Genomic DNA, 266,073 nt, shown 5'->3' on the forward strand with positions numbered 1-266,073 from the left:
ACTGCCCTGCACACCTACAAGTTCATCCAGCCAGCCGCAGCACGCGATGGACGAGGTGTTTGGGCATGGCGCATCGGTGACCAGGCCAGCTATGTCATGCCTTTCCCGGTTACTATCTCCTTTGACGACCGGAGCACCTGGCTGTTCACCCGTCCCCCTCGTATCCAGCAGGGCCCCGCAGCACCACCACCACCACCTACGGACGATGTGGAGATGCCTGACACACACACCTCTCCCGTCCAGGATCAGGATGAGCAGATGCTTCCTCACTCTCCACTCCAGATGCATCTTTCTCCCGTTCAGGTCCCTCCCTTCTCCCCGCAGGGACCTTTCCCACCTCCTGCTGCAGGTACTTCAACATTCCAGACTGGACCATTCCCTTCCACATTCCAGACTGGACCATTCCCTTCCACCTTCCAGACTGGCCCATCCACTTCCACATACCAGGCTGGACCATCCACTTCCGCAGCTGGTCCCACTCATGAGCCCACCATGCGCGAGATGTACGCCCTCATCACCTCCATGCAGGCCACCCAGCTCTCCATTCAGGCCTTGCAGCTGGCCATCCAGCAGACTCAGACGAGCTTGCTTGAGTCTCAGCTAGCCTTACAGGAGACTCAGACCGCTCAGGGGGACGCTATTTTTGACATTCAGGCTGATGTTGCTCAGCAGCGCCAGAGTATTCTATGTATGGAGCGACAGATGACTGACTGGCGATTCTTCATGGACCACGGCCACTGGCCTGACCTCCCACCTCCCTAGACTTCTCAGGTTCGCTTTCTTTTACCCGAGCTTTTACATTTCATTTATCTTTATGTCTTGAAGCATTGCGGACAATGCTCAGGATAAGTTTGGGGGGAGACATTTGCATGTAGGACATGTTTACTTTATCGTTATTTTACTTGCATTTTTTCGTATTTTCTTGCATTATTAGGTGAAAATTTTGCATGAACTGTTAGAATTAAGAGTTACTTTGAAACATTTTTAGTTGTAATTAGGATAGCCCTGAATGAATTGGAACTAACCCATGATTGGTTGTTGAACTGCTTAGGTTGAGATGTTTTTAATGATTGAAAAGATAAAAATTTTTGGATTGCATCGAACAAAATTATTTGAATAAACTGAACTGTGCCTTTAGGAATTGAGATTTTCAACTAAGAAAGTTTGGAATATCCGTTGGTATGAATGAATACCAATGGATGTGTGTATTCATGGTAAAGCAAAAAAAAAAAAAAAAAAAATGACGAAAAGAGGATAAATAAGCGAGTACTGGCAATAAGTCTGATTCAAAATGAGTTAGGCGCCTTTAAGCTCGCCTCCCAAACCTAGAAAATTAGAAAAATGAATAAAAAGAACTTTGCTCGTACCAACACACGTCGTTCGCAATTTTCTTACCCAATTTTATTTCAAGCTTGGGGGAAGTTAAAAATCACCATGAATAAAGGCAAAGACTCGGTAAAAGAATAAAATTGTTTCAATCAAACCTAATTATGTAGTCTTTACAGTCATTAGAAGCATCTCAAAATATGAAGTCCAATTGACCAATTGGTGGAGTGAATTAAGGTTTATAAAGGGATGTCCAAATTACAACTGAAATGATTCTAGAAATTCTTGGCTATAGCAGATTCACGTAAGTTTTCACAATTAGACTTGTAACAGCATTTAGGTTTAGTTGTCCAGCCTCAAACCCAAGTTTGAATCTTTTTGCTTGAGGACAAGCAAATGTTTAGCTTGGGGGAATTTGATACCTCGCATATTTAGCCTATATTTGACTTGATTTCGTACCAAATTCACGTTCTAAATTGTCAAAATCATGTGCATTTCATTGATATATCCTTAGAATTTGGTACTGCTGAGAGTTTGTTTGTTTTCTGCAGGATTGGAGCAAAATACACGAAGAAACGGCGTTTTTGGACTCCCTGGTACTACCCTTACCAGGCTTGGTACGGGCCGTACCAGACTTAGCCGATCCAGCTCTTTCTCATCTTGTACGGCCTAGCCGTACCACCTTGGTACGGGCCGTACATAGATGCCGCCTGACAGAATTCAAATCTTGGCAGAGGCTATTTAAAGCGAGGGATCTCTCCATTTTTGGGGGATTCTATTCCATTCCAGATTGAGAGCTCAGAGAGAAAGAGAGAAAGAGAGCAAAGGAGCAAGGAGAGAAGAAGAAGGAAGAGGAAGAGGCGAAAATCGACGGATCAACCCCTTCTCCACTCCCGATCTTCGATCTAGTTCTATCATGCCTCTCTTTATCTCTTTATTTGTATTTCTGGAAAGATCTATGACTTGTGAGTAGTTGATCATTGTTTCTAGGGTTTGTAGATGGATTTTCTTGATTTGTGTTGCTTTTCTTGATTTGGATCTTGTATGAACTCTTTTGATTGTATTGATTGTGTATTTGCTTGTCTTGATTGCTTTGTCTTGCTGTGATTGCATGTGGTGTGCCTATAGTGGTAGATCAACCCTAACAAGGTCATGTGACCATTGCCTTCTCTCAACCAAACCAATCCCTTTAGGTAGACTTGTTCGAATTGAAGTCGAAAGGTTGAATTCTCCCCTAATTGACAGATTAGAGGATACCTTAGATCTCCAATCAATCAACTAGAGGATCTGGACCAAAACACGAGAGTTGAGATTTAGAAACCCTAGAAGGTGAAGAATTGACTCCCAAACCTAGATCTTGAACCAACAAACGAGAGTTGAGGTTTAGGAACCTTAGGTATGGTCAATTGAACCTTTCTCAAGAGTTTAATACGAGGTACCAGCAAGAAATGCATCAACTCGAACTTGTAAGCTCTGTTCTGGTAAATCAGTACGGGTCTTACAAGAGTGGTGCGGCCTACCCGTACCAAGCCCCACACGGCTTGGTCGGACCAGGTTGGTGCGGCCTAGCCGTACCAACTTGGTAAGACCCGTACCACTAGAGGCAAATCAGAGATGAAGTCTGAAACCCTTGAAACATCTTTTATCCTAAATCAAAACACAGTTTATACATTTCCTTGCACAGTCACTATTCTATTGCATTGTTTGATTGTTTGAATTGATTCTTTAGGAAAATTAAATACCAAAACTCCTTCTTTCTCACTTCTAGTCTTTAGTCAAGATAAGTAAATTCTAGACAAAGAAACCGACCCTGTGGATCGATATCCGATTATACTCCTCGATAGGGTTGTGCACTTGCAACCCTAATCGGACGGTGTAACCGCGGTTTTAAAAGGTACGCTCCCAAGCGTACCGAAACTTGCGTTGCGCTTTCACGCGAACACATTACGCGGTAGCCCTGATCTCCAATCTTTCCCTTTCCTTCCATGTGCCCTACCAGTTAACTCGGGAATCTAAAGCAGACAACAAGATGTATTCATATAGTCAATAGCAATATATGAGGGTTAATTCTGCATAACTTAAAAAGTATAGGCTTATCACATTCTAGAGTTGATCTTGTGGAGCATAGTTAAGGTCAGAAGTAACAAAAAGATTATTTTCATCAATTAATTTTTCACTCATTCATATGGTTGCACATATAATGAAATTCTTAACATATATGTTCCAAAAACAAGAAAAAAAGATTATGCATCTCATGAACTAGCTTTAGTGATCTCAGGGGAGGACAATTTTGGAGCATCATGGCGAGAGCTTCAAGGTTGTGCTCGTGAAAACAAAGGGTCAATTCCAAGTGCTCCAAATTAAGAAACTCCGGCACATCTTGTTTTGATTTCAACAAGAAAGAAATTGGGTACCACTCATCCTATAGAAATGAAAAAAAAAATTGTCATGTATATCCAAGTAAAGCATCAAAAGCTATACAATTGTATCGTCAAGTAAGCATATAAAGCTGTCATAGTAGCTAGTATCCTATTCATGTCTAACATATCATAACACACCACTTTAAATGCGAAAGAAAATAATAATTAAGAGAGGTTAAGTTAATTACCTCGCTTTCCTTTAAACGCATAGTTAGCTCTTTTACATGTGAGATACTATTCAGTAGTTCAGCCACAACATCGACATCTCCCTCATGAAGCCAGAGAAGGTTAATCACAGCTTTTCTCAACAAAGGTACGTCTACATGGACTTGACATGGACTTTGAAGGCCGTCTCGAATTTCCAAATAAATTGACTCCAATGAAGGAAGATTTAAGCTCAAAGAATCTATTTTTGTTTTATGGATAGAGCTAATAACCAGTTTAAGTTTTTTGATTGTCCGGGAGGAAAGCCTAAGCACAGGCGTGTCGTATAAATGAAGATTTAAATCTTCCAAAGAACACAATTTAGAGAGGTGTTGATTGAATTTGGTCACGTCAATAATCTTGATTGATCTAAGAGAAAGGCTTGTAAGATTTTGTGTTCTAATATGCTCCACATTTTTTTTATCTCTGTTATCAAAGTTCAAAATGATTATTTATTTAGGCCGAATTGGCGTTCAGTTATATTTATTTAGGTGAAGATCTAAAATTCAGTTATAAGTTAGGTTATTTTGTTATTTTGTCCAATATAGAGTTATTTATAAATTTGCAGACTTATTTATAAATTTAACTAAAAATAACATTATATAAATAGGATAGATGTACACAATGACACAATGTGTTAACAAATATAAATATACAAACAAGTTTCAATTTACAAAATGCAATTACTATTACTAATATACAAATATAAATACAAATTCTAATTCTACTCTAATTGCTATTATAGTTCTACCATTTTTTGTTGACATTTTGGGCCTTTATCCATAAATTTTTTAAAACTAACACACAACATTTAACCTTCCTACCTTGGTTAGACTATGTGCCAAGTGATAATAAAAAGAAACAGTAAAACATTGCTCATGTTAGTTTCTACAATACAACAGCTAATGAAGAGGATTTCCTCATGCCAACTTTGGTATCAATTAGACAGAGGTCTCACGTTGCTTCGGTAATTATTTTCAAACATGAAGTTATGTACAACTGAAATTAGTGAAATGCATAGACGTTATAAAAACTTCATTAGTAGACATAGTTCCAATTTGAAATAACAAAAAGTTTACAATTGAAAACAGTTAAGACTGTTTTGTGATAAATCTTCTGAAAAGAGTTTTATCTCATAACAAAATACATCCAAGTGTTTTGTTGATGGGTATACCAACACAATAATATTTACAACTAACAAAATATGTCAAAAAAATTGTACAAAATATGGTAATAAAGTAATATTTCAGGATCCTTGAGTCGTCACCATCGTATTCCTAACGCTCAAGGGTTAGAGCATGGAAGGAGTGCACTGCGCAAACCAGCGATCAAGGCCAGATATTGAAAGTACACAAATCTGGTTGGGAGGACCTGGCATAGGTTGCTGATTATTGGGACCAGTTTCTTTTCCTCATACTGGGCCAACTCATCTCTGCTTCATCAATTTCCTGTAATAAAATATACTAATGATTTTAATCTTCTGCTGGAAATCTACCATTATTATAATTTTGTAAATGTTGTACGATGACCATTTGAAACAACTTGAATCTTTTTGTGCATATATACTATAATCATGATATATCTGGATACAGAATTGATCTTATGTTCAAGCAAATTGCTTTAACTAAATATTTGGGTAATTGACTGACATGTTTGGTGCCCAATCGACTAAGATGAAGGCTAATATGTAGAAGAGGAAGATAATGAAATTATGTTGCTATGAACTAAATTATCAGCTTAAATTGCAAAAATTTATCACAAAATCATTGTTCCAGAATAAAATAAAAATCTACTAACTTATTAATTTATGTTAGTAGATTAATAAAAATACCTGTCCTAATCTCATTTACAGCAAGCAATTAAAGGGCATTTTATAAAGCATAATAAAAAATTTATGTAAGCATATTTACATACGAGGACAACTTATTAATTTGTAAAGAAGAAAATAACATACTATAATAAAATATTGACATCTTGCTTTTGTGTACGAATATCATGTGTGCGTCTCTTCAACTCAGAAGTGTTGTTGATGACCTATAATATAATATTATGCATCAGTTTTTGAAAATAATCGATCGATTAGTCGGAAAATATGTAATGATTTGATCACCGTCAACGACTAATCGGCCTAGATAGACATTTTTTTAAACACTCGTTAAAATACATTGAAATTTCTTAATTAAGCAGCTGTAAGTTCACTTGTACATTTTAAAATTGAAGAACATAGTCTTTATTACATAACAAAACAAAGTCGTCAATGCTTTATTGCTTATTTCAAACAGGAAAACAAAATAAGGTCAATGCAGTAATGCACTATGATCATTGATTTTTCTTGGAAAGTTCCTCTCAGTTTAATACTTGGCACAATCTTGCAATATTATCTATCTCCCCTTTACATAACCTATACTTAAGAAAACACAATATTTCCCATCTACATCTTCCTTAATCTACTATATATGATCTATTTCTTCTTTCTCTCTCTCTGTTTTCCCTGGTGGCTACCAAATGGAGATTTTTCGAGCATCGAGTTTGTCTCTCAGAGAAAAGTTTCTTACTTAGCAACTTGATGACTCCTTTATGATTCTCTTCCAAATGGAGATTTTCAAAATAAGCATACTGGTAATTACGATCAGCATTACGTGGTAGCCTTGATCTCCAATCTTTCCCTTTCCTTCCACGTGCCCTACCAGTTAACTCGGGAATCTAAAGCAGAAAACAAGATGTATATACATATAGTCAATAGCAATATATGAGGGTTAATTCTGTATAACTTAAAAGTACATGCTTATAGAGTGAGGGGGGTGTCCGATGGGCATCGGACCAAATAGGGTTCGATGAGGGGTTTAAACCGTCGGATCTGCTTTAAGATTCGCACTCGCAATTTCGCGTCTGCTTTAAAATCCGTACACACGAATCCTAAATCAGATCCGACGGTTTAAACCCCTCATCGAACCCTATTTGTGTCCGATGCCCATCGGACACCCCCCTCTCCCATGCTTATAACAATCTAGAACTAGCTTTAGTGATCTTAGAGCAGGACAATTATGGAGCATCATGGCAAGAGCTTCAAGATTGTGCTCATGAAAGCAAAGGGTCAATTCCAAGTGCTCAAAATTAAGGAACTCCGGTACATCTTTTTCTGATTTCAAGAAGAAAGAAATTGGGTGCCACTCATCCTATGGAAATAAAAAATAAAAATAAAAAACTTGTCAAGTATATCCAAGTAAAGCATCAAAAGGTATACAATTATATCGTAAGTTACCAAGTAAACATATAAAGCTGTCATACTTATTCATGTCTGACATATATAACACACCATTTTAAATGTGAAAGATAATAATAACTAAGAGAGGTTAAGTTAATTACCCCGCTCTCCTTTAAACGCATAGTTAGCTCTTTTACATGTGAGATACTATTTAGTAGCCCAGCCACAACATTTACATCTTCCTTATGAAGCCAAAGAAAGTTAATCACAGCTTTTCTCAACAAAGGGACCTCTACATGGACGTGAGACGGACTTTGAAGGCCCTCTCGAATTTACAAATAAATTGACTCCAATGAAGGAAGATTTAAGCTCAAAGAATCAATTTGCATTCTATGAATCGAGCTAATAATCAGTTTAAGTTTTCTAATTGACTGGGAAAATAGCCTAAGCACAGGCGTGTTGTATAAATCAAGGTGTATATCTTCCAAAGAGAACACAATTTATAGAGGTGTTGATTGAATTTGGTCACGTCAATAATCTTGACAGATCTAAGAGAAAGGCTTGTAAGATGGGTTAAAGTGATTTCCGAAGCAAAATTAAATTCATCACTCATGAAATGATTATAGAAGTTAACAAACGACAAGCTTCTGAGAGAATTAATGGTGAAGACAACATCAAAGAGAGGTGAAATTTCATATCTTGAAATTGAGAAAACTTTGATGGTGAGGTGGCGTAAGTCAAGAGAGCGGGCAGATATCTAGGTGCAAGCTGAGAAGGGAGTACGTAGAAATGATTACGGTCAAGAAGAGCATGAGTGGCCATGAAAATGAAGTTATCTTTTTGGGGATAAGGAAGGTATTAGCAGATGAGTTTAAGGGAAGGAGAGATCTTCCAAAGGTGGTGGAAGTGGCGGGAGAGGATAGAGGTGCGAGCGGCCATGCAAGTGGGTAGGAGCGAGAGAATTGTGAGGAGCAAATCGTCAGGTAGATTGGAGAGATGGTCGATTTTCATGAGTTCGCCATGGCACAGCCGAGCGGGAAGGAAATTTGTTTAGTTATGCTTAGATTAAGTAGAGGTATATAAAGGTTAAAAGGAAAGTTCAAAATGATTATTTGGTTTAAGGCTGAATTTGCGTTTAGTTATATTATTAATTTAGGTGAAGATCTAAAATTCATTTATAAGTTAGGTTATTTTTTATTCGGTCGAATATAGAGTTAAATTATAGTATATTATTAATTTTTACCTCTTAATTTGCAGACTTATTTAGAAATTTAACTAAAAATAACAATATATAATTAGAAGGAAGCTGATATGAGTATCCGCGCTACAGTACCCGTACCTAAACTGCCATAACTGCACTTCAGATTTGTAACTTTTTTTTTAATATTAATAATCAAATCTTGAAGTATGTAGTCCAAAGAACACAAGTATTTATATCTATATAGTAAACAATGTAAATGATAAATTAATTATTTTTAAATAATCGTACCCGCACTTTTTTTTTGAAATTTCTGATGTCATACCCGCACCTAAATTGCCATTATTGCTTGTGGGGATCGCAACTGTTCCAGATCTGTAACTTTATTTTAAAATATTAATAGTCAAATCTTGAAGTATGTAGTCCAAAGAACACAAGTATTTATATCTATATAGTAAACAATATAAATGATAAATTAATTATTTTTAAATAATCGTACCCGCACCTTTTTTGAAATTTCTGACATCATACTCGCACCTAAACTGCCATAATTGCTTGTGGGGACCGCAATCTTAAATAATCGTACCCGCACCTTTTTTTGAAATTTCTGACGTTGTACCCGCACCTAAACTGTCATAATTGCTTGTGGGAACCGTAATCGTTGCAGATCTATAACTTTTTTTTAAATATTAATAGTCAAATCTTGAAGTATATAGTTCAAAGAACACAAGTATTTATATCTATATAGTAAACAATGTTGTAATTTTTACATAATTGCTTGTGGGGACCTAAACTGCCATAATGTTGTAATTGGATCCCTCCTCTTTTTACATATGACACTGAAAGTATTAATATCTAAGTATTGAAAGTATTTATATCTATGTACTGAAGTATTCATTTTTATGAGGTCAACTATTTTTGTTAGAGAAATATTGACGCGAAATTAGTGTCGAGGCTTTGAAAGGGTGCTACTGGGATTTTAGAATAATAATTAGTTGACACAATATAATTAGTGGGGACCATAATACATTATTCCTCTAAATGCAGTTACTGTAGCGTGGGTACTGTAGCGCGGGTACAAAACTGATTATTCTAATTAGAATACAACAAAAATAAATATAAAAACAAGTTTCAAATTACAAAATGCAAATATTATTACTAATTAATATACAACCATAAATACAAATTCTAATTCTGCTCGAATTGCTACTATAATTCTACCATTGTTTGTTGACATTTTGGGATTTTTCCATAAATTTTTAAAAATTAAATCACAGCATTTAACCTTAGTGATAACTTTGAAAATGTTTCCCATATGTTGTATTCTGGCATCTCACATTTATATTTCCGTCCTTCGTTAGACTATGTGCCAAGTCATAATAAAAAAAGAACAGTAAAAAGATTGTTCCAGTGTGTTGTATTAGGGTTGTAAATGACCTATTATCTCAGCATCTAGAGATATTACCAGAGTACTCCAAACACCTTCAATTGGAGTGTTGCATTAGGATTGCAAATGCCCTATTATCTTGCCATCTGGAGACACTACTAGATTGCGCTGAACACCTTCAATTGGAGTCTTGTATTAGGTTTGTAAGTGCCTTATTATCTTGCTATATAGAAACACTACTAGAGTGCTCCAAACACCTTCAATTAGAGGATTGTATAAGGGTTGTAAATGCCCCATTGTCTTACCATCTGGAGAAACTACTCGAGTGCTCCAAACACCTTCAATTGGCGTGTTGTATTAGGGTTGTGAATGCCATATTTTCTGGCAACCTAGGGTCACAACAAGAGTGCTCCAAACACCATCAATTAGAGTGTTGTATTAGTGTTGTAAATGCCCTATTTTCTTGCTATTTACCGACACTGATAGAGTGCTCCAAACACCATCAATTGGAGTGTTGTATTATAGTTGTAAATGCCCTATTATCTTGCCATTTGGAGACACTAATAGAGTGCTCCAAACACATTTTGTTTGGAATGTTGTATTAGGGTTGTAAATGATCAATTATCTTGCTATATGAGACACTACTAGAGTGCTCCAAAGACCTTCAATTGGAGTGTCGTATTAGGGTTGTAAATACCCTATTATGTTGCCATATAGAGTTACTACTGGAGTGCTCCAAACACCCTCAATTAGAGAGTTGTATCAGGATTGTAAATGCCCTATTATCTTGCCCTCTGGAGACACTACTAGAGTTCTCCAATCACCTTCAATTAGAGGGTTGTATTAGGGTTGTAAATGTCCTATTATCCTGCCATCCGGAGACAGTACTATAGTGCTCCAAACACCTTCAATTGGAGTGTTGCATTACGGTTGTAAATGCCCTATTATTTAGCTATATAAAGACACTACTAGAGTGCTCGAAATACCTTCAATTGCAGTGTTGTATTAAGGTTGTAAATGACCTATTATCTTGCCATCTAGAGACATTACAAGAGTACTCCAAACACCTTAAATTGGTGTTGTATTAGGGTTGTAAATGCCCTATTGTCTTGCTATTTGGAGACATTACTAGAGTGCTCTGAACACCTTTAATTGGAGTGTTGTATTAAGGTTGTAAATGCCCTATTATCTTGCTATATAGAGACACTACTCGAGTGCTTCAAACATCTTTATTTATAGTGTTGTATGAGGGTTGTGAATCCCTGTTATCTTGCAATCTTGGGACACTACTAGAGTGCTCCAAACACCTTCAATTGGAGTGTTGTATTAACTTTGTAAATGACCTATTATCTCGCCATCGAGAGACGTTACAAGAGAGCTCCAAAGACTTTCAATTGGACTGTTCTATTAGGGTTGTAAAGACCCTATTATCTTGTTATATAAAGTCACTACCAGTGTACTCCACAAACCTTCAATTGGAGTGTTGTATTAGGTTTGTAAATGCCCTATTATCTTGTCCAAACACCTTCAATTGGAGTGTTGTATTGGGGTTGTAAATGCCCTATTATCATGCCATCTAGTGTCAAGACTAAAGTGCTTAAAGCACCTTCAATTAGAGTGTTGTATTAGGGTTGTAAACGCCCTATTATCTTGACATCTAGAGACACTATTAGGATTGTAAATGCCCTATTATCTTGCTATTTAGAAACACTTCTAGACTGCTCCAATCACCTTCAATTATTGTGTTGTATTAGGGTTGTAAATTCCCAATTATCTTGCCATCTGGAGACAATTCTAAAGGGGCTCCAAACAACATCAATTGGAGTGTTGTAAGGTTGTAAGTGACATATTATCTCGCCATCTAGAGACATCACTTGAGTACTCCAAACACCTTCAACTGGAGTGCTTTATTAGGGTGGTAAATGCCATATTATCTTGCTATATAGAGTCACTACTAGAGTGCTCCAAACACCTTCGATTGCCGTGTCGTATTAGGGTTGTAAATGCCCTATTATCTAGCAATCTATTGACACTATTCCAAGCACATTTAAATGGAGTGTTGTATTAGGGTTGTAAATGACCTATTATCTCACCATCTAGAGATATTACAAGAGTACTCCAACCACCTTCAATTGGAGCGTTGCATTAGGATGTAAATGCCCTATTATCTTGCCATCTGGAGACACTACTAGAGTGCTCGAAACACCTTCAATTAGAGTCTTGTATTAGGTTTGTAAATGCCATATTATCTTGCTAAATAGAGACATTACTAGAGTGCTCCAAACACCTTTAATTAGAGTATTGTATGAGGGTTGTAAATGCCCCATTATCTTGCCATCTGGAGAAACTACTAGAGTGCTCCAACCACCTTCTATTGGCGTGTTGTATTAGGGTTGTAAATGCCATATTTTCGGGCAACCTAGAGTCACAACAAGAGTGCTCCAAACACGATCAATTAGAGTGTTGTATTAGTGTTGTAAATGCCCTATTATCTTGTTATTTAGCGACACTGCTAGAGTGCTCCAAACACCATCAATTGGAGTGTTGTATTATAGTATTAAATCCCTATTATCTTGCCATTTGGAGACACTAGTAGAGTGCTCCAAACACATTTTATTTTGAATGTTGTATTAGGGTTGTAAATGCCCAATTATCTTGCTATATAAAGACGCTACTAGAGTGCTCCAAATAACTTCAATTGTAGTATTATATTTGGGTTGTAAATGCCCTATTATCTTGCCATCTGGAGACACTACTAGAGTGCACCAAACACCTTCACTTGGAGTGTTGTATTAGAGAGGTAAATGCCCTATTATCTTGCCATCCGGAGACACTATTTGAGTGCTCCAAATACCTTCAATTTGAGTGTTGTTTTAGAATTGTAAATGCCCGATTATCTTGCCATCTAGAGACACTACTAGAGTGCTCCAACCACCTTCAATTGGAGGCTTGTATTAGGTTTGTAAATGCCACATTAGATTGCCATATAGACACGACTAGAGTGCTCCAAACACCTTTAATTGGAGTGTTGTATTAGGGTTGTAATTGCTCTATTATCTTGCCATCAAGAGACACAACAAATATGTTCCAAACACCTTCAATTGGAGTCTTGTATTTGGTTTGTAAATGTCCTATTATCTTGCTATATAGAGACACTACTAGAGTGCTCCAAACACCTTCAATTAGAGTATTGTATAAGGGTTGTAAATGCCCCATTATCTTGCCATCTGGAGAAACTACTAGAGTGCTCCAAACACCTTCAATTTGCGTGTTGTATTAGGGTCGTAAATGGCATATTTTCTAGCAACCGAGGGTCACAACAAGAGTACTCCAAACACCATCAATTAGAGTGTTGTATTAGTGTTGTAAATGCCCTATTATCTTGCTATTTAGCGACACTGCTAGAGTGCTCCAAACACCATCAATTGGAGTGTTGTATTATAGTTGTAAATGCCCTATTATCTTGCCATTTTAAGACACTAGTAGAGTGCTCCAAACGCATTTTATTTGGAATGTTGTATTAGGGTTGTGAATCCCTATTATCTTGCCATCTCGGGACACAACTAGAGTGCTCCAAAAACCTTTAATTGGAGTGTTGTATTAACGTTGTAAATGACCTATTATTTCGCCATCGAGAGACATTACAAGAGAGTCCCGAACACCTTCAATTTGACTGTTCTATTAGGGTTGTAAAGGTCTTATTATCTTGCTATATAAAATCACTACTAGAGTGCTCCAAAAACCTTCAATTGGAGTGTCGTATTAGGTTTGTAAATGCCTTATTATCTTGGTATATGGAGTCACTACTAGAGTGCTCCAAAAACCTTCATTTGGAGTGTCGTATTAGGTTTGTAAATGCCCTATTATCTTGGTATATGGAGGCACTACTAGAGTGCTCTAAACACCTTCAGTTGAAGTGTTGTATTGGGGTTCTCAATGCTCTATTTTCTTGCCATATTGAGACGCAACTAGAGTGCTTCAAACACCTTCAATTGGAGTGTTGCATTAGGATTGTAAATGCACTATTATCTTGCTATATAAAATCACTACTAGAGTGCTCGAAATACCTTCAACTAGAGTGTTGTATTAGTGTTGTAAATACCCTATTATCTTGTCATCTAGAGTCACTACTAAAGTGCTCAAAACACCTTCAATTGGAGTGTTATATTAGGGTCGTAAATACCTTATTATCTTACCATCTGGGGACACTACTAGAGTGCTCCAAACACCTTCAATTGGAATGTTGTATTAGGGTTGTAAATGCTATATTATCTTGTTATATAGAGTCACTACTAGAGTGCTCCAATCATATTGAATTGGGGTGTTGTATTAGGGTTGTAAATGCCATATTATCTTGCCATCTGGAGACATTTCTAAAGTGCTCCAAACACCTTCAATTAGAGTGTTGTATTAAGGTTGTAAGTGACATATTATCTCGCCATCTAGAGACATTACTTGAGTACTCCAAACACCTTCAACTGGAGTGTTTTATTAGGGTTGTAAATGCCATATTATCTTGCTATATAGAGACACTACTAGAGTGCAGCAAACACCTCAATTAGAGGGTGGTATTAGGGTTGTAAATGCCCTATTATCTTGTTATCTAGACACAATACTAGAGTGCTCCAAGCACCTTCAATTGGAGAGTTGTATTAGGCTTGTAAATGCCCTATTATCTTGCCATATAGAGACACTACTAGAGTGCTCCAAACACCTTTAATTGGAGTGTTGTATTAGGGTTGTTAATGCCCTATTATCATGCCATATAGAGTCAACACTAAAGTGCTCAAAACACTTTCAATTAGAGTGTTGTATTAGGGTTGTAAACGCCCTATTATCTCGCCATCTCGAGACATTTCTAGAGTGCTCCAAATAACTTCAATTGGAGTGTTGTATTAGGGTTCCAAATGAACTATTGTCTAGCCATCTAGAGTCACTACTGGAGTGCTCGAAACAGCTTTAATTAGAGTGTTGTACTTGGGTTGTAAATGCCTTATTATCTTGCCATCCGGAGACACTACTAGAGTACTCCACACACCTTCGATAGGAGTGTTTTATTAGGGTTATAAATGCCCTATTATCTTGCTATATATAGTCACTACTAGAGTGCGCCAATCACCTTCAATTGGAGTGTTGTATTAGGGTTGTAAATGCCCTGTTATGTTGCCATCTAGAGACACTACTAGAGTACTCCAAACAAATTCAATTATAGTATTATATTTGGGTTGTAAATGCCCCATTATCTTGCTATATAGAGTCACTACTAGACTGTTCCAATCACCTTCAATTAAAGTGTTGTATTAGGGTTGTAAATGTTCTATTATCGTGTCATCTGGAAACACTACTATGCTCTAAATGCCTTCAATAGGAGTGTTGCATTAGGGTTGTAAATGCCCTATTATCTTGTCATCTAGACACAGTACTAGAGTGCTCCAAGCACCTTCAATTGGAGAGTTATATTCGGCTTGTAAATGTCGTATTATCTTGCCATATAGAGAAACTACTTGTGTGCTACAAACACCTTCAATTGGAGTGTTGTTTTAGTGTTGTAAATGCCCTATTATAATGCCATCTAGACTCAAGACTAAACTGCTCAAAACACTTTTAATTAGAGTGTTGTATTAGGGTTGTAAACGCCATATTATCTCGCCATCTCGAGACATTTCTAGAGTGCTCCAAACACCTTCAATTGCAGTGTTGTATTAGGGTTCCAAATGAACTATTATCTAGCCATATAGAGTCACTACTAGAGTGCTCGAAACACCTTCAATTAGAGTATTGTACTAGGGTTGTAAATGTCTTATTATCTTGCCATCCGAAGACACTACTAGAGTGCTCCACACACCTTCGATAGGAGTGTTGTATTTGGGTTATATAGAGTCACTACTAGAGTGCTCCAATCACCTTCAATTGGGGTGTTGTATTAGGGTTGTAAATGCCCTGTTATGTTGTCATCTGGAGACACTACTAAAGTACTCCAATCACCTTCAATTGGAGTGTTGTATTAGGGTTGTAAATTCCCTGTTATGTTGCTATAAAGACACTACTAGAGTGCTCCAAACACCTTGAATTAGAGTGTTGTATATGGGTTGTAAATGCCCTATTATCTTTAAATTTAGAGACATTACTAGAGTGTTTCAAACACAATCAATTAGAGTGTTGTATTATGGTTGTAAACGCCCTATTATCTTGACATCTAGAGACACTACTAGAGTGCTCGAAACACTTTCAAATGCAGTGTTGTATTATGATTGTAAATGCCCTATTATCTTGCTATTTAGAGACACTTCTAGAGTGCTCTAGTCACCTTCAATTATTGTGTTGTATTAGGGTTGTAAATTCAAAATTATCTTGCCATTTGGAGACATTTCTAGAGGGCTCCAAACACCTTCAATTGGAGTGTTGTATTAAGGTTGTAAGTGACATATTATCTCGCCATCTAGAGACATTACTTGAGTACTCCAAACACCTTCAACTGGAGTGTTTTATTAGGGTTGTAAATGCCCTCTTATCTTGCTATATAGAGTCACTACTAGAGTGCTCCAAACACATTTGATTGTGGTGTCGTATTAGGGTTGTAAATGCCCTATTATCTAGCAATCTGGTGACACTACTAGAGTACTCCAAGTACCTTTAATTGGAGTGTTGTATTAGGGTTGTAAATGACCTATTATCTCACCATCTAGAGATATTACCAGAGTACTCCAAACACCTTCAATTGGAGTGTTGCATTAGGATTGTAAATGCCCTATTATCTTGCCATCTGGACACACTACTAGAGTGCTCCAAACACCTTTAATTGAAGTCTTGTATTAGGTTTGTAAATGCCATATTATATTTCTATATAGAGACACTACTAGAGTACTTCTTGTAAATGCCCTATTATTTTGCTATATTGAGACACTGCTAGAGTGCTCCAAACTCCTTCAATTGGAGTGTTGTATTAGGGTTGTAAATGCCCTATTATCGTGACTTCTAGAAATACTACTAGAGTGATCAAAACACCTTCAATTGGAGTGTTGTATTAGGGCTGTAAATGCCCTATGATTTTGTCATTTGGAGACACTACTAGAGTGCTCCAAAAACCATCAATTAGAGTGTTGTATTAGGGTTGTAAATGCCCAATTATTTTGCCATCTATAAACATTACTAGAGCCAAACAACTTCAATTCCGGTGTTGTATTAGGGTTGAAAATGACCTATTATCTTGCTATATAGAGACACTACTAGAGTCCTCCCAACACCTTCAATTAGAGTGTTGTATTATGGTTGCAAATGCCATATTATCTTGCCATCTGAATGCACTACTAGAGTCCTCCAAAAATTATCAATTGGAGTGTTGTATTAGGGTTGTAAATGCCCTATTATCTTGCAATGTATAGACATTACTAGAGTGCTCCAAACAACTTGAATTGGAGTGTTGTATTAGGGCTGTAAATGCCTTATAATAGCTATATAGAGACACTACTAGAGTGCTCTAAACACCTTCAATTAGAGTGTTGTATTAGGGTTGTAAATGGCCTATTATCTTTCCATCTGGAGACACTACTACAGTGCTCCAAACACCTTTAATTATAGTGTTGTATTAGGGTTGTAAATGTCGTATTAACTTGCCATATAGATGCAGGACTAGAGTGCTGCAAACAACTTCAATTAGAGTGTTGTATTATGGTTGTAAATACCTTACTATCTTATCATCTAAAGACACTGCTAGAGTGGTTCAAACACCTTCAATTTTTAGTGGTGTATAAGTAAATGCTCTTTTATCTTGCTATCTGGAGACACTCCTAGAGTTCTCCAAATATCTTGAATTTGGGTGTTGAATTAGGGTTGAAAATGCCCTATTATCTTGCTAATTGGAGACACTACAAGAGTGCTCGAAACATCTTCAATTGGAGGGTTGTAAATGCCCTATTATCTTGCCATATGCAGGCACTAGTAGGGTGCTCCAAACACCTTCAATTAGAGTGTTGTATTAGGGTTGTAAATGCCGTATTATCTAGCCATTAGAGACACGACTACAGTGCTACAAACAACTTCAATTGGAGTGTTGTATGAGGGTGGTAAATGCCCTACTATCTTGTCATCTAAAGACAATGCTAGAGTGCGCCAAGTACCTTTAAATGCAGTGTTGTATTAGGGTTGTAAATTCCATATTATCTTGCTATATAGAGACACTATTAGAGTGCTCCAAACACCTTCAATTAGAGTGTTGTATTAGGGTTATAAATGTCATGTTATCTTGCCATCTGGAGACACTGCTTGAGTGCTCCAAACACCTTTATTTAGAGTGTTGTATTAGGGTTGTACATGCCCGATTATATTGCCTTGTAGAGACAATAATAGAGTGCTCCAAACACCTTTAATTGGAGTGTTGTATTAGGGTTCTAAATGCCCTACTGTCTTGCTATATAGAGTCACTACTAGAGTCCTCCAAACACCATCAATTGGAGTGTTGTATTAGGGTTGTAAATGTTGTATTATCTTGTCATATAAGGAAACGACTAGAGTACTTCAAACAACTTCAATTGGATTGTTGTATTAGGGTTGTAAATGCCCTATTATTTTGCTATATTGAGACACTACTAGACTGCTCCAAATACCTTCAATTGGAGTTTTGTATTAGGGTTGTAAATGCCCTATTATCGTGCCATCTGGAGACACGACTAAAGTGCTCGAAACACTATCAGTTAGAGTGTTGTATTAGGGTTGTAAATGCCCTATTATGTTGCTATACAAAGACACTGCCAGAATGCTCCAAACACCTTCAATTAGAGTGTTGTATTAGGGTTTTAAATGCTGTATTATCTTGCTATATAGAAACACTACTAGAGTGCTCCAAACACCTTCAATTAGAGTGTTGTATTAGGGTTATAATTGCCCTAGTATCTTCCCATCTGGAGACACTACTAGAGTGCTCTAAACACCTTCAATTGGAGTGTAGTATTAGAGCTGCCAATACCCTATTATATTGCCCTATAGAGACATTACTAGAGTGCTCCAAACACCTTCAATTCGAGTGTTGTATTGTGGTTGTAAATGCCCTACTGTCTTGCTATATAGAGTCATTACTAGTGTGCTCCAAACACCATCAATTGGAGTGTTTTATTAGGGTTGTAAATGTCGTATTATCTTGTCATATAAGGAAATGACTGGAGTACTTCAAACAACTTCAATTGGAGTGTTGTATTAGGGTTGTAAATGCCCTATTATTTGGCTATATTGAGACACTTCTAGAGTGTTGTATTAGGGTTGTAAATGCCCTATTATAGAGAAACGACTAGAGTACTTCTTTGAAATGCCCTATTATCTTGTCATGTAGAGAAACGACTAGAGTACTTCAATTGGAGTGTGGTATTAGGGTTGTAAATGTTGTATTATCTTGCCATTAGACTGCTCCAAACTCCTTCAATTGGAGTGTTGTATTAGATTTGTAAATGCCCTATTATATAGCCATATAGAATCACTACTAAAGTGCTCCAAACACCTTCAATTTCAGTGTTGTATTTGGTTTGGAAATGCCCTATTATCTTGCTATTTAGAGACACTACTAAAGTGCTCCAAACACCATCAATTGGAGTGTTGTATTAGGGTTGTAAATGCCCTATTATCTTGTCATCTGGAGACACTCCTAAAGTGCTCTAAACACCTTCAATTGGAGTGTTGTATTAGGGTTGTAAATGCCATATTATCTTGCTATTATAGGGTTTAGTTTTAGATCTTTAGTTATTTTAAATATTAATTTGTAGTTTTGGAGGTTCCTTACTCTAGTTATTTCAAAATATTAATTTGTAGTTTTGGAGGTTCCTTACTCTTTGTTTTGTAATTTAATTTTAGTAATGTCAGTTCAAGATTATTTGACACTTACAAAAAGACTGAGAAGGACCGTCGCTGATCCATAACAAATTCATATTACTACTGATGGTGATGCTGGTTCGGATGTGTGGGTAAAATTCTCTAATTTGGCATTTTATTGATTTTTAATTCTTCAAAAACATGAAATATGCAAGAACAACATTGCCTTGATATCCAATCACATAGATTTCATTTTTTGAAGATTTGCATCCATTTAAGACATGTTAGGAGGAATGCAAGAATGACAAAGGATTGGATATTAGCTAGAGCAAAGCCAAATGCCAACCAAGAAGCTGATTCCCCGAACTGTACTATGGTAAGGCACCTGACTGAATAAATTAGTGTTTTTTTAAAATAAATTGCTACATGTACATGAAAGTGATTCAATTATATGTACATTGTCAAGACTAGTCTATAGTATGTTATTCATTGTTTTTGTTACAAGACATATATGGATGTTAGAAATAGCTGTTAGGGTAGTTAGTTATAGCTATAACCATAGAGTTATTTATATGCTGTTATGATGTAAAGCTGATGGCTATATAAACAGCTCAAGTATAATCGATTAAGACTAATGATGAAATACAATTGATTTATTCTATTCCATCTCTCTGACTCTATTTTATCAAAACATGATAGGGACCTGTTGATGGGATTAATGAGACGGCTAGTAAGAGTATTATTGAATTGGTGCTACCGAGACAGTCAGTACCTGTACAAGGAATACGGGGTTGGGTCCCGCATATAAATCAGGAGGCTTTGGACGAACTTGGGCCCGAAATTCCAACTGTTGCATGACAGATATCTTGCAATGCCACTATCCAAAAGAGGAGCATTCTGCCTCTCTATCGGGTCGAGAGCTTTACGGGATGAGAGCTTTCATATAACAATGGATTTCAAAGATAACTGTGATTTTATGACTTTTAACGACATTGACATCTCTATTATCCAAGTCTGGACGATGTGAGTACTTAATATTATAGACAAATCTATTATTTTTACAATCAACTCCTTTATTTCATTCTGACACTGACTATTTTCAAGTATTGCACGAAACTAATTCCTAAAGGTGCCCAAAATATTGTTGACATTGGTTTCCTCGGCCCCAGTCAGCTTAGCGACACAGCTATTAAACATGCTGGTGAACATTTCCTTTCGTACTTGGCCGATTCCTTGCTAAAGTTGCAGGATAAGAATCTTGTATTCTTATCATGCCACAAAGATGGGTAAGCTGCTAATTATACTCATGTTTATTGTTTATTCTTAAGAAGATAAGAATCTTATTTTATTACTTTAATTGTAGAGAATGTTGGAGGATTCTTGTTATTATCTCAAAACAGAATATTGCCTATTTACTGGACCCGGTGCAAAATAATAATGACCGGGAGTTTTACATTGTTCCTGTGTTACAGCAGTAAGCAAAATACCTATAATTTAAAATGCAAAGTACTTCCCATTGCCTACTTCTAGGTACGTATCGTATATTGGCATTTAATCATTCTAGGGCTTTTAAGTCAGACATCTCCCGGGGAGGTCAGCACATGCCAGGGAGAAGAGCACTGGAGGTCACAATGTTTCAGGTAAGAAATATTTTAATCGAGTATTTCCTTGCAACTTATTTGAAGTTGCAATTGCACTACTAATTAGATCTTGTTTTAAACAATACATATTTGATCAGAGCCCTACACAAAGCAATTTACGGGAGTCTGAGTATTATGTAATGAAAAACATGGAGATGCTCATAAAAAATTATGCACGTTATTTTCCAAAGGTTTGTCAATCACCTGTTTCTATCATCCTTTCAGATTTAAGTTTTTAATTATATATGTTATTCATATATTTTCATTTATTCATGTAGTGTCGTCTGTCCAAAACGCCGTACAAAGAACACGAATTACATGACATCCGTATCTAATGTTGTAAGTTCTTCTTAGAATTATCATCGGTTTAATTATCTGTGGTTTGAAACAGTAATTGTTTTTAGGTTCTTTTGTTCAAACACTTAATTAATTTGTTGTTGATTTTAATAATTGTGGTAAGAACATTTAGTTTTCTGGTACAATGAACTATTGTTGTGTTTATTGGTTGTATGTTTAATAATTGTTGTAAACTCTTTTTATATAGCTTGTGACATGGATTGATATATATTATATGTTGGAGTACTTGTGAATGTATATATTAATTGTTAGTTCAGAGATGGGTATGGAATGAGCGCATGCATGTTTATCTTTGCTTTGCTATGTGTGTTTTAAAAATGGCTAGGCTAGTATGTAATACGATAATTAATAGTAAAAAATAATAATAATTACATATACATCACTATCGTCCCAGAAATTAATGACCTGCTAGAATTCTAAGATTTGCCAACGCCAACACAGACAAAACAGATGGTGCAAGACACTACTGCAATTGGCTATTGAAATTCAGGAGACATTGTTAATCACATTTGTTGTCGGTTGGCGAAACAAAAGCAATGGTGTTGGGTTCGTCAAACCCGATGGCCAAAGGTGCACTGCCGATGGTATATTGATTAACGCCATATGTTTTGATCCAATAGCATAGATGTGTACATTTCCTATCGGGGCGATATGCATCGGTTCGAAAACCGATAGCAGAACGCGATTTCAACCGATATAAAAGAGTTTTTTTGTAGTAGTGTGACCTCGCATTTTATAATTGATAATATACATTATCTTAATTGTGAAGATGAAAATGACAATCACTACTACAAAAAAATCCTTTCAACATGATGAATATATTTTCAAAGTCCAAACAGTCAATTCAAACCGTTCAACATGATGAATATGTTAAAATGTGCTTGCAGATCAAAATTTACATTTTTTTTGAATTTTTTTTACTATTTATTAAGATGGGTACAAAAATTCAATGGTCTGAATATAGCGATTTTGTTAAATACTTAATAAATAGTAATAAAAAAATTCAAAAAATATAAAATTTGATCTGCAAGCACATTTTAATATACTCATTATGCTGAACGGTTTGGGTCGACTATTTGAATTTTGAAAACATTGAAAATCAAGAGTGTAATTTGGTGTCACCAAAAAAAAGTGTAATTGGATCCCTCCTCCCGTTATACTATCCATATGTCTTATATATATATGTAAATTTATTAAGTTTTTAAACTTGACATGATTTTTAATTTTTACGAAAAATTATTGTTAAGATTTTAAAAATAACCATTGCAATTGAAATTCCTTCTAGTAATATACGGTTCTTATATATGTTTTGTGTACTGATTATTATTAGGTTTGTTAAGACCGCTGAAGATGCTGATATTGAATCTAAGTCATATGAGATTAAAACCTTAAATGAAGAAGAAGGCAAACAACTATTACTTGAGAAGATCTTTCCGAATCATTTTGCAAATGAATGTCCCGATGATTTATTTCACGAAGCAACTCAATTTGCCAAAATGTGTAGTGGATGACCTCTTTCATTGGTGGTGCTTGGCTGTATCTTATCAAGAAAAAATTCCAATTATGTTACAAGGTATGAGGTAATGCAAAAAATGGATTGGATCCAATAGTTATGAGGATTTGCTAGCTTCTCTCAAGCCGTGCTTTATGTATTTTGGTGTTTTTACGGAGGACTGTCAAATCAAATAAGTAACTCTGATTCAGTTGTAGATTGCAGAAGGATTCATATGACAAGATGGGACCAAATTACTTAAGGATATTGCTGAAAGCTATTTGGAGAAACTTGTCCAAAGATATATTATATTTATTATCACTAAATGATTTTGTCAGCTGCAATTACAAATAGTTTTTTCAATTTTCTTTTCAGAAAATGGTTGGTTTTTTATTCTATGTATCGAATCCATATTATGGTACTGGAATGGAATTATACCAAACAATTCTCGTATATATGTCTATCTTTTTAATTAATTTTGGTAAATTATAAATTTTGCAACAAAATTTAACTAATTATATGTCTTAAAATCTTGATGGGAGTTCAGTTCCTCTCCAGTTGCTTGAAAACACTAACTACCATGCTACGTCCAGGATTGAATAGTAAACAGCACAAGAAGGCCCAACCCCATTATCCCTTTATGGGATATTCAAGATATTATCAAACCGTCTCATATATATAGTCAGTAATAAAGAAAGTACTTTAATTTCTATTGTAGTATATTATATTTAGAAGACTCAACATGTATATAGTTGGTAATTATATAGAAGTGTACTCTAGAAAAGTCAACCGGCATTAATTATTAGTAAAATCGGTAACAAGGAATTCACTAAAAATATGTATTATCTAGAAAATTCAATCATTTGACATACACTAGTATAAATAGTGTGCGGAGTTCTAGTATGGCTGTGTAAGAAAGAAATAAATAAAACACAGCATTGTAATCTCGCAATGTGCAAAACAAACATTGGCTCTGATACTAAAAATAATACGATCATTATTGAAAGATAAAGTGGACTGGTTGGAGGATGATTAATATTATTTTTCAGACACATACCGCCTCTCATTGTCAAAACCAAAGGCAATTTCAACACTAGAAAAAAAATCATAATTAGTTATTATGATTATTGTATTTGTATTTTCAGGATTCATTGTTCATATTTATTTTTAGCTTCGCATTGAATATATTAATAACTAATACTCAACTTTTGTGAAAACTAACAGGTGCATGGTACAAGTCTCAAGGAGATCTAGGATAGGTAAAATCAAGTACCACAACAAGAATGAGACACTTTTCGCGAGGATAAAAAAGTGACTTTTTGCGACGGACTACTCTCATTGTTCAGTTTTTTCTTTTTGCGACGGTACTTTTCGCGAGGGAGTGCCGTCATCAATGTGCTTTTTCCCTCGCAAAAAGTGTCTACTTTGTTGTAGTGTACTGTCATATACATGATCTCTTACGAGACCTAGCCATTCAAAAGGCTAAGAAGGATAATTTTCTGACGGTTGTCTCAAGGAATGACACCAAGTTGAGTCTGTAAGAAATGTTCTACAGGCCAAATAAAATGGGCTGAAATAATATATTAAGTCTTATTGGGTTAAGGCTCGAATTCTTGATCTCATCTCATCTGATCTAATCAGATCAGATAACGTTTTCTGAAGAGATGCAACCAGATGGTGCGACTGAATGGATGCATAAGTATTATAAATATACATGCAACAGTTCGGTTTTTGGTTGGTTCCAGAAATTATGTTCCACAGATATCAGAAAACGAAAGAGATAAAGAAAGAGAAAAAGTCGGGGCTTTCAAATCAATACTAGCATATCGACTGATTGTCGATTTTTGATCTGTTCGTGTGGATACTGATAGAGGCGTGATTGCTAGGCTGTTACGTGAATCTGACACGAAAGGAAATGAGAAGAAGGCTACCGCTAGACTAGACTTGAAGTTTTCCGCTGCTCGTCTAGTGGTAAACTCTGTTTTAATCCTGGAATTATTTTTATACTTGGATTCTGATTTTCGGATAGTGAACAAATCTTGAACTGAATCAAATTGTTGCACTATAACCTACCCGAAAACTCTACAGAGTCATAGTACTTGTGCACGTTGTGTTGCACTTCACGGTTGTGACGATATGATAGAACATGCTCTAAAAATGTTCGTTCTTTGATAAATTTCGGATATGTACGAAATTTCAATCGGTTTGGAACACTACGAGTTTTACACTTGATCAGTAACTTGCCAACAACCTTTTTTGGGACAAACAATTTGGAGGGCTTGAACACCCTGACGGCCTTGAAATACTTCAGGATTGATGAGGATCGACCTGATAGATTGTGTCGCGACTTTTCCATTGTATTTTATAAGAGATCTCCTTTAGCTAATATGACGAATCTTAAAACGGTGCGTACATGGTTTTGTAAACGTTACGGTAAGTTGCCCCCTTCCTTTTGGGGTAATAAATAGTTGAGCCATATCATCTTCTCCATCTGTTCTTCCTGTGGAGCTCTAGAGGGACCACCATCCGCAACAGACTTGCAAAGTTTACTGACCTTAAAAGTGGTGAAAGCAAGGCAAAACTGGCTTGTAAAACTATCTAATTTTCCCAATATTCGTAAGTTGGGGATTAATTGTTGTACCAATATATGTTGCTGGAGAATCATTGATCAATTTATTAAGCAACCTAAATTATCTAGGATCTCTGCATTTAGAAATGTCAAAGGCCAACCCTATGACATTTCCAGATTGCATCTCATCATTCAAGAAGCACAACTGTTTGCACTCATTCTACCTGGTGACGGGCATATGGCCAAGGAAAGAAGTTGTCGACCGTACTGTATTCCCACCCCATCTTGTTAAGCTAATACTTATGCATGTTAGTTTTGAGGAAGACCCGATGCCTCAATTAGAGAAGTTGCCAAACCTCTGGGTACTCAAACTATCTATGTCATCCATTGAAGTACGTAGTTGATAGAAAACAGATGATCTGCTTCATGGGTGGTTTTGGTCGCTTGGATCGATTAACACTCAATGTAGATGATTTGGAGGAATGGAAAATAGAGGAGGGTGCTATGCCGGCCCATGCTCAACCAACTCTATCTGGGATGTCAGCAACTGGAGATAGTTCCTGACTTCCAATATTTGATCAACCTTGAAGAACTCGATTTATATTGTTCGGAAGTGGTCAATTATATATAGGTTGCAAGGAGGAGACAAATGGAAAATAAAGCATATTCCCTTTGTAACAATATGTTGAAACTTCCCTGATCACAGTTCGTTGGCTTGCTTCTTATACTATATTTTTATTTGAACTTGTATACTTTTTGGTGATATATATGTAATGCTTCCATATGTTCTTTTAATTTTCACTCATAGATCTATTCAAGGACTTTAATAGGCTGTGATTATTCAATAAATTTTATATCACCTGTATTAGTAATTTGACATAACACGACTAACAACATATATTTTACTATGTTATACCTGACCTATGGATGGCAAATGGAACATATATACGATTGACAGCACAATTACAAACTAACCAACAGCTTACTTTTATGAGATGCTACGGATTCCTATAATTTTGAAGAATATTTCAGTTTAATTAGTGAAGGAAATTAGTCAAGTCGTTATAATTAGCTCGATCCATACGGCACATCACATTACGTTCATATGTGATCAATTTTTTCAACATTGTATTTCTACTTTATTTTATTTTTGCAATTTTCCATATTTTTTATTTCTTATCTTTTTTTTCAACAAATTAACTTAAAATCCGAAAATAGTTAATGTGACCATTTATATCTTGTTTGTTGACATCATATGTGGTTACAGCATAGCCGCACATGACATGACTACTCACGTGATCTAATTGTCCTTCTCTGTTTTGATCATGACATGTCAAGTAAAACAAATAAAAAATTTAATCATGTGACATAATCAAATCACAGCATACTAGTCATGTCACTTAATATTTATCCTGTATTATCACATGTTGTAAATTAATTATAGTAAACTGTCTAGTCATGTCACTTAATATTTATCCTGTATTATCACATGTTGTAAATTAATTATAGTAAACTGTGTAAAACTGCAAAATCAATTGGATTTCATTATGCTTATTTACGGACAAGTGGACAAGTGTAATTATCATATATTTAAGAGTTATATTTTGTGTTAAACTCGCCTATTCAATAATTGAAATATAGTGTTACTTTACTTTCAACGTTTTTAATTATTCTCGAACATCCACCACATATTTTGAACCAAACTTCAACAAATAAAATAGATTGTAGATGATTTCAGTTTGAAGAAATTTACAATTAAAATAAAATAAATTGTTCATTTCATCTCAAAATAATTATACATTCCTAAAGATTCAAAATAATGGGCTAATCTACGTACAAAAGCTCTTAGTTCAAAAAAAAAAAATTCAAGTTTTCATTGTTTAAATTAATAGAGAGGATAAAATAGGGGTGTCAATGATATCCTTTGAGCCGTTTATCCGACCCGTACCATATTCGATAAGGCGGGTATGGGTAATTTTTTTTTTGTTAGCTTATTGGGTATGGGTATGGGTAATGATTTTTTATTGTTACCTAAATGGGTAAGGGTACAGATAATAAAGGCTATTAGATCTGTACCTGTTACCCTATAGGGTAATTATATAAAATATAATAATATGATAATATTTGAGCAATAATTAGTGAATACTTTTATTATTTAGTGTATTATTTTTGTTGTAAGAAAAATATTAAACATATTATTTTTATTTGTATTTTTTGTTCTTTAATTAAATCATTAAATTTCGAAAAATATATTTTTCTTTTTGAATTTTCTTATTTTATAAAAAATATAATTTAGTTGAAATTGATTGCACAATTATTTTTATTTTTATTTTTTTATTAGTGAAATCATTGTATATGTGCGAAATAAATGAATTTTGATGTTCTATTTGTAAAATATAATAAAACTAATTATTATAGTCATATTATTCATTATTCACCTGTTACCATTTCGTTACTCGATAATTTTAACGGCTAGGTAGGATAAGCTAAGATCAAATCTTAATAGGTAAGGGTAGGATATGGGTAATATCATTCTTAGTAGGTATGAGTATGAAAATGCTTTCACACATCATACCCATTGTCAGTACCCCCAGAGAAAACTGATCAAATCTATCGATCCTAACATATCGCAAGGTAAGAAACAAAACCCAATTTTGCATGAAAAGGTACGTCTTTCTTAATGCGTGTTTTTCATAAAATACGTACATTGACATGGATAATTTATAAATTTGATTTTTCAATTTATTGATATATATAAAACTAAAATTGAAAAATAATAATAATTTATGTACGTATATATAGAAAAAAATTATATAAATCACACCTCACAATTTGTTTTGTTATATAAATTTTAAATTTTTTATTATTAACAAAAAAAAAAATTGTTTACCTCCCCACTCGAAACGTGGGCCAGAAAAAATTACACTTGAATTTTTTTTGTCACACGTGGAAACCAGTTAATTGTATAAAATTTCGTAGACTAAAGAAGTTGAGTATAAGCAAGCTTAAAGGATGAAAAAATAATTTTTACTCTTATTATGCTATTATAAAAATAAATAAAGTTATAAACTATTAGTACAAATAAATTGGTGGGAATTATTTTTTTTTTCTATTTAAGAGTTTTTGTTTACTCTGACATATTTCTTATGAAAATTTAAATATGTTTTTTTGTGCTTGGACTCTGGCCTCTGGGGCCGTGCGCGCGGTGGAGCCCGCATATTACATTTCGAATCCTCTTAATTTTCTTCTTCTATGTAATAAAAATCGTTTAATACCATAAATGTAGAACTGAAACTTTAATTGGTTGTCAGTTTATCTTCATTGGAATCCTCTTACATTTCGACAAACATAGAATTATGATTGGCGATATATATTTTCTTTCTCAATGTTATAGAGAAGTTGATACGTTGTAATCCAAATTACTTATTGTGTCATTTGTATTATCTATCATATATATATATATATAATTTTGTCGTAGTTTGTAATATATATAATGTGAGTGTGAGAACTATACAATTAATATTCGATCATAAAGATAAATTCTACATTTATTATATTAAACTCAATTCCATTGAACCCTACTAAATTCTTACTAATACACTTCATTTCATCTCAATATAGATACGAGTAACGAGTCAGAATCTATATATTACGCTTTAATGTGTTTAAATACGAGTTTTCCAGACGGATGGTGTCCCCTTTATACGTAAAGTGAGGTAGATTTGCTCCAATTAGACAGTTTCGCAGATTGAAAAATATCGGAAACGTCCATTGTTGTGATCCAATTTTCAACCCATAAAAGTTCGTTTGGGCCTTCTGTGGTTTCTTTTATTTTCAATTTTCACACAAGCTTTTCTTTTGCCCTTTTTGTCCAAAGACATTGACCCCTTAATGAACTTTTCCGGTCATGCTTAACAAAAGGAGGGAAATAGAATTGAACATTCTAATTTCATGCTTCGCATAGAAGTCACTTGAGTTGTAAGGTATCTTTGTTAGTTCAGAATATTTCATTTATTTTTTTTATTATTATTATTTTATATTTGAGAAAGGAAATGAAAATAAATTCCAGAAAAAAACAAGACTGATATGGGCCAATAAATTTTACAAATTAAACTCATCATTCAGAAATCAGAACGAACAAATGCCCCCCTAGACCTTAATTATTAGCTCTGCCCCTGTTGACCTGAATATATTCTAATCGAACAGTCCAAGTCTTAAACATAAATGTTAACGTTCTATATATATATATATATATATATAGAGTACGGCTAAAGCGCTTCCTCTAGCATATGGGCCGAAATGCTTCCGGTGAAAATTTGAAATTTCAAAATCCAAAAAGTCGATCTGAACCGTTCATCTTCTTCTCCATATTAATATCTGCTTGGAGACCAAATTTTACATTTTTCTGAAATTTTTTACTATTTATTAAGCCACTTTGAAAATTGCTGATCTAACGGTGGCTTACCAAACAGTAAAAATCAGAAGCTACCGTTGGATCAGCGATTTTCAAAATGGCTTAATAAATAGTAAAAAATTTCAGAAAAATGTAAAATTTGGTCTCCAAGCAGATATTAATATGGAGAAGAAGATGAACGGTTCAGATCGAGTTTTTGGATTTTAAAATTTTAAATTTCCACCGGAAGCATTTCGGCTCATATGCTAGAGGAAGCGCGTTAGCCGTACTATATATATATATATATTTATATATATACATATATATTTATATATATTACCTTGGAGGATATGGACTCCTCAGTCCTCACACACCCGCTTCCATGACATAACACATAACAGTGTCTCAGACTCATACCAAAAATCCAAATGCCTCTTCCAATAAACTCTCCATTTTATCAGGCTGCATTAATTTAATTATAGACAAACATTAATTTATAGACTCTCCATTTTATCAACTCCTTTTTATATAAACTTCTTTTATGAAAACGAACTGAAAAACAGGCGTGGAGCTAATTTTTTTTTTTTTTTTATTTCAAGAAATTCGGGGGCAAACTCCACTCTCTCTATCTCCTTTTCCTATGAAAAGTTATTTAATATAACAAAATAAATTTTAAGGAAGATAGCTCGATAAAATAAATTTAAAACAAAATTCTTTTTTGAAATATTAAACACGAATACAATGATAAATAATATGATTAATTGTGCCATAATTGTACAGGTTTTATTTTGTTTTTCTCTGTTCCCTTTTAGGCCAATTCTGATTTCTGAACCTGGACCGATCTCGACCCTTCATTTCTATCTTAATCAATTCCCACCGTTGATTCACCTTATCCTCTCTCTCTCTCTCTCTCTCCACCCGGCCCCACTTAGAGTATTTCTTTTTCATCTTGTTCCATTGCAGAGTCATTGATTGATTGATTGTATGTATGGCCGAGAACATGGCTTTACTCGATGATCTCTTTGATAATTTCGAGCCGCTGCAAAACAAAGGTACTGTCTTTCCATTCTATCTGTATCACTGACAATTGTATACTATTCAGTATTCACATCATGCTCTGCCTTTTTATTTTTTTCGTACTGACAGAGTAAGAAGCGGTTAAGTTTAAACCAAACAATGTGAAGAACCTGCTGAAACCTTCTCTTCGTCAGTCTCGGGTGGGTCCCACTTCTCTCTTTTTTTTTCCTTTCAATTTGACCGCTACCAGTAGCACTATGATGAATAGTAACAATTATCATGCGATTTAGGGAAATGGTTTATCATATGGTTGTTTAACTGTAATAACTCTGTAATAACTTTTTTTACTTGAACAATTTGCAGCATGCAGATCCCCCTTTAGGTGCCCACATAGACAACTCTTCTTTTCCCAACTCGGCAACTGGTACACACATGATTTTTCTATCCTAACAAATGTATCATTTGCTATAGATTTAGGACTTTTCGGGAATATATACAACTGTAGGGTGTGATTTGCAAAAAAACATTGAAGTCCCAAAACTGGTCATTTCTTTGTTATACCAAGATCACCGGTGCACCATGTGTATTTTTTTATCATTTCTCTATTTATTTCCTTTTTCATTGGAAATGTAATTGTACAAGCAGATAAGTTTGAAGGTGCTTCTAATCCAAAAACTAAGTTGCAACCACAAAGGAGGAAACAACCAGCTGCACCTGGTTCTGATGGACCCTCTGATATCAATAGAACTGAAATGCCAGATCATGAAACTGAGGGGAATTTCAGTTCTGGGGTTGATCTCAGTAAGTCGGATTTTGAGGTAATTTCTAATTCTATTTTTTTTTTTTTTTGAACTTTTTTTTTCTTGAATAAATTTCCTTTTTCACGACTGATTGTTATCTATTTCAGGTACCGACCTCATTTCCAGAGATTGATTTTCTTGATAATGTTTCTCTGGACCCACTTTTTTCCAGTGGTATTCCTTTTACAATTTCTTTAGATACTTATTATTACAGTCGTAACTAGTTTGCTGGTACCAAATATGACGGATTTTGCACATTATGAAATCATATTGCTCAGTTCAATATTCCAAATAAGCACTCTTGATCTCTGTCATTTATCAAGGCGACTAATGAACTATTTTTCCTTTTACAGCTGAGGCGACCATTAATTTGCAACCTAAAGAAAATGAAAAGAAGGGCAAGGGAAAAAAGGTCAGTTTCTCTGTTCCCGAGGAATATAGTGCTGAGTCACCAGACGGACTGATTAATCAAGGTTCTGTTACTTCTGAGGAGGTGAGTTCAATTCATTTTTTCTTAGGTTGGCTGTGTAATTTACAATTTAACCCTACTTCTGATCTATGTTAGGGGTTGGTAGTGCCCCTGAATTGAATTTATTATTAGGAAATGCATTCCAGTGTTTTTGTATTTAGTTTGTGGTGGTGTTTATGAAAGGGAAATTGTATGTTGCTCTACATTATTAATAGTCTTTACTCCATTTATTGATTGTGCATATATTGCTGCTTTCTCATTTCATTTGCCCTTTCTTTAATTAGATTCAAGCAAATGATGCATCAGAATTCGATTTTGAAGAGCATACACAAAATGATGAACAAGGCACAAATTACGAAAGCACGGGAAATGAGGAAAACGAAGATGCACCAAACCTTGATGACATTTTCAATTTTTCGGATGACAACGATCCAATAATTGAAACAGATGAAGCTAATGAAAACCCCATTAATGGAGGTTATACTGGAGAGAAAAAGGATACGGGTAGGCCAGAGAAGGAAACGCCGATTGATGTTGAAAAGCGTTCGAAAAGGAAAACCAGAGGCAGCACGGTTGCCGATGCAAATGTTGAAGAAGAGGGGTCACCTAAGAAAAAGGGGAAGCTATCTCATCAAATCCGGCGTAAGAGAAGGACAGGTATACATTCATTATATATGAACTGGTACCACTAGCATGTCAGTTCAGATGCCCTGATACAGTAGTGAAATATAATCCCAAAAGTTGCCAAGTTAAATTGTTTCTTGCATGCTTACCTATAGTTGGTATATATCTTGAAATAAACACTAGTTTTTAGCTGCTTTAATATCCTATGCATGCGTACCAAGAATTGGTATTTATCTTTATTTATTTTGTTGGAACAGTGGATCCTGTTTTACTACAGATGCCAGAGAATGAAATAAACCCAAAACAAATCAGAATAAGGAACCTCATTCTCTTGGCCGAGGCTAAGGAGAAGAAATGGGTATGGTTTTCTTCTCTATCTCGTTTGATTTTACTTGATTTGTATTGGCCTTTGAGAAATCTGTGTGGGCCCTTGGTAATATATTCTTTTTCTTGCATTTTTACTTACGCAGAACAAAGAGGCAGCCTCAGGGAATGGTGATGCAAGGTATTTGTAATCGATTTTTCATTTTGCTTTTTAATCTAATTAATTTTTTGCATTGTATTTTCATGAGTGTCTAACAAAATTGGCATATCAATTTCAATTATTTCATGTGAAACAGTTCGATGCCCAGAAGGAGACAGCAGGACGAATTCGAGTTTTTTGATTTTGAAGGGGATGAAGAAGAACACAACCGGCAAGACTCGGCCCCACAGGAGACATTTCAAGCAACCGTTAAAAAGTTGAACTATCACACCTATATGAACAGAGCCTCCTCCAGTCGGTGGACCCAATCTGAAACCGAGTTGTTCTACAAGGTTACTTTTTTTTTTTTCTTATTGATATCAATAAAGTTTACTACATTACATATAGAGTTTACAATATGCATTTATACAAAAGATTGTGCATATAGAGATTACAGTACAAATTTATACATCAGAGCACAATCTGAATAAACTGTAAAACTGAAAACAGTTTACCAGAAAGTATGAAACTGAAAAACTGAGACCAGTTTACCAAAAATCACAATCTGAAAAACTGAAAACAGCTTACCAGAAACCCTAAAAACAGAAAACAGTATACCAGAAAATCAGAAAAAGAAATGAAACAGTATACCAGAAAACATTACACACCTCTAAAGAGTGGGAAATTATATCGAAAATTCTACAAGGTTACTTGCTAAAATATATCTATGGAGTATTATAAAATAAAATAAAAAAATAACCACCTGAAGCATCTCAGAGGATCCAGCCCCTCCCCCTTTTTGATTGCCATTTCTTTTATCTAAATCTATTGTTTCGATTTATTTGGTTGTTTATGTTATAGGGGATACGTCAGTTTGGTACGGATTTTGCAATGATACAACAGCTATTCCCAAACCGAACAAGACACCAAATAAAATTAAAATTCAAGAGTGAAGATAAGAAGCATCCGACACGTGTACGTGATGCCATCACACATAGACTCACTGGTTAGCTCTTCTTCTTTTCATTTTTAATTTGTTTATTAAGTTTTTACCGTATTTTATTTCTCAAATTTCTTTTGGGTGCAGATAATTCACAATTTGAGAAGGTTATAGAGATTTTAGAGATCCAAGCAGATAAAGTTGCACCGGAAGAATCAGAACCGTCATATCAGGTTCCTCTCTAACTCTATAATACCTGCTTTTCAATAATATAATATTGATTTCTGATCAGTGTGCATTGTTTCTTATTAAAATAAGGCTGATCAATGGAAGAATGAAGAAGAAATAGAGGAAAATTTCGAAGCTTCCCCTAATGATTTGGATAATTCTGGCAAACATGACTCTGTGCCAAATGATGATGATTTGGATGCAGTTTTTAATTGGGACAACGAAGAATTGGGGCAAGAAGATTTTGTGTTTTAAAACTCATTTGTGAATCATCAAACCACAATTTGGGTTGCTTCAAGTTTTTCCATTTGCACCTAAATGAGGTTCTATTTGCAAATGCATCCTTCTGTTCATAAGGTGCAGTGCGCTCTCTCTCTCTCTACCACATTTTCTCAACCCCCTCTCTTTTAACTTATTGGAATTGTGTATCTGATTTATCAGTGCCATTTTACAGTGAGTTCTTGAAGGGTGCAACTGCAAAAAAAATACGGAGGCGTATGATAGCTATCTATAGAGGCTGATAAGCAACTTCATAACTTATCTATGTTTTTAATCTTATGTACCAATTTTTTATCCATTAATATATTTTTTTGTTTTTGTTTTACTCAATGTTGAGTGTATTAAATTTAAAATCCTTGTATTGGCTTAGCAACAATTCATTTTTACCCTTTTTTTTTATCATTGTTCTCTATAGTTTAAAAGAATTGTATTCATTAATCTACGTTGCTCTTAAACAATTATTATCAAATCTCATTCTTTCGATCCAAATAAATGATCCAAATCTTTGTGCGTATATCATTTGAATTCGTATAATTTTAGAACTGCATTAACTTCAAATTTAAAATAGAAATGTCAAAATGAGACTGTTAGATATGATCTATATCAAATTATTAATTTTTTCTATGCACATATAAAAGCTCATGAAATTTCAATTTTATTCTGATTTGTATCAATAGTTATCAACATTGATGTGGATAAATTATATATGTTGATTTTTTAACTTATTAATTCATATAAATAAATTAAAGAGTGATAATTTTTTATGCAAATGTAGAGAAACTAATATAGATGGATTATGACAGTTTTATTTTGACATATAATTTTTAAAAAAAATGTTATTTAATAATTAAGAAATAGAAATATGTTAGAGGCAAAATAAAATAGAGCATTTGAACCATCCTCCAAAAGAGTTACCACAATGTTTGAATAAATCAAGAGTGATCATTTGAAGTCGTGTATCAATCATTCAAGTTACTCGTCACCTAGAAACTTATATATAAAAAAGGAATAAAACTAGTGTGTTCCTAAGTTCATCAAGTCTCTTTGTAAACTTAATTTTAAAATTTATCAGATTGACTTCAAACAATGTCCAAATTGTTGAAATTATTCTATCTTACGAGTGATGTGTGTATATGCAAAAAATATTTTCAATTTAAATTAATTTTACATAGAGTCAAGTGGTCAAAAGACTTCCAATAAATAAATGTAATAAAATTAATTTATAGACCTTGTAATTTTGACCACTTGACTTTATACTAAATTAATTTGACACTTTAAAATTTTCACATGTAGATGCGCGCATCACTCGTAAAATAGAAGGATTTTAATAGTTTGAATTCGTTGTTTGAAGCCAATTTGATAGATTTTAAAATTGAGTTCAGATAGATACATGATGAACTTAGGAATACCCTACCCTAGTTCTACTGTTAAAAAAAAAAAAGGCCCTTATGCACCATGGTTTCGATTTTTGTGTGGTAATTAAAAATGAAATTGTATATTGGGATCTCAGTGGATTTCAAACGTAAAGCATGAAGACAAGCAACTCGAATAGCATATGATTGTAGGTTTTCAACGTGATATTAAATTAAGGAGATATCTAAATATTATTTTCTTTCTGTCATTTGCATAATGTATTTGCTCAGATCTAAATGGAGAGATTTTGCGAAAAAAAAAAAAAAAAACGAATGGAGATAATTCTTGCACTTAACTTGCGACTGAAAATATCAATTTTCCAAATACACAGCTATGAGCAAATGGAATTAGCATTAATTTGTTATTACTATATCTCTCTCCAGCTTTAATTGGGACATAAAGAGATTAATTTTCACATCTCATTTCGGAATGCCCTTCCTCTTATTTATTTTTGGAAGAGAACAAAAAAATGCATATTATTAATTTGAATTGATTTGAATGCAAAAATTGAAGAGGGCATATTAAATTATTAGATAATGTGATTAAATAAGACGCTTTTTACAAACGTCTTAATTCATTTTTTGGTTGCAATATCTTACTAATATGTGGTGATCTTGGATCCAAATTATAGTTTCAATAAACAAACAAAATTGCAACCAAAAATTGGTTAACAAATTATCCGTTATGTTAACAAAAAATATTTATCCTTATCCGTACCCCATAAGCTAACAAAAAAGAACTCTACTCATACCCGTTTTGTCTAATATGATATGGATCGGGTAAACGGATAAAAGAGTGTCATTGACACCCCTATGAAAATCATTAGCTCATGACCGTTCTATAATCACAACACAATATGCTTAATAAAAAATAAAATAAAAAAGAATAAAAATACCATTTCATTTAATGGAAACAACAAATCCATTAAAAACATGAAATTTACTCAATGTAATCCCAAACATACAGTATTATTAACATAATGATACCGAGTGCACACAACATACATTAAAACTGAAACATAACAAACAAGGACACACATGCAGAAAGAAAAAAAATTAAAAGGAATTGAATAAAAGCAAGAGCCAGAAAGAAGCATTTTAATCTTCTATTACCTTATAATCAGTAACATGCTCTAGATTAGGAGGGTTCTTCAGTTTCTGACATTGAACAACACGCAGTGTGGTAAGTTGTGACATAGCCATCGGTTTCACCTCCCAAATCTCCAAGTTCTCCAATTTGAGAAGTTCTAAGAACCGCAACTGTGGAAACCCATTTGCGGAACAAATCATTTTCATCCCTGTGTATGCCCCACCTTGTAAACTCAGATATTTCAGTGCTTGTAGTCTTTCTAGCGCGGACATAGGGTCTTCCTTCAAACCAGACTTGGTTAAGGTGAGCTTCACAAGATTTGGTGGAAATTTAACATGATCTATGAATAGTTTCCGGCAAATCCATTCTCCCTCAAATTTAATTGACTTTACCGTCTTAAGCTTCGGGAAGGCCCTAATATCTACAAACTCTGACGGTACAATGTCGCCTATAATTGTCATTGAGAGGAGATTATCCATGTGACTCAACAGGTTAGAAATGGATTTCCAGTATGGATTTGATTTGGGGTTTGGATTGTCCCTATTTGACCTATTTGAAAGTGCTAACTTTCTCAGGTTGCTCAGAAACTGCGGAAAGTTTTTTAGCCATGACTCGTGAACCGTAACTGTTTTCAGGATTTGCATGTCATCTATATTTGCTGTCGAGGGTGGGCCTTTAATTTGGAGACTGGGGTTGACATATACATGACGAAGTGTTTTGATGTTCCATAGAGATTCAGGTAGAGTTTTTATGTTTGTATCTCTAACATCTAAGGTTTTGAGATTGTTCCCAATATTTTTAGGAAGCTCATATATATTACTACCCCTCAATCCCAGATATTTTAGATCACGGAAAGAAATGCCAGGTGGAAATGTGTGTGGCATTGCGCATTTCCTCAATTCCAACACGTCCAGATCCGGATAGTTGATTTGTCCCAAAATGTTTTTTCCGGAAACATTCATATCAAAATCAAAACAGAGTACAGAATAGGCACGATGCCAGATATCATTAAATTCCCCCTGCGTGTGTTGTTTCTTGTCATCATTATTAAATGCTACACGGTGCACTGAACCCATTTCTTGCTCGTTTGGATTAACAACCAAAAACTTATCCTTGCGGGATTTTTTGATGCAAAATTTATGAATAGATTGTCCACTTACTCGGCAATATTTGATTGCGCCTGAGTTTGATCTCTTTGAAACCGAAACTAACGACCTGCAAGCAACAAGGAAAATAAATAAAAAACAAGTACATATATGTAAAAAGAACAAAATTTCAAGATGGACATGATCTTTTTACCGAATTTTTTATAAATATCCAAAGAAATAATTAAATTTTAAAAACTAACTAAAGTTGTGCAGAATTTCGAAATCTACTCAAACCGCAAATTTTTTTTTGCGGTAATTCAGTCTAAAACCGCAAAAAAAAAATTATGGTTTTACAATTCCAAAACCATGGTTTTAAAAAAAATGCAATCTTTTTTTGCGGTTTTAGAATTCCAAAACCACGGTTTAAAAAAAAACAGCAAAATTTTTTGCAGTTTTACAATTCCAAAATCACGGTTTAAAAAAACCGCAAAAAAATTTTGTAGTTTCAATTTATTTTTCATTTTTAAGATTTTTTAATTTAAATAGAAATATTTATAATTTATTTATTTTTTGCATTGAAATATTAGAAATATTTAATATATTTCTTTGAAAATAGCTGAAGAAAAATTAGCCCATATCAACATTTTTTATGCCTTATTTTTTGCGGCTGTAAGAAAAATTAATATATTTGGTTATGAGTTATTGGAAAAAAATAAAAAATGCTTGGATTCTAAGTTATTGATCCCGGTTTAAAAATCACTTCTAGGTAATACAAAAAATATTGTGATCTTTCTAGTACATAAATTTATAAAAAATTGTATCTATTTTGAGAATTCTTTTTAATAACAATCATTAAATAACTTAAATTTTTATTTTTTTTCAAAAATAGAAACAACTTTTTAGAAATTAAATGCACTAAAAGGATGACAATATTTTTTGTATTTACTTAGAAGTGACTTTTGAACTAGGATCAGTAACTGACAATCCAAGCATTTTTATTTTTTTTTTCCAATAACACAAACAAATATATTAATTTTTCTTACAGCTGCAAATATTCGGCGTGAAAAATGTTGATCTAAGTTATTTGTAGCAATCTTTCTAATAAATCAAGTTATATTGTATTCTATCTATTTTCAAAGAAATATATTAAATATTTCTAATATTTCAATACAAAAATAAATAAATTATAAATTGAAACCGCTGGTTTTGGAATTCCAAAACCGCAATTTTTTTTTGTGGTTTTAGACTGAATTAGCGCAAACAAATTTTGCGGTTTGAGTAGATTTTGAAATCCGGTACAACTTTGGTTAGTTTTTTAAATTTAATTAATTTTTTGGATATTTATAAAAAATTCGGATCTTTTTATCTATAATAAAATAAAGAGTCAATTTGGATAAATGAATACAAAATTTCTTTGTTGTTCTTGGGGAGTGCTGTATATTTTTAGATTGTATATTTCTAGTTGGTATTGTGCTAAAAAAGTAAAAAAATTAAAGAAAAGAAAAAAGAAAAGAAAAAGATGGTAGTAGAGTGACCATTATTAGAATTGAAAATCAGCAGTGCAGCATTTTTTGTCTCTCTTGAAAGTAGTAAAGTGACCGTTTACTTAAGAAGTACAAAAAATGGTGCTTTTATTGATCATCTAGTATACCAGAAAAAAATCAGTTTAATTGTTGAAATTCAGTTTACAAAGGAATCATCCAATTATTAATGGGATGTTTTTTAAGCCAGAAATGGATAAACCATCCTCAGTTTAAGTAGTAGAGTGACCTAACAATAAATCACCTATAAATTATAAGATCAAATGTCAATTTTTGAAAATATTGAGAATACCTTTGAACAAGTTGCTCTAGATACTTGTTTGCAGTCTCTTCTATAGTCTCTCTTTTCTGTTCTTCAACAAATTCATCAGCAATCCATATCTCTATTAGAGACCTTGCAGGAATCTCATAATTCACTGGGTAACATGCTAAATAAAGAAAGCATGCTTTGAGAAAGTAAGACAAATCATCATAGCAGTAGGTATAAATGTTCCACATATGATTATCGGAAGCACCATTGTTGGACTCTTTGATCTTGACCAGATCATCTTTCACCCTTTTCCATGTGTCGTAGGCCCTTGGTTTGACCGAAAGGAGACTCCCTATAAGGAGAAGAGCCTCAGGCTGTCCTTCACATGCCTGGGAAATCTGTTCAGGGAGATCGTCCAGTTCTGTGGTTAACTCTAATAAGAACCGGACCATTTCATAAGGGTCTTTGAGCTCACGAAGAGCTGGAATTGCTGTTATGAGAAGGATTGCTACGCTCTTCTCATCATTTGTAAGGCAGTTTGAACTATTTGCGTTGGGAAGAAGCAAGTCTTTCATGCTTTTTATGTCGTGAAGAGAGTTTTTAACTGCATCTATGTCGACTTTGTGCTCTAACTCACCTGCTACTTCGGTGTGCTCCAAATAATTTTCGGAAACCAACTCATCAACCCAATCATCTAGTTTACTCTTCGTACCTCTCATTCTACGATAACTCCACCATTCTGTGCACTTGCTGGAAGGGTCAAAAATCTCCCTCCTTTGACTTCCTAATTCTCTGAAACGCCCTTTCAGAAACTGAATATATCTCAGCTTGCTTAAACTGGAAGGGTCATTGCTCACTATGTTTTGGTAATGTGTGTCTGATAAAAAGACTCTGAGGAAGGGTTTGGATAGAATTTGTTTTATGAAAGGTATAGCATCCATCTTTGTTTCAACTTTCTTAAAATAATTAACACCCTCCTTAATTCCCTCTCTCCCTCTCTCCCTCCCTCACAACCAATTCAACTGCAAGCTCCACGCCTCCACCAAGCAACTGCAATGCAAAAGAAACATTTTAAAAGTACAATTAATGATGCATGACAGAAATCTGACATTATCAAGTTGCTAAAATTTATCAATGGGTCGCGGGAGAGGAAGTGTCGGAGGGGGACAGAGAGGGATATTTAATATATATATATAATGTATTTATGATACATGTAAAAGCTGGAAAATATTGTTTTTCAAGTAAAATGCAGTCCTTGTTTAGACCTTTTGTTTACTAAGTTGAATCCTAACAGATGCAAACACACATGCATGGGATTTTTGTGAAACAAGGCCCACTTTATTAGTTTTATAATTTTTGTTAGACAAACACCTTTTCTTATTTTTTAAAAAATGTGATGATTTAATTTGTTGACTAATTGTCTCGATTCCCACCCCATCATACTCTCTTACAAACCGGAAAATAGATAACCGTGCATTAATTGTGCTGTTATTTAAAAATTAAATTTATTTTTATATGCAATCTATCTAAATTATGAAAAACATTTTATTTTAACAATCATGGAATTGGTTGCCACTATTATCAAACTAATTTAATTAGATATCAATATGACTTACTTTTTTGTTAACATTTAATTGTTATATTTTGTTGAATAATTGGAGTCTAGAACTTATAAAATAGTAGTAAAAAATTAAGTGTGACGCTATATTCATGGCACAAATTACAATTTTGAGTGCACGGACATTTTTTTTTTAATTTATACCGAATTTGCCTTTCATTTAAAATTTCCATCTAAACATGACAATACACCTTTTAAAGAAGGTATTCAATACACATCTAATTATGTGTATCTTTATGGTAAGTACTATCAAGTAAAGTATTTTTTATGGCTTTTCGTATTTTTAGCATTTGATAAGATTATTTTTTTTGTGAAATTTTCAAACTTAATTTAATTTCTAAAATGATTATTTTCATTCAAAATATGCAGAATGGTATTGTAAAAAAATAATCTTTTTGAAATAAAATTGGGTGATTAAACAAGTTGTCAAAAAAAAATATTAGACTCCAAACTTAACTAATTTATCAATTATCAAGTTTTCTACTTTTAAATTTCACGAGAAATGATTGGCTCATTAAAATCATCTTACGAGTATAAAAAAAATATATATATTGAGACTGTAAAAAAATTGAATTGATAGTTCATATATCTTATAATTTCTAGTAAAACTCATATGATATGATAAATCAACAAATGTTTTGATTACAAAACCCTTTAAATTTAACAAATAAATATGAGAAAAAATAGCAATAAAAATCTCATTGAAATCTATAGGCAAACACAAAAGCGATCACATTTTTTTTTTAAAATGATCACATAATATAACCCGCAAATATTTTTTCTATTTAACAAGTTTTGTTGTTCAAAAATAAAATGGTGGAGCAAATAGAAGTAGTCAATTTTTTTTTATAAAATATAGAATTATGAAAAAAGGAAAACTATTAGCTGAGTAAAATAAGACACAACCATGGACATTTAATAATTTTTTATGTAATTTGCACTTATTGTTAGCTCAAATTATATTAGAACATATCAGGAAAAAATATATCATTTTTTTTCACACTATCTCAATAATTTAATTTATGTTCTAAAATATATCATTTTTTTTTTGCAATACCATATATTTTGAACGAAACAATCATCCCAGAAATTAAATTAAGTTTGATAATTTCACGAAAAAGAAAAAAAATTAAAACTAATCTTACCAAATACTAAAGGGTAATTATAATATCCCCCGTCCTCCCATCCCCCGTTTATCCCCCGTCTTATCCAATTTTCATTTATCTAACTAACTAAGGTGGTCCCTACTAACTCCCAAATCCCTCTTCTGATTTATTTCTCCTATTGACCTAAAACGAGAGAGAAAAGAGAAAGTCAGTCTCTCAATTTTAACTCTGATGAGAACCCTAGAGTGGCGATCTCAGACATGGCGTCTTGCTCCTCCTTTGTTAGATCTCAGGCATGACCTCGCGACATGGATCTCCGGCAACTCGCTCTTTCTTTCGCTGGATCTCAAGCATGGTGTCGCGACATGGATCTCCGGCGACTCGCTCCTCCTTTCACATCATCACCTCCGATCTCATAAACTTATTCTTCATCACCTTCTTTTTCGAGGCAGGGTCCGACCTCTGTCAAATCGCCGTGTCAGAAGTCAGAAGACCTAACTGCGACGCTGACAATTACATTCAACTTCACGAGAAGCACTATGGAAAGCGCCTCGACCATGAGGAGCACCAATGCAAGAAGAAGTCTCGTGAGGTCAAAAGGCAAAGCCGCACTGCACAGTAGGTTACCATTTTTTTGTGTTTTACAAGTTAAATTTCACTTACTATTTTGTTATGGTAAAAGGTGAGACAGGAGTTCCAATACAGTTGTCTAGAACAATTAGTTCACTTTTTGAGAAAAAGAGTAGGCTTATATTGAATTGCTAATATATGTTTGAGCTTGTTGGAGGCTTGAAGCAATGTTTATGTAAGTTTTTAATTTACGAGAAATATTGCTGCTGATCAAATAAATCGAACTAGAAAATAATAAAATAGAATAATTTTAGCTTTTAAGATGTAATTTTTTCTCAAGGCACTTAATAAACCAGTCTAATTGTAGCATTTTTTTTCATGCCAATTATGAAATTGGTAGGAATCAGAAAGGAGTAGGTCTAATTCCTACATCAATGTTGCTTACAAAATAGTTGTAAAGTGTTAATCCAATTTTGACTTATTGTTTGGTAAAAAAAAATGTTCTTTTTTTTTAAATTATTTGGAATGATTCTAATTCTCGACTTGATCTTTTTTTTTTCTGAACTTTCTTTTTCTTGACAGATTCGCGTTGGGGTCAAGTGGGAAGTGAGGGTGGAGCAAGCAGAGGTAATACGACGGTTCTCTCATTGTCAATGTCATCGAAGGAAGCGTCGAGGCGACAGACGGTGTTGGCGATCTGGCCGAGCCTGGATGCTGTCGAGATGCGCCTTCGGCAAGAAGTTGCCACCTTGAAAAAGGTCAGCGTGGTCGATTCGATCGGCATGGACCTCGTCCCTGGAAGGAGCGCATGACAGAGGCGCTGGAATTGTGGCAGAGTTCAAGGTGAATGCGGAGCATGGGCTGGTGGTATTGGACGGACCCACCTGGTTAATAAATTAGGGTTTAGGCTTGTTTTATTTTTCTCCAAGCACGCATTTAATCGAAGGTTGTACTACTCGTCTAGTAAAGACTAAAGCTTCAAGTAGCGAGTTATTTGAGAAGAACAAAGTTTTATTATTGATGAATTAGGCCAGTACGTACCAAGTATTAAAAAAATGACAGAAAAATAAATTTTGAAAAAAATAGAGGTATATGAATGAATACTTGATGTCTTAGGTATGAATATTTCAACGTGTATGAATGAATACTTAATATCTTAAGTATGAATATTTTAATGTATATGTATGAATACTTGATATCTTATGTACTAATACTTCAACGTATATGTATGAATACTTCAATGAAGCATGTTTTATTTCTTTTAAATATTATTTTTTATTTTTTTTGTTTATAATATTTCATTTACATGATCTATAAAATTTGATATATTATTTTTGTTTCAACAGCGAAACATGTGACAACTATTTTTTATTTCCAAAAAATAAAATTGAACTAGAAAGCAATAAAGCAATGTTCAATACTATTCGGCTGCTCTTGTAAAATTAATCGAGGTATGCACATATGCATGTAATACTTCTGATACATAAACTATTTACACGTGCATGGCGATAATCAATACTTTCTCGATGAGTGATGAATACTTGCGTGACGAGATATGAATACTTGTGCAATGGACAACTCGAAAGTATGTCATCATGGAATGACATAAAAACAAATTTTGAAAAAAAATAGAAGTATACAAATGAATACTTGATGTCTTAAATATGAATACTTCAACGTGTATGAATTAATACTTGATATCTTAGGTATGAATATTTGTGCAACAGACAACTCAAAAGTATGTCATCATGGATCTCATTTGAAAGATAAAATTGTGTAGAAAATTTATGATTCTAGATTTGCAAAATCCTCACAGATCATTAGAAATATTAGTTAGATTGAACAGAGAAAAAAAATCACCTCTAAAAACGTGTAAAAGATGGATACGTGATGTGTCCAGCTTTTTTATTTACACTTGGATGATGATGATGAATACTTTCTCGTTGAGGAATGAATACTTGTGTTACGAGATATGAATACTTGTGCAACAGATAACTCGAAAGTATGTCATCATGGATCTCATTTGAAATACAAAATTGTGTAGAAGACGTTCGTGGTTTTAGATTTGCAAAATTCCTTACAGATTATCAGAAATATAAGTTAGATTGAACGGAGAAAAAAAAATTCATCTCTAAAAATGTTTAAAACATGGATGAGTGATATGTCCCACTTTTTTATTTACACTTACATGACGATGATGAATACTTTCTCGATGAGTTATGAATACTTGCGTGACAAGAGATGAATACTTGTGTAACGGACAACTCGAAAGTATGTCATCATGGATCTCATTTGAAAGATAAAATTGGGTAGAAAATATTTGTGGTTTTAGATTTACAAAATTTCTCACAGATCGTCAGAAATATTGGTTAGATTGAACGGAGAAAAAAAAATTCACCTCTAAAAACGTGTAAAAAATGGATGAGTGATGTGTCCATTTTTTATATTTACACTTACACGACGAGAATTAATACTTTCTCGATAAGAGATGAATACTTGTGCAACGGACAACTCGAAAGTATGTCATCATGGATCTCATTTGAAAGATAAAATTGTGTAGAAAACGTTCGTGATTTTAAATTTGCAAAATTCCTCATAGATTGTCAGAAATATTAGTTAGATTGAATGGAGAAAAAAAAACCACCTCTAAAAACGTGTAAAAGATGGATGAGTGATGTGTCTAGTTTTTATATTTGCACTTGCACGACAAGGATGAATATTTTCTCAATAATGATGAATACTTGTACAACGGACAACTCGAAAGTATATCATCATGGATCTCATTTTAAAGATAAAATTATGTCAAAAACATTTGTGGTTTTAGATTTGCAAAATTCCTCACCGATCGTCAGAAATATTGATTAGATTGAACGAAGAAAAAAAATCCCACCTCTAAAAACGTGTCCAGTTTTTTTTTTAAATACTTGATATATTAGATATGAATACTTGATGTGTTATAGATGAATACTTGATACATTATAGATGAATACTTGCGCGCGCCAGTTTTAAAATCTTTCAAATACTAGATGGTCCCCAAATAGTAAGTGGTCCCCCTAGGTAGTTAGTAGTTATCCAGGTAGTTAATGACTGGGGGGATAAATGGGGGATTGTTACGAGGGGATAGCTAGGTTCTCCCAATACTAAAATGTGAAGAGCTATAAAAACTTACATGACTTGATAGCACTTACCATAAAGATACACAAATTAAATGTGTATTAAATACCTTCTTTAAAAGCTGTATTGTCTTATTTAAATGGAAAATTTAAATGAAGGACAAATTCGGTATAAATTAAAAAGATTTGCCTGTGCACTCAAAATTGTAACTTCTGCCCTGAGTATAGCGTCACCCAAAAATTAATCACATATATATGGTATGAACAAATAATGTCTCCATAGTGTAATTTAAATTCGCTGATATTTTATAATAGATTAAAACATACTACCGAATTCACTTTCATGGGAAACAATTTTGTGTCACAAATGCAAAACAATATAAAAATGTAATATCTTAATCGATTTCATATCATGACATAAAACTAGAAGATTAGATAATATAAAATGCATTTTGTGCTCCCTAATTAATTATGTGTTTCAATTTTAAATAATTTAATTGATAATCTTATTAAGTACGTATGTATCAAGCATAAAATGAAAAAGATTATAAAAGAGAATGATACGGAAAGAATATCTCGCTAATCAATTGATTTTTTAAATCTCCAAAGTAGATAAAATATAAACGTAATTTCACTTTTGTTATTCTACACTACACTGTAACAACAACAAAAATAAGTGCAAATGCTTGAAATATATTTTTATTGAATAGAAGTTTTAGAAAACCGTGTAGATAATAATAATTTTAGTTTTTATAATTATATATCTTATAGGATAACGGGTAGAAAGTAGTGTTTACTAGTATCCTTATACATTAAGCTAACATAAAAAAAACTTTATTAATGCCCATACCAAATAAGCTAATTGAAACAAGTCTTACCCATACCCGTCTTATTGAATATGATACAAGTCAAATGAACAAATAAAAGGCCGTAGAAATGAATTGAAAAATTGATTTATTTCTTAGAACTACAATCTTAGTGTAGTAGCATGAGTTCTCGTCTCTCTTCGGTTACACATATATGTTCAATTCTCGATAATAACATCTAAAAGATGCTGGAGTGTACACGGGGTCTTTTAATTCATAGTTTACTTACAAATAAAAAACAATTGTGCTTTTATCGATGGTGAAGTAGGCCAGATAAAATTATCTATTCCTTTGTAACAAATGAAAAAAAATTCAGTTTTATTGATGACCTCTTCTTACAAAAATATGACTTAATTTTTGAAACAGAGATCATACTATTACTATTGGGATGTCATTTATACCACAAAGAAAAATACTATACACCAAACAGTAAATAATAAATTATAAGATTGAATGTCAATTTCAAGAAATATTAAGAATACCTTTCACCAAGTTGCTCCAGATACTTAGTCGCAGTCTCCTCTGTAGTATCTCCTTTCTCTAATGTAACAAAATCTCAAATCCAATTCGATTGAGAGTTCCACCAAGTAACTGCAATACAAAATAAATATCTAGAAAAAGTACAATAAAAAAAGTGCAACACACACACACATATTTATACATAGGTCGATTAATTGAAATATTGAGCAATATAAATGAAATAGACATATATATTAGTTTCACAGGCTCACTTTTAGTTGTGGCAACGCATCAAACTCTATATATATTGTGGAGTGCAACAAGAAAGCAACTTATAATGCATTCACATGGAAATCAACTATATTAGCATCCGGAAGCTACCTAAAGAGTTAAATAAAGGTTCCTAAAGAGTCAACTTTATTATTTTTAACTTAGAGTCAACTTTATTATTTTTAACTAATGTGGAAACAAAATTAATTAAATTCATTAAAGGTTTCTAAAACCATTAAATGTTATGAATGATGTGAATACGATGTTATGAATTTTATAGAGAATGTACGAAACAAAGAGTTTAAAAAATAAATAGAAAATACTAATTAAGAATTATTTGTCAATCTTTTTATAATCTTAAAAGTATTTTATAATTAAGTTAAATTATATTTATAATTAAAAACTATATTATAAGTTGTTTCAGATGTACATAAATTGCTAATTAAATTCTCAAATAACTCAACACTGCAATTAGAGTTTGTAAACCAACAACAATAATAATTTTTAGGTTTCAAAAAATATATTTAAATAACTTTAGTGAACAGCAAAATATGAACCAATCTTGTAATTTTTATAGATACTCATAGCGCGAGCCAATATGGGTAATGCATTGTATACCATGCATGGCCTCACTCTAATATAATTATTATATAAATTATACTTCTGATGTTAAGTTTTAAGCATAAACTAATGTTCATAAGAAAATTACAAAAGACAATGATATGGAAGATTAGCTTGGTAATTAATCTATACGGTGCTTTTACTTAATTAGTTTGATTTATTATCCATAGAATAAAAAGTATCGGATAGCAACAGCCAAATATTTTTTGTTCTTTCAAGTTTGGTATGGTAAGATAAGTTTTAGACTGGACAAATAATAGTGTTGATGCGTGAGCTTATTGCAGTGATAGTGACTTAAATGTTTGAAACATAAATCATACTATTAATATTGAAATGTCATTTATGCTACAAAGGAAAAACTATACACCAAACAGTCACCTATAAATTATAAGATCGAATGTCAATTTTAATAAATATTAAGAATACCTTTGATCAAGCTGCTCCAAGTACTTATTTGCAGTCTCTTTCTTTCTCTGTTGTAACAAAAGCTAACACCCAATTCGACTGGAAGCTCCACCAAGTAACTGCAATACAAAAGAAATATTTAAAAAAGTAATATAAATAATGGTGCACAACTGAAATCTGACTTTAATTACCGAGTAGCAAAATATTTATCAAATGCTACCAACAGATCAGGCCCCACCATCAGTTAGGGTGCTCGACATTTTTGTGTGACTTTATTAACATTAATAATATATCCAAGTTTTCAATTTTCATAAATTTATACAAAGGAAGTAATATGTCTACCACTGGCTCACTTTTAGTTTTGGCAATGCATTCACATGGAAATTAACTTTTGACCAGATACAACTTGGGAGCTCAACTCAAGCATTATATTCCAAGGAGTTAGACATATAAGCTCAACTCAACTTGGCAATGCATTCACATGAAATATTGACAATGTAAATGAAGTAGACATATATGTAAGTTCCGCAGGCTCACTTTCAGTTATGGCAACAAAAGAGTAACTTATAATAATGATTACCATGCATTCACATGGAAACCAACTTTTGACCAGATCTAAATTGCAATAATGTAACCTAAAGAGTATAGAGGAAGCTCAACTCAAGCATTCCTATCATACGCAAAATGAACCTTAATATATTCTTATAGAGTTACTATAGTATTAGGCGCAAACTAAAATTAAAGAGTATTTTTTTTCATAAATAATTCAACATTTATTTGTTACTACAGTTACAGGGACTTAATTTTTGAAACATAAATCATACTATTAATATTGGAATGTCATTTATGCCACAAAGGAAAAAAGTATACAAACAACAAAAACCTATAAATTATAAGATGCATGGAATGTCAATTTCAAGAAATATTAAAATACCTTTGACCAAGTTGCTCCAGGTACTAATTTGCAGTCTCCTCTGTAGTCTCTCCTTTCTTTGTGGTAACAAAATAATACCCAATTCGACTGGAAGCTCCACCAAATAACTGCAATACAAAAGAAATATTTAAAAAAGTACTATAAATGGTAAACAATTGGAATATGACTTTAATTATGGAGTAGGAAAAATTTGTCAAATGCTAACAACTTGAAGGCTGTTGAAGTATGAAACTCTAGACCTTAGAGCCCCAGCCAACAGATCGATCAGGTGCCACCAACAGATCAAGCCGGAACAAGACAAAATGGGAAGGAAATCAGTAACGGAGATAGAAGTGAATCCTAGTTAGAGAGAAGAGAGGAGACACTCACCAAGTACCGTTGCAGTTTCAGGTTCACGATAGGAGAAATGACCCGGTGGACTCGGCAAGAGAAGAGAGAAGAAGGAGAGCGTAAGTGAGGGAAAGGGGAGAATGTAGGGGTTGATTGATCAGGTGATGTGCTAGAGAGGAACTTATGGTTAATATGTAATGATGAATTTATGATACATCTAAAAGCTGAGCTTTATTCCTATCTTCCAATTTGAATCCTAATAGATCGATACCAAATATTATCTTTCAAGTAAATTGTAGTCTACGTTTAGACCTTTATTCCTATCCTCCAATTTGAATCCTAGCATATGCCACCACACATGGGAACTTTTTTAACAAAAATTTTAATTTTATTTTATAATTTTATTATTTGTTCATATGCAATATACACCATTTATACATAATTTAATTCAAAGAGAGGAATTAATTTGAAAGTTGTCTGACATACATTATATATGTATGTCGAGGGAGTAATTGATATATTGAATAATTAATTAAAAACTAAACACGCTACCTCTCCATTTTGTCTATGACATTTGTATTTTAACATTTTTGTCAACGTACCGCTGGCTCACTTTTAGTTGTAGTAACGGATCAAATTATATATTGTGGAATGCAACAAAAGAGCAACTTATAATAATGATAATTATACCTTCCTTTTATTTAAATAAGACTAAGATGGGTTCATGCATTCAAATGGAAATCAATTTTTGACCAGATCTAACTTGGAATAAATTAACATATTCCTCAACTTTTTTAGCTACCTAAAGAGTCAAGAGCAAGCTCAACTAAAGCATTCCAAGGAGTTAGAATAGTAAAATACACAAGATGAATCCTATCTTTTTACTATACACATACAAAGTGAACCTTAATATATAAGCTCCAACCAGTTGGATATAAATATGCAAAATTATGTCAACCTTGCGCCTTACGCCTTGTTATATATGTATTTTAATGTCTAATTAATATTTTTGTATGTATATATATGTATATATGTGTGTGTGTGTGTATATAGAGAGAGAAGGAGAGAGTTACTGTTGTATTAGGTACAAAATAAAAAGTATATCACAATCTAATTAATCAAATAAACAAAATGTTCCGATGGTTAATTAACTGGGCTGCTTTGTAATTTAGACACACTACAACTTTTAATTAAAAACTACCACCCTTTACCATGCCAGTCAGCTTAATTAATTACAGGTGATTTATTATTAAATGACTAACTTGATGAAAATGAAAAAAAAAAAATCATTCTATTACTATTTCATATTTCAAATGTAACACCACACTTCTAGAATATTGTAACTTGCTAACAGAAGTATAGAATGATATTTATATTTCTTGTCCTAGATGTTTTTAGGTGACCTAGGGAACAAGAAAGTAATATACTTCTTGTCCTGATGGCTTGTATATACATTATTTTACTTAATTTCAAACGAATTCTTTTGCTTTTTGTGTGGGCCAAGAAAGTAATACAAATTCTTCTTGGACAAAGAGGATAAGAGATATGCATTTGTACAAAGAGCAATATTCGAAACCTATTTCAGAGGCTATGGCTCCACAAGTTTCCTTCAAAGAGAGAGAGAGAGGAAAGGGAACGATACATAGCGATCAAAAGGGAATATGAGTTAGGGAAGCTGAGTTAGAAGATTAGCATTTAATCATTTTAAAATAGATAATACATCCTCAAATAAAATAGCGCTAAAAAATCAACATCAATACAATGATATAATTTTACATATCGAGGCTTAAATCCAAGTAAAAGTTATATGAATTTGTATCCAATGCAGCATATCATTCTTCAATATCATATTAGTATATTTGTAAAAGGACAACAAACTCATTTTTAGAGATTAACTCATCAATCAGATGAATTAGTTCATCATTTAATAAATTCCATAAACTCATTTAAATAATTCATTAATTAATCAGATTAATAACTTAATACTTTGGACTTTTATAACAGTCTTTTTATGAAAAATAATCTTCAACTATCTATGGCCGATTTCTCCAGATATGTATAAGATTTCTTCCTTGAAATTCTTCTTTCCTTCTTCGAGTAGATACAGATCGTCCTTGAATATATCCGAGTGTAATCTTAACAAGCTCTCATTATGTATTAGGTATTCTCCCAAAATCAAGCAAACTATACAAGCAGTGAACAGTTAAAATACTATTTGAAGACCAAATCCAAACTAATTGATCCTGCTTTCACAAATCTACAGTAAAATTAGAAATTGAGCCTGCAATTCCGTTTACATAAATAAATACCTAGCTACTAATTGCCTATTAAAGTCTAAAATGAGTTTCCCTTTAGAAAATAACTTGAGATACTGTAATTTTTGGGTGTGAGGCAATAAGAAATAAATGTGAAATGTTCTATATAAATAACACACATCAACCCATCTGTCAAGCCAAAAAGTGTATTAGAACCATTGCCAACAACTTTGCTAATACCCAAATTAGTGATGGCTTGTTCTTTTATAATTTCTTTCAAAAAAGGGGAATAAATACAATGCACTTCCATCTTCCATGAACACAAGGGTTTTGAAATCTTATCAGTCATTCAGCAAATAATTAATGTTGAGTTCATATTTTCAAGATTAACAACACCTAATATTAAACCACCTAATTGTTATTTCCTTCTACATGCAGTGGACCAAGCCAATAAAGAAAACATTCTCCGTACAGTAACCCCCATACCATATAAAAGTTTCCTATTCTTATTTATCATTTGTCTTACCTTTGAAGGCATTCTATACAATAGAGTTGAGGAGGGTAACCCTTCCACCAAGAGATAGGAGTTTTTTTTTTTTTTCCAACCTTGCAATCTCTTTACAATTTTGTCTAATAAAATGCTCCAATCATCTACACTAACTTATTTCCAATTAAGAGCATTTCCAAATAAGTAATAGGTAAGATAGTAATTTTGCATCCTAATTTATTAGCGAAGTGAAGCCCTTCTTCTTCTTCAGTGAGATTTAAGGGAATGACCTCACTTTTTGAAAAATTAATTTTAGACCAGAAAGGTTTTCATCAAATCCTATTAATTAATTAATAACCATTTCAAGGCATCTACATTTATCAATAACAATGTCATCAGCAAAGTATATATAAGTTTAAAATGTTACTTTACGTGAAAAAAAATATTTATTTTAACATGATACCTCTCCATGTTGTCTATTGACATTTTTATTTTAACATTTTTGTGTCACTTTATTAACATTAATAATATCTCCAATTTTACACTTTTCACATATTTATATAAATTGAGCCAAGTTGTATGTTTGAAACAGCATAAAACTAAATATGCCACCTAGGCATATTCCGTGGCAACGCATCAATTAAAGTATAATGATTACCATCCTTTTAGTAATTAGTTACGACAGGTATCATGCATTCACGTGAAAATCAACTTTTGACCAGATCTAAGTTACACTAAAGACATATTTTGACCAGATCTAAGTAACTTTTTAGTATTAGGCACGTACAAACTAAAAAAAATATTTTGACTAATACATATTTACAAGTTCCAAATGTGGTACCGCACTTGAAATAATATGTTGTAAGTTCTGCACCGCACTTGTAATAATATGTTGTAACTTGCTAACTATCACGATTCCATTACCGGACCGGGGCTCGCGACAAGAGAAACACCCTTGCATTCATCAATCGTTCTGTTAATCTACGTTGTAACAAAAATAACAAAAAGAAAAAATACAGCTACAAAACTCAGTAACCGGTTATTTAACAATGCGCTTCTCTATAATTTGCTTAATTAAATAAGCATTCAAACATACTGAATTAATCCACACAAATTCAAATCAAATTATGCCTACATATGTAACCAGCGACAACATCTCAGTCTAGATTATCAGTAAAAATGAGTCACACAATATACATATTATTTCATTTCACACATTCTCAAAATACACAATCATACCATTTCACAAATTAAATTCGAACCATCCACTATCCCGTTAAATAAGCATAATCCAATATTCAATTCAATAATCCAATTCAACCACACAAACCGAAAACACAAATTATAGAGAAGTCCGATTACCTGATAACAATTATTCTAGAATTCAATTCGAGTTGCAACAACTATTTAGAACTAAAACGATGTAGTCGGAATTCCAATCGAATAATCAGAAAATTTATCAAAATATCTCTTTTTTTTATTCAATTATCTTTTGATTTATGTTAACAATAGGAGAGATTAAATCAATATAAGTAACTTGAGGTTACAAGTGGGAGTTATTCATGCATGGGGCCACATGGTAAAAAAAAATGCCACGTTAGTTATCTATTTTTTTTAAGTTTTGTATTTTACATTTTACTCCTTTAAAGTTCCAATATTATAAATAAGTACAAAAATAAGTTTATAAGAATTTATAAAAATTATGGGATGTTACAAATTCTTTCCCTTCAAAAAAATTTTGTCCCCAAAATTCAAACGGATGATATTTGTACTGAAAGAAACATAATAAACAATGATTGTTCTCTATAGTTTAAAGGAATTGTAAAATTATGGGATGTTACAAATTCTTTCCCTTTTTGTATTTTTTTAATCATTGTTCTCTATAGTTTAAAGGAATTGTATTAATATTCATCTACGTTGCTCTTAAAAAAATATTATCAAATCTCATTCTTTTGATCCGAATAAATGATCCAAATCTTTGTGCCTATATCATTTGAGTTTGTATAATTTTAGAACTGCATTAACTTAAAATTTAAAATAGAAATGTCAAAATAAGACCGATAGATATGATCTATATTTTTTCTATGCACATGTAAAAGTTCATGAAATTTCGATTTTATTCTTATTTGTATCAATAGCTATCAACATTGATGTGGACATATTATGAACGTTGATTTTTTAATTTATTGATTCATATAAATCAAAATTAAAGAGTGATAATTTTTTATGCAAATGTAAAGAAAATAATATAGATCCGTTATAATAGTTTTATTTTGACATATAAATTTTTAAAAATTTGTTATTTAAAAAATTAAGAAATAGAAATATGTTAGAGGCAAAATAAAATAGAGACATTTGAACTATCCTCCAAAAGTATCACAATGTTTGAATAAATTAAGAGTGATCATTTGAAGTCGTATCAATCATTCGAGTTGTCACCTAAATATTATTTTCTCTCTGTCATTTGCATTTGCACACATTAGCATTTGCACCTAAATCTATTAATTTGTTGTTGCTTGTCATTGTTATCAACAAGTTTTGACATGTCAATTATCCCAATTTTATTAAATTCATTTACAAATTACAACGCAATTGGCCCAATTGCCTTGCTGAAAATAACATGGCAATTGGCCCAAGGAACGGACAAAATATGGGTGGAGATCATGAGAGCAAAGTATTTTTCTAGAGGGGCAATTAACATGGCATGTTGGTGACAGGAAGTGCATACAAGCCTGCAACCAGCCCTGACAAGATTGAATGTTCAGAGAGATACAAAGGTAACAGACATTTTTTTATTTTCAAACAGAACTGTGGCAACAAGACAAGATAGAGCTGCTACAGGCCCCCAACTGACGAGAATGGTAACAGCAACAGCACCCAAACCAGATCTGAATCCACTGATGAATAATCACCTCATTTGGGTACCTAGTGCTACAGTGGGTATATTCATCAAAAGAAGGATATAAGATGCTGGCAAAACAGTCCATCAGAAAAACCAACTTGTGATCTGGCAAAGATGCAAGCATGGGGGCATATATGTAAATGGAAAGGCTGTCCATGATGGTTAGGAGTATCACAATGTTTGAAGCAAGAGTTAGGACCTTTTTATGGAGGGCTGTCCATGACGGTTTGGCAATCAAGAGGACGAATTCCGATCGGTGAACCCAAGATGTCCTAGATGCAATCAAGAAGACGAACTCCTTATGCATATACTGTTTTTTTTTTTTTTTTGTCCAAGTGCTAGAGCCACATGGTTTGCTTCTTAATTGGCTCTAAGAGTTGACCACCTATCATTTGATTTTGTTACTGCTCTCCTTGTCATTACTGGTAACCTATCAGATGAACAAGTGGTACTGTTTTGCAACATAATTTGAAATTATGGAAGGAAAGGAATGAAGCAATCTTCTCAGCAAAAGCAACAACACTAGCCACTGTCCTTGCCAGAGCCAAAATGCTCCATGTCAGCAACCAGCAGCTGACTGTGCAGACACATGGGTAGGGATGATTGATGCGTCATGGGAGACAAATGGTAAGGCTGGGATGGGAATCATGTGGTACAATCAGCAAGGGAGACCTACCAGGGCGCAAGCGGCTCCAATTACAGAGATAAATGCAACCCAAGCAGAGGGAACAGTACTGTACCGGGCACTGGTACAAACAAAGGAGTAGAATACAGAAGCGCTGATACTGTCAGACTATAAGGTGATAGTAGATGCAGTACATTCAGGTGAAGTTTCCCCTCATGGAGAGCTGCTGAGATGGTGGCAAGGTGCATCAGGCTATACCAACAACTGAGAGGAAAGGTGAAAATATACTGGTAAACTGGGCGAGAACCTCAAATCAGATGTTTGATGGAGCAAATTATGGAGATGTCATTGAAGGGATAGTTGTAGAAGGGACCCTCAACACAGATATATTTAATTTCTCAGCTAATAGGGATTAGAAATGTAGTTTTAAATTCCTGTACTGCAATTTTCCTTTTTGTAAGTAGTTTTTGGGAGATACTATACTGGTACCGGATTCTAGGTGGTACTTGAGGAATCAGGTACATGTAGTCTCTGTAGGACTTTACTTGTTTTTTCAATTTAGATTTCCATGTAACAGACTTAAAAAATTTATATCAATAAATGCCTACGGGCTTACTGTCAAAAAAGAAAAGCCACATAATATTAATATTAATAAAAAGATTGCCCATTTCTAAACAAAACTGCTCTATAACACTAAAAGAATGACATTTCTGGTACAACTAACTACATTTTTGGTGCTAAACCATGCACCTTCATCATGCAAAAGTACTTTTCAGGCACTCTTGAGATCGGAACGAAAACGTTTCTGATTTGGCAGGATTTGAGAGGGATATATTTCCTCTAACGAAATCACGGGGAATTTGAAGATATTTGGTCAGAAATGATTTGGTCAAGTTAAAAATACATATTTACCCTAGTCAGTCGTCATTCTTTCATTTGGAGTTCTTATTTACTGTCAACTATTGAAATCTTACACCTTGCAATTTTTTAACTGAGAACTCTAAAATAAAAATATTATAAAAAAGGGAGGCTATTTTTGCACTTCTTATTTCGCTTAAAATTTTTCTTACTACGACTTAAAATATTATTATTTTAAATTTTAAACAGACAAATTATATGAATGCAAATGGGCTGAGAGTTGATTCGTTGAACGCTTTTTGAAAGGCCCGTTAAGCAGCTCCAACTCTTGTCCATTGAGAAACACCTCTGAGGTAACATAATATTTCTGTTTGGATCAAGGCCATCCGATCGGAATCCAGGCTAATCCGGGCCAACACTTTGCCTCACAGTTTATCTGACAAAATCAGAAATAATGAGGGACAACATTGGTATATTGTATCAATATTGAATGAAGATTCAGTGTAAGGTTTAGTTTTTGTTGAAGGCCCATGTGAGTAGTGCATTATAAGCCAGGGTTAGCTGAGATTTAGTATATATATAGCGGGTACTGTATTGTGTATGTGATGGTATCAATTTACTTGTACACAGAATAATGTCACATGGATGTATCTCTCTATTTTTCTTTGGGACGTTTCCGTTAATGTCGGACAAATTAGTTCATAAAATTTTCCATCATTCCATCTATCCCGTGCCTGCAAAAGAGAAAATTTTATTTTATGCTATCAACTATAAATATCTGGTCTTGTATATAGTGTTAGTATATGTCAAAATATATATATATATATAGCTTGGCTAATATTAAAACGATTGTTTCTAGACCGTGGTGTAACTAATTGGTTTTTTAATTTTCAAAGTCCAAACGGTCAATCCAAACCATTACATGTGATTTCTATACTAACATGTGCTTGGAGATCAAATTTTATATTTTTTGAAATTTTGTTTACTATTTATTAAGTCAATTTAAAATCGCTTATTTTAATAAACAGTAAAAAAAATTTGGATCATTCAAAACAACGATTTTAAAATTGACTTAATATATAGAAAAAATTTCAAAAAAAATCTAAAATTTGATCTCCAAACACATTTTAATACATATTGAACTTTGAATTTGAATTTATGTATAACTGACTTTTGTTGGTCCTTAGCTAGTCTACAATTAGGGGTGTCAATGGGTACGGTAAGAATTGGGTGGAAGCATATCATACCCGTACTTGTTACAAATTGTCCAATTATCCGTACCCTACCTTAAACTGCTACGAATAATCTTATACGTATCCTATCCTTACCTGTTATGATTGTCGGATAGCAAAACGGTAACGGATAAATAATGGACAATGCTATTACAATAAAAAAAATATTATTTATTAAATAATACATTAAAATGCATTCATCTCACAAATATATATTTAAAACAGTCTAAACTTTATTTGAATTTGCTAAAATTTATTTACGTGTTTTAATGTTTAATTAAGCATAACACAATTATGAAGAATAGTTGGAAAATTAATATTCATTGCTCATTAATATATATAATACATATAATTTTTTTTATAATTATCCGATTGGGTAACGGATACGGAATATGCTTTATCCGTACCCTTACCCGTTTAGATAACGGAAAAAATATTTATCCTTACTCGTATCCGTACCCAATAAAATTTACGAAAAAAAGAATCTTACCCATAACCATTTTATCGAATACAGTACGAATCGGCTAAACGGATAAAAAAGTATCATTCGGTCCACAAATGAAAATGCTTTGCACAGAGAAAATATATTTTTCTTTTTTATCAACTAAATAAAACTATTCATTTGTCCTATCTTATAGCCATAAATTATGATCGCAGGACTCACTAAGTAGCGCTGCCCATGCCATAAGATTTTTCAATTAAACCAACATTTTTGTTGGATAATTTTTCTCACAAAGAAAAAGAAATTTATATATATACCCAAAATTTAATCATTTAGATATATTTATCCATCAAAATCTTCAAGTCAGTTATTCCCCAATCTAATATTTTATTTATTTATATCCCAATCTCTTAATATTTAAACTCCTAAACCATTTTTTATTCAAACAAATCAATCTCCTATACTATTTCAATCGGTTCAAGTAACCCCTCCATTGACTCCCTGAGGATATTCGGCAGCGCTCTTTAAGAGGATGCGAATTAATTAAAAAATTAATTCCATCTAAAGAACACTTGTTTGATAAAATAGTAAGATTAAAAATAAAGTACATTATAGTATGTAAAATTTAAATACCCTCTTCTTTCACATTTTTCTTTCTATTTAATATAATTAAAATAACAAAGAAAGATGATGATAATTATACACATTTTAGCGTAAATAATTAAAATTATAGAAACTAATAGTTATACATGAAGGAAGTTAATAATTAAGGATTGATAGCAATTAACGAAGAAGAATCAAGAAAAATAGTGAGCTGTCATCATTTCCGATGGAGCTTTAAGAGGAGAAATCAGGGAGAGAGACGGAAGGGAATATTCGTTGCAATTTCATCATGTCCAAACTTCTCCAACATATGATTAGATGGATATTGGAACTATACCAATATAATAATCAATGTTACCCTGATAGCAACTGATCAGGTTTTAAAAAATAAAAATAAATAATAATTGTTATATGAATAACTAGCCCATTATAAATTCCTGCACGTACAAAATCAGGTTTTGCTTCCAGTTTGGACGAGTCAAAAGTTTTTTTTTTTTTTTTTCTCCTTTTTGAGAGGAAAATCTACTTTATGACTTGAGCTGTCAATGTATATTTGGATAATTAATTTGATATGAAATCATATAACAATGGATCCAACGGTACATCCTAAAAATATGTTCAATAATATCTATATTAGATCCGTACGTATGCAGAACTAGAAAGAAAATTCATCTTTAAATTTTGTACGATCCAACTTTAGGTTTTGGTTGCAGTTCGAATGAAATCCCATGTTTATGATATTAATCCCCATTTGTCAATTTTAATTCCTAAAGAAGGCACTTCAAAGCAGCGATCCCTCGCCAGAGTGTCCGGAAGAACTGAAGGATCTTGCTAGAAAGCTAGTACAGAGATGCAATGGCTTGCCACTGGCTCTCATTGTGTTGGGTGGCCTCTTGTCAAGTAAACCTTATACGCACCGAAAATGGTCTAAAGTTCTTGAGAATTTGGATTGGCACGTTGTTGGCCGAGGAGAATGCTTCCGGTAAATTCTAGCCACCAGCTATAATGACTTGTCATGCCGTATCTTCACAAGTCATGCTTCCGGTAAATTATCATATTTTTTTAGTTACAAATACTTGTTTAATGAAGGATTTTTTTTTTTTTTTGTAAAAACTTGAAATAATGATATTTACTTTAACAGTTATCTAAGTACCTTGGCCATTTCTCTGAGGCCAGTTTATATCCGCCTCTTTACTGGCATAGAAAATTGTTCAGGAAGAGAGATCATGGTTTCTTACTAATCAGTCCTGATGATTTTTTTAGAGTAAATGCGGAAAATATGATGAATAGAATTTTTATATTAACTATTCTGATTTGTTGGAGGCCTTATATAGTTTCGGAGAAGAAGAAAAAAGAAGCGGTTGCCTACTGTTGCCTACTTTATGTATAACGGTTGCCTATAGGCTATACATTTCTGAAAAAGAAAAAGGTCGAGATGATTTTTATTCTAAAAATAGTAACTCCCTATTTTCTAATATTAACCAATGATGATTAAACCCCTAATGGATCTGAGATTAATTGATCCTTAATTCTCATTATTCGTCTAAACACTCTCTCAGACAGAGGTTTAATATATATTGAATTTATGATACAGCTAAAAGCTAAGCAAATATTAAATTCTAAATTCATGCCACCGCACATGGGATTTTTTTCACAAAATTTTAATTTGTTTTTATAATTACATTATTTTTTCACTTATTACAGTAAATTCGAAGTTATTATACTTCTAAAAATGGAGGCATTTGAACCATTCTCAAATAATATAATAGATAAAAAGTTTTGGCTTTTATGGAAGCAGTGTATAATATTATTTGACTCATTTCTCTATGTCAATTGTCAAATTAGCAATTCCAATTAATTTAGTGAGAAAAAAAGGCAATATAGCAGGGTATAGAATGAATTCACATCCCCTCAGGTTACCTGACTGAGGACAATTGAAACAGACGGTTTAGGATCGTTCTTTTAACTTGACACGAATCTCAAACCACAAATAATACTGCCCCCCTACACTATCCCGAATAGGCACCGGCTGACAGTAAATCTGGGCCGTCCATTTCATTTTGCTCGAGTTAGGTACCTTGGAGGCACTAGTGGAAAATATGGAATCAGGATCGGTTATATATTCATATCAGTATCGGAATACAACCGATCCTGATGAAGGCGATACTGATACTATCAGGATCGGTTTTGTATTTTTAAAGAACCGATCCAAATAGTAACTATTAGGATCGGTTGTTTATTATAACCGATCTTAATAGCAGTTATCTTGATCGGTTTTTCTTAACGAACCGATCCTAATAGCAGTTATCTGGATCGGTTTTTCTTAACGAACCGATCCTAATAGTTATATTCTGGATCGGTTTTTTTTCATATCCTCATTCTTAAAAAAAAAAAAAAAACTTTTAGGATCGGTTATTTTTTAATAACCGATCCTAAAAGTTTTTTTTTTTTTTTAGAATTAGGATCGGTTATTTTAAACAACCAATCCTAATAGTAGTAATCTGGATCGGTTGTTTAAAATAACCGATCCTGATGTTTTATTGAAGCTAAAAAAAAATATTTTTATTTATTTGACCAGCTTCCATATATATTTTGCTGGCCAGCATCCTAATTTTTTTTTTTTTGCACAGTAAGAATCAATAATCAATTAAATATCATATACACATTCTAAATTAATTATCATACACATCTTAAACTATTACAAAAAATTCATGTACTTCATACAAAGTTTTGTGAAGCATTACATATTATAACAAGAAATTTAAATCCAAAAAAAAATTAATTAACAAACATACAAGTGACTAATTGGGCTATTTCTTCAATTAACACACATTTATGCAATTAATGTAAAGCACAACAATAAAAAAATCAATAATTACTTCTTTTGCAATCACATCACTTGAGATTAAAAAAGACCTTAAAAACAAAAACAAAGGTAACAATTAGATGGAAAAACATTTTCCAATAAAAAATACAAAAAAAATGTGTTTTAAAAGTATAATAATGAGAAAATTAGATAAAGCTAATACCATGATAGTTGATCGGCCGGATGATTAAGTAACTTGAGAGAGATGTCCTCAAAACTGTAAAACAATATACAAACACCATTAATTAATTTTTGAAACAATAAAAAAAATTAAAAACTGACACAATTGAGCCGGAGGTGCGAGAGGCTCGGCTTTGAGAGGAAGAGACGGAGAGAAAGAGAGAGAGAGACACGGAGGAGAGGGAGAGACGGAGACAGAGAGAGAGAGACAAAGAGTACTGAGGATTTGAGAGGGAGATACGGAGACAGAGACAGAGACGCTAAATTGAAAATGAGAGGCGCGAAATGAAAATAAGAAGAACCCTAGCTAAGCTGGTTATATAGGAAGTTATCATTAGGATCGGTTGTTTATAAAAAACCGATCCTAATAGTATCAGGATTGGTTTTTATAAAAAAACCGATCCTAATACTAATTTTTTTGAAAAAAAATAGTATCAGGATCGGTTTTTTATTAAACCGATCCTAATACAATTTTTTTTTTCAAAGTTGGTTCCGCAAAAAAAAAAAAAAAAAATCAAGGTCGGTTTTTTATAAAAAACCGATCCTGATACTATTAGGATCGATTTTTTTTATAAAAAACCGATACTATTAGGATCGATTTTTTTATAAAAAACCGATCCTAATAGTATTTTTTTTTTTTTGCCGAACCAACTTTGAAAAAAAAAAATAGTATCAAGATCGGTTTTTTATAAAAAACCGATCCTAATACTTTATATGAGAAAAATCACTGAGGTAAACCCCACTCATATTGATGGTCTATCAACCATCAAACGGCTACCATTTATTTTCTTTTCTGTTTGGTAATGCATTTACACGGATAAATATTAAGAAAAATATGAAAAATATAAAAATTATTTATTTGTGTTTGTATGGCCAAATCAACTCTACCATGATCAATTTTGTACAATTTTATTATTATTAATGGCATCAAATTGTTAAACGGAATGCAGACCGTTCATTTCTGCATGATCATCCAACGGTGGGTCTGTAATTAAATGAAATGTAATAATTTTTAAAATGATCAAGATATAACATGGAACATTAATAACGTAAAAGTGCCGAAGGCCCGACAACTGTAAGTCTTGATCCAACGTAAACTATTTACGGCCGTGCGATGTTGCTATATTGTTTTGCTTTGATGAACTAGTAAATGAATCCCGAATTGTATCAAATTTTATAATGGTGAAATTAATATGACATTCTTTCATTTTAACGGTTCCGATCGACCAAATGCTAATGTTCGTATTCGTTCTTTCACAACCCCACACAACAAGGGTTCAAGTCCTATGTATATTATTATATGGCACAAGTCATTGATGCATCATGCATGATTGTATAAAAAAATTCAATAGTCAAAATGACTTCAAAATGAAATATCAATTTCAAATAATTAATTATATTATCACATAAATTTTAATAATATAAATTACATTAATTTTCATCAAAATTACATTAATGAAATATCAATGTCAAATAGTACCTATCTGCTGTTTAATATTATTTAAGTAGAATTTGAAAATTAAATAAAATTTCTATTAAATAATTAACTTATATTTCTAATATGTAATTTTTTATATTTATTTAAACATAACCATATGAAAATATTTTCCAAATAAAAGAAAAAAACTATCTGGATCGGTTTTATTGCTAAAAACCGATCCAGATACTATCAGGATCGGTTTTTAGCAATAAAACCGATCCTGATACAATTTTTTTTTTTCAAAATTGGTTCTGCAAAAAAAAAAAAAAAAAAAAAATCAGGGTCGGTTTTTTATAAAAAACCGATCATAATAGTATCAGGATCGGGTTTTTATAAAAAACCGATCTTGATTTTTTTTTTTGCAGAACCAATTTTGAAAAAAAAAATCTGTATCAGGATCAGTTGTTCTAAAAAACCGATCCTAATAGTTAAACTATTAGGATCGGTTGTTCTAAAAAACCGATCCTCATAGTTAAACTATCAAGATCGGTTTTATAAAAAACCGATCCTGATAGTTCACAAATTAGGATCGGTTGACTAAAAAACCCGATCTAACTAGTTTTTAGGATCGGTTTTGTTCAGAAAACCGATCCAGATAGGTATTAGTATCGGTTGTTTCATATAACCGATCCGGATAGGCCGATCCTGATTCATGTTTTTCCACTAGTGAGGATATGGATCTGTATACAATGCAGTGTTCTTACTAGTTAACATAATCACTTAACTGGACTTAGTAAATGCATTTTTAACATTTTCTTTGATGCTATAACTCTTTCTTTTAGTTGGTTCTGTTATTTTAATCTTTTGCCTTTGATTCTCTTATATGGCAGCTCTTGCAGCTTGACCGTAGCAGATGTATAGTTGATGTCAACTCTTTAGAATTCTAATTTAATGATAGCTTAATATTTATGAGTTAGACTCATTTTATGTTTTGTTTTCTCCTTTTGTGCTGTAGACTTGTACTCTTTGTGGATGGGTGAACTGATATGTAGAAAGTTAATGCTATGTTTTCACTGATTTATGCATCAAACTAGCTACTACATTAAGTTAACCTTTGCTTGCAGAATTTTTCTTTTCTTTTTCTTTTAAGTGAGATAAAAATGGAGGTCACGCCTCCAAATTCCATTCATAATGGATGCCTGAAATAGTGTGGATTGGTCCATGCTTTGAATCAATGTGTTTGTTTTTAAAAATTCAAATAGTGGATCTGAATTATTCAATACAAGTACACTAAATTTTACATTTTTAAACAAAAATAACTATACCATTACAATATTTTATCAACTATTATTATTATTTATATTTTAATGTGATGATATGAATGTTGCTTTCTTATTAATTCACTTACCTGACCAAACAAGAATAATCTACAGTGACATAACCTATATATTTATATAAAACTAAGTTTTGTATGCGTAGCTATATGCGCCAGTTAAACATAATGTGAAGATGTAGATTTTATGAAAATTTGTAATAATTTTATTATAATGTCGTGAATGTCCAAAATGTAAAGCAATTCAGCAATAACTATTGTTTCCTTTCTATTTTTTTTTTTTTTTGAAAACTATAACTGATTACGAGGGTTTTCCAAAATAGCCTGCCACAAAACATGTAGCCTTTGTGATATGTAAAATCATAGTCACAAGATTTGCAAATTATTGTGAATTATTTGCGAATAATTTATTTTTTTAGTGTTGGCAAATCGAGCACTTAATTATTCGGTTGACCAACAATGATCAAATTATTTGCAAAATAATTCACAAATAATTTGATTGGATAATTTTGTATTAACTCACCACACGGATGGCCACATGGGAATCAGAACACTTTGTTGCCATTTTGTTTTCACAAATAGTGTAAAGAAATCAATATCAGAAGTAGAATTTCATTCTCTCTTTCTCAAATCCTTTAATTTAGAACACTGCATATTAATAGAGACAAAAAACATTAGATATTTGAATCTTACTTCTATAGGCTTTCCTCTTTTGACCCAACTGCTTTCTGCAGTAGATATAATTTTTTTTCAGTTTTGATCCATTCAAGATTTGTACTTTGGGCTATAGACATTTATATTAGCATGACTCTCATATTTTCCTTCACAGAAAGCGTGAAAATTTTGCGAACAAAATTAATTTGAAAGGGGGGATTTTATATATACCCCTAAAAATCTTCAAAATTACGAATTTACCCTAAAAACCTCATAATATCATACTAGCCCTTCTAAATTTTAAAAAATTCACAAGTTTATCCATTTTATTGCCTTTATATTAAACTAAAAAAATCATCCTAATATGAGTCACATAAATGAATAAAAGAGTTTCGTTCCTAGCAAGATTCAAGAATTTTTTTCACCAATATGAGTTTTTTTAAATTAAATGACAATAATATATTTGTGTACATGTTTCATAATTCTATACTAATTTTTGGAGATATGTAGTGATTATAAATACAATTTGAATGCATTTATTTATCTTATTTTTTTTGTCTAGATGTTGAGTCACAGCTGTAGAAAAACACACGTTCAAATGTTTTGTCTAAATAATTCTTGTAAATATTAGTGTTCGAGGAGTGTTCAAATGTCTTTATTTTTTGTGTCTTTTTCATGCCTTTATTTTTAAGAACTTTAATAACTTAAAATTTAAAATTTAAAAGTCAAACTAAAACCGTTGAGTATTATGTACATAACTTTATCTACGCACATGTAAAAAATTGTGACATTTCAGCTTTATTTTAGCTGCCATCAAGAGCTTGTAAAAATGTACTATGTGGATAATTTATAGACATTGATTTTTCAAATGATTGATTCACATGTAAACAAAATTGAAATGTGATATTTTTTTATGAACACGTAGAGGAAATAACATAGATCACATATAACGGTTTTATTTTGATGTTTGTGATTTAAATTTTGATTTATTAACATTTTTAAAAATGGAGGTATGGTAGAGGCACAAAAAATGAAGACATTTGAACCCTCCTCTTAGTATTCATATTATATTTAGAAATAAAATAATGATGTTATTTGTTTTAAAAAATTAGGTAGACAAAAATGTTTCAAAATTCAGCCAAATATTGCTTGAGCGAGATTTCGTTTCCTCTCCGATCAAATTATTCTATCCATTTTGAAAATCATCATGCAAAAGTTGTTGCCATGCATACTTGCATAGATGTTGCCTATATTTCTATTCATGTTTTATATTCAAATGTCGAATATAAATAGTTATTTTATTTATTTTCATAAATAATACTTCCACATAAAACTTAATGATTTTTGTATGTCGTTCTAAATAATAAATAAATAAAAGCATTAAAATTAATCTATCATGGATAATTAGAATATTTTATTTTCCAACTTTATCAGGTGTATATAATAAATTCTAAAAATCATAAAATTTTATTCTGATTATTCCTTCCAATAATAAATAAAACCAACTATTTGGATAAGCCATTCGGATTGTTTTTAAATAAATTTAAAAGCAAATGAAAAGGGATTGTTTTTAAATAAATTTGAAAGCAAATGAAAAGTGAAGCGGTGAAAGTTTGTGGTATTATATGCCTATAACAATAACAATATAAACATTGTGAAGCTATTTTTTTATTATATATAATTATTCATTTTATGCATAAAATACAATAATTTTAGATGTGGACTGGTGCTTTGAGAAGTAAAGATGTCGTTTAAGAAATAATTTTCATATTTTTATCAAAGTTCAAATAATCAATCTAAACGTTCAAAATAATATTCATATAAAAATGTGCTTGCAAACCAAAATTTTCATATTTAAATTATTTGAAACACATGAAACTTATGCATACAACACTTGCGTGTTCATATTCAAAATAAATTTTGAAATGCAATTAAAATAGTTGTTGTCAAAAGGGTATAATTTTAACAGCTCGAAAGGTAAAATGAATTTTGACAATTAACTTACAAAAGGAAGACAAAGAATGAATTATTATTTTTCATAGTAACTATTAAATTATTATCAAGTATATAACAACATTTCATCAGTAGGAAATCTAAACACGCTTAAATATTTCTTCAGCTGTCATATAAACTCTTTTTATAATCAATTAAAATTTAAAGTTATTTTAATACTACAAATTAAAAAAAAAAACAAATTCGCTTAGATTTATTAATTTTTCTGTTATTGGATTAGAAGAGCATTAAAAATCCAACTTGATTGAAAATATAGTAAAAAACTTTTATTTTATATTATTCATCAGCTTCTTATAGTATAGATTTTTCAGCATACATAATTAATGAGGTGTTAAAAAAAAGGAGTCCGCATTGTCTGCATTAACTCAAAAGAGAATCTTTTTAGTTTATGAATATGACCGTCTGATTGTAAACGGATTCCATCTGGCCTATGCCTATAACATAGGGGCTCTTTAATATTTGTGCGGATCTAATTTGCACGAATCTTAAATCTGATCGGACGGTCCAGATGTATTAACTCAAAAGATTTCTTTTTGAGTTAATGCAGAGGATACGAATGCAAAATGAGTATTTTAAAGAACCAACGAAGTAAAATTTCGGAACATCTGGCCGTTCACATTCCTATATGGATATTCTGTGGTTTCGGAGTGTAGAGCTTCCATGCAGCGTTTACACGTTTATTACCATTTGCTAACCATCTAGCCAAATAGTAGATGGAAGTGGATCGCTACAAGAAGGGTCAACAGACCTCCGTCTCTTCTCATCTAGCGCTGGTTCATTCTTATCCACTCCTTTCCTCTTTTCCAGCGCCACAATCTATGACTGGTGGGCCATCATTTCCATCAAGAGTCGGTCAAGACTTTTTCGGTTCAACAAGAAAAAAATACAAACATAAACCCTTTTAAACCCCGAGTCCCCTCCTCTGAGGTAATATTTTTCTTTAGATCCAATCGTCCAATTAGATCCAACGTTTCCGATCTAAATTAAAAAAATTATGTTACCTTAGAGTCATAGACTCATAGGTGATGTGAGCTCTAAACCCCAAAATCCCTCCGATGTCTTCCTTTGTAAATTGAAAAATCGATTAATCCTCTTCTCCAAGTTTTCCCATGATCCCAAATCTTTTTTTGTTCACGGCATTAATTTCTATATCGTCGATATCTCCGATATCTTCGATTCCATATCTTTATAACGGCTCTTTCTGTAGCCGACCTTTTTATCGCCTATAAATTGCCTATAAATCTTTCTCCTCTCCTCTTGTTGTTCATAATTTCTCATGTTAACTTCGAGAGAAAGTGAGAGAAAAAGAGAGAGAAGCCAGTGCCCTCAAAAACAAAGGTAAGCTATGATCAGAAAGGTTCGAGAAACTAAAAAAAATTCAGAACTTAGCTGATCGGAGGCAAACGAGTTCAACCACGTGAATGCCTGTTTCTTGTAACTGTACTGCTTCGAGTTGCCTTAGCGCGTGCATTCCTACAGGTGATTGGAGGCGAATTTAGCTGATCGGAGGCGAACGAGTTCAACCACGCGAATGCCTGTTTCTTGTAACTTTACTGCTTCGAGTTGCCTTAGCGCATGCATTCCTACAGGTGATCGGAGGCGAACGAGTTCAACCACGCGAATGCCTGTTTCTTGTAACTGTACTACTTCGAGTCCTTAGCGCGTGCATTCCTACAGGTGAGTATTTATTCAATTTCTACGGTTTATGATTTTGTGTAGTCTATTCATCTTTGCACTGGTTGATTATATAATTTAGTTTCTAATCGCGAAATTGAAGTAGCGGGACTGTTAAATGTCACTTATTTCTTTTTATTGTAGTTGTTTCTTTGTCTGATATTGCCATGGCTTAGTATTTGTGCATTTCCCTTTTTCCAGTAAATACCTTCCTGTAGAATCTTGACTTAGTTTAAGGCCTTATTGTGTTTTTTTTTGGGCAAGTGAAAGGTGTTTGCCTGTGTGCTTCTTCCAAATCTGCCAACACAGACCCACTTATTTTACGTAGAGGCACAAATTTAACCAAAACTGTGTTAAATTTGTAAATCGTTCTATTTCTAAATTAATCTTCTTCACATTGCAGTTAGGATTTATCTTATCTAGTTTGTTCTTTAATTTACACACTGCTTGATGTATCTATCAATAATAGTTTTTGTTTTATTTCTAAATTAATTTGTCGAAGTGAAAATTAGTAAGGTGTTCGAGTGAATGCCTCTGAGACAGCCTGTGTGCTTCTTCCAAATCTGCCAACACAGATTCACTTATTTTATGTAGAGGCACAAATTTAACCAAAACTGTGTGTTAAATTTGTAAATCGTTCTATTTCTAAATTAATCTTCTTCACATTGTAGATATGGTTTATTTTATCTTGTTTGTTCTTCGATTTTCACACTGCTTGATGTATCTATCAATAACTATTTTTATTTTATTTCTAAATTAATTTGCCGAAGTGAAAATTAGTTGTCCTATATTAGACCACCATGGAAACACTTTTTTAGTATAAACTGGTTCAGTACACATACTGGTCAGGTCAACTCTACCAGTAGTATAAACCAATTCACTGCTCCTACAGGTGCTGCACTTTTTGTAGAAATCTGATAATTGTTGTCTTTGTTTGTAGCAATTTTACATACTTGTTTGATTGATGTGAGTGAAACTAGGAAGATGCTGTCGAGGGGCTACATGATTCATTTCTATGACAATGCCCATTGAGCCGAACTCTGGAGTGCTTCAAGAGTGTGTACTGTCCGGGTGAAGCTATCGTCATGGGAGTTGAAAACAAAAAAAGGCAAAGTGATTTGTACTTTAAACGATTTCAATTTTTTTTTTTAATTTAAAATATTATTTTACCATTCCATTCATGGTTGATTTATAATTGCTAACAGGGGCACTGGTTGACCATCAATGTAGAAAAGGTGATTATTTAGAAGGTGGCCAACATACTTTGGTGATGCTTCTTCAACTGTCACAAATGAGGACTCCATCTCTCTCTTTTTTTTTCTTAAACATTTTGTTATAATTTATTATTTGTTCTTGTTATGTTTGTGAACCATTGCTAATTCTTTTCAGTTTGGTACTTTGCAGAAAGCATATGATTTTCAGTACATAGAGCAGACTTGTCAGTTCCTATTACTTATATGCAATGGTTTGCACCAGTACTATACCTAGCATTTTTTTTTTTTTTACTATTTTCAGTTTGGACTTGTCATATCACATTCACTAGTAGCTCAATAACAAGTTTTTTGTTTGATGTGAGTGACACTAGGATGATGCTGCCGAAGGGTTACATGATTCATTTATGTGACAATGTCCATTGAGATGAGCTCTGGAGTACTTCAAGAGTATGTGCTGTCCGGGTGAAGCTAGTGCCATGGGAGTTGAAAACAAAGAAAGCAAGGTGATTTGTACTTTAAATGATTTCAAATTTTTTTTAATTTGAATTTTAAAATATTATTTTGCCTATCCACTCATGTTGATATATAATAGCTAATAGGGGCGCTCGTTCACTATCAATGCAGAAAAGGTGATTATTTAGAAGGGGGCCAACATTCTTTGCTGATGCTTCTTCAACTATCACAAATGAGGACTCCATCTCTTTTTTTTTTTTTCTTGAACATTTTGTTATAATTTGTTATTAATTCTTGTTCTTTTTGTGAACCGCTGCTAACTATTTTCAGTTTGGTACTTTGCAGAAAGTAATTGATTTTCTCGGCTCCGAGTAGTTCATGTGTTGTTTGAACTAGCGCATAAAGTTCAAAATCGAGGTGTCGGACTAGAGCTACCACTTACTGTATGTTTTCTTCTTCTCTGAACCCATTGTCAATAGTCTTGAGAAGTACCAGGTAAGTAAATATTTGTGAGGTACTAACAGTAAAAAGGATTGATTATCAGTCTCTATTTCTCCATATTGAAATTTAATCGTAGTATTGCAGTTCTCGTAGAGGGTTAAGTGACTGTAGGAGATGTTAGTGACATCCTTTGATATTCAACTTGAAGAAAACAATTCTATTTCGGTAAATAGAGCTGACTTGTCAGTTCCCGTTACTTGTATGCAGTGGTTTGCACCAGTACAGTAGGTAGAATTTTTTTTTTTTACTATTTTAAGTTTGGACTTGTCATATCACATTAACTGGTAGCTGAATAACAACTTATTTGTTTCATGTGAGTGAAACTAGGAAGATGCTGCCGAGGGTTCCATGATTCATTTCTGTGACAATCATTAAGCCGAGTTCAGGTGATTTGTACTTTAAATGATTTCAAGAGTGTGTGTTGTTCAAGTGAAGGTAGCACCATGGGAGTTGAAAATAAAGAAGGCCAGGTGATTTGTACTTTAAATGATTTTAATTTTTTATTTTAAATATTATTTTACCTATGTACTCATGGTTAATATATAATTGCTAACAGGGACTGGTTGACCATCAATGCAGAAAAGGTGATTATTTGGAAGGGGGCCAATATACTTTAGTGATGCTTCTTCAACTGTCACAAATGAGGACTCCTTCATCTCTCTTTTTTTTAAACATTTTTTTTTTATAATTATTGATTAATTCTTGTTCTTTTTGTGAACCACTGCTAAATGTTTTCAGGTTGGTACTTTGCAGAAACCATGTAATTTTCTCTGGCCAAAGTAGTCAATGGGTTATCTGAACTAGCGCACAAGGTCAAAACTGGGGTGTCGCACTAGAGCTGCTACTTACTGTATGTTTTCTTCTTCTCTAAACAGTCTTGAGAGGTACCAGTTGAGTAAATATTTGTGAGGTGCTAAAAGTAAAAATGATTGATTTCTAGTCTCTCTTTCTCTAGACTAAAATGTAATCATAGCATTGTGGATCTCATAGAGTTCTAACCAACTGTAGGAGAATAGTGACATTCTTTGATACTCAGCTTGAAGAAAAGCAATTTTGTTTCGGTACATAGAGCAGACTTGTCAGTTCTCATTACTTATATGCAGTGGTTTACACCAGTACAATACCTAGCATTTTTGTTTTACTATTTTTAGTTTGGACTTGTCTGGTAGCTGAATAACAACTTATTTGTTTGATGTGAGTGAAACTAGGAAGATGCTGCCGAGGGGTTACATGATTCACTTATGTGACAATGCCCATTGAGCCAAACTCTGGAGTTCTTCAAGAGTATGTGCTGTCCGAGTGAAACTCGAGCCTTGGGAGTTGAAAACAAAGAATGCAAGGTGATTTGTACTTTAAACGATCTCAATGTTTTTTAATTTTAAAATATTATTTTGCCTATGCACTCATAGTTGATATATAATTGCTAACAGGGGTGCTGGTTGACCATCAATGCAAAAAAGGCGATTTATTTAGAAGGGGGCCAACATACTTTAGTGATGCATCTTTAACTGTCACAGATGGGGACTCCTTAATCTCTTTTTTTGTTTCTTAAACATTTTGTTTTTTGTTATTAATTCTTGCTCTATTTGTGAACCACTTCTAATTGTTTTTAGTTTGACACTTTGCAAAAAACCTATGATTTTCTCGAGCAAGAGTAGTTCATGGGTTGTTCTAACTAGCGGACATAGTTCAAAACCGGGGTGTCGGACTAGAGCTGCCACTTACTGTATGTTTTCTTCTTCTCTGATCCTAATGTGAATAGTCTTGAGAAGTACCTGTTAAGTACATATTTGTGAGGTGCTAAAAGTAAAAATGATTGATTTCTAGTCTCTCTTTCTCTAGACTAAAATTTTATTATAGCATATTTGAACTCATAGAGTGTTAATCAACTGTAGGAGATGCTAGTGACATTCTTTGATATTCAACTTGAAGAAAAGCAATCATGTTAGCTCCTATTACTTATATTCAATGGGTTGCACCAGTACAGTACCTAGCATTTTTTTTTTTTTTTACTATTTTCAGTTTGGACTTGTGATATCACATTAACTTGTAGCTGAATAACAACTTATTTGTTTGATGTGACAGAAACTAAAGATGCTGCCAAGGGGTACATCATTCATTTCTGTGACAATGCCCCAATGAGTAGTGCTTCAACAGTGTGTGCTGTCCGGGTGAAGTTAGCACCTTAGGAGTTGAAAACAAAGAAGGTAAGGTGATTTGTACTTTAAATTATTTCAATTTAAAATATTATTTTGCCTATTTTATCATGGATGATATATAATTTATAACAGGGGCGCTGGTTCACCATCAATGTAGAAACGATGATTATGTAGAAGGGGCCAACATCCTTTGGTGATGCTTCTTCAACTGTCACAGACTCCTTAATCTTTATTTTTTTCCTTAAACATTTTGTTACAATTTGATATTAATTCTTGTTCTATTTGTGAACCACTCCTAATTGTTTTTAGTTAGGCACTTTGCAAAAAACATATGATTTTCTCCAGCCAGAGTAGTTCATGGGTTGTCTGAACTAGCGGACAAAGCTCAAAACTGGGGTGTCGGACTAGAGCTGTCACTTACTATATGTTTTCTTCTTCTCTGAACCCATTGTCAATAGTCTTGAGAAGTACCAGGTAAGTAAATATTTCTGAGGTGCTAACTGTAAAAAGGATTGATTTCCAGTCTCTATTTCTCCATACTGAAATTTAATCATATCATTGTGGATCTCGTAGCGAGTCAACCTACTGTAGGAGATGTTAGTAACATGCTTTGACTTTTAGCTTGAAGAAAAGCAATTATATTTTAGTACAGAGAGCTGACTTGTCCATTCTTATACTTGTATGCAGTGTTTTGCACCAGTACAGTACCTAACATATATTGTTGTTTTTTTTACTATTTTTAGTTTGACATTTCATATCATGTTAACTGGTAGCTGAATAACAACTTATTTGTTTGATGTGAGTGAAACTAGGAACATGTTACCGAGGGGTACATCATTCATTTCTGTGACAATGCCCTAATAAGCCGAGCTTTGGAGTGCTTCAAGAGTGTGTGCTGTCTAGGTGAAGCTAGCACTTTGGGAGATCAAAACAAAGAATGGTGATTTGCACTTTAAACGATTTTAGTTTTGTAATTTAAAATCTTATCTTACCTATTTTCTCATGGTTGAGATATAATTTATAACAGGGGCGTTGGAGTGCTTCAAGAGTGTGTACTGTCTAGGTGAAGTTTGGGAGATCAAAACAAAGAAGGCAAGGTGATTTGCACATTAAACGATTTCAGTTTTTTAATTTAAAATCTTATTTTACCTATTTTCTCATGGTTGAGATATAATTTATAACAGGGGCGTTGGTTCTCCATCAATGCAGAAAGGGTGATTATTTTGAAGAGGGCCAACATCCTTTGATGATGATTCTTCAACTGTCACAAACGGGGAGTCCTCTTTTTTTTCTTAAACATTTTATTATAATTTTTTATTAAATCTTTGTTCTATTTTTGAACCTCTGCTAATTGTATTCATTTTGGCAGCAGAAAGCATATGATTTTCTCGGGCGAGAGTAGTTCATTGGTTGTCTGAACCAGCGCACAAAGTTTAAAGCCGGGGTGTCGGACTAGAGCTGCCACTTACTATATGTTTTCTTCTTCTCTGAACCCATTGTCAATAGTCTTTAGAAGTACCAGTGAAGTAAATATTTCTGAGGTGCTAACCGTAAAAAGGATTTATTTCCTGTCTCTATTTCTTCATACTGAAATTTAATCATAGCATTGTTGATCTCGTGGAGGGTTAACCAACTATAGGAGATGTTAGTGACATGTTTTGACTTTTAGCTTGAAGAAAAGCAACTATGTTTCGTTAAAAAGAGCTGACTTGTCAGGTCCTATTACTTATATGCAGTGGTTTGCACCAGTAACGTACCTAGCATATTTTTTTTTAATATTTTCAGTTGGACTTCTCATATCACGTTAACTGGTAGTTGAATAACAACTTATTTGTTTGATGTGAGTGAAACTAGGAACATGCTGCCGAGGGGTACATTATGCATTTTTGTGACAATGCTGCATTAAGCCGAGCTCTGGAGTGCTTCAAGAGTGTGTGCTGTCCGGGTGAAGCTAGTACCTTGGGAGTCGAAAACAAAGAAGGCAAGGTGATTTGTACTTTAAACAACATGAATTTTTTAATTAAAAATATTATTTTACCTATTTACTCATGGTTGATATATAATTGCTAATAGGGGGGGCTCTGGTTCACCATCAATGCAGAAAGGGTGATTATTTAGAAGGGGGCCAACATCCTTTGGTGGTGCTTCTTCAACTGTCACAAATGAGAAGTCCTTAATATCTTTTTTTTTCTTAAACATTTCGTTAAACATTTCATTATAATTTGTTATTAATTCTTGTTCTATTTTTGCACGTCTGCTAATTGTTTTCAGTTTGGTACTTTGCAGAAAGCATATGATTTTCTCGGGCGAGAGTAGTTCATTGGTTGTTTGAGCTAGCGCACAAAGTGCAAAGCCGGGGTGTCGGACTAGAGCTGGCACTTACTATATGTTTTCTTATTCTCTCAACCCATTGTCAATAGTCTTTAGAAGTACCAGTGAAGTAAATATTTCTGGGGTTCTAACCGTAAAAAGGATTTATTTCCAGTCTCTACTTCTCCATATTGAAATTTAATCATAGCATTGTTGATCTTGTCGAGGGTTAACAACCTGTAGGAGATGTTAGTGACATGATTTGAGTTTTAGCTTGAAGAAAAGCAATTTTGTTTTTGTAGAGATAACTGACTTGTCAGTTCCTATTACTATTATGCGGTGGTTTGCACCAGTACAGTACCTAGCATATTTTTTTTTACTATTTTCTGTTTGACTTCTCAAATCACGTTAACTGATAGCTGAAGAACAACTTATTTTTTTTGATGTAAGTGAAGCTAAGAACACGCTGCCAAGGGGTACATCATTCATTTCAATGACAATACCCCATTGAGCCGAGCTTTGGAGTGATTCAAAAGTGTGTGCTGTCCGGGTTAAGCTAGCACCTTGGGAGTTGAAAAAAAAGAATGCAAGGTGATTCGTACTTTAAACAACATCTATTTTTTAATTTAAAATATTATTTTACCTATTTAATCATGGTTGGTACATAATTTCTAACAGGGGCGCTGGTTCACAATCATTGCAGAAAGGGTGATTATTTAGAAGGTGGCCAACATCGTTTGGTGATGCTTCTTCAACTGTCACAAATGAGGAGTCTTTCTTCTCTTGGAGTGATTCAAAAGTGTGTGCTGTCCGGGTTAAGCTAGCACCTTGGGAGTTGAAAAAAAAGAATGCAAGGTGATTCGTACTTTAAACAACATCTATTTTTTAATTTAAAATATTATTTTACCTATTTAATCATGGTTGGTACATAATTTCTAATAGGGGCGCTGGTTCACAATCATTGCAGAAAGGGTGATTATTTAGAAGGTGGCCAACATCGTTTGGTGATGCTTCTTCAACTGTCACAAATGAGGAGTCTTTCTTCTCTTTTTTTTTTCTTTAACATTTCATTATAATTTGTAATTCATTTTTGTTCTCTTTTTCAACCTCTGTTAATTGTTTTCAGTTTTGTACTAAGCAGAAAACATATGATTTTTTCGGGCGAGAGTAGTTCATTGGAGGTCTGAACTAGCGCACAAAGTTCAAAGCTAGGGTGTCAGACTAGAGCTGTCACTTATTGTATGTTTTCTTCCTCTATGAACCCATTGTCAATAGTCTTTAGAAGTACTAATGAAGTAAATCCTTCTGAGGTGCTAACCGTAAAAAGGATTTATTTTCAGTCTCTATTTCTTCATATTGAAATTTAATCATAGCATTATTGTAGAGGGTTAACCAACTGTAGGAGATGTTAGTGACATGTTTTGACTTTTAGCTTGAAGAAAATCAATTATGTTTTGGTACAGAGAGTTGACTTGTCAGTTCCTATTACTTATATCCAGTTGTTTGCACAAGTACAGTACCTAGCACATTTTTTTTTACAATTTTCAGTTTGACTTCTCATATCATGTGAACTGGTAGCTGAATAACAACTTATTTGTTTGATGTGAGTGAAACTAGGAACATGCTGCCGAGGGGTACATCATTCATTTCTGTGACAATGCCCCAATGAGCCGAGCTTTGGAGCAACATCCTTTGGTGATACATCTTCAACTGTCACAAATGAGGAGTCCTTTGTCTCTTTTTATTTTTTCTTAAACGTTTCGTTATAACTTGTTATTAATTCTTCTTCTATTTTTGAACCTCTGCTAATTGTTTTTAGTTTTGTACTTTGCAGAAAGCATATGATTTTTTCGGACGAGAGTAGTTCATTGGTTGTCTGAATTGGCACACAAAGTTCAAAGCTGGGGTGTTGGACTAGAGTTGCCACTACCTGTATGTTTTCTTCTTCTCTGAACCGATTGTCAATAGACTTTAGAAGTACCAGTTAATTAAATATTTCTAATGTGCTATCCGTAAAAAGGTTTTGATTTCCAGTCTTTATTTCTCGGTACTGAAATTTAATCCTAGCATTGTGGATCTCGTAGGGGGTTAACCAACTGCAGGAGATGTTAGTGACATGGTTTGACTTTTAGCTTGAAGAAAAGCAATTATGCTTCGGTATGGAGAGCTGACTTGTCAATTCCTATTAATTATATGGAGTGGTTTGCACCAGTACAGTACCTAGCATACTTTTTGTTTACTATTTTCAGTTTGACTTCTCATATCACGTTAATTAGTAGGTGAATAAAAACTTTTTTGTTTGATGTGAGTGAAACTAGGAACATGCTGCTGAGGGGTACATCATTCATTTCAATGACAATGCCCCATTGAGCCGAGCTCTGGAGTGCTTCAAGAGTGTGTGCTATCCGGGTGAAGCTAGCACCTTGGGAGTTGAAAACAAAGAAGGCAAGGCGATTTGTACTTCAAACAACATCAATTTTTTAATTTAAAATATTATTTTACCTATTTAATTATGGTTGATATATAATTTCTAATAGGGGCGCTGGTTCACCATCAATGCAGCAAGGGTGATTATTTAGAAGGGGCAAACAATCTTTGGTGATGCTTTTTCAACTGTCACAAATGAGGAGTCCTTAATCTTTTTTTTTCTTAAACATTTCATTATAATTTGTTATTAGTTCTTGTTCTATTTTTGAACCTCTGCTAATTGTTTTCAGTTTGGTACTTTGCAGAAAGCACATGATTTTCTCTAGCGAGAGTAGTTCATTGATTGTCTGAACTAGCGCACAAAATTCAAAGCCACGGTGTCAGACTAGAGCTGCCACTTACTGTATGTTTTCGTCTTCTCCGAACTCATTGTCAATACTCTTTAGAAGTACCTGCTAAATACATATTTGTGAGGTGCTAAAAGTAAAAATGATTGATTTCCAGTCTCTCTTTCTCTAGACTGAAATTTAATCATAGCATATTGGATCTCATAGAGTGTTAATCAACTGTAGGAGATGTTAGTGACATTCTTTGATATTCAGCTTGAAGAAAAGTAATTATGTTCTGTACATCGAGTTGACTTGTTTGATCCTATTACTTTATATGCAGTAGTTTGCACAGTTTGCAACAGTACAGTACCTAGCATATTTTTTTTTTCTATTTTTAGTTTGGACTTGTCATATCATATTAACTGGTAGCTGAATAACAACTTATTTGTTTGATGTGAGTGAAACTAGGAACATGCTGCCAAGGGGTACATCATTCATTTCTGTGACAATGCCCCAATGAGTTGAGCTCTGGAGTGCTTCAAGAGTGCATGCTGTCCGGGTGAAACTAGCACCTTCGGAGTTGAAAACAAAGAAGGCAAGGTGATTTGTACTTTAAACGATTTCAGTTTTTTAATTTAAAATCTTATTTTACCTATTTGCTCATGGTTGAGATATAAATTTATAATAGGGGCGGTAGTTCACCATTAATGCAGAAAGGGTGATTATTTAGAAGGGGGCCAACATCCTTTTGTGATGATTGTTCAACTGTCAAAATGAGGAGTCCTCTTTTTTTTCTTAAGCATTTTCGTATAATTTGTTATTACTTCTTTGTTCTATTTTTGAACCTTTGCTAATTTTATTTAGTTTGGCAGCAGAAAGCATATGATATTCTCGGGCGAGAGTAGTTCATTGGTTGTCTGAACTAGCGCATCAAGTTCAAAGCCAAGGTTCGGACTAGAGTTGCCACTTACTATATGTTGTCTTCTTCTCTGAACCCATTGTCAATAGTCTTTAGAAGTACCAGTGAAGTAAATATTTTTGAGGTGCTAACCATAAAAAGGATTTGGAAGTCTCTATTTCTTCATTCTGAAATTTAATCATAGCATTGTGGATCTTGTGGAGGCTTAACCAACTGTAGGAGATGTTAGGGCCTGTTCGGCGTTTAAATGAGTTAGGTAATGGGTATGGTAATTGAACTGATTTTTACTGTGCTCGTGGGAAAAAAAAAATTCAGTCCGAGTGAATTTTCTTTTTCCCACACGCACAGTAGCGCACCGAACAGCCCCTTAGTGAGATGTTTTGACTTTTACCTTGAAGAAAAGCAATTATGTTTCGGTACAGAGAGCTGACTTGTCAGTTCCTATCACTTATTTGCAGTGGTTTGCACTAGGACAATACCTGGCATAGTTTTTTTTAATATTTTCAGTTTGACTTCTCATATCACGTTAACGGGTAGCTGAATTACAACTTTGTTTGATGTGAGTGAAACTAGGAACACGCTGCCGAGGGGTATATTGTGCATTTCTGTGACAATGCCCCATTGAGCCGAGCTCTGGAGTGCTTCTAGAGTGTGTGCTGTCCGTACTTTAAACAACATCAATTTTTAATTTAAAATATTATTTTACCTATTTACACATGGTTGATATATAATTGCTAATAGGGGTGCTGGTTCCCCATCAATGCGGAAAGGGTGATTATTTAGAAGGGGGCCAACATCCTTTGGTGATGCTTCTTCAACTGTCACAAATGAGAAGTCCTTAATCACTATTTTTTTATTAGACATTTCGTGATAATTTGTTATTAATTCTTCTTCTATTTTTGAAGGTCTTCTAATTGTATTCAGTTTGGTACTTTGCAGAAAGCATATGATTTTCTCAGGTGAGAGTAGTTCATTGGTTGTCTGACCTAGCGCACAAAGTTCAAAGCCGGGGTGTCAGACTAGAGCTGGCACTTACTGTATGTTTTCATATTCTCTCAACCCATTGTCAATAGTCTTTAGAAATACCAGGGAAGTAAATATTTCTGAGGTGCTAACCATAAAATGCATGTATTTCCAGTCTCTACTTCTCCATATTAAAATTTAATCATATAATTGTGTATCTCGTCGAGGGTTAACAACCTGTAGGAGATGTCAGTAACATGCTTTGAGTTTTAGCTTGAAGAAAAGCAATTATGTTTTCGATACAGAGGGCTGACTTGTCAGTTCCTACTACTTATATGCAGTGGTTTGCACCAGTACAATACCTAGCATATTTTTTTTTACTATTTTCAGTTTGACTTCTCATATCACGTTAACTGATAGCTGAAGAACAACTTATTTTTTTGATGTGAGTGAAGCTAAGAACATGCTGCCGTGGGGTACATCATTCATTTCAATGATAATGCTCCATTGAGCCGAGCTTTGGAGAGCTTCATGAGTGTGTGCTGTCCGGGTGAAGCTAGCACCTTTGGAGTTGAAAACAATGAAGGCAAGGTGATTTGTACTTTAAACAATATCATTTTTTTAATTTAAAATATTATTTTACCTCTTTACTCATGGTTGATATATAATTGCTAATAGGGGCACTGATTCACCATCATTACAGAAAGGGTGATTATTTAGAAGGGGGGCAACATCCTTTGGTGATGCTTCTTCAACTGTCACAAATGAGGAGTCTTTTTTCTCTTTTTTTTTTCTTTAACATTTCATTATAATTTGTAATTAATTCTTGTTCTATTTTTCAACCTCTGCTAATTGTTTTCAGTTTTGTACTAAGCAGAAAGCATATGATTTTTTCGGGCGAGAGTAGTTCATTGGAAGTCTGAACTAGCGCACAAAGTTCAAAGCCGGGATGTCGGACTAGAGCCTGCCACTTATTGTATGTTTTCGTCTTCTCTCAACCCATTGTCAATAGTCTTTAGAAGTACCTGTAAAGTAAATATTCCTGAGGTGCTAACTATAAAATGGATTGATTTCCAGTCTCTATTTCTACATATTGAAATTTAATCATAGCATTGTGGTTCTCGTTGAGGGTTAAGCAACTGTAGGAGATGTTAGTGACATGCTTTGACTTTTAGCTTGAAGAAAAGCAATTATGTTTCGGTACAGAGAGCTGACTTGTCAATGCCTATTACTTATATGCAGTTGTTTGCACCAGTACCAGTACCGAGCATATTTTTTTTACTATTTTCAGTTTGACTTCTCATATCACGTTAACTGGTAGCTGAATAACAACTTATTTATTTGATGTGAGTAAAACTAGGAACATGCTGCTGAGGGGTACATCATTCATTTATGTGACAATGCCCCATTGAGCTGAGCTCTGGAGTGCAAGAGTGTGGTGTCTGGGTGAAGCTAACACCTTTGGAGTGGAAAACAAAGAAGGCAATGTGATTTGTACTTTAAACAATATCAATTTTTTAATTTTAAATATTATTTTACCTATTTACTCATGGTTGATATATAATTGCTAATAGGGGTGCTAGTTCACCATCAATGCAGAAAGGGTGATTATTTAGAAGGGGGCCAACATCCTTTGGTGATGCTTCTTGAACTGTAACAAATGAGGAGTCCTTAATCTTTTTTTTTCCTTTAATATTTTCTTATAATTTGTTATTAATTCTTGTTCTATTTTTCAACCTCTGCTAATTGTTTTTAGTTTTGTACTTCGTAGAAAGCATGTGATTTCCTCGGGCGAGAGTAGTTCATTGGTTGTCTGAGCTAGCGCACAAAGTTCAAAGCCGAGATGTCGGACTAGAGCTGCCACTTAGGTAAATATTTCTGAGGTGCTAATCGTAAAAAAGATTGATTTCCATGTACCAGTTAAGTAAATATTTCTGAGGTGCTAACCGTGAAAAGGATTGATTTCCAGTCTCTATTTCTCCATACTGAAATTTAATCAAAGCATTGTGGATCTCGTAGAGGGTTAACCATCTGTAGGAGATGTTAGTGACATGCTTTGACTTTTAGCTTGAAGAAAAACAATTATGCTTTGGTACAGAGAGCCGACTTTAGCACAGTACCTAGCATATATTTTTACTATTTTCAGTTTGACTTCTCATATCACGTTAACTGGTAGCTGAATAACAACTTATTTGTTGATGTGAGAGAAACTTGGAACATGCTGTCGAGGGGTACATCATTCATTTCTGTGACAATTCCCAATTGAGCCGAGCTCTGGAGTGCAAGAGTGTGTGTTGTCCGGGCGAAGCCAGCACCTTGGGAGTTGAAAACAAAGAAGGCAAGGTGATTTGTACTTTATACAATATTATTTTTTAAATTTATAATATTATTTTATCTATTTACTCATGGTTGATAGGGGCGCTGGTTCACCATCAATGCAGAAAGGGTGATTATTTAGAAGGGGCCAACATCCTTTGGTGATGTTTCTTCAACTGTCACAAATAAGGAGTCCTTAATCTCTTTTTTTTTTCTTAAACATTTCGTTATAATTTGTTATTAATTCTTGTTCTTTTTTTCAACCTCTGCTAATTGTTTTTAGTTTGGTACTTTGCATAAAGCATATGATTTTCTTGGGCGAGAGTAGTTCATTGGTTGTCTGAACTAGCGCACAAAGTTCAAAGCCAAGTGTCGGACTAGAGCTGCCACTTACTATATGTTTTCTTCTTCTCGGAACCCATTGTCAATAGCTTTAGAAGTATCAGTTAAGTAAATATTCGTGAGGTGTTAACTATAAAAAGGATTGATTTTTCAGTCTCTATTTCTCCAAACTGAAATTTAAACTTAGCATTATGGAACTCGTTGAGGGTTAACCAACTGTAGGAGATATTAGTGACATGCTTTCCTGTTCAGCTTGAAAAAAAGCAATTATGTTTCGGTACAAAGAGCTGACTTGTCAATTTCTATTACTCCAGTTTAGTACCTAGCATTTTTTTTTTTTACTATTTTCAATTTTGACTTGTCATATCACATTAACGGGTAGCTGAATTCTAAATTACAACTTATTTGTTTGATGTGAGTGAAACTGGGAAGATGTTGCCGAGGGGTACATCATTCATTTCTCTGACAATGCCCCATTGAGTCGAGTTCTGGAGTGCTTCTAAAGCGTGTGCTGTTCAGGTGAAGGTAGGACCATGGGAGTTGAAACCATTGAAGGCAAGGTGATTTGTACTTTAAGCTATTTCAATTTTTTAATTTAAAATTTTATTTTACCTATTTACTCATGGTTGATATATAATTGCTAACAGGGGTATTGGTTGACCATCAATGCAGAAAAGACGATTTTTTTGAAGGGGACCAACATCCCTTGGTGATGCTTCTTCAACTGTGACAAATGAGGACTCTTTAATCTCTCTTTTTTTTTTTCTTTTTTCTATTTTGTTATAATTTGTGATTAGTTCTTGTTCTTTTTATGAGCCACTGCTAATTGTTTTCGGTTTGGTATTTTGCAGAAGGCATATGATTTTCTTGGGCCAGAGTAGTTCATGGGTTGTCTAAACTAGCGCACAAAGGTCAAAACCGGGATGTCGGACTAGAGCTACCACTTATTGTATGTTTTCTTCTTCTCTGAACCCATTGTCAATAGTCTTTAGAAGTACCAGTGAAGAATAAATATTTGTGAGGTGCTAACCGTAAAAAGGATTGATTTCCAGTCTCTCTTTCTCCATACCGAAATTTAATCATAGCATTGTGGATCTCGTAGCTAGAGAACAAATTGTTGGTGATGTTAGTGACATGCTTTGATTTTCAGCTTGAAGAAAAACAATTATGTTTCGGTACTGAAAGCAGACTTGTTAGTTATTATTACTTATATCCAGTGGTGCAACAATACCTAGGGATAATGAAGAGTATTTTTCACTTTGTATAGGCAAGCATGAAAAGTATGAAAAGTATTTTGTACCGGCAAGCATGAAAATTCAATTGCATAGGATTGAAAATGATGAAAAGTATTTTGTATAAGCAAGCATGAAAAGTATGAAAAATATATCGTATCTTGTATCAATTGCATAGTATAGATAAAATTCACTTTGTTCAGGCAAGCAGGAAAAGTATTTTCCACTTAATGGCGCTCTTTTGTTGATAAACCTTAAATTTCGTTATATTGATAATGAAGCCACACACACTTATGAGTTCTTACTATTTTTAATTAATTTCTCTTGAAATTAAAATAACGGCAAGAGCAACTCACTCTAATTACATACGGGCATGACATTTGAAGGGAGGGTTATGTTAACATTTGAAGAAGTTAAGTTTCATTTTCTAACCCTATCTGTTGTGATTTTTTAATGCTACTAGACTAATTAGTATCATCAACGTGGATTTCTTTTGCTGTAAAGGCTAAGATGCACAATAATTAGTCTCATGCGACCTTTCCATACGGTACTTAAACTGTATTTAACTAATTATATTGTACCGTACCCAAAACAAGATGAATGGAACCAACCCATATACCACTAAAGCATCTCTGCCATTAATTCTGGGGCTTGTTCATTTCACAAAACTTTCAGCTTTGTTTTCATACTCTTAGTTTCTTCTTTATATTTTCTTGAGGGTTCCAATGCGTCATCTTTTTTATACATCTCATATTTTATATCATCGTTTTTAAAGTCCAAATTATCGATCCTAACCGTTCAACGTGATATTCATAGTAGGAATTATCGGTATCGGGATTGGGATCGGTCCCGGCCGATACAGGATCGGAGTATTGGCTCAAGATCCGGGTTTTTTTTTTCTTTTCTTTATGATTTGCTACGTGAGGATCGGCTCAGGATCGGATCGGACTCGGCCGATACTGATACGTGTCGGCCGATCCATATCAGTATCGGCCGATATTTCCTACTATGGTGATATTTATACTAAAATGTGCATGGAGATGAAATTTTATATTTAAAAAGATACGTACAAAATTATTATTTTTAAACCGTTCAAAAAACAGTGATTTTCTACCCACCTTAAAAAATAGTAAAATTTTTTCAAAAATTATAAAATTTCATCCCTAACCATATTTTAGTATATATATCATGTTGAATGGTTCGAATTGACAATTTGGACTTTGAAAATGAACATATAAAATAGCATGATGAGGTATGAAAGACATGAGGCATTGAAACCCTCCTCTATTTTCTTTCCCTTCTAGTGGGAAAACTGTGAAATTGAAACATTCCTGCTTCCTAGTTCATTCTTGTGCATATATAGGATGTATATATTGTTTGGAGGTTTTTGCTCGAACTGAGTTAACAAGTCTCAAGAGACCATGAACACTTAACGAGATGTGATTCCGACAAATTACTCAACATAAATGTTTATTTAGACAAATTGCAGCTTGTTGGGAATAACTACTGCTTAAACTTTCGTATAACATTGTATTATTTATTAGTTCTAATTTTAATGATTTTACCAATTTTACAGTTTCAATTAAAAGCGATGCAACAATGGCAGGCTAGGAAACTTGAAGGATTTGAAGGCTGTCGTGTTGATATTTCCACTCTACATGAAAAAAAAACACTTACAAATTGTCTTTTTATTTTTTATTTTTTTTCTTTTTTCAATTTCCATTTTGTACTGGCCTTAACTGTCTGTGATTATACCTATAGATAGTCATCATACGGGTGGGTAGGTATACAGATAAAAATATAGTGCAAATAAAATATGGACTGATAGATTCTGGGATGGCCTAGAGAAGAGAGTACACTAATTTAGACCGAATTTTGGTTTCCTCATGTTTGTTACAGTAAAAAAGTGAGCCCTAACCCTAATCAAAACTCTGATTTGGGTTTTATTTATAGCTTCTTTCCAACTGAAATTACTGCAGGCTAATCTAGAATTAGTAAATCATTGCTGCTCAAATATTTTTTTTACAATATTATTTTATGTACTGTTTTATGGCTGCTTAACCATATTGGTACTTGGAGTGTGCAGAAAGATAGATGCATCGGCTGTCTAAGCAGGCCAGTATATTAGTTTTTCCTCTGCTTTATGCTTTGTTGGGCTGATGATCAGCTATTTGATGCTACTAGAGTTGGTTTTGAGTCTTTTGACTCAAACGAACATAGTCTGCAAGGTTAGTTCTTTCTTATAAATATTTATTTCTTTCTTTCTTTCTAGTAAAGATAATAATTTAGGCAATTGAAGCAGAACTGCTTGCTGTGCATCCATACTGACTGGGTAACTTGTATGAAATTGTATTGTAATTGTGAATTACCTAAATAACCACAGTATTAACATTGGAAAATGGCGCAACACTGTATGTGAAGCAGACAATTGGGGTGATTCATACCGATATGATGGATATACTGTGTCAAACTTTTGTCGGTTTAATTTGCAACTTGTCTTAAAAAATGACATGTAATTCGCAGTTTTAATTTACTCATCATTGCATTTATTATTGGAAGTTTTGAGGAAGTAGGAGACACCACATGGAAAATACAACACTTCCCTGTTCTGTAAATCTGGGATGGATGGGTGCCAAGTGGATGAATTGTCAGAAGAGGTTCTAGAGCTACATTGAGAGTCAAGCTAAGTAATATCTATATATATATATATATAGAGAGAGAGAGAGAGAGAGAGAGAGAGACTAATGTGCATTCGTATGCATATGGGTCGATATGCATACAGTTCAAATTTGAAATTTCAAAATCCAAAATGTCGATCTGAACCGTTCATCTTATTCTCCATACTAATATTGTGCTTGGAGACCAAATTTTACATTTTTCTGAATTTTTTATTATTTATTAAGCGACTTTGAAAATTGTTGATCCAACGGTGGCTTAACAAAACAGTAAAATCAGCAACCACCGTTGAATCAGCAATTTTCGAAGTGGCTTCATAAATAGTAAAAAAATTCGGAAAAAATGTAAAATTTGGTCTCCAATCACATATTAATATGGAGAACAAGATGAACGGTTCGGATTGATATTTTGGATTTTGAAATTTCAAATTTAGACCGTATGCATATCAGCCCATATATACACATACGAATACACATTAGTCACTCTCTCTCTCTCTCTCTATATATATATATATATATATATTATGTGAATATCTTCTTTTATTCATTTATTTATGTAGCCTATATTTTATGGTCCTGAGTTGGCCAAACCTGAACCCAGCCGTTTGTTTACCTTCGTTACCTCAATTAAATATGTCGTACCTTGTATCAATTTTATAGGATAGAATTATCACTTTGTACAAGCTAGCATGTCTAGTATTTTCCACCGAGTCTGACTGGCGTGTTTTTGTTGATAAACTCTAAATTTTGTCATATCGATAATGATGCCACGCACACTTCTGTGTTCTGACTATTTTTAATTAATTTCTTTTGAAGCTAAAAGAATGAATTCAACATCTTTTCGTTGATGCTAAATGACAAGAGCAACTCTGATGACATACGAGCATGACATCAAATGTCAGAGGGCATCCTTCGATCTTCTAGGGTTCCATTAACATTGGAAGAAGTTAAGTTTCCTTTTCTTCTAACCCTATCTGTTGTGATTTTTTATGCTAGCAGAATAGGATTTCTTTTGCTGAAAATTAGGCTCATTTTAGCAACTCTCATGTGACCTTTCGTTGCGGTACCTAAACTATATTTAACTAACTATATTGTACAGTACCTAAAGAAGATGAAAAGAACCGTCCCATATAAAGAAAGTACCCCCTAAAGCAGTTGACATGAATGTTGGGGCTTGTTCATTTTACTTTTATGGAAAGAGCAAACAAAATTTTCAGCATCGTTGGAGAACACTCTGTTGAAGTTGAGAATTGAGATCTTAGTGCCAGTTTTTAATCTCTCATTTTTAACCTTCTTTATATGGTACTTTTGGGTTGCAAGCTTGTGTTGTTCTGTTATGGTCTGGTCTGGTTTTGTAACAGGTTTTGTGGTATGACCCAGAGTACGAGGGTTGTTGGCTGCTTCAAGAGCACATAGAATATCATCAGAGCATATGTATAAGAGTAAAACTAGGGTGTTCTTAACTTCACCAAGTTCCTTGGTGAACTCAAGTCTAAAACCCATTTAATCGGTTTCAAATAACGAATCCGAATCGTTGAAACCTGCCTACCTTACGAGTGATGCATTTACATGTAAAAAAAAATTAATTTTGCATAGAGTCAAGTGGTAAAAAAAGATTCATAAATGAATGCATTAAAATTAATTTATTGACCTTCTAATTTTGAGTGCTTGACTTTATACTAAATTAATTTGAATGTTTACAATTTTCACATGTAGAGACATCACTCATAAGGTAAGTGGGTTTCAATGGTTCTGATTCGTCATTTGAAGCCGATTTGATAGGTTTTAGACTTGAGTTCACCAAGGGGCTTGGTGAACTTAAGAACACCTAATTTTACTCTATATATAAAGATAAGTTTCTTCTTTATATTTTTCTTTCCCTTTCCCTTCTAGTTAGAATATTATTTGGCTCATTTTAGCAACTCAAAAAACAATACTGGTATATCAAGAACTTTAAAAAGTGCAGCTAAGATGCAACTGATTCTCAAGCATGAGATGATGAAAATTGAAATATAATTAAATTAAGGCATAAAGGCAGGAATAAAATTGAACTGTTAGGAAGTAAACAAACTTTCCAAGATAATAATTTGTTATTTTAGAAAATGTACTGAAGATATTTTAGGGAAAATGGTGATCTTTACGTCATTTTTTTTTTCTTCGTCATGTTACATTAATAGAAGTAAGCAAATTATTTGTGCTGCAATATTGTTCTAAAAAAAACAATAATTTTATTATATTTGTTTACACTTCGAAAAAACATTAAGTGAACCTACCTATAAAAAGGAATATAAATAAATATGTTACCCATACAAGGAAAAGAATAAGGTATTACTGTATTATTTCTAAATACCGTCTACTAACAAAATGAGCAATACAGAATGTCCTAAATTAATTAAATTTGAAGTAAGTTAAAATTACATATTTTTATGCTAAATATATGAATGTTGGTTGATATTGAATAAGATCGGTTTGCTATTTTGATATCTGTTGGTTGATATTGAATAAGATCGGTTTGCTATTTTGATATATGTGCATAATTCAGTATTTTCAGAATTTGAAGGTAATCAGGTATCAATTAGAATCATTGAATAGCAGTCAAGGTTCTTTAGCAGCATTTTTTGAAGTTGTTGATATACCTGTTTTGTTATATATATATATATATATAGAGAGAGAGAGAGAGATAGATAGATAGATAGATAGATAGAGATGAGCTATGGTGCATTCCTATGTATATAATCTGTTGTACATTGGACTATAAATCGTTGATTTCGACTTCAAAATAACCGATTCAAACCGTTCAATTTAATATCCATATTAAAATGTATTTGCAGATTAAATTTATATATTTTTTTAGAATTTTTAAAAATCACTGTTTTTTTTAATATGGTCCAGATATTTCTGAAAAACAACGATTTTTAAAATTTCTTAAAAAAATAATAAAAGTTTTTAAAAAAATATATAAAATTTGATCTCCAAGCACATTTTAGATCGATTATTTGAACTTCAAATCAAACGGTTTATAGTCCAATGTACAAGAGGATATATACGTTAACCATAGCCCAACTCTCTCTCTCTATATATATTTCTTTTTATACAACCTAAAATGAATTAAATTGTTTTAATTTTTTATGGTCGAATCTATTGAAGTGAAATTATTGTTTTAACTAGTTGATATGTTATTTTTTACCTCTTTTATATAGAGAAGGCTTGATTAGAAATTAAACTAAAAATAGAATAATCTAATTAAAAATGACATCATATATTAGAATACATGTAAAAAATAATTAAAATAGCCATCTATATATGTTAAAATAAAATTTAATCATTGTAAAATATCATAGTTAGATGCACTGACTGATGCTGACAACAACGGTAAACATAAGAGGTTTTGAGGTCCAAAAAGTTATCAGTAAGCATCTTCTAATTATTTTTTTTAGTTATTTTGGCTCCCATTTAAATTTTTACTTTTGAGTCCTGCATTGAACAACCTCTTTCTTTGTTAGACTACAAAAGAAAGAAAGAGGTTGTGTTTGTTCCTACAATACAACTGATAAAGAGGAATTACAATAATAGCTCTTATGCCAACTTTAATTGGTTTGAATGTAAGCGAACCATTATAATAAGGGGGGTTGTTTCTATTAGGATGGTAAGAGCTAAATATATTAAGGAGAAATTTTATAAAGTCATAAACTTTGGTAATAAATGGAAAAAGGAAAAAGTGCAGGGTACAATTTTGCTATTTGTTCCCAGATGGTATATATATATGGTATATATCAAGAACTAAGAATTTCAGGAAATGGATATTTGGACTTAATAACAACAAATTTAATTACAACTCAACAACCGAAAACATAAAATTAACCAAAAAGGGTAAAAGGACAAACAATGAAACAAATACGTACAGTCACAGTGCCAGTGCTAATTAAACAATTACAATTCCAAACCCTCTACCAATCTATATTGGAGCAAATCTGAATTTAAATTTAAGACGAAAAAATAAGCCATACTCAATTAAGATAATCAATTATAAACACAGTCATTATTATATACCAAAACAATGTCATCAATGCTTTATTGTTTTATTTGAAAAAGGAAAACATAATAAGGTCAATGCATTATGATCGTTGATTTTTCTTGGAAAGTTCCTCTCAGCTTAATACTTAAACACAATCTTGCAATATTATCTATCTCCTCTTTACATCTCTCTCTTAACCTATACCAAAGAAAACACAATATTTCTAATCTACATCTTCCTTAATCGATCTACCTCTATATATGACATGTTTCTCTTTTCTCTCTCTGTTTTCTCTGGTGACTACAAAATAAAGATTTTCTAAGCATCGAGATCTCTCAGAGAAACGTTTCTTAGCAACTTGATGACTTCTTTACAATTCTCTTCTAAATAGAGATTTTCGAAATAAGCACACTGGTAATTACGATCAGCATTACGCGGTAGCCCTGATCTCCAATCTTTCCCTTTCCTTCCATGTGCCCTACCAGTTAACTCGGGAATCTAAAGTAGACAACAAGATGTATATTCATATAGGCAATAGCAATATATGAGGGTTAATTCTGCATAACTTAAAAAGTATAGGCTTATCACATTCTAGACTTGATCTTGTGGAGCATAGTTAAGGTCAGAAGTAACAAAAAGATAATTTTCATCAATTAATTTTTCACTCATTCATATGGTAGCCCATATAATGAAATTCTTAACATATATGTTCCAAAAACAAGAAAAAATGATTACGCACCTCATGAACTAGCTTTAGTGATCCCAGAGGAGGACAATTTTGGAGCATCATGGCGAGAGCTTCAAGGTTGTGCTCGTGCAAACAAAGGGTCAATTCGAAGTGCTCCAAATTAAGAAACTCTGGCACATCTTTTTTTGATTTCAACAAGAAAGAAATTGGGTGCCACTCATCCTATAGAAATAAAAAAAAAATTGTCAAGTATATCCAAGTAAAGTATCAAAAGCTATACAATTGTATCGTCAAGTAAGCATATAAAGCTGTCATAGTAGCTAGTATCCTATTCATGTCTAACATATCATAACACACCACTTTAAATGTGAAAGAAAATAATAATTAAGAGAGATTAAGTTAATTACCTCACTTTCCTTTAAACGCATAGTTAGCTCTTTTACATGTGAGATACTATTCAGTAGCTCAGCCACAACATCGACATCTCCCTTATGAAGCCAGAGAAGGTTAATCACAACTTTTCTCAACAAAGGTACCTCTACATGGACTTGACATGGACTTTGAAGGCCGTCTCGAATTTCCAAATAAATTGACTCCAATGAAGGAAGATTTAATTAAGCTCAAAGATTTTTTTTTATTTTTTTTTTATTTTTATGAATAGAGCTAATAACCAGTTTAAGTTTTTTGATTGTCTGGGAGGAAACCCTAAGCACAGGCGTGTCATATAAATGAAGGTTTAAATCTTCCAAAGAACACAATTTAGAGAGGTGTTGATTGAATTTGGTCACGTCAATAATCTTGACTGATCTAAGAGAAAGGCTTGTAAGATGGGTTAAAGTGATTTCCGAAGGAAAATTAAATTCATCACTCATGAAATGATTATAGCAGTTAACAAACGACAAGTTTCTGAGAGAATTAATGGTGAAGACAACATCAAAGAGAGGTGAAATTCCATATCTTGAAATTGAGAAAACTTTGATGGTGAGGTGGCATAAGTCAAGATAGCGGGCCTTGACAAGCAAGGAAGAAAGAAATGAGGGTTCAAGGTGACGAGTAGATATCTAGGTGCAAGCTGAGAAGGGAGTAGAAATGATTATGGTCAAGAAGAGCATGAGTGGCCATGGAAACAAGGGCGGAACTCAACTTTGAGTATAGGGGAGGCTAATTGACTAAACATTATATACTTAAAAAATATTGAAATAAAAACCAAAATTTATAAAATACAAGATAATATGATTCTTCACTGTTAATTTTATCTTTCTTATTTTGAATTTTTTTTAACCTCATAAACTAGTTTGTTACTTTTTAATGCGTCATTGTCATTTCCTTTGCTTTCTATTCTTGTAACTTCTTTTTTAGTTCTTCTAAAATTATAATAACTTTTTCTTTTTTGGGTAACCATAATGTGCTTTTCCTATTTTAATTTGTACCTCTCTATATTAAACCAGTGTTTTAAATAATGGTATCGCGCTCGTCGGACGGACATGGTACGGCTAAGTGATTAATCGAGAATAATCAGGAATAATCGGTCATAATTGGAAAAAATCGGCCGATTAATCGGAAAATTTCTTGATGGTTTGATCACCGCCAATGACTAATTGGACGATTAATCGGCCTAAATGGACGTTTTTTACAACCATGTATTAAACAACTTTTCAAGTTTTCAAGTGAGATGTTTTTATTTAATCGATCACGTGATCTGGTAAGTTGGAGAACCAAACTATTGAAGCAAGTGAAATTGCCGTTACTCTTATACATATACCCTCTAAATTTTTTATATTATCAAGGGGGGTTGAGACATAAAATAATTTTTTTAATAAATTTTTTTAGGTCTCTTTTAGAAAAAATAAAAATCTTGAGGTTTACTCAGCCACCTTTTGATACTACTGTCTTCTGCCCCTGCATGGAAATGAAGTTATCTTTTTGGGAATAAGGAAGGTATTAGTAGATGAGTTTAAGGGAAGGAGAGATCTTTCAAAGGTGGTGGAAGCGGCAGGAGAGGATAGAGGTGCGAGCGGCCATGCAAGTGGGTAGGAGCGAGAGAATTGTGAGGAGCAAATCGTCAGGTAGATTGGAGAGATGGTCGATTTTCATGATTTTCTAGCTTGATTCTGAGTTCGTCATGGCACAGCCGAGCGGGAAGGAAATTTGTTTGGTTATGCTTAGATTAAGTAGAGGTATATAAAGGTTAAAAGAAAAGTTCAAAATGATTATTTGGTTTAAGGCCGAATTTGAATTTAGTTATATTATTAATTTAGGTGAAGATCTGAAATTCAGTTATAAGTTAGGTTATTTTTTATTCGGTCGAATATAGAGTTAAATTATAGTATATTATTAATTTTTATCTCTTAATTTGCAGACTTATTTAGAAATTTAACTAAAAATTACAATATATAATTAGAATACATGTACATAGAATGTGTTAACAAAAATAAATATACAAACAAGTTTCAAATTACAAAATGCAAATACTATTACTAATTAATATGCAACTATAAATACAAATTCTAATTCTGCTCTAATTGCTACTATAATTCTACCATTGTTTGTTGACATTTTGGGATTTTTCCATAAATTTTTAAAAATTAATCACAGCATTTAACCTTAGTGATAACTTTGAAAATATTTCTCATATGTCGTATTCTGGCATCTCACATTTATATTTCCGTCCTTCGTTAGACTATGTGCCAAGTCATAATAAAAAAAAAACAGTAAAATGATTGTTCCAGTTAATTAGTTTCTACAATACAACAGCTAATTATAAAGAGGATTTCCTCATGCCAACTTTAGTTTCAACTAGGATAGAGGCGAACTAGTGTAAATCAGATTCTGAAATTTAAAGTCCTATTTTTTTTCTAGAGGAGGATTCAAGTGAATCATAATTTTATGTTTTAATATGATCTACATTCTTTATTTTTATTTTTAAAGTCCAAACAGTTGATTCGAACCACTCAACATGAAGATCATGTTAAGCAGTTCGGATCAACTGTTTGGACTTAATTTGAAACAAAAATAAAAAATGCGGATCATATTGAGGTACAAAATTATGATGCATTTGAAACATCCTCTTTTTCCTATTAAATGATAAAATTATTATTATAAATGATCTCCATGATAGTAAAAAACTAAAAATTATATATATATATATATATATATATATATATATATATATTTTATTTTATTTTTTGTGATAAACGATAGATTAATGCTTCTCTCTCTTGGGCCAGATTTATATATGACTGATTTTGGGCCTATTAGTATCTACCAAATATCATACATTCATTGTAGCCTATATGACGAGAAGAATAATCAGATCTTTGCTCAGGCATTGCATTGGATCTGAATTCAAGCGAACATATTTTTTAAAATATATGACCGTGTAGAATACATCAAAATTAATTATGTGTCTATTTGAAATATAGGAGAATTTGCTTGCCAGATTAAAACGGACAACTCAGATCGCATTCTACAGTCACATATAGCACTGGATCTTTCAAGCAACTGGAATTAGGGGTGTTCAAAAGACTCGGTTTGTTTGGTGTTCAATCGAATCAAAATATTTCAATTTAAGATCGGTTTTTAAGTTTAAATGTATCAGTTCAGTTGAATTTACAAATTATTTTGGTTAAATGAATCGATCGAACAGTTCGGTTTACGTTTCAAACCGACTAAACTGAATGGGCCAAATTAAATGGTTCAAGTATGGCTTATATTTTGTTTGGTTCAATTATTGCTTCATTCCTTCTATTTTGGTTTGGATATATTAGAGCATATACATATATATATATATATGGAATTGAATAATGTGTGTAATTTAATATTTATATTATTTCTATAAATTTACAAGCACATAATCCTATAAGTAGTATAATTTGGTGTCGATTTCCAGGAAATTACTATTTAGGTCATTAGCGACCAGATCTTGATGTCTCGCTATTTTATCTATATTCCAACCGAATTTTGTATTAAAACCTGTGCCTAAAACTGTCAAATCGTGTTTATTTCATTGAATATCTATAGAATGTGGTACTGCTGTGTTTTTATTCTTATTTTGCAGAAAATGGGCAAAACAGAGGAAGAATTTGGATTTTGAAGGTTTACACATTTAGAAATGTCAAAGGCCAACCCTATGACATTTCCAGATTGCATCTCATCATTCAGAAGAGGGAGAGGCCTGATTCGGAAGAGGGAGAGGCGCGATTCAGAAGAGCTAGGTTGGGTAGGGGGAGAGGCACGCCGAGAGAAGCAACAGTGAGGAGAGAGTAGAGGGAGACTCAGAGGTGGGGGCGGGCAAATCGCAAAGAGAAAGAGAGAGCGGTTTAGGAGGGGGTTTGTGGAAATTGCAGAGAGAGAGAGAGAGAGGGGAAGAGGGAGCTGAAGGGTTTTACTGGGAATGGACGTCTCCATTAACTGGAAGACTCCATTATTGGAGGATCATTTTGACAACAATTTCATCACTGGATGAAAGTTTTAAACAAAAATGTCGTTGATCAAAGATTCGATCGGCACCCAATTTAAAGTAAATTGAAGGGTTCAAAATCTGACATATTTCGCGAAGTACCGTAGCCCAACTCTATATATATAACTAAAATTGAAAAATAATAATATTTTATGTACGTATATATAGAAAAAATTATATAAATCACACCTCACAATTTTGTTTTGTTATATAAATTTTAAATTTTTTATTATTAACAAAAAAAAATTGTTTACCTCCCCACTCGAAACGTGGGCCAGCAAAAATTACACTTGAATTTTTTTTTCTCACACGTGGAAACCAGTTAATTGTATAAAATTTCGTAGACTAAAGAAGTTGAGTATAAGCAAGCTTAAAGGATGAAAAAATAATTTTTACTCTTATTGCGCTATTATAAAAATAAATAAAGTTATAAATTATTAGTATAAATAAATTGGTGGGAATTATTATTGTTTTTTTTTCTATTTAAGAGTTTTTGTTTACTCTGACATATTTCTTATGAAAATTTAAAGATGTTTTTTTGTGCTTGGACTCTGGCCTCTGGGGCCGTGCGGGGGAGCCCGCATATTACATTTCGAATCCTCTTAATTTTCTTCTTCTATGTAATAAAAATTGTTTAATACCATAAATGTAGAACTAAAACTTTAATTCGTTGTCAGTTTATCTTCATTGGAATCCTCTTACATTTCGACAAACTTAGAATTATGATTGGCGATATATATTTTCTTTCTCAATGTTATTATAGAGAGGTTGATATGTTGTAATCCAAATTACTTATTGTGTCATTTGAATTATCTATCATATATATATATATATATATATATGAGGAGGGATCCAATTACACCCTTTTTTGGTGACACCGGATTACACTCTATGTTTTCAAAGTTCAAACAGTCGATCCAAACCGTTCAACATGATGGATATGTTAAAATGTGTTTACAGATCAAATTTTATATTTTTTTGAATTTTTTTACTATTTATTAAGATTATTACAAAAATTCAATGATCTGGATATAGCATTTTTGTTAAATACTTAATAAATAATAAAAAAAATTCAAAAAATGTAAAATTTAATCTGCAAGCACATTTTAATACACTTCATTTCATCTCAATTCTATTGAACCCTACTAAATTCTTACTAATACACTTCATTTCATCTCAGTCTAGATACGAGTAACGAGTCAGAATCTATTACGCTTTAATGTGTTTAAATTACATTGAACAGTTTGGATCGACTGTTTAAAATTTAAAAACTTTGAAAATTGAGATTGTAATTCGGCATCACCAAAAAAAAAAGAATGTAATTGAATGCCTTCTCGTTTTGCAGACGAATGGTGTCCCCTTTATACGTAAAATGAGGTAGATGATTTGCTCCAATTAGACAGTTTCACAGATTGAAAAATATCGGAAACGTCCATTGTCGTGATCCAATTTTCAACCCATAAAAGTTCGTTTGGGCCTTCTGTGGTTTCTTTTATTTTCAATTTTCACACAAGCTTTTCTTTTGCCCTTTTTGTCCAAAGACATTGACCCCTTAATGAACTTTTCCGGTCATGCTTAACAAAAGGAGGGAAATAGAATTGAACATTCTAATTTCATGCTTCGCATAGAAGTCACTTGAGTTGTAAGATATCTTAAACATAAATGTTAACGTTCTATATATATATATATATTACCTTGGAGGATATGGACTCCTCAGTCCTCACACACCCGCTTCCATGACATAACATATAACAGTGTCTCAGACTCGTACCAAAAATCCAAATGCCTCTTCCAATAAACTCTCCCTTTTATCAGGCTGCATTAATTTAATTATAGACAAACATTAATTTATAGACTCTCCATTTTATCAACTCCTTTTTATATAAAACTTCTTTTATGAAAACGAACTGAAAAACAGGCGTGGAGCTATTTTATTTTTTATTTCAAGAAATTCGGGGGCAAACTCCACTCTCTCTATATATCTCCTTTTCCTATGAAAAGTTATTTAATAACAAAATAAATTTTAAGGAAGATAACTCGATAAAATAAATTTAAAACAAAATTCTATTTTGAAATATTAAAGACGAATACAATGATAAATAATATGATTAATTGTGCCATAATTGTACAGGTTTTATTTTGTTTTTCTCTGTTCCCTTTTTGGCCAATTCTGATTTCTGAACCTGGACCGATCTCGACCCTTCATTTCTATCTTAATCAATTCCCACCGTTGATTCACCTTATCCTCTCTCTCTCTCTCTCTCTCTCCACCCGGCCCCACTTAGAGTATTTCTTCTTCTTCTTCCTGTTCCATTGCAGAGTCATTGATTGATTGATTGTATGTATGGCCGAGAACATGGCTTTACTCGATGATCTCTTTGATGATTTCAAGCCGCTGCAAGACAATTGCATAGTATTCAGTATTCACATCATGCTCTGCCTTTTTTTTTTTTCGTACTGACAGAGTAAGAAGCGGTTAAGTTTAAACCAAAGAATGTGAAAAACCTGCCGAAACCTTCTCTTTGTCAGTCTCAGGTGGGTCCCACTTCTCCTCTTTTTCCTTTCAATTTGACTGCTACCAGTAGCACTATGATGAATAGTTACAATTATCATGCAATATAGGGAAATGGTTTATTATATGGTTGTTTAACTGTAATAACTTTTTTTACTTGAACAATTTGCAGCATGCAGATCCCCCCTTAGGTGCCCACATAGACAACTCTTCTTTTCCCAACTCGGCAACTGGTACACACATGATTTTTCTCTCCTAACAAATGTATCATTTGCTATAGATTTAGGTCTTTTCGGGAATATATACAACTGTAGGGTGTGATTTGCAGAAAAACATTGAAGTCCCAAAACTGGTCATTTCTTTGTTATACCAAGATCACCGGTGCACCATGTGTATTTTTTTATGATTTCTCTATTTATTTCCTTTTTCATTGGCAATGTAATTGTACAAGCAGATAAGTTTGAAGGTTCTTCTAATCCAAAAACTAAGTTGCAACCACAAAGGAGGAAACAACCAGCTGCACCTCGTTCTGATGGACCCTCTGATATCAATAGAACTGAAATACCAGATCATGAAACTGAACGGAATTTTGGTTCTGGGGATGATTTCAGTAAGTCAGATTTCGAGGTAATTTCTACTTGTACATTTTTTTTTTAAACTTTTTTCTTTCTTGAATAATATCCTTTATCACGACTGATTGTTATCTATTTCAGGCACCGACCTCATTTCCAGAGATTGATTTTCTTGATAATGTTTCTCTGGACCCACTTTTTTCTAGGGGTATTCCTTTTACAATTTCTTTAGATACTTATTATTATAGTAATAACTAGATTATACATAGTGCTGGTACCAAATATGATGGGTTTCATGTCATTTATCAAGGCGACTAATGAACTATTTTTCCTTTTACAGCTGAGCCGACCATTAATTTGCAACTTAAAGAAAATGAAAAAAAGGGCAAGGGCAAAAAGGTCCGTTTCTCTGTTCCCGAGGAATATAGTGCTGAGTCACCAGATAGACTGATTAATCAAGGTTCTGTTACTTCTGAGGAGGTGAGTCCAATTCATTTTTTCTTAGACTGGCTGTGTAATTTATATTTTAACCCTACTGAATTACGTAGGGATTGGTAATGGTAGCGCCCCTGTATTGAATTTATTATTAGTAAATGCATTCCAGTGTTTTTGTATTTAGTTTGTGGTGGTGGTTATGAAATGGAAATTGTATGTTGCTCGACATTAGTAAGAGTCTTTACTCCATTTATTGATTGTACATATTGTACATATATCGCTGCTTTCTCATTTCATTTGCTCTCTTTAATTAGATTCAAGCAAATGATGCATCAGAATTCGATTTTGAAGAGCATACACAAAATGATGAACAAGGCACGAATTACGAAAACACAGGAAATGAGGAAAACGAAGATGCACCAAACCTTGATGACATTTTCAATTTTTCGGATGACAACGATCCAATAATTGAAACAGATGAAGCTAATGAAGACCCCATTAATGGAGGTTATGCTGGAGAGAAAAAGGATACGGGTAGGCCAGAGAAGGAAATGCCGATTGATGTTGAAAATCGTTCGAAAAGGAAAACCAGAGGCAGCACGGTTGCCGATGCAAATGTTGAAGAAGAGGGGTCACCTAAGAAAAAGGGGAAGCTATCTCATCGAATCCGGCGTAAGAGAAGGACAGGTATATTTTCATTATATATGAACTGGTACCAGTAGCATGTGAGCTCTGATGCCCTGATACAGTAGTGAAATATAATCCCAAAGGTTGCCAAGTTAAATTGTTTCTTGCATGCTTACCTATAGTTGGTATATATCTTGAAATAAACACTAGTTTTTAGCTGCTTTAATATCCTATGCATGCGTACCAAGAATTGGTATTTATCTTTTTTTTTTAGGGAAAATTGTGTCCATGCCACTTCAAAACCTCTAATTTTAAAAAATGTCACTCTAAAGTTTTAAATTCTGTCAATGCCACTATAAACTTAATTTATTTCTAATTTTGCCATTCTTATACTATTTTGATTAAAAATAATTTGAAAAATTCTGTTTTAAAATACGTATTTCTGTATTTCCGATTATACCCCTCAGTTAAAATGAATACTTAGCCCACAGCCGATACCTGCCTCCTCTCTTCTCTTTCACGCGAGAAAGGGGAATCGATCGCCTCCTCTCTTCTCTCGCTGATCCATCAATCCTCCTCTCACCGTTGAAAATTTCTCTGCCTCGTCGATCCCTCTCTCGCCATTGATGGTTCTGGTGCCGTTGGTGCTGATGGTGCTAATAGTAGGGTTGCACGGGAGATTGGTGCTGGCGAGTATGCTACCACTATAGCCTTTCAGGTGAAATATGCGTAACTTTTTGAGGAATATTTTGTGTCATTAAGTTACTACTGGTGAAAATGAATTTCCTTTGTTCTCAATGAAATTTCCATGATTCGTGTTAATAATTTCTTCTAGCAATTCAAATACGGAAATAATAAAGATCTGTATGATTTTGAGTTTAAGCTATTGTTCATATTGTCTATTTATGGTGGAAATATTTGGAGAATGTTGATATTCTTGTATAGTTATTGATTTTCTTGACATCAATTTGAATTTAGTAGAAACCTCATTATCTTGAAAATCCTTATAATTGTGATTCAAATAAGATCTTTCTTTAACACCAATTACATACAAAATGTAAAAGTAGAATACATCAATCACCAGGAAAGAATCCACTTACCTCATTCAGCTATGTCATACTACACCGATCTCGCTGAGATGTACCTCGGATCTGATGTATCACCTGACTTCTATGCCCGGGTCTATGCACGTGCTGGTTCTAAGCTGGCTGGTGGTACAGTAATACGGGTCGAGGCGTACCCGATACCTGAGCACCCAAGACCAAGACGGGTAGTTGGTCGGGTCGCATTGGTGGGGGGATGTGGCAGGGTATCTAACAAAATGTTCTGGGGAGGGGATCTATTTTGCAACGAAATTTGGTAGATTGTATTAGTAGGTTGTGGAGAGAGGAGGGGAAGGTGACCGAGGCAGGGTTAAAGAGAGAGTATTTGAAGATATGGGATGATGAATTTTTGGGCATGTTCAGGTACTGTCACCGTCTGGTTGCATAATACTCAGGATAGCCATAGCTGTCAGGTGGGGAATCTGGTAACGGTTTAGTGACTAATTGCATGACCCAGGTGTTAAATTAATTGATGTGTTAAAAGAAGTTGTGGCAATGACGAAAGTATAGACAAGACATTTGGTTGGTACCATTCATATCAGATCTGGTCTACTAATATGTATAACACACATGAACAATTAGTCCAAGGAAAACTACCAGAAACACTAAACAATGCTCTGAAGATAATAGTAGTTCGTTGACTTTCATTGACAATTATAAATCGTTTCTGTTTCAGGTTCTTGGATATATATTTTGCACAAGGTGTTTTATATGGACGATGCAGGAAAAGAAGCACTAACAGAGATGTGTGCCGATGCATACGTTCAAAAGAGAAATGTAGTTTGCTTATTTAAGAAATGTTTAGTGTTGGTCTGTTGTCACTTGATGGATGTAATTGAACTTGACATCTTTTTATTTAGCAAGTACCGTCTACTTTAGCATCTTTTTATCTACTTCTATGCTTGGTGGAAATTAATGCATGTTCACTACCCATTAAAATTTGCAGTTATAAAGATCATATGATTTGTACATTAGCTAATAGATGTTTCATCAGTCTTTTATCTCTTCTCATTTTCTCAAAATGTCACCAATCCAGAGACATCAAATATGTAACAACATCTCTTTGAGTAAGTCTTCTGTTCACATCTTCGAGCACAAACAGGACTCTTTTTTTGGATAACCATCACTGGTATATTATAGAACTTCTTATATTTAACTATACAATATTAACAACAAACCATTTTACACATTTAAATGTCCCAAAAGATACATGGCGCCTTGTGCATATCAAATAAACCAAAAATAGTCAAGTTGAAGAAGTCACAACTGTTATTTAGTTGAAAGCCAGAATATACAAACCATTTAACCATACCAACATCCTCAATTGTGAATCCAAAAAACCAACTCTTTAACCATCACTAAAAACCATGACATAGATCAGAAGTTTTACAACAAATTAAAACCCTAAAAACATAATATCAATATGCAACAAAAGCCGTAAAAACAAACACAAATTCAGTTCAATCTCCATACTAAAAACATGACAAATATTACAATTTTGCAAAATAACCCCTGTCAACTATTAATATCCAAAAACTTCCAAAAGCACCAAGTCTTCAATCTTCTCCTTCAGCTAATAAAAGAAGGCTGCTGAGAATGCGTTGTGTTCGGTTAGCAAATAAAGAGTCAAATTTAATGTTTTCCTGAAAATGAGACATCCATAAGCAAAGCAAAATCTTCAACACAATATAAAATATTTACAAGCCGATTGAAACAAAATTCCAATGTCAAAATTTTTATATGAAATTAGATAATTCATATAAATTCATATGATAAGGCTACTTGGGCATGCACAATGGGTACCGTAATAGAAGGCACAATACAGGAGAATTTAGCAGCACAGAACAACATCAGTCGGGTTCTTGATAAGGCTTGGATCATACACACCAATCAGCAGCCGAATCAATAGGCTTGGAAAGTTACTGGTAAACCGTACCAGCAGCAAGAAGAATAATTTCTCCACTAGTGAGTGCAATTTGAATTTTTACCAGTAGTGATTAAGTTGTTTATGTCAATTTCAATTCATATGTTTAAGATAGGTTAGTTTCTTTACTTTAAGTATTTTATTTAATTGTGCAAATTTCAACTTTACCAGTGAGTGCAAATTTTTGTTTAATTGTTTCTGTGATGAACTAATGAAATGCACGTTGGACTAATGAAATGCAAACCTTTGGAATCTGGTGCTATCAGAGCTCAATGCATCTTTTAATCCCACATAACCATTTGCTAATGAGGTAGGCTCAAGATCCTGAGGCCGAATTGGCGGATTGCTGCTGAGGCTGTTGAGGCGAAAGTAGGAGGTGATTGAGGCTAGGGTTCGTGATTTCTGAGAAGGGTTGAGAGAGAGAAGCATGGGAGAGGAATCACGAAATATGTTCTTTGTAAAAGGATTCGTGATTAGGAGAGGAATCACTAGTAGGAGAGAAGCACAGGAAAGGAATCACGAAGGGGAGGCTAGGGTTCATGATTTCTGAGAACGGTATTTTTGTCATTGTTATTATTTTTTTTTTTTAAAGACTAATAATGTATTTGTGGCAAAATTAGGAATAAAACAAGTTTATAGTGGCATTGGCAGAATTTGAAACTTTAGAGTGGCATTTTTCAAAATTAGAGGTTTTGGAGTGGCATGGGCACAATTTTCCCTTTTTTTTATTATTTTGTTGGAACAGTGTATCCTGTTTTACTACAGACGCCAGAGAATGAAATAAACCCAAAACAAATCAGCATAAGGAACCTCATTCTCTTGACCAAGGCTAAGGAGAAGAAATGGGTATGGTTTTCTTCTCTATCTCGTTTGATTTTACTTGATTTGTATTGGCCTTTGAGAAATCTGTGTGGGCCCTTGGTAATATATTCTTTTTTTTGCATTTTTACTTATGCAGAACAAAGAGGCAGCCTCAGGGAATGGTGATGCAAGGTATTTGTAATCGATTTTTCATTTTGCTTTTTAATCTAATTAATTTTTTGCATTGTATTTTCATGAGTGTCTAACAAAATTGGCATATCACTTTCAATTATTTCATGTGAAACAGTTCGATGCCCAGAAGGAGACAGCAGGACGAATTCGAGTTTTTTGATTTTGAAGGGGATGAAGAAGAACACAACCGGCAAGACTCGGCCCCACAGGAGACATTTCAAGCAACCGTTAAAAAGTTGAACTATCACACCTATATGAACAGAACCTCCTCCAGTCGGTGGACCCAATCTGAAACCGAGTTGTTCTACAAGGTTACTTTTTTTTTCTTATTGATATCAATAAAGTTTACAACATTACATATACAGTTTACAATATGCATTTATACAAAAGATTGTGCATATAGAGATTACAGTACAAATTTATACATCAGAGCACAATCTGAATAAACTGTAAAACTGAAAACAGTTTACCAGAAAGTATGAAACTGAAAAACTGAGACCAGTTTACCAAAAATCACAATCTGAAAAACTGAAAACAGCTTACCAGAAACCCTAAAAACAGAAAACAGTATACCAGAAAATCAGAAAAAGAAATGAAACAGTATACCAGAAAACATTACACATCTCTAAAGAGTGGGAAATTATATCGAAAATTCTACAAGGTTACTTGCTAAAATATATCTATGGAGTATTATAAAATAAAATAAAAAAATAACCACCTGAAGCATCTCAGAGGATCCAGCCCCTCCCCCTTTTTGATTGCCATTTCTTTTATCTAAATCTATTGTTTCGATTTATTTGGTTGTTTATGTTATAGGGGATACGTCAGTTTGGTACGGATTTTGCAATGATACAACAGCTATTCCCAAACCGAACAAGACACCAAATAAAATTAAAATTCAAGAGTGAAGATAAGAAGCATCCGACACGTGTACGTGATGCCATCACACATAGACTCACCGGTTAGCTCTTCTTCTTTTCATTTTTAATTTGTTTATTAAGTTTTTACTGTATTTTATTTCTCAAATTTCTTTTGGGTGCAGATAATTCACAATTTGAGAAGGTTATAGAGATTTTAGAGATCCAAGCAGATAAAGTTGCACCGGAAGAATCGGAACCGTCATATCAGGTTCCTCTCTAACTCTATAATACCTGCTTTTCAATAATATAATATTGATTTCTGATCAGTGTGCATTGTTTCTTATTAAAATAAGGCTGATCAATGGAAGAATGAAGAAGAAATAGAGGAAAATTTCGAAGCTGCCCCTAGTGATTTGGATAATTCTGGCAAACACGACTCTGTAACAAATGATGATGATTTGGATGCAGTTTTTAATTGGGACAACGAAGAATTGGGGCAAGAAGATTTTGTGTTTTGAAACTCATTTGTGAATCATCAAACCACAACTTCGGTTGCTTCAAATGAGGTTCTATTAGCAAATGCATCCTTCTGTTCATAAGGTGCAACGTTCTCTCTCTCTCTCTCTACCACATTTTCTCAACCCCCTCTCTCTCTTAACTTATTGGAATTGTGTATCTGATTTATCAGTGCCATTTTACAGTGAGTTCTTGAAGGGTGCAACTGCAAAAAAAATACGGAGGCGTATGATAGCTATCTATAGAGGCTGATAAGCAACTTCATAACTTATCTATGTTTTTAATCTTATGTACCAATTTTTTATCCATTAATATATTTTTTGTTTTTGTTTTACTCAATGTTGAGTGTATTAAATTTAAAATCCTTGTATTGGCTTAGCAACAATTCATTTTTACCCCTTTTTTTTATCATTGTTCTCTATAGTTTAAAGGAATTGTATTCATTAATCTACGTTGCTCTTAAACAATTATTATCAAATCTCATTCTTTCGATCCGAAAAATGATCCAAATCTTTGTGCCTATATCATTTGAATTCGTATAATTTTAGAACTGCATTAACTTAAAATTTAAAATAGAAATGTCAAAATGAGACCGTTAGATATGATCTATATCAATTTTATCAATTTTTTCTATGCATATATAAAAGTTCATGAAATTTCAATTTTATTCTGATTTGTATCAATAGCTATCAACATTGATGTAGATAAATTATAAATGTTGATTTTTTAACTTATTGATTCATATAAATAAAAATTAAATAGTGATATGCAAATATAGAGAAACTAATATAGATGAATTATAACAATTTTATTTTGACATATAAATTTTTAAAAAATTGTTATTTAATAATTAAGAAATAGAAATATGTTAGAGGCAAAATAAAATAGAGCATTTGAACCATCCTCCAAAAGAGTTATCACAATGTTTGAATAAATCAGGAGTGATCATTTGCACCATCCTCCAAAAGAGTTATCAATCATTCAAGTTACTCGTCACCTAGAAACTTATATATAAAAAAAGGAGTAGAACTAGTGTGTTCCTAAGTTCATCCAGTTTCTTTGTCAAATTAATTTTAAAATTTATTAGATTGACTTCAAACGATGAATCCAAACTGCTGAAATTATTCTATCTTACGAGTGATGTGTATATACAAAAAATATTTAAAATTTAAATTAATTTTACATAGAGTCAAGTGGTCAAAAAACTTCCAATAAAGGAATGCAATAAAATTAATTTATAAACCTTATAATTTTGACCACTTGACTTTATACTAAATTAATTTGAAACTTTAAAATTTTCACATGTAGATGCATCACTCGTAAAGTAGAAATATTTTAACAGTTTGGCTTGGTTGTTTGAAATCAATTCGATAGATTTCAAAATTGAGTTCAAATAGATACTTGATGAACTTAGGAATACCCTACCCTAGCTCTACTGTAAAGAAAGAAAAAAGAGGCCCTTATGCACCATGGTTTCGATTTTTGTATGGTAATTAAAAATAAAATTGTATATTGGGATCTCAGTGGATTTCAAACGTAAAGCATGAAGACAAGTAACTTGAATAGCGAATGATCGATTGTAGGTTTTCAACGTGATATTAAATTAAGGAGATATCTAAATATTATTTTATTTCTGTCATTTGCATAATGCATTTGCTCATATCTAAATGGAGAGATTAATTAAAAAAAATAAAAATCGAATGGAGATAATTCTTGCACTTAACTTCCGCTTGAAAATATCAATTTTCCAAAATACACAGCTATGAGCAAATGGAATTAGCATTAATTTGTTATTAATTAATATCTCTCTTCAGTTTTGATTGGGGGCATAAAGAGATAAATTCCCAATTTTGTCAAATGGCACATCTCATTTTGGAATGACCTACCTCTTATTCATTTTTGGAAGAGAACAAAAAAAGCATATCATTAATTTGAATTGATTTGAACGTAAAAATTGAAGAGGGCATATTAAATTATTAGATAATGTGATTAAATAATTGAAGAGGGCTTTTTACAAACGTCTTAATTCATTTTTTGGTTGCAATATCTTACTAATATGTGGTGATCTTGGAATCAAATTATAGTTTCAATAAACAAACAAAATTGCAACCAAAAAATGGTTAACAAATTATCCGTTATGTTGAAAAAAAAAATTATCTTTATCCATATCCCATAAGCTAGCTAAAAAGAACTCTACTCATACCCGTTTTGTCTAATATGATACGGATCGGGTAAACGGATAAAAGAGTGTCATTGACACCCCTATGAAAATCATTAGCTCGTGACCATTCTATAATCACAACACAATATGCTTAATAAAAAATAAAATAAAAAAGAATAAAAATACCATTTCATTTAATGGAAACAACAAATCCATTAAAAACATTAAATTTACTCAATGTAATCTCAAACATACATTATTATTAACATAATGATACTGAGTGCACACAACATACATTAAAACTGAAACATAACGAACAAGGACACACATGTAGAAAGAAAAAAAATTAAAAGGAATTGAATAAAAGCAAGAGCCAGAAAGAAGCATTTTAATTTTCTATTACCTTATAATCAGTAACATGCTCTAGATTAGGAGGGTTCTTCAGTTTCAGGCATTGAACAACACGCAGTGTGGTAAGTTGTGACATAGCCATCGGTTTCACCTCCCAAATCTCCAAGTTCTCCAATTTGAGAAGTTCTAAGAACCGCAACTGTGGAAACCCATTTGCGGAACAAATCATTTTCACCCCTTTGTATGCTCCACTTTGTAAACTCAGATATTTCAGTGCTTGTAGTCTTTCTAGCGCAGATATGGGGTCTTCCTTCAAACCAGACTTGGTTAAGGTGAGCTTCACAAGATTTGGTGGAAATTTAACATGATCTATGAACAGTTTCCGGCAAATCCATTCTCCCTCAAATTTAATAGACTTTACCGTCTTAAGATTCGGGAAGGCCCTAATATCTACAAACTCTGACGGTACAATGTCGCCTATAATTGTCATTGAGAGGAGATTAACCATGTGACTCAACAGGTTAGAAATAGATTTCCAGTATGGATTTGATTTGGAGTCTGGATTGTCTCTATTTAAAAGTGCTAACTTTCTCAAGTTGCTCAGAAACTGCGGAAAGTTTTCTACCCATGACTCGTGAACCGTAACTGTTTTCAGGATTTGCAGGTCATCTATATTTGCTGTCGAGGGTGGGCCTTTAATTGGGGGGCTAGGGTTGACATATACATGACGAAGTGTTTTGATGTTCCATAGAGATTCAGGTAGGGTTTCTATGTTTGTATCTCTAACATCCAAAGTTTCGAGGTATTTGTAGTCCCCAATATTTTCAGGAAGCTCAGATATGTTACTACCCCTCAAGCCCAAATATGTTAGATTATACTCAGAATAAGCACCGAGATGAATGCCAAGTAAAAATGTGTGTGGCATTGTGCATTTCCTCAATTCCAACACTACGGGTTGGCTGATTTGTCCCAAAATGTTTTTTCCCAAAACATTCATATCAAAATCAAAACAGAGTAGAGAATTGATATTATCATACTCCCTGGGTTCTTGAAATTTCCCTTCCGTGTATTGTTCCTTTCTATCATTATAAAATGCTACACGGTTCACGGAATCCATACCCATTTCTTGCTCGTTTGGATTGACAACCAAAAACTTATCCTCGCGGGATTTTTTGATGCAAAATTCATGAATAGATTGTCGACTTACTCGGCAATATTTGATTGCGCCTGAGTTTGATCTCTTTGAAACCCAAACTAACGACCTGCAAGCAACAAGGAAAATAAATAAACAACAAGTACATATATGTAAAAAGAACAAAATTTCAAGATGGACATAATCTTTTTACCGAATTTTTTATAAATATCCAAAAAAATAATTAAATTTCAAAAACTAACCAAAGTTGCGTAGGATTTCGAAATCTACTCAAACCGCAAAATTTTTTTGCGGTTTTACAATTCCAAAACCACAGTTTAAAAAAAACCGCAAAAAAATTTTGCGGTTTCATTTTTTTAATTTAAATAGAAATATTTATAATTTATTTATTTTTTGTATTGAAATATTAGAAATATTTAATATATTTATTTGAAAATAGCTGAAATACTATATAATTTGGTTTATTAGAAAGACTGCGACAAATAACCCGGATCAACATTTTTCATACCGGAATTTTTGCGGTTGTAAGAAAAATTAATATATTTCTTTATGAGTTATTGGAAAAAAAAGTAAAAATGCTTGGATTATGAGTTATTGATCCCGGTTTAAAAGTCACTTCTAGGTAATACAGAAAATATTGTGATCCTTCTAGTACATATAATTTATAAAAAATTGTATCTATTTTGAGAATTCTTTTTAATAACAATCATTAAATAACTTACAATTTTTGTTTTTTTCAAAAATAGAAACTACTTTTTAAAAATTAAATGCACTAAAAGGATGACAATATTTTTTGTATTTACTTAGAAGTGACTTTTGAACCGGGATCAATAACTAAGAATCCAAGCATTTTTTTTTTCCAATAACACATAAAGAAATATATTAATTTTTCTTACAGCTGGAAAAAATTCGGGGTGAAAAATATTGATCCGGGTTATTTGTAGCAGTCTTTCTCATAAATCAAATTATAAATATTTATATTTAAATAAAAAAATCTGAAAAATGAAAAAAAATTGAAACCACAAAAAAATTTTGTCATTCCAAAACCGCAATTTTTTTAGCTGTTTTAGACTGAATTAGCACAAAAAAATTTTGCAGTTTGGGTAGATTTCGAAATCCGGTGCAACTTTGGTTAGTTTTTTAAATTTAATTATTTTTTTGAATATTTATAAAAAAATTCGGATCTTTTTATCTATAATAAAATAAAGAGTCAATTTGCATAAATGAATACAAAATTTCTTTGTTCTTGGGGAGTGCTGTATATTTTAAGATTGTATATTTCTAGTTGGTATTGTGCTAAAAAAGTAAAAAAAAAAAAAAAAAAAAAAATGGTAGTAGAGTGACCATTATTAGAATTGAAAACCAGCAGTGCACCATTTTTTGTCTCCTCTCTTGAAAGTGGTAGAGTGATCGTTTACTTAAGAAGTACAAAAAATGGTGCTTTTATTGATCATGCATCTAGTATACCAGAAAAAAATCAGTTTAATTGATGAAATTCAGTTTACAAAGGAATCATCCAATTATTATTGGGATGTTTTTTAAGCCAGAAATGGATAAACCATCCTCAGTTTAAGCAGTAGAGTGACCTAACAATAAATCACCTATAAATTATAAGATCAAATGTCAATTTTCGGAAATATTGAGAATACCTTTGAACAAGTTGCTCTAGGTACTTATTTGCTGTCTCTTCTATAGTCTCTCCTTTCTGTTCTTCAACAAATTCATCAGCAATCCATATCTCTATTAGAGACCTTGCAGGAATCTCATAATTCATTGGGTAACATGCTAAATAAACAAAGCATGCTTTGAGAATAGATAAATCATCATAGCAGTAGGTATAAATGTGCCACATATGATTATCGGAAGCACCATTGTTGGACTCTTTGATCTTGACCAGATCATCTTTCACCCTTTTCCATGTGTCGTAGGCCATTGGTTTGAGCGAAAGGAGACTCCCTATAAGGAGAAGAGCCTCAGGCTGTCCTTCACATGCCTGGGAAATCTGTTCAGGGAGATTGTCCAGTTCATGGTTTAACTCTAATAAGAACCGGAGCATTTTATTAGGGTCTTTGAGCTCACGAAGAGCTGGAAATGCTGTTATGAGAAGGATTGCTACGCTCTTCTCATCATTTGTAAGGCACCAGCTGATTGAACTATTTGCGTTGGGAAGAAGCAAGTCTTCCATGCTTTTTATGTCGTGAAGAGAGTTTATAACTGCATCTATGTCGACTTTGTGCTCTAACTCACCTGCTACTTCGATGTGCTCCAAATAATTCATGGAAACCAACTCATCAACCCAATCATCTAGGTTTTTCTTCACACGTCTCGTGTCACGATAACTCCACCAATCTGTGCACTTGCTGGAAGGGTCAAAAAACTTCCTCCTTCGAATTCCTAATTCTCTGGACATCCGTTTCATATACTGAATATATTCCAGCTTTCTTAAACTGGAAGGGTCATTGCTCACTAAGTTTTCGCAAGGAGTGTCTGATAAAAAAAGTCTGAGGAAGGGTTTAGATAGAATTTCTTTTATGAAAGGTATAGCATCCATCTTTGTTTCAACTTTCTTAAAATAATTAACACCCTCCTTCCCTCTCTCCCTCTCTCCCTCCCTCGCAACCAATTCAACTGCAAGCTCCACCAACTAACTGGAAAAGAAACATTTAAAAAGCACTATTAATGATGCATGACAGAAATCTGACATTATCAAGTTGCTAAAATTTATCAATGGCTTGCGTGAGAGGAAGTGTCGGAGAGGGGCAGAGAGGGATATATGTTTAATATATATATATAATGAATTTATGATACATGTAAAAGCTGGAAAATATTGTTTTTCAAGTAAAATGCAGTCCTTGTTTAGACCTTTGTTTACTAATTAAGTTGAATCCTAACAGATGCAAACACATATATATGCATGGGATATTTGTGAAACAAGGCCCCACTTTATTAGTTTTATAATTTTTGTTAGACAAACACCTTTTCTTATTTTTTTTAAAAATGTGATGATTTGTTGACTAATTAATTGTCTTGATTCCCACCCCATCATACTCTCTTACAAACCGGAAAATAGATAACCGTGCATTAATTGTGCTGTTATTTTAAAATTAAATTTATTTTTATATACAATCTATCTAAATTATGAACGACATTTTATTTTAACGATCACCGAATTTGTTACCACTATTATCAAAACAATTTAATTAGTTATCAATGTGACTTACTTTTTTTGTTAACATTTAATTGTTATATTTTGCTGAATTATTGGAGTCTAGAACTTATAAAATAGTAGTAAAAAATTAAGTGTGACGCTATATTCATGGCACAAATTACAATTTTGAGTGCACGGACATTTTCTTTTTTAATTTATACCGAATTTGCCTTTCATTTAAAATTTCCATCTAAACATGACAATACACCTTTTAAAAAAGGTATTCAATACACATCTAATTATATGTATCTTTATGGAAGTACTATCAAGTAAAATATTTTTATGGCTTTTAGTATTTTTAGCATTTGATAAGACTATTTTTTTGTGAAATTTTCAAATTTAATTTAATTTCTAAAATGATTATTTTCATTCAAACTATGCAGCATGGTAATGTAAAAAAATAATCTTTTTCAAATAAAATTGGGTGATTAAACAAGTCAAAAAAATATTAGACTCCAAACTTGACTAATTTATCAATTATCAAGTTTTCTACTTTTAAATTTCACGAGAAATGATTAGGTCATTAAAATCATCTTACGAGTATTAAAAAATATATATATTGAGACTGTAAACAAAATTGAATTGATAGTTTATCTTATAATTTCTAGTAAAACTCATATGAGATGATAAATCAACAAATGTTTTGATTACAAAACCCTTTAAATTTAACAAATAAATATGAGAAAAAATAGCAGTAAAAATCTCGTTGAAATCATTAGGCAAACACAAAAGAGATCACAATTTTTTTTTAAAATGATCACATAATATAACCCGCAAATATTTTTTCTATTTAACAAGTTTTGTTGTTCAAAAATAAAATGGTGGAGCAAATAAAAGTAGTCAACTTTTTTTTTATAAAATATAGAATTATGAAAAAAGGAAAACCATTAGCTGAGTAAAATAAGACACAACCATGGACATTTAATAATTTTTATGTAATTTGCACTTATTGTTAGCTCAAATTATATTAGAACATATCAGGAAAAAGAGAGGTCAATCAATTAAAGGGTAAATTAGACAGTGACAAAGAAAAAATTTCACACTATCTCAATAATTTAATTTATGTTCTAAAATATATCATTTTTTTTTTTTGCAATACCATATATTTTGAACGAAACAATCATCCTAGAAATTAAATTAGGTTTGATAATTTCACAAAAAAGAAAAAAAATTACTAATCTTACCAAATACTAAAATGTGAAGAGCTATAAAAACTTACATGACTTGATAGCACTTACCATAAAGATACACAAATTAAATGTGTATTAAATACCTTCTTTAAAAGGTGTATTGTCTTATTTAAATGAAAAATTTAAATGAAGAACAAATTCGGTATAAATTAAAAAGATTTGCATGTGCACTCAAAATTGTAACTTCTGCCCTGAGTATAGCGTCACCCAAAAATTAATCACATATATATGGTATGAACAAATAATGTCTCCATAGTGTAATTTAAATTCGCTGATATTTTATAATAGATTAAAACATACTACCGAATTCACTTTCATGGGACACAATTTTGTGTCACAAATGCAAAACAATATAAAAATGTAATATCTTAATCGATTTCATATCATGACAGAAAACTAGAAGATTAGATAATATAAAATGCATTTTGTGCTCCCTAATTAATTATGTGTTTCAATTTTAAATAATTTAATTGATAATCTTATTAAGTACGTATGTATCAAGCATAAAATGAAAAAGATTATAAAAGAGAATGATACGGAAAGAATATCTCGCTAATCAATTGATTTTTTATATCTCCAAAGTAGATGAAATATAAACGTAATTTCACTTTTGTTGTTCTACACTACACTGTAACAACAACAAAAATAAGTACAAATGCTTGAAATATATTTTTATTGAATAGAAGTTTTAGAAAACTGTGTAGATAATAATAATTTTAGTTTTTATAATTATATATCTTATAGGATAACGGGTAGAAAGTAGTTTTTACTAGTATCCTTGTACATTAAGCTAACATAAAAAAAACTTTATTACTGCCCATACCAAATAAGCTAATTGAAACAAGTCTTACCCATACCCGACTTATTGAATATGATACAAGTCAGATGAACAAATAAAAGGCCATAGAAATGAATTGAAAAATTGATTTATTTCTTAGAACTACAATCTTAGTGCAGTAGCATGAGTTCTCGTCTCTCTTCGGTTACACATGTTCAATTCTCGATAATAATATCTAAAAGATGCTGGAGTGTACACGGGTCCTTTAATTCACAGTTTACTTACAAATAAAAAACAATTGTGCTTTTATCGATGGTGAAGTAGGCCAGAGAAAATTATCTACTCCTTAATTTGTAACAAATGAAAAAAATTCAGTTTTATTGATGATCTCTTTTTACAAAAATATGACTTAATTTTTGAAACAGAGATCATACTATTACTATTGGGATGTCATTTATACCACAAAGAAAAATAATATACACCAAACAGTAAATAATAAATTATAAGATCGAATGTCAATTTCAAGAAATATTAAGAATACCTTTGACCAAGTTGCTCCAGGTACTTAGTCGCAGTCTCCTGTGTAGTATCTCCTTTCTCTAATGTAACAAAATCACACATCCAATTCGATTGAGAGCTCCACCAAGTAACTACAATACAAAATAAATATCTAAAAAATGTACAATTAATAAAAAAAAGTGCAACACACACACACATATTTATACATAGGTCGAGTAATTGAAATATTGAGTATAAATTAATGAAGTAGACATATATATTAGTTTCACATGCTCACTTTTAGTTGTGGCAACGCATCAAGCTCTATATATATTTGTGGAGTGCAACAAGAAAGCAACTTATAATGCATTCACATGGAAATCAACTTTTGACCAGATCTAAGTTAACTAAAGAGTCAACTTTATTAGCATTCGGAAGCTACCTAAAGAGTTAAATAAAGGTTCCTAATTAAAGAGTCAACTTTATTATTTTTAACTTAGAGTCAACTTTATTATTTTTAACTAATGTGGAAACAAAATTAATTAAATTCATTAAAGGTTTCTAAAACCATTAAATGTTATGAATGATGTGATCGAGTACGATGTTATAAATTTTAATTATAGAGAATGTACGAAACAAAGAGTTTAAAAAATAAATAGAAAATACTAATTAAGAATTATTTTTCAATCTTTTTATAATCTTAAAAGTATTTTATAATTAAGTTAAATTATATTTATAATTAAAAACTATATTATAAGTTGTTTCAGATGTACATAAATTGCTAATTAAATTCTCATATGACTCAACACTATGATTAGAGTTTGTAAAGCAACAACAACAATATTTTTTAGGTTTTAAAAAACATATTTAAATAACTTTAGTGAACAGCAAAATATGAACTAATCTTGTTATTTTTATAGATACTCATAGCGCGAGCCAATATGGGTAACGCATTGTATACCATGGCCTCACTCTAATATAAGAGAAAAGGTTTTTGTCCACTGAGTTTTGTCCACCATTTGTCCACAAGCTTATCCACTCCCATCTAACTGTCTTTTAACCATTTACAGTCCCTGCCTTTTCTTCAATAATTGACTATGTCAAATAGAATTTTCTTTCGTTCCATCCGAATCTGGCTCGCTCTTTACGCTATAAAAGGAAAAGACACCCAGAGCCTCGAGTCAGCATCGAAGCCCTCCAAAGTAGACCAATAAAGCCTCCCTAACGAATTCATTTCCTCACCAGCTTTCTCACCCGGTTGAACTGACTCTTTTGACCTAAAGGAAGTTCAATGTGATTAAAAATTGTTTATTGTTGTTTTGGTTAAGGAAGCTTAATTTAAGGAAGAAATATTCCTTAGAAATGTCGATTTTAATTGAGATTACTGACTCGATCTCGTTTTTTATACATGATTGCAATGGAACCTTCAATCGTGGAGTGCAATCGAATAGAAGTTGTTTTTGTTGAAGAGCACGGAAAAATTCAAATCTAGTAAGTTATTTATGTTGAATTTGTTGTTTTTGTTGTATGCAGTAACAGATCTAGCATTTCAAATGAAATCTGGAGGAAAGAGATGATAGAGAGGCGATATGGAATATTGATCTGATAATTTTACTGTATTGCCCCGTTAATTTTACAGTATTCATCTTGTCATTTTACAGTATTCATCTTGTGAAAATCTGGAGGAAATAGATGATAGAGAGGCGATATGGAGTATAAATCTGTTAATTTTACAGTATTGCCTTATTAATTTTACAGTATTCATCTTGTCATTTTACAGTATTCATCTTGTGGAAATCTGGAAGAAAGAGATGATAGAGAGGCGATATGGAGTATTGATCTGTTAATTTTATAGTATTCATCTTGTAATTTTACAGTATTCATCTTGTGAAAATCTGGAGGAAAGAGATGATAGAAAGGCGATATGGAGTATTGATTTGTTAATTTTACAGTATTAATCTTATAATTTTACAGTATTCATCTTGTGAAAATCTGGAGGAAATAGATGATAGAGAGACTTCTTACTCATCCGAACAAGATTCAATTGAAAATTCTACTGTATACAAGATTCAATTTTACAATTTTGCTGATTCAATTTTACAGTATACAAGATTCAATTGTAAATTTTACTGTGTAGAAGATTCAATTTTACAGTATACAAGATTCAATTTTACAATATACAAGATTCAATCCAGTGCGGACGCTAATAATTAACTCTAACTGCCAATAACCGCTAATAACCACTAATAACTAACTCTAATTGCCAATAACTAACTCTAACTGCCAATAACCGAAAGTACAGTTTGAAAGTACATTTATTTTGTCCTGTTGTGCAAGTTGCAATCTTTTTCTAACTATCATGGGACCACTTCAAATAGTTGCTGGATGTTTTGTGATTAACTTATATATTTTATGTGATATATTGTATAATTATACAGCATGTAGAAGTAATTTTACAGTATTCGCGCAAGTCAAAGCTGTGGACAAATAGTGGACAAAAGGCTGTGGACAATTAGACGCTTCCCTAATATAATTATTATATAAATTATACTTCTGATGTTAAGTTTTAAACATAAACTAATGTTCATAAGAAAATTACAAAAGACAATGATATGGAAGATTAGCTTGGTAATTAATCTGTACATTTCTTTTACTTAATTAGTTTGATTTATTATCCATAGAATAAAAAGTATATATCGGATAGCAATAGCCAAATATTTTTTGTTCTTTCAAGTTTTGGTATGGTAAGATAAGTTTTAGACTAGACAAATAATAGTGTTGATGCGTGAGTTTATTGCAGTGACATTGACTTAAATGTTTGAAACATAAATGATACTATTAATATTGGAATGTCATTTATGCTACAAAGGAAAAACTATACACCAAACAGTCACCTATAAATTATAAGATCGAATGTCAATTTTAAGAAATATTAAGAATACCTTTGACCAAGCCGCTCCAAGTACTTATTTGCAGTCTCTTTCTTTCTCTGTTGTAACAAAAGCTAACACCCAATTCGACTGGAACCTCCACCAAGTAACTGCAATACAAAAGAAATATTTAAAAAAGTAATATAAATGGTGCACAACTGAAATCTGACTTTAATTACGGAGTAGCAAAATATTTATCAAATGCTACCAACAGATCAGGCCCCACCATCAGTTAGGGTGCTCGACATTAATTTTTGTGTCACTTTATTAACATTAATAATATATCCAAGTTTTCAATTTACATATATTTATATAAATGAAGTAATATGTCTACCACCGGCTCACTTTTTAGTTGTGGCAATGCATTCACATGGAAATTAACTTTTGACCAGATCCAACTTGGAAGCTCAACTCAAACATTCCAAGGAGTTAGACATATAAGCTCAACTCAACTTGGCAAATGCATTCACATAAAATATTGAGCAATATAAATGAAGTAACCTAAAGAGTATAGAGGAAGCTCAACTCAAGCATTCCTATCATACGCAAAGTGAACCTTAATATATATATATATATATATATGCTCCAACCATGCAGTTGGATATCAAAATACAAAATTGAAGTCAACCTTACGCGTTGTTATATGTATTTCAATGTCTAATTAATATTTGTGTGTAGATATATATTCTTAAAGAGTTACTGTAGTATTAGGCACAAACTAAAAAGATTATTTTTTTTCATAAATAATTCAACATTTATTTGTTACTGCAGTGACAGTGACCTAATTGTTTGAAACAAAAATCATACTATTAATATTTGGAATGTCATTTGTGCCACAAAGGAAAAAAAAATATACAAGAAACAATCACCTATAAATTATAAGATGGAATGTCAATTTCAAGAAATATTAAAAATACCTTTGACCAAGTTGCTCCAGGTACTAATTTGCAGTCTCCTCTGTAGTGTCTTCTTTCTCTGTGGTAACAAAATAACACTCAATTCGACTGGGAGCTCCACCAAATAGCTGCAATACAAAAGAAATATTTAATAAAGTACTATAAATGGTAAACAATTGGAATATGACTTTAATTATGGAGTAGGAAAAATTTGTCAAATGCTAACAACTTGAAGGCTGTTGAAGTATGAAACTCTAGACCTTAGAACCCCAGCCAACAGATCAATCAGGTGCCACCAACAGATCAAGCCGGAACAAGACAAAATGGGAAGGAAATCAGTAACGGAGATAGAAGTGAATCCTAGTTAGAGAGAAGAGAGGAGACACTCACCAGGTACCGTTGCAGTTTCAGGTTCACGACAGGAGAAATGACCCGGTGGACACGGCAAGAGAAGAGAGAAGAAGGGGAGCGTAAGTGAGGGAAAGGGGAGAATGTAGGGGTTGATTGATCAGGTGGTGTGCTAGAGAGGAACTTATGGTTAATATGTAATGATGAATTTATGATACATCTAAAAGCTAAGCTTTATTCCTATCCTCCAATTTGAATCCTAATAGATGCTAAATATTATCTTTCAAGTAAATTGTAGTCTACGTTTAGACCTTTATTCCTATCCTCCAATTTGAATCCTAGTAGATGCCACCGCATATGGGATTTTTTTCACAAAATTTTTAATTTTATTTTATAATTTCATTATTTGTTCATCTGCAATATACACCATTTATACATAATTTACTTTAAAGAGAGAGGAATTAATTTGAAAGTTGTCTGACATTACATATTTATATATATGTCGAGGGAGTAATTGATATATTGAACAATTAATTAAAAACTACACATGCTACCTCTCCATTTTATCTATGACATTTTTATTTTAACATTTTTGTCTACGTACCGCTGGCTCACTTTTAATTGTGGTAACGCATCAAATTATATATTGTGAAGTGCAACAAAAAAACAACTTATAATAATGATTACCTTCCTTTTATTTAAATAAGATTAAGATGGCATGGAAATCAATTTTTGACCAGATCCAACTTTGGAATAAATTAACATATATATGCCTCAACTTTTTTAGCTACCTAAAGAGTCAAGAGCAAGCTCAACTAAAGCATTCCAAGGAGTTAGAATAGTAAAATACACAAGATGAATCCTATCTTTTTACTCTCCGCACACAAAGTGAACCTTAATATATAATTAGCTAGCTCCAACCAGTTGGATATAAATATGCAAAATTATGTCAATCTTACGCCTTGTTACATATGTATTTTAATGTCTAATTAATATTTTTGTATGTATATATGTGTGTGTATATATAGAGAGAGAAAGAGAGAGAGAGAGTTACTGTAGTATTAGGTACAAAATAAAAAGTATAGCACAATCTAATTAATCAAACAGACAAACTATATATTCCGATGGTTTAACTGGGCTGCTTTGTAATTTAGACACACTACAACTTTTAATTAAAAACTATCACCCTTTACCACGCCAGTCAGCTTAATTAATTACAGGTGATTTATTATTAAATGACTAACTTGACGAGAATGAAAAAAATATATATATTTTATTACTATTTCATATTTCAAATGGAACACCACACTTGTAGAATGTTGTAACTTGCCAACAGAAGTAAGTATAGAATGATATTTATATTTCTTGTCATGGATACTTTTAGGTGACTTAGGGAACAAGAAAATAATATACTTCTTGTCCTGATTGCTTGTATATACATTCTTTTGCTTTCAAATGAATTCTTTTGCTTTTTGTGTGGGCCAAGAAAATAATACAAATTCTTCCTGGACAAAGAGGATCGAGGATAAGAGACATGCATATGTGCAAAGAGCAATATTCAAAACCTATTTCAGCGGCAATGGCTCCACAAGTTTCCTTCAAAGAGAGAGAGAGAGAGAGGAAAGAGAACGATACATAGTGATCAGAAGGGAATATGAGTTAGGGCAGATGAGTTAGAAGATTAGCATTTGATCATTTTAAAATAGATAATACATCCTCAAATAAAATAGCGTTCAAAAATCAACATCAATACAATGATATAATTTTACATATCGAGGCTTAAATCCAAGTAAAAGTTATATGAATTTGTATCCAATGCAGCACATCATTCTTCAATATCATATTAGTATATTTGTAAAAGGACAACAAACTCATTTTTAGAGATTAACTCATCAATCAAATGAATTAGTTCATCATTAAACAAATTCCATAAACTCATTTAACTAATTCATTAATTAATCAGATTAATAACTTAATACTTTGGACTTTTATAATAGTCTTTTTATGATCCCATAAATTAATTTTGATCAACTTTTGTTGGTCTTACTTTTGTATAAAGTTTGAGCTCTTGAGCATTTTTGCCAGAAGAATTTAAAAGAATTTGAATATCACATATATAATTTCTCTATATTTTGATTCATTTTGGTTCTTCCTTAAAAAAAATAAAAAAAATAGCAGCCCCTTTTGCAATTAGAAGTAAAAATTTTCCAATTATAGCAGATTCCAATTAGAAGTAAAAAAAAAATAGAAAGGTTTTTAAGAAGGACAAAACTGGTATATAAAAAAAAAATTCTCTCCTCTCAAAATAACAGCTCTTTCAAGAATAATAAAAATAATTCAGAACACCAAACTCTCAAGAAATCTCCCTTCCCATGCACCCTATTTTACATGGCTGTCTTGCTTTTTATTTATACAGCTAGAAACGTTTTTTGTATCTCAATCAAATCATGCTAATTATGCATGGAAAACTAATAAATGAAAAAGAATCTTCAACAATCTATGGCCGATTTCTCCAGATGTGTATAAGATTTCTTCCTTGAAATTCTTCTTTCCTTCTTCGAGTAGATACATATCTTTCTTGAATAAATCCGAGTGTAATCTTAACAAGCTCTCATCATTATGTATTAGGTATTCTCCCAAAATTAAGCAAACTATACAAGGAGTGAACAGTTAAAATACCATTTGAAGACCATATCCAAAATAATTGATCATGCTTTCACAAAACTACCTGCAATTCTTTCCGTTCACATAAATTAATACCTAATAATTGCATATTAAAGTCTAAAATGAGTTTCTCTTTAGAAAATAACTTGAGATACTGTAACTTTTGGGTGTGAGACAATAAGAAATAAATGTGAAATGTTCTATATAAATAACACACATCAATCCATCTGTCAAGCCAAAAAGTGTATTAGAACCATTGCCAACAACTTTGTTAATACCCAAATTAGTCATGGCTTGTTCTTTTATTATATTTCTTTCAAAAAAGGGGAATAAATACAATGCACTTCCATCTTCCATGAAGTGGACCAAGCCAATAAAGAATACATTATCCGTACAGTAACCCCATACCATAAAAAGTTTCATATTCTTATTTATCATTTGTCTTACGTACCTTTGAAGGCATTCTATACAATAGAGTTGATCTAGGAGGGTTGGGTAACCCTTCCACCAAGAGATAGGAGTTTTTTTTTTTTTCTTCTTTTTTTCTTCTTTTTTTCTTCTTTTTTTCTTTTTTTTTTTCTTTTTTTTTCTTTTCTTTTTTTCAACCTTGCAATCTCTTTACAATTTTGTCTAATAAAATGCTCCAATCATCTACACCAAGAGAAAATTTTCAAATCCTATTAATTAATGCATCTACATTTATGAATAACAATGTCATCAGCAAATAAGTATAAGTTTAAAATGTTACTTACGTGAAAAATTACCTACTAAACATGATATATACCTCTCGATGTTGTCTATTGATATTTGTATTTTAACATTTTTGTGTCACTTTATTAACATTAATAGTATCTCCAACTTTACACTTTTCACATATTTATATGAATTGAGCCAAGTTGTATGTTTGAAACAGCATAAAACTAAATATGCCACCTAGGCATATTCCGTGGCAACGCATCAATTAAAGTATAATGATTACCATCCTTTTAGTAATTAGTTACGACAGGTATCATGCATTCACGTGAAAATCAACTTTTGACCAGATCTAAGTTGCACTAAAGACATATTTTGACCAGATCTAAGTAACTTTTTTAGTATTAAGCACAAACTAAAAAAAAATATTTTTACTAATACATATTTACAAGTTCCAAATGTGGCACCGCACTTGTAATAATATGTTGTAACTTGCTAACTATCACGATCCCATCGCCGGGCTGGGGCTCGCGACAAGAGAAGCACTCTCGTATTCATTCATTGTTCCATTAATCTACGTCGCAACAAAAATAACAAAAAGAAAAAATACGGAATCAGTTACAAAGCTCAATAACCGGTTATTTAACGATGCACTTTTCTATAATTTGCTTAATTAAATAAGCATTCAAATAGACTGGATTAATCCACACAAATTAAAATCAAATAAAAATGAGTCACACAATATCCATATCAATATTTCATTTCACACATTCTCAAAACACACAATCATACCATTTTACAAATTAAATTCGAAACATTCACTATCCCGTTAAATATGCAGCATAATCTAATATCCAATTCAATCATTCAATTGAACTACACAAATCGAAAACACAAATTATAGAGAAGTTCGATTACCTGATAATGATCATTCTAGAATTCAATTCGAGTTGCAACAACTATTCAGAATTAAGACAATGTAGTAGGAACTCCAATCGAATAATCAGAAAATTTATCAAAATATCTCTTTTTTCTTTTTTCAATTTTCTTTTGATTTATGTTAACAATAGGAGAGATTAAATCAATGTAAGTAACTTGGAGGTCGGTTACAACTTACAAGTGGGAGTTATTCATGCATGGGGCCCACATGGTAAAAAAAATGCCACGTTAGTTATCTTTTTTTTTTTTTTTAAGTTTTGTATTTTACATTTTACTCCTTTAAAGTTCCAATATTATAAATAAGTACAAAAATAAGTTTATAAGAATTTATAAAAATTATGGGATGTTACAAATTTTTTTCCTTCAAAAGAATTCTGTCCCCAAAATTTAAACGGATGATATTTGTATCGAAAGAGACATAATAAACAATGATTGTTCTCTATAGTTTAAAAGAATAATTGTAAAAGTATGGGACGATTTGTAAAATTATAGGATGTTACATGTAACAGGCTTAAAAAATTATATGACTATACTTGTTTGTTCAATTTAGATTTCCATGTAACAGGCTTAAAAAATTTATATCAATAAATGCCTACAGGATTACTGTCAAAAAAAAAAAAGCCACATAATATTAATATTAATAAAAAGATTGCCCATTTCTAAACAAAACTAATCTATAACACTAAAAGAATGACATTTCTGGTACAACTAACTACATTTTTGGTGCTAAACCATGCACCTTCATCATGCAAAAGTACTTTTCAGGCACTCTTGCACCGGCTTGTGCACAAATTTCGACCACAGCCGGTGCATGGCCATAAAAGCCCCTTCCTCTATCCTCAAGCACAAAAGGATCCTGTGGTCGCCTGTGCCACACGATATTCTGTGGCACAACATCATCCACCTCCGTGCGTCTCCACATGTGGTCACCCCTCCATGCCTCGTACTCATACATCCCACATGTTCTCACCTCATGTCCTGTGGGTCCCACATGAACTTCACAGCAATGCTCACATACCTTTGCATTGTACACTAATAAAAGTTTTCGAACACCGAATCTAAGTCTCCCATGCTTCCAAAGTCAAGTTTGCTATCCGTTCCTGATTTTTTATGATCTCCCACTGGTAAAAACTATGCATTCCTTCCAAGGCAGTTGAATTTTGTGGGAGGTCAGCTCCAGCCTGGTAACAGAGCTCTAGAACAGAAGGAATGCGAGTGAAATCGAAACGGTTGTCAGTAAGGTGATAGGTCTGAACTGGTACCAGTATGTCTTTTAATTGACTGTTGATCCACTTGTGAGGTTGGTTTTTCGACAGTTGCTTGAAACCGGAGCATGTTTTCATCAAGTGACCCATCTCACCTATGTAAATTTCGGGGCAAAATTCACAAGATTTCACAGCAATAACTTGGAGTAGAGCTGAAACACCTTGTATTAATGCATGTCTTGCTCTAATTACCTCCTCTGCTACTGGTACCATGCGCCTTATTGGGTAGTCAGTTGTGCTTTAGAATCTTTCGTCTTAGCTCATTCCAATTTATTTTGGATGCATAATATCTCTCTTGCATTTGCATAAAGGAGAAGGAGAGATTTAAGAAACTTTCAAAGAGATGCTGCTGCTGCTTCATTCCATGTCTCAATGCAATTGAAGCTGTGTGTAAGCAAGTAGTATTGTATGGAATTACTAAACTAGGAATTGCATGGAATTTCAAAATTTTGAAAATGAAAGAAAAAATGGAGATCAAAGACGATTTGTAAAAATTTACCTTGGATGCAAATCTCCAATTAGGTTTGGTGAAGATGGAGCAACGGAGCAATCGTGGATACAAATCTTGAGGCGGGAATGAAAGGAACGGCGTGCGGTGTCGCAGTGCCACCGCACCGGCGCCGGCGCGTCTCTGAATGGAGTCCGACTCTCTGATCGAAATGAGAAGTTGTTCGCTGAAACGAAGAAATGAAAAGATTTGGCAGGATTTGAGAGGGATATATTTCTTCTAACGAAATCACGGGGAAATTGGATTTCGCCAAGTTAAATATACATATTTACCCTAGTCAGTCGTCATTCTTTCATTTGGAATTCTTATTTACTGTCAACTATTGAAATCTTACAGCTTGCAATTTTTAACTGAGAACTCTAAAATAAAAATATTATAGAAAAGGGAGGCTATTTTTGCACTTTTTATTTCGCTTAAATTTTTTCTTACTACGTCTTAAAATATTATTATTTTAAATTTTAAACAGACAAATTATATGAATGCAAATGGGCTGAGAGTTGATTCGTTGAACGCTTTTTGAAAGGCCCGTTAAGTAGCTCCAACTCTTGTCCATTGAGAAACACCTCTGAGGTAACAGAGGTAACAGAATATTTCTGTTTGGATCAAGGCCATCCGATCGGAATCCGGGCTAATCCGGGCCAACACTTTGCCTCACAGTTTATCTAACAAAATCAGAAACAATATAGAATGAAGATTCAGTGTAAGGTTTAGTTTTTGTTGAAGGCCCATGTGAGTAATGCAGTATAGAGTCAGGGTTAGCTGAGATTTAGTATATATATATAGTATGTGTACTGTATTGTGTATGTGATGGTATCAATTTACTGGTAAAATGCTCCTGAACAATTAATGTCTATTGGTGACCGCTGCACTGATGCTGTATAAACAATGAAGATATGCATTTTCTGATAGCCTATGACTGAGTATAGTGTATGGAAATTAAGATGTATTCAAAATTAAATAAATATAAGTAAAATTACTTCTCCATATTTTGATAAATGTTAATTTTTGCCATGGGTTTGCAAGCCATTAACATTTAGTTAATTCCTAACAATCAACTTTACAGCAACAAATTAATTTGTGATTTATGTCATCTTAATTTACAGCAAAAAGCAATAAAACTATCTGACTTGTGGATTGGTCAAGGTGACATAATTTATAGAGCATGCAGAGCCGTTAAAATTAGATGATGGGTCGACTACTGCTGCGCTTTCTCTATAACTCTTACATCAAAGTAGGCGGGCTGCTTAGGCTCTGGCAAAACTGTAGATTCTGTGGTAAGATACACGATCACATCTGACATGACGGGTCGATCAACTGGATTTTCTTGTACACACAATATATAATGCCACATGGATGCATCTCTCTATCTCTCTTTGGGACGCTTCGGTTGATGTTGGACAAATTACTTCACAAAATCTCCCTTCTTTCCATCTATCTCCCATTCCTGCAAAAGAGAAAATTTTATTTTATGCTACCAACTATATATAAATACTAAAATAATTGATAAGTTGCATCGACTGCTACTACCGACTGCTCTATATATATATCTAGCCGAAATTTTTATACGTAGGAAAATAAAAAATAAAAATATTAAAAATAAGAAATATCGTGTGGGAATTTGAAAAAAATCCTACACAATATTTTTTATTTTTTATTTTCTTATGAATAAAAGTGTCAGTATATCTAGTCTTGTATATAGTGTTAGTCTTATTTTTACTATTTATTAAGTCAATTTTAAAATTGCTTACTTTAATAAACAGTGAATTTTTTTTTGGATTATTCAAAACAACGATTTTAAAACTGACTTAATATATAACAACAATTTTAAAACTGACATAATATATAGAAAAAATTCAAAAGAATTCTAAAATTTGATCTCCAAGCACAATTTAATACATATTGAATTTTGAATTTGAATTTCTGTATAACTAACTTTTGTTGGTCCTTAGCTCGTCTATAGTTAGGGTTGTCAATGGGTACAGTAAGAATTACCAATTCTTTTATTAATAGAAGTAAAAAATAAAAAAATAACCCTGATAGAATATAATAGACCGTCCCGTTCACCCCCTGAGCAAAGAAAAAATGAATGCTGCCATCTATTCTGTCGTAGTCTCATAGATCAACAAAAACTTGTTTAATAAAAGTAATATATGTAAGGTAGAAAGAATTGATGTTGATCTAGGTTTTGGGGCAAAAATTGTAAGTTCATCGGATACGCACCAGTATCGATTGGTATATATGATGCTACCTTAATCCCTAGAGCCAAAGTCAAAATAAGTTGATAGTTATACATGATGAAGTATCCACATTTTATCGTAAATAATTAAAATTACGATATAATTAAAATAACAAAGAAAGATGATGATAATTATCCACATTTTAGCGTAAATAATTAAAATTATATAAAGTTGATAGTTATACATGAAACAAGTTAATAATTAAGGATTGATAGCAATTAACGAAGGAGAATCAAGAAAAATAGTGAGCTGTCGTCATTTCCGATGGAGCTTTAAGAGGAGAAATCAAGGAGAGAGACGGAAGGGAATATTCGTTGCTATTTTTCATGTTTTACGCGCGCGCTATATATATATATATATATATGTTGACAACAAAGAAAATATCGATTTGGTGTCTTCCAAACTTCTCCAACATATGATTGGTTCGATATTGGAACTATACCAATATAATAATCATTGTTATCCTGATAGTAACTATCAGGTTTTCAAAAAAAAAAAAAAAAAAAAAATCAACAGCTAGCCCATTAGAAATTCCTGCACGTACAAAATCAGGTTTTGCTTCCAGTTTGGACGAGTCAAAGTTTTTTTATTCTTTTTTTTTCTCCTTTTTGAGAGGAAAATCTACTATATGACTTCAGCTGTCAATGTATATTTGGATAATTAATTTGATCTGAAATCATATAACAATGCATCCAACGGTAGATCCTAAAAATATGTTCAATAATATCTATATTAGATCCGTATGCAGAACTAGAAAGAAAATTCATCTGATTTATTGAACTTTCTTTAAATTTTGTTAAGTTTTGGTTGCAATTCGAATGAAATCCCATGTTTATGATATTAATCCCCATTTGTCAATTTTAAGTTCCCTCAAATAAAGATTTTTCTTTCGGCTGTAATTAATATCACACCTGTTACCACATTAATTACGACACTAAACATACGTTAGAATTTCGAAGTATGACACTGGGTAAATATCAATTGCTTCCTGAACTTTTCGATTTGTATGAAACAGAAATACTCCAAATTTGAGAGCCAAAGCGTTCTTCGTTGAAACTAATTAATGAATATATAGTCGGTAAATTTTTTGTTGATTATGCCAAGTGTCCCCATGTTGTGTATCTCCAACCAAGTCAAAACCAATCTAGATCTGTTGACCATATCCTAGTCCAAGATAAATAGTCTCTAATGCCTGCAAATGGAATCCGCTTACCATCTTACCAGAGCAAATTAAGAGCAAGAGAGATAAAAAAAGAAGAGATTGCAATAGAGAAAGATGACTCAGGGGATTGTCTCCGCTGTGGTAAAAAAGTTTGGTCTTTCTTTTCGGTTCTTGGATCACTATTTGTGAATTCCTTGATCTTGGCTCAAATGAAATTTGAAGATTTTACCTCCATTTTTTATTTGAGACAAAGTACTTCAGCTGTCCATACTATATATGAATTTAGCTGGTTGCATGTTTCAGGTACTTAGCTTGCTTCCCGGAGGATTACAAAATTGAAGCTGAAGAGTTTATGAATATGTGGATAGCTGAAGGCTTAATAGAGGCCAAAAATAAAGGGGAATTGGAGGATTATGTTGAAGATTATTTGGAGGAGCTTGTACAAAGGTAGTGTTGTCATACATATACGAATATTATAGTTTAATACCTCTAAATTTATTGGTCTGTCAGATTTGTCCTCTGCAACTTGTAGTTCGGATAATCCGTTTCAAGACAGTCCCCACATAAAAATTGTATATAATTATAATACTTATGGTACTTTATATTTTGTTTATTGCAACTTTTGAACTGTTTTATGAAATTTCATTTCTTTTTCCAATATAAGTTAATAATTCAGGTATACCAACTTTTTATCGGTTCCTGAAAGATTAAAACGGTTTCTGATAGAAAAAAAAAACTATATCATATAAATTGAGAACAGTTAATCTGTTACCAACAAAAACATATCAGTGGAACATTTATGAAATTAGTTTCAAAAATGGATAATAAATGTGTTATTTGAAATCAATAGTTGGAAGATAATTGTCACAGTTTAAGAATTTGGGTATGAGTTGTCAAATTTCAAAGTTCAAACTTTATCCCAACTAAACGGTTGAGGATCAATCTTAAATTTTTTTTAAATAACACAACATATACATGATGAACTCTTAAATAATTCAATTTTTTTTTTAAATAACACAACATAAATATGATGAACAGTTGGTGCATTCCTCTCCAACATATACATTTTACTTAACGGTTGAGGATCAATCTTATTAAATTTTTTTTGCCAAATTTTTTATTAATATCCAAAAAAATATTAAATTTCAAAATCTACATCCCGTTTGACAAGATTTCGAAAACTGTCCAAATGCAGATTTATTTGAATTATTTTCTTAGTTATTTGTAATCCGGGGACCGCTATTATTTTTATGTCCTCTATTTATTCTCTCTAACAAATAGAAATACATTTTACTTGACGTTTAATGATCAATCTGTAACTTTTCAAATAAATCCAATCGGCGTTCGTGTACAATTTTTTTCCATATTACTTTCTTAATTACATCATATTTAGTTGAGAAGTAAGGGGTGAAATAAACTTTTTATTTTACATTTAACCTGTCCAAAAAAATATAAAATAAGAGAATTAAGATAAAGTTATGAAAAAAAATTAAGAGGTGAAATCAACTTTTTATTTCATATTTAATAACGAAGTACAATAATATTTCAATTTGTTTCCATGTTTATGTTATTCAGCTGATTGTGCTTTACTATGCTTTTGCTGAAATTGGGTTGTGTGTGATCAAATACCACATCAAAGTGCTATGTTTACTTCAAATCAATCTAAATGCAGAATCAATCTAGATCAGGATTTTGTCTGATTAATAAGAACTAACCTTTATATACCAGCACATATTATTATCTTTTCATTTTCTTTAAGCTACAAAATAATAAAATAAAAAAATGAGAAATCCTGTTTTGAAAAATTCTGAAAAAATAGTAAAATCAAGAGTCAATTTGCATAAATGAATATAAAATTTCTTTGTTCTTGGGGAGTGCTCTATATTTCTAGTTGGTACGTATTGTGCTAAAAAAGGAATACATAATTCTAAATCCATTATTCTCATCTCATTTTCATGGAATCGAATTCTATTTTAATTGTTTTTGGTTCCGATGAGGAAACGTGGATGCAAATTCTGTTTCATGTCCATTTTGGATTTCTTTTCATTTGGACTTTTACCAATTAATGCTCCATTAAAGGAATACATAATTCTAAATCCATTATTCTCATTTTTTTTTCATTGAATCAAATTCTATTTTAATTGTTTTTGGTTCCGATCAGGAAACGTGGATGCAAATTCTGTTGCATGTCCATTTTGAATTTCTTTTCATATGGACTTTTACCAATTAATGCTCCATTTTTTATACATGCTAATTTTTGCCATGGATTTGCCAGCCATTAACATTTAATTAATTCCTAACAATCAACAAAACGGAAATTTAAATTTCATATCTAGCTAGTCCTTCATGTATATATGCAACCTAGCTATGCGGTACATCTAGTACTACACATATGAAAATTAACTTGTGATTTAGCTCATAAGAACAATCAAATCAATAGTGTGTGTGTGTGTGTATATATATATATATATATATATATATATAGAGTAAGGCTTGGGTGCTATATATGGATAGCATAGAGAGCTACGGTGTTACGGCTCAATATTTGAGTTTTCAAAATTCTAATGGTCGATCCGAACCGTTCATCTTGTTCTCCATATTAATATGTATTTGGAGACCAAATTTTACATTTTTTGGAAATTTTTTACTATTTTTTTAGCTAGGTAGAAAATCACTTGATCTAAAAAATTCTGCACCATTCAGATATTTGATTTTCTACCTATCTAAAAAAATAGTAAAAATTTCCAAAAAATGTAAAATTTGGTCTTCAAACACATATTAATACGGAGAACAAGATGAACGGTTCGGATCGACCATTAGGATTTTGAAAACTCGAATATTGAGCCGTAGCACCGTAGCCCTCTATGCTATCCATAGCACCCAAGCCTTACTCTCTCTCTCTCTCTATATATATATATATACACACACACACTCCGATATTTTTATTAATAGAAAATAAATTAAAAAAATATCGAAAAAGGGGATGGTTTCTGGATTTTATCCAGATATAGGTAGACTAGGACGAATTATCCTGTCCAAGGGGGACTAATTATCCCGTTCGGTTTTAATCATAATTAACAGCTGCTAAGCTAATTAGCGGAGAGGGAAAAAAAAGATGGGAGGGTACAATTATTCCCGTCCGGGTTAAAAAAAAATGAACTTGCGAACGGGTTTGTTTATACCGTCCGGTGTCGGAAAAAAAAATACCATTTTGATTTGCACTTTTTATTTGTACTTTTTATTGCTATTTTGATCGGTCATATTACTTCATAATATATCATTTTGATTTAGCGTATTACTTGATATTTCTATTTTTATTTTAGTTTTGAAAGACAATTAAAATATAAAAAAAACAATAAAAATAATTACAAATATCTTAGATAAACATTTATTAGTATTAATTATTAATAAAAAATTTAACATATGTAACAATAATTTTAACCAAAGTGACATTTAAATTATTAATATTTAAAATAAGAAAACTCTAAATTAAAAAACAAATATAATCTATATTAAACAATCCTAATTTACAAAATTTAGTGATTTTTATACGAAATACATAGTTTGATGTAGTAGCATGTGGAACTGTATCATTGGTGTGGTTCCAGAATTTATATCTCCGTAGAACTGCATTAATGCCGGATTTTTTATTAATAGGAAATCATAAACTAATAATTAAAAATGAGATTAGTAGGAATAATATTTTAAAACTAGAAAAAACAGTTCTAGGCTGTGGCGTCCCTTAAATTAAATTAGTAATAGTTTTTAGTTTTAATTTCTTGTTAATCTTGCATGTCATGTCAAAACACGACTTACTAAACCCTATTGTGTCGTTAAACGTATTGTGTTCATCTCTGTTACTATGCGGCATGACACGATTAGAAATTTTAACATGCTGGCATGGCACGTGTTTTGAACATGTGGAAACATGACACATGTGACATGTATTGCGTTTTGAACGTGTCGTGTTCTGGACAAACCAAAAGTGTCACCCGCTCGAAACAATACACAACACGTGTGTCATGTTCCGAACATGCCGAAACATGTCACGCGTCCGAGGATGCACATAAGATGTTTAACAACACGACATGATTTAGTAAGTCATATTTTAACGTGTTGTGCAAGATTTACAATCAATTAAAATTATAAATTATTAGTAATTTAATTTGACCAACTAAAAAAATAAATATTCATTTACCATAAATCAGCATATCATTACTAAAAAATTCACTAAATCAACAAATTTAATCATCACATCATTACTTTGTTAACAAAAAATTAATTGCTATGGCGTCCCTAGCCTAGAGCTGTTTTTCTATTTTTTTTTTAAAATGTTTCTGCTGATTTCGTTTTTAATAATTATTAGTTTTTATAATTTCCTATCAATAAAAAATTCGGGTATTAGTGATTCCGTTTTGACTTATTTTTTGAAAAATAAACATTTACTTTTTATTGAAGTTTTGATATTTTATTTTATAAAAGAAAAAGCGTATTAGATCTTGCCACCTCATCACATATTTCTTTCATTCCAGCTTTTTCTTTTTCATGGCATGGAACTCTGGTCCGTAACATTTTTCCTTTTTCTTTTTGTTTGTCCGAAATCAGGAAGAATTAGAATGACATCTTCTCCGGTCGGTAACCTTTTTCTTTCTCTTTTCAGGATACTTAACTTGTTGCTTGTAAATATTGTGATACTGAATATTTAAAACCTTTCATGAAATTCTGTGCAAGTCTTTGTTTACAAGCACGTAGAGTATCCCCATGGCCTGTACTTATCTGACAAAATTTTAGTCTGAGCATGTTTTTCAGACCTGTCTAAAATACAAGGAGTCTTTAATATCTGTGTCTGATTATAATAAACAGTCTCGATCTCATTCTACAATACTTTATAGAAGACAGGATCTTAACTCACATTTTTGTTATTTGGAGCAAGTCTAACCAAACAAACTGGCAAGATAACCAGATTTGAGCAAACTAGACAGCACAAAATTCTATATCAGAAATGCAAACATGAGTAATATAGTGTCGCATGAAATTTTAGTATATTTTTATGACCCTCACATCTTGCATATTTTCAGCAAGTCTTTCAATTTTATTCACCAGCACCAACACTCAAGTAAAATAGTCTCCAACGAACTCACTGATCAGTCATCACAATTGACTCGAAGTCTCAAACTCAGCCCTCTTAGAGTTTGGAGCCAAGTAAAATAGCACCTTCTTCATTTTATCAACCCCATCCATCGAATTTCTAAGGTTTCCCATACATCCTTCAAACTCGTTCCATTGGCAATCTTCTCAAACATGTTATCATCCACATCCCTTGATAGATAAAGCTTAATGCTCTTTGATAGCCATTACTTTTCTTTTGCAAAGCATTTAACTCGGTTACTGTGAGTTCACTATCATCTTCGGACTCTTCAACTCCGTTCTCGACAATGTTCCACAAGCCATGAGCACTAATAACAACCTTCATTAACAACGAACATTGATTATAGTTGGTTTTGGTTTTAACTGTTGAAATTTGGAGTTCTAATAGCCATCTTAATTATATTTTTGAGAATTCTCACTATTGAATGTGTTAATATAAAATCACATACACAACACATATAATGATAGATCTCAGCTCAATATGACTCGACATCTGAAAAAAAAAAGAAAAAAAAATATCGGATTTCACAGGCTTTCTTATGTAAAACAAATAGGTTAAAAATAAATTTACCATATAAAGGTTGACAGTTCACACTACTGAATGACGACTTATTTTTCGATTCAAATTGTGAATATTAAAACAAAACACGAGTAAAAAATAAAAAGAATATTACAAGAAAATGCAATTCAAAAGACAAAGAATCGACCATAATTAAGAAACGGACAACCAGCTTAATCACGTTAGTACGTATGACAAAGTTAAACATGAATATATATGTAGTGGAATCACATAAAATGGCTAGAAGAGCTCAGGATCATAGGTTGGCTGAATCTTGTGCTCGTATTGCTGAATCTTGTGCTCGTCGACAACTCCCATGTGAGCCATCAGCAACCAGAAATGAGTGAGTAATTCCCCTCCCCTGCTCAAGGACTTGGCATGCTCGTATGAATTGCAATGAATGGCGGCATATCCCAGCATCTCCATCCATGTCTCGCTAATTAACTGCCATCTTATCTCTGGTTGGATTTTCTGCAACTCTCTTGCAAGTCTAAGGCCATCCCTTAATACCAATTTCCCCTTTTTTTCGTACTCACGCTTTTTATTCTCCTCACCCTTGTACTCATCCTTACGCTTTTTATTCTCCTCATTCTCCTCACCCTTACGCCTACCCCAGCATATCCATTTGTCCTTTAATACCAATCTGCCCATTTCATTCTGCCCATTCACATAAAGCACAGGATTTACATTAGGCACAGGCTCAAGCACAGGAGGCACAGGCTCAAGCACAGGAGGCACAGACACATGATGACTCTGAAGCACTTCATGTGCTTTCTTGTGATCAAGTTTTCTCTCACCCTTAAGTATCTGCTTGATGACAGCACATGTGGCCTCAAATCGTGTCTTACCAAATCCGAACTGTGTCATTGACGGCTGCAGGATTAGGAGATAAAGCATGTAGTTAGATGTCAGGCAGCTGACATGGGCTTCAGTGCACATATCAACATGCTCGGTGTACTCCCTGTTATATTCGTTATAAAAACAAATGTCTGTGGCAACATGCCACAAAATAATGCACACATCAAATTCCCTTTTCATGCTCCATTCCAGATTCTCCAGTTGGCCATGACGTTCAAGAGCTTTGAGGCCCCTGTAGGATCTAGCTTCTAATAAAATCTTGTAAGTATCCACGTTCGGTGCTCTCCTCTTGGCCTCCTCGAACATCATCTCCTCCATCTTATGTGGCAAGAGGATCATTTTTGTTGCACGCATGTTGTCCCAAGCGTTTTTTACTTTCACAACACTCATTATCCTCCCAATTAGAGTGTGTTTGTTCCTCAAGCAAAATGCTACGAGATTGTATTGCCTGATGGCTCTCGACCACCGAGGCTTTCCTTTTCTGAAGGTCCAATTTACTATCCAAACTATAGAATTTTGAAGGTATACATTCATAAAGCATCGACTCTTGGAAAGCGACACAATTGTCCAATCCGAGATTACAAGAAGGACAGCCGCAACAACCTCAAGGCTGAGGCCTGCAGCAAGCAAGATATAGGTTACGGTGATATCTGTGGGTTTGAACTTCACCTTATCAAGATCATGAAATACTATGAATGCTGCTACAATGGAAATGAGAGAGCAGCAACGCACTACACGACCAGAGATGCTGTGGATGATGACTGATTTTGTGTACAGGATATCATATAAAAAAGAGAGCTCTATTGCAACTAGTTTAAAAGCGTCTTCTGGGATGATGTCGCCAAAGCGATTCTGGCTGTAAATCAATATATCTGAGGAGAAGGTCATGTCTACCATGAGTCTCTTGAAGATTTCGAACCAGTGGTAGCCTTCCAAAATAAAGCTGCTTTCGTTTGAGAGATCAGGGAAGACGTCTGCATGCATTCATAGAAGGATTTTATTTTCCACTTGACCAGTGGTATCAGAACTATTTGGACAAATACAATTTGGCTTTCCTAAAATTTCTTTATTTTTCTTTATTTTTCCACTACAGGCTATTACTCTTTTTGATGTTGTAGGGTTTAAAAATTATCAAATTAGGATTTCCAAATATCAAATTACAATGTGTAGGATGTTTAGGGGTGTCAATGGGTACGATACAGATAGGGTGAAAGCATTTTCATATGCATACCTACTAAAAATGACCTTATCCATATCATACTCTTACTCATGAAGAATTGACCTTACTTTATCCTATCTATACCCGTTAAAATTATCGGGTAACGAAACGGTAGCGGGTGCATACCGAATAATATAAGTATAATAATTAATTTTATTATATTTTCCAAATAGAACAACAAAACTCATTTATTTCACACATATGTAATAACATTACTAATAAAAACTAAAACTAAAAATAAATGTGCAACCAATTTCAACTAAATTGTATTTTTTTTATAAGACAAGAGAATTCAAAAATAAGAATATATTTTTCGCAAATTAAATTATTTAATTAAAGAATAAGACACGCAAATAAAAATAATATGTTTAATATTTTTCTACAACAAAAACAATACACTAAATAACAAAAGTATTCACTAATTATTGCTCAAACCATGGTTTGGAAACTTGGCCGATTCCGAGTCAACTCGGTATCGGACGGAACCGGACTGAGTTTTACCCGAGTCTCCCGCCTATGCGAGTTTTTTAGCAAAACTCAGATGAACAGTACTTGACTCGGCCAAGTTTTCTGATTTACTGGCCGAGTCAAGCCGAGTTAACCGAGTTTTACTCCGAGTTGAGCCGATTCAAAGCAAAAATGAAAGATTCTCACTAACCTGGACCGAGTCTCAGCCGGTTGTACTGTCGTTGTAGGTCGAGCGAATAATCTGCAAAAGAAAAGAATTTTGTATTTTATGGAAGATAGTCGAAAGAATTTGGGGATTCGCCAGTAGAAAGAGGGAGAGTAATTTCGATTTAGAACGAAGAAGAAGAAAAATTAAATTATTATACAATACTGAATATACTTGATTTATGTATGGTGTATAGTACTGTTTTGAAATTTTAACATGGTTCATGGTGAACCATGTCTAGACTCTATAGACATGTTATAAAATATGGAGGAGCGGACTGGTAACTTGGATTTATTAAAAAGAGATGTTTAGATTGTCTAAATAAGGGTCGATTATTAATAATTACATGATTTTATTGTTATTAAATAGATATTTTATTTTAGTTATTTCTTATTTTTACATGAGTAAAATTAAAATATTAATTGTTTATGAAATAAAATATTTCCTATGAAAATAAATTAACGCATATACAAAATAAAATATGAAAATGTAAAATGTAAAAGTTAAAATAAAATATTTTATTTGTCTTTTGTGAATTTATTCATTTTTTTTTTGTTTTTAAATTAGATAAATATTATTTTTTTTAAGTAATACAGTGCAAATTTGATTGTTATATGTCCAGATTTAATTATTTTGAGTGTTGGGAAGGATTATTTGACAAATTTGGTACAAAATATGGTTCTGCCAAAAAAATTCAAGTTTCCGATCTGATTCCGAGTTTCAGAACCATCACTCAAATATTATCATATTATTATATTTTATATAATTACCCTATAGGGTAACGGGTACGAAATAGTCTTACCCGTACCCTCCATTTAGCTAACAAAAGAAAATCCTTACCCATACTCATACCCATACCAAATAAGCTAACGAAAAAAAAAAACTTACTCATACCCACCTTATCGAATACAGTACGGATCGGACAAACGGTTAAAAAGATATCATTGACACCCCTAAGGACGTTTGTAGGAATTAATTAAGTGTTTTATGATAAATTAATATAGAATTATTAATGTTAATTGTCATTGTTTAATTTATATGGGAAGAATTAATCGAAATCCAATGCACAATCTGATCGCGCAGGTCGTGATGAGGCATCTCAGGTCCTTTGCTATGGGTTTTATTTTTTTTATTTTTTTTAATGCTACTAATAAAAATGACATGTCTGTTGTTTGTATGGGTTTAATTTTTGTTTTGTTTAATAATATCAATAATAGAGTTTGTCACATATATATGATTGCTCATCTGGCATAGGACTACGCTACACAGGGAGAGATAGATGTAATTAAATGGTAGCAATCATAACCTTGTGGATCATCCCCCCGAGAGAATAGATCTGAGATGATTTTATCCTTGAAATTGTCCATGCTGGCACTGCGGAGAGCTAGTGTCCTCTCTCCATACTTAAGCAACCCCGGTACGAAGACGAAGAGCGTCGGTACCCACAGCCTGTGGTTGGGCAGGGATTGTAAAAACACAAACCCGGCGGTGAAAACCTGAACAATCAGCCCCAGAAGATGGCGCCACCAGAGCTCGTTGTCCTCCACTGAGTAGGAGGTGATGGGATCGGGTCCGCCGAGGTGGACGAGGAGGAAAGGGGCCCAAAGAGCTGTGAGATCGCCCAGGATGCTGCTCCCCGAATAGTCAATCTGCTTGCCGAGGATGTTGCCAAGGGCCAAGGTAGCAACGAAATCGGATGTGACGTAGAAGAGCCAGAGAGTTAGCATTAGGGCTTTGTTGGGCCATATCTTGCGCAATGGCGCCAGGAATATTAGTCCGATTTGGATGGAGAGGCTGCCGAGGACCAGAACCTTGATATGCTCCGTGCTCCATTCGTTTCGCCATTTCGCAGGGATGATTAGCATTATGTTCTCTCCCTCTCAACTCTCCTCTCCGCTCGTGTTCTTTTTTCCTGGTTTGGTTTCCCTACTCTGCTGAGTGCTAGAAAAAGTGTAAAACAAACTAGAGACATACACCCTATCGCTCGCTACATTAAAACAAGTGGGGGGGAGCCAGGGGGGAGTCATACCTGAGAATTTTTTTTTTTTTAGAGAAGTACCAAAGTAAATATTCGAGAAAGGGAATGAGTATTTTTTTTTCAAAAAATAGATAGAATAATATCCATAATATGGTTTCATCTAGGACAGACTGATGGAACCGCAACAATGATGCAGTGATAGTTATTTTTGGGAGTTATTATATATGCGTCATGATTATATAAAAAAAATCTGAAAACTATTAGGACCGAATCATTGATGCAGTTCTAGTAGGTTTCTGCCGATAATTATTGGTGCAGTTCCAGATTATGGTCATAATAAGAAAGCGAGGTTTACTATCAAAAATTGCGTCTCTTTGAAATTTTAATTTTTATTTGCACTTTTTATTGCTATTTTGATCGGTCATATTACTTCATAATATATCATTTTGATTTAGCGGATTATTTGATATTTCTATTTTTCTTTTAGTTTTGAAAGACAATTCAAATATTAAAAAACAACAATAAAAATAATTACAAATATCTTAGATAAACATTTATTAGTATTAATTATTAATAAACAAAAATTTAACATATGTAACAATAATTTTAACCAAAGTGACATTTAAATTATTAATATTAAAAATAAGAAAACTCTAAATCAAAAAACAATTATAATCTATATTAAACAATTCTAATTTACAAAATTTAGTGATTTTGATACGAAATACGTACATAGTTTGATGTAGCAGCATGTGGAACTATATATATCATTGCTGTGGTTCCAGAATTTATCTCTCCGTAGAACCGCATTAATGCCGGATTTTTTATTAATAGGAAATCATAAACTAATAATTAAAAATGAGATTAGTAGGAATAATATTTTAAAACTAGAAAAAACAGTTCTAGGCTGTGGCGTCCCTTAAATTAAATTAGTAATAGTTTTTAGTTTTAATTTCTTGTTAATATTGCATGTCATGTCAAAACATGACTTACTAAACCCTGTTGTGTCGTTAAACGTATTGTGTTCATCTCTGTTACTATGCGACATGACACGATTATAAATTTTAACATGCTGGCATGGCACGTGTTTTGAACATGTCGTGTCGTGTTTTGAACATGTGGAAACATGACACATGTGACATGTATCGCGTTTTAAACGTGTTGTGTTCTGGACAAACCAAAAGTGTCACCCGCTCGAAACATTACACAACACGTGTGTCGTGTTCCGAACATACCGAAACATGTCACGCGTCCGAGGATGCACATAAGATGTTTAACAACACGACATGATTTAGTAAGTCATATTTTAACGTGCTGTGCAAGATTTACAATCAATTAAAATTATAAATTATTAGTAATTTAATTTGACCAACTAAAAAAATAAATATTCATTTACCATAAATCAGCATATCATTACTAAAAAATTCACTAAATCAAAAAATTTAATCATCACATCATTACTTTGTTAACAAAAAATTAATTGCTATGGCGTCCCTATCCTAGAGCTGTTTTTTCTATTTTTAAAAAAAATGTTTCTGCTGATTTCGTTTTTAATAATTATTAGTTTTTATAATTTCCTATCAATAAAAAATTCGGGTATTAATGGTTCCGTTTTGACTTATTTTTTGAAAAATAAACATTTACTTTTTATTGAAGTTTTGATATTTTATTTTATAAAAGAAAAAGCGTATTAGATCTTGCCACCTCATCACATATTTCTTTCATTCCAGCTTTTTCTTTTTCATCGCATGGAACTCTGGTCCGTAACATTTTTCCTTTTTCTTTTTGTTTGTCCGAAATCAGGAAGAATTAGAATGACATCTTCGGTCGGTAACCTTTAATTTTCTTTCTCTTTTCACGATACTTAACTTGTTGCTTGTAAATATTGTGATACTGAATATTTAAAACCTTTCATGAAATTCTGTGCAAGTCTTTGTTTACAAGCACGTAGAGTATCCCCATGGCCTGACTTATCTGACAAAATTTTAGTCTGAGCATGTTTTTCAGACCTGTCTAAAATACAAGGAGTCTTTAATATCTGTGTCTGATTATAATAAACAGTCTCGATCTCATTATACAATACTTTGTCAGTTGGGTTGCCCAATACATCAAGCACTATGTGCCTCCACAATAAAATCATAGGTTTTGCTCTAGAAAAATTGTAAAGATCTTGCCGTCTGCATCCATTTCTGTCTTTAAATATTATATCACCATCATAAAACTTTGCATCGCATTATTCACGCAGAAATTTTCCTTTTTTTTCAAATACTGGGTGATGCTAAAAAAAACACAATTAAAGTAGCCATTTATTCATCAACTATATATTTCTCATATCAGGTCGCAGACGTTCGCTCTGTGTCAAGGTTTGCCGCGGATCAAGTGCATACGAATCTTGACACAAATCAAAAAGCTCTCCAATTTGTTCCAATGCCCATCAAAACACATCAATAGAAAAACAAACTCTGTGAAAGTTTCAAGGATGATTCTTGAATCCATTAACTTGTTTGTATAGACAGGCATTTGAATTTTTTTACAAACTTTTTACTATGCTCACGAGTAAATTACAATATTGTTCTAGAATCAAAAGAAAACATTCATAATAAAAATAAAAAACTAAAAGAGTAAATATACCATTTGGTTTACTCAATATAACCCCAACATACATTACAATCGTCATTCAGAGACCATTGTGTAAATCAACCAAAACTTTGTAACAACAGAGAAGTATGAACTTAAAGTTTGATAGGCACGGATAAAGGTATTTCATATTCTCTAGCAAAGAACTTAAAGTTTGAACTTAGTTCTCACTTGACACATAATAAGATAATAAAAACTAATTTAGTTTACCCATAGAAATACAAGATCAACATGGATACCTTCAAAACTATCAAATTACTTGCTTCTAGCTAGCAAAAGATGTTGCAAGTATGGGCTCATCACCACCATCAATCAGCATTCTAGCATTCCACATTAATTAATAGAATCTTTACTGACATCCGCAACCCGCCAAACACCCATTTATCTGTCATTTTAAACCAAAATTAAAATTCTAAGTCCACTAAATTATCTTTGGATAGAGGAAATAGCTAACGGCATCTAGTGGTAATATATTATTTCTTCTTTTTTCTGTTCTTGTGTGGGTTGGTAGAAGACCCCTAATTCTCTATTTTTCTTTCCTTCCATGTTCTGCACACGTAGCTTGTACTCATCATGTAACAGTACAAATTAAAGACAAAAATGTCCATACCTTGCCAATGGAGTCACTCATGAAAAGTGTTGGTCTCAAAGGCATTTAGAGGGGGTGGTGATTAGGGTATTTTTAAACTTTTAGTCTAAGTTATGAGTCCCTAATGTGTCTTACAGTTATTCTTGGCGGAAACTCGAATAACTTGATCCTAAACTAAAATATAAAATAATAAAGTAAAATGTAGAGTTTAGAGACACTTGACACAATAGTTGTTTACGGAGTTCGGCACTAACGCTTATGTCTCCAGATCCCGTGACCTTCGATACGGAGCGCCTTTCTTTACCCAATGAGAAAGGAGTACAAGGTGAAATCGGTGAGCCCTTATAATCTTCTAAGAAATCACACGACCCGAGGACGGAATCGACTCACGAATACTAAAGGCTCAAGGATAACAAGGTGAGCAACTAAGGCTTAGATGTAAAAGGTTGATCTCGCAGGATCACTCTAAGAGTTGTTGTATTGGTTGAATAAGCTTGAGATTGATTATGTATATTGAAGTTTAAGTACACAAGCAACAACGGTTTTCTCTAGATCTAGAAATTCAAAATATTGAAGTTGGAGGTGCCTAGAGTTCTTGTCCAAATCTTGGTATTGCTTCTATTTATAGAGAGCTGATAAAAATGAGATAATTTGGCTCTACCGTTATAACGGTAAGTCAACTTACATTAGTTTGGATCACTAGGAACCATAACGGTAGATTTTGTGTATAATGGTTCCCACAACGGAAATCCTCTGGAACACCAACCTTTGGGTGATGGTTCCAATCGATTTAATCACAAGCCGATAGAGGATTTATTTATTATGTTACAACGGTTCCTAAACCGTTGTAAAGATAGGTCTCACTTAGTGCATTATCAAACGTATTTTATCAATTTTACAGATTAATTATCCTACTCTTTAGATGATGCTTCTGCTGTCCAATATCTTATGCTTCATGACTACATCCTTGATGCCAGTGTTATCAGAATCGGATCGAACATCGACCCGGTAAAGCTTCGGGTTAGCGATTTACTGGTCGAACCAATGGTTCTACCGGTTCAATTGCTGGTTTATTTAACTACCTACATATATGAGATATGAGAATTATTATAAAACAATCATATCTTTTAATATATTCTTTGTAAAAATTCATACAAATATAATATAGTATAATATGATTTAATATGTATTTATAAATATATATCAAAATTTAACATTTAAATAAAACAATAATACTGATTTTATTAAAAAAAATTGAATATTTTTTAGGTGGATAAAGCTTCTATTTTGTTTGATAATTTGTAAATATAATAAATTATATCTTAATAAAAATAGAGCATATCAACAACAATAAATGAAAATTAGAATATAAATTGGTGTACTCTATTTCTCTTGCTATTTACTTGTTTTATTTGTATTTGCTTTCTTATTTTCTATCATTGATGTTGTTGTAATTGCATCCATGAGAGGCTAATCTCCTCTCTAAGGACTTAGGTTATAGCATAAACTTGTATTAGTTTATTTACTTGGATATTCTCTTTATAATGATTGTTTTGACTTGATATTTGGTTCTATTTTAAATATTTGTGAGTTATGCATAATTGTGTTTTGGTAACCGAACCTTGCAGAGGTAGTGACAGTACCTCTTGTCTTTATGATTTTTATGGTATAGAAAAAACATTTCATTGTACACAAATAACCTTAGAATGGTAGATACGATGGTTTATTCAATCTACCCCAAACTCATAAAACCAAAGGTTGGACATGGAAAGTTGTAGGAAACCAATTTATGAGTACTTTGCAATTGGGGGACTTAGAGTATACCAAGTACAGTATCTAGTAGTAGTAGTAGATGCCTTCAATTAAATAGGTAGTGATAGCCCTAATTTAGAGGTACATTAATATGAAGTAATGAATTACGAAAGGTAGATGTTAGGAGGTAGAAATAGACCAACTTAGTTAGAATTCCCATCAAAGGCAATAACATTAATTTAAAAAACTCCAAAAGTAAATAGATTTATCAAGTGATTGTAAATCAAAAACCCTTAAACTTCGTTATCTTGATTCACAAACCACTTTTTATTTACCTTTAATTTAGTTTTAGTTACAACCAACTTCTTCGGGTATTGACCCAAAATTTAGTTATTTGCAACAACCACCCCCCACCCCCCAAATTTACTTATTTGCATTAGTTTAGTTTTGATTTAGTTTAAGAAAAAATTACAATTGCCTTAGTCTTTGGATCGATACCTCATTTACTACAAAGATAGATTGTGCACTTACAATTCAATTTTCTTTGCGTATTTAGGTTTTATAAATTTAAAGCAAAAAGTGTACGAATTAGACCAAAAACATCTATATCTAAAATACACATCAAGCTTTTGATCGACGCTGTTGTCGGGGACTAACAGCTAATTGTAGTTTTTATTTTTTCGAAATTAATTATATTTTTTTTCTTTTATTTTCAGTTTTTGTTACTTATTTCTCACGATTTATAAATTTCTTGTGCTCCTAATGATAAATTGCTATGCTGTGCTGTTACTTGTTACTTTTATTTCATATTGTTTAAATTTGCTTCTATTTCCTCGTACCAGTCCTTGACTGCACATGAAAATATATAATTGTTTTTTAGTTTCATTTTGTTTTATGAAATTTGGTGTTAAGCTATGAACTAGGTTCTTCAGTAATTTTTGTATTGACAGATGCAGCTGTTAAATTGCAGTTCATAACTGACATGCTTGGTTTTTTAATTGGAATGACCAATATGGCCCTTGAGTTTATTGTATATTGCTTATCTCATTTATGTTGCTACAATTCTGATTTTTCACATTTTTATCTCAATTCTCCTCTCCTCTCCGACCACTGACCACCGACCACCGACCGTTCACTGCTGGGAACGCTCTTTCCTCTTCTCCTCTCCGTTGTTCAATTTTGTCAAGGTTTGCCTCCTTTGTAATCGATTTTGTTTTCTCTTCTCCTCCTAATTTTCTTTTCGATTTTAATCGATTTTGTCCCTGATTTTTGCGATCTGATCAAATCTCTCATATCTTGTTTGGCTTTCAATCCTTGTACCAGGATGCAAAGGGGAATAATGTTGATCTAAGCACGTACAGCAGTTCATCTCTGGTACAGTTAAGTGCTGGTACAATAAGGTGTTTCAGATTTTTGTTAATTATAAATTTTTATTAACTTGATTATTGATTTCCTTGGGAAGTAATTAATTAGGGCGCAGATATAAGTTCTGGTTTGATCTGGCCTTTGTAGTTCTCCTGTTAAGAAAAAAAAAAATGTAAATTTGGGTTATTCAAAGGATAAAATGATGTAAAGTTTTCGGTAATAATGAAATTAAGTACTACTTATGTACTATGCAGAACAAAAAGGAATTAGGCTATTGATTTGATTTTCTATTATATGATGAAAAATACACCCTTTCTTCCCTCCAAAAACTCCAAATAATTACTTTGAAAAATTTGATTGGACCAGATCAAATGGCTTTTGTATGTCAGTTAGGTTTACCAGTACTTTAGATTAACATGGCACTGTCATCAAATTGGTACTAAATTGAATGATAATTTGTATCTAATTTTGAGCTGGCATTATTTTTCATTCGTGCAGCTTTTGTTGACATCAAAAGGGAAAAAAAATATACTACAATAGCCTGATGGACAATTAAAAGGATCTAGCTAGATGGATCCAATGGGCTACTAATTGGTATAGTGCACTAGTGCTTTCTATAGAAGTTCCTGTACATAGGTAACATTCTTTTTTTCTTCTTTTTGGCTGACATTTTTTTCTTCTCTGATTCTGTGATTATGTGAATTGAGGGACTGTATTTTCTGTGGATTGAGGTACTGTGACATTTAGGTTATGTGAATTGAAGACTGGGACTACAACAAAATAATTATATGCATCCGGTAATTTGTTTCTTCTCTTTTGATCTATCTCAAGAATGCAATGAGATAAATGGTGCTTTACTGAGAATGGTAATTTGTCCATTTCAGATGTCAAATAGTTGTGCATCAAGAGTGTTTTGGTGTGAGAGGCACGCAAGACTTCACATCTTGGGTTTGCCGGGCTTGTGAAACACCTGACATAAAAAGAGAATGTTGTCTCTGTCCTGTGAAAGGAACTTATTATTATTTTTTTCTTGGATAATATGTGCATGATGCAATGTTTGCAAATAATAAGAAATGTCACATATAGGATATATGAAATCTCCTTTGAGTTTGTTGCTTTCCGAAGTTCCAATGTCTTTTACATAAATGAGGGAGACATGAGGGGGTAGTTTGTATACTTTATAATGGTATTCAAATTAAATAGTAGTAGTATAGGCCTGTTCTCTGAGTTACGGTCTGAGTATATGGAGTTCTATAGTAATTTTACAGAGTTGGGAACTAATTTTCTAGGAATTGGTTGGACATATAATTACTAACTTTGCTCGGAGCATGGATAACTGATGAGTATTATGCTTGTAATTTACAGGGGGTGCGTTGAAGCCTGTGTGATGCAGCAAAATATTTGGTGAATTGTGTACTATACTGTTTAACCACTGAATGAAATTGTGTACTATATTGTTATGATATTATGATTTCTTATTTCTGCCTAGTTATGTATGTATTGTAAAACAACTTTAACCTATGTATGAAACATTCTTGGGGCCGGAGAAAAAAAAATATAACAGGATGTGTTTAATGTTGTATTTATTTGGTATATTTTGAACCAATTGGGGAAAAGAAAAATAACAAAAAATATATAAAAAAAAAATTAACCTTCTGCGACCGATTTGAGACCCTTCTGTGACTGCTCAATCGGTCTCTGATAGTCCTCTAGCCACGTAAGCTTATAGCACCAGTGACGGATCTTGTCGGTCACTAAAGGGGTCATCTGCGACCGGCGCCTTAACCTTTTGCGACTGATGACGTCAGCGGACAGGTCATCTGTGACGGAGCAACTGCGACCGGGTCATCTGCGATCCATTTTGCTCATCTGGGACCGATGCCCACCTTCTGTGACCGGCACAGAAGGGTATTTCTGCTGTAGTGACTAATGGAAAAATTGGAATTAGAATCGGTTATTTATGCACATTAGGATCGGAATTTAACCGATCTTGATCCAGGCGATACTAATATTAACTAATCTCGATCGGTTAAACAACCAATCCTAAAAGTTTGAATTAGGATCGGTTGTTTCAAATAACCGAACCTAATAATACTAATTAGGATCGGTTATTTGAAACAACCGATCCTAATTCGAGTTTCCGCTGAAAAAAATAGGAATTAGATTCGGTTATTTCAAAAAATCTATCCTAATATATAGTACTATTAGGATCGGTTATTTGAAACAACCGATCCTTTTCTTTCTTTTTTTTGCAGAACCAACAAAATAAAAAAAAAAGACTTAGAATTGGTTGTTTCAAAAAACCGATCCTAATAATACTATTAGGATCGGTTATTTGAAACAACCGATCCTAATTCTTTTTTTTTCAGAACCAACATTTTGTTAATCTAGATGTAATGCATTACATATTATAACAAGAAATTTAAATCCAAAAAATTTAATTAACAAACATACAAGTGACTGATTGTGCTATTTCTTCAATTAACACACATTTATGCAATTAATGTAAAGCACAACAATAAAAAAATAATAATAATTACCTCTTTTGCAATCACATCACTTGAGATTAGAAAAGACCCAAAAAACAAAAACAAAGGAAACAATTAGATGGAAAAACATTTTCCAATGAAAAATACAAAAAGAAAATGTGTTTTAAAAGTATAATAATGAGAAAATTAGATAAAGCTAATACTGTGATAGTTGATTGGCCGGATAATTAGGTAACTTGAGTGAGATGTCCTCAAAACTGTAAAATAATATACAAACACCATTAATTAATTTTTGAAACAATAGAAAAAAATTAAAAACTGACACAATTGAGCCGGAGGTGCAAGAGGCTCGGCTTTGAGAGGGAGAGACGGAGAGACTAAAACAGAGAGAGAGAGACACAGAGGAGAGGGAGAGATGGAGACAGAGAGAGAGAGAGAGAGACACGGAGGTCTGAGGATTTGAGAAGGAGAGACGGAGACAGAGAGAGATGCTAAGTTGAAAATAAGAGGCGCGAAATAAAAATAAGAACCCTAAGCAGGTTATATAGGGAGTTATCAGGATCAGTTGTTTCAAAAAACCGATCCTAATAGTATTGAGACAACCGATCCTAATACAGAGGCGTGAAATGAAAATAAACTCTAGCGCCAAATTAGAATTAGGATCGGTTAATTCAAAAAAATCAATCCTAATAGTACTATTAGGATCGGTTATTTGAAACAACCGATCCTAAATCCTTTTTTTTTTGCAGAACCAACATTAAAAAAAAATTAGGATCGGTTGTTTCAAAAAAATGATCCAATTTTTTTTTCTTTTTTTCTTTTTTTTTTCAGAACCAACATTAAAAAAAATTTGGATCGGTTGTTTTAAAAAATCGATCCTAATTTTTTTTTTTGCAGAATTAGGATCAATTAATTTGAAAAAATAAAATATAAATAAATAAAAATAGAACATTCTTTATGCTCAGTGTAACGAAGTAATCATCTCCATTATATGTGGAGAGTGGTGCAACCTTTCCTCCTAGAACAGGTGCCCTAGAAACATTTGAAACAATAAATCCTTGGCACAGGGGGCTAAAGCAATCATCTCCATTATTTATGAAGTAATGTCATAACTCTTTATAACTTTGATTTGATTTGTCAGTTGGATATCACAAGTCTAAAGATAACACTAATTAAGGACTTGGCTTTGATTCTTAATAATTTATTTTATTTAAATATACAAAAGGAAATATAGTTAGATTGCTTCAATGATGTCAATTTCTATTTTTTTTAGAGAATAATTGGAGAGCGAGAGAGAATAATTAGATTATTTGATTATTGTCGACATATACTATTTGCTCGGAGATAGGCAAATGAACACAATAAATAGTAAATGCATTTTAAAATAATTATATATAATTCTTGAATAATCTCTTAGGATTTTGACTAAACAAAATACCAATCATTGTATCTACTGTTGAACGAAAACTTAAACTGAATTTTGGAGGCACTAAACGACGTTTTTTTTTAAATTATGTTGTTTTGGATACCCAGGAGATGACCCTTGGATGATACTCAGATCTGTCTCATCATCCCCTTTCTGAAAAGTCGTCATACGCGCAAATCCGACTTTCTTAGCAAAAGTTATGGCTGTTTAAGGTTTTTTCGACAGCTAAATTTCGGAAATTCATAACTAATTATAGAAAAATTCAAATAAATTGAAATTTGTGTCAATTCTGTGTATTTTTGAATGCTCTACATGCTGGTGTAATCACTTTTGCAATTTGGTCCCTGTATCAGTCCAGACTTGTTGATTTACTAGAAGAGGTCAAATTTGATGTTTTTAGTGCATTGCACTATACCAGTGGCCTTTGCTTATTACTTGGCTGCTGAGTTTGGACTTGGTACCATACCAGATGTCAGTCTAGGATGCTTTGTGCTGCTATTTAGAATCTTGTTTTTGGCATACAAGAAAACTTTTTTTTTACAAAATTATTTAAATCAAAATATTAAGATCTCTAAAAAAAAAAATAGTATTAGGATCGGTTATTATAAAAAACCGATCATAATACTATGTTAATTAGGATTAGTTCTTTATATAACCGATCCTAATAGTATTATGATCGGTTTTTTCGAAGAACCGAATCTAATGTATGCATTATTAGGATCAGTTTTTTAAAATAATCGATCATAATATCATTAGGATCTGTTTTTACAGAGAACCGATCCTAATTAGCATAGTATTAGAATCGGTTCACTTAAAAAGCCGATCTGAATAGTTTTTAGGATCGATTGTTTTGAAAAAACCAATTCAGATAGGTATTAGTATCGGTTGTTTTATATAGCCGATCCAGATAGGCCGATACTAATTCCAGTTTTTCCACCAGTGGCAACTTCCCTCTTTCCTGACTTCTGGTTGGCTCCTTGGTGGTTTCATGTAAATTGACTTTTAAATGATGATATATATTCAAGCCTACGGGCAATATCCAAAAATAAATATATAGAGAGAAAGTTGCATTGTTTCTTTTACGAACAATTTCGTTAAGGTTATATTTTGAGCTGTTTCAAGAGATTGCTCAGCTTTTATGGCATACCTTCCATCGAACTATTATCAGAAATTAAAGATTGCTATTGACCTTTTTTTATTGTTCATCCTTGTGAACTCAATAACAGAATAATTTGCTCAAAGAAATATGAACATTGGGAAAGACAACAAACACTGAAATATTGAAATAAACCAGAAAGTTGTCACAATTAAGTTGATCATCATTAAGATTGCAAGATCAGACTAAAGCACAGTATTATGCTGCTTATTTTGGAGGCTAGTTTAAGAAGGGCAAAATAAACATTTTAACTTGAAAATAAAATCAAATTTAAGTTCAGCTTATATGTCTATGACCAGTACTGTATGAGGGTATTATGGTAACATTGGTTTAGATAGATATGTCACTCTACTTTGTTCAAAATTATTCAAATCTGAATGACCGAAACATGAATCTCTAGGCTTCCCTGCTCTAAAAGAAAGAAACAAAGAATAAATAATAAATAGAGTTAAACTTGTAGTGTAGTTCAACTTGATTTATCTTTTTGTGCAGTTATTTAAGAATATGTACCCAGGTAGTGTGGGAAAAATGGCACAATTTCTCTAGGTCTCATTAATTCTCCATTCGGCGCTCGCGCTCTTAGTCTTCTGTTTTATTTTATTTGGATGATGTAATATGAACAAAATTGAAGACACGCTCTTTAATTTTTAACTTAGCTTCCTTTTTTTTTTCTTGTGGATCAATTTTTAGATTTATCCTTTCTTCTGTTTTGACTATAGAAGGTCAAATAAAAAATCCTTATAATTTCTATAATTCTATATTATGTCCTAAATCAAGAATTAGGATTAGTTAGTGGTTCTAAAACTTTGTTAACATGATTGGTCATGGCGTGTTTGGTTACGGCACAATTTGATCACGGCATGTTTGGTCATGGAACAACTTAGTCACGGCGTGACTTGCGTGCCGTGACCACTCCTCATAACTTTGGTCATGGCACGACACGGCACGTGACTGAAGTCACAGCATGTTAGTCACGGCACGACACGTTTTTTCTACACTATACCCAGGTGAAGAGTTCATACCCCATAACTCGGCACCAGATAACATTGATGATGCTGATGAGGGATCACTAGAGTAGTGTGTAACTTGTAACGTTTGTCTGGTGCAGTACTTGTATCCAGTCATGTATGATAGATTAAAACAGTGCCTCAAGCTTTGGATGATGTGTTATATTATATGTGTCAAATCTTTTTTCTGTTCATATACTCGTATGCAGTCATGTACAATAGATTAAAGCAGTCGTGTTTGTTGTATTTTGTTGTTTTGTGATAAAGACGTTTCCAGCATAATGAAAAGGAGTTTCCATCATAACTAAAATCAGATTGTTTGAGTTGTTATTTTCTTGTTGTTTTGTATTTTGTTGTTTTGTGATAAAGACTTTTCATCCTCTTATCTAGCATTCTTTGTTCGGTCCGCTCTTAGTTTCATATGCCTCCAAGCCTTCCTGCCCTCGCACTAGAATCTGCGTAGGAATCAACATATGTTTCCTTTTAGAATAATTTAAATAAAAAATCTGAATAATATGTATAATTGTGGCAATTTGCTTAATTTAATGACTTTGGAGTGACAAATAACTAATTTTATGTTTTGAGGTAGCAAATAATTCATTTTCATGTTTTGGAGTGGAATAAAAAAAAATTCCCTTTATTTTACTTTTTGTATTTGTATTTTTTATTAAAAAAATAAGTATTTTTTGCATTTTATACATATGAAAAAATTTCAAAAAAATAATATTTTTATTTTCTTACATCTTATATAACCAAATAATACTTATCAATATCATTTTTATAGACTTTCATCATTATATGTCCATTCAAATTTAAAAAAAAAAATTAGACCGTTCGTTTTCACGCAGGAAATCAACGGTCGATCTGCAACAAAATCATTCCAAATCTGATCTAAAATTATCAAGGTACAACATTGAACATAACCAGCATAAAATTAAGTTCGGAAGTTGTATTTGTATTTATGGCCGTACGATGCTTTAATTTTCAATCAACTAGATGGATGAGAAAATAAAAACAAAATTTATCAAACTTTTGTGAAAGACAATAAATGTAGTGCTCTTTCATTTCAATGGTTCCAATTGACCAACAAATGATATATCCCGTTCGTCTTCATTAACTCACAAAAATAAGAGTATATGTTTCGGTGATAAAATTTAACAAATTCAATATCTAGGAAAAATCAATCTAATATATTTTTTAGATAAAATTCAATCTAAACAAATTGTTTTGTTATCTGTTTCGGCTTATTCAAAATACCATGTATTTCACGTCATCAGTTTCTGGATGAAACCATACTGTTTCGGCCAGTTTTGGCCATATGTAATTAGTTCGACCTTTAAATTTTAATTTCTATTCCATTTAATTGCTATTTTTTCTTCTAAACAAAACAACAGAGGCAAAATTAATGTGTTTGAGTATATATTTACCTTACTAATACCGTGTCTGTGCATTGCAATGGATACATATTATAAGAGAACTCCAAAAATAAAAAAAATATAATATAAACTTTTAGCTTGTTAATTACTAATTAAATATTGATCAATTATTAAGAAAAAAATTGACAATTATTATCTTAACATACTTGCCTGATGCACTTGTTGAGAAAAAAATTGAATAAGTAAACATGATGCATTTGAATGAATCAAGGAATAGCTCGGAATAGCAGCTATTTTTGAGTTCGGAATAGCTGCTAACCCAACATTTCATAGAAATAGTAGAATAGAAGCTAATCCGAGCTATTTCTTTGTTGAAAATAACATTTTTTTTCATACAAATGTACCCGAAAGGAACAGTTAGATTTTGGATTTCATACATTGATAGATTTATCTGTAAAGCTGTGTTCCAAAAAAATGTTAATAATCTCACTGTATCAACAAGGCATTTTTCCTATTTGGATATTTAATATTTACTTTGAAGGATTTTCTGAAGTACATGCAGAGATCTTATAGGACCAAAAAAAATTGACAAAAAAAGAAAAATATCATTATTTCCAATCTCTGTTGTTACAAGGATAGCATCCTAATACAAGAAAAATAAAAGAAGAATGTCAAGGACTTTTACATTATTCACATTCTACCATTTGGAGGCCAGTAGGTTATAGAATTAGTGGTACATGAAGTCTTGATATAAAAAATAGAAAAGGAGAGTATCTATCTCACAACTGCACATTCTGTGTACCTCATACTAGTGTTTTAAAATGCGGCCGCATATGCGTATGTGGTCGGCAGCCGTGCTTAGAATGCCCATACGGTTTTTTCATGCAGTCGCATATGCGGTCCGAATATGCAGTCATGCGGATTAAAAATACGGCCATGCGGTCCGAATATGCGGTCATGCGGTCATGCAGTTTTCCATGAGGTTTTGATAATTTGATTGTATTTTAATTAAAATTTATATTAAAAAAATCAAAAAATTATTGTTGGTTATTTATTATGTGAAAATAAATTCAAATATATGAATATGAATATATATATATACATGAATTTTTATTTTAAAATCCGCATATATAAATCCGCATGAAAATCCGTATATGCATCCGCATACCGCATATGCGGTATGCAGTGGCCTTCCGCATGCATGAACAAAACCGCATTTTAAAACATTGCCTCATACAACCTAGACACTCTGGTAAAATCTGTCTATAAAGAAGTATTGGAAATATGCAGCTCTAAAACTGAAAACTTTACAAAGTATTCAGAAGATTAATAGACGCCCCCTTTTTCTGCCAGCCTTTCCAAAACTGAACCCTTTACCACCTTTTCCTGAGGTGCCTTGTACAGTTTATATTACGTTTAGTTGCAAAATAAAAGCTCTCAAACAGCTGAGCATTAAACAAAAAGATTAAAACAAAGAAACATATGAAAACTGATTTAATGATTTAATGTGCCTAAAAATATGACTTCCTTTTGATTGACTAGCTCCAATCTCATCAGAGCCTTTCTCATCAGCATCCTTCTACCAGTAGACCTTCTCATGCGGTATCTCCCTCCTCCATGTGCCTTGCATCCGTACCAGTACCAGTACAGGTACCGATACCAGAAACAGTGCTGATCCTGGTACTAGTAGGTGGCTGTGCCGAATTCCCTAAACAGTACCAGTACTTGTAGTAGTGGCGTGGTTTGTTGTACGAACACTTGGCATACCTCTTTGCTGTTGTTCTCCATGCAACGATGACTGCGCCACGTTGTCATAATACTTCAGTGCCCTTAGTATATCCACTATTAAATCATCCATATTCCTACATGCATCCGTGAAACAGCGGGCACATCGTTCCTTCCATAAAACAAAATTCATTAACAGTAGCATGGTTCTTTGTACCTCAGTAAGCTTTCATGTCTTCTCCACATTGGTGTCTTCTATTGTTGGTTTTGCCAGTCAATTCTGTTGTGGCCGTTGTCTTAGTAACTTTGTGTACAACTCTTGCGTGTAGGGGCATTCTTCAGATAGGCGGTGTACCATCTCTCTTAGCCACAACTCGCTCCTAACAGTATCAACCAACCAAGTTACACAACAACAAAAAGGGAAGAACAAAGAGAAAACGAGAGCAGTTCTCTAATCATCCAAAACAGTATTGCAATTATAACTGACAATATCAAGGTCTTTAGAGAGAACCCTATAAGCTAGTATAAGATGAATCTTTTTTTCTTGTAGTATTTAACAGGAAACAGACAAATACATGCGAGATAAATGTACCTTCGGAGTCAGAATTTGAGTCTATCTCGATAGGTGATGCTCACTTCCACTTGAAGGCCCTGTTTAAGCATGATAAAGATAATTTATCTTTTATACATAACTCATATTTCAAATGAGAAAACATAGTGGAACATAACCTGGTATAATCTAAAGCTCAAGTAAATAAGAATGATAATAATTCCTAAATTGACTAAGCTTGCTGGAATTCTAATTCGGATTGTGGAATTGGATATAGAAGAGAGGAGTTTATATAACTTGATTTCTTCTATTTAATGAAGTACACAAGATTTTACAACTCTTATATAAGCCACGCCTCACTCTTTGTTTCTTTTATTCACACCACTCCTTAGTATCTATTTATACTACTCATATCAATAGACATTTCTAGATTTTACTTCCTATTTCTACCGACTTTGCTTATGTCGGTATTGGTCCATCTATTATATTCTAGATTTTCCATGATACAAAATCTATAAATTTCTAGTACGCCTATACACTGCCTATTTTGATTTATAGAGATTCTTGAATAATCTAGAATGCCAATTTGGGCCTTGGGCCTTCGGTACTGTGAACTTCAACAAAGCTTAACAGTGTATTATAACAAATTTGAAGTCCCGACTGAAATTGTAGTAAGAAAGTAATTTATTCTATTTTTAATTTTGCATGCTGAACACTAGTATATCGTTTTGTTGTCTTTACCAGCTTCCAGAAAGAAAAAGAGCATAGACTCAGTGAACTTCCAGAAAAAATTGACTCATCTGCCTTTGAAACAAAAAATGCAATTGAAAAATATGAAATTCATATTGGAGCGAAACAACTATTAACTGCACTGATCAATTTGCAAACTGATGATAATAGAATGTACAATACTTAAAACCGGCTCACAAAAAAATTTAAAGAAAAAAGAAAGAAATCAATCTCCCAAAACGGAGATCAACCCCCCCTGAGCGACCTGTATATCTAGCTGAATGCACCACATCGACATTGCACGAAGTCGGTTTCTACATGCCTGGAAAAAATGAAAAAAAAATCAAAGAAAAAGAAGCACAAACCACGCTTCGAAGCTACCACTTTAAAGGGGGGTTTCGCCTTCCCAGCAGGATGACCCTTTCCTCCTATCTCCATTGCACCGATCGAAGATTCTCCTTCGACCTTGAGAGCGGAGAGAGCGGAAGGAGAGGGAAGAGTGGAGGCGATGGCGAATTTTATTGAGCGGAGGCAGAGGCAGTAGGAAAGAATGGCCCGCGCGTCGCGGGAATGAGAGCGGGGACTGGGTTTATGTCGCCTCCGCTCTTCCCTCTCGTTTGTCTAGGGTTTACGATCGCACGTCGCCAGAGAAAGAAGGTCACGATTCTCTCTCTCGTCGCGCGTCGGGTTTAGGTTTAGGGTTAGGTCGGGATTTTTTTTGAAATGGGAGGAGGAGATCGCGGGAGAGAAGTAGATTGTGTCAAATTACTAGTTTACCCTTCCGACAAAAAATTGGAGTGAAAATTTATGATTGTAACAAAATAATTGCAACTGTTTGTTCAACAAGAAATGAACAGTCCCAATTGAAACTTTGTCTATAGAAGTCTTTGCCTTAAATATACATGCATATAAATTGATATCGAATTAATCAGATCTTGAATTGAAATATAAACATTCAAATTATTCGTATGAATTTAATTGTAAAAATTTACGAAACTTTGATTCGATTTTTTATAAAAATAATGGAGCTTAAATAAATTAATTTAGGCAATTTAAAGTTTTGAATTAATTGAGCCGTTGATTTAATCCGTAGCACAAATCTTGAAGCAGGGTTTTTAATAACCCTACCCCTCTTTCTCTCTCTCCCTGCCGAATGGGGCCGCCTCTCTTTGAGAGAGCCTTTGGCTCTTCTCTCTTTTTCCTCTGTGCTCCACTGAGGAGAGAAAACGCAGGCGATCGCCTCGTGTTTCCACGCGGTTGTTCAACCACCCTGTCACATTGCCTCGTGCGAAGGTCGACTTTGGCCACACGGCTGTCAGAGGCTCTGACAGCCCTTGACTCTCCCTGTTGCGTTGCCTTTTGGGTTATAAAACCCCCCCTCTCTCTTGTTTTGGTTTCTTTGATTGTTCGTGTTATTTTCGCTCATGTGCTGAGATTAAAAACCCTCCCTCTATTCTCTAATTTTTTGTGTTATTGTGAATCCGTGAAACCCCAGAAATTGGGGGTGTTTGCTTGTTGCGCTTTTTCTGTCGCTGGTGCTGAGAACAAATCTTGCGCTGTTGCTGGCTGATTGAGTAGCCGGAAGAGAGAAGAATTCCTTGCTACCGGCCTCTATTCCCATGTTTGCATGTTTGGATGAAGGCTTGGGTTAGTAAGAATAGTGAGCTAACCCAAATTTGAGATAGTGAGCTAACTCAATTTTTAGTTGAGTTAGTAGAATAGCATGCTAACCCACTAAAAACAAACAAAGAATAGTCACTTTTTGCTAACCCAAACACATCCAAACATAAAATAGTAGTTCGGAATAGTAGCTAACCCGGGTTAGCACTACTCTTTGCCTCATCCAAACGCAACCAAAAAGTAATGAGGCTAAATTTAAATTTATTAATGATTTCTAGATCCATAAAATGTTATGATTAACGAAACTATTAATTTATTGGACGGTGATAATTAACTCCGCAAAACCATCCCCGCAATTAACCCCGCACAAAATGCCAAAAAACTCCAACTGTCATTTTTTTCATAAGGTATTAATACTTACGTACAGAAGTATTTATCTCCACGAACGAAAGTATTTATCCCTAAGCACGAAAGTATTTAGGGGACCATGCATGTTTTTTTCATGGAGGGTGGGGGGAATCTCAAATCACATGGGGGACCATGCACTTTTTTAGAGATGGGTTTTTTTATCTCATTTCAATCTCGTCCACATTTCTCACGATCTATTAGAAATTTTGCGAATCTAAAATCACGAACGTTTTCTACGTAATTTTCTCTTTCAAATGAGATCCATGATGACATACTTTCGAGCAAGTCGTTACCGAAGTATTTATCCCTCATCGTGCAAGTATTTATACCTATACTTGAAAATATTTTTTTGCATATAATACTTATAATACTTGATATTAATACTTTCATATATCAGTATAAATACTTATAATACATGATATTAATACTTTTATATGTCAATATAAATACTTATATTACTTGATATTAATACTTTCATATGTAAAAAATATTTGCAAGTATAGTTATAAATACTTGCACAATGATGGATAAATACATGTGTAACAACGTGCCCGAAAGTATGTCATCATGGATCTCATTTGAAAGAGAAAATTATATAGAAGACGTTCATGGTTTTAGATTTGCAAAATTCATCATAGATCATTAGAAATATGGATGAAATTGAAATGCGATAAAAACTAATTTGGAGAGAGAGAGAGTGGGGGGATGGTGGGGGGATGGAATGGGGAGGACTAATATAATTGTTCTAATTTATTAGAGGATGATTCTATTATTTATTTTCTATTACTATTATTCATTTTTGGCATATATTATGAAAATTATTTATTTATTGTAGATTTTAAGTGCAAAACTGCAAAAACATACGTGCACAGATTCAAATGGAGAGATTTTGCAAAATAATAATAATAATAATAATAATAATAATAATAAAAATTGAAATAATTCAAGAAGCTAATAACAGTACCCGCACTGTACTCGTAGGGGGTCATCAAAAATTAAATGTGAAAAATTATTTTTTTGTGGAAATTGCAAAAACTTCACATTTCGAATGATTTCCTAAAGTATTAATATATATGCACGGAAGTATTTATACATATGTACAGAAGTATTTATAGCTATGAGGTAAACAATTATTTATTGTGCGGGTACTGTAGCACGAAAATAATAGTACTAGCATCACTGTAATCGCAGGGGGGCCACTAAAAATTAAATGCAGAAAAATAACTTCCTACAGAGACTGCAAAATCTCCACAATTTTAATTTTTTTTTTCATATTATTAATATCTACGTAATATTTTCTTTCAAATGAGATCTATAATGACATATTTTCAGACTCGCCGCGCAAGTATTTATACCTCACCGTACAAGTATTTATACCTATATTTGCAAGTAGTTTTTACATATGACACTGAAAGTATTAATATCTAAGTATTAAAAATATTTATACTTAAGCATTGAAGTATTTATACGTATGAGGTCAACTATTTTTGTTAGAGGAAGGCTGACAGGGAGATGATTGGAGAACTCAAAAAAGGATAATCATACAAAATCACGCATCAAAGTATTAATATTTTTTTAAGTGTTAATATCTTATATTCTAAGTATTTATAACTACAAAGGTATGCATATCTAAGTATTTTTTACATATGACACTGAAAGTATTTTATAACTACGAAGGTATACATATCTAAGTATTTTTTACATATGACATTGAAAGTATTAATATTTAAGTACTAAAAGTATTTATACCTATGCATTGAAGTATTTATTCCTATGAAGTCAACTATTTTTGTTAGAGAAAAGTTGATACTTGAACTAGTGCGAGAATTGTAAAAGGGAAACTATATAATTAGTAGGGACCATGGAGAAATGATGCTCCTGTGATTTTAGAATAATAATTAGTTGAGACTATATAATTAGTGGGAACTGTAATATATTATTTCTCTAATGTGGGTACTGTAGCATGATTGTTGTAGCGCAGGTACAAAAATAATTATTCAATAATTCATGCCACTTAACTTGCGCCTGAAAATATTTTCCAAATACAGCAAATGGAATTAGCATTAATTTGTTATTATTATATCTCTCTCCAGCTTTGATTGGCACATAAAGAGATTAATTTCCAATTTTAGCAAATATCACATCTCATTTCGGAATGGCCTACCTCTTATTTATTTTTGGAAGAGAACAAAAAATGCATATTATTAATTTGAATTGATTTGAATGCAAAAATTGAAGAGGGCATATTAAATTTAGATTATGTGATCAAGTAAGATACTTTTTACAAACGTCTTAATTCATTTTTTGGTTGCAATATATTACTGATATATGGTGATCTTGTAACCAAATTATATAAACAAACAAAATTGCAACCAAAAAATGGTTAACAAATTACCCGTTATATAACAAAAAAATATTTACCCTTATCCGTACCCGATAAGCTAATAAAAAAGAACTCTACTCATACTCTTTTTGTCTAATATTGATACGGATTGGGTAAACGGATAAAAGAGTGTCATTGACACCCCTATGAAAATCATTAGCTCATGACCATTCTATAATCACAACACAATGTGCTTAATAAAAAATAAAATAAAAAATAATAAAAATACCATTTCATTTAATGGAAACAACAAATCCATTAAAACATGAAATTTACTCAATGTAATCCCAAACATACATTATTATTAACGGAATGATACCGAGTGCACACAACATACATTAAAACTGAAACATTACGAACAAGGGACACACATGCAAGAAAAATATTTAAAAGGAATTGAATAAAAGAAAGAGCCAAAAAGAAGTATTTTAATTTTCTATTACCTTATCAGTAAGATTCTTTAGATTAGGAAAGTTCTTCAGTTTCAGGCATTGAACAACACGTAGTGTGGTAAGTTGTGACATAGCCTTCGGTCTCACCTCCCAAGACTTCAAGTTCTCCAATTTGAAAAGTTCTAAGAACCGCAACTGTGGAAACCCATTTGCGTGACAAGTCATTTTCACCCCTGTGTATGCACTATGTAAACTCAGATATTCCAGTGCTTGTAGTCTTTCTAGCGCGGACATGGGGTCTTCCTTCAAATCAGACTTGGTTAAGGTGAGCTTCACAAGATTTGGTGGAAATTTAACATGATCTATGATCAGTTTCCGACAAGTCCATTGTCCCTCAAATTTAATTGACTTTACCGTCTCAAGATTCGGGAAGACCCTAATATCTACAAACTTTGAAGGTACAATGTCACCTATAATTGTCATTGAGAGGAGATTAACCATGTGACTCAACAGTTTAGAAATAGATTTCCAGTATGGATTTGGTTTGGAGTCTGGATTGTCCCTATTTAAAAGTGCTAACTTTCTCAAGTTGCTCAGAAACTGCGGAAATTCTTCTAGCCATGACTCGTGAATCGTAACTGTTTTTAGGATTTGCAGGTCATGTATATTTGCTGTCGAGGGTGGGCCATTAATTGGGGGGCTAGGGTTGACATATACATGACCAAGTGTTTTGATGTTCCATAGAGATTCAGGTAGAGTTTTTATGTTTGTATCTCTAACATCCAAAGTTTTGAGGCAATTATAGTTCTCAATATTTCTAGGAAGCTCAGATATGTTACTACCCCTCAAGCCCAAATATTTTAGATCACGGAAACTAATATTTTCAGGTAAAAATGTGTGTGGCATTGCGCATTTCCTCAATTCCAACACATCCGGATATTTGATTTGTTGCAAAATGTTTTTTCCCAAAACATTCATATCAAAATCAAAACAGAGTACAGAAGAGGCATAACGGCTGAATTGTTTAAATTCCCTATCCGTGTATTGTTTCTTGTGATCATTATGAAATGCTACACGGTCCACGGAAGCCATTTCTTGCTCGATTGGATTAACAACCAAAAACTTATCGTCACGGGATTTTTTGATGCAAAATTCATGAATAGATTCACTTACTCGGCAACATTTGATTGCGCCTGAGATTGATCTCTTTGAAACATAAATTAACGACCTGCAAGCAACAAGGAAAATAAATAAACAACAAATACATATATGTAAAAAGAACAAAATTTCAAGATGGACATGATCTTTTTATCTATAATAAAATAAAGAGTCAATTTGCATAAATTAATATAAAATTTCTTTGTTCTTGGGGAGTGCTGTATATTTTTAGATTGTATATTTCTACAAAAAAATGGTGCTTTTTATTGATTATCTAGTATACCAGAAAAAAATCAATTTAATTGATGAAATTCAGTTTACAAAGGAATCATCCAATTATTAATGGGATGTTCTTTAAGGCAGAAATGGATAAACCATCCTCAGTTTAAGTAGTAGAGTGACCTAACAATAAATCACCTATAAATTATAAGATCAAATGTCAATTTTCGGAAATATTGAGAATACCTTTGAACAAGTTGCTCTAGGTACTTATTCGCAGTCTCTTCTATAGTCTCTCCTTTCTGTTCTTCAACAAATCGATCAGCAATCCATATCTCTGTTAGAGACCTTGCAGGAATCTCATAATTCATTGGATAACATGCTAAATAAAGAAAGCATGCTTTGAGAAAAGATAAATCATGATAGCAGTAGGTATAAATGTGCCACATATGATTATCAGAAGCACCGTTTTTGGACTCTTTGATCTTGACCAGATCATCTTTGATCTTGACCAGATCATCTTTCACCCTGCTCCATGTGTCGTAGGCCATTGGTTTGACCGAAAGGAGACTCCCTATAAGGAGAAGAGCCTCAGGCTGTCCTTCACATGCCTGGGAAATCTGTTCAGGGAGATTGTCCAGTTCAAAGGTTAACTCTAATAAGAACCGGAGCATTTTATAAGGGTCTTTGAGCTCACGAAGAGCTGGAATTGCTGTTATGAGAAGGATTGCTACGCTCTTCTCATCATTTGTAAGGCAGTTTGAACTATTTGCGTTGGGAAGAAGCAAGTCTTCCATGCTTTTTATGTCGTGAAGAGACTTCATAACTGCATCTATGTCCACTTTGTTCTCTAACTCACCTGCCACTTCGGTGTGCTCCAAATAATTTATGGAAACCAACCTACCAACCCAAAGATCTAGGCCTCTCTTATCTTCTCTCATATAACGATAACTCCACCATTCTGTGCTGGAACGGTCAAAAATCTCCCTCCTTTGAGTTCCTAATTCTCTGGACCTCTCTTTCCAATACTGAATATATTTTAGCTTTCTTAAACTGGAAGGGTCATTGCTCACTAAGTTTTCGCAAGGAGTGTCTGATAAAAAGGGTCTGAGGAAGGGTTTAGATAGAATTTGTTTTATGAAAGGTATAGCATCCATCTTTGTTTCAACTTTCTTAAAATAATTAACACCCTCCTTCCCTCTCTCCCTCTCTCCCTCCCTCACAACCAATTCAACTGCAAGCTCCACCAAGCAACTGCAATGCAAAAGAAACATTTTAAAAGTACAATTAATGATGCATGGCAGAAATCTGACATTATCAAGTTGCTAAAATTTATCAGTGGGTTGCGTATATATAATGAATTTATGATACATGTAAAAGCTGGAAAATATTGTTTTTCAAGTAAAAAAAAATTGTGATGTTCTGTTGACTAATTGTTTCGATTCCCACCCCATCATACTCTCTTCCAAACCGGAATATAGATAACCGTGCATTAATTGTGTGCTGTTATTTTAAAATTAAATTTATTTTTATATACAATCTATCTAAATTATGAACGACATTTTATTTTAACGATCACCGAAAATTTATTACCACTATTATCAAAATAATTTAATTAGTTATCAATTAATGTGACTTACTTTTTTTGTTAACATTTGATTGTTATATTTTGCTGAATTATTGGAGTCTAGAACTTATAAAATAGTAGTAAAAAATTAAGTGTGACGCTATATTCATGGCACAAATTACAATTTTGAGTGCACGGACATTTTTTATTTATTTATACTGAATTTGCCTTTCATTTAAAATTTCCATCTAAACATGACATTTAAAGAAGGTATTCAATACACATCTAATTATGTGTATCTTTATGGTAACTACTATCAAGTAAAGTATTTTTTTTTATGGCTTTTCGTATTTTTAGCATTTGATAAGATTATTTTTTTTGTGAAATTTTCAAACTTAATTTAATTTCTAAAATGATTATTTTCATTCAAAATATGCAGCATGATAATGTAAAATAAATAATCTTTTTGAAATAAAATTGGGTGATTAAACAAGTTGTCAAAAAAAATATTAGACTCCAAACTTGACTAATTTATCAATTATCAAGTTTTTTTACTTTTAAATTTCAGGAGAAAAGATTAGCTCATTAAAATCATCTTACGAGTATAAAAAATATATATATTGAGACTGTAAAAAAAATTGAATTGATAGTTCATATATCTTATAATTTCTAGTAAAACTCATATGAGATGATAAATCAACAATTAATGTTTTGATTACGAAACCCTTTAAATTTAACAAATAAATATGAGAAAAAATAGCAGTAAAAATCTCGTTGAAATCAATAGGCAAACACAAAAGAGATCACAACTTTTTTTTAAATGATCACATAATATAACCCGCAAATATTTTTTCTATTTAACAAGTTTTGTTGTTCAAAAATAAAATGGAGCAAATAAAAGTAGTCAATTTTTTTTTTATAAAATATAGAATTATGTAAAAAGGAAAACCATTAGCTGAGTAAAGTAAGACACAACCATGGACATTTAATAATTTTGTATGTAATTTGCACTTATTGTTAGCTCAAATTATATTAGAATATATCAGGAAAAAAAGAGGTCAATCAATTAAAGGGTAAATTAGACAGTGACAAAGAAATTTTTTCACACTCTCTCAATAATTTAATTTATGTTCTAAAATATATCATTTTTTTTTGTAATACCATATATTTTGAACGAAACAATCATCCTACAAATTAAATTAAGTTTGATAATTTCACAAAAAAGAAAAGAAAAAACTAATCTTACCAAATACTAAAACGTGAAGAGCTATAAAAACTTACATGACTTGATAGCACTTACCATAAAGATACACAAATTAAATGTGTATTAAATACCTTCTTTAAAAGGTGTATTGTCTTATTTAAATGGAAAATTTAAATGAAGGACAAATTCGGTATAAATTAAAAAAGATTTGTCTGTGCACTAAAAATTGTAACTTTAGCATCACCCAAAAATTAATCACATATATATGGTATAAACAAATAATGTCTGCATAGTGTAATTTAAATTCGCTGATATTTTATAATAGATTAAAACATACTACCGAATTCACTTTCATGGGACACAATTTTGTGTCACAAATGCAAAACAATATAAAAATGTAATATCTTAATTGATTTCATATCATGACAGAAAACTAGAAGATTAGATAATATAAAATGCATTTTGTGCTCCCTAATTAATTATGTGTTTCAATTTTAAATAATTTAATTGATAATCTTATTAAGTACGTATGTATCAAGCATAAAATGAAAAAGATATTATAAAAGAGAATGATACGGAAAGAAATATCTCGCTAATCAATTGATTTTGTAAATCTTCAAAGTAGATGAAATATAAACGTAATTTCACTTTTTTTGTTCTACACTACACTGTAACAACAACAAAAATAAGTGCAAATGCTTGAAATATATTTTTATTGAATAGAAGTTTTAGAAAGCCGTTTAGATAATAATAATTTTAGTTTGAGGAGGGTTCAAATGCCTCCATTTTTTGTGCCTCCATCATGCCTTCATTTTTAAAAACTTAAATAACTCAAAGTTTAAAACTTAAACATCAAAATAAAACCATTAAATGTGATCTATGTTATTTTCTCTCTATATTCATAAAAAATTATCACATTTTGATTTTGCTTTTATATGAATCAATAACTTGAAAAATCAACGTCTAGAAATTATCTACATTAGTATGCATTTTTACAAGCTCAAGATGACAACCAAAACAAAATAAAAATGCCATAATTTTTTACATGTGCATAGATAAAATGATATAGTTCATATCCAACGGTTTTATTTTGAATTTTAAGATTTAAATTTTGAGTTATTAAAGATTTTAAAAATGGAGGCATTTGAACCCTCCTCTTTTAGTTTTTATAATTATATATCATATAGGATAATGGGTAGAAAGTAGTTTTTACTAGTATCCTTATACATTAAGCTAACATAAAAAAAAACTTTATTAATGCCCATACCAAATAAGCTAATTGAAACAAGTCTTACCCATACCCATCTTATTGAATATGATACAAATCTAATGAACAAATAAAAGGCCGTAGAAATGAATTTAAAAATTGATTTATTTCTTAGAACTACAATCTTAGTGTAGTAGCATGAGTTCTCGTCTATCTTCAGTTACACATGTTCAATTCTCGATAATAACATCTAAAAGATGCTGGAGTGTACACGGGGTCTTTTAATTCACAGTTTACTTACAAATCAAAAACAATTGTGCTTTTATCGATGGTGAAGTAGGCCAGATAAAATTATCTATTCCTTTGTAACAAATGAAAAAAAATTCAGTTTTATTGATGACCTCTTTTTACAAAAATATGACTTAATTTTTGAAACAGAGATCATACTATTACTATTGGGATGTCATTTATACCACAAAGAAAAATACTATACACCAAACAGTAAATAATAAATTATAAGATTGAATGTCAATTTCAAGAAATATTAAGAATACCTTTGACCAAGTTGCTCCATATACTTAGTCGCAGTCTCCTTTGTAGTATCTCCTTTCTCTAATGTAACAAAATCTCAAATCCAATTCGATTGAGAGTTCCACCAAGTAACTGCAATACAAAATAAATATCTAAAAAAAGTGCAACATGTACACACATATTTATACATAGGTCGAGTAATTGAAATATTGAGCAATATAAAAGAAGTAGACATACATATTAGTTTCACAGGCTCACTTTTAGTTGTGGCAACGCATCAAACTCTATATATATATATTGTGGAGTGCAACAAGAAAGCAACTTATAATGCATTCACATGGAAATCAACTATATTAGCATTCGGAAGCTACCTAAAGAGTTAAATAAAGGTTCCTAAAGAGTCAACTTTATTATTTTTAACTAATGTGGAAACAAAATTAATTAAATTCATTAAAGGTTTCTAAAACCATTAAATGTTATGAATGATGTGAGTACTATGTTATAAATTTTATAGAGAATGTACGAAACAAAGAGTTTAAAAAATAAATAAAAAATACTAATTAAGAATTATTTGTCAATCTTTTTATAATCTTAAAAGTATTTTATAATTAAGTTAAATTATATTTATAATTAAAAACTATATTATAAGTTGTTTCAGATGTACATAAATTGCTAATTAAATTCTCAAATAACTCAACACTGCGATTAGAGTTTGTAAAGCAATAACAATAATAATTTTTAGGTTTCAAAAAATATATTTAAATAACTTTAGTGAACAGCAAAATATGAACTAATCTTGTTATTTTTATAGATACTCATAGCGCGAGCCAATATGGGTAATGCATTGTATACCATGGCCTCACTCTAATATAATTATTATATAAATTATACTTCTGATGTTAAGTTTTAAGCATAAACTAATGTTCATAAGAAAATTACAAAAGACAATGATATGGAATAAGATTAGCTTGGTAATTAATCTGTACGGTGCTTTTACTTAATTAGTTTGATTTATTATCCATAGAATAAAAAGTATCGGATAGCAATAGCCAAATATTTTTTGTTCTTTCAAGTTTTAATCTGTATGGTAAGATAAGTTTTAGACTGGATAAATAATAGTGTTGATGCACGAGCTTATTGCAGTGACAGTGACCTAATTGTATGAAACAAAAATCATACTATTAATATTGAGATGTCAATTATGCTACAAAGGAAAAAAAAAAACTATACACCAAACAGTCACCTATAAATTATAAGATCGAATGTCAATTTCAAAAAAATATATATGAAGAATACCTTTGACCAAGATACTCCAAGTACTTATTTGCAGTCTCTTCCTTTCTCTGTTGTAACAAAAGCTAACACCCAATTCGATAGGGAGCTCCACCAAGTAACTGCAATATAAAACAAATATTTAAAAAAGTACTATAAATGGTGCACAACTGAAATCTGACTTTAATTACGGAGTAGCAAAATATTTATCAAATGCTATACCAACAGATCAGGCCCACCATCAGTTAGGGTGCTCGACATTTTTGTGTCACTTTATTAACATTAATAATATATCCAAGTTTTCAATTTTCATATATTTATATAAATGAAGTAATATGTCTACCACTGGCTCACTTTTAGTTTTGGCAATGCATTCACAAAGAAATTAACTTTTGACCAGATCCAACTTGGAAGCTCAACTCAAGCATTCCAAGAAGTTAAACATATAAGCTCAGCTCAACTTGGCAATGCATTCACATGAAATATTGCGCAATATAAATGAAGTAGACATATATATAAGTTCCGCAGGCTCACTTTTAGTTGTGGCAACACATCAAACTATATATATATTGTAGAGTGCAACAAAAAAGTAACTTATAATTATAATGATTACCATGCATTCACATGGAAACCAACTTTTGACCAGATCATCTAAATTGCAATAAAGTAACCTAAAGAGTATAGAGGAAGCTCAACTCAAGCATTCCTATCATACGCAAAATGAACCTTAATACATTCTTATAGAGTTACTGTAGTATTAGGCGCAAACTAAAATTAAAGAGTATTTTTTTCATAAATAATTCAACATTTATTTGTTACTACAGTTACAGCTAGGGACTTAATTTTTGAAACAGAAATCATACTATTAATATTGGAATGTCATTTATGCCACAAAGGAAAAAAGTATACAAACAACAAAAACCTATAAATTATAAGATGCATGGAATGTCAACTTCAAGAAATATTAAAATACCTTTGACCAAGTTGCTTCAGGTACTAATTTGCAGTCTCCTCTGTAGTCTCTCCTTTCTCTGTGATAACAAAATAACACCCAATTCGACTGGGAGCTCCACCAAATAACTGCAATACAAAAGAAATATTTAAAAAAGTACTATAAATGGTAAACAATTGGAATATGACTTTAATTATGGAGTAGGAAAAGTTTGTCAAATGCTAACAACTTGAAGGCTCTTGAAGTATGAAACTCTAGACCTTAGAGCCCCAGCCAACAGATCGATCAAGTGCCACCAACAGACCAAGCCGGAACAAGACAAAACGGGAAGGAAATCAGTAATGGAGATAGAAGTGAATCCTAGTTAGAGAGAAGAGAGGAGACACTCACCAGGTACCGTAGCAGTTTCAGGTTCACGACAGGAGAAATGACCCGGTGGACTCGGCAAGAGAAGAGAGAAGAAGGAGAGCGTAAGTGAGGGAAAGGGGAGAATGTAGGGGTTGATTGATCAGGTGGTGTGCTAGAGAGGAACTTATGGTTAATATGTAATGATGAATTTATGATACATCTAAAAGCTGAGCTTTATTCTTATCCTCCAATTTGAATTCTAATAGATGCCAAATATTATCTTTCAAGTAAATTGGAGTCTACATTTAGACCTTTATTCCTATCCTCCAATTTAAATCCTAGTAGATGCCACCGCACATGGGATTTTTTTCACAAAATTTTTAATTTTATTTTATAATTTCATTATTTGTTCATCTGCAATATACACCATTTATACATAATTTACTTCAAAGAGAGAGGAATTAATTTGAAAGTTGTCTGACATACATATTTATATATATGTCGAGGGAGTAATTGATATATTGAACAATTAATTAAAAACTAAACATGCTACCTCTCCATTTTATCTATGACATTTTTATTTTAACATTTTTGTCAACGTACCGCTGGCTCACTTTTAGTTGTAGTAACGCATCAAATTATATATTGTGGAATGCAACAAAAGAGCAACTTATAATAATGATCATTATACCTTCCTTTTATTTAAATAAGACTAAGATGGGTATCATGCATTCACATGGAAATCAATTTTTGACTAGATCCAACTTGGAATAAATTAACATATATATGCCTCAACTTTTTTAGCTACCTAAAGAGTCAAGAGCAAGCTCAACTAAAGCATTCCAAGGAGTTAGAATAGTAAAATACACAAGATGAATCCTATCTTTTTTACTCTACGCACACAAAGTGAACCTTAATATATAAGCTCCAACCAGTTGGATATAAATATGCAAAATTACGTCAACCTTTCGCCTTACGCCTTGTTATATATGTATTTTAATGTCTAATTAATATTTTTGTATGTATATATATATGTATATATATATGTGTATATATATAGAGAGAGAGGAGAGAGTTACTGTAGTATTAGGTACAAAATAAAAAGTATATCACAATCTAATTAATCAAACAGACAAAATGTTCCGATGGTTAATTAACTGGGCTGCTTTGTAATTTAGACACACTACAACTTTTAATTAAAAACTACCACCCTTTACCACGCCAGTCAGCTTACTTAATTACAGGTGATTTATTATTAAATGACTAACTTGATGAGAATGAAAAAAAAAATCATTTTATTACTATTTCATATTTCAAATGTAACACCACACTTCTAGAATGTTGTAACTTGCTAACAGAAGTAAGTATAGAATGATATTTATATTTCTTGTCCTAATGCTTTTAGGTGACCTAGGAAACAAGAAAGTAATATACTTCTTGTCTTGATTGCTTGTATATACATTCTTTTACTTTCAAACGAATTCTTTTGCTTTTTGTGTGGGCCAAGAAAGTAATACAAATTATTCCTGGACAAAGAGGAGGATAACAGACATGCATTTGTGCAAAGTGCAACATTCGAAAGCTGTTTCAGCGGCTATGGCTCCACAAGTTTCCTTCAAAGAGAGAGAGCGAGAGAGAGAGGAAAGGGAACGATACATAGCGATCAGAAGGGAATATGAGTTAGGGCAGCTGAGTTAGAAGATTAGCATTTAATCATTTTAAAATAGATAATACATCCTCAAATAAAATAGCATTAAAAAATCAACATCAATACAATGATATAATTTTACATATCGAGGCTTAAATCCAAGTAAAAGTTATATGAATTTGTATCCAATGCAGCATATCATTCTTCAATATCATATTAGTATATTTGTAAAAGGACAACAAACACATTTTTAGAGATTAACTCATCAATCAGATGAATTAGTTCATCATTTAACAAATTCCATAAACTCATTTAACTAATTCAATAATTAATCAGATTAATAACTTAATACTTTGGACTTCTATAACAGTCTTTTTATGAGTACCATAAATTAATTTTGATCAACTTTTGTAAAAAGTTTGAGCTTTTGAACATTTTTGGCAGAAGATTTAGATGAATTTGAATATCACATATATAATTTCTGTATATTTTGATTCATTTTGGTTCTTCCTTACAAAAAGGAAAAAATAGCAGCCCCTTTTGCAATTAGAAGTAAATTTTTTCCAATTATAGCAGATTCCAATTAGAAGTAAAAAAAAAAATAGAAAGGTTTTTAAGAAGGACAAAACTGGTATATAAAAGAAAAAAATTCTCTCCTCTCAAAATAACAGCTCTTTCAAGAATAATAAAAATAATTCAGAACACCAAACTCCCAAGAAATCTCCCTTCCCATGCACCCTATTTTATTTCTCTGTTTTTGATAATAATTTACATGGCTGTCTTGCTTTTTATTTATACAGCTAGAAACGTTTTTTGTATCTCAATCAAATCATGCTAATTATGCATGGAAAACTAATAAATGAAAAAGAATCTTCAACAATGATCTATGGCCGATTTCTCCAGATGTGTATAAGATTTCTTCCTTGAAATTCTTCTTTCCTTCTTTGAGTAGATACATATCTTTCTTGAATATATCCGAGTGTAATCTTAACAAGCTATCATTATGTATTATGTATTCTCCCAATTAAAAATCAAGCAAACTATACAAGGAGTGAACAGTTAAAATACCATTTGAAGACCATATCCAAAATATATAATTGATCCTGCTTTCACAAAACTACAGTAAAGTTAGAAATTGAGCCTGCAATTCTTTCCGTTCACATAAATTAATACCTACTAATTGCATAATATTAAAGTCTAAAATTAAAATGAGTTTCTCTTCAGAAAATAACTTGAGATACTGTAATTTTTTGGGTGTGAGACGATAAGAAATAAATGTGAAATGTTCTATATAAATAACACACATCAACCCATCTGTCAAGCCAAAAAAGTGTATTAGAACCATTGCCAACAACTTTGCTAATACCCAAATTAGTGATGGCTTGTTCTTTTATAATTTCTTTCAAAAAAGGGGAATAAATACAATGCACTTCCATCTTCCATGAAGTGGACCAAGCCAATTAGGGGTGCAAACGGATCGGATACGGATCGGATAGTGGTAAAATCATATCCGCATCCGTTTTTATTTTCCGGATACGGATACGGATACGGATACGGATCGGATATTAACCGGATACGGATATCCGCTTTTTATAATAGTGAATAACATTTTTTTTTTCATAATATATATTAAACTATATAATATATATCTACTATTCGGATACGGATAATTAAAACTCAAAACCATATCTGTATCCGTATCCACACGGATATTCGGATATCGGATATCCGTATTAAATTTTCGGATACGAAGTCAGATACGGTCGGATAATATCCAACCTGTTTGCACCCCTAAAGCCAATAAAGAATACATTCTCCGTACAGTAACCCGATACCATAAAAAAGTTTCATATTCTTATTTATCATTTGTCTTACCTTTGAAGGCATTCTATACAATAGAGTTGAGGAGGGTAACCCTTGCACCAAGAGATAGGAGGGGTTTTTTTTTTCAACCTTGCAATCTCTTTACAAATTTGTCTAATAAAATTAATGCTCCAATCATCTACACTAACTTGTTTCCAATGAAGAGCATTTCCAAATAAGTAATAGGTAAGCTAGTAATTTTGAATCCTAATTTATTAGCAAAGTGAAGTCCTTTTTCAGTGAGATTTAAGGGAAACACCTCACTTTTTGAAATATTAATTTTTAGACAGAAAGGTTTTCAAATCCTATTAATTAATAACCATTTCAAGGCATCTACCTTTATGAATTAATAACAATTGAATAACAATGTCATCAGCAAAGTATAAGTTTAAAATGTTGCTTTACTTGAAAAAAATATTTATTTTAGCATGACACCTCTCCATGTTGTCTGTTGACATTTTTATTTTAACATTTTTGTGTCATTAAATTATTAACATTAATAATATCTCCAACTTTACACTTTTCACATATTTATATAAATTGAGCCAAGTTGTATGTTTGAAACAGCATAAAGTTAAATATGCCACCTAGGCATATTCCGTGGCAACGCATCAAAGTATATATATATATTGTGGAGTGTAATTTAAAAGCAACTTACAACAATGATTACCATCCTTTTAGTAAATTAAGACGGGTATCATGCATTCACATGAAAATCAACTTTTGACTAGATCTAAGTTGCACTAAAGACATATTTTGACCAGATCTAAGTAACTTTTTTAGTATTAGCCACAAACTAAAAAAAAATATTTTGACTGATACATATATATTTACAAGTGCCAAACCGCACTTGTAATAATATGTTGTAACTTGCTAACTGTCACGATTCCATTGCTGGGCCGGGGCTCACGACAAGAGAAGCACCCTCGCATTCATTCATCGTTCCGTCAACCTACGTCGCAACAAATATAATAAAAAGAAAAAATATGGAGTCAGCTACAAAGCTCAGTAACTGGTTATTTAACGACGCGCTTCTCTATAATTTGCTTAATTAAATAAGCATTCAAACAAACTGGATTAATCCACACAAATTCAAATCAAATTATGCCTCCATATTTAACCGACGACAGCATCTGAGTCTGGGTTATCAATAAAAACGAGTCACACAATATCCATATCATTTCATTTCACACATTCTCAAAACACACAGTCATACCATTTCACAAAGTAAATTCAAAACTCAGATCCACTATCTATAGAGGCTGATAGCAACTTCATAAATTATCTATGTTTTTTATTTTATGTATCAATTTTCTATCAATTAATATAGTTTTTTTTTCCTCAATGTTGAGTGTATTAAATTTAAAAGCCTTGTATTGGCTTAGCAACACTTCATTTTTCCCTTTATGTATTTATTTTTTATGATTGTTCTCTATAGATTAAAGGAATTGTATTAATTCATCTATTGCTCTTAAAAAAATATTATAAAATATCATTCTTTTGATCCGAATAAATTATCCAAATCTTTGCGCCTAAGTATAATTTTATAACTGCATTAACTTGTTAAAATAGAAATGTCAAAATGAGACCGATAGATATGATCTATATTTTTTCTATGCACATGTAAAAGTTCATGAAATTTTGATTTTATTTTTATTTGTATCAATAGCTATCAACATTAATGTGGACACATTATGAACGTTAATTTTTTAATTTATTGATTCATATAAATCAAAATTAAAGAGTGATAATTTTTTATACAAATGTAAAGAAAATAATATAGATCGTTTGTAACAGTTTTATTTTGACATATAAATTTTTAAAAATTTGTTATTTAAAAAATTAAGAAATAGAAATATGTTAGAGGCAAAATAAAATAGAGACATTTGAACCATCATCCAAAAGCATCACAATGTTTGAATAAATTAAGAGTGATCATTTGAAGTCGTGCGTCAATCATTCAAGTTGTCACCTAAATATATTTTCTTTCGGTCATTTGCATTTGCTCACACACGGTTCTTAATTAGTTGTATCTTTATTTATTTTTACTATAATCTATTAATTTGTTGTTGCTTATCAACAAGTTTTGACATGTCAATTATCCCAATTTTATTAAATTCATTTACAAATTACAACGCAATTGGCCCAATTGCCTTGCTGAAAATAACATGGCAATTGGCCCAAGGAACAGACAAAATATGGGTGGAGATCATGAGAGCAAAGTATTTTTCTAGAGGGGCAATTAACATGGCATGTTGGTGGCCGGAATTGCATACAAGCCTGCAACCAGCCCTGACATTTTTTTATTTTCAAACAGAACTGTGGCAACAAGACAAGATAGAGCTGCTACTAGGCCCCCAACTGACGAGAATGGTAATAGCACAACACCCAAACCGGATCTGAATCCACTGATGAATGATCACCTCATTTGGGTACCTAGTGCTACAGTGGGTATATTCATCAAAAGAAGGATATAAGATGCTGGAAAAACAGTCCATCAGAAAAACCAACCTGTGATCGGGCAAAGCTGCAAGCATGGGGGCATATATGTAAATGTTTGAAGCAAGAGTTAGGACCTTTTTATGGAGGGTTGTCCATGACGGTTTGGCAATCAAGAAGACGAATTCTGATCGGTGAACCCAAGATGTCCTAGATGCAATCAAGAAGACGAACTCCTTATGCATATACTGTTTTTTTTTTTTTGTCCAATTGCTAGAGCCACATGGTTTGCTTCTTAATTGGCTCTAAGAGTTGACCACCTATCATTTGATTTTGTTACTGCTCTCCTTCTCATTACTGGTAACCTATCAGATGAACAAGTGGTACTATTTTGCAACATAATTTGGAATTTATGGAAGGAAAGGAATGAAGCAATCTTCTCGGCAAAAACAACAACACTAGCCACTGTCCTTGCCAGAGCCAAAATGCTCCATGTCAGCAACCAGCAGCTGACTGTGCAGACACATGGGTAAGGCTGGGATGGGAATCATGTGGTACAATCAGCAAGGGAGACCTACCAGGGCGCAAGCGGCTCCAATTACAGAGATAAATGCAACCCAAGCAGAGGCAACAGTACTGTACCGGGCACTGGTACAAACAAAGGAGTAGAATACAGAAGCGCTGATACTGTCAGACTATAAGGTGATAGTAGATGCAGTACATTCAGGTGAAGTTTCCCCTCATGGAGAGCTGCTGAGATGGTGGCAAGGTGCATCAGGCTATACCAACAACTGAGAGGAAAGGTGAAAATATACTGGTAAACTGGGCGAGAACCTCAAATCAGATGTTTGATGGAGCAAATTATGGAGATGTCATTGAAGGGATAGTTGTAGAAGGGACCCTCAACACAGATATATTTAATTTCTCAGCTAATAGGGATTAGAAATGTAGTTTTAAATTCCTGTACTGCAATTTTCCTTTTTGTAAGTAGTTTTTGGGAGATACTATACTGGTACCGGATTCTAGGTGGTACTTGAGGAATCAGGTACATGTAGTCTCTGTAGGACTTTACTTGTTTGTTCAATTTAGATTTCCATGTAACAGACTTGAGAGGATTTGAGAGGGATATATTTCCTCTAACGAAATCAAGGGAAAATTGAAGGTATTTGGTCAGAAATGATTTCGTAAGTTAAAAATACATATTTACGACCCTAGTCAGTCGTCATTCTTTCATTTGGAGTTCTTATTTACTGACAACTATTGAAATCTTAGAGCTTGCAATTTTTTAACTGAGAACTTTAAGATAAAAATATTATAAAAAAGGGAGGCTATTTTTGCACTTATTATTTAGCTTAAAAAATTTCTTACTACGTCTTAAAATATTATTATTTTAAATTTTAAACAGACAAATTATACGAATGCAAATGGGCTGAGAGTTGAACGATTTTTTAAAGGCCCGTTAAGCAGCTCCAACTCTTGTCCATTGAGAAACACCTCTGAGTTAACAGAATGAGAATGTTTCTGTTTGGATCAAGGCCATCCAATCGGAATCCGGGCTAATCCGGGCCAACTCTTCGCCTCACAGTTTATCTGACAATTCGTATTTGTCCTCATCAGTCATTATTCTCTCACTTGCAATTCATTGATTCGTCATCATTAGCATAGCTTCGTCAATTTCACTAAAGTAACTCATTTTTTAGTTTAGATCCGAGCCGCCGCAAGACAGGCTTAGTGAAAATTTGACAAGATCATTTGACAGATAGGCTCACAAAGGGTCTTAGCTGGTCTTTCTAAATTATGTGATAAGATAGACTTAGTTAAAAGCTTTCACCCATCTTAAGGGAGGGTGTTGAGAATCAAGATTATATCGAGGGTATTTTGGTAAATAGTAAATGAAAAATAGTTTAAGGACCTCTATGTATTATATACTCTTTATATATCCCAAGTTTGAAAATTAATAAAAATAATATAGATCATTATCTAATGGTTTTATTTTAATATTTAAGTTTTAACTTAGTCGATGTGATTTCCTTGTTGGAATCCACAAAAATCGACACTTTTGTATTTAACCAATTTCAATCTAATGAAATGGGATTTTGCCTTTTTAAAAAAAAAAAAATATATATATATATATTTAAGTTTTAAATTCGAAGTTATTATAGTTCTGAAAATGAAGGCATAACATAGGCACTAAAAATGGAGGGATGTGAACTATTCTCAAATAATATAATAGATAAAAATTTTTGGCTTTTATGGAAGCAGTGTATAATATTATTTGCGAATAATTTATTTTTTAGTGATGGCAAACTGAGCATTGAATTATCCAATTGACCAACAATGATCAAATTATGTGCGAAATAATTCACTAATAATTTGATCGGATAATTTTGTATTAACTCACCACACGGATGGCCACATGGGAATCAAAACACTTTGTTGCCATTTTGTTTTCACAAATAGTGTAAAGAAATCAATATCAGAAGTAGAATTTCATTCTCTCTTTCTCAAATTCTTTAATTTAGAACACTGCATATTAATAGAGCCATAAAAAACATTAGATATTTGAATCTTACTTCTATAGGCTTTCCTCTTTCGACCCAACTGCTTTCTGCAGTACATATAATTTTTTTTCAGTTTTGATCCATTCAAAATTTGTACTTTGGGCCATAGACATTTATATTAGCATGACTCCCATATTTTCCTTCACAGAAAGCATGAAAATTTTGCGAACAAAATTAATTTGAAAGGGGGGATTTTAGATATACCCCTAAAAATCTTCAAAATTACGAATTTACCCTAGAAACCTCATAATATCATACTAGCCCTTCTAAATTTTAAAAAATTCACAAGTTTATCCATTTTATTGCCTTTATATTAAACTAAAAAAATTCATCCTAATATGAGTCGGATAAATGAATAAAAGAGTTTCGTTCCTAGCAAGATTCAAGAATTTTTTTTCACCAATTTGAGTTTTTTAAATTAAATGACAATAATATTTTTGTGTACATGTTTCATAATTCTATACTATTTTTTAGAGATATGTAGTGATTATAAATACAATTTGAATGCATTTATTTATGTCATAATGCTTACCGATCATCTTATTTTTTTTGTCTAGATGTTGAGTCATAGCTATAGAAAAACACACGTTCAAATGTTTTGTCTAAATAATTCTTGTAAATATTAGTGTTCGAGGAGTGTTCAAATGTCTTTATTTTTTGTGTCTTTTTCATGCCTTTATTTTTAAGAACTTTAATAACTTAAAACTTAAAATTTAAAAGTCAAACTAAAACCATTGAGTATTATCTACATAATTTTATCTACGCACGTGTAAAAAATTGTGACATTTCAGCTTTATTTTAGCTGCCATCAAGAGCTTGTAAAAATGTACTAATGTGGATAATTTATAGACATTGATTTTTCAAATGATTGATTCACATGTAAACAAAATTGAAATGTGGTATTTTTTAGAACACGTAGAGGAAATAACATAGATCACATATAACGGTTTTATTTTGATGTTTGTGATTTAAATTTTGATTTATTAATATTTTTAAAAATGGAGGCATGGTGAAGACAAAAAAAAATGAAGACATTTGAACTCTCCTCTTAGTATTCATATTATATTTAGAAATAAAATAATGATGTTATTTGTTTTAAAAAATTAGGTAGACAAAAATATTTCAAAATTCAGCCAAATATTGCTTGAGCGAGATTTCGTTTCCTCTCCGATCAAATTATTCTCTCCATTTTGAAAATCATCATGCAAAAGTTGTTGCCATGCATGCTTGCATGGATGTTGCCTATATTTCTATTCATGTTTTATATTCAAATGTCGAATATAAATAGTTATTTTATTTATTTTCATAAAATAATACTTCCACATAAAACTTAATGATTTTTGTAGGTCGTTCTAAATAATAAATAAATAAAAGCATTAAAATTAATCTAACTTGAATAAGTAGAATTTTTTATTTTCCGACTTTATCAGGTGTATATAATAAATTCTAAAAATCATAAAATTTTATTCTGATTATTCCTTCCAAGAATAAATAAAACCAACTATTTGGATAAGCCGTTCGGATTGTTTTTAAATAAATTTAAAAGCAAATGAAAAGTGAAGCGGTGAAAATTTGTGGTATTATATGCCTATAACAATATATACATTGTGAAGCTATTTTATTTTTATTATATATAATTATTCATTTTATGCATAAAATACAATAATTTTAGATGATGACTATGATGCTTTGGGAAGTAAAGATGTCGTTTAAGAAATAATTTTCATATTTTTATCAAAGTTCAAACAATCGATCTAAACATTCAAAATAATCTTCATATAAAAATGTGCTTGCAAATCAAAATTTTCATATTTAAATTATTTGAAACACATGAAACTTATGCGTACAACACTTGCGTGTTCATATTCAAAATAAAATTTGAAATGCAAATAAAATAGTTGTTGTCAAAAGGATATAATTTTAATAGCTTGAAAGGTAAAATGAATTTTGATAATTAACTTACAAAAAGAAGACAAAGAATTAATTATTATTTTTCATAGTAACTATTAAATTATTATCAAATATATAACAACATTTCATCAGTAGGAAATCTAAACACGCTTAAATATTTCTTCAGCTGTCATATAAACTCTTTTTATAATTAATTAAAATTTAAAGTTATTTTAATACTACAAATTAAAAAAAAATCGCTTAGATTTGTTAATTTTTCTATTATTGGATTAGAAGAGCATTAAAAATCCAACTTGATTGAAAATATAGTAAAAAACTTTGTCTGCATTAATGATTTTTCAGCATTGTCTGCATTAACTCAAAAGAGAATCTTTTTAGTTAATGCATTGGGTATTGTAAACGGAGCCCATCCGGCCGATGCTTATAACATAGGGGTCCTTTAATATTTGTGTGGATCTAATTTGCACGAATCTTAAATTTGATCGGACGGTCCAGATGTATTAACCGAAAAGATTCCTTTTCGAGTTAATGCAGAGGATACGAATGCAAAATGAGTATTTTAGAGAACCAACGAAGTAAATTTTCGGAACATCTGGCCGTTCACATTCCTATATGGATATTCTGTGGTTTCGGAGTGTGGAGCTTCCATGCAGCGTTTACACGTTTATTACCATTTGCTAACCATCTAGCCAAATAGTAGATGGAAGCGGATCGCTACAAGAAGGGTCAACAGACCTCCGTCTCTTCTCATCTAGCGCCGGTTCATTCTTATCCACTCCTTTCCTCTTTTCCAGCGCCACAATCTATGACTGGTGGGCCATCATTTCCATCAAGAGTCGGTTCAACAAGAAAAAAATACAAACATAAACCCCTTTTAAACCCCGAGTTCACTCCTCTAAGGTAATATTTTGCTTTAGATCCAACCGTCCAATTAGACCCAACGTTTCTGATCTAAATTAAAAAATTATGTTACCTCAGAGTCATAGGTGATGTGAGCTCTAAACCCCAAAATCCCTCCGATGTCTTCCTTCTTTGTAAATTGAAAAAATCGATTAATCCTCTTCTCCAAGTTTTCCCATGATCCCCAAATCTTTTTTAGTTCGCTGGCATTAATTTCTATATCGTCGATATCTCCGATATCTTCGATTCCATATCTTTATAACGGTTCTTTCTGTAGCCGACCTTTTTATCGCCTATAAATTGCCTATAAATCTTTCTCCTCTCCTCTTGCTGTTCATAATTTCTCATGTTAACTTCGAGAGAAAGTGAGAGAAAAAGAGAGAGAAGCCAGTGCCCTCGAAAACAAAGGTAAGCTATGATCGGAAAGGTTCGAGAAACTAAAAAAAAATTCAGAACTTAGCTGATCGGAGGCGAACGAGTTCAACCACGTGAATGCCTGTTTCTTGTAACTGCACTACTTCGAGTTGCCTTAGCGCGTGCATTCCTACAGGTGATCGGAGGCGAACTTAACTGATCGGAGGCGAACGAGTTCAACCACGCGAATGCCTGTTTCTTGTAACTGTACTACTTCGAGTTGCCTTAGCCCGTGCATTCCTACAGGTGATCGGAGGCGAACGAGTTCAACAACGCGAATGGCTATTTCTTGTAACTGTATTGCTTCGAGTTGCCTTAGCGCGTGCATTCCTACAGGTGAGTATTTATTCAATTTCTACGGTTTATGATTTTGTGTAGTCTGTTCATCTTTGCACTGGTTGATTATATAATTTAGCTTCTAATCGCGAAATTGAAGTAGCGGGACTGTTAAATGTCACTTATTTCTTTTTATTGTAGTTGTTTCTTTGTCTGATATTGCCATGGCTTAGTATTTGTGCATTTTCCTTTTTCCAGTAAATACCTTCCCGTAGATTCTTGGCTTAGTTTAAGGCCTTATTGTGTTTTTTTTGGCAAGTGAAAGGTGTTTGCCTGTGTGCTTCTTCCAAATCTGCCAACACAGACTCACTTATTTTATGTAGAGGCACAAATTTAACCAAAACTGCGTGTTAAATTTATAAATCGTTCTATTTCTAAATTAATCTGCTTCACATTGCAGTTAGGGTTTATTTTATCTAGTTTGTTTTTTAATTTACACACTGCTTGATGTATCTATCAATAATAGTTTTTGTTTTATTTCTAAATTAATTTGTCGAAGTGAAAATTAGTAAGGTGTTCGAGTGAATGCCTCTGAGACAGCCTGTGTGCTTCTTCCAAATCTGCCAACACAGACTCACTTATTTTATGTAGAGGCACAAATTTAACCAAAACTGTGTGTTAAATTTGTAAATCGTTCTATTTCTAAATTAATCTTCTTCACATTGTAGATATGGTTTATTTTATCTTGTTTGTTCTTCGATTTTCACACTGCTTGATGTATCTATCAATAACTATTTTTATTTTATTTCTAAATTAATTTTCCGAAGTGAAAATTAGTTGTCCTATATTAGACCACCATGGAAACACTTTTTTAGTATAAACTGGTTCAGTACACATACTGGTCAGGTCAACTCTACCAGTAGTATAAACCAATTCACTGCTCCTACAGGTGCTGCACTTTTTGTAGAAATCTGATAATTGTTGTCTTTGTTTGTAGCAATTTTACATACTTGTTTGATTGATGTGAGTGAAACTAGGAAGATGCTGTCGAGGGGCTACATGATTCATTTCTATGACAATGCCCATTGAGCCGAACTCTGGTCCTATTTTAGACCACCATGGAAACACTTTTTTAGTATAAACTGGTTCAGTACACATACTGGTCAGGTCAACTCTACCAGTAGTATAAACCAATTCACTGCTCCTACAGGTGCTGCACTTTTTGTAGAAATCTGATAATTGTTGTCTTTGTTTGTAGCAATTTTACATACTTGTTTGATTGATGTGAGTGAAACTAGGAAGATGCTGTCGAGGGGCTACATGATTCATTTCTATGACAATGCCCATTGAGCCGAACTCTGGAGTGCTTCAAGAGTGTGTACTGTCCGGGTGAAGCTATCGTCATGGGAGTTGAAAACAAAAAAAGGCAAGGTGATTTGTACTTTAAACGATTTCAATTTTTTTTTTTAATTTAAAATATTATTTTACCATTCCATTCATGGTTGATTTATAATTGCTAACAGGGGCACTGGTTGACCATCAATGCAGAAAAGGTGATTATTTAGAAGGTGGCCAACATACTTTGGTGATGCTTCTTCAACTGTCACAAATGAGGACTCCATCTCTCTCTTTTTTTTTCTTAAACATTTTGTTATAATTTATTATTAGTTCTTGTTCTGTTTGTGAACCATTGCTAATTCTTTTCAGTTTGGTACTTTGCAGAAAGCATATGATTTTCAGTACATAGAGCACACTTGTCAGTTCCTATTACTTATATGCAATGGTTTGCACCAGTACTATACCAAGCATTTTTTTTTTTTTACTATTTTCAGTTTGGACTTGTCATATCACATTCACTAGTAGCTCAATAACAAGTTTTTTGTTTGATGTGAGTGACACTAGGATGATGCTGCCGAAGGGTTACATGATTCATTTATGTGACAATGTCCATTGAGATGAGCTCTGGAGTACTTCAAGAGTATGTGCTGTCCGGGTGAAGCTAGTGCCATGGTAGTTGAAAACAAAGAAAGCAAGGTGATTTGTACTTTAAATGATTTCAAATTTTTTTTAATTTGAATTTTAAAATATTATTTTGCCTATCCACTCATGTTGATATATAATAGCTAATAGGGGCGCTCGTTCACTATCAATGCAGAAAAGGTGATTATTTAGAAGGGGGCCAACATTCTTTGCTGATGCTTCTTCAACTATCACAAATGAGGACTCCTCCATCTCTTTTTTTTTTCTTTAACATTTTGTTATAATTTGTTATTAATTCTTGTTCTTTTTGTGAACCGCTGCTAACTGTTTTCAGTTTGGTACTTTGCAGAAAGTAATTGATTTTCTCGGCTCCGAGTAGTTCATGTGTTGTTTGAACTAGCGCATAAAGTTCAAAATCGAGGTGTCGGACTAGAGCTACCACTTACTGTATGTTTTCTTCTTCTCTGAACCCATTGTCAATAGTCTTGAGAAGTACCAGGTAAGTAAATATTTGTGAGGTACTAACAGTAAAAAGGATTGATTATCAGTCTCTATTTCTCCATATTGAAATTTAATCGTAGTATTGCGGTTCTCGTAGAGGGTTAAGTGACTGTAGGAGATGTTAGTGACATCCTTTGATATTCAACTTGAAGAAAACAATTCTATTTCGGTAAATAGAGCTGACTTGTCAGTTCCCGTTACTTGTATGCAGTGGTTTGCACCAGACAGTAGGTAGAATTTTTTTTTTTTACTATTTTAAGTTTGGACTTGTCATATCACATTAACTGGTAGCTGAATAACAACTTATTTGTTTCATGTGAGTGAAACTAGGAAGATGCTGCCGAGGGTTCCATGATTCATTTCTGTGACAATGTCCATTAAGCCGAGTTCAGGTGATTTGTACTTTAAATGATTTCAAGAGTGTGTGCTGTTCAAGTGAAGGTAGCACCATGGGAGTTGAAAATAAAGAAGGCCAGGTGATTTGTACTTTAAATGATTTTAATTTTTTATTTTAAATATTATTTTACCTATGTACTCATGGTTAATATATAATTGCTAACAGGGACTGGTTGACCATCAATGCAGAAAAGGTGATTATTTGGAAGGGGGCCAATATACTTTAGTGATGCTTCTTCAACTGTCACAAATGAGGACTCCTTCATCTCTCTTTTTTTTAAACATTTTTTTTTTATAAATATTGATTAATTCTTGTTCTTTTTGTGAACCACTGCTAAATGTTTTCAGGTTGGTATTTTGCAGAAACCATGTGATTTTCTCTGGCCAAAGTAGTCAATGGGTTATCTGAACTAGCGCACAAGGTCAAGACATTTTCGGTTCAACAAGAAAAAAATACAAACATAAACCCTTTTAAACCCCGAGTCCACTCCTCTGAGGTAATATTTTGCTTTAGATCCAACCGTCCAATTAGATCCAACGTTTCCGGTCTAAATTAAAAAAATTATGTTACCTCAGAGTCATAGGTGATGTGAGCTCTAAACCCCAAAATCCCTCCGATGTTTTCCTTTGTAAATTGAAAAATCGATTAATCCCCTTCTCCAAGTTTTCCCAAGATTCCCAAATCTTTTTTTGTTCGTGGCATTAATTTCTATATCGTCGATATTTCCGATATTTTCGATTCCATATCTTTATAACGGCTCTTTCTGTAGCCGACCTTTTTATCGCCTATAAATTGCCTATAAATCTTTCTCCTCTCCTCTTGTTGTTCATAATTTCTCATGTTAACTTCGAGAGAAAGTGAGAGAAAAAGAGAGAGAAGCCGGTGCCCTCAAAAACAAAGGTAAGCTATGATCGGAAAGGTTCGAGAAACTTAAAAAAAATTCAGAACTTAGCTGATCGGAGGCAAACGAGTTCAACCGCGTGAATGCCTGTTTCTTGTAACTGTACTGCTTCGAGTTGCCTTAGCGCGTGCATTCCTACAGGTGATTGGAGGCGAACTTAGTTGATCGGAGGCGAACGAGTTCAACCATGCGAATGCCTGTTTCTTGTAACTTTACTGCTTCGAGTTGCCTTAGCACATGCATTCCTACAGGTGATCGGAGGCGAACGAGTTCAACCACGCGAATGCCTGTTTCTTGTAACTGTACTACTTCGAGTCCTTAGCGCGTGCATTCCTACAGGTGAGTATTTATTCAATTTCTACGGTTTATGATTTTGTGTATATGATTTTGTGTAGTCTATTCATCTTTGCATTGGTTGATTGTATAATTTAGTTTGTAATCGCGAAATTGAAGTAGCGTGACTGTTAAATGTCACTTATTTCTTTTTATTGTAGTTGTTTCTTTGTCTGATATTGCCATGGCTTAGTATTTGTGCATTTCCCTTTTTCCAGTAAACCCGTAGAATCTTGACTTAGTTTAAGGCCTTATTGTGTTTTTTTTTTTGGCAAGTGAAAGGTGTTTGCCTATGTGCTTCTTCCAAATCTGCCAACATAGACTCACTTATTTTATGTAGAGGCACAAATTTAACCAAACTGTGTGTTAAATTTGTAAATCGTTCTATTTCTAAATTAATCTTCTTCACATTATAGATATGGTTTATTTTATCTTGTTTGTTCTTCCATTTTCACACTGTTTGATGTATCTATCAATAATTGTTTTTATTTTATTTCTAAATTAATTTGTCGAAGTGAAAATTAGTTGTTCTATATTAGACCACCATGGAAACACTTTTTAGTATTCTCAATAGTACTGTTTCAGTACACATACTGATCAGGTTAACTCTACCAGTAGTATAAACCAATTCACTGCTCCTACAGGTGCTGCACTTTTTGTAGAAATCTGATAATTGTTGTCTTTGTTTGTAGCAATTTTACATACATCTTTGATTGATGTGAGTGAAACTAGGAAGATGCTGTCGAGGGGCTACATGATACATTTCTATGACAATGCCCATTGAGCCAAGCTCTGGAGTGCTTCAAGAGTGTGTACCGTCCAGGTGAAGCTAGTGTCATGGGAGTTGAAAACAAAAAAGGCAAGGTGATTCGTACTTTAAACGATTTCAATTTTTTTTAATTTAAAATATTATTTTACCATTCCATTCATGGTTGATTTATAATTGCTAACAGGGGCACAGGTTGACCATCAATGTAGAAAAGGTGATTATTTAGAAGGGGGCCAACATACTTTGGTGATGCCTCTTCAACTGTCACAAATGAGGTCTCCTTCATCTCTATTGGATACATTAGTTATACAGGGGTATACTTGTAATTAGTTGATCATTTGTAACTAACTGGTAGTTAAGCTGCTGTCTTCTGTTATGTAGAGATACAGCTGATTACTAAGACATATGCTGGTTATATATACCAGGCTATTGTATCATTTCAAGGTTAATGAAAGATATCATTCTATTCCATAATAATTCTCTCTATCTCTCTGACTTCTATCATGGTATCAAGAGCCTACCTTTCTCCCTCTCTCTAAAATATCTTGCTCAAAGCAAATCCATGGCTTCCAGTGAGATTTCAAATCCCACCCCTTCCGCCCCTCTTGATCCTGTCATTCAGATCTCCTTACCGGTGTCGACCAAGCTCACGCGGGATAACTTTCTGACATGGCGTTCACAGATTGAGCCCATTCTTGATGGATTCGGCCTCTCCCGGTTTGTTGATGGCTCTGAGTTACCTCCTGACAGGACTTTGATCGGTGATGGTGTCTCCTCTTCCAATCCGAGGTTTGCCAACTGGCACAGGCAAGATCGCTTCTTGCTCGGATGGCTTCGCACCACTCTCACCGAAGGAATTCTGTCCCAACACGTGAAGTGTCAGTCTTCTCGTGATCTCTGGACCGCGCTTCATCAAACCTTCTCCGCCATTTCCACTGCTCGAATCATGGAGCTTCGCCGGGCCCTTCAAACCTCCATCCGCGGTAATCAGCGATGTGGTGAGTACTTTGAACAAATGAAGCGTATTGCTGATCAGCTTGCGGCAGCTGGCGATCCGGTCTCTGACTCCGATCTGGTCCGATCGATATTGAGCGGACTCGGCTCCGATTACAATTCTTTTGTGGTAGCGATAACCACCAGAGCCTCTCCTGTCTCGCTGGTGGATCTCCACGCATTCGTCCTTTCTCATGAGTCGTTACTCTCCTCTCAACACACTGCCGCCTCTAATACTGCCGATCCGACTGCTTTCTATGCTGGCCGAGGACGTGGAAAGGGAAGAGGACGTGGCAAGGTCAATTACGCTCCCAACCCCAATTTTTCCCAGAATACCTCTCCCGGCCTATTACCAACTCCCAATCGGGCCTTTACCAACTCGGGCCCTAACAGGGTCTCTAATTCCTCCACTCAATTTCAAGGCAGAGGGACTTTCTTTTCTGGTTCAAACCGAGCAGCCCCTGGTACTGTTCAATTCCCAAGTGAGAGGCTTCAATGCCAAGTGTGCAAGAAGAAAGGACACGAGGCACTTGAGTGTTGGTATCGCTTCGACAATGATGCATATCCTTCTCCACCTCAAGCCTTCTTCAACACTACAACCTCTAATCCGAATGAGGCTTGGTTTTTAGATTCCGGCGCGACTCACCATGTCACGTCCGATTTGAACTCCCTCTCCTCCTACAATGCGTATGATGGCTCCGACCGTCTTCAAGTTGGTAATGGCTCTCACCTCCTCATTCAAAATCTAGGTCATTGCTCTCTTCCCTCTACCAATGGCTCTTTGAATTTGAATGGTGTCCTACATGTACCACATATTACCAAAAATCTAATTAGCATCTCTAAATTGACTCGTGACAACAATGTTATTTTAGAGTTTCACCCTTTATTTTGTCTTGTGAAGGACCTCCACACGAAGCGGGTTCTTCTTCAAGCTACCCAAACTAATGGTCTTTACCATCTCAACCCTTCACCACAAGCTTTGGTTGGAGAACGTGTGTCGGCCTCTTTGTGGCATAAGAGATTGGCTCATACGTCTCCTTCTACTACTCAATTCATAATAAAATCTCATGTTTTACCTATTTCTTCTAATAAATTGGGAATTTGTGATGATTGTTGTAAAGCAAAGGCTCATGTCTTGCCTTTTACTCCCTCTTCTACTCATGCTACTTCTCCCTTAGATGTGGTACATTCGGACTTGTGGGGGCCATCCCCAATTGTTTCTAAGAATGGATTTCGTTACTATGTGCATTTTGTTGATGAGTTTTCTAAGTTCTCTTGGATTTATTTTCTTCGTACTAAAGATGAACTTGTGAATGTGTTTACTAAGTTTAAATGCCAAGTTGAGAATCTTTTTAGCTCTTCCATCAAGATTCTTCAAACGGATGGAGGAACCGAATTCAAACCGCTTACTCGTCACTTTCCTCACATTCTTCATCAAACTTCTTGCCCCTACACTCCGCAACAAAACGGGGTAGCGGAACGCAAACATAGGCATGTTGTTGAGCTTAGCCTTGCCATCATTTCCCACTCGTCTATGCCTTTGGATCTTTGGGATCATGTTTTTCAAAGTGTGGTTTTTATTATAAACCGCCTACCACCTAGCGCTCCGCCTCATATCTCTCCTTTTACTCTTCTCTTCAAGAAAGATCCTGATTATTCCTTCTTTCGGGTTATTGGATGTCTTTGCTACCCACTCATTCGACCATATAATTCCCACAAGCTCGAATTTAGATCCCTCCCTTGTGTCTTTTTGGGATATTGTCAAACGCAAAAAGGATACAAATGTCTTCACATCCCGACTAGCAAGATTTACATTTCCCGCAACGTTCGTTTTGATGAAACAAGGTTTCCTTTTGCCTCACACATGCCATCCTCTCTGGTTCGGACTACCACTGATCAACAATTTTCCTCTTTTCTACCGATTCTGCCTACTTCAGTCTCACATTTAATTCCAACTGGGCCGAACCCTATTGGACCTTCTTCTAGGCCACCAGCCCAAACCAGTGTTAACCCTTCTCCCATTTCCGCTGGCACTACTGGACCGACTTCTCCTATGGCGGTTTCACCTAGCCCTTCACTGCCTCCCCAAGCCCATCCAGAGCCTACTTCTCTCAAGGCTGTTCCTTCACTGGAGACTGCTCATACACCACTCAAAGTGTATCAGAGACGGCCACCTACTCCAGCTCCTTGCACTCGGGCACCAACAGACACCTCCTCTCTAGCTAAAGGGTCTGTTCCTCCAAACTCTACTCATCCAATGACTACACGCCAACGTGCTCGTACCACTCATGCGACCCTTCTTACCACAAAACATCCCCTTCCTCTTACCTCTCCTGATGAACCGACTTCGTTCACGAATGCCAATAAGCACCCCGAATGGCGTGAAGCAATGTCTCATGAATTAAATGCACTTGCAAAGAATGGTACTTGGATACTTGTTCCACCTCAACCCGATCAAAATGTCATTGGTTGTAAATGGATCTTCAAAATCAAGCGAAAAGCCGATGGATCCATTGAGCGCTATAAAGCACGCCTCGTGGCTAAGGGTTACAATCAAGAAGCGGGTCTTGATTATCATGAGACATTTAGCCCCGTTGTCAAACCCACCACTATTCGAGTAGTTCTCTCCCTTGCCACTTCACGAAATTGGCCGATTCGTCAATTGGACGTGAACAATGCTTTCCTCCATGGCGATCTCCAAGAACAAGTCTTTATGACTCAACCACCGGGCTTCGCGGATTCCACTTTCCCTAATCATGTGTGCCTTCTCAAAAAGGCTCTTTATGGCCTCAAACAAGCTCCGCGTGCGTGGTTTCACAAGTTAGCCTCTGTTCTTGCCATTCTTGGTTTCAAGGGTTCGCAATCAGATTCATCTCTTTTTATCCGTGGTGATTCTTCCGCGATTACTATTGTCTTAGTCTATGTGGATGACATTATAGTGACGGGCTCCGATTCCGCACTTGTGACCTCTCTCATTGCCTCTCTTGCCTCGCAATTCTCTCTCAAAGACCTTGGTCCCTTACATTATTTTTTGGGCATCCAAGTCAATCCACAATCTGATGGCATTCACCTCTCTCAGCCTCAATATCTTCGAGATCTTCTCATTCGCGCCAAGATGGATGGTGCCAAACCTTGCTCCACTCCCTTTTCTCCTGGGGATCCGCTTTCTAAATTTGAGGGCAATCCCATGGCTGATCCTCACACATACCGCAGCATAGTTGGTGCCCTCCAATATGCCACGATCACTCGACCCGATATTTCATATGCCGTCAACAAAGCATCTCAATTCATGCACACACCGACTGACGAGCATTGGCATGCAGTCAAGCGTATCTTACGATATCTCAAGGGTACCTTGACTCATGGACTTCACATTCGAGCTCACTCTTCTCTTGAGCTACATGCATATTCGGATGCTGACTGGGCCGGTTGCCCGGATGATAGGCGTTCGACTTCTGGTTTTTGTGTGTTCCTTGGCTCGAATCTGATTTCGTGGGGATCCAAGAAACAAACGACGGTGTCTAAATCTAGTACGGAGGCTGAGTATAGAAGTATGGCTGGTGCGTGCACAGAGGTTGTCTGGCTTCAACAACTTCTTCGCGAACTTCATGTCCCTCATACCTCCAATCCAGTGCTTTGGTGCGACAATTTGGGTGCCACATTTCTTGCCGCAAACCCGGTTTTCCATGCCCGGACGAAACACATTGAAATTGATTTTCACTTTGTTCGCGAGAAGGTCGCCAACAAGCAACTAGCTGTGCGGTTCATCTCCACCAAGGATCAGCTTGCTGACCTTTTTACAAAGTCTTTGTCCTCTGCTCGGCTCCAGTTTCTACGAGACAAGCTGACCCTGAAGGATATCTTGGGCTCAGCTTGAGGGGGGGTATTGGATACATTAGTTATACAGGGGTATACTTGTAATTAGTTGATCATTTGTAACTAACTGGTAGTTAAGCTGCTGTCTTCTGTTATGTAGAGATACAGCTGATTACTAAGACATATGCTGGTTATATATACCAGGCTATTGTATCATTTCAAGGTTAATGAAAGATATCATTCTATTCCATAATAATTCTCTCTATCTCTCTGACTTCTATCAATCTCTCTTTTTTTTTCTTAAATATTTTGGTATAATTTGTTATTAGTTCTTGTTCTGTTTGTGAACCACTGCTAATTGTTTTCAGTTTGGTACTTTGCAGAAAGCATATGATTTTCAGTACATAGAGCACACTTGTCAGTTCCTATTACTTATATGCAATGGTTTGCACCAGTACTATACCAAGCATTTTTTTTTTTTTACTATTTTCAGTTTGGACTTGTCATATCACATTCACTAGTAGCTCAATAACAAGTTTTTTGTTTGATGTGAGTGACACTAGGATGATGCTGCCGAAGGGTTACATGATTCATTTATGTGACAATGTCCATTGAGATGAGCTCTGGAGTACTTCAAGAGTATGTGCTGTCCGGGTGAAGCTAGTGCCATGGTAGTTGAAAACAAAGAAAGCAAGGTGATTTGTACTTTAAATGATTTCAAATTTTTTTAATTTGAATTTTAAAATATTATTTTACCAATCCACTCATGTTGATATATAATAGCTAATAGGGGCGTTGGTTCACCTTCAATGCAGAAAAGGTGATTATTTAGAAGGGGGCCAACATTCTTTACTGATGCTTCTTCAACTATCACAAATGAGGATTCCTCCATCTCTTTTTTTTTTCTTTAACATTTTGTTATAATTTGTTATTAATTCTTGTTCTTTTTGTGAACCAATGCTAACTGTTTTCAGTTTGGTACTTTGCAGAAAGCATCTGATTTTCTCAGCTCCGAGTAGTTCATGGGTTGTTTGAACTATCGCATAAAGTTCAAAACCGGGGTGTCGGACTAGAGCTGTCATTTACTGTATGTTTACTTCTTCTCTAAACCCAATAGTATTGAGAAGTACCAGGTAAGTAAATATTTGTGAGGTACTAATAGTAAAAAAGATTGATTATCAGTCTCTATTTCTCCATATTGAAATTTAATCGTAGTATTGTGGTTCCCGTAGAGGGTTAACCGACTGTGGGAGATGTTAGTGACATCATTTGATATTCAGCTTGGAGAAAAACAATTCTATTTCGGTAAATAGACCTGACTTCTCAGTTCCCGTTACTTGTATGTAGTGGTTTGCACCAGTACAGTAGCTAGCATTTTTTTTTTTTTACTATTTTCAGTTTGGACTTGTCATATCACATTAACTAGTAGCTGAATAATAACTTATTTGTTTCATGTGAGTGAAACTAGGAAGATGCTGCCAAGGGTTCCATGATTCATTTTTGTGACAATGTCCATTGAGCCGAATTCAGTTGATTTGTACTTTAAACAATTTCAAGAGTGTGCGCTGTTCAAGTGAAGGTAGCACCATGGGAGTTGAAAACAAAGAAGGCTAGGTGATTTGTACTGTAAACAATTTCAATTTTTTATTTTAAAATATTGTTTTACCTATTTACTCATGGTTAATATATAATTGTTAACAGGGATACTGGTTGACCATCAATGCAGAAAAAGTGATTATTTGGAAGGGGGGCAACATACTTTAGTGATGCTTCAACTATCACAAATGATGACTCCTTCATCTATCTTTTTTTTAAAACATTTTTTTTTATAATTATTGATTAATTCTTGTTCTTTTTGTGAACCACTGCTAATTGTTTTCAGGTTGGTACTTTGCAGAGACCATGTGATTTTCTCTGGCCGAAGTAGTCAATGGGTTATCTGAACTAGCGCACAAGGTCAAAACTGGGGTGTTGTACTAGAGCTGCTACTTACTGTATATTTTCTTCTTCTCTAAACACATAGTCTTGAGAGGTACCAGTTGAGTAAATATTTGTGAGGTGCTAAAAGTAAAAATGATTGATTTCCAGTCTCTCTTTCTCTAGACTGAAATTTTATCATAACATTGTGGATCTCATAGAGTGATAACCAACTGTAGGAGATAGTAGTGACATTCTTTGATACTCAGCTTGAAGAAAAGCAATTCTGTTTCGGTACATAGAGCAGACTTGTCAGTTCCTAATACTTATATGCAGTGGTTTACACCAGTACAATACCTAGCATTTTTGTTTAACTATTTTTAGTTTGGACTTGTCTGGTAGCTGAATAACAACTTATTTGTTTGACATGAGTGAAACTAGGAAGATGCTGCCGAAGGGTTACATGAGCCAAACTCTGGAGTTCTTCAAGAGTATGTGCTGTCCGGGTGAAACTCGAGCCTTGGGAGTTGAAAATAAAGAATGCAAGGTGATCTGTACTTTAAACGATTTCAATGTTTTTTAATTTAAAGTTTTATTTTGCCTATCCACTCATAGTTGATATATAATTGCTAACAGGGGTGCTGGTTGACCATCATTGCAAAAAAGGCGATTTATTTAGAAGGGGGCCGACATACTTTACTGATGCGTCTTTAACTGTCACAGATGGGGGCTCCATAATCTTTTTTTTTTGTTTCTTAAACATTTTGTTATTTGTTATTAATTCCTGCTCTATTTGTGAACCACTTCTAATTGTTTTCAGTTTGACATTTTGCAAAAAACCTATGATTTTCTCGGGCCAGAGTAGTTCATGGGTTGTCTGAACTAGCGGACATAGTTCAAAACCGGGGTGTCGGACTAGAGCTGCCACTTACTGTATGTTTTCTTCTTCTTTGATCCTAATGTGAATAGTTTTGAGAAGTACCTGTTAAGTACATATTTGTGAGGTGCTAAAAGTAAAAATGATTGATTTCCAGTCTCTCTTTCTCTAGACTGAAATTTAATTATAGCATATTGGATCTCATAGAGTGTTAATCAACTGTAGGAGATGTTAGTGACATTCTTTGATATTCAGGTTGAAGAAAAGCAATCATGTTACCTCCTATTACTTATATTCAATGGGTTGCACCAGTACAGTACCTGGCATTTTTTATTTTTTTTTACTATTTTCAGTTTGGACTTGTGATATCACATTAACTTGTAGCTGAATAACAACTTATTTGTTTGATATAATAGAAACTAAAGATGCTGCCGACGGGTACATCATTCATTTCTGTGAAAATGCCCCAATGAGCAGAGCTCTGGAGTGCTTCAACAGTGTGTGCTGTCCGGGTGAAGTTAGCACCTTAGGAGTTGAAAACAAAGAAGGTAAGGTGATTTGTACTTTAAATTATTTCAATCTAAAATATTATTTTGCCTATTTTCTCATGGTTGAGATATAATTTATGACAGGAGCGCTGGTTCACCATCAATGTAGAAACAATTATTATTTAGAAGGGGCCAACATCCTTTGGTGATGCTTCTTCATCTGTCACAAATGAGGACTCCTTAATCTCTTTTATTTTTCTTAAACATTTTCTTATAATTTGTTATTAATTCTTGTTCTATTGTGCACCTCTCCTACTTGTTTTGAGTTTGGTACCTTGCAGAAAACATATGATTGATTTTCTTGGGCCAGAGTAGTTCATTGGTTGTCTGAACTTGTGCATAAAGTTCAAAGCCGAGGTGTCGGACTAGAGCACTGCCACTTACGGTATGTTTTCTTGTTCTCTCAACCCATTGTCAATAGTCTTTGGAAGTACCAGTTAAGTAAATATTTTTCTGGAGCTAACCGTAAAAAGGATTAATTCCTAGTCTCTCTTTCTCCATACTGAAATTGAATCATAGCACTGTGGATCTCGCAGAAGGCTAACCAACCGTAGGAGATGTTAGTGACATGCTTTGTTTTTTAGCTTGAAGAAAAGCATTATGTTTCGGTACAGAGAGCTGACTTGTCAGTTCCTATTGCTTTGCAGTGGTTTGCACCAGTACAGTACCTAGCATTTTTTTTTTACAATTTTCAGTTTGACTTCTCATATCTCATTAACTGGTTGCTGAATAACAACCTGTGTAGAATACCTTCCTGTCGAATCTTGACTTAATTTAAGTTTTATTGTGTCCTTGTTTTTTTTAAGCAAGTGAAAGGTGTTCGAGTGAATGCCTCTGAGATAGCCTGTGTGCTTCTTCCAAATCTGCCAACACAAACTCACTTATTTTATGTAGAGGCACAAATTTAACCAAAATTGTGGATTAAGAGTGTGTGCTGTCCGGGTGAAGCTAGCACCTTGGGAGTTGAAAACATAGAAGGCAAGGTGATTTGTACTTTAAACAACATCAATTTTTTAATTTGAAATATTATTTTACCTATTTAATCATGGTTGATACATAATTTATGATAGAGGCACTGGTTCATAATCATTGCAGAAAGGGTGATTATTTAGAAGGTGGCCAACATCGTTTGGTGATGCTTCTTCAACTGTCACAAATGAGGAGTCTTTCTTCTCTTTTTTTTTTTCTTTAACATTTCATTAAAATTTCTAATTAATTTTTGTTCTATTTTTCAACCTCTGCTAGTTGTTTTCAGTTTTGTATTAAGTAGAAAGCATATGATTTTTTCGGGCGAGGGTAGTTCATTGGTTGTCTGAACTGGCACACAATGTTCAAAGCTGGGGTGTCGGACTAGAGTTGCCACTTACTATATGTTTTCTTCTTCTCTGAACCGATTGTCAATAGTCTTTAGAAGTACCAGTTAAATATTTTTGAGGTGCTAACTGGAAAAAGAATTGATTTCCAGTCTTTATTTCTCAATACTGAAATTTAATCCTAGCATTGCGGATCTCGTAGGGGGTTAACCACCTGCAGGAGATGTCAGTGACATGCTTTAACTTTTAGCTTGAAGGAAAGCAATTATGTTTCGGTATAGAGAGCTGACTTGTCAATTCCTATTAATTATATGTAGTGGTTTGCAGCAGTACCGTACCTAGCATATATATATATATTTTTTACTATTTTTAGTTTGACTTCTCATATCATGTTAATTGGTAGGTGAATAACAACTTATTTGTTTGATGTGAGTGAAATTAGGAACATGCTGCTGAGGGGTACATCATTCATTTCTATGACAATGCCCCATTGAGCCGTGCTCTGGAGTGCTTGAAGAGTGTGTGCTGTCCGGGTGAAGCTAGCACCTTGGGAGTTGAAAACAAGGAAGGCAAGGTGATTTGTACTATAAAGAGCATCAATTTTTTAATTTAAAATATTATTTTACCTATTTAATTATGGTTGATATATAATTTCTAATAGGGGCGCTGGTTCACCATCAATGCAGCAAGGGTGATTATTTAGAAGGGGCAAACATCCTTTGGTGATGCCTTTTCAACTGTCACAAATGAGGAGTCCTTAATTTGTTTTTTTCTTAAACATTTCGTTATAATTTGTTATTAGTTCTTGTTCTATTTTTGAACCTTTGCTAATTGTTTTCAGTTTGGTACTTTGCAGAAAGCATATGATTTTCTCGGAAGAGAATAGTTCATTGATTGTCTGAACTAGCACATAAAGTTCAAAGCCGGGGTGTCGAAATAGAGCTGCCACTTACTGTATGTTTTCGTCTTCTCTGAACTCATTGTCAATACTCTTTAGAAGTACCTGCGAAATACATATTTGTGAGGTGCTAAAGTAAAGATGATTGATTTCCTGTCTCTCTTTCTCTAGACTGAAATTTAATCATAGCATATTGGATCTCATAGAGTGTTAATCAACTGTAGAAGATGTTAGTGACATTCTTTGATATTCCTCTTGAAGAAAATTAATTATGTTCTGCACATCGAGTTAACTTGTTTGTTCCTATTACTTATATGCAATAGTTTACACCAGTAGAGTACTAAGCATTTTTTTTCCTATTTTTAGTTTGGACTTGTCATATCACATTTACTGGTAGCTGAATAACAACTTATTTGTTTGATGTGAGTGAAACTAGGAACATGCTGCCGAGGGTTACATCATTCATTTCAGTGACAATGCCATAATGAGCTGAGCTCTGGAGTGCATCAAGAGTGCGTGCTGTCTGAGTGAAAATAGCACCTTGGGAGTTGAAAACAAAGAAGGCATGGTGATTTGTACTTTCAACGATTTCAGTTTTTTAATTTAAAATCTTATTTTACCTATTTTCTCATGGTTGAAATATAATTTATGACAGGGGCAGTAGTTCACCATCAATGCAGAAAGGGTGATTATTTAGAAGGGGGCCAACATCCTTTGGTGATGATTCTTCAACTGTCAAAATGAGGAGTCCTCCTTTTTTTTTCTTTAGCATTTCCGTATAATTTGTTATTAATTATTTGTTCTATTTTTGAACCTCTGCTAATTGTATTCAGTTTGGCAGCAGAAAGCATATGATTTTCTCAGGCAAGAGTAGTTCATTGGTTGTCTGAACTAGCGCATGAAGTTCAAAGCCAAGGTGTCGGACTAGAGGTGCCACTTACTATATGTTTTCTTCTCTGTACCCATTGTCAATAGTCTTTAGAAGTACTAGTGATGTAAATAATTTTGAGGTTGTAACCGTAAAAAGGATTTATTTATAGTATGTCTTTCTTCATACTGAAATTTAATCATAGCATGGTGGATCTCGTAGAGGGTTAACCAATTGTAGGAGATGTCAGTGACATGCTTTTACTTTTACCTTGATGAAAAGCAATTATGTTTTGGTAGAGACAGCTGACTTGTTACTTCCTATTACTTGTATGCAGTGGTTTGCACCAGGACAGTACCTAACATATTATTTTTTTCTAAATTTTAGTTTGGACTTGTCATATCACATTAACTGGTTGCTGAATTACAACTTATTTGTTTGATTTGAGTGAAACTAGGAACATGCTGCTGGGGGGGTACGTCATTCATTTCTGTGACAATACCCCAATGAGCTGAGCTCTGGAGTGCTTCAAGAGTGCATGCTGTCTGGGTGAAGCTAGCACCTTTGGGAGTTGAAAACAAAGAAGGCAAGGTGATTTGTACTTTAAACGATTTCATTTTTTAATTTAATATCTTTTTTTTACCAATTTTCTCATGGTTGAGATATAATTTATAACAGGGGTGGTAGTCACATCAATGCAGAAAGGGTGATTATTTAGAAGGGGGCCAACACCCTTTGTTGATGATTCTTCAACTGTCAAAATGAGGAATTCTCTTTTTTTTTTCTTAAGCATTTTCGTATAATTTGTTATTAGTTCTTTGTTATATTTTTGAACCTCTGCTAATTGTAAGTTTGGCAGCAAAAGGCATATGATTTTCTCGGGCGAGAGTAGTTCATTGGTTGTCTGAACTAGCGCATAAAGTTCAAAGCCAAGGTGTCGGACTAGAGCTGCCCCTTACTATATGTTATCTTCTTCTCTGAACCCATTATCAATAGTGTTTAGAAGTACCAGTCAAGTAAATATTTATGAGGTGCTAACCGTAAAAAGGATTTATTTCCAGTCTTTATTTCTTCATACTGAAATTTAATCATAGCATTGTGGATCTCGTGGAGGCTTAACCATCTGTAGGAGATGTTAGTGACATGTTTTGACTTTTAGCTTGAAGAAAAGCACTTATGTTTCGGTACAGAGAGCTGACTTGTCAGTTCCTATTATTTATATGAAGTGGTTTGCACCAGTATAGTACCTAGCATATTTTTTTTTTATATTTTCAGTTTGACTTCTCATATCACGTTAACGGATAGCTGAATAACAACTTTGTTTGATGTGAGTGAAACTAGGAACATGCTACCGAGGGGTACATTATGCATTTCTGTGACAATGCCCCATTGAACGGAGCTCTGGAGTGCTTCTAGAGTGTGTGCTGTCCGTACTTTAAACAACATCAATTTTTTATTTAAAATATTATTTTGCCTATTTACTCATGGTTGGTATATAATTGCTAATAGGGGCGCTGGTTCACCATCAATGCAGAAAGGGTGATTATTTAGAAATGGGCCAACATCCTTTGGTGATGTTCAACTGTCACAAATGTGAAGTCCTTAATCTCTTTTTTTTTGTTAAACATTTTGTTATAATTTGTTATTAATTCTTCTTGTATTTTTGAATGTCTGCTAATTGTTTTCAGTTTGGTACTTTGCAGAAAGCATATGATTTTCTTGGGCGAGAGTAGTTCATTGGTTGTCTGAGCTAGCGCACAAAGTTCATAGCCGGGGTGTCGGACTAGAGCTGGCACTTACTATATGTTTTCATATTCTCTAAACCCATTGTTAATAGTCTTTAGAAGTACCAGTGAAGTAAATCTTTCTGAGGTGCTAACTGTAAAAAGGATTTATTTCCAGTCTCTACTTCTTGATATTTAAATTTAATCATAGCATTGTGGATCTCGTCGAGGGTTAACAACCTGTAGGAGATGTCAGTGACATGCTTTGAGTTTTAGCTTGAAGAAAAGCAATTATGTTTCGGTAAAGAGAGCTGACTTGTCAGTTCCTATTACTTTTAGGCAGTGGTTTACACCAGTACAGTACCTAGCATATTATATTACTATTTTCAATTTGACTTCTCATATCACGTTAACTGATAGCTGAAGAACAACTTATTTTTTGATGTGAGTGAAGCTAAGAACATGCTGCCGTGGGGTACATCATTCATTTCAATGATAATGCCCCATTGGAGTGCTTCAAGAGTGTGTGCTGTTCGGGTGAAGCTAGCACCTTCAGAGTTGAAAACAATGAAGGCAAGGTGATTTGTACTTTAAACAATATCATTTTTTTAATTTAAAATACTATTTTACCTCTTTACTCATGGTTGATATATAATTGCTAATAGGGGCACCGGTTCACCATCATTGCAGAAAGGGTGATTATTTAGAAGGGGGCCAACATCCTTTGGTGATGCTTCTTCAACTGTCAGAAATGAGGTGTCCTTTTTCTCTCTTTTTTTTTTTTATCTTTGACATTTCGTTATAATTTGTAATTAATTCTTGTTTTATTTTCCAACCTCTGCTAATTGTTTTTAGTTTTGTACTAAGCAGAAAGCATATGATTTTTTCGGGCGAGAGTAGTTCATTGGAAGTCTGAACTTGAGCACAATGTTCAAAGCCGGGGTGTCGGACTAGAGCTGCCACTTATTGTATGTTTTCATTTTCTATGAACTCATTGTCAATAGTCTTTAGAAGTACTAGAGAAGTAAATATTTCTGAGGTACTAGAGAAGTAAATAGTCTTTAGAAGTACTAGAGAAGTAAACATTTTTGAGGTGCTAACCGTAAAAAGGATTTATTTCCAGTCTCTATTTCTTCATACTGAAATTTAATCATAGCATTATCGTAGAGGGTTAACCAACTGTAGAAGATGTTAGTGACATGTTTTGACTTTTAGCTTGAAGAAAAGCAATTATTTTTCGGTATAGAGATCTGACTTGTCAGTTCCTATTACTTATATCCAGTTGTTTGCACAAGTACAGTACCTAGCATTTTTTTTTTTTTACAATTTTCAGTTTGGCTTCTCATATCACGTTAACTTGTAGTTCAATAACAATTTATTTGTTTGATGTGAGTGAAACTAGGAGCATGTTGCCGAGGGGTACATCATTCATTTATGTGACAATGCCCCATTGTGCCGAGCTCTAGAGTACTTCGAGAGTGTGTGTTGTCCAGGTCTAGGTAGCACCATGGGAGTTCAAAACAAAGAAGGCAAAGTGATTTGTACTTTAAACAAAATCAATTTTTTAATTTAAAATATTATTTTACCAATTTAATCGTGGTTGACATATAATTGCTAATAGGGGTGCTGCTTCAACATGATTGCAGAAAGAGTGATTATTTAGAAGGGGGCCAACATTCTTTGGTGATACTTCTTCAACTGTCACAAATGCGGAGTCCTTAGTCTATTTTTTTTTCTTAAACATTTCATTATAATTTGTTTTTCAGTCTTCTTCTATTTTTGAACCTCTGCTAATTGTTTTCAATTTGGTAGTTTGCAGAACGCATATGATTTTCTTGGGCGAGAGTAGTTCATTGGTTGTCTGAACTGGCACACAAAGTTCAAAGCCGGGGTGTTGGATTATAGCTGCCACTTACTGTATGTTTTCTTCTTCTCTGAACCGATTGTCAATAGTCTTTAGAAGTTCCAGTTAAGTAAATATTTCTGAGGTGCTAGCCGTAAAAAGGATTGATTTCCAGTCTTTATTTCTCAATACTGAAATTTAATCATAGCAATGTGGATCTCGTAGGGGGTTAACCAATTGCAGGAGATGTTAGTGACATGCTTTGCCTTTTAGCTTGAAGAACAACAATTATGTTTCGGTATAGAGAGCTGACTTGTCAATTCCTATTAATTATATGCAGTGGTTTGCACCAGTACAGTACCTAGTATATATATATATATATATTTTAAACTATTTTCAGTTTAACTTCTCATATCACGTTAATTTGTAGGTGAATAACAATTAGGAACATGCTAAAATTTACTATTTTCAGTTTGACTTCTCATATCACGTTAATTGGTAGGTGAATAACAACTTATTTGTTTGATGTGAGTGAAATTAGGAACATGCTGCTGAGGGGTACATCATTCATTTCTATGACGATGCCCCCATTGAGCCGAGCTCTGGAGTGCTTCAAGAATGTGTGCTTGTCCGGGTGAAGCCCGCACCTTGGGTGTTGAAAACAAAGAATGCAAGGTGATTTGTACTTTAAACAACATCAATTTTTTAATTTAAAATCTTATTTTACCTATTTAATCACGGTTGATATATAATTTCTAATAGGGGCGCTGGTTCACCATCAATGTAGCAAGGGTGATTATTTAGAAGGGGCAAACATCCTTTGGTGATGCTTTTTCAACTGTCACAAATGAGGAGTCCTTCATCTCCTTTTTTTTCTTAAACATTTCGTTATAATTTGTTATTAGTTCTTGTTATATTTTTGAACCTCTGCTAATTGTTTTCAGTTTGGTACTTTGTAGAAAGCATATTATTTTCTTGGTTGAGAGTAGTTCATTGGTTGTCTGAAGTAGCGAACAATGTTCAAAGCTGGGGTGTCGGACTAGAGCTGCCAAGTACTGTTTGTTTTCTTCTTCCCTTAACCCATTGTAATAGTCTTTAGAAGTACCAGTTAAGTAAATATTTCTGAGGTGCTAACCATAAAAAGGATTGATTTCCAGTCTATATTTCTCCATACTGAAATTTAATCACAGCATTGTGGATCTTGTAGCAAGTTAACCAATTGTAGGAGATGTTAGTGACATGCTTAGACTTTTAGCTTGAAGAAAAGCAATTATGTTTCAATAGCGAGAGCTGACTTGCCAGTTTCTATTACTTATATGCAGTGGTTTGCACCAGTACAGCACCTAGCATATTTTGTTTTTACTATTTTCAGTTTGACTTGTCATATCACATTTAACTGTTAGCTGAATAACAACTTATTTGTTTGATGTGAGTGAATCAAGGAACATGCTTCCTAGGGGTGCATCATTCATTTCTGTGACAATGCCCCATTGAGCCGAGCTCTGGAGTGCTTCAAGAGTGTGTGCTGTCCGGGTGAAGCTAGCACCTTCGGAGTTGAAAACAAAGAAGGCAAGATGATTTGTACTTTAAACAACATCAATTTTTGAATTTAAAATATAATTTTACCTATTTACTCATGGTTGATATATAATTGCTAATAGGAGCGCTTGTTCACCGTCAATGCAGAAGGGTGATTATTTAGAAGGGGCCCAACATCCTTTGGTGATGGTTCATCAACTTTCACAAATGAGGAGTCCTTCATCTCTTTTTTTTTTCTTTAACATTCGTTATAATTTGTTATTAATTCTTGTTCTATTTTTGAACATCTACTAATTGTTTTCAGTTTTGTACTTTGCAGTAAGAATATGATTTTTTCGGGCAAGAGTTGTGCATTAGTTGTCTGAACTAGCGCACAAAGTTCAAAGCCGAGGTGTCTGAACCCATTGACAATACACTTTAGAAGTACCTGTTAAATACATATTTGTTAGGTGCTAAAAGTAAAAAATGATTGCTTTCCAGTCTCTCTTTCTCTAGACTGAAATTTAATCATAACATATTGGATCTCATAGAGTGTTAATCAACTGTAGGAGATGTTAGTGACATTCTTTGATATTCAGCTTGAAGAAAGGTAATTATGTTCTGTACATAGAGCTGACTTGTTTGTTCCTATTACTTATATGCAATAGTTTGCACTAGTACAGTAGCTAACATATATTTTTTTTTTCTAATTTTAGTTTGGACTTGTCATATCACATTTACTGGTAGCTGAATAACAACTTATTTGTTTGATGTGAGTGAAACTAGGAACATGCTGCTGAGGGGTACATCATTCATTTCAGTGACAATGACCTAATGAGCTGAGCTCTGGAGTGCATCAAGAGTGCGTGCTGTCCGAGTGAAAATAGCACCTTGGGAGTTGAAAACAGAGAAGGCATGGTGATTTGTACTTTCAACGATTTCAGTTTTTTAATTTAAAATCTTATTTTACCTATTTTCTCATGGTTGAGATATAATTTATGACAGGGGCAGTAGTTCACCATCAATGCAGAAAGGGTGATTATTTCGGAAGGGGCTAACATCCTTTGGTGATGATTCTTCAATTGTCAAAATGAGGAGTCCTCTGTTTTGTTTTCTTAAGAATTTTCTTATAATTTGTTATTAATTCTTTGTTGTATTTTTGAACCTTTGCTAATTGTATTCAGTTTGGCAGCAGAAAGCATATGATTTTCTAGGGCGAGAGCAGTCCATTGATTGTCTGAATTAGCGCATAAAGTTCAAAGCTGGGGTGTTGGCTAGAGTTGCCACTTACTATATGTTTTCTTCTTCTCTGAACCCATTGTCAATAGTCTTTAGAAGTACTAGTGAAGTAAATATTTCTGAGGTGCTAACCATAAAAAGGATTAATTTCCAGTCTCTATTTCTTCATACAAAAATTTAATCATAGCATTATAGATCTCGTGGCGGGTTAACCAACTGTAGGAGATGTTAATGACATGTTTTGACTATGTTTCGATACAGAGAGCTAACTTGTCAGTTGATATTACTTATATGTAGTGGTTTGCACCAGTACAGTACCTAGCATATATATATATATATTGTTGAGATTTATGTATGTTTTCAGTATTTTGGGTTTTGTAGGGTCCTTTTAGTAAAAAAGATTATAGAATAGTTTAGGGATTTGAATGAAAGATGTAACGCCTATATAGGCTTGTATGAGAACAAAAGAGAAAAATACAATTCATTTTTTCTTAGAAATCTATATATATATATATATATATATTTTAATATTTTTAGGTTGACTTCTCATATCACGTTAACTAGTAGTTGAAGAACAACTTATTTGTTTGATGTGGGGAACTAGGAACATGCTGCGAAGGGGTGCATCATTCATTTCTGTGACAATGCCCCATTGAGCCGAGCTCTGGAGTGCTTCAAGAGTGTGTGCTGTCCGGGTGAAGCTAGCACCTTCGGAGTTGAAAACAAAGAAGGCAAGATGATTTGTACTTTAAACAACATCAATTTTTGAATTTAAAATATAATTTTACCTATTTACTCATGGTTGATATATAATTGCTAATAGGAGCGCTTGTTCACCGTCAATGCAGAAGGGTGATTATTTAGAAGGGGCCCAACATCCTTTGGTGATGGTTCATCAACTTTCACAAATGAGGAGTCCTTCATCTCTTTTTTTTTTCTTTAACATTCGTTATAATTTGTTATTAATTCTTGTTCTATTTTTGAACATCTACTAATTGTTTTCAGTTTTGTACTTTGCAGTAAGAATATGATTTTTTCGGGCAAGAGTTGTGCATTAGTTGTCTGAACTAGCGCACAAAGTTCAAAGCCGAGGTGTCTGAACCCATTGACAATACACTTTAGAAGTACCTGTTAAATACATATTTGTTAGGTGCTAAAAGTAAAAAATGATTGCTTTCCAGTCTCTCTTTCTCTAGACTGAAATTTAATCATAACATATTGGATCTCATAGAGTGTTAATCAACTGTAGGAGATGTTAGTGACATTCTTTGATATTCAGCTTGAAGAAAGGTAATTATGTTCTGTACATAGAGCTGACTTGTTTGTTCCTATTACTTATATGCAATAGTTTGCACTAGTACAGTAGCTAACATATATTTTTTTTTTCTAATTTTAGTTTGGACTTGTCATATCACATTTACTGGTAGCTGAATAACAACTTATTTGTTTGATGTGAGTGAAACTAGGAACATGCTGCTGAGGGGTACATCATTCATTTCAGTGACAATGACCTAATGAGCTGAGCTCTGGAGTGCATCAAGAGTGCGTGCTGTCCGAGTGAAAATAGCACCTTGGGAGTTGAAAACAGAGAAGGCATGGTGATTTGTACTTTCAACGATTTCAGTTTTTTAATTTAAAATCTTATTTTACCTATTTTCTCATGGTTGAGATATAATTTATGACAGGGGCAGTAGTTCACCATCAATGCAGAAAGGGTGATTATTTCGGAAGGGGCTAACATCCTTTGGTGATGATTCTTCAATTGTCAAAATGAGGAGTCCTCTGTTTTGTTTTCTTAAGAATTTTCTTATAATTTGTTATTAATTCTTTGTTGTATTTTTGAACCTTTGCTAATTGTATTCAGTTTGGCAGCAGAAAGCATATGATTTTCTAGGGCGAGAGCAGTCCATTGATTGTCTGAATTAGCGCATAAAGTTCAAAGCTGGGGTGTTGGCTAGAGTTGCCACTTACTATATGTTTTCTTCTTCTCTGAACCCATTGTCAATAGTCTTTAGAAGTACTAGTGAAGTAAATATTTCTGAGGTGCTAACCATAAAAAGGATTAATTTCCAGTCTCTATTTCTTCATACAAAAATTTAATCATAGCATTATAGATCTCGTGGCGGGTTAACCAACTGTAGGAGATGTTAATGACATGTTTTGACTATGTTTCGATACAGAGAGCTAACTTGTCAGTTGATATTACTTATATGTAGTGGTTTGCACCAGTACAGTACCTAGCATATATATATATATATTGTTGAGATTTATGTATGTTTTCAGTATTTTGGGTTTTGTAGGGTCCTTTTAGTAAAAAAGATTATAGAATAGTTTAGGGATTTGAATGAAAGATGTAACGCCTATATAGGCTTGTATGAGAACAAAAGAGAAAAATACAATTCATTTTTTCTTAGAAATCTATATATATATATATATATATATTTTAATATTTTTAGGTTGACTTCTCATATCACGTTAACTAGTAGTTGAAGAACAACTTATTTGTTTGATGTGGGGAACTAGGAACATGCTGCGAAGGGGTGCATCATTCATTTCTGTGACAATGCCCCATTGAGCCGAGCTCTGGAGTGCTTCAAGAGTGTGTGCTGTCCGGGTGAAGCTAGCACCTTCGGAGTTGAAAACAAAGAAGGCAAGATGATTTGTACTTTAAACAACATCAATTTTTGAATTTAAAATATAATTTTACCTATTTACTCATGGTTGATATATAATTGCTAATAGGAGCGCTTGTTCACCGTCAATGCAGAAGGGTGATTATTTAGAAGGGGCCCAACATCCTTTGGTGATGGTTCATCAACTTTCACAAATGAGGAGTCCTTCATCTCTTTTTTTTTTCTTTAACATTCGTTATAATTTGTTATTAATTCTTGTTCTATTTTTCAACCTCTGCTAATTGTTTTGAGTTTTGTATTAAGCAGAAAGCATATTATTTTTTCGGGTGAGAGTAGTTCGTTGGAAGTTTGAACTAGTGCACAAAGTTCAAAGCCGGGGTGTCGGACTAGAGCCTGCCACTTACTGTATGTTTTCTCCTTCTCTGAACCCATTGTCAATAGTCTCTATAAGTACCTGTGAAGTAAATATTTCTGAGGTGCTAACTGTAAAAAAGATTGATTTCCACGTACAAGTTAAGTAAATATTTCTGAGGTGCTAACCGTGAAAAGGATTGATTTCCAGTCTCTATTTATCCATATTGAAATTTAATCAAAGCATTGTGGATCTCGTAGAGGGTTAACCATCTGTTGGAGATGGTAGTGACATGCTTTGACTTTTAGCTTGAAGAAAAGCAATTATGCTTTGGTACAGAGAGCTGACTTTAGTACAGTACCTAGCATTTTTTTTTTACTATTTTCAGTTTGACTTCTCATATCACATTAACCGGTAGCTGTAAGAACTTATTTGTTGATGTGAGTGAAACTAGGAACATGCTGCTGAGGGGTACATCATTCATTTCTGTGACAATGCCCAATTGAGTCGAGCTCTGGAGTGCAAGAGTGTGTGTTGTCCGGGTGAAGCTAGCACCTTGGGATTTGAAAACAAAGAAGGCAAGGTGATTTGTACTTTATATAATATCATTTTTTTAATTTAAAATATTATTTTATTTATTTACTCATGGTTGATAGGGCGCTGGTTCACCATCAATGCAGAAATGGTGATTATTTAGAAGGGGTCAACATCCTTTGATGATGCTTCTTCAACTATCACAAATGAGGAGTCCTTAATCTCTTTTTTTTTTCTTAAACATTTCATTATAATTTTTCATTAAATTCTTGTTCTATTTTTGAACCTCTGATAATTGTTGTCAGTTTGGTACTTTGCAGAAAGCATATGATTTTCTTGGGCGAGGGTACCTCATTGGTTGTCTGAACTAGCGCACAAAGTTCAAAGCCAAGTGTCGGACTAGAGTTGCCATTTACTATATGTTTACTTCTTCTCTGAACCCATTGTCAATAGTTTTAGAAGTATCAGTTAAGTAAATATTCGTGAGGTGCTAACTGTAAAAAGGATTTGAGTTTTCAGTCTCTATTTCTCCAAACTGAAATTTAAACTTAGAATTATGGAACTCGTTGAGGGTCAACCAACCGTAGGAGATATTAGTGACATGCTTTCTTCTTCAGCTTGAAAAAAAACAATTATGTTTCGATACAAAGAGCTAACTTGTCAATTTCTATTACTCCAGTGCAGTACCTTGCATTTTTTTTTTTTTTTTTACTATTTTCAATTTTGACTTGTCATATCACATTAATGGGTAGCTGAATTCTAAATTACAACTTATTTGTTTGATGTGAGTGAAACTAGGAAGATGCTTCTAGAGCGTGTGCTGTTCAGGTGAAGGTAGCACCATGGGAGTTGAAACCATTGAAGGCAAGGTGATTTGTACTTTAAGCTATTTTAATTTTTTAATTTAAAATTTTATTTTACCTATCTACTCATGGTTGATATATAATTGTTAACTGGGGTATTGGTTGACCATCAATGCAGAAAAGGCGATTTTTTTGAAGGGGACCAACATCCCTTGGTGATGCTTCTTCAACTGTCACAAATGAGGACTCTTTAATCTCTCTCTTCCTTTTTTTTCTTTTTTTCCATTTTGTTATAATTTGTGATTAATTCTTGTTCTTTTTATGAGCCACTGCTAATTGTTTTCGGTTTGGTACTTTGCAGAAGGCATATGATTTTCTTGGGCCAGAGTAGTTCATGGGTTGTCTAAACTAGCGCACAAAGGTCAAAACCGGGATGTCGGACTAGAGCTTCCACTTACTGTATGTTTTCTTCTTCTCTGAACCCATTGTCAATAGTCTCTAGAAGTACCTGTGAAGTAAATATTTCTGAGGTGCTAACTGTAAAAAGGATTGATTTCCAATCTCTATTTCTCCATATTGAAATTTAATCATAGCATTGTGGTTCTCGTTGAGGGTTAACCAACTGTAGGAGATGTTAGTGACATACTTTGACTTTTAGGTTGAAGAAAAACAATTTTGTTTCCGTACAGAGAGCTGACTTGTCAGTCCTATTACTTATATCCAGTGGTGCAACAGTACCTAGGGATAATGGAGAGTATTTTCCACTTTGTATAGGCAAGTATGAAAAGTATTTTGTACAGGCAAGCATGAAAATTCTATTGCATAGGATTGAAAATTATGAATAGTATTTTGTATAAGCAAGCATGAAAAGTATGAAAAATATATCGTATCTTGTATCAATTGCATATTATAGATAAAATTCACTTTGTTCAGGCAAGCAGGAAAAGTATTTTCCACTTAATGGCACTCTTTTGTTGATAAACCTTAAATTTCGTTATATTGATAATGAAGCCACACACACTTATGAGTTCTTACTATTTTTAATTAATTTCTCTTGAAATTCAAATAACGGCAAGAGCAACTCGCTCTAATTACATACGGGCATGACATTTGAAGGGAGGGTTATGTTAACATTTGAAGAAGTTAAGTTTCATTTTCTAACCCTATCTGTGGTGATTTTTTAATGCTATTAGACTAATTAGTATCATCAACGTGGATTTCTTTTGCTGTAAAGGCTAAGATGTGCAATAATTAGTCTCATGCGACCTTCCCATACGGTACTTAAAGTGTATTTAACTAATTATATTGTACCGTACCCAAACAACATGAACGGAACCGACCCATATAGAGTAGTTACAGTAGTACCCACTAAAGCATCTCTGCCATTAATTCTGGGGCTTGTTCATTTCACAAAACTTTTAGCTTTGTTTTCATACTCTCGTGAGATCTTCAATAATATACCACTCTAAATCTCTCTCATTTTTTTATTTATTTTTATATGGATTGTACTTTTGGGTTGCAAACTTGTGTTCAGGTCTAGTTTCGTGGTCGGACCAGACAGTGTCAGGGTTGCTGCTCAAGAGCACATAGATTATTATCATTAGAGCATATATGCATGATAAGTTAGTTTCTTCTTTATATTTTCTTGAGGGTTCCAATGCGTTATCTTGTTTATACACCTCATATTTTATATCTTCGTTTTTAAAGTCCAAATTATCAATCCTAACCGTTCAACGTGATATTCATAGTAGGAATTATCGATATTGGGATCGGGATCGGTCCTGGCCGATATGGGATCGGAGTATTGGCTCAGGATCGGGGTTCTTTTTTTCTTTTCTTTATGATTTGCTACGTGAGGATCAGCTCAGGATCGGATCGGACTCAGCTGATACCGATACGTGTCGGTCGATCCGTATTGGTATCGGCCGATATTTCCTACTATGGTGATATTTATACTAAAATGTGCATGGAGATGAAATTTTATATTTAAAAGATAGGTACAAAATCGTTATTTTTGAACCGTTAAAAAAAAAGTGATTTTCTACCCACCTTAAAAAATAGTAATTTTTTTTCAAAAATTATAAAATTTCATCCCTAACCATATTTTAGTATATATATATCATGTTGAATGGTTCGAATCGACAATTTGGACTTTGAAAATGAAGACATAAAATAAAAGGTATGATGAGGTATGAAAGACATGAGGCATTGAAACCCTCTATTTTCTTTCCCTTCTAGTGGTAAAACTGTGAAATTGAAACATTCCTGCTTCCTAGTTCATTCTTGTGCATATATAGCATGTATATATTGTTTGGAGGTTTTTGCTCGAATTGAATACAAGTCTCAAGAGACCATGAACACTTAACGAGATGTGATTCCGACAAATTACTCAACATAAATGTTTATTTAGACAAATTCCAGCTTGCTGGGAATAACTACTGTATGCTTAAACTTTCGTATAACATTGTATTATTTATTAGTTATAATTTTAATGATTTTACCAATTTTACAGTTTCAACTAAAAGCGATGCGACAATGGCAGGCTAGGAAACTTGAAGGATTTGAAGGCTGTCGTGTTGATATTTCCACTCTACATGAAAAAAAAAACACTTACAAATTGTCTTTTTTTTTTTTTTTTTCTTGTTTAATTTCCATTTTGTACTGGCCTTAACTGTCTGTGATTATACCTATAGATAGTCATCATACGGGTGGATGGGTATACAGATAAAAATATAGTGCAAATAAAATGTGGACCGATTGATTCTGGGATGGCCTAGAGAAGAGAGTACACTAATTTAGACTGAATTTTGGTTTCCTCATCTTTGTTACAGTAAAAAAGTGAGCTCTAACCCTAATCAAAACTCTGATTTGGGTTTTATTTATAGCTTCTTTCCAACTGAAATTACTACAGGCTAATCTAGAATTAGTAAATCATTGCTGCTCAAATATATTTTTTAAAATATTATTTTATGTACTGTTTTATGGCTGCTTAACCATATTGGTACTTGGAGTGTGCAGAAAGATAGATGCATCGGCTGTCTAAGCAGGCCAGTATATTAGTTTTTCCTCTGCTTTATGCTTTGTTGGGCTGATGATCAGCTATTTGATGCTACTAGAGTTGGTTTTGAGTCTTTTGACTCAAACGAACATAGTCTGCAAGGTTAGTTCTTTCTTATAAATATTTCTTTCTTTCTTTCTTTCTAGTAAAGATAATAATTTAGGCAATTGAAGCAGAACTGCTTGCTGTGCATCCATACTGACTGGGTAACTTGTATGAAATTGTATTGTAATTGTGAATTACCTAAATAACCACAGTATTAACATTGGAAAATGGCGCAACACTGGATGTGAAGCAGACAATTGGGATGATTCATACCGATATAATGGATATACTTTCTCAAACTTTTGTCGGTTTAATTTGCAACTTGTCTTAAAAAATGACATATGTAATTCGCAGTTTTACTTTACTCATCATTGCATCTATTATTGGAAGTTTTGAGGAAGTAGGAGACACCACATGGAAAATACAACACTTCCTTCCCTGTTTTGTAAATCTGGGATGGATGGGTGCCAAGTGGATGAATTGTCAGAAGAGGTTCTAGAGCTACATTGAGAGTCAAGCTAAGTAATATATATATATATATAGAGAGAGAGAGAGAGAGACTAATGTGCATTCGTATGCATATGGGTTGATATGCATACAGTTCAAATTTGAAATTTCAAAATCCAAAATGTCGATCCGAACCGTTCATCTTATTCTCCATACTAATATGTGCTTGGAGACCAAATTTTATATTTTTCTGAATTTTTTTACTATTTATTAAGCGACTTTGAAAATTGTTGATCCAACGGTGGCTTAACAAAACAGTAAAATCAGCAGCCACCGTTGGATCAGCAATTTTCAAAGTGGCTTAATAAATAGTAAAAAAATTCAGAAAAATGTAAAATTTGGTCTCCAAGCACATATTAATATGGAGAACAAGATTAACGGTTCGGATCAATGTTTTGAATTTTGAAATTTCAAATTTAGACCATATGCATATCAGCCCATATATATACATACGAATGCACATTAGTCACTCTATATATATATATGTGTGTGTGTGTGTGTGTGTGAATCTTGTTTTATTCATTGAACTTATTATGTAGCCTATATTTTATGGTCCCGAGTTGGCCAAACCTGAACCCAGCTGGTTGTTTACCTTCGTTACCTCAATTAAATATGTCGTACCTTGTATCAATTGCATAGGATAGAATTATCACTTTGTACAAGCTAGCATGTCTAGTATTTTGCACTGACTCTGACTGGCGTGTTTTTGTTGATAAACCCTAAATTTTGTCATATCGATAATGATGCCACGCACACTTCTGTGTTCTGACTATTTATAATTAATTTCTCTTGAAGCTAAAAGAATGAATTCAACATCTTTTCGTTGATGCGAAATGACAAGAGCAACTCTGATGACATACGAGCATGACATCAAATGTCAGAGAGCATCCTTCGATCTTCTAGGTTTCCATTAACATTGGAAGAAGTCAAGTTTCCTTTTCTTCTAACCCTATCTGTTGTGATTTTTTATGCTAAAAGTTGAGAATTGAGATCTTAATGCGAGTTTTAATTTAATCTCTCATTTTTAACTTTCTTTATATGGTACTTTTGGGTTGCAAGCTTGTGTTGTTCTGTTATGGTCTGGTCTGGTTTTATAACAGGTTTTGTGGTATGACCCAGAGTGCGAGGGTTGTTGGTTGTCTGAAGAGCACAGATTATCATCAGAGCATATATATAAGAGTAAAACTAGGGTGTTCTTAACTTCACCAAGTTCCTTGGTGAACTCAAGTCTAAAACCCATTGAATTGGTTGGCTTCAAATAACCAATCCGAATTGTTGAAACTTGCCTATCTTACGAGTGATGCGTTTACATGTAAAAAAAAAAAAAAAAATTTGTATAGAGTCAAGTGGTAAAAAAAGATTCATAAATGAATGCATTAAAATTAATTTATTGACCTTCTAATTTTGAGAGCGCTTGACTTTATACTAAATTAATTCGAATGTTTACAAGTTTCACATGTAGAGGCATCACTCGTAAGGTAGGCGGGTTTCAATGGTTCTGATTCGTCATTTCACTAGTGGAAAAACTGAAATCAAGATCGGCTTATCTGAATCGGCTGTAAGCTCCAACCGATACTAATACCTATCAGTATCGGTTCTATCACTAAAACCGATACTAATATCGATTGAAGCGATAGAACCTGAACTAATTGCATCGGTTCTTAGCTTAGAACCGATGCTAATACTATCAGAATCGGTTCTAAGCTAAGAACCGATGCAATTAGTTCAGGTTCTGTCGCTTCAATCGATATTAGTATCGGTTTTAGTGATAGAACCGATACTGATAGTCCATATTTAGCTTTTCCCAAAGTCTGATTCTTCACAGAATCAGTTTTCTTTCTTCCTCCGTTGGTTGGCGCAGCAGCTATTTTAGTGGGCATTGATCAGCTATCTCACTCTTCTTTTCTCAGGTTCATTAATTGATTGATCATTTATTTTCTCAAGTTTGATGTTAGATCTAGCACCATTTAAGCTCTAATAAGGAATTTGTACGAAGATTCTAATAAGGAATTGTATCCTGGTTGTTCTAAATTTTCAAAATTGAAAGGTGTATTAAAATTGTATAACCTTAAAGCATCTAACGATTGGAGTGATAGAAGTTTTACTGAGCTATTACAAACTTTAAAAGAAATGCTTCCGGAAGGAAACGAGATACCACCCAATGTTTACGAAGCAAAGAAAATATTGTGTCCAGTTGATTTGAAAGTTCAAAGAATACACGCGTGCCTAAATGATTGTATATTATATCGAAATGAGTATGAAGACCTTCACGAGTGTCCAAAATGTGGTGCATCACGTTACAAACCAAAGAAGATTGCCAGTGATAAAAGTGATGATTGTAAACCGAATAAAGGACCTCCTGCAAAAGCATTGTGGTACCTCCCTGTAAAACCGAGATTCAAACGTTTGTTCTCAAATGCTAAAGATGCGAAATTACTGCGTTGGCATGCCGAAAACCGGAAGAAAGATGAGAAATTACGGCACCCCGCTGATTCTCCTCAGTGGAGGAATATTGACAGAGAGTTTTCTGAATTCGGACGTGACCCTAAATATCTAAAGCTTGGGCTGAGTGCAGATGGAATAAATCCGCACAATAGCATGAGCAGCAAGCATAGCAGTTGGCCGGTTCTATTGTGCATTTATAATCTTCCGCCTTGGTTATGTATGAAGCGCAAATACATCATGTTGACCTTGCTCATATCAGGACCCAAACAGCCCGGGAACGACATAGATGTGTATCTAGCGCCATTGATTGAGGATTTAAAAGAATTATGGCAACCCGGAGTGCAAATGTATGATGCATACAGCAAGGAGAAATTCACTTTACAGGCCATGCTTTTCTGCACCATTAATGATTTTCTGCACAATAAAACTTTTGAAAGATGGTTTACACGTAGAGTCATGCAAGCTCCGGAGGGAGAAAACATTAAAGAAATTGTCAAATTGTTGGCTCTTGGTCCAGTTCATGTCGTGAGGACCTTCCAAGGATATGACATCAACGGGTACACATTTTACACAAGAAATCAAGATGCAAAGAGTACCGTGCAAAACAGTGGAGTGACGTTAGTAGCTGTTTCGAGTGATTTGTCAGATCATAAAGGTGCCGGACCACCGCATGCATCGATGTCATATTACGGGTTTATATTATAAGTAATTTTTAAAATAGCTTATGTACTATCATAATTTTTAAACTAATAACACACACATAAACATCCTTTTTTTAAAATTTTAAAATAACATACACCATCATAAATAAAAAGCACAATTTTAAATTAATAGCACTATCAGCATCGGTTCCTAGCTAAAGAACCGATGCTGATAACACATAAACATGGTTTTTATATTTAAAAAAAACAAATAAAATACAAAAATTAAAAATAACACATAAACATTTTTTTTATATTTAAAATGACATACACATTCATAAATATAAAATAACACATAAAAATCCTTTTTTTAAAATTTCAAAATACAAAAATATAAAATAACACATAAACATCATTTTTTTATATTTAAAATGACATATACATTCAAAAATAAAAAAGCACTATCAGCATCGGTTCCTAGCTTAAGAACCGATGTTGATAGTAATCCACATTATTTTAAATAAATAGCACTATCAGCATCGGTTTCTAGCTTAAGAACCGATGCTGATAGTGATCAGCATCGGTTCTTAAGCTAGGAACCGATGCTGATAGGCCTCCCTCTCCAACCGGCGCCTCTATATTCTTTAAAACTTACAAATTTTTCAAAACACCCAAAACCTCAAAACCTCAAAACCCTCTCCTCCGACGTGACCTAGCCCTGATTTCAAACCTCAAACCCCTTTTCTGTGTTCTCTTCTCTGCCGTGACCTAGCCGTGACCTAGCCGTGACCTAGCCATTTCCATTGCTCTTCTCCTCCGCCGCTCCGTTAGCCCGGTCCTGTTTTCTCCTCCGCCGGCTCCGTTGCTCGGCCCTCTCCTCTCAGTCCAGTCGCCTCTCATTTTAGGTAAGTTTGCTATCTTAGTTTTGCTATTTTAAGTAGTTTCAAATTATCAAATCAAATCAATTCGGTTTCAAATCAACCAAACCGAATTTATAAATTGTTTACAATTCGGGTACCAAACCGAATTTAGAAATTATTTTTGAGATTTGTTTGACATTTGAGAGAAATTTGTTAGAAATTTGTTAGAAATAATTTGATTAATTCGGGTACCAACTATTTTAAGAATATACTTGTTAGAAATTTGTTACAAATTTGATAGATTAGGGTACCAATTTGAGAAATAATTCGGGTACCAATTGAATTTAGAAAATTCTTGTTACTAATTCTTGTCGAGAGATACATTAGAATTTCGGTTGTTGTTGGTACTTAGCTTAAGAACCAAAATAAATGCTGCTGGTACATTAGAATTGTTGGTACATTAGTAATTGTTGGTACATTAATTAGAATAATTGTTGGTACCTAACTTAAGAACCAAAATAATTGTTAGACATTTGGAAATTGTTGTTGGTACATTAGAATTTGGGTTAATAATTGGTTTAGTTACCAAACAAAAATAATTGGTTTGGATTTATTTGTTGATTTAATTTGAATTGGTTTGACATTAGTTTGGATTTATTTGGACTTTGAATTTATTTGGACTTGGATTTATTTGGACTTGCAAATTCAGATATGGAAAGCAATAGTGAGACAGCCTCGGCTAAGAAACGAGGAAGAGGGCCTAGTGCAATTAAGGAGAAGTTTAACGAGAAAGTGAAACAGCTGGAAGTTGACAAGTTTCACAGGCCGGTTGTTACTAGGGATACAACGTCTTTTTCAACGGAATTCGGTATATTGGTGAGAAGGAATATTCCTATAAGTTTCCAATTGTGGAAAGATGTTCCAGAAGAGAACAAGCTGAAAATATGGGAAACACTGAAGGTAAATAAAGTAGTACTAAGTTCACAAGCTTTCATTTGATATTAACTAACTCTAAATTTTGATTTCTATTTGTTTGGCAGCTGAGATGGGGTATACAAGATGACGTAAAAGTGAGGAACTATTATTATCAGAAGATGGCTACTTATCACCGGAGGTGGCGAGTGGAGATGACTAAATTGTGGCGCGCGGGTGAGATGCCCGATTTTGCCAAGCAAAATATGGAAGAAAAAGACTGGGAGGTATTTGTCAAGTATCGAGAGACGGAGGAGTTTGAGGTATGTTTATTTCTGCGGATCACCTACCTTATCTCTAAGTAAGAATTCAAATTCTCTTATAATTAAGGCCTACAATGATTGACTTGACATATTAATTGTAGACTGCTAGCAAGATTGGAAAGGAGAATCAGACCAAAAACGAGTATCCGCATTTCTTAGGATCTAGAGGTTACATGGGCGAGGGTTTTCGGAGTAGGCTTACAGATGCTATGCAGACGATTGCAGACGAGAAAACATCTAGTGATCCGTCTTCCCAAGGCTCAACAAGTGCATTGAAACCAGAAGAGGTCCTTGATATGTCGATTGAGCATAGGCATGTCACCTGGAGACTAGGAAGACAAAAGCTCGATAAGGAGACCAAGGAACGCTTTTATCCAGAAACATACACACCGGTCATCGAGAAAATTGTAAGAATTTTAGATATTGTCATTCATTGAAACCTCTACTTTAATTTATTAGTTTAAGAATTTTAGATATTGTCATTCATTGAAATCTCTACTTTAATTTATTAGTTTATAACATGTTGTCATTCCAGGAAGAACAAGAGGCGGCTCTGAAACAAGGCTTGTTGGCCATCGAACGATACGACGATGTTCTCGGAAAATCTCTGCCAAATCCGGAACATCCTGGGAGGGTGAGAGGAGTGGGAGGTTTGGTTCCTATCAGAAAAACATACGAGAAGAGCTCAATAAGGAGGAGACGCGCTCCCTCGAGTTCCGAAGCAAAAATGAGGGAAGAACTGAGGGAAGAAATGAAGGAGAAAGTAAGAGAAATAGAGGTGAGACTAGAAGCAAAAATGAGGGAAGAAATGAAGGTTCAACTTGCACTTTTGGTTCAGCAGTCAATGGGCCAACAAGTTCAGACGTTTACCCCAATAGTCCTTCAGAGCAGCAGCCAGTCAGTCAAACCAATTGCAGATCTTTCCGAGTATACTGAGGTAATGCAAATTCAAATTCAATAATATTCAAATTTCACCATTTATTTTCCATTACATGTTGTACTGTTCATACGTTTTAGTTTATTCGAGTAAATACATATATCTGAACAGGAGGCAGAACTAAGCTGCAAACTCCAGGCAGTTGTCAATGGGAACACTATTACAGTAGCCGTGGGGACAATTCATGTTCCAGTTGCACCCGGTGGAACAATTCACAGCAGGCCGATGCCGCTCGACCATGCAAGAGTAATGGTGGATGGTATTTTCGATGCGGATTTCATAGATAACCCATTACCTGTACCAAATGGCGAGCAGGAAACCCTAAAGGATGCCCTCAGCAGTTTCACTGCATGGCCGATGTCCATGATAGTGATAGGTTCAGCTGAGGTATATTATTATTACAAGTTCTTATACTTCCGAATTAGTACTTGTGTGATAGAGTTATAGATGATTTTGGATTTTACTTCAATTTATTATGAAATTTTGCAGGAACCAGGCAAAGAAATGATTATTCCCAGAGGTCCGAAAGCAACGAGTCACTGCAAGGCATTTGATGGTATCAATTTTGACAAGCTGGGACAGACATTCAAGCATATTCGTGATCGGTTTTTGGAGCTAGATGGCAGCCCAATCGAAATCGATTCCCCAGCTGATCTTTTATGTTCAGATGACTCCATACGCGTCTATGCAGATGATTATGCGGCCTTGCTTACTCCACGGGAGTGGCTCACTGTACCAGTTGTTCAGATCTGGATGCTGTGAGTTAATATTTGTAATAATTGCAGAATTTTAGTACTTGTAATTCAAATTTCACAAAATTGAGATCACCTTTGTGTCTTTATTTTGTGAGTGATTCTTCTATGGACATAAGGACCTATTTGTAAAATGAACATATTTTTATTTTCAAACTTCAAACAGTCGATCTGAACCGTTCATCTTGTTCTCCATATTAATATGTGCTTGGAGACCAAATTTTACATTTTTCTGAATTTTTTTACTATTTCTTAAGATGGGTACAAAAAATATCAAATTCAGACCATTGAATTTTGTACCCATCTTAATAAATAGTAAAAAAATTCAGAAAAATGTAAGATTTGGTCTCCAAGCACATATTAATATGGAGAACAAGATGAACGGTTCGGATCGACTGTTTGAACTTTGAAAATAAAAATATGTTCATTTTACAAATAAGTCCATATGTCCATAGAAGCCTTTGCCTTATTTTGTAGGTATTGGCACAAATACCTCAAGGAGGAATATCCCGGTGAGCAGGTTGGTTTCATGGACCCCAGTCAAACGAATGCCACCCTGTTGAATGATGACCGAGGACGTGTTCTTCAATACATAGGGAAAGCACTCCGAGAAAATTGGGACAAGAGATTAATCTTCATACCATACCATCAGATGTTAGTGTTACATATATATATATTCTAATTTTATTATATTTCTTTCAATTCATATAAATTGAATAATATGACATGCTACAAACCTAACATGCAGAAATCATTGGATATTGGTCGTACTTATGCCAACAGAATGTTCATTGTACGTGTACGATTCCGATAAGAAGTGTAAAAGAATGCTGATGATCAGTGCTGCTATCAAGGAGTAAGTGCCTTTCCTAAATTTTACGTTTTGTTTAGAATACTAATGATTTTATTATTATATTATCATTTAAAAAATGTCTCGCAAGTACTGATTGTTCAATGTTTTCATATTTCAACAGCGTCTTCATAAAGGAAATGAGTGCTTCTTTAACGGTTCGTAACGATTGCAAGGTAATAGTTCCTATTGCGATATAATTATAATGAATATACATATAAGCCATTTGTATGCTCGTAATACAAACATTTTATTTTTTTGAAACTTGTTATATAGTGCCCACAACAACCAGCCGGCTGGGAATGTGCATATTATACCATGTTGCTCATGCAAGACATAATAAAGCACTGTCTCGATGTTTTTCCGCAATTGAAGGTATATATGCATTTATAAATTTTTCAAAAATAAGAATTGTTGCTTCAAATATAATAAAATACACAATTTAATTGTATATATATGCTCTTCACAAATTCTAAAAATGCAGGATATTCCCGCTAAATATACGGTACAACGCTTGGCCGAGTTTCGCCAAATGTGGGCCCAAGTCTTGCTGAAAGAAATTAAGACGAGAGGAAGTTAGGAACAAGAATTTTTTGTAATAAGTTAGGATGTGTATGATATATAATTAATTTAGGATGTGTTTTATTGATAATTAATTCAGGATGTGTTTTATTGAAAATTAATTTAGGATGTGTTTTATTGAGAATTTAGGATTTGTGATAATTTGAAATTTCGGCCAGCTAAATAAATATGGAAGCTGGCCATTTATTAAAAATATTTTTTAAAAATTCAACAGAGTATCAGTATCGGTTCTTACGTAAGAATCGATACTGATAGTAATTTTCTGAATTTAAGCACAAATCAGTATCGGTTCTTACTTAAGAACCGATACTGATACTTATTTTCTGAATTTAAAAAATATAATTTCAAATATACAACTGTATCGGTTGTACAGTACAACCGATGCTGATATTATTTTCCTGAATTTTAAAAAATCTAATTTACAATATAGATCTGTGTCGGTTGTTAATTACAACCGATGCAGATAGTAACTAGTAGTATCGGTTGTAACAACCGATACAGATTTGTTTAGTATTTGTGTCGCCCTCATCAGAATCGGTTGTGAACCGATACTGATATCTGTATATAACCGATGCTGATTCTATTTTTTCCACTAGTGTTTGAAGCCGATTCGATAGGTTTTAGACTTGAGTTCACCGAGGAGCTTGGTGAACTTAAGAACACCTAGTTTTACTCTATATATAAAGATAAGTTTCTTCTTTATATCTGTCTCTCCCTTCTAGTTAGAATATTATTAGTCTCATTTTAGCAACTCATAAAACAATACAGGTATATCAATGAGATGATGAAAATTGAAATATAATTAAATTAAGGCATAAAGGCAGGAATAAAATTGAACTGTTAGGAAGTAAACAAACTTTCCAAGATAATAATTTGTTATTTTAGAAAATGTACTGAAGATATTTTAGGGAAAATGGTGATCTTTACGTCATTTTTTTTTTCCTTCGTCATGTTACATTAATAGAAGTAAGCAAATTATTTGTGCTGCAATATTGTTCTAAAAAAAACAATAATTTTATTATATTTGCTTACACTTCTAAAAAACATTAAGTGAACCTACCTATAAAAGGAATATAAATAATTAGGTTACCCATACAAAAATAAAGGAAAAGAATAAGGTAATACTGTATTACTGCTAAATACCGTCTACTAACAAAATGAGCAATACAGAAAGTCTTAAATTAATTGTCACACCCCGAGACAACCCGCCACGTATTTACACGTAAGGCATGTGCACATCACATACATTATCAATAATAAATACTCATGCAATATTTACAAGTCAAACAAAGTCTTTTAACATCACCAATAGTTCAAACACATAACATAAATTTAACATGAGTTCAAGACAAACATGGCAAAGAAATCGATAATTGCCACGTCAGTCAATGTATCCGCTTTCAAAGAGATAATTAAAGTTTAACTAAAAGGAAAATAAAAAGATATTTGAGTCATCTGCTCGTTGACTTCCTGATCCGCATCCCTTCTATTCGTGCTCCTCCTCGGTTTCATCATTTTCTGGAACCCACATAAAAGTGGAACGGGTGAGAGATCGAACAGTCTCTCAGTACGGGATTCAGTTCCAGTCCCGGAGTTTGTCAAATTTACTTATTAACACAAAAAAGATATTAAAATTATATCCTCACATGCTATATTACTAATGCATATTTAAAACACACACACACACAAACACACAAGCACACACACACTTTTTTAGTTATCTTTCATGTTTTTAACTGCCTCACCAGGGGGACTCAAACCTCACCAGATCTTGGCTGTGCCACTAGACGGGGACTTGAACCACCGCTAGATCTTCTTTGCCTCACCAAGGGGACTCGAACCACCCCAGATATTGGCGTCTCACTAGGGGGACTCGAACCACCACTAGTTCAACTGTCTCACTCAACGGGGACTCGAACCACCGCAAGATATTGACCCGTGACAGAAAGTCCAACTAACGCCACGTTAACGAGGGGTCCAGTCGGACACTAGACCCAATGTATACATTCCAACATGAGTTCAACGCATATTGGCTCCTTTCCTTTAACTTATCCGTTACTTTCCACGTTTATTTCGTTTAATCACACAAATATCATACTCTACACTACACATCTTAAAAATCCGTTGATCAATCGAATAATCTTATCCTAGTATTCCAAACAAAACCAAAATGATCGTTCGATTCAACATGCATAATTCCATAACTAAATAAATGCAAACAAAACGATAAGTAATAATTTGACAATGTCCAGGAAACCCGTACCTGATATCGAAGTGAATCTCGTTGTTTAAATCTTTGAACTTCGAATCTAAAACATAAACATACCTTTAATTAATAATATTTAACTTCACTGATCCTCTTTTCCTAAAAACCCTTATTATTAATCCTAATTTTCGAATTTTCCATTAGTATACTATGTAGGCTAATTAGCGTGTATAATAGTTTGACTGTTTTGATTAAATCTCATTTTAGATGTTGTTTTGCTACTTATAAGTCTGACAACTGTTTCGGCTTAAAACTCATTTTGGATATCTTCTCTGGTTAGTATTCCAAGAAGAAACATAATGATAAAAATAATAGTTTGCCTATGTTATTTGATCCTCATCATAACCGCAAATTAATTTGATGTAATAGATTATAAATACAATGATATGATCACAATTGAATATCAGGATATATATATATGGAAAAAATAATTTCGGTTTTAAAATAAAAAGAGGTTATTATAAATAAACCAAAAATTTCAGATTAAAGAAAATATATATATAAGGTTTAGAATATAGTTCTTTGTAATAAAAATAATTCTAGGGTTATCGGTGAATAAATTTTTAGGGTTATCGGTGAAACTTTCCATCTAATAAAATAATAAGTGAAATTGAAAGGAACTTTGACAATAAAAGCTCAATTTATCTACCGATTGGAACTTATCAAGTATCCAATAGTTTACTTAAATTAATAAATCAAATATAAAAATTGATCTTGATGAAGTAACTTAACGTTTCTGGAAACTCATTGGTGAATCTAAAGATTTATACAAATGTTAATTCAATTTATAATATTACCAAAGAACTAGTCGATAATCAATTAAACTTTTATTAAAAAGTTACTTTTAACTAATTGAACAAATTTATAAAATTTCAGAACTCTAACGATAACACAACAAAACAAATATATGAAATTTTCAGAAATCTTATCAATTAAATTAATATCACAATTTATTTAATCTACCTACTAACAATAAACTAAACATCAAATTTGGATACCTGGATATTTCCATAACTTGATTTGATGCGGCTTGGGTTATGAAAGGTTTCTTCTTTCTTTTTTTATTTGATATGCAGAACGCGGAGGGATTGAAAGGGATATAATAGATGGTTATAAAATCTGTGAAGAGTCGCTACCTGAGGGACGGTTACGCTAATTAGCAGTGGTTATATTAATTAGGAGTTATTATTTTATATTATCATTGATAGGATTTTTCACTGCCGTCTGTACGTCAAATGGATTCGTTTAAAATAACTGCCAACTTATACATGTATATGTAAATTCGTACGAGCATCAATCAGAATATTTTCAAGGTGGTTAGTTTGCATTCTTATTATTTTAAGCTATTTAAATAAGAAAGAAAGTAATTAAAATATATAATTTAATTTCATCTTACCTTAATATAATATTGATGTTTACATAGCATTACATCATTCCCCTCTTGAAAAAGAATTTTGTCCGCAAAATTCAAATATTAATTAATTGTAGTTATTTTCAATTATGTGGCGTTACATAATTTATATATATATATATATATATTTTTGAATGAAACTTTTAACTAGATCGTACGTACCTAAAATTACATGACGTTACATTAATTAAAGTTGAAGTAAGTTAAAATTACATATTTTTATGCTAAATATATGAATGTTGGTTGATATTGAATAAGATCGGTTTGCTATTTTGATATCTGTGCATAATTCAGTATTTTCAGAATTTGAAGGTAATCAGGTATCAATTAGAATCATTGAATGCAGTCAAGGTTCTTAGCAGCATTTTTTGAAGTTGTTGATATACCTGTTTTGTTTTATATATATAGAGAGAGAGATAGAGAGAGATAGATAGATAGATAGATAGTTAGATAGTTAGATAGTTAGATAGTTAGATAGATAGAGATGGGCTATGGTGCATTGCCATGTATAAAATATGTTGTACATTGGACTATAAATCGTTGATTTCGACTTCAAAATAACTGATCCAAACCGTTCAATTTAATATCCATATTAAAATGTATTTGGAGATTAAATTTATATTTTTTTTGGAATTTTTTTTTTTTTAGAATTTTTAAAAATCACTTTTTTCTTTAATATGGTCCAGATATTTATGAAAAACAACGATTTTTTAAATTTCTTCAAAAAATAATAAAAAATTTCAAAAAAAATATAAAATTTGATCTCCAAGCACATTTTGATATGGGGTACATGTTGAGCCTTTTAGATCGATTATTTGAACTTCAAATCAAACGGTTTACAGTCCAATGTACAAGAGGATATATACGTTAACCATAGCCCAACTCTCTCTCTCTATATTTTTTTTATACAACCTAAAATGAATTAAATTGTTTTAATTTTATATGGTCGAATCTATTGAAGTGAAATTATTCTTTTAATTAGTTGATATGTTATTTTTTACCTCATTCATATAGAGACTTGATTAGAAATTAAACTAAAAATAGAATAATCTAATTAAAACTGACATTATACATGTAAAAAATAATTAAAATAGCCAGCTATATATGTTAAAATAAAATTTAATCATTGTAAAATATCATAGTTAGATGCACTGACTGATGCTGACAACAACGGTAAACATAAGAGGTTTTGAGGTCCAAAAAGTTATCAGTAAGCATCTTCTAATGATTTTTTTTAGTTATTTTGGGTCCCATTTAAATTTTTACTTTTGAGTCCTGCATTGAACAACCTCTTTCTTTGTTAGACTACAAAAGAAAGAAAGAGATTGTGTTTGTTCCTACAATACAACTGATAAAGAGGAATTACAATAATAGCTCTTATGCCAACTTTAATTGGTTTGAATGTAAGGGAACCATTATAATAAGGGGTTGTTTTTATTAGGATGGTGAGAACTAAATATATTAAGGAGAAATTTTATAAAGTCATAAACTTTGGTAATAAATGGAAAAAGTAAAAAGTGCAGGGTACAATTTTGCTATTTGTTCCCATATGGTATATATATGGTATATATATATCAAGAACTAAGAATTTCAGGCAAATGGATATTTGGACTTAAAAACAACAAATTTAATTACAACTCAACAACCGAAAACATAAAATTAACCACAAAGGGTAAAAGGACAAACAATGAAACAAATACGTACGTACAGTCACAGTGCCAGTGCTAATTAAACAATTACAATTCCAAACCCTCTACCAATCTAAATTAGAGCAAATCTGAATTTAAATTTAAGACGAAAAAATAAGCCATACTCAATTAAGATAATAAATTAAAATCACAGTCATTATTATATACCAAAACAATGTCGTCAATGCTTTATTGTTTTATTTCAAAAAAGGAAAACATAATAAGGTCAATGGCTCAATGCACTATGATCATTGATTTTTCTTGGAAAGTTCCTCTCAGCTTAATACTTAAACACAATCTTGCAATATTATCTATCTCCCCTTTACATCTCTCTTAACCTATACCAAAGAAAACACAATATTTCTCATCTACATCTTCCTTAATCTACCTCTATATATGACATGTTTCTCTTTTCTCTCTATCTGTTTTCTCTGGTGACTACAAAATGAAGATTTTTTAAGCATCAAGATCTCTCAGAGAAACGTTTCTTAGCAACTTGATGACTTCTTTACAATTCTCTTCTAAATAGAGATTTTCGAAATAAGCATACTGGTAATTACGATCAGCATTACGCGGTAGTCCTGATCTCCAATCTTTCCCTTTCCTTCCATGTGCCCTACCAGTTAACTCGGGAATCTAAAGCAGACAACAAGATGTATATTCATATAGTCAATAGCAATATATGAGGGTTAATTCTGCATAACTCAAAAAGTATAGGCTTATCACATTCTAGACTTGATCTTGTGGAGCATAGTTAAGGTCAGAAGTAACAAAAAGATAATTTTCATCAATTAATTTTTCACTCATTCATATGGTAGCACATATAATGAAATTCTTAACATATATGTTCCAAAAACAAGAAAAAAGATTGTGCACCTCATGAACTAGCTTTAGTGATCTCAGAGGAGGACTATTTTGGAGCATCATGGCGAGAGCTTCAAGGTTGTGCTCGTGAAAACAAAGGGTCAATTCCAAGTGCTCCAAATTAAGAAACTCCGGCACATCTTTTTTTGATTTCAACAAGAAAGAAATTGGGTGCCACTCATCCTATAGAAATAAAAAAAAATTGTCAAGTATATCCAAGTAAAGCATCAAAAGCTATACAATTGTATCGTCAAGCAAGCATATAAAGCTGTCATAGTAGCTAGTATCCTATTCATGTCTAACATATCATAACACACCACTTTAAATGTGAAAGAAAATAATAATTAAGAGAGGTTAAGTTAATTACCTCGCTTTCCTTTAAACGCATAGTTAGCTCTTTTACATGTGAGATACTATTCAATAGCTCAGCCACAACATCGACATCTCCCTTATGAAGCCAGAGAAGGTTAATCACAACTTTTCTCAACAATGGTACCTCTACATGGACTTGACATGGACTTTGAAGGCCGTCTCGAATTTCCAAATAAATTGACTCCAATGAAGGAAGATTTAAGCTCAAAGTTTTTTTTTTTTTTTTTATGAATAGAGCTAATAACCAGTTTAAGTTTTTTGATTGTCTAGGAGGAAAGCCTAAGCACAGGCGTGTCGTATAAATGAAGGTTTAAATCTTCCAAAGAACACAATTTAGAGAGGTGTTGATTGAATTTGGTCACGTCAATAATCTTGACTGATCTAAGAGCAAGGCTTGTAAGATGGGTTAAAGTGATTTCCGAAGGAAAATTATATTCATCACTCATGAAATGATTATAGCAGTTAACAAACGACAAGTTTCTGAGAGAATTAATGGTGAAGACAACATCAAAGAGAGGTGAAATTCCATATCTTGAAATTGAGAAAACTTTGATGGTGAGGTGTGTTCGCTCACAAACGTATGCTACAAAGTCTCAGGTACAGCTAGCTGTACCAGTTTAAACCTTAAATCAACTCTCGTCTAAGATTGCAAGTGCACAATCCTATCCGTATAGTATAATAAGGTATCGATCCTCAGGGACGGTTTAATTCGATTCTAAATTCCTACAAATCCGAGTTAGGTATTAGAAGTGAAAAGTTTGGGTTGAATTCGTTTCAATTTCTCAATTCAATAACAAAAGATTGCAAAAGAAAATAAATGTTTGTTTCAGTCAAGTTTAAAAAGATGTTTCCAGGGTTTTAGATTTCATTCTCAGCTTTGCCTCTCTGGACCCTCACTCGACTCGCATCATCTCTGATGCGACCCTAGTGATGCGACCCGCATGGTCTCCCATGTGACCCGCATGGTCTCCTATGCGACTCGCATGGCCCTCGAGTGAATGCAGCATTGCACCTGTTTCTGAGTTATTCGATTGTGCAAGGTTCTACTAACCCTACCCACGATTCCTGAGCCTCAACTCTCGTTTATTAACACCAGAAACCTAGTAAGGAATTGCAATTTCACCTTCTTAGATCTACAACTTTCAACTCTCGTTTATTCGTGTTCAATCTAAGTCAATTGATCGGTTTGCTAAAGGTATCCACTATCTCTCAATAAATGGAAATCTCACCTTTCGGTTCAATTGATCTATCTTTTCATATTTCTAACCTACCTCATGTGCTTGATTAAATTGCAAGAAGGATCAAGTCAAGAAATTAGAAGAGATGCAAGAAACATTCAACAATAGACAATCAAGATTCAAACAATCAAAATCAAGCAATGAAAGAATAATACTCAATCAATCGATCACAAGAACAACTCAAATTCAAATGCAATACATACAATCAAAGCTTTAGACTACATCAACCCTAGAAACAAGAAAAGATCTACTCAAACAACATCATAAAAGAAGAGAGAAGAAAAGAGATCATGATAGAACCCAATGTAGCAATCTAGCAAGGATCTTCCCTTCTTTCTTGATCAACACTCCAATTCTTGAGGTTTTGAATCTTCAAAATTCGGAACTCCCTCTCTGGTGGCAGGGGTGGTCTATTTATAGACTTTTCAAAATGAGTCTCTCAATTCTGGGCCCTTATTGGGCCTTTGTTGTCTGCTCTGGAGACTCGCGATGCGACCCGCATCACCACTGAAGCGACCCGCATCGGAGTGTGATGGATGCGCCTCGCATGCAATGGTGCTGCGACCTGCTGGTGCGGCTCTGAGTGGTTGATGCGCCTCGCGTCAAGTCTGATGAGGGTCGCATCAAGGTCTCTTAACTTCAGTAATTCGCTCGATTTCACCAATTTTCTTGCAAGATAAGAATGAAAGCACCGCAGTACCAAATTCTACACATAATCATTATAATAGATGTTATTTAATGGCTCAAAATTCGTGTTTTGGTACTGAAATTGGTCAAAACAATAGGTCGGATATAGCAATATCAAGGTGGCGTAAGTCAAGAGAGCGGGCCTTGACTAGCAAGGAAGAAAGAAATGAGGGTTCAAGGTGACGGGTAGATATTTAGGTGCAAGCTGAGAAGGGAGTAGAAATGATTACGGTCAAGAAGAGCATGAGTGGCCATGGAAACAGGGGCGGAACTCAACTTTGAGTATAGGGGAGGCTAATTGACTAAACATCATATACTTAAAAAATATTAAAATGAAAACCAAAATTTATAAAATACAAGATAATATGATTCTTCACTGTTAATTTTATCTTTCTTATTTTGAATTTTTTTTAACTCATAAACTAGTTTGTTACTTTTTAATGCGTCATTGCCATTTCATTTGCTTTCTATTCTTATAACTTCTTTTTTAGTTATTCTAAAATTATAATAACTTTTTCTTTTTTGGGTAACCATAATGTGCTTTTCCTATTTTAATTTGTACCTCTCTATATTAAACCAGTGTTGTAAATAACGGTATCGCGCTCGTCGGACGGACATGGTACAGCTAAGTGATTAATCGAGAATAATCAGGAATAATCGGTCATAATTGGAAAAAATCAGCCGATTAATCGGAAAATTTCTTGGTGGTTTGATCACCGCCAATGACTAATCGGACGTTTAATCGGCCTAAATGGACGTTTTTTACAACCATGTATTAAATAACTTTTCAAGTTTTCAAGTGAGATCTTTTTATTTAATCGATCACATGATCTGGTAAGTTGGAGAACCAAACTATTGAAGCAAGTGAAATTGACGTTACTCTTATACATATACCCTCTAAATTTTTTATATTATCAAGGGGGCTGAGACATATAAAATAATTTTTTTAATAAATTTTTTAGGTCTCTTTTAGAAAAAATAAAAATCTTGGGGTTTACTCAGCCACCTTTTGATACTGTAGTCTTCCGCCCTTGCATGGAAATGAAGTTATCTTTTTGGGGATAAGGAAGGTATTAGTAGATGAGTTTAAGGGAAGGAGAGATCTTTCAAAGGTGGTGGAAGCGGCGGGAGAGGATAGAGGTGCGAGCAGCCATGCAAGTGGGTAGGAGCGAGAGAATTGTGAGGAGCAAATCGTCAGGTAGATTGGAGAGATGGCCGATTTTCATGATTTTCTTGCTTGATTCTGAGTTCGCCATGGCACAGCCGAGCGGGAAGGAAATTTGTTTGGTTATATGCTTAGATTAAGTAGAGGTATATAAAGGTTAAAAGAAAAGTTCAAAATGATTATTTGGTTTAAGGTCGAATTTGAATTTAGTTATATTATTAATTTAGGTGAAGATCTGAAATTCAGTTATAAGTTAGGTTATTTTTTATTCGGTCGAATATAGAGTTAAATTATAGTATATTATTAATTTTTATCTCTTAGAAATTTAACTAAAAATTACAATATATAATTAGAATACATGTACATAGAATGTGTTAACAAAAATAAATACACAAACAAGTTTCAAATTACAAAATGCAAATACTATTATTAATTAATATACAACCATAAATACAAATTCTAATTCTGCTTTAATTATTGCTACTATAATTCTACCATTGTTTGTTGACATTTTGGGATTTTTCCATAAATTTTTAAAAAATTAAATCACAGCATTTAACCTTAGTGATAACTTTGAAAATATTTCCCATATGTCGTATTCTGGCATCTCACATTTATATTTCCGTCCTTCGTTAGACTATGTGCCAAGTCATAATAAAAAAAGAACAGTAAAAAGATTGTTCCAGTTAATTAGTTTCTACAATACAACAGCTAATAAAGAGGATTTCCTCATGCCAACTTTAGTTTCAATTAGGATAGAGGCGAACTAGTGTAAATCAGATTCTGAAATTTAAAGTCCTATTTTTTTTCTAGAGGAGGATTGAAGTGAATCATAATTTTGTGTTTTAATATGATCTACATTATTTATTTTTATTTTAAAGTCCAAACAGTCAATTCGAATCACTCAACATGAAGATCATGTTAAGCAGTTCGGATCAACTGTTTGGACTTTGAAACAAAAATAAAAAATGTGGATCATATTGAGGTACAAAAATTATGATGCATTTGAAACATCCTCTTTTTCCTATTAAATGATAAAATTCTTATTATAAATTATCTCCATGATAGTAAAAAAAAAAAATTATATATATATATATAGGACTTGGCTACGGTGCTATGGGTAGCTAAGAGGCCTCCCGTGCTACGGCTCAATATTCGACTTTTCAAAATCCTAACAGCCAATCCGAACCGTTCATCTTGTTCTCCATATTAATATGTGCTTGGAGATCAAATTTTATATTTTTTGGAAATTTTTTACTATTTTTTTAGATTTATTGAAAATCGCTGTTTTTCAGACAAATCTGGACCATAAAAAACAGCGATATTCAATAAATCTAAAAAAATAGTAAAATTTTTTCAAAAAATGTAAAATTTGGTCTCCAAGCACATATTAATATGGAGAACAAGATGAACAGTTCGGATCGACCGTTAAGATTTTGAAAAGTCAAATATTGAGCCGTAGCACGGGAGGCCTCTTAGCTACCCATAGCATATTAGCCAAATCCTATATATATATATATATATATATATATATATATATATATATATATTATTATTTTTTTTTTTGTGATAAACGATAGATTAATGCTTCTCTCTCTTGGGCCAGATTTATATATGACTGATTTTGGGCCTATTAGTATCTACCAAATATCATACATTCATTGTAGCCTATATGACGAGAAGAATAATCAGATCTTTGCTCAGGCATTGCATTGGATCTGAATTCAAGCGAACATATTTTTTAAAATATATGACCGTGTAGAATACATCAAAATTAATTATGTGTCTATTTGAAATATAGGAGAATTTGCTTGCCAGATTAAAACGGACAACTCAGATCGCATTCTACAGTCACATATAGCACTGGATCTTTCAAGCAACTGGAGTTGGGGGTGTTCAAAAGACTCGGTTTGTTTGGTGTTCAATCGAATCAAAATGTTTCAATTTAAGATCGGTTTTTCAGTTTAAATGTATCAGTTCAGTTGAATTTACAAATTATTTTGGTTAAATGAAACGATCGAACAGTTCAGTTTACGTTTCAAACCGACTAAACTGAATGGGCCGAATTAAATGGTTCAAGTATGGCTTATATTTTGTTTGGTTCAATTATTGCTTCATTCCTTCTATTTTGGTTTGGATATATTATAGCATATACATATTTTATATGGAATTGAATAATGTGTGTAATTTAATATTTATATTTATTTCTATAAATTTACAAGCACATAATCCTATAAGTAGTATAATTTGGTGTCGATTTCCAAGAAATTACTATTTAGGTCATTAGCGACCAGATCTTGATGTGTCGCTATTTTATCTATATTCCAACCGAATTTTGTATTAAAACCTGTGTCTAAAACTGTCAAATCGTGTTTATTTCATTGAATATCTATAGGATGTGGTACTGCTGTGCTTTTATTCTTATTTTGCAGAAAATGGGCAAAACAGAGGAAGAATTTGGATTTTGAAGGTTTACACACGGCTCGTGCAAGACCCTATGCGGACCGTACAGACCTCTGTCAGACCACAGACACGATTGCGCTTAGCTCATCTGACCAAGACACAGGCACACGACCTGTGTAACATTCTACACGGACCGTGTAAGGCATTTCTGGAAACAGACTCAGAATTTGGAAGTAAGGCCAATTGAAGGAAGTTTGGCACATAAGGCATATAAGTGAGATTCTTATCAACAGGGAGACCATTCTGGAGCTAAGGAAGAATTTTAGGGTTTAGACTTGGCGGCTAGCTTGAAGACGAAGTTGAGAGGAGTAAAATGCGAGTTTTGCGACAAATCTTCTTTGCTCTTCGGGTTTTGTCATGAATTATTATTTTATCTTTTATTTTGTTTATTATAGAATCATGCTAGGCTAAACTCTTTAGTTTCTAGGGTTAAGATGTAATCGAATGTTTTGTTTTACATGCTAGTTATTTGAATCTGTGTTGAAATTTGTGTTTGCTTGCTTGTGTAGTATTTTAATTGCTTAGCTTGAATTGTTTGTTTCTGATTGGTTTACTGTTAGATGAACGGCCACATCTAGCCTGTATTAAGACCTTGCACATTCACTCAACTAGACTAAGTATACCTTTAGTAAACCTAACAAGTAACTTAGGTCATTCAAACCAACAAACGAGAGTTGAGGTTTAGAACCCTAAAAGGGCAGAAATTGTAATTCTGAATCGAGTTATTTAAGCCAACAAACGAGAGTTGAGGTTTAGGAACATCAGGTAAGGTCAATAAAACCCTACACAAAGGAATAACACAGAAACGGATAGCTGTTGTATTAACTCAAGGGCCACACGGATCTTGCACAAGAGTATACAGCTCGTGTAAGTTAGATACGGCCCGTACACGAGAGTGTATGGACCGGGTACTGAGAGGCAAAACTGAGAGAAAATCTGAAACCCTGGGAACATCTTTTTATCATTTGAAAACCAAATTATATCTTCTTTCTGTTATTTTAATTACTGTTACTGAATTCATTAGGAAACTAAATATCCTAAATCAACTTTTTGCAGAACTTCTAGTCTTTAATTAAATTAGGTAGAGTCCAGTCAAGAATTAAACCGTCCTCAGGATCGATACCTGATTATACTGTACGATAGGATTGTATACTTGCAATCCGAGTCAAAGTAGAGTCAAGGTTTAAGAGGTACAGTTTACTGTACTGAAACTTTCTACTACCTTTTGGGTAAACAGATCTCAAGACAATGAGTATAACATAAAAGACAACGAGTAAAACATAAAATACAACTAGAAAAAATGAAAAACAATCAGTAGTATATGAAATATGATGCAGTGCGTATCGAAGAAATGTCTGATTCAGATTCGGACATAAATGATGGCCACACTAGATCCAAGCGAATCAAGGATTTATACATTCAACTTGAAATTTAATTCCATGAACAATCTTTTAGGCAAAATTAAAAATTTTCTTGGTATTTGTTTTAACTTGCAGTATTGGAATTTGCCTTGCATTCAATAAATATTCTCAGGGACTAGGTATATTTTGCCTTGGACGGCAAGGTAGTATTAGGTTTTGGGATTTTAATTAAATAGCTTTAAATATTGTTTCTTAGGGAATAAGTGATGTTTGATTATAAATTGGTTCGGGTATTTTGGTTGTACAGAGGAAGTAATTTTGAATAAATTAAGTTGAGTTTATTTGAGTTGTTTTCTCTTGTATCCAAATTTTCATTATATTTCTCCTTTTTACTGCTAAACTGGTGCGTGAACTTAATGGCCAAGATCGTATCGGGACCGGCTTGCGTTGAAATACAACCAGTAATAGATGAAAAACAACCAATAGAACATGAAAGACAACCAGTAGAACATGAAAAACAACTAGAAGAAAATGAAAGACAACTAGTACGCCATGAAAGACAACCAGTAGTAGCTGAAAGACAACCAATAAAACATAAAATATAACCAGTAACAGATGAAAGACAACTAGTATAACATGAAAGACAATTAGAAGAAGGTGAAAGCGAACTATTAGAATAGGGTAGTTGTAGCATTCTAGCAGTGTTTCCAGATAACAAGAGAAGTCGGTAGTTGCAACCCAAATACAACATTCCAATTGAAGGTCTTTGCAGCACTCCAGTAGAGTCTCCAAATGACAAGAGAAGAGGGTAGTTGCACCCCTAATAAAACACTCCAATTGAATGTCTCTGTAGCACACTTGTAGTGTCCTCAGATGGTAAGGGAAGATGGTAGTTGCAACCCAAATACAACACTCTAATTGAAGGTCTCTACAACACACCAGTAGTGTCACCAAATAGCTTTGTGAAGAGGCTAGTTGCAACAGTATACAATACTTCAACTGAAGGTCTTTGCAACACTTTAGGAGTTTCACCTAATCACAAGAGAAGAGTGTAGTTGCAACCTTCAATTGGAGTGTTGTTTGAGGAATGCCCAATTATCTTGTCATCTAGAGACACTACTATAATACTCCAAACACCTTCAATTGGAGTGTTGTATTAGGGTTGCAACTGCCCTCTTCTCTTGCCATCTAGAGACCCTACAAGATTGCTCCAAACACTTCAATTGGAGTGTTGTATTAGGGTAGTAAATGAACTATTATCTAGAAATATAGAGTCACTACTAGAGTGCTCGAAACACCTTCAATTGGAGTGTTGCATTAGAGTTGTAAATGCCTTACTATCTTGTCATCTAGAGACATTACTAGAGTACTCCAAACACCATCAATTGGAGTATTGTATTAGGGTTGTAAATGCCCTATTCTCTTGTCATCTGGACACACTACTAGAGTACTCCAAATACCTTCAATTAGAGTGTTGTATTAGGGTTGTAAATGTCCTGTTATCTTGCCATCTGGGGACAATACAAGAGTGCTCCAAAAAACTTCAATTGGAGTGTTGTATTAGGGTTGTAAATGCCTTGTTATCTTGCTATATAAAGACACTACAAGAGTGCTCCAAACACCTTCAATTGGAGTGTTGTATTAAGGTTGTAAATGCCCTATTATCTTGTCATCTAGACACAATACTAGAGTGCTCCAAGCACCTTCAATATTAGAGTATTGTATAAGGGTTGTAAATGCCCCATTATCTTGCCATCTGGAGAAACTACTAGAGTGCTTCAAACACCTTCAATTGGCGTGTTGTATAAGGGTTGTAAATGCCCCATTATCTTGCCATCTGGAGAAACTACTAGAGTGCTCCAAACACCTTCAATTGGCGTGTTGTATTAGGGTTGTAAATGCCATATTTTCTAGCAACCTAGGGTCACAACAAGAGTGCTCCAAACGCCATCAATTAGAGTGTTGTATTAGTGTTATAAATGCCCTATTATCTTGCTATTTAGCGATACTGCTAGAGTGCTCCAAACACCATCAATTGAAGTGTTGTATTATAGTTGTAAATGCCCTATTATCTTGCCATTTGGAGACACTAGTAGAGTGCTCCAAACACATTTTATTTGGAATGTTGTATTAGGGTTGTAAATGTCCAATTATCTTGCAATATACACTACTAGAGTGCTCCAAAAATCTTCAATTATAGTATTATGTTTGGGTTGTAAATGCCCTATTATCTTGCCATTTGGAGACACTACCAGAGTGCACCAAACACCTTCACTTGGAGTGTTGTATTAGAGAGGTAAATACCCTATTGTCTTTCCATCTGGAGACACTACTTGAGTACTCCAAACACCTTCTATTTGAGTGTTGTTTTAGGATTGTAAATGACCGATTATCTTGCCATCTAGAGACACTACTAGAGTACTCCAAACACCGTCAATTGGGGTGTTGTATTTGGGTTGTAAATGCCTTATTGTCTTGCCATTCGGAGACACTACTAGAGTGCTCCAAACACCTTTAATTGGAGTTTTGTATTAGGGTTGTAAATGCTCTATTATGTTGCCATCAAGAGACACAACAAATATGCTCCAAACATCTTCAATTTGAGTGTTGTATTAGGGTTGTCAATACCCTATTATGTTGTCATATAGAGTCACTACTGGAGTGCTCCAAACACCCTCAATTAGAGAGTTGTATCAGGGTTGCAAATGCCCTATTATCTTGCCCTTTGGAGACACTACTAGAGTTCTCCAATCACCTTCAATTGGAGTGTTGCATTAGGGTTGTAAATGCCCTATTATCTGGTCATCTGGAGATAATACTAGAGTGCTCCAAGCACCTTCAATTGGAGTGTTGTATTACGATTGTAAACGTTTTATTATCTTGCCAACACTACTAGAGCGCTCCCAACACCTTTAATTGGAGTGTTGTATTAAGGTTGTAAATGCCCTATTATTTTGTCATCTCAAGACAATACTAGAGTACTCCAAACACCTTCAATTAGGGTGTTGTAGTAGGGTTGTAAATTCCATGTTATCTTGCCATCTGGGGACACTACTAGAGTGCTCCAAAAAACTTCAATTGGAGTGTTGTAATAAGGTCGTAAATGCCTTATTATCTTGCTATATAAAGACACTACTACAGTGGTCGAAATACCTTTAATTGGAGTGTTGTATTAAGGTTGTAAATGACATATTATCTAGAGACATTACAAGAGTACTCCAAACACCTTCAATATTGTCTTGCTATCTGGAGACATTACTAGAGTGCTCCGAACACCTTCAATTGGAGTGTTGTATTAAGGTTGTAAATGTCCTATTATCTTGCTATATAGAGACACTACTAGAGTGCTTCAAACATCTTTAATTATAGTGTTGTATTAGGGTTGTGAATCCCTATTATCTTGCCATCTTAGGACACTACTAGAGTGCTCCAAACACCTTCAATTGGAGTGTTGTATTAACGTTGTAAATGACCTATTATCTCACCATCGAGAGACGTTACAAGAGAGCTCCGAACACCTTCAATTGAACTGTTCTATTAGGGTTGTAAATGCCCTATTATCTTGTTATATAAAGTCACTACTAGAGTGCTTCAAAAACCTTCAATTGGATTGTCGTATTAGGTTTGTAAATACCCTATTATCTTGGTATATGGAGTCACTACTACTAAAGTGCTCCAAACATCTTCAATTGAAGTGTTGTATTAGAATTGTAAATGCCACATTTTCTTGCCATATTGAGATGCGACTAGAGTGGTCCAAACACCTTCAATTGGAGTGTTGTGTTAGGATTGTAAATGCCATATTATCTTGCTATATAGAATCACTACTAGAGTGCTCGAAATACCTTCAATTAGAGTGTTGTATTAGTGTTGTAAATACCCTGTTATCTTGTCATCTAGAGTCACTACTAGAGTGCTCGAAACACCTTCAATTGGAGTGGTGTATTAGGGTCGTAAATACCTTATTATCTTGCCATCTGGGGACACTACTAGAGTGCTCCAAACACCTTCAATTGAAATGTTGTATTAGGGTTGTAAATGCTATATTATCTTGCTATATAGCACTACTAGAGTGCTCCAATCATATTCAATTGGGGTGTTGTATTAGGGTTGTAAATGCCCTATTATCTTGCCATCCGGAGACACTACTTGAGTGCTCCAAACACCTTCAATTTGAGTGTTGTTTTAGCATTGTAAATGCCTGATTATCTTGCCATTTAGAGACTCTACTAGAGTGCTCCAAACACCTTCAATGGAAGGGTTGTATTAGGGTTGTAAATGCCACATTCTATTGCCATATAGAGACACAACTAGACTGCTCCAACCACCTTTAATTGGAGTGTTGTATTAGGGTTGTAAATGTCCTATCTAGAGACACAACAAGAATGGTCCAAACACCTTCAATTGGACTATTGTATTAGGGTTGTAAATACCCTCTTATCTAGCCATATAGAGTCACTACTAGAGTGCTCCGAACACCGTCAATTAGAGAGTTGTATGAGGGTTTCAAATACCCTATTATCTTGCCATCTACAGACACTACTAGAGTTCTCCAAAAACCTTCAATTGGAGTGTTCTATTCGGGTTGTAAATGCCATATTATCTTGCCAACTCGAGACACTACTAGAGTGCTCGAAACAACTTAAACTGGAGTGTTGTATTAGGGGTGTAAACGCTCTATTATCTTGCTATATAGAGTCACTACTAGACTGCACCAATCACCTTCAATTAGAGTGTTGTATTAGGGTTGTCAATGTTCTATTATCGTGCCATCTAGAAACACTACTAGAGTGCTCTAAACGCCTTCAATAGGAGTGTTGCATTAGGGTTGTAAATGACCTATTATTTTGCTATATACAGACACTACTAGAGTGCTGCAAACACCTCAATTAGAGGGTGGTATTAGGGTTGTAAATGAACTATTAGCTAGGCATATATAGTCACTACTAGAGTGCTCGAAACACCTTCAATTAGAGTGTTGTACTAGGGTTGTAAATGCCTTATTATCTTGCCATCCGAAGACACTACTAGATTGCTCCACACACCTTCGATAGGAGTGTTGTATTAGGGTTATAAATGCCATATTATCTTGCTATATAGAGTCACTACTAGAGTGCTCCAATCATCTTCAATTCGGGTGTTGTATTAGGGTTGTAAATGCCCTGTTATGTTGCCATCTGGAGACACTACTAGAGTGCTCCAAACACCTTCAATTAGAGTGTTATATATGGGTTGTAAATGCCCTATTATCTTGAAATTTAGAGACATAACTAGAGTGTTCGAAACACAATCAATTGGAGTGTTGTATGATCAACGGTAAATGCCCTATTATCTAGAGAAAACTAGAGTGCTCCAAACACTTTCAAGTGCAGTATTGTATTAGGATTGTAAATGTCCTATTATCTTGCTATTTATAGGCACTTCTAGAGTGCTCCAATCACCTTCCATTATTGTGTTGTATTAGGGTTGTAAATTCCCAATTATCTTGCCATCTGGAGACATTTCTAGAGAGCTCCAAACACCTTTAATTGGAGTGTTGTATTAAGGTTGTAAGTGACATATTATCTCGCCATCTAGAGACATTACTTGAATACTCCAAATACCTTCAACTAGAGTGTTTTATTAGGGTTGTAAATGCCTTATTATCTTGCTATATAGAGTCACTACTAGAGTGCTCCAAACACCTTCGATTGTGGTGTCGTGTTAGGGTTGTATATGCCTTAATATCTAACAATCTGGTGACACTATTAGAGTACTCCAAGCACCTTCAATTGGAAAGTTGTATTAGGCTTGTAAATGTCCTATTATCTCACCATCTAGAGATATTACCAGAGTACTCCAAACACCTTCAATTGGAGTGTTGCATTAGGATTGTAAATGCCCTATTATCTTGCCATCTGGAGACACTACTAGAGTGCTCGAAACACCTTCAATTGGAGTCTTGTATTAGGTTTGTAAATGCTCTATTATCTTGCTATATAGAGACACTACTAGAGTGCTCCAAACACCTTCAATTAGAGTATTGTATAAGGGTTGTAAATGCCCCATTATCTTGCCATCTGGAGAAACTACTAGAGTGCTCCAAACACCTTCAATTGGCGTGTTGTATTAGGGTTGTAAATGCCATATTTTCTAGGAACCTAGGGTCACAACAAAAGTGCTCCAAACACCATCAATTAGAGTGTTGTATTAGTGTTGTAAATGCCCTATTATCTTGCTATTTAGCGACACTGCTAGAGTGCTCCAAACACAATCAATTGGAGTGTTGTATTATAGTTGTAAATGCCCTATTATCTCGCCATTTGGAGACACTAGTAGAGTGCTCCAAACACATTTTATTTGAAATGTTGTATTAGGGTTGTAAATGCCCAATTATCTTGCTATATGGAGACACTACTAGAGTGCTCCAAACAACTTCAATTATAGTATTGTATTTGGGTTGTAAATGCCCTATTATCTTGCCATATGGAGACATTTCTAGAGTGTACGAAACAACTTCACTTGGAGTGTTGTATTAGAGAGGTAAATGCCCAATTATCTTGCCAACTCGAGACACTACTAGAGTGCTCGAAACAACTTCAACTGGAGTGTTGTATTAGGGGTGTAAATGCCCTATTATCTTGCTATATAGAGTCACTACTAGACTGCTCCAATCACCTTCAATTAGAGTGTTGTATTACGGTTGTAAATGTTTTATTATCTTGCCATATAGAAACACTACTAGAGTGCTCTAAACTCCTATGCTCCAAACACCTTCAATTGGAGTGTTGTATTAGGGTTGTCAATACCCTATTATGTTGCCATATAGAGTCACTACTTGAGTGCTCCAAACACCCTCAATTAGAGAGTTATATCAGGGTTGTAAATACCCTATTATCTTGCCCTCTGGAGACACTACTAGATTGCTCCAATCACCTTCAATTAGAGGGTTGTAATAGGGTTGTAAATGTCCTATTATCCTGCCATCCGGAGACACTACAAGAGTGCTCCAAACGCCTTCAATTGGAGTGTTGCATTAAGGTTGTAAATGCCTATAGTGACACTACTAGAGTGCTCCAAACACCTTCAATTAGAGGGTGGTATTAGGGTTGTAAATGCCCTATTATCTGGTCATCTGGAGATAATACTAGAGTGCTCTAAGTACATTCAATTGGAGTGTTGTATTACGGTTATAAATGCCCTATTATCTTGTCATCTGGAGACAATAATAGAGTACTCCAAACACCATCAATTAGGGTGTTGTATTAGGGTTGTAAATGCCATATTATCTTGCTATATAAAGACACTACTAGAGTAGTCGAAATACCTTCAATGAGTATTGTATTAGGGTTGTAAATGCCCTATTGTCTTGCTATCTGGAGACATTACTAGAGTGCTCCGAACACCTTCAATTGGAGTGTTGTATTAAGGTTGTAAATGCCCTATTATCTTGTTATATAGAGACAGTACTAGAGTGCTTCAAACATCTTTAATTATAGTGTTGTATTAGGGTTGTGAATCCCTATTATCTTGCCATCTTGGGACAGTACTAGAGTGCTCCAAACACCTTCAATTGGAGTGTTGTATTAACGTTGTAAATGACCTATTATCTCGCCATCGAGAGACGTTACAAGAGAGCTCCGAACTCCTTCAATTGGACTGTTCTATTAGGGTTGTAAAGGCCCTATTATCTTGCTATATAAAGTCACTACTAGAGTGCTCCAAACACCTTCAGTTGAAGTGTTGTATTGGGGTTGTAAATGCTCTATTATCTTGCCCTCTGGATACACTACTAAAGTGCTCCAAACACCTTCAATTGGAGTGTTGTATTAGAATTGTAAATGCCACATTTTCTTGCCATATTGAGACGCGACTAGAGTGCTCCAAACACCTTCTATTGGAGTGTTGTATTAGGATTGTAAATGCCCTATTATCTTGCAATATAGAATCACTACTAGAGTGCTCGAAATACCTTCAATTAGAGTGTTGTATTAGTGTTGTAAATACCCTGTTATCTTGTCATCTAGAGGAGTGCTCGAAACACCTTCGATTGGAGTGTTGTATTAGGGTTGTAAATGTCCTATTATCTTTCTATCTAGAGACACAACAAGAATGGTCCAAACATCTTCAATTGGACTGTTGTATTAGGGTTGTAAATACCCTATTATGTAGCCATATAGTGTCACTACTAGGGTGCTCCAAACTTCGTCAATTAGAGAGTTGTATCAGGGTTGCAAATACCATCTGGAGACACTACTAGAGTTCTCCAAAAACCTTCAGTTGGAGTGTTCTATTTGGGTTGTAAATGCTCTATTATCTTGCCAACTCGAGACACTACTAGAGTGCTCGAAACAACTTCAACTGGAGTGTTGTATTAGGGGTGTAAATGCCCTATTATCTTCCTATATAGAGTCACTACTAGACTGCTCCAATCACCTTCAATTAGAGTGTTGTATTATGGTTGTAAATGTTCTATTATCTTGCCATCTGGAAACACTGCTAGAGTGCTCTAAACGCCTTCAATAGGAGTGCTGCATTAGGGTTGTAAATGACCTATTATTTTGCTATATAGAGACACTACTAGAGTGCTGCAAACACCTCAATTAGAGGGTGGTATTAGGGTTGTAAATGCCCTATTATCTTGTCATCTAGACACAATACTAGAGTGCTCCTAGCACCTTCAATTCGAGAGTTGTATTAGGCTTGTAAATGCCCTATTATCTTGCCATATGGAGATCTTACTAGAGTGCTCCACACACCTTCGATATGAGTGTTGTATTAGGGTTATAAATGCCCTATTATCTTGCTATATAGAGTCACTACTAGAGTGCTCCAATCACCTTCAATTGGGGTGTTGTATTAGGGTTGTAAATGCCCTGTTATGTTGTCATCTGGAGACACTACTAAAGTACTCCAAACATCTTCAATTGGAGTGTTGTATTAGGGTTGTAAATGCCCTATTATCATGCTATATAGAGTCACTACTAGAGTGCACCAAACACCTTCGATTGTGGTGTCGTATTAGGGTTGTAAATGCCTTATTATCTACCAATCTAGTGACACTACTAAAGTACTCCAAGCACCTTGAATTGGAGTGTTGTATTAGGGTTGTAAATGTCCTATTATCTTGTCATATAGAGGCACAAATGGAGTGCTCCAAACACCTTCAATTGAAGTATTGTATTAGGGTTGTAAATGCCCTATTATCATGCCATCTAGAGTCAAGACTAAAGTGCTAAAAACACCTGCAATTAGAGTATTGTATTAGGGTTGTAAATGCCCTGTTATCTTGCCATGTCGAGACATTTCTAGAGTGCTCGAAACAACTTCAATTGGAGTGTTGTATTAGGGTTCGAAATGAACTATCATCTAGCCATATAGAGTCACTACTAGAGTGCTCGAAACACCTTCAATTTGAGTGTTGTACTAGGGTTGTAAATGCCTTATTATCTTGCCATCCGGAGACACTACTAGAGTGCTCCACACACCTTCGATAGAAGTGTTATATTAGGGTTATAAATGCCCTATTATCTTTCTATATAGAGTCACCACTAGAGTGCTCCAATCACCTTCAATTGGGGTGTTGTATTAGGGTTGTAAATGCCCTGTTATGTTGCCATCTGGAGACACTACTAAAGTACTCCAAACACCTTCAATTGGAGTGTTGTATTAGGGTTGTAAATTCCCTGTTATGTTGCTATATAAAGACACTACTAGAGTGCTCCAAACACCTTCAATTAGAGTGTTGTATATGGGTTGTAAATGCCCTATTATCTTGAAATTTAGAGACATTACTAGAGTGTTCGAAACACAATCAATTGGAGTGTTGTATTATGGTTGTAAATTCCCTATTATCTAGAGACACTACTAGAGTGCTCCAAACACTTTCAAGAGACACTTCTAGAGTGCTCCAATCACCTTCAATTATTGTGTTGTATTAGGGTTGTAAATTCCCAATTATCTTGACATCTGGAGACATTTCTAGAGGGCTCCAAACACCTTCAATTGGAGTGTTGTACTAAGGTTGTAAGTGACATATTATCTCGCCATCTAGAGACATTACTTGAGTACATCATCAATTGGAGTGTTATTTTGGTTGTAAATTCTCTATTATCTTACCATCTAGAGACACTACGAGAGTGCTCCAAACACCTTCAATTGGAGTGTTGTATTAGGGTTGTAAATTCCCTGTTATGTTGCTATATAAAGACACTACTAGAGTGCTCCAAACACGTTCTATTGGAGTGTTGTACTAGGGTTGTAAATGCCTTATTATCTTGCCATCCGGAGACACTACTAGAGTGCTCCAGACACCTTCGATTGGAGTGTTCTAGTAATGTGGTAATGACCTATTGGGGTTGTAGCTGTCCTATTATCTTGCCATCTGGAGAAACTACTACGGTGCTCTAAACACCATCAATTTGAGTATGGTATTATGGTTGTAAATGCTCTATTATCTGGCCATCTAGTGACATTACTAGAGTACTTCAAACACCTTCTATTAGAGTGTTGTATTAGGGTTGTAAATGCCCTATTATCTTGCTATATAGGGTCATTACAAGAGAGCTCCAAACACCTTCCATTGGAATGTTGTATTAAGGTTGTAAATGCCCTATTATCTTGCTATTTAGAGACAATACTAGACTGCTCCAAACACCTTCAATTGGGGTTTTGTATTTGGGTTGTAATTGTCTTATTGTCTTGCCATCCGGAGACACTACTGGAGTGCTCCAAACACTTTCAATTGGAGTGTTGTATTAGGGTTGTAAATGTCATATTATCTTGCCATATAAAAACACTACTAGAGTACCCAAACACCTTCAATTATAGTGTTGTATTAGGGTTGTAAATGCCTTATTATCTTGCAATCTGGAGACCCAACTAGAATGTTGCAAACACCACCAATTAGTTTAGTATTTGGGTTGTAAATGCTCTATTATTTTGCCAGACACACTGCCAGAGTGCTCGAAACACCTTCAATTACAGTGTTGTATTAGGGTTGTAAATGCCCTATTATCATTCCATATAAAGACACAACTAGAGTGCTCCAAAGACCTTCAATTAGAGTATAGTATTAGGGTTGTAAATGCCCTATTATCTTGCTATATAGAGACACTACTAGAGTGCTCCAAACACCTTCAATTGGAGTGTTGTAATATGGTTGTATGCCCTATTATCTTACCATATAGAGACACAACTAGTGTGCTCCAAACACCTTCTATTGGATTGTTGTATTAAGGTTGTAAATGCCCTGTTATCTTACCATATAGAGACACTACTAGAGTGACCCAAACACATTCAATTGGAGTGTTGTATTAAGGTCGTAAATGACTTGTTATCTTGTCATCTAGAGACATTACTAAAGTGCTCGAAACACCTTTAATTAGACTCTTATATTAGGGTTGTAAATGCCCTATTATCTTGCTATATAGAGACACTACTAGAGTGCCCAAATACCTTCAATTATAGTGTTTGTATTAGGGTTGTAAGTACCATATTATCTTGCCATCTGGAGATACAGCTAGAGTTCTCCAAACACTTTCAAATGGAGTGTTTTATTACGGTTGTAAATGCCCTATTATCTTGCTATATAGAGTCACTACTAGAGTGCTCCAAACAACTTCGATTGTGGTGTCGTATTATGGTTGTAAATGCCCTATTATCTAGCAATTTGGTGACACTACTAGAGTACTCCAAGCACCTTCAATTGGAGTGTTGTATTAGGATTGTAAATATCCTATTATCTTGCCATATAGAGGCACAACTGGAGTGTTCCAAACACCATCAATTAGAGTGTTGTATTAGGGATGGAAATGCCATGTTTATCTTGCTATTTAGAGAGACAGCTAGAGTGCTCCATACATCATCAATTGGAGTGTTATTATGGTTGTAAATTCTCTATTATCTTACCATCTAGAGACACTACGAGAGTGCTCCAAACACCAATTGGAGTGTTGTATTAGGGTTGTAAATTCCCTGTTATGTTGCTATATAAAGACACTACTAGAGGTCTCCAAACACCTTCAATTGGAGTGTTGTACTAGGGTTGTCAATGCCTTATTATCTTGCCATCCGGAGACACTACTAGAGTGCTCCAAACAACTTCATTTGGAGTGTTCTATTAATGTGGTAATGACCTATTTGGGTTGTAAATGTCATATTATTTTGCCATCTGGAGATACTACTATGGGGCACCAAACACCATCTATTCGAGTGTGGTAGTATGGTTGTAAATGCCCTATTATCTCGCCATCTAGTGACATTACTAGAGTACTCCAAACACCTTCTATTGGAGTGTTGTATTAGGGTTGTAAATGCCCTATTATCTTGCTATATAGAGTCACTACTTGAATGCTTCAAACACCTTCAATTGGAATGTTGTATTAGGGTTGTAAATGCCATATTATCTTGCTATTTACAGACACTACTAGAGTACTCCAAACACCTTCAATTGGGGTGTTATATTTGGGTTGTAAATGTCTTATTGTCTTACCATCCGGAGACACTACTAGAGTGCTCGAAACACTTTCAATTGGAGTGTTGCATTAGGGTTGTAAATGCCATGTTATTTTGCCATATAGAGACACTACTAGAGTGCCCCAAACACCTTCAATTATATTGTGGTATTATGGTTGTAAGTGCCCTATTATCTTACCTTATAGACACACTACTAGAGAGCTCCAAACACCTTCAATTACAGTGTTGTATTTGGGTTGTAAATGCTCTATAATCTTGCTATATAGAGACACTACTAGAGTGCTGGAAACACATTTAATTGGAGTGTTGTATTAGGTTTGTAAATGCCCTATTGTCATTCCATATAACGACACAACTAGAGTGCTCCAAAGACCTTCAATTGGAGTGTAGTATTAGTTTTGTAAATGCCCTATTATCTTGCTATATAGAGACACTACTAGAGTGCTCCAAACACCTTTAATTGGAGTGTTGTAGTAGGGTTGTATGCCCTATTATCTTACCATTTAGAGACACAACTAGTGTGCTCCAAACACCTTCTATTCGACTGTTGTAGTAGGGTTCTAAATGCCCTATTATCATTCCATATAAAGACACAACTAGTGTGCTCCAAAGACCTTCAATTGGAGCGTAGTATTAGGATTGTAAATGCCCTATTATCTAGCCATATAGAGTCTCAACTAGAGTGCTCGAAACACCATCAATTAGAGTGTTGTATTAGGGATGGAAATGCCCTTTTATCTTGCTATTTAGAGAGACTGCTAGAGTGCTCCATACATCATCAATTGGAGTTTTATTATGGTTGTAAATTCTCTATTATCTTACCATCTAGAGACACTACTAGACTGCTACAAACACCTTCAATTGGAATGTTGTATTAGGGTTGTAAATGCCATATTATCTTGCTATATAGAGAAACTATTAGAGTGGTCCAAACACCATTAAATTCAGTGTTGTATTAGGGTTGTAAATGCCTTATTATCTTGCCATCTCGAGACACTACTAGAGTACTCCAAACACCTTCATTTGGAGTGTTCTATTAATGTGGTAATGACCTATTAGGGTTGAATGTCTTATTATCCTGCTATCTGAAGACACTACTATGGTGCTCCGGACACCATCAATTCGAGTGTGGTATTATCGTTGTAAATGCCCTATTATCTCGCCATCTAGTGACATTACTAGAGTACTCCGAACACCTTTTATTGGAGTGTTGTATTAGGGTTGTAAATGCGCTCTTATGCTATATAGACTCACTACTAGAGAGCTCCAAACACCTTCAATTGGAATGTTGTATTATGGTTGTAAATGTCCTATTATCTTGCTATTTAGAGACACTACTAGAGTGCTCCAAACACCTTCAGTTGGAGTGTCGTAACAGGGTTGTATGCCCTATTATCTTACCATATAGAGACACAACTAGTGGCTCCAAACACCTTCTATTCGACTGTTGTATTATGGTTGTAAATGTCCTATTATCTTGCCATATAAAGGCACAACTAGAGTGCTCCAAACACATTCAATTAAAGTATTGTATTTGGGTTGTAAATGCCTTATTATCTAGCCATATAGAGTCACAACTAGAGTGCTCCAAACAACATCAATTGGAGTGTTGTAGTAGGGATGAAAATGCCCTGTTATCTTGCTATTTAGAGAGATTGCTAGAGTGCTCCATACATCATCAATTGCAGTTTTAGTATGGTTGTAAATTCTCTATTATCTTACCATCTAGAGACCCTACTAGACTGCTCCGAACGCCATCAATTGGAATGTTGTATTAGGGTTATAAATGTCCGATTATCTTGCTCTATAGAGAAACTATTAGAGTGCTCCAAACACCATTAAATTCAGTGTTGTAAATGTCCTATTATCTTGCCATCTCGAGACACTACTAGAGTGCTCCAAACACCTTCATTTGGAGTGTTCTATTAATGTGGTAATGACCTATTTGGGTTGTAAATGTCCTATTATCTTGCCATCTGGAGACACTACTATGGTGCTCCAAACACCATCAATTCGAGTGTGGTATTATCGTTGTAAATGCCCTATTATATCGCCATCTAGTGACATTACTAGAGTACTCGAAACACCTTCTATTGGAGTGTTGTATTAGCGTTGTAAATGCCCTATTATATTGCTATATAGAGTCACTACTAGAGAGCTCCAAACACCTTCAATTGGAATATTGTATTAGAGTTGTAAATGCTCTATTATCTTGCTATTTAGAGACACTACTAGAGTACTTCAAACAACTTCAATTGGATTGTTGTATTAGGGTGGTAAATGCCCTATTGTTTTGCTATATTGAGACACTACTAGACTGCTCCAAATACCTTCAATTGGAGTTTTGTATTAGGGTTGTATATGCCCTATTATCGTGTCATCTGGAGACACGACTAGAGTGCTCGAAACACCATCAGTTGGAGTGTTGTATTAGGGTTGTAAATGCCCTATTATCTTGCTATATTGAGACACTACTAGAGTGCACCAGACACCTTCAATTGGAGTTCTGTATTAGGGTTGTAAATGCCTTGCCATTTGGAGACCCTACTAGAGTGCTCCAAACACCTTCAATTGGAGTGTTGTATTACGGTTGTAAATGCCCTATTATCTTGCTATTTAGAGACACTACTAGAGTGCTCCAAATACCATCAATTAGAGTGTTGTATTAGGGTTTTAAATGCCCTATTATCTTTCCATCTTGAGACACTACTAGAGTGCTCCAAGCACTTTCAATGAGAGTGTTGTATTAGGGTAATAAATGCCCTATTATCTTGACTTCTGGAGACACTACTAGAGTGCTCCAAATACCTTCAATTGAAGTGTTGTATTAGGGTTATAAATGCCCTATTATCTTGCCATATAGAGACACAACTTGAGTGCTCCAAACTCCTTCAATTGGAGTGTTGTATTAGAGTTGTAAATGCCCTATTATATTGCCATATATAGTCACTACTAGAGTGCTCCAAACACCTTCAATTTGAGTGTGGTATTAGGTTTGTAAATGCACTGTTATCTTGCTTTTTAGAGACATTATTAAATTGCTGCAAACACCATCAATTGGAGTGTTGTATTGAGAGTATAAATGCCCTATTATCTTGCCATCTGGAGACACTACTAAAGTGTTCCAAACACCTTCAATTGGAGTGTTGTATTAGGGTTGTAAATGTCGTATTATCTTGCCATATAGAGACACGACTAGAGTACAACAAACAACTTCAATTTGAGTGTTGTAAATGCCCTACTATCTTGTCATTTGGAGACAATACTAGAGTGCACAAAACACATTCAATTGGAGTGTTGTATTAGGGTTGTAAATGCCTTTTTTATCTTGCAATATAGAGACACTACTAGAGTGCTCCAAAACCTTCAATTGGAGTGTTGTATTAGGGTGGTAAATGCCCTATTATGTTGCCATATAGAGACACAACTTGAGTGCTCCAAACTCCTCCAATTGGAGTGTTGTATTAGAGTTGTAAATGCCCTATTATATTGCCATATAGAGTCACTACTAGAGTACTCCAAACACCTTCAATTTGAGTGTTGTATTTGGTTTGGAAATGCACTATTATCTTGCTATTTAGAGACACTACTAAAGTGCTCCAAACACCATCAATTGGAGTGTTCTATTAGGGTTGGAAATGCCCTATTATCTTGCCATCTGGAGACACTCCTAGAGTGCTCTAAACACCTTCAATTATATTGCCATATAGAGTCACTACTAGAGTGCTCCAAACACCTTCAATTTGAGTGTTGTATTTGGTTTGGAAATGCACTATTATCTTGCTATTTAGAGACACTACTAAAGTGCTCCAAACACCATCAATTGGAGTGTTCTATTAGGGTTGGAAATGCCCTATTATCTTGCCATCTGGAGACACTCCTAGAGTGCTCTAAACACCTTCAATTAGAGTGTTGTATTAGGGTTGTAAACACTTTCAGTTGGATTGTTGTATTAGGGTTGTAAATGCCCTATTATCTTGCTATATAGTTATAGGGTTTAGTTTTAGATCTTTAGTTATTTTAAATATTAATTTGTAGTTTTTGAGGTTCCTTACTCTTTGTTTTGTAATTTAATTTCAGCAATGTCAGCTCAAGATTATTTGACACTTACGAAAAGACTGAGAAGGCCCGTCGCTGATCCATAACAAATTCATATTACTGCTGACGGTGATGCTGGTTCGTATGTGTGGGTAAAATTCTCTAATTTGGCATTTTATTGATGACATTGGTTTCCTCGACCCCAGTCAGCTTAGTGACACAGCTATTAAACATGCTGGTGAACATTTCCTTTCATACTTGGCCGATTCCTTGCTAAAGTTGCAGGATAAGAATCTTGTATTCTTATCATGCCACAAAGATGGGTAAGTTGCTAATTATACTTATGTTTATTGTCTATTCTTAAGAAGATAAGAATCTTATTTTATTACTTAAATTGTAGGGAACGTTGGAGGCTTCTTGTTATTATCCCAAAACAGAATATTGCCTATTTACTGGACCCAGTGCAAAATAATAATGACCGGGAGTTTTACATTGTTCCTGTGTTACAGCAGTAAGCAAAATACCTATAATTAAAATGCAAAGTACTTCCCATTGCCTACTTCTAGGTACGTATCGTATACTGACATTTAATCATTCTAGGGCTTTTAAGTCATACATCTCCCGGGGAGGTCAGCACACGCCGGGGAGAATAGCACTGGAGGTCACAATGTTTCAGGTAAGAAATATTTTAATCGAGTATTTCCTTGCAACTTATTTGAAGTTGCAATTGCACTACTAATTATATCTTGTTTTAAACAATACATATTTGATCAGAGCGCTACACAAAGCAATTTACGGGAGTCTGAGTATTATGTAATGAAGAACATGGAGACGCTCACAAAAAATTATGCACGTTATTTTCCAAAGGTTTGTCAATCACCTGTTTCTATCATCCTTTCAGATTTAAGTTTTTAATTATATATGTTATTCATATATTTTCATTTATTCATGTAGTGTCGTCTGTCCAAAACGCCGTACAAAGAACACGAATTACATGACATTCGTATCTAATGTTGTAAGTTCTTCTTGGAATTATCATCGGTTTAATTATCTGTGGTTTGAAACAGTTATTGTTTTTAGGTTCTTTTGTTCAAATAGTTAATTAATTTGTTGTTGATTTTAATAATTGTGGTAAGAACATTTAGTTTTATGGTACAATGAACTATTGTTGTGTTTATTGGTTGTATGTTTAATAATTGTTGTAAACTCTTTTTATATAGCTTGTGACATGGATTGATATATATTATATGTTGGAGTACTTGTGAATGTATATATTAATTGTTGGTTCAGAGATGGGTATGGAATGAGCGCATGCATGTTTATGTTTGCTTTGCTAGGTGTGTTTTAAAAATGGCTAGGCTAGTATGTAATACGAGAATTAATAGTAAAAAATAAAAATAATTACTGATAGGTCTAAATTATATACACATTCGATTTAATTTTTATCATGAAATAACACCAAATGTCTTCTATTTTGAATATAAAGTGAATAGAATACACCTAGGATCAAGTTACTACGTTTGCTTGGTTTTAAGTTGCAGGAAATAAAGAAAAAATAAAGAAAAACGAAGAAAAATGCTCAGTACGGACGTACGGTTTGCGATACGGCCATAATAAGTACTTAGATGGATTTCTGAACGCGCGCCAATTTTAAAAACATATCATAAGATATTCATCAAAATCCGTGCGGACGCACGGATTTCAATGCGGACGAAATCTGAACGCACAGGAAAAAACCGAGCCGCAGTGCGGACGCACTGTAGCAGTCAGCCAAAAATGGAGTCTGAACTTAAAACGGCAATAACTTTTGACTCGTAACTCTGATTAAGGCTTGTGACCACCTTTTAAAAAGCTAGCGAGAAGATCTACAATGTGAGAAACTAAAAATTAAAATTTTTCCCAGTGCGGGTGAGACCATACGCAGTGCGGCCCGGAGCACCCGCACTAGACCCGCAGAAAGCCAAATTTACACTGTTTCAACACGGTTTCTATTTTTGGTGCTTCATGGACGTGTTTTACAGCTAAATATGGACAAGGCAATCATGGGAAATAATCCAAATATAGCACCCACTAACTCCACTTTCTAGTCTCTTAATTGGGCATAGCCCTTGGCTATAAAAGAGGAGGTTCATTTCCATCCATTCATTATCTCATTCTTTCTCTACACACACACAATACTTAGCGATAAATTCTGAAATAAGGAAAGCTTTCAAGCAAGGAGAAGAAGGGTTTCCTGAGCAAGATTCGGCAAAATAGAGGTTTTTGATTTGTTAAAGGGTGTAATTACTTCTTTTATTTCATTTCTTCTTACTTTGCCAACTTTTTGTAATGGATCTCTCTAAGAGAGAGTAGTTCTCTCTCTAGGGGTTTAGGTCAATGCATGAACTTGTTTAATTCTATTTTATTCGGTTATTTGTTTTTATTATGATTGTTTTATGGGATTTGATTGTTAATTTATGTGATTTAATCATTTGTATTAATTACATAGTTAGTACTAGAATTGTAGTATCCCGTTTTGGATTCGAAAGAACCAAAATTGACCATGATCAATATGATAGTACCAAATTATGAATGCAAATACTTTAGGTTTAGATTAAGATTGTAACCAATTTAATCTAAGTCGGAACTATAGAAATTAAGGTTAGGGACTTGGTGAAGAACCTAACCGTGAAGTCAAACCCTAATTAGGACATCTCAATTCGAATCGGGTATTGGTATGATGGACTTAATTGTGAAGTACCAATATTTGAGGAGAGGAGAGACTAACAAGAGCTCAATGGGTCTAGGTAGCTAGGGTGAGGGACCTAATCGAGAAGTCCGAATTACCTAGGCACGTTATTAATTTATGAAAGTAACCCTTAATAACATATTAGGTTAGAAACCTCGTCAAATCATACATGAATTCAAACAAATACCGAATAAATAGAGTTAGCAAGGGATTGTAGACCAAAGACTCCTAGATCTCTAAATCTTGAAAGCAAACCAATTCCTTTCTTTCATTCATTTACTTTTATTGTTTAAAATTCTCTATTCGGGTATTGAATCCAAATTTATGAATTGTTAGAACAAATCCACCCCCAATTTACTTTTATTGCACTTTACTTTATTTTATTTTCTGAAATTTATTACTAAAGTTTAAGCATAGTAATTAAACATACTCCTTGTGGATCGATACCCGACAATATACTACACGGTAGGATTGTATACTTGCAATCTGAACCAAAAGTGTATTTAAGGATAAAAGGTACATCTTGATTGTACTGAAACTTTGTACCATACCCTTTGGACGTAACAATTACATATACATCATCATCGGCCCAAAAATTAATGACCCGCTAGAATTCTAGGATTTGCCAACGCCAACACAGACAAAACAGATGGTGCAAGACACTATTGCAATTGGCTATTGAAATTCAGGAGACAGCGTTAATCACATTTGCTGTCAATTGGCGAAACGAAAGCAATGGTGTTGGGTTCGTCAAACCCGATGGCCAAAGGTGCGCTGCCGATGGTATATTGATTAACGCCATATGTTTTGATCCAATAGCATAGATGTGTACATTTCCTATCAGGGCGATATGCATCGGTTCGAAAACCGATGGCAGAACGCGATTTCAACCGATACAAAAGAGTTTTTTTTGTAGTAGTGTGACCTCGCATTTTATAATTGATAATATACATTATCTTAATTGTGAAGATGAAAATGACAATCACTACTACAAAAAAATCCTTTCAACATGATGAATATATTTTCAAAGTCCAAACAGTCGATTCAAATCGTTCAACATGATGAATATGTTAAAATGTGCTTGCAGATCAAATTTCACATTTTTTTTTTATTTTTTTTACTATTTATTAAGATGTGTACAAAAATTCAATGGCCTGAATATAGCGATTTTGATAAATACTTAATAAAAAAATATATAAAATTTGATCTGCAAGCACATTTTAATATACTCATTATGTTGAATGGTTTGGGTCGACTATTTGAATTTTGAAAACATTGAAAATCAAGAGTGTAATTCGATGTCACCAAAAAAAGTGTAATTGGATCCCTCCTCCCGTTATACTATCCATATGTCTTATATATATTTATAAATTTATTAAGTTTTTAAACTTGACATGATTTTTAATTTTTACGAAAAATTATTGTTAAGACTTTAAAAATAACCATTGCAACTGAAATTCCTTCTACGGTTCTTATGTTTTGTGTACTGATTATTATTAGGTTTGTTAAGACCGCGGAAGATGCTGATATTGAATCTAAGTCATATGAGATTAAAACCTTAAATGAAGAAGAAGGCAAACAACTATTATTTAAGAAGATCTTTCCGAATCATTTTGCAAATGAATGTCCCGATGATTTTTTTCACCAAGCAACTCAATTTGCCAAAAAGTGTAATGGATGGCCTCTTTCATTGGTGGTGCTTGGCGGTATCTTATCAAGAAAAAATCCCAATTATGTTACATGGTATGAGGTAATGCCAAAAATGGATTGGCAAACTGATGGTACCAGCTTCATGGGTGTTATATCCAATAGTTATGAGGATTTGCCAGCTTATCTCAAGCCGTGCTTTATGTATTTTGGTGTTTTTCCGGAGGTCTATCAAATAAAATCAACAACTCTGATTCAGTTGTGGATTGCACAAGGATTTATATGACAAGATGGGACCAAATTACTTGAGGATATTGCTGAAAGCTATTTGGAGGAACTTGTCCAAAGGTATATTATATTTATTATCACTAAATGATTTTGTCAACTGCAATTACAAATATTTTTTTTCAATTTTCTATTCAGAAAATGGTTGGTTTTTTATTCTATGTATCGAATCCATATTATGGTACTGGAATGGAATTATACCAAACAATTCTCGTATATATGTCTATCTCTTTAATTAATTTTGGTATATTATAAATTTTGCAACAAAATTTAACTAATTATATGTCTTAAAATCTTGATGGGAGTTCAGTTCCTCTCCAGTTGCTTGAAAACACTAACTACCATGCTACGTCCAGGGTTGAATAGTAAACACAGCACAAGAAGGCCCAACCCCATTATCCCTTTATGGGATATTCAAGAAATTATCAAACCGTCTCATATAGTCAGTAATAAAGAAAGTACTTGAATTTTTATTGTGGTATATTATATTTAGAAGACTCAACATGTATATAGTCGGTAATGATATAGAAGTGTACTCTAGAAAAGTCAACCGGCATTAATTATTAATTAAAGTCGGTAACAAGGAATTCACTAAAAATATGTATTATCTAGAAAATTCAATCATTTGACATACACTAGTATAAATAGTGTGCGGAGTTCTAGTATTACTGTGTAAGAAAGAAATAAATACAACACAGCATTGTAATCTCGCAATGTGCAAAACCAACATTAGCTATACTAAAAATAATACGATCATTATTGAAAGATAAAGTGGACTGGTAGGATGACTAATTATTTTTCAGACACCTACCCCCTCTCATTGTCAAAACCAAAGGCAATTTCAACACTAGAAAAAAAAATCATAATTAGTTATTATGATTATTGTATTTGTATTTTCAGGATTCATTGTTCATATATATTTATTTTTAGCTTCGCATTGAATATATTAATAACTAATACTCAACTTTTGTGAAAACTAACCGGTGCATGGTACAAGTCTCAAGGAGATCTAGGATAGGTAAAATCAAGTGCTGTCATATACATGATCTCTTACGGGACCTAGTCATTTAAAAGGCTAAGGAGGATAATTTTCTGACGGTTGTCTCAAGGAATGACACCAAGTTGAGTCATAGTACTTGTGCACGTCGTGTTGCACTTCACGGTTGTGACGATATGATAGAACATGCTTGCTCTAAAAATGTTCGTTCTTTGATAAATTTTGGATATGTACGAAATTTCAATACGTTTGGAACACTACGAGTTTTACACTTGATCAGTAACTTGCCAACAACCTTTTTTGGGACAAACAATTTGGAGGGCTTGAACACCCTGACGACCTTGAAATACTTCAGGATTGATGAGGATTGACCTGATAGATTGTGTCGCGACTTTTCCATTGTATTTTCTAAGAGATCTCCTTTAGCTAATATGACGAATCTTAAAACGGTGCGTACATGGTTTTGTAAACGTTACGGTAAGTTGCCTCCTTCCTTTTGGGGTAATAAATAGTTGAGCCATATCATCTTCTCCATCTGTTCTTCCTGTGGAGCTCTAGAGGGACCACCATCCGCAACAGACTTGCAAAGTTTACTGACTTTAAAAGGGGTGAAAGTAAGGCAAGACTGGTTTGTAAAACTACTTAATTTTCCCAATATGCTTAAGTTGGGGATTAATTGTTGTACCAATATATGTTGCTGGAGAACCATTGATCAATTTGTTAAGCAACCTAAATTATCTAGGATCTCTGCATTTAGAAATGTCAAAGGCCAACCCTATGACATTTCCTGATTGCATCTCATCATTTAGAAAGCACAACTGTTTGCACTCATTCTACCTGGTGACGGGCATATGGCCGAGGAAAGAAGTTGTCGACCATACTGTATTCCCACCTCATCTCGTTAAGCTAACACTTATGCATGTTAGTTTTGAGGAAGACCCGATGCCTCAATTAGAGAAGTTGCCAAACCTCTGGGTACTCAAACTATCTATGTCATCCATTGAAGTAGTTGATAGAAAACAGATGATCTGCTCCATGGGTGGTTTTGGTCGCTTGCATCGATTGACACTCAATGTAGATGATTTGGAGGAACGGAAAATATATAGAGGAGGGTGCTATGTCCATGCTCAACCAACTCTATCTGGGATGTCAGCAACTGGAGATAGTTCCTGACTTGCAATATTTTATCAACCTTGAAGAACTCGATTTATATTGTTCGGGAGTGGTCAATTATAAGTTGCAAGGAGGAGACAAATGGAAAATAAAGCATATTAATTCCCTTTGTAACAATATGTTGAAACTTCCCTGATCACAGTTCGTTGGCTTGCTTCGATCTTATACTATTTTATTTGAACTTGTATACTTTTTTGGTGATATGTAATGCTTCCATATGTTCTTTTAATTCTATTCAAGGACTTTAATTGGCTGTGATTATTCAATAAATTTTATATCACCTGTATTAGTAATTTGACATAACACGACTAACAACATATATTTTACTATGTTATACCTGACCTATGGATGGCAAATGGAACATTTATACGATTGATAGCACAATTACAAACTAACCAACAGCTTACTTTTATGAGATGCTACGGATTCCTATAATTTTAAAGAATATTTCAGTTTAGTGAAGGAAATTAGTCAAGTCGTTATAATTAGCTCGATCCATACGGCACATCACATTACGTTCATGCATGTGATCAATTTTTTCAACATTGTTTTTCTACTTTATTTTATTTTTGCAATTTTTCATATTTTTAGCATTATTTCTGATCTTTTTTTTCAACAAACTAACTTAAAATCCGAAAAATAGTTAATGTGACCATTTATATCTTGTTTGTTGACATCATGTGTGGTTACAGCATAGCCGCATATGACATGACTATTCGCGTGATGTAATTGTCCTTCTCCGTTTTGATCGTGACATGTCAAGTAAAACAAATAAAAAATTTAATCATGTGACATAATCAAATCACGACATATTAGTCATGTCACTTAATATTTATCCTGTATTATCGCATATTGAAAATTAATTATAGAAAACTGTGTAAAACTGCAAAATCAATTGGATTTCATTATGCTTATTTACGGACAAGTGGACAAGTGTAATTATCATATATTTAAGAGTTATATTCTGTGTTAAACTTGCCTATTCAATAATTGAAATATAGTGTTACTTTACTTTCAACGTTTTTATTCTCGAACATCCACCACATATTTTGAACCAAACTTCAACAAATAAAATAGATTGTACATGATTTCAGTTTGAAGAAATTTACAATTAAAATAAAATAAATTGTTCATTTCATCTCAAAATAATTATACATTCCTAAAGATTCAAAATAATGGGCTAATCTACGTACAAAAGCTCTTAAATGTTTATTTTTGTTCAAAAAAGAAAAATTCAAGTTTTCATAGTTTAAATTAATAGAGAGGAAAATAGGGGTGTCAATGATACCCTTTTAGCCGTTTACCCGACCCGTACCGTATTCGATAAGGCGGGTATGGATAATTTTTTTCGTTAGCTTATTGGGTATGAGTATGGGTAAGAATGTTTTTTTGTTAGCTAAATGGGTAAGGGTACAGATAATAAAGGCTATTCTGTACCTGTTACCCTATAGGGTAATTATATAAAATATAATAATATGATAATATTTTAGCAATAATTAGTGAGTACTTTTATTATTTAGTGTATTATTTTTGTTGTAAGAAAAATATTAAACATATTATTTTTATTTGTATGTTTTGTTCTTTAATTAAATAATTAAATTTTTCGAAAGATCTATTTTTGTTTTTGAATTTTCTTATTTTATAAAAAAATATAATTTAGTTGAAAATTGATTGCACAATTATTTTTATTTTTATTTTTTATTAGTGATATCATTGTATATGTGCGAAAGAAATGAATTTTGATGTTCTATTTGTAAAATATAATAAAACTAATTATTATAGTCGTATTATTCATTATTCAACTGCTACCATTTCGTTACCCGATAATTTTAACAAGTAGGTAGGGTAGGGTAAGGTCAAATCTTAATGGGTAAGGGTAAAATATGGGTAAGATCATTCTTAGTGGGTATGGGTATGAAAATGCTTCCACCCTATCCGTATCATACCCATTGTCAGTACCCCTAGAGAAAACTGATCAAATCTATCCATCCTAACATATCGCAAGGTAAGAAACAAAGCCCAATTTTGCTTGAAAAGGTACCTCTTTCTTACACTACTGAAAAATATGGAAGCAGGATCGGTTATATACGTATATTTGTATCGGAATACAACTGATCATGATGAAGGCGATACTGATACTACAATAATCTGGATCGGTTAAATAACCAATCCAAATAGAAATTATCAAGATCGGTTGTTTATTATAACTGATCTTAATAGGCATTAGTCTGGATCGGTTATACCGAAGAACCGATCCTAATAGTTCATAATCTGGATCAGTTCTTTTAAAAAATCGATACAGATTAATATGTAATTTATTTTAAAAAAATTTATAAGAAAATTTCGCATGAAAAATTAAACATCTAGATTGGTTGTTAATAAAGAACAGATCCAGATAGTTATCTGGATCGGTTATTATAATACAACCGATCCAAATACTTATTTTTATTTTTTTTTAATGAATAAAAATACAAGATCAGTTATTCTTAAAAACCGATCATTCTTAATATCTAGTAGGATCGGTTATTTAGGAGAACTGATCTTAATAGTTTTTTCCTGTTTTTTTAATACCCATTAAAAAATAATTAGTATCGGTTTTATTAAAACGTACCCGATCTAGATTTAAATTTATTAGGATCGGTTGTTCTATACAACCGATCCTAATACAGACTATTAGAATCGATTGTATAGAACAACTGATCCTAATATAGACTATTAGGATTGGTTTTACTGTACAAGTGATCCTAATTGTTTTTTGAATGTTCTTTTTTGAATAAAAATTGGTATCTAGATCGGTTTTTTAATAGAACCGATCCTGATATTTTATTGAATCTAAAAAAACAACATTTTTATTTATTGGACCAACTTTCATATATGTGCTGACCCAATATGCTAAATTATAATTTCTGGGCATACAAATCACATACAAATCATAAGTTAAATATCATAGACATACACATCCTATAGATAGATATCAAACAGAAATCTAAAATTATTACAAAAAATTCATGTTCATGCAAATTAAGTTTACATATCCTCAAATTTATAAATTATCCATGTCAATGTACTTATTTTATGAAAATCACGCATTAATTAATGTGTGTTTTTCATAAAATAAGTACATTGACATGGATAATTTATAAATTTGATTTTTTAATTTATTGATATATATATAACTCAAATTGAAAAATAATAATAATTTATGTACGTATATATAGAAAAAAAAATTATATAAATCACACCTCACAATTTTGTTTTGTTATATAAATTTTAAATTTTTTATTATTAACAAAAAAAAATTGTTTACCTCCCCACTCGAAACGTGGGCCAGCAAAAATTACACTTGAATTTTTTTTGTCACACGTGGAAACCAGTTAATTGTATAAAATTCCGTAGACTAAAGAAGTTGAGTATAAGCAAGCTTAAAGGATGAAAAAATAATTTTTACTCTTATTATAATGCTATTATAAAAATAAATAAAGTTATAAACTATTAGTATAAATAAATGGTGGGAATTATTATTGTTTTTTTTTCTATTTAAGAGTTTTTGTTTACTTTGACATATTTCTTATGAAAATTTAAATATGTTTTTTTGTGCTTGGGCTCTGGCCTCTGGGGCCGTGCGCGCAGTGGAGCCCGCATATTACATTTCGAATCCTCTTAATTTTCTTCTTCTATGTAATAAAAATCGTTTAATACCATAAATGTAGAACTGAAACTTTAATTGGTTGTCAGTTTATCTTCATTGGAATCCTCTTACATTTCGACAAACATAGAATTATGATTGGCGATATATATTTTCTTTCTCAATGTTATAGAGAAGTTGATACGTTGTAATCCAAATTACTTATTGTGTCATTTGTATTATCTATCATATATATATAGAATGAGTCTATGGTAATACGCATATTACGGTCTTAGGTGTAATACGAAATCTGAGTTGTTGAATTTTCATCAAAATTCATGCTGTGAACTTACGCTGGATCAACATTAACGGAGCGACTCCGTTGAAGTTTGAAATGGTCCATCTTCTCATTTTCTCTCCAGCGCGAAACTCTCCTCTTGCTCGCACCATCTAGGTTTTCTCTCTTCTCCTGCACTCCATTGCTTTCGTCTCTCTCTCAACCCCCCTCCGCCTCTCTCAGAATGGAATCAAACTCCATTGCTTCTGCCTCTCTCAGAATTGCTTCCCAAATTTGGTCCGTTCAATTTGCCTTTGCATTTCTCCCTCAGAATGGAATCGTGTCGTCACGCTCTCTCACGCGCATTCAACTGGAATCTCGCCGACACTCCCTCACTGAATCTGTTCCGACAGTCGAGGTCCCGAGGTCCGCAACGGCTCCCTTTCTGTCCCACTCCCTATGTCGAAAGGCTGCTCGACGCGCTGCAGCCTCCTCATCTTGTAATTTCTGATTTGGTAATTGCCATCGATCCCTCTTCACCTTTCTCTCTCTCACTCTATTGCTGGAAACTATTAATTTTGGGGCAAACAAGCAAATTTTGGTTTAACACCAAGCTACTGTGTAATACGAACTTTTAGGTGAGCTTTCATGAAAGAAGACATTTATCAGAGCAACCTGAAAAACTAGTCTGTGTTCATTTTTCTTTTTCCAAATTTGGTTCCTTCTACTGTGTTTATTTGGAATTTTGAACAAATTAAGTTCTGTCAAGGTACAGAAATGGATTGTACCAATACAATAGCAGTTCTAAAGTTCAACTATTTTGGATAGGCACAAGATAGTGGAAGGTGAAGACCCTTTATGGGATGGTGTGTCACGGCCTTATAGAGAGACTATTCGTGCATTTCTTGTGTATTTTCAAAATAATTCAAGTGAGCGGCTTAGCCCCTGGGTTGCATTTGGATGCTTTGCAATGGGTTGTATCAATTCTTATTTTCTGAGAGAAAAGAGAGCATGCAAAGACATTTTGTTAACCGATGGATGATTTGTACAAGGGTCTATGAGCCATATAAGAACGAAAAAACAATTGTAGAGTTATAAAGTTTGATATATAGGTGTGTGTGTTTTTGTAAAAATATATATGAGAAGGTATGTATCACTTTTTGGAAAACTAAGACATGTGGAGCAAAATTTATGAACTGTGTGAATGTTTTGAACTCTTATGAGCTGTATATACAAGTAAAAGAAGTTTCAAAATTACACACCGGAAACAAACAAATATACACATTGGAAACAAATATGAGCAAACATCCCAACAAATGAATATTTCCAAGTTAGAGAAAATCTCCATTTGTACTTCACAACTAAAATAGCTTGTAATATATATCCATCAAATCTCCAAAATTAAAGAGACAACAAGCAATTTAAATTACAACAAAATATATTGTAAACAGAACGTTCTTTGTAGTTAACCACATTCTATTTTGAGACAACACATACATTCATTTAGCAAATTAGGCTTAATTGACCATGCTATCTTTCTCATTGATACTTCTCTGTTCCTCTCGCATTATCTTTCCATTAGCAAGATCTTCTTTGCGCTACAATTAAAATCAAGTGATTACAATAATGACATTAATGTTCAATTTTCTATTTAAAAAACTTTACAATACAACATTACAATAATGACTCATGTCCCTGATTATTTCCTTATCTTCTGCAATGATGCATTTCTGTGATCGAAGATTTCGAACCTTAGATGGAGAAAGAATCAGATCATGGTTGTGGTCATCTATAAAAACAGTCACGCGCCAAACTCCTCCTTTTACTAACTTTACCCTGAAACATGTCGTACAACCAGTTCTAGTAGTCCCATACTCCCTCTCAGGTCAGGTGTCTTCACACTTTTTGAACGCTCACTCCCTCGCTTCTGTTCAGCTATCTGACTTAAAGAAAACCCTTCTTTCGAGCAAACAAGTCTAACAGATGACAAACCATTTCTTGATGTAGTTCGTGTATTTCTTCGAATACTAAATCAAACATGGCCAGCATAGGCATTGTAGAAATTGTAGGCCTCATCAGCGGACTTAAATTCCATGCCGACACAAGGTTGCACAGTGTCCATCATAGTAGCCTCATCTTCTTCTAATTTTCTTACACTCTGTTGTTCATTTTTTCGTTGCTCATAACCTTCCCCTTCCTCCCCATGTCCTTCTCCAACTCCTAAATCTTCTTCTTCTTCTATTGCTAATAAATCTTCTCCTTCCAAATTTATGGGATACTCAAGAGATAGAAATTCCTCAAATCCAATATAAGGATCATTGCCATCCATCTGTTTGGCATAAAAAATAAGTCTCTTGATCAATATATTTGAAGGGAACAAATTAAGTTCAATATAAAAAAAAATAATTACCCGAAGTTTTATGATGCCATGGCTATCCATTCTAGGCGAGTCCAAGGAATGAGCTTCATTGAATGAGCCTACACTACTTGAAGCATCTCCAAGAGTGACATCTCAACAGTGGATCAAACTACATTTGTTGAATCAAAATTATATATCAGACCAAACTATAGGATTCAATGAAAAATTTGATTCAAAAATATGAGTGAGTCTATGGTAATCAAATTGAGACAAGTGCCATCTGTAATCAAATAAAATTTGATTCCAATTAGATTATTTTTTGCATCTGGAAGTTTCGAAATTCTGTCATTTTCAGAGAGGAAAGGAAGCCTACCAAGCTAATTGCTGAGTTTGCGGTGCAAGAAATGTCATTATGGCTTAAATATTGTTAATTAGGTGGTTAAATAGTTTGGATGTTTTTTTTGTTTTTATTATTTCCTGATTTTCAGTTTTTTCTTTGCTGAGGTGTACCATACTGGTACAGAACGATGTACCTCCTTTATTTTTAATCAATACTGGCAGCTTCTGTCAGCTTATCTCAAAAAAAAAAGTGCCATTTGTAATCAAATTGAGAAAACCATTTTATTAATTGGACCAAAATAACATCCACTGAATCAAAAAACACGAGTGGGAACAATACTATATCCAACCTTGTTGGGTGCCTTCATAAATCAAATAATCTAACAAAAAAAAAACAATTAATCAAGCACTCAATCATAAATAGAGAGAGAGAGAGAGAGAGAGAGAGAGAGGAGAAAATGGAGTTACGGAGGGGGAACTGGAGGAGGAAGCCGAATCAAAGAAGGTTCGAGTGAGAGAGGTGGAGGGGGGTTGAGAGAGAGACGAAAGCAATGGAGTGCAGGAGAAGAGAGAAAACCTAGATGGTGCGAGCAAGAGGAGAGTTTCGCGCTGGAGAGAAAATGAGAAGACGGACCATTTCAAACTTCAACGGAGTCACTCCGTTAGTGTTTGATCCAGCGTAAGTTCACAGCACGAATTTTGATGAAAATTCAAGAGCTCAGATTTCGTATTACACCTAAGACCGTAATATGCGTATTACACCTAATAAACAATCGATTGTTCCTAGCCTCTCATGCAACCAAGTCGTTTTTCAACTTTTAAAGTCCAAATGATTGATCCAAACCGTTAGATGTGATCTCCATATTAAAATGTGCTAGGAGACCAAATTTTACATTTTTTGGAATTTTTTTACTATTTATTAAGCCACTTTGAAAATCGCTGATCCAACGGTAGCTTCTGATTTTACTTATTGGTTAAGCCACCGTTGGATCAGCGATTTTCAAAGTGGCTTAATAAATAGTAAAAAAATTCCAAAAAATATAAAATTTGGTCTCTTAGCACATTTTAATATGGAGATCACATCTAACGGTTTGGATCGATTATTTAGTCTTTAAAAATCAGAAAATGACTTAGTTGCACGGGAGACTAGGAACAATCGATTGTTTATTAGCCTACCTCTATATATATATATATATATATATATATATATATATATATATATATATATATATATATATATATATATATATATATATATATATATATATAATTTTGTCGTAGTTTGTAATATATATAATGTGAGAACTATACAATTAATATTCGATCATAAAGATAAATTCTACATTTATTATATTAAACTCAATTCCATTGAACCCTACTAAATTCTTACTAATACACTTCATTTCATCTCAATATAGATACGAGTAACGAGTCAGAATCTATATATTACGCTTTAATGTGTTTAAATACGAGTTTTCCAGACGGATGGTGCCCCCTTAATTTATACGTAAAATGAGGTAGATGATTTGCTCCAATTAGACAGTTTCACAGATTGAAAAATATCGGAAACGTCCATTGTCGTGATCCAATTTTCAACCCATAAAAGTTCGTTTGGGCCTTCTGTGGTTTCTCTTATTTTCAATTTTCACACAAGCTTTTCTTTTGCCCTTTTTGTCCCAAGACATTGACCCCTTAATGAACTTTTCCGGTCATGCTTAACAAAAGGAGGGAAATAGAATTGAACATTCTAATTTCATGCTTCGCATAGAAGTCACTTGAGTTGTAAGATATCTTAAACATAAATGTTAACGTTCTATATATATATATATTACCTTGGAGGATATATATGGACTCCTCAGTCCTCACACACCCGCTTCCATGACATAACACATAACAGTGTCTCAGACT

The 266,073-nt window shown here is 33.4% G+C and overlaps 5 protein-coding genes, 1 long non-coding RNA gene and 1 pseudogene across 14 annotated transcripts; 2 read left to right on the forward strand and 5 right to left on the reverse strand.

The window, feature by feature from the left end:
* Positions 1–30,832: 30,832 nt before the first annotated feature.
* LOC144563063 (uncharacterized) lies at positions 30,833–107,033 on the forward strand. 8 transcript variants are annotated; one of them, XR_013514256.1, is made up of 14 exons: positions 30,833–31,038; positions 31,133–31,203; positions 31,367–31,427; positions 31,649–31,804; positions 31,911–31,977; positions 32,157–32,296; positions 32,557–32,929; positions 33,154–33,254; positions 33,367–33,401; positions 33,517–33,712; positions 34,221–34,365; positions 34,447–34,532; positions 34,618–34,884; positions 106,652–107,033. XR_013514256.1 is itself a non-coding variant. In XM_078312475.1 (13 exons), the coding sequence occupies exons 4-13, from the start codon at positions 31,756–31,758 to the stop codon at positions 34,780–34,782; spliced, it is 1,374 nt and encodes a 457-aa protein (XP_078168601.1). In that variant the 5' UTR covers positions 30,833–31,038; positions 31,133–31,203; positions 31,367–31,427; positions 31,646–31,755; the 3' UTR covers positions 34,783–35,308. The 8 variants fall into 8 exon arrangements, 4 of the variants coding, with proteins under 4 accessions (XP_078168601.1, XP_078168568.1, XP_078168589.1 ...); XR_013514258.1 differs by lacking the exon at positions 106,652–107,033 and adding an exon at positions 34,969–35,308 and having other exon boundaries at positions 31,649–31,821; XR_013514255.1 differs by lacking the exon at positions 106,652–107,033 and adding an exon at positions 34,969–35,308.
* Positions 37,317–41,128, reverse strand: LOC144573728 (disease resistance protein RPH8A-like). The gene is made up of 2 exons (XM_078323501.1): positions 40,230–41,128; positions 37,317–38,523 (listed from the first exon to the last, which is right to left on the reverse strand). The coding sequence occupies exons 1-2, from the start codon at positions 41,126–41,128 to the stop codon at positions 37,317–37,319; spliced, it is 2,106 nt and encodes a 701-aa protein (XP_078179627.1).
* LOC144563102 (uncharacterized) lies at positions 49,278–119,839 on the reverse strand. Its single transcript, XR_013514264.1, has 3 exons — positions 119,754–119,839; positions 115,950–116,058; positions 49,278–49,334 (listed from the first exon to the last, which is right to left on the reverse strand). It is a non-coding gene; the product is annotated as an uncharacterized LOC144563102 (long non-coding RNA).
* Positions 99,382–106,657, forward strand: LOC144564054 (uncharacterized). Its single transcript, XM_078313559.1, has 13 exons — positions 99,382–99,445; positions 99,496–99,560; positions 99,710–99,770; positions 99,992–100,164; positions 100,251–100,317; positions 100,450–100,589; positions 100,859–101,231; positions 104,944–105,044; positions 105,157–105,191; positions 105,307–105,502; positions 106,008–106,152; positions 106,234–106,319; positions 106,405–106,657. The coding sequence occupies exons 1-13, from the start codon at positions 99,382–99,384 to the stop codon at positions 106,567–106,569; spliced, it is 1,671 nt and encodes a 556-aa protein (XP_078169685.1). The 3' UTR covers positions 106,570–106,657.
* A 5,189-nt stretch (positions 119,840–125,028) lies between the features above and the next one.
* LOC144563094 (APO protein 4, mitochondrial pseudogene) lies at positions 125,029–126,191 on the reverse strand (annotated as a pseudogene). Its single transcript, XR_013514260.1, has 2 exons — positions 126,141–126,191; positions 125,029–126,025 (listed from the first exon to the last, which is right to left on the reverse strand). The product of XR_013514260.1 is annotated as an APO protein 4, mitochondrial pseudogene (transcript).
* Positions 126,192–135,495: 9,304 nt separating this feature from the next.
* LOC144573808 (uncharacterized) lies at positions 135,496–139,828 on the reverse strand. Its single transcript, XM_078323599.1, has 3 exons — positions 139,312–139,828; positions 137,991–138,041; positions 135,496–137,087 (listed from the first exon to the last, which is right to left on the reverse strand). Exons 1-3 carry the CDS (start codon positions 139,730–139,732, stop codon positions 135,496–135,498), a joined length of 2,064 nt encoding a protein of 687 aa, XP_078179725.1. The 5' UTR covers positions 139,733–139,828.
* Positions 139,829–263,184: 123,356 nt separating this feature from the next.
* On the reverse strand, positions 263,185–263,964 carry LOC144545031 (protein FAR1-RELATED SEQUENCE 6-like). The gene is made up of 2 exons (XM_078293618.1): positions 263,878–263,964; positions 263,185–263,796 (listed from the first exon to the last, which is right to left on the reverse strand). The coding sequence occupies exons 1-2, from the start codon at positions 263,905–263,907 to the stop codon at positions 263,500–263,502; spliced, it is 327 nt and encodes a 108-aa protein (XP_078149744.1). The 5' UTR covers positions 263,908–263,964; the 3' UTR covers positions 263,185–263,499.
* Positions 263,965–266,073: the final 2,109 nt, after the last annotated feature.

The sequence above is a fragment of the Carex rostrata genome, chromosome 1 (assembly GCF_964058835.1).
Source record: "Carex rostrata chromosome 1, lpCarRost1.2, whole genome shotgun sequence".
In the NCBI taxonomy this organism is placed as follows: Eukaryota; Viridiplantae; Streptophyta; class Magnoliopsida; order Poales; family Cyperaceae; genus Carex; species Carex rostrata.

Coding starts and splice junctions, on each gene's coding strand:
- LOC144545031 (XM_078293618.1), bottom strand. CDS start 263,907: ATGGATAGCCATGGCATCATAAAACTTCGG. Junction 263,797..263,877: donor ATGGCATCATAAAACTTCGG/GTAATTATTTTT, acceptor TATGCCAAACAG/ATGGATGGCAATGATCCTTA.
- LOC144563063 (XM_078312442.1), top strand. CDS start 31,727: ATGGACCCTCTGATATCAATAGAACTGAAATGCCAGATCATGAAACTG. Junction 32,930..33,153: donor CCGGCGTAAGAGAAGGACAG/GTATACATTCAT, acceptor TTGTTGGAACAG/TGGATCCTGTTTTACTACAG. Junction 34,366..34,446: donor CATCACACATAGACTCACTG/GTTAGCTCTTCT, acceptor TTTTGGGTGCAG/ATAATTCACAATTTGAGAAG.
- LOC144573728 (XM_078323501.1), bottom strand. CDS start 41,128: ATGGATGCTATACCTTTCATAAAACAAATTCTATCCAAACCCTTCCTC. Junction 38,524..40,229: donor CTAGAGCAACTTGTTCAAAG/GTATTCTCAATA, acceptor TGTTGCTTGCAG/GTCGTTAGTTTCGGTTTCAA.
- LOC144573808 (XM_078323599.1), bottom strand. CDS start 139,732: ATGCTAACTCTCTGGCTCTTCTACGTCACATCCGATTTCGTTGCTACC. Junction 138,042..139,311: donor TCGGGGGGATGATCCACAAG/GTTATGATTGCT, acceptor TTTCTTTTGCAG/ATTATTCGCTCGACCTACAA. Junction 137,088..137,990: donor CCGGCTGAGACTCGGTCCAG/GTTAGTGAGAAT, acceptor GAATGCATGCAG/ACGTCTTCCCTGATCTCTCA.
- LOC144564054 (XM_078313559.1), top strand. CDS start 99,382: ATGGCTTTACTCGATGATCTCTTTGATGATTTCAAGCCGCTGCAAGAC. Junction 99,771..99,991: donor TTTTCCCAACTCGGCAACTG/GTACACACATGA, acceptor TTGTACAAGCAG/ATAAGTTTGAAGGTTCTTCT. Junction 106,153..106,233: donor CATCACACATAGACTCACCG/GTTAGCTCTTCT, acceptor TTTTGGGTGCAG/ATAATTCACAATTTGAGAAG.